The sequence below is a fragment of the Myotis myotis genome, unplaced genomic scaffold (assembly GCF_014108235.1).
Source record: "Myotis myotis isolate mMyoMyo1 unplaced genomic scaffold, mMyoMyo1.p scaffold_m19_p_5, whole genome shotgun sequence".
Classification (NCBI taxonomy): Eukaryota; Metazoa; Chordata; class Mammalia; order Chiroptera; family Vespertilionidae; genus Myotis; species Myotis myotis.
This window is the reverse complement of record NW_023416357.1, coordinates 91,827,488-92,115,845: the sequence shown is the minus strand read 5'-3', so window position 1 is coordinate 92,115,845 and position 288,358 is coordinate 91,827,488. Positions and strand designations below refer to the sequence as shown.

Here is a 288,358-nt window from a genome sequence, read left to right as displayed (position 1 = left end):
GAGAGAACTCTGTGGCTTTTAGTTGGTGCTCCAAACCTTGGATCTATCCCTTCAAACTGACTCTTCAATCTATCATCGCTTCCCAAGTTTCCTCTCGTGAACAGTCTCATTTCCTGTGCCCTATTCTAACTTTCGTTTAACGTGCATTTTCCTCATTGGACCACTAGTGCACAGAATTGGAGTAATTCTAATCCTCAGTCCGTGGAACACGCTCACTGTTGACCCCTGCATGACCTGCTTTTATCTATTTAGCTTGTTATATTTAATAATCCAGAAAGTACTCATGAAACACCCCCCAACACACACACACACACACACACACACACACACACACACACACAGGTCTAGAACCTTGCCAATAAGATTATAACTCACATATAACCATATACATTCACCCCCACCCGATCTCCCTGCTTCTCCCAAGCCAAAGTGAGTCTTCCTCCTGGTTTATGTTCAGTATTTCCTTGCTTTCTTTTTTTGTCTAGTCTCTTTGTTTCTTATATGTATTCCAAAAAGTGTGGGCGCCTCGTTCTTGACTTTATAGAAAATATGTCATGAATGTTTATTGGTAGGACTAATAATGTTAAGATTCAGCCTACGGTCGCGTGTGGCTGTCTCTCATTTGTTTTGGCTCCTCTTTAATATTTCATCCTATAATATTTTATTTTGGTCATTTGGATTGTTCACAGGTGCTTGCTAATATACGGTGCTTTCCCCCCCACGCTGTACATGAGGCCTCTAGATTTATTCATCAGCCACAGCTGTCGCTTTGTGTCTTTGATCAGCATCTCCCCATGTCACCCACCTCCCCGCCCCTGACAACCACCGTTGACTCTCTGTTTCTATGGACTCAACTTTTTTTATATCCCACATACAAATGAGGTCATGCAGCTCTTTTCTTTCTGTGTCTAGCTCACTTCGCTCAGCCCCGAAGGTCCATCCATGTTGTTGCAAATGGCAGGGTCTCTTTCGTTTCTAAGGCCAAATAATATTCCACTGTGTATATGCACCACCATTTCTTTATCTGCTCATCCCTGGATGGACCCTGAGGTTGTTTTCTCATCTTGGCGGACCCTGAGGATGTTTTCTCATCTTGGCGACTGTGAATGATGCTGCGGTGAACATGGGAACGCAGAGGAGGTGCTGATTTCACTTCCTAGATCATATATTAGAAACAACTCTTTTTGAATCTCTTGGGCAGGGGCACAGTTTCTCCACTATGCTTCTGTGTGGGTTACTGCTGGTCCCACAGCCTCAAATCACAAGAGCGATTTGCATGGAGAAGGAAAGGTCAACAAGTGTTCCTGTGGGGAGAGAGGGTAGTCGGGTCGAGATCACCAGCTCCTTCTGGTCATGTAAACAGTGCTTTTCTGAGCATCCTCGTACCTAGTCTATACACGTGCAAACATTTCCCATGAGTACATACTTGCAAGTGGAATTGTTCAGTTAAATAGTATATGTGCATGTTCAACTTTAGGGGACCTTGTCAAGCTATTGTCTGGCATGGTTGCGCCAATCTGCACTCCATCAATGATGTGTATGAGAACCGATGGATCCACATCCCCTCCAACACTTGCTAACATCAGACTTTTTCATTTTTGTTGATTGATTGTGCATGAACCAGTACCCCCTTATGGTCCTGATTTGCATTTTGACCCATAATGCTGAGCATCTCGTTTATGTGATTGGCCAAACAGATCTCTCTCCTTCTCTGTTCAGATTTTTGGTCCATTTTCCTCCAATAGTTTGTGACCTTCTTATTAAAGGAGCACTTAACATGTTCTCAACACTGATCCTTTGTTTGTTACCCACCTTCTCTGAGGTATCTCTTATGAATAAAAGTTCTTAATAGAGTAAAATGCATCAACCTTTTATAAGGAATGCTTTTTCTTTAAAAAATCTTTTAAAAAAATTATTTCATAAATCTTTTCCCGTCATCATATCGACAAGGTATTTATCTGTATTTTAACTGAAAATGAAAAGGCTAAGAAACTGTGAAAGTACAGGTGGGAAAGAGGAAGCAGCCAAATCCCAGGCATTGGTGCCCAGCCACCTGCAGGGCGCAGGGGTTGAGATGTGGTGAGTGGCAGGGCCAGGCCCTGGTGCCATTTAAAGCCATGCTAGGCTTTTGCAATATTAATTAGTTGTGTACAGTTGACCTTTGAACAATGCCGGAATTAGGAGTGCTGACCTCCCTCCACCCCCCCCCCCTCGCCATGCAGTCAGAAATCCATCTATAACTTTTAACTCCTTGGAAAACTTAACAACTAGTGGCCTACTGCTGACCAGAAGCCTTACCGCTAACATAAACAGTTAATTCACACATATTTGCTAAGTTATATATACGACATACTGTATTCTTATAATAAAGTTAGCTCGAGAAAATAAAATGTTATTAAGAAAATCGTAAGGAAGAGAAAATGTATTTACAGTATTTACTGAAAGAAACCTGTGTGTAAGTGGACCCGCACAGTCCAAACCTGTGTCGTTCGGGGTCAACTGTATTTTTTCCTTTGGCCATAAACAAACATCATCTCGTCAAGTTTGGGCTACGGGAAAGAGTGTAGGAAAGGAAAGAAAAACCACCCTCCTGTCACTCAGGTGTTTTCTTGTAGTGCTTATTCATATGCAAGTCTCCTGATACACACATACCTTGTTCCCTTGAAAGCCTCTAACCCTTCACCTGGTCACCAGCACCCTAACCCTAGCCATGGACACTTTCCAGATATCGCCATCCTTGACATAAGAGTAGCCTCTACCAGTGGTGACCGTTACCTTAAAAAGAGTGAGCTTTTATTAAAGAAAGTATGCTTAGGACCAGCTGGTGTGGCTCGGTGATTGAGCCTTGACCCATGAACCAAGAGGTGACTGGTTTGTTTCCCAGCCAGGACACATGCCCAGGTTGTGGGCTTGATCCCCAGTCGGGGTGTGCAGGAGGCAGCCGAGAGATGATGATTTTCTCTCTCATCAATGCTTCTATCTCTATCTCTCTCCCTTCCTCTTTCTCTCTCTCAAAAAAAAATCAATAAAAATATTTTTAAAAACTTAAAAAGAAAGTATACTTAGACGCTTCTGTGATTGTTAGAAAGTAAGACTAGGCAAAAATAACTGTATCTAATTTTACTAGCCAGAGATATATTTCTGGCATCTTTTCTTTTGTTACTTACATATATAATTTATATCATTTAAAATGGGATCTTTCTACATATGCCATTTTGTAAGTTTTTGCCTGACATTGTATAGTTTTTTTAATGTGACAAATGTTCTTCCACATCATTATTTGAGTGATAAGAGTACTTTCTCATGCCGGCGAAATCTAAATGCTTATTAAGTGTGCATCACAGCCACAATGAAAACTGATGATGGCTAGTGAGTGCTCTCACACTTCCTATCAGCCCTGGGCGTTACTAAATCATGTCTCTGCTGTGGACCCTTACATTTCCAATTGTTTCCTTTTTGAAGCAATGATGACATGAGACTTTTTCACACTAAACTTTTATGCACATCCATGACAATGTTCTTCAGGATAAATTCTGATAAGTGAGAATTCCTAATCATGGGTTAAAAACATGTTTTAACTTTCTTGTATACATACAGCTGCATTGCTCTCCAAGGAGGTCTTATCAATTTATAAACTGATTAGCAGGGTATAAAAAAAGCCTATTTTTCCACACTCTCGCTAAGAATAATATTTTTGTGCCTTTTATCATCCATCATCAGTACGCTAAGTTCAGATTCCACTTCTTTATTTTAATTTGTATTTCATCAATTACTATTGAGGTTAAATTTTTTCATGTTTCTTGACCATTCTTTTAGTATATATTTCTCTCTCTATCTCTCCTCTCTCTTGTTGTGTGTGTGTGTGTGTGGGTGTGTGTGTGTGTGTGTGTGTGTGTGTGTGTGAATTGCTTATTGGTATCATTTCCCCTGTCATCTAGCAAATATTTCTTTTATTTATTTGTGAGAATTATATCTTTGAGGGGTTTCACAAGTGTCATATGTTTGTCTAAATTTGTCTTTTTTTTTATGCTTTTGCCTTCCAGATTTTTAAAATTTTATATGTTCTCAAATTGCTCAGTATTTTAAAAATTCATTTTTTATTTGAGAATATATAAAATTCACCTAAATGTTCTTTGGTACGTATTTCATTTTTTTATATATATATTTAAATTTCTGTGCCATTGAAAACTTAGGTCTGTTTGTGATGTGGGGTATGTAACTAACTGTTTTCAAAATGGTTAACCTAACACTGGGTGATGAAAATATTTTCCTTCCCTGCTGATTTGAATTAGCACCTTTGTCTTACACTGTATTTATGCCAACACTCGGATGCGTTTCCATACTTTCAATTTTGTTCCTATTATGTTGATTGTTCCTACAATTGTATCTTATACGTCTGATTATCATATAACTTGTTGGACAGATGCTTCCTTATTATGTCCTTTGAAATTTTTATTGGCTAACTTGCTACCTTAAGTAGTCTTCCAGATGAGCCGCTAAGACTCTTTTGGTCCAATTTCCCCCCAAAAAGGTTATGTTTAGACTTTTATTGGCCTGGCATTGCATGTATGTTATTTTGGTAATAATGGGTATCCTTACAGTATTAGGAAAACGGTGTGTTTAACTTGTGTTGAGGTCATTTTTCATGTTCTTCCACATTTTGTAGTTTGAGTCGTAAATGCTGCACATTTCCTGCTTAATTTAGTTCAAAGTTATTTGTTGTTAGTGCAAATCGTGACTAAACTCTCTTTCCTTCCCAAACCCTAGTCATTCTGCTATATTAATTTTTATGGATTTTATAACTGACTATCTTACAGAATTCTTTTTCATTTCAGTGGTATTTCGGTTGATTCTTTGGGATATTACAAGTAGGGCATCACTTCATTCAAAACTAGTATTGATAGTCTTGTCCCCCTTCAATAATTATACTTCATTTTCTATTATTTGTCTTACAGCATGTGTTCAGGAATTCAGGTGCCCATGGGCCCAGGCAATAGCATGAACGAATGAATTGGGCCAGGGGAGGTCTTTAGCAAATGAGAGAGCACAGATCTTGTCTAAAGGGGGAAGTTCTTACTCAGCTCCAGCCAATTTCTGCCATTTGGAAAATAGGCCTGGTGTTGACAGATGGTCAGATTTTTTTTAAAGAGATATACCAAAGTTCTTTTTTTAAATGTTGGAAATGAACTCAAAATTTTAAAAAACCAGGCAAGTCAAATATAGACTATCGGCCTCACAGTGTGCCCCACTTTGACTAGAGCTTATAGAATTTAATAATGTACTGTGTTGGAATACCAGGCATTTTTGCCTTATCCTGGTTTAAGTAGAAATGCTTCCATTACTTGACCAATTAGCTATTTTGTAGACTCTTGATTTATTCTTTTTCATGTTAAGCCTCTGTCTCCAATTTAATAAGGTGGTTGTAGGAAGAGAAGAAATTGAATTCTATTGGCTGGTATGCTTTTCTTCTTTGACCTATGAATGCTATGAATCCATAAATTTTCTAATATCAAACCATCCTTGCACCTGTGATTTCTGAGCTGTACTTAGTCATGTTACATCATTCTTTTAAATATATTATTGTATTCCATACTTTGTTTTATTTAATGATTACAAAATAGGAGTAAGAAAGTTTTGTTTTTAGCAGCAAAATTCACCTGGAGAATGTACTGGGTGGAGGTGTCCCTCCAAAATCCACATCCACCTGGAACTTCCTCTCTATCCCACGGCCACCACTATCCCCTACTTGTTTTCTTGGGTAAATAGTATGACATGCTGCTTAGAGGGAAGCAAGAAGTAATAAGACTTCCTAGCAGCCAGCCAGACATGGCTTTTGTTTTGCTGGGGGAGAAAGGTTAAAGCCAGATTGTTCACAGTAAAGAAATCTTTTTGTGTTTTTTAGGGGCTCTTGAGGGACTTGGGGCAAAGAACTTGGGGGAGGGGACCAAGAGGCCTAATGATGTCCGCTGTGGTTTGTAGGTGGTTCCTTCTCTGATGTCCCAACGCCATTAACAGAGTCCCCGTTTGTCTTCGGTGGGCTGTAGAGTTGGATCTCTTTTTGCAACGTGACAAGCTGCTAAGCTGCACCACCCTTAGACGCAGACAAAGGCAGCTCCTGCCCTTACATTAGAGGGCCCTGCTCTGGCCCTCCTTTACCCACACTCTTCCCCAATAGGCGAGGAGACCGCAGGGCCAAGGAGAAAGCCCTGCAAGTGGGTACAGGCCCAATTGGGTTGGGGACTCTGGGATCCTGGGTGCCTGAGTCCAGTGCCCCCTGCCTCCTAGACCTTGTTCTGACTGCCCAGGACCCAGAATCCTCTACCTAACCTGCACCCAGGGCCTGTGCAGGCTTTTTCCCTAGGTCTGTTCTCCCAATGGAGGACCACACCACAGGCGTCTGCATTCCTAGGCCCGAGGAGTCGGCAAAGAGGTGTGATTGTGTGGAGGGTGGACAAAGCCTGGATATGCGTGCTAGAGTGTCCACACTATTTCCACAAAGTCCATTCTGATATAGGGCCCAGCTGGGGCCTATAAGGAAAGGGTATTCAGCTGCCCTATGCCATCCAATAATATCTTAGGATGCCAAGGAGCCTGGGAGAATTCTCAACTCAAACTTGGCTCCTCAAGTGGTTACGAAGGTCTATTCCTCAAGCTACAAGTATAGCAAATAGTAAACACAGCTGGCCTCTCTTACAGGGGAAGTCTATTATCATGTCCCCCAGAGCTGCCATAACAAAGTACCACAACTTATTCTCTCATAGTTCTCCGCAGTTTAGAAGTCGAAAGTCCAAAATCAAGGTGTTAGCCGAGTTGAGCTTTCTCCAAAAGCTCTGGGGGAGAATCCTTCCTTGTCTTTTCCCGCTCCTGGTGGCGCTCAGAAGGTCATGGCATTCCTTGACTTGTAGCCTCATTGCCCCACCTCTGATGTCATCGTCACATGGACTTCTGCACATTGTCACAGTGTTCTCTGTGTGTCCTCTCCGCTTCTTAGAAAGACACCAGTCCTTGATTCAGGGTCCACCCTAATCCATTATGATCTCATCTTAATAATTTCACCTGCAAAGGCCCTGTTTCCAAATAAGATCACATTCTGAGCTTCCAGGTGGATGTGGATTTTGGAGGGACACCTCCACCCAGTACATTCTCCATAAATCAGTTTGGTCTCTATTGCTCTTGTTTCCCCCCCTTGGTGTTTCTGTCTCTCTGTCTTCTCAGTATATGGTTACCAGGGTTAGGTTAGCTTTGTAAAATCAATTGCAGCACTTTGAAACTTCTTTAAACTCTGGAAGCAACTAAATGATATAGACATGATTTCTTCTCGTAAGGTTTTATAGAATTCACCCCTCCCTCTGCCCCTGTCGTCAGAGCCCTTATGTTTCATCAAAGTAGCAGAGTTCTTGATCAGTTTATCCAATGACTTTGGGGCCAGTTGGATTTTTCATTTAAAGAAATGTTTTACTGAATTTATTGGGATGACATTGGTTAATAAAGTTATATAGGTTTCAGCTATACAATTCCATACTACATAATCTGTATATTGTATTATGTGTTCACCACCCAAAGTCAAGTCTCCTTCCATCACCATTAAAGCCCCTTTACCTTCTTCTATCGCCACCCACCTCCCTTTCCCTCTGGTAATCACCATATTGTTGTCTATGTCTATGGGGATTTGGGGGTTATTTTGCTTAATCCCTTCATTTTTTTCTCACCCAGACCCCCAGACCCCTCCCCACTAACAGCTGTCAGTCTGTTTTGTGTATCTATGAGCCTGTTTCTGTTTGTTTGTTTGTTTGTTTGTTTGTTAGATTCCACATATAAGTGAAATTGTATGGTATTTGTCTTTCTCTGACTGGCTTATTTCTCTTAGCATAATACTCTCTAAGTCCATCCATGCTGTCAGAAAAGGTAAGATTTCCTTCTTTTTTATGGTCAAGTGGTATTCCATCGTGTAAATATACCACAGCTTTTTTCATACATTCATCTACTGATGGACACCCGGGCAGCTTCCAAATCTTGGCTATTGTAGATAACACTGCAATGAACACAGGGGTGCATATATTCTTTCGAATCAGTGTTTCTTGTTTTTTTGTTTTGTTTTGTTACTCCTCACCTGAGGATATTTTTTCCATTGACTTTTTAGAGAGAATGGAAGCAACAGGGGTGGGGGGATGGCAGGGGGGGAGGCGCACAGAGAGAGACACATTGACTGGTTGCCTCCTGCATGCACCCCGACTGGAACTGGGATCGAGCCTGCAGTCGAGGTACGTGCCCTTGACCAGAATCGAACCTGCAACCCTTCAGTCCACAGGCCAACATTCTAACCACTGAATAAAACCACCTAGAGCAGTGTTTCTGGTTTCTTCCAATAAACTGCCAGAAGTGGAATCACTGAGTCATAAGGCAGTTCCACTTTAAAATTTTTGGAGGAAACTCCATACTGTTTTCTACAGTGGCTGCACCAATCTGCATTCCTAATAGTGCACGAAGGTCCCCTTTCCTTCACATCCTCGCCAACACTTACTCTTTGTTGATTTATTGATCGTAGACACTCTGACAGGTGTGAAATGATATCTCATTGTTGTTTTAATGTGCATTTCTTTGATGATTAATGTCATTGAGCATCTTTTCATATGCTTATTGTCCATCTGTATGTCCCCTTATGGGAAAAGTTAATTTAGGTCCTTTGTCCATTTTTTAATTGGATTGTTTGGTTGTTTTGGGGGGAGGGGTTTTTGGTGTTAAGTTTTGTAAGTTCTTTAACCCTTATCAGGTGTATCATTAGCAAATATGTTCACTCATTCAGTGAGTTGTCTATTCATTTTATTAATGGTTCCCTTTGCTGTGCAAAGACTTTTAGTCCCATTTGTTATTTTTTCTTTGTTTTCCTTACCCAATGAGATATATCAGAAAAAAATATTGCTACAAGAAATGTTTAAGATTTTACTGCTTATATTTTCTTCTAGGATTTTTATGGTTTCAAGTCACATTTACATCTTTAATCCATTTTGAGTTTATTCTTGTGTATGGTGTAAAAAGGTGGTCTAGTTCCATCTTTTTGCACATATCTGTCCAATTTTCCCAACACCATGTGTTGAACAGACTGTCTTTACCACATTGCACATTCTTGCCTTCTTTGTCAAATATTAATTAACCATAAAAGGGTGGGTTTATTTCTAGGCTCTCTATTCTGTTCCATTGGTCTATATGTCTGCTTATGCCAGCACCATGCTGTTTTGATTACTATGGCCTTGTAGTATAGTTTGATATCAAGCAGCATGATTCCTCCAACTTTGCTCTTCTTTTTCAACATTGCTGTGGCAATTTGGGGTCTTACTGGTTCCATATCATTTTTTTTTTGGAATATTTTTTCTAGTTCTGTGGAATATGTCATTGGTATCTTGGTAGGAATTATGTTGAATCTATAGATTGCTTTTGGTAGTATGGACATTTGTATGGACAGTTGTTAATCCTCACCCAAGGATTTTTTTTCATTGATTTTTAGAGAGTGGAAGGAAGGGAGGGGCGATATATATAGAGAGAAACATTGATGTGAGAGAGACACATCAACTGGTTGCCTCCGACATGCACCCCAACCAGGGCCAGGGAACAAACCTGCAACCCTGGTATGTACCCTTGGCCAGGAATCGAACCCACAACCCTTCAATGGGTGGGCCAATACTCTAACCACTGAGAAACACCAACCAGACCAGTAGGGACATTTTAATGATGTTAATTCTTCCTATCCATGAAAATTTTATTCTTCTACTTATTTGTATCTTCTTTAATTTCTTTCTTCAATGTCTTATAATTTTTCAAATACAGGTCTTTTAAAATCTTTGGTTACATTTATTTCTAGGTATTTTATCCTTTTTGAGGCAATTTTAAATGGGATTGCTTTCTTAGTTTCCCTTCCTGATAGTTCATTACTGGTGTATAAAATGAAACTAATATCTGGATATTTATTTTGTATCCTGCTACTTTACTGATCTCATTCATTAAATATTAGCAAATTGGATCTAGCAATACATTAAAAAGGTCATACACTATGATTAAGTGTGCTTTATTCTGGGGATGTAAGGTTGGTACAATATATGTAAATCAATTAATGTGACACACTACATAAACAAAATGAAGGATAAAAAATCACAGGATCATATCAATAGATGTAGAAAAAGCATTTGATAAAATCCAGTACCCATTTATGATTAAAACTCACAGCAAAGTGGGAATAGAAGAAACATACCTCAACATAATAAAGGGTATATATGACAAACCCACAGCCAACATCATACTCATTGGGCAAAACCTAAAAGCATTTCCCTTAAGAACAGGAACAAGACAGGGGCGTACGCTTTCACCACTCTTATTCAATAGAGAGGCCCGATGCACAAAATCATGCAAGAGTAGGCTAGGCCCTCCTTCCTCCTGCTGCCGGCACCAGCTTCCCTCTGGCACGTAGGATCTGGGCTTCCTCCGCAGCCCTGGCTTCATCTGGAAGGTCATCCAGGAGGACGTCGGGTCTAATTAGCATGTTATGCATTTATTATTATAGACTAGAGGCCTGGTGCATGACATTTGTGCACTGGGAGGGGGCTCAGCCTAGCCTGCACCCTTTCGCAGTCCAGCAGCCCTTGGGGGATATCCAACTGATGGCTTAGGCCCACTCCCCAAGCCATCAGTTGGACATCCTTAGCACTACCATGGAGACAGGAGAGGCTCCTGCCACTGCCACTGCACTCACCAGCTCTCAGCTCAAGCAGCCCTCCCCATGTGTTGATGCTCCTGTGTTGAGTATCTGCCCCTTGGTGGTCAATGCATGTCATAACTACCAGTTGTTGCCCCATTGGTCAATTTGCATATTACCCTTTTATTATCCTATATAATAAAGAGGTAATATGCAAATTAACCCTCATGCCCTCACAAGATGGCTGCATATGACCAGGCTGGCAGGGCAGTTAGTGAGGGATGACCAAACGACTGAACAAGCAGGCTGTGTGGGGCAACCAGACCGGCAGGGGGGTTAGTGAGGGACAACCAAGCGACTGAACAGCAGGGTGCATGGGGTGACCAGGTCATCGGGGAGGCCGTGAGGGGTGACCAGACTGACGGGGGGCCAGTTGGGGTCAACCAGTCCAGCAGAGGGGGGCAGTAAGGGGTGACCAGGCCGGCGGGGTGGGGGCAGTTAGGAGCGACCAGACCGGCAGGGAAGGGGCAGTTAGGAGTGATCAGGCTGGCATGCAGAGGCAGTGAAGGGTGATCAGGCCGGCAGCGGGGGGGGGGGGGGGGAGCACTTAGGGACAACCAGGCAGGCAGGCAGGTGAGTGATTAGGAGCCAGTGGTCCAGGATTATGAGAGGGATGTCCTGGATTGGAGAGGGTGCAGGCTGGGCTGAGGGGACAACCCCCATGCACGACTTTCATGCACCAGGCCTCTAGGATAGGATAGTACTGAAAGTCCTAGCCACAGCAATCAGACAAGAAAAAATAAAAGGTATCTAGATTGGAAAGGAGGAAGTAAAACTGTAATTATTTGCAGATGACATGATACTGTATATAGAGAACCCAGTTCTGGTGCTCTGGGCTGGGGAGTCTGTTATGGGGCTGAAAACCCCATATTCCTCACAGGGAACCTTTGCAGCTGGGTTTTCCCTCTGGAATCTCAGCAACTGACCATGGGAACAGGGCCAGCCCTTTTCATGTCCCTACCCTTCCTACCAGTCTTAATGTAGCTTCTTCTGTAAATCCTTCATTATAAAGCTTCTATTCACCTGGTCTTCCATTGCTTATTCAGATTGATTGTTCTATATTTTAGTTGTAATTCCAGTTTGGTCCTTGGAGGAGGTGAGTGTAACATCCACCTAGCCCACTGCCATCTTGGATCTCCCCTCCAGTGGGATTTTTCTACCTCTTCTCAAGTGAATTTTATTGCCTTCTTTTGGTTAATATTTTATTAGCATAAATTTAAACACAGCATGCTCTTAACTTTAATCTTCTTCCATGTTTTTGTTTCAGATCCCTTTTATATTCTAGTGCTATTTATCTGGGCTTTTTTTTCCCTAGTCTAACCTTGCCAGAGGTTTGTCTCTTTTATGAGTCTTTTAAAAGAGCTAGCTCTTCGATTTATCATGAATTCTGTTGTTTTTCTGTTTTCTAATTTGCTTATGTCTGCTTTTATCTTTCATTTGTTCCTTCTGCCATCCTTAGATTTATTCGTTTTTAATCTCAGTTTTTTAGCTAATTGACCTTTTTTTCATTTTTATTTAATAGCAAAACCTTTTAAGCGAGAAAGATAAATATCACACAATCTCACTCATTTGTGGAATATAATGAACAACATCAACTGATGAGCCAAAATAGAGCCAGAGGAAAAAAATATTTTAAAACATAATAGAAGAATCCTGTTATTTGCAGATCTTTAATATTTCCTACAACTTTTGTGACATTATACTATGTTAATACAGTTTGGGTAATATTATTATATTTAAAATTATTTTTCTTGAAATATTAATTTTTATTGCATGTAACATTATTATATTTATGAGACTGATGCACTGCCTACTGCGCTAAGAGGGCAACTTCCATTATTATATTTAAAATAGTTTTTCTTGACAATGAAAATAAATAAATAAATAAACACCTTTTAAGCTATATCTTTTCTCCGGTGAGTAGCCAGAGAGATAGATGCACCGTGAGAACATCTGAGCTAGGAGAGAGGGTCCAGAAATAGAAAAAATCAAAACCACGCATCTGTGTTGGGACTTGGCTATGCATCCAAAACACCCGTTACTGAGATAATGCTGCTTTATGCATCACTTCTTGTCTATTGTTGCTTCCTGCTGAATACTCTCTAGTTGCTAGAAACTAAATGTTTGTCACAACCCTCTCCCCCCAAAAATTCATATGTTCAAACCTAACCCCCAGTGTGAAGGTATTAGGAGGCGAGGCCTTTGGGAGGTGATTAGGTCATGGGGGTGGAGCCCTCATGAATGGGATTAGTGCCCTTATAAAAGTGACCCCACAGAGCTCTCTCATCTCTTCCACCATGCGAGGACAAAGTGAAAGGATGACTATCTATGAACAGAGTCCTCACCAGACACCGAATATGCCTGCCCCTTTATCTTGGACTTCCAACCTTCAGAACTGTGAGCAATACATTTCTGTTGCTTGCAAACTACCCATCAGTCTATGATATTCTCTTATAGCAGCTGGAAAGGACTAAAACACTAGTGAAGGGCTGGAAGCCATCTTTCCAGCAGTGATACTGTAATTGTGACCCTTCAAACTTTATCCTTCCCTGTAGGATTCATGGCCTCCTTGAATCACTTTTGTCTAATTCGGGCGGGGGGAGAGGTGGCTGGGGCTCCATACTGGTTGTTTGGAGTTGCATCAGCCAACCCGAGAATGCTATGGCTACATGACAGACAGCTGCACAACCTGGGCGTGTTTCCCACACCCTGGCACAAAAGCCTTCCCCACCCATACTTTCACCTCCTTAATGAGCTCTCTGGCTCTGGGGGAACTTATGCAAGGACTCCTGAGAACATTAAGAGAAAGACGACAGGGAGCCTGTGACGGGTGTTGACTGGAAATATGAATCGTTGTTGGCACAGGTGTGAGTACAGGCGTACGGTGGGGACTGAAACACATTTTTCAGTCAGAGTGGGCTAAGTCTGCTTGCAATGAGGTCTTGAAAAGACTCAGTTTCAAGGCTGTCTGGAACCTCAGCAGAGGACAGGAGTAGACTGGGGCCAGGATACCTGACCCTGCTACCTGGTCTCTAGGGGGAACTTGGTGCAGGACAGTGTACCTATCCAATGGTCTTTTGTAGGCAGAGGTCAGCACAGAGGAAATACAAAATTTTAGGGACAGAAGAATCAGGGGTCCCTTCTTCACTGAATGTAGATCTTCAGTCCCAATCAGTTCATTGCAGAATCTCAGTCCTAGCATTTCACTGCTAAAATAATGGGAAAATAAACATTTACTTAGCTGTCCCTGTGTGCCAGATTTTGCGTTTAGTTTTATTTTTAGCAACTTTATAGGGATAGAATTTACATACCAAAGGATTGACTTATTGTGAATGTACAATTCGGTGATTTTCAAAAAATTTATAAGGTTGCACAGCCATTATCATAATCCAGTTTTAGGATATTCCATCACTTCCCAACACTCCCTCAAGCCTGTTTTCAATCAATCCACATTCCCATCCTCAATTCCAGGCAACCAATGAACTTTTGGTCTCTACAAATTTGTCTTTTCTGCACATGTCATAGAAACTGAATCATGCAATATGAAGTCTTTGGCATCTGCTTCTTTCACTTAGTGTAATGATTTTGAGATTTGTCTTTATAGTAGCATATCTCAATACTTTGTTCTTTTTTATTGCCAAATAGTATTCCATTATATGAATATATACATTTTGTGTATCTGTGGACCAGTTGATGGACATTTGCACCATTTCAGCTTGTTAGCTATTATGAATCATGCTACTGTGAAATTCACTGACCAGTCTTTGTGTGGACATATGTCTTCATTTCTTTTGGAGAAATACTTAAGAGTGGAATTTCTGAGTTGTATAATAAGCTCATGTTTAACTTTTAAAGAAACTGTCCAACTGTTTTCCAAAGTAGCTGCAACCTTTTACCTTCCTACCAACAATATATGAGCGTTCTAATTTCTCCACATCTTTGACAATACATGCTATTGTCTGTCTTTTTTATTATAACCATTCTTGTGGGTGTATAGAGCTTTCTGAGTTTTACCTAGTGTTTAGTTTTATATTAGTCAGGATAGGCCAGATTATGCTGAGGTAAGAAACAAACCTTAGACATTATTGGCTTAAAACAAACAAAAAAAGGTTTATTTCTCACTCATGCTAGCTGTCCAGCAACGATTAGCACCAGAGAGATGGGGGCAATGCTAGCAAAGACACCCAGGGGCTCAGGCTGCTGGAAACTCTTGGAGTTAAAAAGTAAACTGCACACCAACTCTGAAGGTTTCTACCTGGTAGCAAGAAATCACCTTCCCTATTATGTCGCTGGCCAGCAAGTCATATGGTCATGGTTAACTTCAAAGGGGATGAAAATCATAATTGAAATATTGTGAATAGACGAATGCCTTTCACAACTACTTAGAGGAAGGTACAACCATCGCTCTTCTACACATTAGGAAACCAGAACTCAGAGCCCGAGTGCCTTGATGGAGGATACATAGCTAATAAACTGAACCAAGGCAATTAAGTTTGTATTCCCAGCTACTGTTGATTATAGATGGACTTTTGAGACATCACCATTGGGAGAGTCGGGGAAAAGGACTCTGCTTGACCCAGAGTGGGTAGATCATTGATCTAGAGAGATCCTCAACATAGTCACCGAGTTCTACTGGATATCGGTGCCTGCCTTAGGCACCAAGTAACCGTCTCCTAAAAGGAAGAGAAGACCCCTGGTCCTCTCACCTTTTTCTTGACTACAAATTGTATCCCTCTGCGCCTTCCCCCCACCCCCGCCACGTATGCACCATGTTTTTGCTCTCAAAAACTCAAGACCTAAGAGCCCTATGTGATTGGATCTGACAAAATAAACTTAATTTGAAAGCAACAAAAACACTGGGGGAGACTCCATGTTCGTGAATAAGACACTGCAGCAGGTAACCGTCAGCAGGCTCGGTGCCTTGCACGGAGGGTGCCCGTGGTGTCTGGCCCACAGCCAAGTGCTGGGTGCCGTGTAGTCAGTGGCCAGGAGCACAGGCTCCAGGTTCAGACCTGGTTTGGAGACCTGGCTCTGTTGAGTGGCTTTAGAAACTTGTGTGAGGTGCTCCTCCAAGCCCCAGTTCCCTCCTGCAGGAAGAATCCATCTCGCAGGGATGCCAGGATTTACTCAGGAAGTGTCTGAAGAGCACGTAGCATGGTGCTCAGAACTCGGCGAGCCTAGGCGATTGTGTTAATGATACCAATACCAGTATAGTCATCATCAAAGCGTTCGGGTAGATGGCAATAGGAAATTCTCCAGACTTGGTTCTCAGGGATTTGCTGGCCTTTGAATCATATTCTTGATGGAAATGACCCTTGGATACCCTTCCCCACCTGTCATCATGCCCTACTTCTGTCAACACTGGTGCAGGGCCATGTATGATTAGTTGGGGGAAAGGGAAGGGAATTCAAAAGAAGATGATGAGTGAGAGAATCAAATACGAATGGGCCGGTGAGTGACAGGAGAGACAGTCATTTTCTGGAGGGTAGGAACAGCATCGTGCTGTGGTTAAGAACATGGTTCTACCCTTTCACCAGCTCCGGGACCCTGAGGAGGCCCCTCAACCTGCCTGGGCCTCTGTCTAGGAGAACTCACGAGGCGAGACCAAGGCAGCTTTAGTTTTGCCTCCTATTGTCTCTTTACCATTTCAGTGGGTAGGTCCTTGTCCTGGTTCTGATGAAAACTTCAGGTAAGCTCCACCATCTTCCTTTTGACAACTTTTTTTTTTAAGTCCTATGATTTCTAAGTCACAAATTAGTCTCATTTCTAAAATCAGAAAGTCCCATCCAATATATTAGTCAATCCTTTAAACTTTATTTAAAGGTAAGCCTCTTCCCTCTCCCTCTATCTGTGGCCCACAGTAGCAGGCCTTCAGGAAAGAGGAAAATAGATGCTCTCTTACCCCACATACACATGCACAGGGTTGGAAGAGAGAAAATGCAAGGCAAGTAGGAGAGAGGGAGGAAAGTACTTACTTGGCTGTTAGTCTAAGGCTGGCATAGCACCCTCAGGGAAAGCTTCCATGGGGTAATAGGCGGGTATTAGGAAGACCCCCGCACTGGGGCAGCGCTATTCACACCACCAGCCCCTTCGTGCTCCTATGCACCTGGTGATTCACCTCCAGCCTCTGGTTGATGAGAGCTCGTTGACCCTCTAGGTCACCCTGTGAGACACTATCTAATATGATCCATTGGCTGGCTTGGTCCATGGATGATCTGTAGGAAACACTCACGGTCTTCTCCACAGAACAAGCTTTGAGTGTGCAAGCCCAGCTGACGTCAGATTCATAGCCACGTCTTTCACCCTCCAGACTGCTCAGTTCCCTGTGCCCTGTGCCTCCATCTCTCCAGCTACAGGGACCACTCATCAAACCCCATAGGATCTCAAAGAAGCTTCTCTTATTGGCTATGAGGTGCAGGAATAGGTTAAACCTCTCGTGTGTGTGTGTGTGTGTGTGTGTGTGTGTGTGTGTGTGTGTGTGTGTGTTGGCAGGTGAATGACAGCATGGGATTTGCAACAACAACAAAAAAGTCTTCCTAAAACCCCCTCTTAGTACTTGTTGAGTCTTTGATAGCCTCTTTGTGGATTGTGAAATTGCAAGGATTAGAGTTGCAAAACTAGTTCTGAAGTATCGCTTTTTTTTTTTTTTTAATAAAAAGCTACATCTTCATCTGGTAACTCATTTTGCAATTTCATATCTATTTGATCTTGGTGTCTCACCTTCACTTTCTAATTTAGGGGAGAACTTCCCTATTCATACTTACCTGTGGGGTTTTTAGGAGACGCAATGATGTAATCATTGAATGTGAAGTGCTAAGCAGAGTGCCTGACACAAAAACACCTCAGATCTATGCTGATCTGATTTGCTCTGAATCCCCAGCACCTAGCTGAGCAAATGACACCTAGAGAGTGTTTAATACGTGTTGGTGAATGACTTGTAAAGAACTACTGTGTTTCAAGGCAGAATAAAACCAGTGCTAAACCAGTGTATACGCTCTCTATTGTGGCAACAAATGAAGTGGTAGGTAGTTCTGGCTCAGGACAGCCTGAGGAGGCTCCAGCAGGGAGGTGGTATTTGGGATTTCAGTGAAAAGAAGGAAGCAGGAGGGTCCATGTTTTTGAACACGGAACCCAACAGGGTTCTCAAAATCCTGTCTGATTATGAGGCAGGCTCTCTGTTAGGGATCTTTCAGCGGCCAGTGATAGAAAATCAGCTTTGAACGGCCTGTACAGCGAGGGGAAACAACTGGCTTATGAAAGTACAAAGTGGAAGAGTAGGGTCCAGTATTGGGACCCGCTGGATTCAGGGTTCAGATGTCACCGGGATCTGTTTTTCAGCTTCTCCTTCTCCCAGTGCTGATTTAACGCTCAGCCAGGCTCCCCTGGGGTAGCACGCAGGCCCTTCCCGAGGCTGCCTGCCTCCAGTGCAAATCCAGAGGGAAGTTACTAGTATCTCCATCCCAGCATTCCCAGCAAAGTCTGAGGTCCACTGTCACGGGCCTGACCCAGCTCCCATGGCCATGCCTGCCTGACTCTCATTGATGGGGAGTTATGAGCTTGGTGGGTACCAGGCAGTAAAACCAACAGATATGTACCCCAAATGCTTCGTTTTTACTACAAAACACCAGGTTCTGCTGCTAAACTGCCTGACTTCCAATCCCGACTTCCCAGTTGTGTGACCTAGGCAACATACACAGTCTCTCAGTGCCTCCGTTTCTTCTGCTGTAGAATAGAGACAATAATGGTCCCCACCTTGCAGGGGTTTGGGAAAGATTGTTGAGTTTCCCCCAAGTGCTTTGAATAGCGCGTGCAATGACCTGGCCAAGCGCTGGGGTGATGGCAGCTCTTGTTGTTACTCTGTTGACTCTGTTGCCCCATCACTTGATGTGTCTTTAATACCCCTCCTTCCCCAGGTCCATCTTGGTGAGGTGAGTACATCACCCCTGGAGCACACCTCTCCGTGCCACTCAGAGCAAAGCCACCCCAGTCCTGGAACCACAATGGCCATGCCTGAAGAAGGTCCTTTTCATGCATGTTGCCCAGACATCGCTGTGCTTGGCAACATGGAGGAAACCAAGAGGAGATCCTACCACTTGGTCCCTTCCCTTAGGGAGTTTGCAATCTAATCTAAGAGGCCAGAACACTGCGTCAAATACAGCCTGAATCAGGAGCCATTCCCAGGGGGAGCTGCCATAGGGCCCCGCCAGGGTGTTGATAGAGTGCCACCCTCCCTCCACGGCTCCTTCTCCGTTATAACGTGAATGAACCTTTAGAAAAAGAGGTGGAGAAGGAATCGGGCTGAACCCCCGTGTCTGACTCACCTGGCTTTCTCCCCCACTGCTCCTGGACCGCACTTAAAACACAAGGGGACAACCCTTCCCCACGTAGTATATCCCCAGGGTAACTCGAGAACATCCCTTACGCGAGTCTGTCCCTGCGGAAAGGACCTTTCGGTGACACTGAGCTGAGTGTATCCCGCTCTATTTATAGGCCCTGTTTTTTTTTTTTTAATTTGAGTCCGTCTCTAAGAATAAATAATGAACTCATCCTGGGGGCAAGCCAGAGGCTACAACTCTGAGACGACCCATAAATCCCTTCCCCTCTCCTCGGGTTCTGGAAGGGACTCTGTAGTTCGAAGGTGAGCCACTTTCGTTTGCTGGGCTGGGGTGGGCTTCAGACCCAGGCGTGTTTGGAGACTTGGTTTTATGGTGGTTTTTCATGATGGTTTCTGGGAGCTTTTTTGGCGTTTGATTTTGGATTGGTGATGGCAAAACAGATCTTAGACCTCTTAGTTACGCCAAAAGGAGGGACAAAGACTAAATGGTTGGTTACACTTCGGATGGAGAGAGACCCACTGATGTCCCTCAGTAGGAGGATGTGGCATTGGAGAACGGTTACCCTGCCCTTCAGTACCCTACTCACCTGGCAGCGAAGACTGGAGCCAGGCTATCTCATAAGATACGGGGGCTTTTTTTTTTTTCAGAGTGTGTGATGAAGACGAGGTGCCATAACCCGAACTTTAGGTATCTAACCCCAGATCATGGTGCATGACAGTCCAAAGGAGCACTGTCTCTAGCAAATTAAAGTTTATGTGTCAAGCTTCCCCTGAGCTGACCGGCTGGCTTAGCGACTCCTCGAACCAGACCCCCTGAGTCTGAAGGAAATGACGTAAATGGAACCTTTGAGTTTGGTTCACAATATGTGCACATTGCCGCTTCCTCCATTCTCCCTTTCCAGGAATTTATCTTTAAGAAGGTAACCAGGCTTCTCCGGGAAGGGAAAGAACAGTGTCTCTTCATTTATTTATTCTCCCAATATCTGTTGACCCTCTACTCTGTGCCAGATACTATTCTAGGCACAGGAGATGCCTTGATGAAGAGGACAGAGTGATCATGTGGTGACAAGGTCTGATTTACATTGAAAAATATCAGCCTCTTTGCTCAGGCTCACGGTGAGGTGCTTCCCCAGCAGAGCCCGAGTTTCATTCATTTATCCATCCTTCCATTCAACAGGTATTTATGAGGCATGCCTTCTGTGTCAGGCCCAGGGCTGGGTGACTAGATACACTGATCTGCTAAAGAGATTCATCCTTGTCCTTAAGTTTGGAAGATAGGTGTCAATCAAATAATCACCTAAATATAGAAATTATTACCAACGTTTGGGAGTCCTGTAGAGCAAAGTTCAGGGTGACATGTGAGAGCTACAGGGAGGGACCAACCTGGCTGTGTGGGCAGAGAATTAGCAACAACTAAGAATACCTGAGTTGCCCCAGACGGTGTAGTGTCAATTGAGTACAGAGACAACTGATGTCTATCTGTAGGAGAGATGTTTTCGAGTTTCCATTAGCTGTGCTGGGCCATCCACACGCTCCCCTGATTGTCCTGAGGACTGTCACAGGCTCGTAGGCCTCGGTAGCCGTGGGGAGCGTTTGTGTCCACGGAGAGCATGGGGGTTCCTTCCAGGTCATCTGCACATTGAGGTTTTGAAATTGACTTATGGGTCTGCTCTGGACAGGGCGGAATAGTCATTTTCTTATGGGGCGTCCTTCTCACTCTGCCTCACTGGGTAAAGGAGTAAACAGTATCGTCATCATCATCATATGTGGTTTTCATGCTCTTCCTTGTGAAGGGTGGTCTTGCTACTCTACTCAGAGACCTAGAGAGGATGCCCCCACGCTCTCCTCCGCAGGGTCGGGTCTTCGACTGTTCACATGCCTCAGCTTTGTAAAGGGAACTCCTCCAAACAGCAGTCGGTGCCTCACACATATCTTTCTGTGGGAATTTGGGTGCAACTTTGAGCAAATCCTTCAGCAGAGAGCTCAGTTTCTTCATTTAGAAAATATGAGTCTATTTTAGCAAGTTTGAACTGACGTGCCACAAGAATTTTTAAAACATGCAATACCTGACTATTTAGTCAGGGTCATTGACCTCTTTTCCCTTGGATTGCCAAAGAAAAATTGACAGCAGCCAACACAGCAATAGCCGTATGGTGTGAATGAATCAAAATTTTACCTATTTTTTTGTCAGAACAGCCAAAAATATATTTGTGGGTGTGCCACGGAATTTTAGTAATTGATTTATATGTGTTGTGAGATGAAAGAGTTTGAAAATCATTGGTATATTTTGTCTCTTTTATGCCCAGGGTTTTGCTAGGTACCTTGGTAAAGCCCAGAAAAATATAAGAAATTGTCCTGCCCTCTAAAAGTTTTCAAGGCCATTCAGAAAAGAATGTCATTCCTTGATTTAAATACTAGTGATTGAGCACCTACCATGTGCCAGACACCCAACCAGGAATTGGAAGGTCCATGCAGCACAGTCTTTGCTTCGTGGAGCTTACAGTCTAGTGAAGGGAGAGAGGTACCCAACCCCTCATTGAACAGGATCATTTCAGCTGGTTTTACACACGAGGCCGGTCAGAGAAGACCTCATAGAAGGCATGACCTTGGTGAGCTGAGCCCTGAATGATGAGATGGAGTCAACTGTGAAGGGAAGAGCATTTGAGATCAAGAGAAAGGGCAAGTGGACCAGGAAGGTGATTGTCTTGTTTAAGGACTCGCGGGAAGCTGGTGTGACTGCATGTGTAGCAAAGGGGTAGGTGATAGGTAGCCAGGGTGCAGAGTGTGAATTTTTTTTTGAATGCAGGGGAAGCCTTTGGCAGGTAAGCAGGGCATTTCAGCCAGTACTTACCAATTTATCGGAGGGAGATCGTGTTGCCTCAATGACATTTGGGGAACTCTAGGTAATCCTTGGATGGAAAGAGAAGAAATCAATGTTGGTCTGAATAAGAGAGAATAGTCACCCCTAATCTTAGAGGCTTTCCTGGGTAGGAGAGGATGACACTGCAAAGTGAGTAAATCATGAAACAGTTGCCTGCTTATTGCTCAGCATTCATTCCATCAAATCTCCTTTGGAAAACCTGTTCCTGAGAATTTGGCTTGGCGCAAGTTTGTCAGAATGTTTTTCACCTCCTGCCCCGACACCGAAGTGATTGGCTCAGGGATGGACACAGGACCTAATTAGAGTCAGTGAAACACGAGAACACGTTTCTTGGGACCTTATGGCCAAAAGAAGTTTCTTTTCTCTGAGAGCCACCAGTATGAGGTTGTCAAGTCTGGAACCACGATAGCCATTTGTAACCATGGGGGTAGATTCTGGAACTGCTAAAGGTGTTGGGGGAGCAGAGCATGGTCCCTAGGGATGAAGCCAACATCACAGAAGGCAGAGCCAAGAGGTGGAGAGAAGCAAGGCTGTGTGACAGCACTGAGCCCCTGGATCAAGCCACACCTGAAGCCTGCCCTGTTGCTAGGCTTTATAGTGGCCTCGGCCAATTAAACATTCTTTATTATATAAACCAGTCCAAATAGGGATTTCTGCATCTTGCCACATACAGAGCCCATATGATGCAAACCTTAGAATAGGCACCTGGCAGTGCCAAGGGCCTCCTCTGCACCCCGGAGCCTCTAGGAGGAAGTGAGCCTGTTCCAGAGCCCAAATACAAGGTCTCGCCTCCCACTTCTCTATTTCAGGGTTTCCATGCCTCCCGTCACCATAGCACTGTGACTCTCTTGGAAAGGCAGAGGAACAAGGGGAGAAGGGGCCGGTTTCCAGGCTGTGTTGCCACGTTTCGTGGTTGGGGAGGGTGGGGGCGCTGGTGAGAGAGAGAGGTGGCTCCGGGCTTGACATTTCAGGATAGAGATAACAGGGTAAAAATAAACTCCCAAGCGCCTGTAGTCGCGCTCGCTTCTCTTGCTTCACAGTTCTTATCTCTCCCTGCTTTGGGGACAGAAAGGTTCCTTTCAGGTCACAGCTGGCTTGCCTCCCTCCAGCCCTGGCCGGGGAGGAGGAAGTGTAGGTGGTGGTTTACATCTGCCCGCGCCTGCTCAGCCACCCAAGCAGCCAAGTGACTCCCTCCATCCTGCAGCCCCACTTTTTACTTGGCAAACAATCTCGCACATCTTTGTCCCCCTTGGATGCTCCAGGGCTGGCCGGGTGAGAGCAGCAGGGCCAGGGCTGGGGACCCCATTTCCCAGATGGGAAAACCGGGGGAGGCTGGACAAGATGAAATGTCCAAAGCCACATAGCAAATGAGTACTAATGTGATCAGATCTGAACCCAGGGCCTTGCCACCTTTCGGTCTGAGACGGGGGTGAAGAGTTGGATTCCCTGTGGGTGCCGGGTGCAGTCACGGAGGCTGGGGTGGGGGGAGCCTTCACATTGCCTATGACATTATCAGGGGCTGCCTGGCGGCCCTGCCCCTGGTGCCCTCCCAATCACTCACCCGCTGAGCTTCGTATGTGCCTGGGGGCGATCTACTTGTTGACTGCAGACGAGTCACTGGGAGGACACAGTATTGAGGACCAAGCCTCAACTCTGCCACGAGGGTTCCCAGAGGATCCTGAGTGGGCGATAGCGGTATGTGTACGCGCTAGGACTGTTACAAGGATTACATGAGCTACTGCACGCCCTCAGCCTGTGTCTACCCGAGGGCAGTCTGAGATTTGGGGCTGCCTGATACGATAGCTTTCTTGCCCTGTGTCTGTGTGCAGTGACAACGCCACTCACTCGTGCTAGTAGAAGAGGGCCTCGGAGCTCTGTCTCTGAGGCCAAGGATTTGCGCTGAGCCATTTCATCAGTTAAGACTCTGTGGTTGCCAGTGACCGAAACACCGATCCCAAGTGGATAACATGAAAGGGGAATTCGTTGGCACCGCGTGGGGAGCTGTGAAGGCGGCCAAGGGTAGAGGCTAACTTCAGGCACAGCTGGATCCCGGGATGGAAGCGATACCATCAGGATCCGGTTTCTCTCTCTCCCCGTGTCTCAGCCCCTTCCCTCACTGCTGGCTCCCTCCTCGGGGTGGCAGAAATGGCTGTGGGAGCTCCGCTGTGTCATCTCCTTGGGACCAAGGGCAGTGGGAAAGAGCCTGGCCCCGCATTCCCAGCAAAAGTCTCCAGCCTCTCGCTGCCCATCCCTGAGCCCATCAGTCCTTGTGGCCAGAGGCATGGGAAGCCCAGAGGGAGTCGGGACTGGATAGCGTGCTGCCCCTGGAGCCCAGGGCTGGGTCTGCTCCACCCAAACCCCAGATCTGAGAGGCAAGAGCAATGGTTGTCCAGAGGGAAGGCAGACATGGCTGACACAGAAAAGGCATCTTTGGCAGCCGCCCACCCTCCGTGGCCTTGTGTCCCACACAGGACATGGATGAGTTGGCTTCTGTAATCCCCGGGGACAGAAGGAGCTACAACCGGGCTGCAAAGCCCGGCTGAGTGGCTCCGACAAAAATAAAAACTCCCAAGGCTGGCTCAGAGCTGACTGCTGAGCAGCTGGACCCACTGACCTCAAACGGGACCCTTCCCTGGGCTTGACCCGCAGCCCGCCGGGTGGCGAGCCAGCACCCTGGACTCGAGGCTGGCAAACTGGGGGCTTTCCCAGGCACCAGCTCCCTGCTCCACCTCAATTACTAATTACTAATTATTTACTAATTACTTGTCTGCCCTCGAAAAAGGAGCCAGGGGTCCATGAAAAGCCCCTCTGAAAACAAACCCAGTGAAAACAGCGCCATCATTCCATGGCTGCTGATGGCTCTTGCAGGCTCCGGGCCGAGGACTGCTGCCTGGCTGTGGTGAAAAGGGCGGTGAGCAAGTGTCAGGGAGGTGCTAACCACAAGCCGGCCCCAACTTGAGACTCAAAGAAATGAAGACAAAACTAATTAGAAAGGGAATAACTTCCCACCAGGCGGTTCCGTGGCATTTAACGCTAGCGAGATGCTATTCCTGTTCGTTGCCTGCACATCTAAAATTCTCTAGTGTGTGTGGGGGGCGGGGGGTGGGGGGAGCAGGGGGAGCACTGTGGGTGTCACACTTTGCCTGGGAGAATATGGTTACTACTAGTCAATCTGCAACCACAGAGGCATTCTTGGAGCTTCCCCTCCCTCCTCTCCTCCCGGGGCCTGCAGCAGAAATGGAAAAGAAGTGGATAAGAGAACAAAAAAGAGTTTTTAAAATAATGATGGCAATTATGCATGCATTTCCAGTGGGAGATTCTGGGAATTATTCCTAAAAGGCTGGAAAGAATTTCTTCTTTTGATCTCGATTCTGAGCCAGAGAAAATCAAATTAAGAAAGAAAAGCAATCGAGAGTTCCCAGTGCAGGGGAGGGAGCGGGACTGGGCTGCCGATAGGGTCCTGGGAGAAAGGACAGGAAAGCCCAGATGTTGGCCTGCGAGGTGGGGCAGCCGAAGGAACTGGGAGCCAGGGAAAAGCTGAGGGAAGGGGGAGGCTGTGTGCCCACATCTTTCCTTTGAGTCTTGTCCCCTTCGAGTGCTTGAGGACCATGTTCCTGCAGCTTTTCCCACAGCCCCTGAGGCCGGCCAGCCTTCCAGGGCCCGGGCCTGACTTCCAGAGGAGCCCTGCGAGTCCCAGCAGACACTCAGAGCCGCCACAACGGGATCAGCCAGTGTAGGCGTGGGAGTTCCTTAAAAACCTTCCCTTTGAGGCACTGGGAGAAATGGTCCTGTCACTTCTCTAAATCGTCTCCGTGGTTGCTAAGCAGCATGCCTCTGCCCCCCTCCACTTCCCTCTGCTCCGCTGTCTGTCTCCCTCCACCCTCCACCCCCACAGCGCTTGCTCACGGGCTCTTCCCTGCCTGTCGGTGTGGAAATCAGAGAACAGTCCCTGGGCCTGGAGCAGCTCGAGGGCCACAGCAGTGCCAGGGCTGGCGGCCATGGAGGTGCCTCCCATCCTGCTCTATTGATCATGCCGTCAGGTCAGCAGGAAAGACCACAGTGGGCCATTCTGGATCCCCAACAGGGCTGAGGGCCCCCCTCCTTCCTTCTTCCCTCCCTCCCTCTCTCTCTCCCTTCCTCCCCCCCTCTCTCTTTTCCTCCCTTTCTCTCTCTCTCTCTCTCTCTCTTCCTTCCTTCCTTTCCTCCTTTCTTCCTTCCACAAATAATACTGACCCCCTCCCACATGTCAGGAGCCCTCAGGGAGCACATGGGGACACCACGGGAAGCACAATGAGTGTCAGCTGCCCCGTGTGCAGCCTGGCGAGCAGAGGCTCTGAGACACCTCCTCCCAGGCCCCCTGAGAGCATCCTTTGGCCCCCACACAAGAGTGAGGGCTGTAGATGCTCCTGAGTGTGTCACAGGAGCATCCAAAAAGGAAGTTTGAAGCAACCTCTCCAAACACCCCTTGCACATTTCTCTCCTCCCAAAGGCCTTCTCCAGCCTGGATCCTCCTTCCGGGCTCTTCCGACTGCCTCCTGGGAAACGCTCTCCCTTGTCCCCCGACTCCCACCTCATCCCTGTTCCCTTACATCTCCCTGTCCAGTTTCTGTGCTGTGCAGTTTATTGAGCTTCTAGTTTTTCTTGAAATGTGCAGGAAGTTTCATCCACTGCTTTCCATATTCGCAACATCACTGCCCATCAGGAAAGGTCATCCATCCTGTGGGTCATCTGGACCCACCTGTGTGCAAACCGGTACTCTAATATCATTTAGGGATGAATCAAAGTATGAAGAAAGACAACACAACTTTAAATCCATGTCTTCCTCTGATGGCAGTCGGGGGTGTGATTTTGAGGAAGGGTATACATGGAGGTGGGGGTAGAGGAGGGCTGTACCATCGTAACCAACCCCCCCCCCCCCAGTTTTTTGCCCAGGATGAAGGGGTCCAGGATGCAGGCTAAAATCAAGACCATCCTGGGCAGATGGGGATGGCTTGGCCACACTCGCCTGTGCTGTATCTGTGAGGCTATATCTTTTAAGGATGGATAATGGGTACAATGGCACTTTGCTGTATTATCTCTGTACCTTTTTATAGACTTTGAATGTGTGTGTGTGTGAGAGAGAGAGAGAGAGAGAGAGAGAGAGAGAGAGAGAGAGAGAGAGAGAGAGAGAGAGAGAGAGAGGGAATATATATATGCTGGGAACACTGAGAGAGTTGCTGGTTGTGTGGGAACATCAGAAAAGATTTGGAGGAGGTATGGTTCAAGCTGAAGCTTGAAATATAAGAACTCCTCCTGTGCTTGCTGTTTAGTTTTTGGATGATTTTCCAGCCTTTCTGAGTACCTTCCTAAGCTCCAGGCTCCAGGAGAGCAAGGGCTGGCTTTTATGTGTCAACCTCACAGGGTCCCTGGGTGCTCGGTTATTTGGGGGAACCTTACATCTGGTGTGTCTGGAGGGTGTTTCTGAATGAGGTCAACATTTGAATCTGTGGACTGAGTGAAGTAGATCACCCTCCCCAGTGTGGGCGGGTCTCACTCCATCCATGCAAGGGCTGAATACAACCAAAGGGCAGAGTAAGAAAGAAGTCCTTCTCTCTGCCTGATTGTCTCAGAGCTGAGACACCGGTCTTCTCCTGCCTTTGGACTCTGACTTGAACTTATTCCATCACTCTTTAGAGTGTCCAGCTTGCTGACTATAGATCTCGGATTTCCAGCCTCCAATAATCCCATGAGCCAATTCCTTATAACAGTCGCTATCTACCTATCCCATTGGTGTTGTTTCTCTGGAGAACCCAGACTAATACACTGAACCTTCTTATCCTGTCTGTAGTACCTGGCCCAGAACCCCTGCGCATAGTAGGTGCTCACTATAGACCTGCTGAATGAGGGCACCGAAAGGCAGAGAGTAGGGACTGCACAGATGGGGACCTACGCTGGTACTGGCTTGTCTGGTGACCAGAGAGAGGTTAGTGTGGCCAGTGTGCTGGGCGGGAGTAGGGTGAGCAGGAAAGCAGACAGAGGGAAGGACATCTAGTCACCCACGCCATGCTAAAAGCCTGCGCCTGGAGACTACAGGGGAAACTCAAATGCACACAGATACCAGGCAGGTGCCGTGATGAGGAAGGAGGCTGGCTGTGAGGCAACAGGACTGATGGAGGCTGTTCCCTAAGGAGCGCCTGCCGAGGGAGGGGCTGCAGTGCTCAGCTCCAGCCAACCACAGTGATGCAGGAATAAGGGCTTGGTGTCTCCAGTTTTTCATGCAAAACTCCCAAATTGGAAAAAAAAATTACAGGCCGAGGAAAAAACCCATCTGTAGGCCTCCAGTCCATGGAGGGAAGCCAAGCAGGGTTTTTAAGGCAGGCCTGTGACACAATCCCATTTGAGGTTTAGATGGATGGCTTTGGCAGCCGAGAGGAGAATGGATGGGAGGAGGGCGGTGGCTATGGGCAGCAAGCTGTACCTCCGAAGGGCTCCTCAGAGCAGCCAGAGGGCCTGGTGGCAGCCTGGGCCCTGATTTCCGGAGAACCCTCATTTGGATGGGTTGGGTGGGTGGGAGCATGGCCCAGCTGGATGCCAGAGAAATCACTGGGAGTGGAGAGAAGGGACTGACTTTTCCCTTAATTCCCAAAGCCACCCCTCCCATTCTGTCCTCGCCCACACTGGGCCAGGGAGACCACAGATCAGTAGGGTCAGTCACTGGACAGATGTGACCACAAGCTATTCCCAAAGGACCACAGAAGAAGCTAAAAGCAATGCATCACTTTCCAGGCTAAGTTGTCACCAGAGGGAATCGCAGTGGGGTAACTGCAGGTCAGTTGCAAGTGGAATGAACGGGGCCTGTGGTCTGACCTGCCCGGGTGCCGTCGAGGGGCACTGTGGCCAGGCTGTCGGTACTGGCCGGGGCACAGCCCACTGGGCCCCACAGGGTCCTGCCCCGCTGCTCCCCTTCCCCGTCAGCCCAAACCAGAGACTGCAGCCCTCCCAAATCAAACCAGCCAAGTCCCAGAGGGAGCCAAGAAATGGCCAGCTGCCAGAGCTCTGCAGGAACTGGCCTTTGCAAGAGGAAGCTTCGAGCCCAAAGCTTCAAGAAAGCACTTCCCAGGTTCTGTTCAGTGATTGGAATTACCTCCGTGGGAGCTCCTACCTCTAACCCTGGTCAGCTACCAGCACAGGCCCAGCTCTTCACCAGGTGCTCAGCTGCCATCAGCGGGTGTGCTGAGATGCACCTGGATTTTACCTGCAAGGGCCTTGGCCAGCATCCAACCTTTTGGTTTTAAGAAGGGTGAGAAAGCCCACCAGCTGTACGGGGAAAGACTGCAGATAACACGCACACTGTTGTCTCTTCCCGCAGCCCCTGAGAGCCGGTCCTGCCTTGAGAGCCTCCAAGAATTGATGAACAACAGCTGGGAGTGACCAGCAGTGAAGGGCAGGGCCAATGTATTTATACATTTCTTGGTTTTTAAGAATAGGGAAGGGAGCTCTTTTCACAGGCTTTTTCAAAGGAGTAAGGAAGAGAGGAAGGAGGTTAGGGCGCTTAAAGTCACTTCTACTGAGCAAGTCTTCACTGATGGCCAATCACACGCCCTAGAATGAGGGAGCCAGCATAACCTGGACCTCCCTACAAGATAGGACAGGGAGTTGGGTAGGACTCAGGCAGGAATACCAGGCAAGGAGGCCAGGCACACTGTGAGGGCTTTTGCATTGACTGCGCACCAATTTTGAGGAATAGGAGGTCTGATTCCCATTTGGCAGAAGGGAAAGTACAGCTCAGGGAGGTTGAGTAACTTGCCCTAGGCCAGTGGTCGGCAAACTGCAGCTGGCGAGCCACATGTGGCTCTTTGGCCCCTTGAGTGTGGCTCTTCCACAAAATACCACATGCGGGCGCACAAGTACAGTGCGGTTGAAACTTCGTGGCCCGTGTGCAGAAGTTGGTATTTTGTGGAAGAGCCACACTCAAGGGGCCAAAGAGCTGCATGTGGCTTGCGAGCCGCAGTTTGCGGACCACTGCCCTAGGCCATGCTGCTAATGAAGGCGGAGTGGGGATTCAAACCTGGGCCGACTGGATGAAGAGCTTAAGCTCTTTGCTACAGAACTCCATCCAGGGGAAATGATGCTCCAGAGATGGTGCCCTGCTTGATTCAATTTAGGAACCGTCTGCTGAGTGTGAGGAACCTGCAGGAACTGGCATTTCCTCGGTCCAGTCTGTTGTTCACCCAGCCCAGGGGTCCTTGTGCTCAACCAGTCCAGGGGTCCCTGAGGCCAGCCTCCCTCCTCACGGCATCAAACACACACGTTCAACTTCCAAAACATTAGGGAATGTCTATGAAAATTTTTCGCAAAGCATTCCAAGCAAACAAAAAGGGTATGCGCAATAATATTCAGAACACCCACGTTCTATCACCCAGCTTAAGAATTAAATGTTGCAAATATAGTTTAAGTGCCCTGTGGTTCCCTCATTCACTAACCACCCCCTCCCTGGTTTATAACTACCATCTTGATTTGTGTGTTTGTTTCTCTTTCACCTGTGTGTCTTTATACAGTGTGGGACAAACGTAGGTTTACAGTTGTAAATTCAAAAAACAGAGTTTATTCTTGTATTGTTATTTATTAATTGTTGCATTATTTTCCATCCGAACAACTGTAAACCTACGTTTGCCCCAACCTGTATTTTTGCTGCATTTGTATGTGTTCTAAAATAAAAGTGTTGTTTATATGCGTCAGTATCTTTGTATAAATGGTATTGTGTCGTATGTGTCTATATGCAACTTGCTTTTTGTTAAGTTTTATTGCTACTACACAATGCACTGACTTAATATATACAATTCAATTGTTTTTAGTATATTCACAGAGTTATACATCCATTACCATGGTCAATGTTAGAATACTTTCATTATCCCAAAAAGAACATTGCCACCCTCTTTGGCATCACCTCCAATCTCCTCATCCCCCCCAGATCTTAGCAACCACTAATCTCCTTTCTATCTCTATAGATTTGCCCATTCTAGACATTCCCCAAATGGAATTCCATTTATAAATGAATTTACTAGCCTTTGTATCTGATGTCTTTTCCTTAACATAATGTTTTCATGATTCATCCATGTGGTAGCCTGTATCAGTGCTTCCTTATTGACAACTAATATTTTATTGTATGAATAGACCACATTTTATTTATCCATCAGTTAATGGATATTGGGTGGTTTCCACTTTGGGGTTCTTATGAATAATGCTGTAGTGAACCAGTGTATGGCCATGCTTTCATTTCTCTTCTATACACCTAGGAGTGGAATTGCTGAGTCATAAGATAACTCTATGCCTAACTTTTTGAGAAGCTGCCAACCTGTTTTCAAAAGCAGCCGCACCACTTTACATTCCCACCAGCAATGTATGAGGATTCCAATTTCCCTCTACCTGCGGTCAGCAAACTGTGGCTCTTTGGCCCCTTGAGTGTGGCTCTTCCACAAAATACCACATGCGGGCGCATGTACAGTGCGATTGAAACTTCGTGGCCCATGCGCAGAAGTCAGTTTTCGGCCTGGGCGAGTCTATTTTGAAGAAGTACTGTTGATATTTGGCTCTGTTGACTAATGAGTTTGCTGACCACTGCCCTATACCTTTGCCAACTCTTATTATTGTCTGTCTTTTTTATTATAGCCAACCTAGTGGGTATGAAATTGTGTCTCATTGTGGTTTTGATTTGCATTTCCCTGGTAGCTAGTGAAAATGAACATCTTTTCATGTGCTTATCAGCTATTTATCTTCTTCAAAGAAATGTCTATCAGATTCTTTTCCTATTTTTAAAATTCGGCTATTTGTCTTAATTATTGAGCTGTAATAATTATTTATATATTTTAAATAGCAGTATCTTATCAAATATATGATTTGAATTTTTTTCTCCCATTTTGTGGATTATCTTTACTTTCTTGATGTTGTCTTTGAAGCACAAAAGCTTTTCATTTTAACAGAGTCCAATTTTTTTTCTTTTGTTTCTTGTGCTTTGAGTGTTAATATCTGAGACTCCAATCCACAGTCATGAAAATTTACTCCTATGTTTTCTTCTAAGAGTTTTATAGTTTTAGCTCTTATGCTTAGCTCTTTGATCTATTTTGAATTAATTTTTGTTTATGGTATGAGTCAAGGTTTCAACTTCATTCTTTTTCATGTGGCTATCCAGCTGTCCCACCACTGTATGTTGAATTGAATTGCCTTGGCTCCCTTATTGAAAATCAATTGGCCATAAATGTGGGGGTTTATTTCTAGTCTCTCAATTCTATTCTACTGCTCTATATGTCTATTCTTATGCCAATTCTACACTGTCTTGGTTACTCTAGCTTTGTACTAAAATTTGAAATAAGGAATGTTTTTACTGTGAAGCATATGAGTCCTCCAACTTTGTTCTTTTTCAAGATTGTTTTTACTCTTCTGGGTCTCTTGGATTAGCTGATCAATTTCTGCAAAGAAGTTATCTGGTATTTTGATAGGGATTGCATTAAATCTGTAAGTCAATTTGAGGAGTATTGCCATCTTTACAACATTAAATCTTACCATCTATGAGTGTGGGATATCTTTCCATTTAATTACATCATCTTTAATTCCCTTGAACAGTATTTTTAGTTCAAAAATCTTGTGCTCCTTTGGTTAAATTTATTTCTATGTATTTATTCTTTTTGATGCTATTGTAAATGAAATTGTTTTCTTAAGTTCATTCTAGATTGACTCATTGTCAATATATAAAAGAAATACAATTACTTTTTATATACTGATCTTGCAGTTTCCTGCAACCTTGCTGAACTCATTTAGTAACTCTAAGAGTTTTCTGGTAGAGTTCTTAGTATCTTCTATACAGAAGATTATGTCATCTGCAAATCAAGATTGTTTTCTTCTTCCTTTCCAACCTGGATGCCATTGTTGGTTTTGTTGTTGTTGCTTTGGGGTTGTTGTTTTTGTTTGTTTGTTTGCATACTTGCCCTGGCTAGAATGTTTCAGTACAATATTGACTAGAAGTGGCAAGAGAGGCCATCCTTACCTTGTTCCTGATCTTAGGGGAAAGCATTGTCTTTACCAAAAATAGATAAATTAGACTGTAAGTATCATGCTAGTCTGGGTTTGTATAGATGCCCTTTAACTGGCTGAGCAAGTTCCCTTCTACTCCTAGAATGCTGAATGTTTTTACTGTGAAGCGTATGATTTGCATTTCTCTGTCAACATTGCTTGTGAGGTTTATCCACATGTGACTGTAGTTTGTGTTGTCTACTTTTACTGAAGATTTTGTAGAGGAGATAGAGGAGAAGATTAAGTCACAAATAATCCATCTCCTTTAATTACATCTTCTTTATTTCTCTCACACCACTTCCCAGAAGTCCCTGCCACAAGTCTCTCTCCCCCGGCAAACTCTCTCCTCTCTCATCCATTTGCTCACCAGAGGGCTTTCAGCAAAACAAAAACTCTCCTCTTCACCCATCTGGGAGCAATTACAGGAGATTCGGGTTCCATAGAAGAATTTCTTCACTCCGCTTGGTGAGGAGACAGTATATCAGCAAAGGCTTCCAGGAGGATGCCTTTGAGCCTGGATTAGAAGAATGGGCAGGATGACATCACTTGAGCAAGGGTGTCTCAGGTTGTGTCCTGTCATTAAATGCATCTGAATGTAGCTCCTAATAATGTCCACGTAGTATAGACTTGATTGTTATTGCAAGGATCTTCTACTCCTATGATAATTGCATCAATTGTGTCTATAGATTCAATATCATTTCTTGTCTTTAGAGTTTCCCTGTCTAACATAATAGCCGCTAGTCACATGGGATTATTTAAATGTAAATTAATTAAAATTAAATAGCATTAAAACTCCAGTTTCTCCTTTGTATTTGGCTCATTTCAAGTCATCAAGAGCCACATGTAGGTAGTGATTATTAGAATGGACAGCCCAGGTATAGAACATTTCCATCATTATTTTGGAAAGGTCTGTTGGACAGCATTGTTGTGGTTTTAGAGAGAGGGGCATGGAATTAAAGAAGATGGCTTAAGCCAGACCCATAAGCCCAGGGCATAAGGTAAAAGCAGCCAGGCCTGGATGTTAGTAGGCTGTATCCAAGTTCTGGCTCTGTCACCCCTAATTCGCTGGGCAAACTACTTCTCCTCTCTGGTATTCTCATTGCCAAGAAAATAAAAATCATTGGGCAATATAATCCTCGGAGCCCATCCAATGATTTATAGATTCTATGGCTGTTTAGCCAGAAAGGAGCATATTAAGATGTTTATTGCAGATGCAGAGAAAAGAGCCTTGGACTTGGAGAGAGAGAGCAGCTGGTTCGGGCACTGCCCAGCTGGACCATCATGGGCTAGTCATTTCACATTTCTGGACCCATTTCCGCCTCTGTGAAAGGGAAACTCCTGGGGGGAGGGGGGTTGAACTGAGAGAATGTAAAGGCAAGCACTTAGAGAACAGACCAGGGTTCACAGGACACCACTGGGTCAGATAAAATGGGCAAGTTCCAGTAAACAAAGCTAAATGGGTTTATTTGCTGCAGGATTGCGCTAAGCCTTTAATATGCTAAGTGCCTATTATGTGCATCTCTAAGCATTTCCCAAAGAGATGTGACCACAGAATTCCATTTTGTTCTTTAATTCTCCCAAGGGATGCTCACAGGCATTAGAGCCGTTACATGGAACACACTTGGGCATCGCTGTTCACAGGGATGGGACACTTCTCTGCTGTCATTTGGATTGATGCTGCCACCCAGAGTTGCCTTTGAAAAAAATGTATGGCCTAGGGAAGAATTTGAAATATCTGGTTTAGATGACATCAGAGGGATTGCTTAGAGTCGAGGTAGCACATAAGCGGAAACCAGAGAAGAGAGGGACGAGGGCACATGCGGGGAAGCTATCTTTACCGAAGGCAAATAAACTACAAGCCAGGCGCTGACCTCGACATTTTCATAGGCATCCGCTCCCATCCTCGGAGCTACCCTGAGAGGCAGTTTCATATGCATCAGCAGGTAGTGCCATGCCCTTTTCTTCGATGAGGACACTGAAGCTCAGGGAGCTTCAGCAGCTCACACACATGTCAACATAGAGTAAGTGACAGAGCTGGACTTTGAGCCCAGGGCTACAAGCCCCATACCCGAGCCCCCTGCTTCAGGAAGCCTAAAATGTGATGATCCTGCACTTTAATCTTGCAGGGGATGGGAGAGCAAACTGTCTGTGATTTGTCAACCTACTATTGTCATCACCTGGCTTTTTCCTTACACCTGAGGGAGGTCCTTCGAATGGAATGAGCATGCTCCATTATCCTCCCCCATTCTCTCCAGCCTCCCAACAAAGATGAGTCAAGAATCCCCACAGTCTTTCATCCTGGTCACATGCCTGTCCAGCAGCCCCCTGAGAATCCTGCAATTAGGAGGCCGGTTTTAAGCCTGAGATTTCAGGAATTGGTTTTGAGAACCTCTCACTCCTCTCCATCCAGAGCCCTCTAAGGCAGTGGTTCTCAACCTTCTGGCCCTTTAAATACAGTTCCTCCTGTTGGACCCAACCATAAAATTATTTTCGTTGCTACTTCATAACGTAATGTTGCTACTGTTATGAATCATAATGTAAATATCTGAGATGCAGGATGGTCTTAGGCGGCCCCTGTGAAAGGGTCTTTCGACCGCCAAAGGGATCACGACCCACAGGTTGAGAACCGCTGCTCTAAGGGACGCACAGGGGTACTGGCTGGTGGGGCGGGAGCCTGGGCTCCAGGCAAGGACGAGGGGGTGTGGCACAGAGCATCAAATTCTGTAAGTGTAGTGTGTCCTTGGTGCATTGTGCAATCTCCACTTTGGGGCCGGATATTGATCAACTGTGATCAAAAGCAGTTGTATCGATTTCTATTTTAAAGGAGGTAACTTATGAAGGGCATTGACCCTGTGCCTCTGTGGTGAGCAAGCCGACACAGCAAATAGAAACCCTCGCGTCATGTCACCCACATTTAAAAACAGGATGGCAGGTTGGGGCCCTACAAAGAGAGACGAGGGAAAGACATTGGAAATATTGTGTACTTGGGACTGTTTTGGCTGGGCTTGAAAACAGGCATCTTCATGTGCCATTAATTTAATTAACTCAGCTGCGTTTACAAACGGACTCCCCTGCTCCAGCAACAGCCGTTTGTCGAACATGTGTTGTAGTCTTGCCTTTAACTACAACCACATGTATGATATATTTTGTTTTCTCTTGGCCATTGGACTGGAAAACTATTAAGACAACATCTGCTTTGCTTTCTGATTGAATCAGGGGCAAAGAGCAGGTCCTTCAGATTATGCCTGGGATATCGAGTTACAGCTGCTAGCCACTTTCCCACTGGCTAAGAATCTGATCCTGAACATGGGTTTTCTACTGGAAACTCGGGCCTCACTCACACCAGGACCAAACTGCCTTCTGCTCTCGGCTCCAGCCTCCGAGCCCCACCCTCGCCCATCCTGTGCCCCTCCAGTTCACTATTGCAAGCCTTCGTTGGTTGGTTTGGGTTTTTAGTAGTACTCAACCCAACTTGAAATTGTTTTATTTTCCCTTTAGCTGTCTGTCTCCACCCTGAGAATATTCCCTTCAGGAGGGCAGGACCCATGTCTATCAGCCATGCACCCCCATTTCTCTAAGGCAGTGATGGCGAACCTATGACACGCGTGTCAGAGGTGACATGTGAACTCATTTTTTGGTTGATTTTTTTCAAATGGCATTTAAATATATAAAATAAATATCAAAAATATAAATCTTTGTTTTACTATGGTTGCAAATATCAAAAAATTTCTATATGTGACACGGCACCAGAGTTAAGTTAGGGTTTTTCAAAATGCTGACACGCTGAGCTCAAAAGGTTCGCCATCACTGCTCTAAGGTCAAGAACACTTCGTAGATGGCTCAATAAACATTTGTTAAATAAACCACAGTGTTCTGCAATTCAGGTGGAGAATGAAGTAAGTTTGAACCATTTTGTGAGCAAGTTATTGACTTGGCGATCATTTCTGTTCTACTGACATCAAGACTTTGGGTGTTGATGTGTCTCTAATATCTCTTTTACACTTGCTATTCCCCTCTCCACCCACCCTGCCACCTTTATTTTTATTTTTAAGAGCAAGAACATCTCTGGGCTTAGAGCTAAGGACAGTTACCAAGGCTAAAATTGTTTTGTTTATGAGCATTTAATTTTTTAAACAATATTTGTGACTCTTCCTTTCTGGTGGTGATAGAAAGCTTCTGTTGAAAAGAAACTTAAGGTCAAGTGTACTGTTTTAGAAAAAAAATGGTAACCGTACAGGTGGAATGAAGCAAAGGCGTTGAAGGCGGCAACTGCATGACTGAAGCGTGGGAATGAATGCGTGTGAGCGTGGATGGAGGCTGCGTGCACACACGTTCACCCTTGGGACGCCCACTTACGGTTCTGTTTGGCCTGTGCCTCGGGAAAGGCAGTTCAGGGAAGAGAACTTTATTTTCTTCTCCTCTCCAAAAAAAATGTCGGTCTGCCCTAAATCCCACCCCCTAGCCCCTAGCTCCCCAAGGCTGCCTTTTGGGTGATGGCAGCAGCAGATGATTCGAAAGACACCCGGAAAGGTAGGGCGCCTGGGATAACATTAGACCTGGTGTGGTAGCCTCTCAGGACATGGGGATGAAATACCTATCATCTTAGCTGAATCCTGGCATTGCAGACAAATGGTGTGTTTCTCTGGAAGGAAGGTCTCCAGCATTCACCAGGTTCTCAATGTTCCCTCCGAAGGTTTCAGAGCCACTGACCTGGAGGTCCCAGCAGGAATGAATCGTGGCCGTGCAGTTCTGACCCCTGCTTTCCTGCCGCACACAGCTGGTCAGTTAATAATGCAGCAAGTTAATAATTAACATGGGGATTATGTGATCCTTAAAGATACAGACTTGCTCGTCCTGCCTTCACTTGAAGAACCCTGTCGCCATCAAAATCAGCAGGATCTCCCAGAGGGCTCTGTGCTTACCTGTGTCATAAGAACAGGGAACGGTCCACTATTTTGTCCACACTAGACCTCGGGATCGAATCTGTCTGGTCCACCTTCCGCTTTCATAATCCTCCATGTTTCAATGCTGTATGACTGCGTCTCCCCTCCCCTAACTTGCCCGTAAATTCTTAGTAACCAGGATGAGAATGGGTGGGCCCACTGGCCTATTTATAGATCAGGAGGTGGAAATCCGGGTTGACTGTGTGATTTTAAACAAGTTTCTTAACTTCTCTGATTCATAGGAGTGTTGTTGGATTTAGATAGAAGAAAGGAGCAGATTTGGGAGCTCTGTGGAAAGTTAGGAAAGTGTAAGAGGTAAAAGGTCCATTCAGAGAGCTAGATTCATATCATCCTAGAAGCTCCTGGAGTTAGTAAGGCTCTTCCCAGCCAGAAATAAGGTGTGGAGCTTACAGCCACTTGCAATGCTTTTAAGCATGATTTTTTTTTTAGATGGATCCCACTCAGATTCCTCAAAACATAGTAAATACCTCCTGTCAGTAACTATACATGGTGGGTATTTTCAATTGTTTTAAACCACTCCTTTTTATAAGTCTACTGTACCCCATTCCCAGATCATGTAAGTGAGGTGATGTTGATTGGCTCCCGATGTGGTCATGTGACTCAGAATTAGCCAATTAGATCATCATATCCCCCCAGTCATAAGCTATTGGTTCAGGTAGAATACATCATTTAGTTTGGGGCAATGAGATGAAAGAAGGCTTTTACAGGAAACTCTTCGATGCAACCAGGTTCTTTTCAAATAGATCAGAACCTAGCTTTACAGGGAGCTGAAGCTGCTACAGCCCTCTTGGCAGCAGGAGGAGAGAATTTGTCTGAAAATTCCAGAAGTAAGAATGGAACAAGAGATGGAGAGAATCAGAATTATGATTTTATTACTAGAGTCATTAAATTCAATTGGGTCTGAATCACTGAGCTTTTTGATTATATGAAATGTCTTTTGCACCCATTTTGTGTCGCTTGCAACTATAAGAGAGTCCTGACTGACTACAGTATTCTTAACAACTTTGTCAAACTCTGCTTCTTGATCAATGTGGACTACTTCCAACCTGTGGCCTCAGGTCCCATATGAACCCATTGACCCACTGGAATTATTCATCTTAGTTTTCATTTGTTCTTTAACATCTATTTTGGCACCACACAGATGGTGAAAACCATCTACTACGTTCATTTATCACTTTACAGTTTACAAAGGTTTGTGCAGGTGCTGTATCAAATAACCCTCCCTTCACACAAGGAAACAGTCAGAGAATAGAAGTGACCTCATACCCAGGCCACACAATTAGCAGGTCGTGGTCTCCAGCCCAGGGACTCTGGTTCCCAAGAGTGTGTTCTTTCGTAAATTCCTGCGTCAGATGATTAAAGGGTCCGAGGAGACACGGGTAGTGCCCTGACTTCATGAACAAGATTCTGTATTCACTGGACCCAACCTTCTCCTCCTACAGCTTCATTACATGTCCCCGCAGCCCTAATCTTCTGTTTGCAGTAGCAGATACCCAGCAAGCTTCCAGAAGCGGCAGGAATACAAAAGCAACCCTGGGGCTTGTTTACTCCCCAGCTGAGGCTACTTCCGCCTCAGACATGGGGAAAACTATTATGCTCTCCTTCCCACGTCATACTATTTTTCACCCCTGTGCACAGTCTCCTTTCCTGCCTCTTTTCCTACCATTTTCCTCTACTGACTTAATCATCCTTCCTGTATTTGTCAGAGCTCTTGGTCGCAAACAACAGAATCCATTTTAGCTGCTCTGAAAAGAAAGGGGAAATGTTAGGTTGTAGTAGGTAACTCACAGAATCTCCAGCAGGAGCCGATAAATGAGCGTGAAGGACACACAGCAGGAACAACACTTACATCTTAGCTGCAAGAACGTCCTGGAATGTGAGTTTCTGCCTTCTACCTTTAGGAGAAGAGACACTTAAATTGGAGAATTTTCCAAATCTAGGAATTATATGTAAGAGGTGCAGCCAGATGCACAAGACATTGTACATTGAACTTCCTAATTCTGCCAAGAAGTCACCGCTGCCACTAACTCATCCACCCCCGTGACCCCTACTCATAGTTAGGTGCTTCTCCTGTGTCCTCTCAGGGCCTGTGTCTTCAGCTGTGATAGCACATGATCCTCATTGGTCTACTCCTGCCCCCTCACTGAGGGAATTCTTTCTCCATTGTCACTCTGCCTGGATTGCTCTTTAGCTCCCAAATCACCACCCTCCCACCTTTTCACCTTTGAATAAAGTTAACTTTGATTCATTCTTCATGTCTCACCTCAAAAATAATATTCTCAGAAAAGCCGATTCTGACTTCTATCCTTAGGTATAGGCTGTCTTAGTCTGTTCAGGCTGCTATAACAAAAATACCATAGACTGGGTGGCTTGAACAACAGAAACATTTCATTTATTTATTTATTTATTTATTTTTATGTATTTATTTATTTTAATTTCTTTATTGATTAAGGTATTGCATATGTGTCCTTATCCCCTCTTTGCCCCCCCCCAACCCCCACTCATGTCCTCACCCCCCTTTTGTCTGTGTCCATTGGTCAGGCTTATATGCATGCATAGAAGTCCTTTGGTTGATCTCTCCCCCTTATCCCCACCCTCCCCTACCTTCCCTCTGAGGTTTGATGGTCTGATCAATGCTTCTCTGTCTCTGGATCTGTTTTTGTTCATCAGTTTATGTTGTTCATTATATTCCATAAATGAGTGAGATCATGTGATATGTATCTTTCTCTGACTGGCTTGTTTCACTTAGCATAATGCTCTCCAGCAGAAACGTTTCTTACAGCTCTGGAAGTTGGGAAGTCCAAGATCAAGGTGCTATCAGATTCGGTGTCTGGTGGGATTCCACCTCTTGGTTCTTAGCCAGCTGTCTTTGCACGGTGTCCTCACCCAATAGAAGAGGCAAAGAAGCACTCTGGAGTCTCTTTTATACGAGCACTATTCACGAGGGCTCCGTCCTCATGACCTAATCACCTCCCCAAGGCTCTACTTCCTGATCCCACTTTGGGGGCTAGGTTTCAACATACGAATTTTGCAGAGACACATTCAGTCTGTCGCATGCCACTCACAACATGTTGTTCTTTTAAATTCATCTACTTATCATAGTTTCTATATTTTAAATCCAGTCTTTCCTACTAGATTTTAAGTCTCAGGCGAGCAGGGAAACCCATCTGTTTTGGTCACCATTATATCCTTTGGCCCCTTTCCCTTGGCATTGCAGGCCTTCTGTAAATAGCTGTTGGATAAATTAAAATGAATTGAGTGGATGCAAGCGTACTAGATTGACGTCGGAGTATACGTCAGAAGATTTCTGTCCCAAGAGATGATCACACAGTTTTTGCCTCTTAGAAGTGATTCTCATATATTGTTGAGATCAAATTTATCTGAGTGAAAATTATACCAGAAGAATGGACACATACAAGGAGGATGGGGAGGCTGTTTTTCTTGGAGGGCGCAAAGAGGCAGTTACGGTTCCCTAGTCCTGGAGGGAAGTAGGAGCTGGGTGGCTGTGTATGAGACATACACTAGCAGATCTCGGGGCACACTGACACCAGCTCTGCATCATGAGCCCGCCTGCTGGCAGGAACCCCACGGGAGAGCAGGAAGGGGTGGGTGGGTGGGTGGGAAACGCTCTCCAGCTTTACATCTGGAAGAGCCAGAAAAGAGGAGGAAAACTCCCCCTTTGTGAAGTCTTGTTGTAGTTTGACTCAACCAGCCTTCTTGTGAGCCTCGGTTTTGGCAGCTAAGGCATGGCCCTTTTCCAAAGTGTCCTTGCTTTGTGAGAACCATAAATCCCTCAGTCTCACCCTCTCTCCTGGCCCCCTTCCTCAGTGGTCAAAATGCCCAGGTCTCTCTTATCTTAAGAATCTTCCCTCACCCCTGCCTTATTTTCAAGTTACTCTCCCCGCTTTCTCTTCCTGCACTGCCAATGTTCCCAAAAGGCTCACATCTCCCCCTCTGCAGCTGACTCTCATTTTAACCCCTGGCCATCCAGCTTCTGCCCCTGCCTCTGGGACTGGCTTCTCTGGCCCCAGAGTTACTCTTGGTCCTAAATCAGTCATTCCTCACCTTTTGGGGGTCTCTTCGAGAACTTTATGAAAACTATAGACTTCCTTTCTGTCTTTTTCTTAACCAGCTTTGGGGATGAAGAACCCAAGTTTTGGAGTCAGATTGTTGTAAATTCTGTCTCCACCCTTCCTGGCTACATGAATATAAGCCACTCTGAACCTCAGTTTCCCCAATTATAAAAAGGGGACAATAATATCTAACTTTATAGGGTTGTGGTGACGTTTGAGTGCGTTAATTCAGGCAAGGCATTTAGAACAGTACTTGGCGGGTACTACATACTCACATGTTCATTACCATCATCATTATTATTTTAGTTTCATTGTTTACTATTCTCACCGGCCTCATTTATTTTAGGGCAAACATGGTTCCATAGCTGACTCACAGTTACGTCTTGTTGGCTACACCCTATTCTAATGATCATCATAAATTCATCGACAACATTTAGGAAGGAAGAGTTCACATAAAATTCTGGATTTTTGGTTTCTCTTGGAAAGTCAAGTCTGACGATCCTGGGTCTGCTCTCTGCCTGGTGTCATGGGCTGGAGCTGAGTAGTTTGCCACAGTCCCCACCACTGAAACCAGGAGACCCATGTGCTCACAGGCTTGTATTCCCCAAAGTCAAGAAATAGTTCTTGTACCCAGGAAAATGAAAGCTAGACCAAGGAGGTCATAGATTTTCAAAAAGGAAGCATAAGTTAATCTGCGTAAGAGAAGACTGTGCCTATGACTTTTGTGTTGTAAACACCTTTACCCATTTGCTTTACTGCCCAGCCCCTGTGGGCCTTTGGGTTTTCCATCTCGGCCTCTGCACCACATGTAACCATGGCCATTGCTTGCCTCCTCCTCACATTGTGTCCTCTGCCAGCTTCCTTGTCCCTGCCTCAAAGTACTCCTTTTTTATCTCACTCCTCCTGTGGTGGGAATGGCATGGGTTTTAGAGCTGAACAGACCTCGGTTAAATCCTAACTCTTCCGAGCTTCCTTTTTGTGTCTCTGGAAAGGGTACAACGTTCTTACCTTGTAGGGATGTTTGGGAATCAAACAAGAGAATAAACACCCAGCTGTTAGCACAATGCCTGGCAACTAGTAGTTGCTCAATTATGCTTGTTCATTTTCTTTGACCAAGTGAGGATAACCCTCAAGGTCTGTCCGCTGGTCCCTATTCTCACTGCCAGATCCTCTTGCTTTGGGTGAGCTGTTCCATTTCTATAACTTCCATGGCTGCTTCCCTACGTTGACTTTCATGACCATGGGTGCCATTGTGTCTCTCCTCTTCCTCTCCTTGGCCTCTACATCTGATAATGAGAATAGAACGATTATTCCATCTTTCCTGCAGCATGTTGGTTGGATTTGTGGTCTATTGTGGCTAAGTGATAAAATTTTCTTTCGGCTTTACAACTGTTTATGGGAAATAAGTTTTTAGAGCTATTGTTCAATTTCGGAAAATCACTGTCAACTTTCTTTCAGGTATGTGCTGAAAGGTTTGGATTCATTTTCCACAGACTAGCTTCTGGCTCTGTACATGTCAAACCTTGTTTCTCCCCTCCCACATACTTGGGGGTACATTCATGTTGCCACACAGCTTCATGTCATAATGCCAGGTGCATGGGCCTGTGGGTAGTAAGAGAATTCCTGAAAACTATTTCCTACATGAGGATAGTTAGAAAGTCCTTAACTAGATGAGGAAGTGGCTGTGAACTACGGAAAAATAGCCCACTCGACCCAAACTAGAAGTATGTCCAACGCAGCTTCCCTCAGCTAGATTTTAAAAAATGCCCACAGAAATTTCAGGGCCATCAGGCACAAGAGGGAATGAGATGGGTGAGGTAGAAGGGAAGTCAGGTGGAAGGAGACATTGGTCTTAATTGATCATGCTTAAATTACCACAGTCTTGCAAATGTTATAGGAACATATAAAATGTGAGCACCTTGCTAGAGCTTAGGAAATGCCAAGGCAAGAGGTAAATACTGAAGCTTACGTTTACTGAGCTTCACAGAATATTCACCTCCTCTATACATGCTTTATTCTGGCCAAACTGGATTGACTTCCATTGCCTGGGCAGCCCCAGTGCTGGCCCATTGACTTGTCTTTGCTCGAGTTAGTCCACCCTCCTGTTGACCAAATCCTATCTAGATCAAACATGTTCCTCCCAGGAAAACATCTTGGATATTTTCAGTTAATTCTCTTTCCTCCTCCTCTATGCCCTTATAGAATCTCATTCTTTATGTCTCTTATTGCATTTGGCAACAAACATTACCTTGTGCTTAAGTCTTCTGTTCACTAAGAAAATATTTACTGACTACCTATGATGTTTCAGCCATTGTGTGGGCACTGGGGACACCCCAGTAATGAGGCAAGTCCAGCATTCGTGGAGCTGATAGCCTAGTTGGGGTAGGAAGTTTAATAAGTGCCTTAGCATGCAGAAAAGATCATTTCAGAGAGTGATAGAGTCATGGAGAAGGTCAGGGCGACTAGGAGGGAAGGATGCTGCTTTAGCCAGATGGTAGTGGTAATGGAAGGCCTTTCTGGTGAGCTCAGCCTGGAAAATGAATGGAAGCCATCTCTAGGAAGAGCTGAGCGAAAGGCATTCTTTGTATAGGGAACAGCAGGCGCTAAGGCAGTAAGGCAGGGCACTGCAAGACCATGACAGCTCCAGATAAAATTATATTGGGGTCCAGCTGGTGTGGCTCAGTGGCTGAGCATCAACCCATAAGCCAGGAGGTCATGGTTTGATCCCTGGTGTGGGGGCTCGATCCTCAGTAGGGGGCATGCAGGAGGCAGCTAATGAATGTTTCTCACTCATAGATGTTTCTATCTCTCTCTCTCCCTCTCCCTTTCTCTCTCTGAAATCAATAAAAACATATTTTTAAAAATTATATTGGGGTCCACTCTCCCTCCTGTTGGCTATGAGCCCTTAGTTCCTACAGGCTATTTAGGGTCCTCCCACTTCTGTCTTTTATCTAGATCAGCCATGGGCAAACTACGGCCTGTGGGCCGGATCCGGCCCGTTTGAAATGAATAAAACTAAAAAAAAAAAGACCGTACCCTTTTATGTAATGATGTTTACTTTGAATTTATATTAGTTCACACAAACACTCCATCCATGCTTTTGTTCCGGCCCTCCGGTCCAGTTTAAGAACCCATTTGCCCACCCCTGATCTAGATCTTCTCTTTCAGAGCAGGGTCCATTTCCATATGGAAATTCTGGACTCTGTATCAGAACATGCCTGTTCTATGTTCTGAGGTAGGAAACACCACTGGTTGCATGATAATCAGTGATAGGCTGCTAATATATTACTTCACCTCAGGTAGCATCTGTGCTTATCAACAGGACTCTTGGAAGAAAAATGTCTTAATTTCTAGATGTGCCCCTGACAGCAGGAATATCAGCCACTGTGGCAAGTCAGGAGAAGGAATATTTTTAGGCCAAGTGAGTATTCAAGCCTTGTAAATCGCCTGTGGTGTGGTGACACCAGCATTGCTGTATTGTTTTTTTATTGCTAGTTTAATGAATTACCACAAGTTTATTGGCTTAAAGCATGTGTTTATTATGTCGCAGTTGCGCAGGTCAGAAGTTCAAGCACATTGTGTGGCTCAGTGAGTCCTTTGCCGAGAGCAAGCCTATCAAACTCAAAGGCTAACACGAGCCAAATAAACAAGGTTTAAGTTTATGTGCGCCACAAAAAAACAAAAGCTTAAATTTTCAGAGAAACGTAGGTTTATTTCAGTAAAGACATGCTGAATACAAAGGGCTAAAATAAATGAGTAATTGTTAACATAATATAATAGAACATTTTAATAAAAATCAATATTTTCTCTTGAGCTTTAACTTACCAGACACTGAATAACTGCACAAATTAATAAGCGTAACGCAAATAAACCTATTTTTCTTGTTCTCCAAAAGCGAAATATTTCCTGTTGCGCACACCAAACAAGTTAGTACAAGACTAATGACGTGGCCATCAGCTGCTAAAATATTTGCTGCCAGTACTAGTATTAGTGGAGAGAAATGGTGCGCCTGCGCGTAAGGCGCCTAAGGGAAATGAATGCAATACGATCATGGTAATCAACCATTAGCGAATATGTATAACAGGATATTGTAAAAATTTAGTTATGAAATTTTTATTAAAATGTTTCTTACATACCATTATATTGACAGGGCCACAAAAATATTCATTGTGGGTCTCATGTGACCTGCAGGCCACGAGTTTGACATGCTTGGCCTAGAGTCTCACAAGACTAAGACCAAAATGTCAAATGGGACTACATTTCTTTCTAGAGGCTCTGGGGATGAATTCGATTCCAAGTTCATTTAAGTTGTTAGCTGAAAACAGTTCCTTGTGGTTGTAGGACTGAGGTGCCTGTTTAGATCTGGGGCCCGGTCATTGCAACTGGAGGCTGCTGCTATTCCTTCTCCTGCTTTCCGTGTGCTCCCTCCAGCAATAGTGCTCCAAATATGAGTTCATCTGCCGCATCTCTCCAGCCAGAGAAAGATCTCTGATTTGAAGGGTTTTTAAAAAATCATGTGATTATATTGGACTCACCAGGATAATCTTCCTGTTGTAAGGTCTGTAACCTTAATCACATCTGCAAAGTCCTTTTTTGTCATGTAACATAGCATCTTCACAGGTTCTGGGATTATGGTGTGAACATCGTTAGAGGCCCATTCTACCCACTGCACTGGGCAAGGAGGCAGAATAATGGGATTTACACCCTTGCTCTGACACTAACTATGGGCAAACTTGTTAACCCCTTGAATTCCAATTCACCCTCTACAGGGGGTGAATGACAGCTAAGGCTTACCAACTCTGTCGTTTTCCCGTTTTACAGTTTCAGGTTAAATAAAATGACATGTGCAAAAGTGCTTCATCACTTCAGCGTAAGGTATACGTCATTATTGTTATTGTTATGTCACTGGGTACTCTGAGTGCTCTTAGGTTGTATGGCACCCCCTCTGGCTCCTTTAGTAATTCTGCCACAGACAGGGACAGCGGTGGCAGAGGTGGTTGAGCACTTGGGCTCTGGCATCCGACTGCTGTGCTTCGGTCCCGGTCCCTCTATTTGCTGCAAGACCCCGGGCAAGTTTTTAAGCTCTGTGTTTCAGTTTTGTCATTTGTAAACTGAGAGAGTAGCATCTGCTCCACGGGGCTGTGCCAAGAGTAAACGATTTTACGTCGGCAAAGTGCTTGGAACTGTCCCTGGCGCCTCGTGGCAGCAGCTATCAGCACCATCAACCAGCTTGTCATCGACAGCCACGTCACCACGCCCTGTCGGCGTCCTTCACAGCCCTTCTTACCATTTGCAAGCAGAATATTTTTAAATATATTTTTATTGATTTCAGAGAGGAAGGGAGAGGGAGAGAGAGATAGAAACATCAGTGATGAGAGAGAATCATTACTCGGCTGCCTCCTGCACACCCCACACTGGGGATCGAGCCCGCAGCCCAGGCATGTGCCCTTGGCCGGAATTAAACCGGGGACCCTTCAGTCCGCAGGCCGATGCTCTATCCACTGAGCCAAACCAGCCAGGGCAGAAGCAGAGTTTTTGTCCGTGTGGTCACTTGGTGTCTAGTACAACCACTAGATTTTAGCTCCATCGGGCTATTATGTGGAGGGGAGTTGCTTTTGATTGATTTTTAATTACGCCAGTCATCAAGAATACATTTTGTAAACAAACTGAAACATTGAGGATAAAGGTAATGTCTCCTTTGAGTACCGTGGCTCCTCCTGGTTCCTTCTCTCCTCCCCAAAGTCCGACAATATCAGGTGTTGTGGTGGGGGAGAAATAGAAACGGCCAGGCATTGTAAGTTGATATGGCCGCGGTGGAGGGCAGCCTGGCAGTCGCTATTAAAACTAAAAATGGGCATTTCTCCTGAATCAGCAGTTTCACTTCTCTGAAGACACTTTAGAGCCACGTTGGCACATAAGCCCAAGAAGCCCAGAGAAGGATGTTCATGGCTCTGTCCTTCTTAATAGCAAAAGTGGGACAACCATAACATTCAGCCGAAGAGGAACAGTTAAATAAAGCACAGCACCCCCGGAGAGGCAGTGCAAAAGTAAACATAGACCTTTTAGCTCTGTTCTTACATTTCACGTTTCTCCTTGTATTTTACGTGATTTAATAAGAACAAACTTGCTGTGAGTGAGGCCCTGTTTATTTGTTTAATTTTCACAGCAACTTTATGAGGCGGGTACTATTATTATCCCTGTTTGAGACACAGAGAAGTGAAGTAACTTTCTCAAGGGTTACCCAGTGAACCTGGAGTTTGAATCCAGGCAGTCATTCCCACGGAAATGAGAGTAATCACCATGCTAAACAGCTTTTCCTTTTCTGTAATGTACATAATATAGTCATTCACATGAGAGTAGCTCATGTCTTAATGTGTAAAAAAGGAATATGCAACAACTGAGGGTGGTTTAAAGTTCAAAACTTTAGCCCAGCCGGTGTGGCTCAGTGGTTGAGCACCGAGCTATGAACCAGGAGATCACGGTTCAAGTCCTAGTCATGCACATGCCTGGGTTGCGGGCTCGATCCCCCGTGTGGGGTGTGCAGGAGGCAGCCGATCGATGATTCTCTCTCATCACTGATGTTTCTATCTCTCTCTCCCTCTCCCTTCCTCTCTGAAATCAATCTATAATAATAAAAGCGTAATACGCTAATTAGACCGGACGACCTTCTGGGCGAAGCCAGGGCTGCGAGGGAAGCCTGGGTCCCAGGTGCCAGCAGCTGGGGGAAGGAAGGCCTACCCTTGCATGAATTTCATGCATCGGGCCTCTAGTAAAAATATATTTTCTAAAAAAGTTCAAAACTTTAAAGGAGCTTGATTACAGAAGTTTCAAGGTCAGAGCAGTATACAGTTATCAAAAGGACGCAGTAGATCTTTAAGGGCCAGTGCTTACCAGCACCTTGCATATAATGAGAACTCGCCAAGCACCGGGGAATGAATGAATAACCTCAGTGCAATGTCTGAGTCTAGTTTGACTGTGAAGGAAGGAAAAGGGAGCCCAGACCCAGGCGTTCTTGTTCCCCGCCCCCGCCTGCCCCCCCCCCCCCCCCCCCCCCCCGCCTCCCCCGTGTGCTAGGCTACTAGCTGGGCAGGTGCAGGAAGGCTCAGGTTTCCTGAAGCCTGGAGATCGAGGTCTTGGACGCTACGTGACAAAGCTGGAGATTCTTGGAAGAGTGGTAAAGAACCTAAAAACAAACAAAAACAACTCCTAGAACTACTAATTGAGTAGGGCAAGGTTGCAGGATGCAAGGCCAGTGCACAGAAATCAGTCATGTTTCTATGTACTCACTGGAACCACTGGATACAAAATTAAAAATATGGTATCATTTACGGTTGTGCCAAAAAAAAAAAAAATACTTTCGTATAAACCCAACAAAACATGCACAGAAATTATATGCAAAAGGTTTCCAAATATAGAAAGAAGAAATTTTAAAAGTCCTAAATAAATAAAGAGGCATACCGTGTTCACAGATTGAAAGACTCAGTGTAATATATGGATGTCAGTTTTCACCAAATTGATTTATAGGTTTAACACATTTCTATAAGAACCCCAACATATTTTTGCAGGTATAGACAGTACGATTCTAAAATGTACACGGGAAGGCAAAAGACCTAAAATAGCTAAAACAATATTGGAAAAGAAGGAGAAAGTGGGAAGTTAAGAGGTTCACTCTGATGTTAAAGATTATTATATAGTCAAAATAATCAAAACTATAATCAAATCAGCAGTGGCATAGACACATAGATCAATGCAACAGAATAGAGAACTCAGGAATAGACCCACACAAGTACACCCAATTTATTTTTGACGAAGGTGCAAAAACAATCAGCCATTCATAAACAAAAATATGATCCTTGAACTACGCCTCACACTTTGTACAAAAATGAACTCAAAATGGATCATAGATCTAAACCTAAAGCATAAATCTATGAAACTTGCAAGAAAACTCAGGAGAAACTTTTCGTGACCTAGGATTAGGTGAACAGTTCTATTCACACCACCGAAAGCACAATCCATAAAAAAGAGAAAATATTGTGAAGTTGGACTTTCTCAAAATTAGAAAATTCAGGTTTATGAAAGAACCAGTTAAGAGAATGAAAAGACAGCCACAGACTGTGAGAAAATATTTACAAAATTTTAGATCCAGAATATATAAAGGACTTTAAAAACTCACTGAAGAGGAAATACAAATGACAAGTAAGCACATGAAAAGATGCGGCCATTAGGGAAATGCAAAAATAGGATATAACTATATATTCATCAGAGAGGCTCAAGTTAAAAATATCGGCACACCAAGTGTTGGTGAGGATGTAAAGCACTGGACCGCTCCTTCATTGCTGGTAGGAATGTGAAATGGTACAGTGAATCTGAAAAGGAATTTGGTAATTTCTTATAAAGTTAATTATGCTCTCACCATCTTACCATTTCACTCCTGCACATTTATTTATGCTAGAGAAATGAAAAGGTTATGTCCACACAAAAACCTATACATGACTTTTCATAGCAGCATCATTTGTAATAGCCCCAAATTGGAAACAACCCAAGTGTCCTTCAACAGGCAAATGGATAAAACAACTGCTACTCAGCCACAAAAAGGAATGAAGTATGGATATACCCAACAACTTAGATGAACCTCAAGGGTATTATGCTGAATTTTTTTTAAAAAGCCAATCACTGAAAGTTATATACTACTAGAGGCCCGGTGCACGAATTCGTGCATGGCTGGGGTCCCTCAGCCTGGCCGGTGATTGGTGCCAATTGGGGCATCTTTCCCAGTCCTGATCTGGGCCAATCGAGGCTGGCCGGCCAGGGGGAGGGACCACGGGAGGTTGGCTGTGGGAGTGCACTGACATCCAAGGAGCAGCTCCTGTGTTGAGCGTCTGCCCCTGGTGGTCAGTGCATGTTATAGCAACCGGTTGACGGGTCGTTCGGTTGTTCGGTCACTTAGGCTTTTATTTATATAGCTATGACTTCATTTCTATAATATCTGAAATGACAGGATTATAGAGATGGAGAAATGGATCAGTGGCTGCCAGCAGTTAGGGTGGAGTAGGATCTAACTAAAACGGTAGCATGGGGGACTTTGTGATAGAATACTTCTTTATTCTGATTACTAGTATGATGTCACTTGCACAGATCTACACATGTTGTAATTTTGGAGTACTGTAAAAAAATAAAAACGGGAAACCTGCTGAAATCTGACTAAGGTATGTAGTGTCCAGGTTTTGAAATTGTACCATGGTTCTGTAAGATGTTAGCACTGGGGAGCGCTGGGTGAAGGTACCTGAGGACTCTGTACTATTTTTTTTGCAACTTTTCGTAGATCTAAAATTATTTCAAAATAAAAAGGTAGGAAAAAACTTTAAAGGGTCTTACTCATAAAAGTCTGGGGATGGCAATAGAACAGTATGCAGCCATAAAAAAGGGTGGCATATCTTTATGGAGCAATTCTATCTTATTTACTATTATTTCCCCTGTGCTCACCATAGTGCATGGCAAATAGCCAGAACTTAACGAGGGACTAGGAATAAAGGCATAACTTTGGTGCTATGTCTGTCCTAGTCTGACTCTGAAGATAGAAAGGAGCCCAGACTTAGGTCTCCGTGCTCCTTGCTTCCCCTCCCCCAGGCCGTGTCCTGGGATCCTGGCTGGGCAGGTGCAAGGAAGCTCAAGTTTCCCAAGCCTGGAGATGCAAGAAAAGGTATGTGAGGCTGAGCTGGGGATTCTGGGATGAGCAACAAGCAAGTAGGCAGAGGACACCAGCATGGGCCCATGTCTGGCAGGAGACATAATCTTCCCAGGGTTCCTATCTGGCCAGATGGCCCTGGAGAGAAAGAACCCCTTCTCCTACCACAAACTTGGCCTTGGAGCTGCTTCGAACTACCTGCCTGCAGCTCTTCAAATGTTATTGTTCCCCTTGGAGCCTGTTAGGCCAGAGTTTCAATCCCCACTGCGGCTTTCCTAATTGTGTGATCTTGGGACACGTCCCTTCACCTCAGTGTTTCCATCTGTAAATTGGGAATATCATCTCCTTAACTTGCTAGACTCTTGTGTGGATATTGAGATTATTCGGATCAAGGACTCAGGGCTAGGCAGGTTATTTGTGCTCAGGGAACGCGGTGCCTCTCACCTTCCTCTTTGTGATGTTGCATTGGTCACCAGTGGAGAGGCTTGGGCCCAGCATCCGGGTTTCCTCTTCCCGCTGACCCATTCCACTGACTTCTCCTGTGTATCCTGACCAAGAGGGCTGTGTGAGCATTAAGTATTTAAAAAGAAAAAAAACACTGAGTAGAGAGCACTGTGCCCCACACCTGGGGGCTCCTCAGTGGCAGGGATAGTAATTAATGATGATCTCTGCCATCTTTATCGTTACTGTGCACATCACAGGCAGAGACAGCATCATGTAATCTGCAGGTATTCGCAGTTGCTGGAACCGCCTCCTCCTCCTCCACGCCAGAGGCTGTCAGAAGGAGTCAATGCCCAGCAGAGGCAACTGCCACTGCGTGCTGTCCCCTGGGCATGGCAGTTCTCATGGGGACCTCGCAGAGAGTGGCTATCTGGGTTACCTGCAGCCTCACCTGACTCATTCCCCGGAAACTGGGCCCAGCATTCTGGGCCAGATAACATCCTCCATGTCCTCGGATGCCCTGAGTGCAGTCGGGTAGATGCCTGGGCATGGAGGGTGGGGGGGCAGGAGTGAGAGCCTGGTGACCAGCCAGCAGGCTGCCTCCCTGCACGTGGTGTTGAGAGGAACTCTGTGTCCTGCAGGACAGATTTCTGCAGCCTTCGCAGGGTCTGTGGCTGACTTCCCCTCTGGGGCTCCAGCTCTCTGGGGCTCCCAGAAAATATAGGTCTTAGAGTCAGGAGAAACCCCAGAAAGCATTTGGCCCAAAGCCCTTTTTTCCTGATGAGGACTTTGAGGTCCATAGGGGGCTAGTGATGTCCCTGCACAGGCAGGCAGGAGCAAAACAACTCCCCAAAATTGGTCTCCCGGCTCCCAGCGCAGTACTCTCCCTCTCCCCACATTGCCACAGATTCGGATATAACCGGGTTCAGACCCTGGCTCCATCACTTATTTGCTGTGGGAGGTAAAGCTGCAGGGGCTGCCACTCTATGCCTCCATTTTATCATCTGTGAAATGGAATCATAATATGAACCTCATGCTTAGAGAATGAGATAAGATGTTGGGCACAGTAGACAATGTAAGTGTGAGGGTATGAAGTTGAAATGGAGGTGGAAGGCTCTGGTTGTCACGACAACAGAGGCCCACTGCTGGCATGCAATGGGAGGGGGCCAGGGAGAAGAAATGTCCCGCCATGCACAGGACAGACTGACACAAAGAATCATCCTGCTTCGAATGCCAGTGGCCCCCCAATGAGCAACCTGCAGGTTAACAAAAATACAGGGAGCAGAGGGCAGAGCCGAGGGCAAGCCTCTGATGCAATGAGACATTGGGGGTAGGTGTCCCGGTTCCGGCAGGACTAAGCAAGGCCCAGGTAGCCTTGGGCCACTTTGGTCATTTAGGGGGAAAGGGAGAAAGGCTAGGATTAATTGAAGTCAGTGTTCTCCAAACTTGGGTCCATGAACCCACATTTATCATTTTAATAGTTTATACATGTAATACATACTAGAAAAAAATAATAGCACATCAACTCCATGATAAAATAAATATTATATTTAAGATAGATGTAAAGGAAGTCCTTAAGATTGTTTTCTAAGTGGATAGGAAATGTCAAGTAATCAGGGCCAGCAGTACGTGGGTAGTCACAAATCAGGAAGGTTATTGGAAAGTGACTCACAGTTGGGACGTTCTGGACCTTGGGTCCCCGCAGGCCCTTGTGTTCTCAGAATAGACATAAAAATCATGCTGGGAGCACGAGGTGGTTACAAAGGGAAAACTACGACTTGAAGGGGATAGACGATGGGGGTGAGAGGGAAGATGTTGCACCTCACTCTTCCCTGTTCTGTGGCCGTGAACTCGGTCTTGGCACCGACAGGTGGTGCTGCCTTGCCCTTCTTCCAGCCATGACCTGCCAGGCTGGCTGCTGGCAGGGCCCAGGGCCTGGCTGCTGCTTTTTGACATCCTGGCCTTACACTCGTTTCCTAGGGCAGCTGTAACAAAGTACCACCAGCTGAATGACTTACACAACAAAAATATATTGTCTCGCCATTTCAGAGGCTAGAAGTCCAAGATCAAGGTCTGATTCCTTCTGAGCCGGGGAGAGAGGATCTGCTCCATGCCTCCCTCCCAGCTTCCGGGAGCCTCAGGCGTCGCTTGGCTTGTAGATGGCACTATTCCTGTGCCTTCACATCATTTTTCCTCTCTGTGTCTGCCTCTGTCCAAATTTCCCCGTATTGTAAGGACACCCGTCTTACTGATTAGGGCCCACTCTGATCAATAGTGACCACATCTTACCTTGATCATCTGCAAGGACCCTATTTCTAAATAAGGTCACATTCGCAGATGCTGGGGGGTAAGGACCTCAACATCTTTTGGGGGCACACAACTCAACCTAGAACAGGTCTGTGTCAGTGAGCGGGAAGGAGGACCTCATCACCCAGGCCCGCCTCCCCCGGCCCCAGTCTCCTCCACAGTGTCTCTGCTGGGTCAGTCCTGCCGCTGGTTCCAGGAAGGCTATGTTTTCCTCCCCCCCGCCTGGGCCCCTGGCCTTCACCCTTTGGTGACCTCGCCTCTGGGGTGGCTGTACTTCAGGATGTGCTCCCCAAACTCGAGAGCAGTCGAAGCCACCAACGTGTGTTTGGTTATACCTAGACAGCCAGCAGCCCCTGCAGCAACCTTGGCTTTATGGAGAGTGTGCTGGAGTGTGCTCCGCCCGAGCCCATGTGATACACTCCTTCCCACAAGCCAGGAGGTCAGTGCAGAGGAGAGAGTGGTGTGACTGTGGGGGGACACAGCCGGCATGTGGCCGATCCCCAGGCAGGAATCTCCTGACCCCAGTTCTGCTTTTATTCTAACCGATCGGCTCCACGGCACCCTCGCAGCCTTTCTCTCTTGAAATTGGGTTTATTAAATAGGCAGTTTATATAGATGTGCTGCAAAATTCAGAGTGGCATCTTGCCTTTTGGTGGCTATAGAAAAATAGTAATACTACTACTATTATTACTATTAGTGCTACTAATATGCTTACTAGTAGATCCTGCTTATTAAGATGTATGCCAGACTCTTTTCTAAATGTTTACCCTCTGTGACTCCTCAGTGACTCGATGATGCAGGTATTACCACTTCCCCATTTTCCTGATGGGAAAACTGAGGCTCCATGGTGACTTGTCTGAGACTACACCGAGATCTGGCCTCTTAGTCTGTGCTATACTCCCCGTGTCACAATCTCCCGCAGAAGAGTGTCTGGTTGACAGATGGGTCTGAGTGCATTTGACCAGCATCCAATTTTTTGCTATTATTATGCTGCTGTGAATTTCCTCGTACATGTGTGATTTCCGCATGCATGTGACTCTATCTTTTAGATAAATGCCTTGGAGTGGAATTGCTGGGTCAAAGGATGTGTGTGTGTGCTATTTTATTGTTGCCATGATGCTTTGCTTATCCTCTTAGTAAGCAACCAGGCTTTAAACTAACTTTGCCTTAGTTACCAATTCTTTTGTTTTCCAATTACAGTTGACATACAAAATTATATTAGTTTCTGGGGCAATAACATAGTGATTAGACATTTATATAACTTGCGACGTGATCACCCAGTAAGTCTAGTACCCACCTGGCACTAGACATAGCTATTAAATATTACTGATTATATTCCCTATGCTGTACTTGACATCCCCATGACTGTTTTCATAACTGGCAATTTGTATGTCTTAATTCCTCCCCCCTTGTCACCCGTCCTCCCAACCCTTTCCCATTTGGCAAACATCAATTTGTTCTCTATAGCCATGAGTTTGTTTTTGTTTCGTGTGTATATGTTTATTTTGTTTTTGTTTTGTTTTGTTTTGTTTTTTGTGTTTTTTTTTTAAAATATATTTTATTGATATTTTACAGAGAGGAAAGGAGAGAGACAGAGAGTCAGAAACATCGATGAGAGAGAAACATCAATCAGCCGCCCCCCGCACATCTCCCACTGGGGATATGCCCGCAACCCAGGCACATGCCCTTGACCGGAATCGAACCCGGGACCCTTCAGTCCGCAGGCCGACGCTCTATCCACTGAGCCAAACCGGTTTCGGCTATTTTGTTTTTTAGATTCTTATTCCATGTGGTTTAACAAACAGGTATTGGACAAGCACCTGGGGAGATAGAAAAGTTAGGGAGCTTGAAAGCTGCCCTCACAGTCCAGCAGGGAACACTGACCCATCCCCAGGGAACTGGTATCTGGACTGCCTAAGTCTGTCAGGGTCCAGGGCTGCACAGGCCTGGTGTTTGGAGTCAGAATTCAGCTCCACTGTGCTCTCTCCTGGTTCTGATGAGTGTACAGTAAACATTAGCCATTTCTACCATCATGACACTCTGGGCTCGTCCCCACCCTGCTGACAACACTCTCTAGAGCTGAGTAGCAGCTGCCCCCTTTTAATTGTCCTTACTGAGTTCAGAGAAGTTAATGATCTTGTCACGGTTACACAGCCAGATCATCTCTCTCCCTCTCTCTCTCTTTTTTTTATTTCCTTTCTGGAGACTCCAGAAAACTGGCTTTTTATGGGATATGTCTTAACTTTTTAATGTGAGTAACTAATTAGGATAAAAAACAATGAAAACCCACTGTCAAGGCCAAACAAAAGCCATCTGCAGACCAGATGTGGCTGGTAGGACACCAGTTTGCCTCAGAGTCCGGCAGGCATGGGTTTGTGTCCCAACTCAGCCACTTACAAGATCTGCAACCACATCATTGTTAGAAGCCTGGTGTCCTCATCTGCAGAAGGGCAGTGATAATCCCTGCTTTGCATGGTTGAGTTTGAGTGATTGACTATTTGTGTAAATTACCTGGCATATTGTGAGTACTCAGTGGATGGTAGATCACTATCATTGTTATGGCAATGACGTTAAATGAAATCAGGGCTATGGTAGGTGGTGATGTTGGAGGAAAACTGACTCCATTTTGAGCTTGTCAAGATGTCGGTGTTCAGAGGATGCCCAGATGGAGATGTCTAGAGACAGTTGGAATTGTGCATGGGGACAGGAGATTTTCATGTGGGGGAGGGGGTCTTCCATTGAGTCTGTCATTACATAGAGGTGAGACTTTTTTTAAACTTTTTAAAAATCTTTATTGTTGAAAGTATTACATATGTCCCCTTCCCCCTCCCCCGCCCTCCCATTGACCTGTTCTAGCCCCACCTCTGCCCCAGGCCTTCACCACCCTATTGTCTGTGTCCATGGGTTATGCATATATGCATACAAGTTCTTTGGTTGATCTCTCCCCACCCACCCACCCTCCCCCTGCCTTCCATCTGAGGTTCAACAGTTTGTTCCATGCTTCTATGTCTCTGGATCTATTTTGTTCATCAGTTTATTTTGTTCATTAGATTGCACATATGAGTGAGATCATGTGATACTTATCTTTCTCTGACTTGCTTATGTCGCTTAGCATAATACCCTCCAGGTCCATCTATGCTGTTGCAAATGGTAAGAGTTCTCTCTTTTCTTAACACTTTATGCATTCATTTGAGAGTTTTGAAAGTTCATGGGCTTCTAGCCACCACCTCCATGGTGGATGATCTGTAGGCTCGTTGTCATTGCTTCCTGGAGAATAGCACAGTTTCCTGACCTGGCTGCTCTTGCAATGGGAGGTGAACCTAAAAAAGGAAAGTCAAACTGGGGTTAGTTCTCAGAGAGAGAATGCAGTGTGCGAGGCAGAGGTGATGGAGGCTGCAGACAGAGGCCACTCACTTGCCATTATGAACAAGGAACAAGCATTTTCTGGGAATTCTCCTCCACTGTGGGACCTTGTTCTCTTATTGGAAGAACCACTAGGTTCCATTTAGGAGATGTGGGCTCTCACTGCTTTCCGCTTTACATTCTCTCTGTGACCTTGGTCAAGTCACGTCTACCCTTTGGACCTAAGGTCATCATTTATAAAGCAAGTGTATTGGACTGTGTGTTGATTTGCTAAGGCTACCAATACAAAGTACCACAGATGGGTGGCTTGATCAACAGAAATGATTTTTCTCACAGTTCTGGAGGCTGGAAGTTCAAAATCCAAGTGTCAGCACTGTCAGGTTCTGGTGAGAACTTTCCTTGACCTATAGACGGCCGTCTTCTCCCTGTGTCTTCTCCCTGTTGCTGTGTGTGTCTATGTCCTAATCTTCTTATAAGGACCCCAGGCATAGACTGGGGCTTACCCCCATGTCCTCATTTTAACTTAATTACCCCTTTAAAGGTCCTTTTTCCGATTAGAGTCATATTCTGAGGTACTAGGTGGGGATTAGGATTTCAACATATGAATTGAGGGAGGGGGGCATATTTCAGCCCATAACAGCCCATCAGTGCTTCCTAAAGTACAGCTACTGCTGCTGGTAGAATCGACTTTATATCAAATGCAGAAATAAGTTTTAAAGAACAATCTAGTCTTCTAATTACTTTCAGAAGAAAATGTTTGGTTTAGTACTCATGTGCCCCTGGTAACCTTTCTGACCCCTGCCAGAGCAAACGGAGAACAGGCCTCAGACAGGGAGCCTCAGGCAGGCAATCATCTCTGTCTTACTTACCTACTGCTACACCACAAACACACTCAAACTTAGTGGTTTAGCACAATTCACATTTATTAGACCACGGTTTCTATAGGTCAGGAATTCAGAAGCCACTCAGGGGTGGTCATTCCAATTCAAGGTTTCTCGTGAGGTGCAGTCACCTAAAGTCTTGCTGGGACCAGTGGATACACCTGGAAGGTGGATCAAGTTGGGACTGGCTGTTGGAGGGAGCCCTCTGTTCCTTGTCACGTGGCTGCTTGAGTGTCCTCAGAACATGGCAGCTGGCTCCCTCCAGAATGAGCAATGGAGAAAAGAGAGCCAGGAGGAAGCCACAAAGCCTTTTCATCCTATGTGGAATGAATAAAGCACAGGTCAGCCTTATTCTGTGTGGGAGGGGACCACACAAGGGCAAGACTACCAGGAGGCAAGGATCACTGGGGGCTATCTCAGAGACAGACACAGTAGAAATTAAGAAAGAGCTTTACTTTCTCATTACCTAATTGTCTGGTTACCTATTCTGTATTTGTATGCACAGAACATATAAACAGGGTGGGGCAAAAGGAGGTTTACAGTTGTGAGTACTCGAAACAGTTTATTCTTGTATTATTTATTCATTATTGTATTATTTTCCGTATGAACTGTAAACCTACTTTTGCCCCACCCTGTATTAGTATTTTGTACTCTTTTAATTTGCTTGAGTGATATGCTATTTAAAGTATGTAACCTGCTTTTTTTCACTCAATAATGTTTTTTACATCAATCTGTATTGATATAAATAGATCTGATTCATTCCTTTAAATTTTAAGTACATACTATTTTGATTTATCCATTCCTCTATTAATAACCACTTAGATTGTTTTCAATTTTTTAATTTATAACAGTGATGACTCAAACATCCTAGTACACGTCCTAGTGTTCTAGAATATGTGTATTTTATATTTGGCTAGATGGGGGCCAATTGTTCTTTACAACAGTTACACTGATTTACACTCCCCTACAAAATAGGAATATTTACTTTTCTCCACAATATTACTAACATTTGTTGTTGCCAGACACGTTCATTTTTGCCAATCTGATGGGCAGAGAAATAGTATCTCAATGTTTTATGTTTTTAATTATGGTAAAAACACGTAACATAACTTACCATATTAACCATTTCTAAGTGTATGGTTTCATAGCAAGTACATTCACACTATTGTGCAACAGCTCTCTTGTTCATCTTGCAAAACAGAAACTCCATACTAGCTGAACATTAACTCCCCATTCACCCTCCCTCCAGCCCCTAGAAGAAACCATTCTATTAGTAAACACCATTCTACTTTAGTCACTCATATATGTAAAACATACAGTATTTTCTATGCCTGTCTTATTTCACTTTGCGTAAGATCCTCAAGGCTCACTCGTGTTGTAGCATGTGACAGGATTTCCTTCTTTTTAGAGGCTGAATAATATTCCATTGTGTGGATATTCCCATTTTTTTATCCATTCATCCAAAAATCGATACTTGATTTGCTTGTACTTCTTGGCTATTGTGAGTAATGCTGCTATGAACATGGGTGTATGAATCTCTTATTTTAAGTCTTTTGTATATATACCCAGAAGTATATATACCCAGTTCGATCATATGGTAATTTTTTTTTTTTAAGAACCCACATACTGTTCTCCATAGCAGCTGCATCATTTTATACTCTGACCAATAGTGCCCAAGGGTTCCAGTTTCTCCACATTCTCATCAACACATGTTATTTTCAACATTTTAATTTTCCCTCTCCCTGAGCACGAGTGAGGCTGGACATCTTAACACACTGCCCTTTGAACAAGGGGAAAATTGTGGTTCTGGGAGATTAAATTGCTTTCCCTAAAGCACTGGGCTAGTCGGTGGTGCAGCCAAATCAGAACCCAGAGTTGTGTGGCCCATACACCCATGTTCTCTCCAACATGTGACCCTGACTTTAAACTTGCTGTGCTTCTTTAAGAAAAGGAAGGAGGGAGCAGAGCGGCTCCTGGCTTCTGAATTCCTGCCTGTTGTGCCTCTGACAAGTGGGGAATCTACAGAGCATTATTTTTCTTGGATCTGCAGGCCAAGTGGCGTTACCTCCACCGAGGAGGAAGCGGTGTCTAAGCTAATACCCCGGACGGGAAATATGTGCCCAGAAGATTAGCTCTATTGTGTGGGGCTGGACGCTTTCCACTGACTTTGTTTATGGGACAGATTGTTTTTGTGAAGTTGTTTGCTCCGGTGAGCCTCCAAGCTCCGGCGGCCTCCTGGCCCTGGAGAGGGTCAGATTTACGGGCAGACCGGTGGAGGCCAGGAAAGGCTACAAAGGAACAGGCCCTCTGGGGGACTTCAGGAGTCGGTCTGGGGCTTCCTCAGAAAGCAAAATTGTAGCCCGCTTTTATTTGATTTTAAAAATTGGATGTGCAACAGTGTGGTGGAGTTTTCTTCCTCCTCGGCTCTTGGAGCTGGCATTTTCATGTCACTGTTCACAGCCCATGGCAGCTCACCTCTGTACACCTCCTCATGTGTTCCTGGGATACTGAGGTTGGTCCCCCTCCAAGTCTTCCTGCCAGAAGCACCATATACCTAACAGCACACGCTTCCTTGTTCCCATTTGTTCCAAATCAGTTAGCAGACGGCACTTGGAGAGCACGTGATTCACACACACACACACACACACACACACACACACACACACACACACAGGCCACTAGCCATCTCTCCTCGGGTGGTCTAGGAGAACTCATTGTGTCTGGCATGTGGTACAGATACCAATTGCTACCATGTGCTCCTTCTTTATTGTTCCATCTTCCTACCCACCCACCCAGCCACCCACCCAGCCTGACTGCCCCGTCACCCTGAGCTTCCATACTGTTTCAAACCTCAAGAATTTAGGCCAGTCACTGGCAGAGAAGGATGCAGAAATAAGGAGGAGCTAGAAAGCTCCTCAGCTTTTCTGAGCCTCCTCTTTCTTACTTGTACAATGGTATAAGGGGGCCACCCTGGCTGCTGAGGTTATTGAGAAAGTCAAGGACATTAGTAGCTAACGCCCTGAGTACAGGCTTAGGTACCGGAGAAGCACTCAAAAAATGGTTCTTATTATTTCCTGAATGCTCATCTTGGGTCAGACCCTCTGCTAGGGACATGGGAAGATGAATGAGACACAACTGTGTCTCTAAGAACTCGTGTTCAAGTGAGAGAACCACAATGAACAGACTAGCGTACATAGTGTGGTGATAGAGAGGAGCACAGAGTAGACACCTAAACCAGCCTGGGGGTATCAGGGATGTCTTCCTGGAGGAGGTGACATCTGAACTGAACTGAAGAGTGACTCCCTCTACTGTTTAGGTGTTCTTGCCAAAAGCATGCTAGAACTTCACATGATACTAGTTGGTAGCCATGTCCGGTGTAAGGCCTTTCCTATCTGCTCCAGTCCTGGTTGGCCTTCTCTCTTGAACCCCCTCAATTCTGTATTGAAGAAGGAAATCTATACTTAACTATTCCCTCTCTGCTGTAATATGGTTTAAATGCCATTCTCTATCACCTTAAAAGTTTTCATGACTCCCATAGTCCCTGGCAAAAGCCTTAATCATCCATCCATTCATTCATTCATTCATTCATTCACTCATTTAATCAATCTACTAAATGTCAATAAACACCAATTGGTAACAAGATTAATCTAACCCAGGAAAGCATTCCAGGGTCTGTACAAGTATCAAAATGAAGCCTGTTTGTCTCTTTCCTATCACTGAGCCACCATCCAGACTCCAGCAGCTCTGGGCCCCATTGATGGCAGCTTCTATGGCCAGACAACTGAATGGAAGAGAGGGCCAGCTTTGAAGTCCCACGTCTAGCATGTGACCTATGTCACACTCCTTCATGGCCCCCATCCTCCTTTTAATCTCATCATCCTGGGAGGTGGCCTCTGTTATTTCTGTTTCCCTGCTCCCAGCAGGTTGTGTTGGTTGGGTCAGCATCTGGTGGACTCCTAGACAGTTGGCAGTCAGCTCAGTCCACTCAAAGTGCCTCCAGCTGACCAGCCCTGCCTCAACTCTTTCTGGTGCCAAACTTCCCTCTGGAGTCTGGCTACCACACCCATTTTCCCCTAGTCATCTAAGGTCACCTTGTAGTTCTCTGTCTCAGGGCCACTTCACCCTCTGACAGCAAAATCTCACCCACTGGCACCGTCAGCTACTTTCTGTATCCCCTCCCCAGGGCACACGGAAGCTTCTGGATACAAAATTGAAGCCCTCCCTCTGCCTAACCATATTGTGAACTCATTTTATTTTAATGTCTCTTCCTGGAATCCCATTTGGGAAATGATACAAAGACTTCTCTGCCCTTGGCTCTCCCCACTAACAGCCTTCTAGGAGCTGCCTAGATGGCCATCCCAACACAGCTGACTGCTTCCCTGCTTCTCTCCCTCTTCTTCTAGAGCAGGGGTGGGCAAACTTTTTGACTCGAGGGCCACAATGGGTTCTTAAACTGGACCGGAGGGCCGGAACAAAAGCATGGATGGAGTGTTTGTGTGAACTAATATAAATTCAAAGTAAACATCATTACATAAAAGGGTACGGTCTTTTTTTTTTTAGTTTTATTCATTTCAAACGGCCGGATCCGGCCCGTGGGCCGTAGTTTGCCCACGGCTGTTCTAGACTCTCAACTCCACTAGCCCACGAGTGGGGAGGAGAGTGGCTCAAGGAAGGAAGCTGACAATTAGGGAATGTATGTTGGCTGATATTTGAAAATCTGACCTGTTCCAACGGTCAAATGAGAGATGGTACATGTGCTTCTGTACACATGACCAGTGGTCGGCAAACTGCGGCTTGCGAGCCACATGCGGCTCTTTGGCCCCTTGAGTGTAGCTCTTCCTAAGCCTTAGGAGTACCCTAATTAAGTTAATAACAATGTACCTACCTATATTGTTTAAGTTTAAAAAATTTGGCTCTGAAAAGAAATTTCAATCGTCGTACTGTTGATATTTGGCTCTGTTGACTAATGAGTTTGCTGACCACTGGAATAGACCAAAAGAATAGAAAGAGTATAGGTTCTGGAATCAAAGCACTTGGGTTCACATTCAACCTCCACCAGCTAGAAGCTGTCTGACTTTTGGAAAATCATTTAAACTCTCTGAAACTCAGTTTGTTCATCTGTAAAATGGGGATGATATTAACCCCTACCTCACTGAGTTGAGAGAGAGAAATGAATTAATGCCCTTTGTTCATTAGGATGTGTGCTTGGGTGCTAATAATAAAAATTGGGTGCCAGTTTCATTTGGGGATTAGTGCTCTTTGGTGCCACCTGAATAAAAGTGAGGATATTTGTTAGTAAGGAAGAAGGAAATGAAAGTTGTGTACGTCCCTAGCAAATGGTTTCTGTCGTGGCTGGTAATGTGTTCTGGACATAGTACCTAGGGCAGAGGAAGTACTGGAAGATGGTAGTTAGGGGGAGCAGTCTTGGTCATGAGCTGTGTCACAGGGGATCTGAAGTTTGGACTGGGATCTACTTGCTTGCAAGGCAATTAGCGAAGAGAGACTGTTGGGTCCCTTGGAATCACCTAGTCAAGGCAGTACTCACTGTTTCCCTGCCAGAGCCCTCTTTGCATGACACACAGGGCATGCTTACTAGATATTTTGTGGTGGAATGAATAAATGAACCCCTTTGACCCCATTGGGCTGTAGCCCCACTTCTGACCCCAATTTAGAATCTCTGTCCCTACAACCTCCAAGTGACCTCTGAGTGGCTTTGGTTGAGCCCCAGTTGCAATGCACAGTTCTGTCCTTCCCACGGTGCACAGCAGCAAAATCTCATATTAGATTTCATTTCCAGCATTTCTTGGCCTGCACTTCGGAATATGCGAGGCTTTATGCACTCCGCCCTTTTGTGTGCCAGCGTCTGTCTCCCTCTCCACCCGCTAAAGGTGCTAATCCAGCAGCTCACCGTAAATGGTGTGAATTTCTTCCAACTGCCATGGTCATGTTTCTTAATCAATAGCCTGCCTTGTCAGCACCAAGCAAACACAGCTTCGGTTTGAGAGGGAAGAAGCCACTGCTGCAATGCACGCACGGAAGGGGAAGGAGTCCTTTCTTTCCTACATTAATTAGGCCGGTGAGTCAACAAATAATAGCAGTGCTTTGAGTAATGACTGTGTGCCAGGCACTGCTCTAAGCACTACACACATGCATTGACTCATTTAATCCTTACACTCTTCCAAGGTGCTGTGACTGTCTCTATTTTATACGTGAGGGAACCAGAGAACAGGTTGGTTACTAGTAATAGTTACTGAATGTTATCATGAGTCAGGCACTTGCCTAGGGGCTGAAGATGTTGTAGTGAATAAGACACTTATGAATTCCTGTCTCAGGGCACTTGGAGTCTATTGGAGGATGTGGACAACATACGCACAGCTAAATTAACGGAGTAATTTCAAATATGTTTTAATTAGGGCTACTTTTGCCTGCAAGTATCAGATAACCCAATTGCAGTGGTGTAAGCCCTAGGGATTTATTTTACTCCCGAGAACAACAGATGGTAAGAGGTGCTGGTGCTGATTCTATGACTCAAGAAGCCGACATTTGCATGGTCTTTCGCTCATGGCCCTAGAATGGCTGAATAGCTCTAGTCATCACCCCTGTGATTCAGCAAGAAGGTGGAAGAGGGGGAGGAGACAGCACCGGCATCTCTTACTGACCAGATCTGGGGCAGATGGCCACCTTGGCCTGACGGTCAGTAAGGAGAAATCAAACAGGACTATGGGAGAGACGGCTCCTGCATGTATGTAGGGTGGCCAGGGGAGGTGACATTTGAACAGAGACCCAATGACAAGGCGCCAGCCCTGCAAATATTTGGGGACAGAGTATTCCACAGGGAGAACATCACAAAACAAAGCGTCTCTCCTGCAGAAACAAGCACGATGAGATCTTGGAAGAGAGAGAAGTTCAGAGTGGATGGAGCATGAGAGTAATGAGCAAACAAAACAACGGCTAAGGAGGAAGGGAGCTGGACTGTGCAGGGTCTTTTAGGTCCTCAAAGGAGTTTGGATCTTAGTCCACGTGTGATGGAAAGCTCCTGGAGGCTTTTAATCAGGGGAGTGAAATAATCTGATTCATGTCTTGAAAGGGATTATTGGGGCAGAAGAACAGTTGTGAGAGTCACAAGGCTTAAGGAGACTTAATTCTAGGTGATGGTATAGTTTTTCCAAGCTCCTTTTTCTTGGGTTTACTTTTTTCTGCCTCTTGGACCACCTCCCCCCACCCCTTTTTGTTTCACGGCAGCTCCTTAAGATCTGAACTGTGTCCTGCTCGCTTCCGTGCCCCAGTACCCAGCGCAGGCCAGGCACGGTGGCGGGACTTGGTAAACATCACCAGAGCCGAACTGGACAAAGGCGAGTGCTTACTCCAGGGCTCCCAAACTTCGATCTCTCACATTCCACTCTCATGTTTTTTGGCCAGATCAGTGGCTCATAACCAAGTGAGTTTGCCTCCCAGGGGAGCATTTGGTAATGTCTGGAGATATTTTTGGCCATCACAACCAGAGGGAGTGTGGGGGATGCTTCTGGCATCTAGTAGGTGGGGACCAGAGATGCTGCTAAACACCCTACATAGCACAGGACAGCTCCGCGCAAAACTGAATGATCTGCCCCCAAATGCCACTAGGATTGAGTTTGAGAGGACCTGGACTAGATCTATATTCCTGTTCTAGCATTCCCTTAATATCGCCCTTTAAATTAATTCACTCTTTAAATTTAAAAAAGTTTAGGAAAACCATATGTCACTGCCATGAATAAGAAACCAGTGCCCTAAGTAGAAAATAATTGGAGCCCAGCCGGCGTGGCTAGGGGTTGAGCGTCAACCTCTGAACCAGGAGGTCACAGTTTGATTCCCGGTCAGGGCAGGCTCGATCCCCACTGGGGAGCATGCAGGAAGCAGCCGATCAATGATTCTCTCTCATCCTTGATATTTCTATCTCTCTCTCCCCCTCCCTTCCTCTCTGAAATCAATAAAAATAAAAAAATAATTGGCAAGATAAACACTCAGAAAACAAAAGCTGATCACATGCTAACTGGATGTTGTTCCTCGTTCAAAGCTGAGTTTCCCTTCGTTAAAAAGGGAGTTAGGTCAATGACATGAACGACGAAGAAAGACTGAGGAACTATTTCAGATTAAGTCAGACTGGAGCAAAATGGCAGATAATCGCACTGGAGTTCTGGAGTGGCACCAGGACTAGAAAATCCCTGCAGTGACTTCAGTGGGACAGTTGGCAAACTTGGAATATTACATGGTGCATATGAGATACTGGCATGGTATCAATAGGAAATTTTCTGAATTTAGCAACTGTATTACAGTTATGTAAGGAAATGTCCTTGTTCTTGGGAGCTTCATGAAATATTTAGGAATAAAAGATCATGATATTGGTCAACTTATTCTGAAATGCTTTTTTAAAAAGTGTATTTGTGTATTTATATGCATGTGCATATATTGTGTATATGTGTGTGTATAAAAATACACTTATTCACATACACAGACACAACACATGCACACAACACACAAAGAAAGCAGACATGGTAGAATCTAGGTTAAGAGCATGAGAGTTTATTGTGCTGTTCCTGCAACTTTCTTGCAGGTCTGGATTTTTGCAAAATAAAAATTAACAGCAAGAAAGCAAATAAAAGACCTTTCCTGAATGTAGTATCTCTACAATCACAAAAGCCTGGAATTTTTTGGAAGCTCAGGAGGGCTTCAAATACTAGTTTCTAATGAGTTCGACGCTTCGTAGTTTGCTCCCAGAGTAGATAAGAAAAATTAATATGTCTATCAAGTGGAAAAACATCTTCCATGCCATCCCATTTATGCTGACAAGACAGTTAAATTGACTCCCGAATGATTCTAGAATTACTTTGTCCGGGTGTTCTATTGCTGTAACATCACGTATCTGTCGAGCTGTACTTATGTAAAGCCACGAGGGAATGAATATATTCCAGTCAGTGTGCCTGAGGCTGGGATGCTCTTTATTGATAATAAAAAGAAATATTTTCTTTCAGAAAAGATTAGCAAGTCTTAGGGAAATACAGAGTAGCACCAACAGAAGGCTTTCTCAGCGGGAGGACTGAGAGCAAGTTGAAAGACGGATGATTTTCTCCCTCTGTGATTCATTGTTTTCAGCCAAGGGTCAGTCCACCCAAGAAGCTCAGTCGTGGGTGTTTCTCTTCAGTCTATGAAAGTCCTAGCCCTAAGACTCAGCTTTCTCAGCTGCAAAAATGGAGATAACACACCAAAAGCCAGGTGCCAATTTGGGGGCGGGCCATCCTACCCTTTGAAGTCTCTAGATTATAGGAACCTGATTGCCACTCCCAACCGCATTCCAAGTCCTAGGGAAATTCCAATGTCCTTGCAAAGATGTCATCGTATTCGTGGAGCCTGACATTCTCACAGTCACCTGGGCCTTGACTTCCTCCTTTCTCTGCCCACTTCTCTGTCTCCCTCTGGCTCCTGTGGCAATGCATTTGTCTTCACTCTGCAGGCACTCAGGCCGCTGTCTGTGTATGCATGCGAGTGTCTGTGTGAGTCTGAGTATGTGTCTGTAAATGGTTCTGTCTCAGTCTGTGTGTATTGCTGTGCCTGTCTGTGCTGGGTGTGTCTTTGTTTGTATGTGCCCTTGCGAATTTATATGTGTCTGTATCTGTCTATTCTCTGGGTGTGTTTGTGTGTGTCTTTGTGTGTTTGACTCATACAGACATGCATGTACAGACACACACAGACATATACTCAGATACACACAGACACACATGTGCATGCACAGGCAGACACATACTCAGATACTCATAGACATACACACACATGCATGTACAGACAGATATACCTGCACAGAGACACACAGAAGCATGCGCAGGCAGACATACTCACAGACACACAGACATGCACTCACATGCACAGACACACATAGACACAGACACACAGACACACATATAGATACATACAGACACACCCTATCTGAGTATGTGGTAGACTATACAAGTTTCTGGGGGGTCCGGAAGGAGTTTTCAATGCAAACACCTTATAAGTGAGCATTAAGTATCTTCCTTCAAGATCCCCTAAGTAACTTTCCCTTCCTCCCTTCTTTTACTCTCCCACCCCAAATATTCTTCTTACTTTTTTTCTTATCGGAACAACTCATTTCTTCTAAATTCATTTCATACTCTGCTCTGGGAGTTGCATTGCATGTCTCCTCTCTCATGAATGTGCTGTGCCCTCCAATCTGGTCTCTTCCTCTCTCAGGTTCTGCCAGGGGAAAAGAACAGCATAGAGGTTAATTTCTCCACTGATATGAAGAATGCCACACACCCTCACACAACCTTAAAATACGGGCCTGGTGTCTCAGTCTACTTGGGCTGTTATCACAAAAATGCCATAGAGTAGGTAGCTTAAAAAACAAACATTGATTTCTCACATTTCTAGAGGTTGGGAAGTCCAAGGTCATGGCACTGGCAGATTTGGTATCTGGTGATAGCATACTTCTTGGTTTCTTGATTCACTGTGTCCACCCATGACAGAATGGGGTGAGAGAGCTCTCTGAGGTCTCTTTTACAAGGGCACTAATCCTATTTGTAAGGGCTCCATCCTCATGATCCAGTCACCTCCCAAAGGTCTCCCATCCAAATATCATCACATTCAATACGAGGTTCCAGCATATCAATTTGGTAGGGGAGGAGGAACACAATCATTTAGAACATAGCACACGATTACACTCCATTTCATTATTACCATTTAGGGTTGTATTGGTGGTACTGCTGATGGGTTCATTCATCTCTCCCTGGTAGGATTATTGGGAGGACAACGTGAATATGGTGGTAGTAGATGTGGTGGTGGCAGTGTACACTGTGGATTTAGGATTCTAATCTAAGTCAACATACAACCTAATAGGTATTCATAATAATTTGTGACACAGGTCCCCATTCTTTGGGTCTCAACCTCAGTGTCATCACCTTAGAAATGCTTTTCCAGGTCTCCTCATTGATTTCCTTCAGGGCATTTGTCACAGTTTGCAGTTATTTTATTTATTTTTTGTGCATTATGTTTGGTCTGTTCTCCTCCCTTAGATAGTAAGCTCTCTGAAGACAGGGACCATGCCTTATGTTTGCCATTATATCCCCAGGGCCCAGTGCAGAACTTAATAAGCATAAGCACTTATTGTTGAGTGAAACTCCCCTCATATTCCTTCCTCAAGAACTGGATAGCTCTTAAGAGCCTTACTTCTTATACCAGTTTTTATTTTTAATTAAATGTATTAGCGTAACAATGATTGACAATTTTACTGGTTTTGGAATGGATGGTTTCTAGGTTGCTCCTGAAAAACCCTATCAGCCATAACCAGAAAAATTCAGCACCTCATTTTTTAAGACTTTTTATTTTAAAACTAGAGGCTTGGCACATGAAATTTGTGCATGGTACAGTCCCTAGACCTGTTCTGTGATTAAGGCCATCTTCCCCAGCTGCCTGCAGCCGGCCCTGCCCACCACCACCACCCACTCCCAGTTCCCCATTTACTATAGGGCGATTGGTAGGGGAAGGGACCGAGAGGTTGGCTGTTCCTGCCTGCTTGCTGGCCCTGCCCCCACTGCAGATGGCCATCAGGTGATCGGAGCCTGCTGGCCGGGGAGAGGGACCAAGAGGTGGTCAGTGTGCCTCATAGTGACTGGCCCAGTGGTCGTTCTGCCTTTAGGGTCAATTTGCATATTACCCTTTTATTATATAGGATGATTTTAGACTTTCAGCAAAGTATTTCCATATACTCTTCACCCAGCACCTCCCAATGTTAGCATCTTCTATAATATTAGCAAGACTAAGAAATTAACATGGATACAACATTAACTAACCCTCGGACTTCCTTCAGATTGCACCAGTGTTTCCCCTAATATTCTTTTCTATGCAAGGTCCCACTTCGTTATCATATTTCCTTGTTCTCCTCCAATCTGTGACAACTCCTCAGTTTTCCCCTGTCTTTCATGACAGTGGCACTTAAAAAAATACTGGTCAGGTATTTTGTAGAATGTCCCTCAGTTTGGGTTTGTCTGATGTTTTCTTCTGATGTGACAGGGGGTCTAGGGAACAGCACCACAGAGGTGAAGTGCCCTCCTCATTGAATTGTATCAGGGGTTCATAGCAACCTGGCTTATTACTACTGACATTAACCTCAATCACTTGATTAGTGTGGTATCTATAATTAATATGGAATCATGGGTATTTATTTTATTCTGTGGCTTTTAATCCAACTGTCATTATTTTGTTGCTCTTTAAGGTTAACTCCTAAATGTTTTCAACAAGCACCATTTTTTTTTTAGAAATTCCCTATTTTCTGGCACCACAATTCCCTATTTTCTGGTTCAAGGTCCATCTTATATTTTTCCTGCCTCAGGTCTGTAATCAACCACTTCTATAAGGAGCCCTGGTTCCTTTTATTGGAGAATGGTGTTTAGAAACCAAGATCTGGGTGGTTAATGTGCTCATTGCTACTGGGCAATCCTTGCTTCTAGGCCCTCTCAGTGTTCAGAGCTTGGAAATATATTCTGTATACAAATCCATGTATACACACACATCTAGTATATTTATATCTGTATCTATCTATCTATTTAAGAAAATTTTTATTTTTCATACTAAATACTACTGATTTCAATCCATCACCATTCTGCTTGCCTCCCTCTTTTTATTTATAACTTCCCTTTTTTATAACTTTGTTGTTTTTTTTTTAATTGAAGGGCTGATCTTTAAATCTTGATAAATTGTAAAAAGTGTTTCTGTCTCACCCTTCCTCCCTGGAAATGGCCGACATGAGAACACAGCATTACTAGACGTTGCAGTCAGAAGCTAGACGAAAGAGAACCCAGCAGATTGCATGGTTTATCTTAGTGCAAAAAAGCACTAATTACACACTTTATATTTTATCGGCAGTAGGGTGCATGAGGGTCAGCCCAGACTCTGGAATGTGAGCTCATTGTTCCAGCCAAATGAGTCAGTTGAGATGGGAATGCAAATTTATTTGAGCAGTTGAGTATCAACATGGTTCTGAAAAAGAAAAAAAAGTTTGCCTCTTTTCTTCTCCAGCCCCCTGCATAAAACTCACCCAGTGGTCCTCTTACTTGGACTACTGTCTTTGCTCCTAGGAACACCTTGTCTCTTGCTGGTTCTGCCCTCTTTTCTCCTCATTGATTTCTCTTCCCTCCCCTCCCAACATCCATCTTTATTTCTCTTTCATAGACGCTGTGAATTTTCACCAAACAGCAGGTCTTAGCAGAAACCTTTCATGGCTGGTCTTCAGTCTTTTTTTTTAATCAGAAAAGCCAAGGTTACATTTTCCTTTATTTTGTTGTCTGAGGTTTGGTTCCCTGTTCCTGGGGGAATTTTCTGTTCTTCCGTCCTTTCATAACAGCTTGGAGTTTTTCTGCATGAAACCTCAAGGAATGCTTTACTGAAAACCAAACTTTTGCCCACCACACTCCGGATGTGTGAAAAATAAGTTAGGAAGGGTAAGAGTTGCTCACTCTGATGGCACATGAAACATTTATTATTTGAAACTCAAAAGCCTGACTCCTTTAGCTCCTTCTGGGAAGAAAGAAATAAGCCGGTTCCAGGTATTATTCCTTGTAGTGTTATCAATGAGTCCAGAAGCCCACAGACCTGTTTGACTAGGATCCTGCCACTCCCAGAGCCAGGGGTGGGGGCCACTCTCACAGTGGCCTGGGCTGACCAGGAATGAACTCAGAATGCCCCAGAGCGAGATGATGTCAAGTCAGGGAGAGGGGGAGCCTCAGGAGAGCTCATATTTTCTTAGCTGCATCCAGGAAGCCTAGATGAGAAGGTCTTGGCAGACACAACTTCCTGAGGAGCCAACTGGGCAGCTTCTGGGGGGCACTAGGGGTATTAAATCGTTGTGGGCACTGAACCATCAGGGAGACAATGAAGAACTCATTTCAAGAATTCAAAGAATACTATCCTTTCTTGGAAGGAATCCTTAGCAAAGTCACCTAGGGCTTGTTGGAAAGGGATGAAGAATGTGGTGATTAATAATGATAGCAATGGGGACATGCTGAGTGTAGTGGTAGCAATAATAATAATAAAAGTAGACAATGATGGCAATCATAACAGTTATGAAGGTGGCTGGACTTTGATTCAGTTCTTCCTTATAAGCAGGGCAGTATGTATCAGTTTACTGTATACATTGTATCTCACTCAATTCTTACAATAATTGTGTGAGGAAGTACTTTCATTTGTCCCATTTTACATCTAAGAAACTGAGGATTGGCAGGGTTTAAGTATGGTGCTTGGGGTCACAGAGCTACAAAGTGGTGAAGGCTGGATTAAAATTCTCCACCTGCTCTCTGAAATACTTCACTATGTGGTCTTCTTGGGAGGGTCTGTCTTGTGAGCTGTAGGGTTTTGGTTTTGCTGAGCTGGTTGGTATTCAGGTAGCTATGACTTATGCTTTAGCCCAAGTGCCCACAATGCTAATCAGATGGTCCAGAGACAGGAACTCAAGGCCCTGCCCTCCACAGGGCTGCAGTCTAATGATGGAGGCGCATGCAAGGCCATTTGCAGGACCGTACTGTGGGGAATGGTCACAGAACCAAGGATGGGGTCATCAAAGTGAGTCCAAAGATTCAGCCGGTGTTTGGAGCTAGAGTGGCAGGAATGGAGGGAAAGTATACTACGCAACGTGACAAGCTTGAGCCAAAGCATGGAGGTATGAAATAACTCCATGGGCCTAGAGGTATGGGACTAGAATGACAAGCACTTGAGCGTGGCTGGAAGATAAGGTTGTAGGTGAAGGGGGAGACAAGAGCTATCACTGGTGAGATAAGCAGGGGCCTTGTGTGAACCAGCTAAGCCCAGTGTTTAAAAATGTGGGCTCACTGGCTGGCGTGGCTCAGCAGTTGAGCATAAACCCATGAACCAGGAGGTCATGGTTTGATTCGCGGGCTTGGTCCCCAGTGAGTGGTGTGTGTAGGAGACAGTCGATCAATGATTCTGCCTCATCATTGATGTTTCTGTCTCTCTCTCCCTCTCTCTCTTCCTCTCTGAAATCAATTACACATACACACACACACACACACACACACACACACATACATACATACTAGAGGTACCACCTTCGCTGCCGGCACCACCTTCACTCTGGCCCGGAGCCACTTTTCTGCCTTCCCATGCTGCCCAGAGGCCCGGAGCAGCTGGGGAGGTGTGGAATGCCTGCGTCATCGCCATGGTGATGACCAACCATCTGGCCCCGCCCCTGGCCGCTTGGCGCCTGCGTATGCAAATTAACCCACCATCTTTGTTGGGTTAATTTGCATACTCCTGATTGGCTGGTGGGTGTCATGAAGGTATGGTCAATTTGCATCTTTCTGTTTTATTAGAGTGTGTGTGTGTACATGTATATGTGTGTGTGTGTGTGTGTGTGTATATATTTTAAAGAATGTGGACTCTAGATCAGGGGTCCTCAAATTACTGCCCGCGGGCCACATGCAAATACAAATATTGTATTTGTTCCCGTTTTGTTTTTTTACTTCAAAATAAGATATGTGCAGTGTGCATAGGAATTTGTTCATAGTTGTTTTTTTTAAACTATAGTCCAGCCCTCCAACGGTCTGAGGGACAGTGAACTGGCCCCCTGTTTAAAAAGTTTGAGGACCCCTGCTCTAGATACAGAAGGACCTGGGGGTGAATTCCAGTACATCCACATACTAGCTGTGTGACCATGGTTTCAATTTTCATATTTGGAAAACAGAGACAAATGATATATGAATGCTAGAATGAGGAAAGGAGGCTCAGAGAGCCTAAGTAACTGGTCTTGGGTCACAGAGTTGATGAAGGAGTTTGCCAGGATGCAAGTCCACTATCTATCACACATACAGCTTTATGAAGCGCCTCGCTTAATTTCACAGGTTCCAGATCACCTAACCACGTTTGCATGTCTGCACCTGCCCTTCCCACCCTATGTGGACATCAAGGAGAGGGACCCTGTTCTACTCTACCATCACATGGTGGCCCAATAGTAAGCAAGGGTCTCAGGCTTGCCAGTAAATCAGGAGTCCCCAAACTGTACGGGTCTGGGCCCTATCCAGACATATTGAAACAGAATCTTCGGCACTGCAGCCTGAGCTTCCTCTCTTGTCAAGCTTGGATTTTGAACCATAGCAGAAAAGTGTTTCTTGAGTGAATAAATGAGCAAATCAACATACTTTATGTACTAACAGGGATAGGCTAATGGGTGCTATGATAACCATCCACCCCCAACTCTTAGTGGCTTAAAACAATAAAGGTTTGGGTTTTGTACTCATATTATAAGTTCACAATGGACTGACTGGGGATTCTGCTCAACCGAGTAGTGGCCCAAAAGTGACACACACTCTCTCCATTCACACACTTTTGGCTAGGACTAGCCACATGACCCCACCCAAGTGGACCACAAGTACAATACTGAATGTGTCCAGAAGGTGGGAAGCCAGAGGTCATGGGCAAACAGCACAGATGACTGGCAGACTTTACGGAGCTTGCATCATTCACTTCATTTTCACCTCCAAGTGAGACCCAAGAAGCTTGCTCAAAGCCAGAAAACAAATATGGAGGTGGATTGGAGCTAAAGGCCATATATATATATATATATATATTTTAATGTAAGGAGGCTGGATGGTATATAGCATTAAAATTAGTGGCTAAAAGTTTGGGATCTGGATTGCCTCCAGACCTTCAGCTCTGCCATGTACCAGGTGTGTGAACTGAGCAAGTAACGGAAACACACAGTGCTCATCAAAGAAAGGGTCAAAAGAGGGGAGGGGCTAAGAAAGAATGTGTTTTCATGAATGGAGTGTTTAAAGCCAGGCAGGGATTACCTGAATGGTATTGATATTGGTGGGAGTATGTGGAATATGTGTGTGTGTGGTGGGGGCAGGGGCAGGGTGAAGGGTAGATGTGGAAGATGGCCCAGGATTTTGGGTGCCTCCTGACACAGCCAGGGAAGATACATGCCTGTTCCCCATAAGTTTCCCCCTTCCTCCCTGCACCAGTGTGAATGTTTGGGCTGCAAGAAACAGACAGGCCAACTCAAGTTGGTTTAACCACATGCATCAGCTCAGGGAAGGGGACATCCGGGCCTCGCACGTCTAGGGTCAGTCCAGCAGCTGCTGATGTTAAAAACTCAGGGTCCTTTGGTTTCTCTGCTCTGCTCTGTGCCATTCAGGCCCTATCTTACCCCACAGTTGTGGGAAGAGCCATTGGTGGCAACTGAGGTCCACGTCAGGCAGGGAGAGTGAGCTGGCTTCCTCAGGTCTCTCTTACAGCAGAGAAAGTTCCCCTGGCCACTAATCTTAGCAAGACTCTCGCCAAGTCTCATTGGCTCCAATGGGCTTTGCCTGTGAAGGATCAGCGTTCTCGGTGGAAATGCTAGCTGGTTTGGGCAGAAAGGAGAATGTAATAAAGGAAGCTGGATATCCCACAGAATCATTGGTGGGCTGGAGGAAGGAACTTGAGGCTAAGCTTCTAGGAAAAATGCCCCAAACCACACTGCAGGCCTGGCCCCATGAGCTAGCTGCCACCCTCCCAAGTCTGCTCTCACTACAGCCACCACTGCCATCAGCACCGGTGCAGCTCTCCATCAGGAGCTCCACTCTGCACCACCATCCCCAGAGCTGGCTGCTGTCGCCACCGGTCACATCAACAGAACCCAGGCGCAGCCTCACGTGGCACCTGTGGCTGGCAGAGCCTACATCATCTCCCAGTCCTAGTTGCGAGGTAGGCAGGAGATGGGCAGCCGAATTTCTGCTCCAGGGTGCTGGGACCTTATAATGTCTGATTTCCTCAAATCAAACATTGGCTAGAGACATGACAGCTGTGTCATCCTTGACCAAGCACCAGTGGGACAGAGGTATCAGGATTCCATGAGCTTGGATTGGCCAACAGGGCAGAATGGGTATGTGGGGACCAATGGCATTCAACACATCCCTCTTCTGCCTCCAGTTGGGTTCTCTCCTCTCTCCCCATATGCTCAGGGTACATACATCTCTGAGATGCCTCTACAGGCCCCACCACCCTCTTGTCTTCCCAGGTGCCAACACTCACCTTCTCCTTGCTGATCCATGCCATCCCTATCTCTGGAATGTTCTCCCCTCTCCTCCTAGTGCACTCTAATGCATCCTTCAGAACTTAGTTCAAACAAGTTCTTTCCTACTTTTCCACCCAGACTTTTTTTTGGGGGGTGGGGAGGTCAGGGAGTCATTTGCTGTTCCTTTTTATCCTATTTATCACATAACATTTCAACGTTTATAGGTTCAATTATTTAATTAACACCTCTCTCTCCTAGGCCATAAATGTGATGAGAGCATGGACCATGATCTGTCTTACTCATAGCTACTCAAGCAATAACTGGCACTTAAGTGCTTAATATGTTTTTAATGAATGAGTGAGCATTAAATGAATCCATTTTAGGCATGTATAAAATTCCTCTTGGATCAACAGATATTTAAATAGCGCTTTTTGGGAACTGTACATTAAGCCTTTACAGGTGTGCATATAGAATCACCTCAGTTGTTTTGTGTGTGTGTGTTTTTGTCAAACTATGTCTTCAATGGATCCTGTTACATCCACCCCTTGCATGGTGAGAATCACTTCCACAGCAGCACACTGCCATTGATGGGAACGTGTGTTGTGCCTTGGGTCAGGGTAGAAACCTCACTTTGGGGTTCCATGGCTGAGGGTGATGGCAGCTTCAGTTCCTGTAAAAACCTTCCCCCGAATCATATCACTATAGTTATATTAACTTCCAGCCTCACCAAAATTCTCTGAAAAGATTCAGCTTTTTTTTTTTTTTTTTTTTTTGCCAACAACTTAAAAATATTTGGGTGAGTTTTTCTATACAAGGGGAGCCTTTTTAAAAACCAGCTGCTAGTCTTCCAGGAAACTGGGAAGAGCTGGAGAAGAGACTATTCTCTTTTCATGATAAGGAGGAAGAACAGGAGTAATTTTGTCCATTAAAGAGCATTTATTGTTTCCAGAGTGCTAGAAACTAATTTTATCCCTATGCCTGAGCAGATAAGGCCACATCCCTCCAAACTGACTTGGAGTTTATGTTGAGAGATGAGGAACGAACGAAATATCACAGAAATCCCCAGGGTAATAATAGCTATAATTTACTGAGCTTAACCTGTGCAAGGCACTTTCGTACATGCTTCACAAATATTAACTTGGTTAATCCTCCCAACAACCCATGTATATCCTTTTTAAAAAAAAAACAGAACTCTCTATATCATATGAAAAGTGGAGTAGTCAGAAATAGGATAAATTATTTTGAATTTAGAAACCCCTTCCTTATGTATTTTTAATTGATTTTTTAGAGAGAGAGAGGAAAGAAGAGAGATAGAAACATTGATGAGAGAGAAACATCTATCAGCTGCCTCCTGCACATCCCCTGCTGGGGATTAAAGCCTGCAATCTGGGCATGTGCCCTGACTGAAAATTGATCCAGTGACCTCTTGATTCATGTGTGGACACTCAACCACTGAGCCACTGGGCTTATGTCCTTATTTTAGATGAGAATATTGAGGCCTGTTCTACCTGGAGGAAAATATACAGTATCTCAGACTGGAGTCCTGAACTCAGGGGATTTTTAGCTTCATGAAGACATAAGTTTTAGGGAGCAGGGAAGAACCTTGTTGGTCACTGAGGTCAAAGTACGTGGTTTGGGGTATAGCCTGACTTGAAGTGTAACCCCAGCCCTCCCACTTACCAACTGTGTACCCTTGGCAAGTTCTCTCCCCTCTTAGTTCCTTGATTTTCTTAACTTTAAAATGGGTGCAATTATACCATCCACGTGGGGCTGTTGGGAGGACTAAATGAGTTAGTGACTGTATAGCACCTGGAGTAGTATTTGACACCTTGCTGCTGCTTATCGGATGTGATTTCCCTTCCTCTCTCACTTCCTCGATCGGGTGGCTTGAGTGATGCTGGCCCATGGAGGGACACCTATGACCTTTGAGAGTGGCATTGTTTCTGGAGGGAGTGGACAGGCTTGCAGGGTGGGCAAGCCAACTTTTGTTGACATCGATGTGACTGTCAGGTGGGCTGAGTAAGGCCCTGATGGTGAAGGGATAGCTAGCCGTGGGCAAACTACAGCCCGCGGGCCGGATCTGGCCCGTTTGAAATGAATAAAACTTAAAAAAAAAAGAAGACCGTACCCTTTTATGTAATGATGTTTACTTTGAATTTATATTAGTTCACACAAACACTCCATCCATGCTTTTGTTCTGGCCCTCCAGTCCAGTTTAAGAACCCATTGTGGCCCTCGAGTCAAAAAGTTTGCCCACCCCTGATAGAACCTCCAAGGCTCTTGATTTTACAACAGCTTGTTGGCCCAGCCCAACTAGCTCATGCTAGCTCCTGGGACTTTAGTGCAAGGCAGTAAGTAGTTAGCTCTGAATTCAGACCCAAGTGCAAATCCTGTCTCATTACAGAAACATAGGTCAGTTTCTTCATCTCCCTGAGTCTCCATTTTCCTATGACTTAACTTGGAAGACTATTGGTAGTGACCTTGAAATGCCCTCAATAAATGCTAGTTCCTCTTCTTTAGAAACAATGACAATAAGAGTATTTGTGGGGAATATGTTCCAAGACCCCCAGTGGATGCCTTACACCTGGGATAGTACTGAACTCTTACCTACACTATGTTTTTTCCTATACATACATACAATGAAAAAAGGGTTACTTGAACACAAGCACTATGATCCAAAGGCATTTGATGAGATAAGAGAGGCAGCTACTGAGTGACTAACAGAAGGAGAGCACATAAAGCAAGGATAGCTGGACCGAGGGATGATTCATGTCCCGGTCTGGACAGAACGGAAGGCTCGAGATTTCATCACACGAGTCAGAATGGCCTGCACTTTAAAACTTATGAACTATTTCTGGAATTTTCCATTTAATATTTTTGGACTGTGGTTGACCACAGGTGACTGAAACGGCAGAGAGCGAAACCCTGGATATGGGGAAACTACTGTTTATAATGTTACGATTTTACCCTTAAGAAGTAGTCATATGGTTCTCTATGCCCCCTAATATCACATATAGTCTGGTTCTATGTCCTGTGTCCCATAGAACTACTATGCTCTCTACCATCGTCAAAATGCCACTGGTCTGGAGAGGCGATAGAACGAAATATATTCAGATCGTTTTCAGGGCGCGGTACAGGGCCTGGAACAGGGAGGCCTTTAGGAAGGTTGTGTAATTTGGGAGAAGTGTTTTCCTGACAGCAGCTCCAAAAAACCAGAGGGACTGTAGCAACTAATCGCCTAGGGCTATCACCTGGGCGAACCTTGGGAGGGAAGTAAAGACTGGTGCTGAGACTAGTGTTCTCAGCGGAAGGGGGGCAGGGCCAGGGCCTGTGGGGGCTTGTCATGGAGGGGGAAATGGGGCTTTGGCTTGGGAGTCAGACAACCCCAGATGCCAATTCCTACCTTGTGTCCTGGAGCTAGTGACTTAACCTTGCCAGGCCTCCATTTCTTCCTCTCTGGAATGGGGAGTATGGTAATACCCATTTCTTGGGGGCTGCTGCGAGGACCCGATGGGAGTTGTAAAAGCACTGGGCACACATATGCCCTGGAGACCAGCTGCTGGGATTACTGTCACTGAGGCCAGAGCCTTTGCAAAGGCTCCCAGGTCCAGGGCTCCAGGCGCGCGCATGCGCACGCGCACCGGCCGGCCAGGTGAGAGGGTGGCGGCCGCCTGTCTCGCACCTGGCTTTTAACCCTTCACCTGCACGGCGGTGGGCGGAATGGGTGTAACGACTGGGACGCAAGGCGCCAAGCACCGCTAGGCCAGACCCCGAAGCCGGGGGCAGCTTATAGGGAGCGCGCCGCGTCTATTCCAGGCTCCGGTCCGTGCGCGCCGGCTGCGGGAGGGCGGGGAAGCGCCGGGGAGCCCGAGGGGAGCGAAGTCTCGCGAGATCGCGCGCGGCGGCGGTAGCGGCGGCGGCGGCAGCAGCGGCAGCGGCCGGGGAGGTGAGCTGCGGGCGGTAGTGGCGACCGTTGGGGGCCGAAGACGGGGTGAGAGCAGCGGAGAACCGAGGGTCCGACGGGGGAACGGGCCGGGCGGGCGGCCCGCGTCCTGGGCGGCAGTCCCAGCTCGCCCCGCGGCTGCAGCGGAGCCGCCCGGTCCGCCCCGTCCCGGGACCCGCGCGGACGGGGCGGGGCGGCCTGGCCGGGGCCGCCCGGGCCGGTCCCCCTGCAGCCGGAGCCTGCTCGGGTGCGACCCCGGCGCCCGCCTCGGTCCCCCCCACCCCTCCCACTCCGGCAGCGGTGTGGCGCCGAGGACGCGGTGCTGCTGGCGGTGCCAGCACCGTTTGAGCCTTTCCTGTGCGCTGGGCACTGAACTTGCGCGGGTGCCCTCCGGTGCTGCACCGAGAGGCGAAGCTCCCTGCCCGAAGTCACTCACGCTGCGGGGAAGGGCTGGGCTGGGGGCTCAGACCGGGCACCCTGACTGACGCCCGCCCTTGCCGCCCACCCTTTCCCCGCCCCCACGCTCGGGGAGCTCAGGCTGGAGTTCTCTTCCTCGGGTCCCCGTCGGGCTGCAGCGGGTGTGTCTGGGAGCCCCCACCGTCCCCGCCCTCCCAGGTTGATGCAGCTTTGTATAGGAGTTTCTTGGGAGGTGGTCCTTGGCTTTTGTCAAATTCCCCAAAGGGTCCTTGATCCCGAAATGGTCAAGAACTCTTGCTGGTTCCTGTGCGGGAGCAGACGTGGGCTTCGGGCAGCGGCGGGCGTCAGGTCCAGTGGAATTGGAATATTGGATCCGCGGACTTGTATTCGTTAGGCAGCGGAAAGTTCTTAAGTTTGATTTTGGTTAAGCATGTGATTCTGCTATTCGGAGCAGTGATGCTCTGAACCAAGGCTCCTTCCCTTTGCCGCAAACATTTATAAAGCCCACTTTCCTGCCCTGAAATGGACCTTACCGCGAAATGGACACGATCAGTGTGATGCTCCGGTTTAAATGCAAGGGAGATCTAAAAGGCGAGCCGTGTGGGACATGCATTGCCATATCATTCATTGTAGCACATACTCTGTTAGGAGAGAGCACGTGCCTGGGTGTTTGCACCTGCTTCCAATGAGTGCATTTGGATCGAAGAGCGATAAAAATATTAGGAGCTATTTCTAACAAGAAAAACAAGGGCCAGAGATAGAGATGGGCACTGTGTGTGTGGGGAGGGGGGCTCCAGTGGGAGGACATCTAAGCATTGCAAAAACCCTTTGTTATGATAGTAAACAACTTAAATTAAATTAGAGATAAAATGACACCATAAATTATAGACTATCACAATCAACACACAAATAATATTAATATAACCCCTCTGTGACTGCCATATTTTCAAGTTACATTATACGGCACCTTTTGTGTCACAAGCTTAGAGACACATACTGGATTCTTTCTGCTTACTGATAATAATGAATAAAATAACAAGATTGAAATTTAAGGCTTCAGTGCCAGTATCTCACGAGTTTAGATATGTTCAATCTTATGACATTGCAATAACAGTATGTGATGTGAGAAAAATGGTCACTGATTTTTAGACATTAGTTATTTTATCTCAACTTTCTTCACATTAGCTATATTCTCCTAAATTACCTTGGGTTTTCCATACTATAAAAACTTTTCAGTGTTATGTCCTAAAGCAGGGTCGAACGACCCTTTCACAGAGGTCGCCTAAGACCATCGGAAAACACATATATAATTACATATTGTTTTTGTGATTAATCACTATACTTTAATTATGTTCCATTTGTAACAATGAAAATACATCCTGCATATCAGATATTTACATGACGATTCACAATGGTAGCAAAATTAGTTATGAAGTAGCAACGAAAATAATTTTATGGTTGGGGGTCACCACAACATGAGGAACTGTATTAAAGGGTCACGGCATTAGGAAGGTTGAGACCCACTGTCCTAAAGTAATGCCATTTTATCGTGATTAATCTAGCTGGATATTTAAAAGATTCTCAGGACAAATCTTCACTACATGGGTATGTTCCATGCATCTTGGCCCCCAAACACAGTGGTGTCTCCAGTCATTTTGATCACTGATCATGTCTCTTAGGAGATAGTACTAGCCCCTGTGTGACCTACTGTAATGAACAGCCTTAATTATAATTTACTAGAGGCCCAGTGCACCAATTCATGCATGGGTGGGGTCTGGCGGGCCTGGCCAATCAGGGCGGATTGGGGCCAGACCTGTTGGAAGGAGGAGATGGTGGGAGGTTGGCCGGCTGGCCCGCCCTGATCGGGTCCCAATCAGGGCTGGGCCAGCTGGGGGGTGGGGCCGAAGGCAATTGACTGGCAGATCCTGCCCCCAATTGGGGTGGGGAGCCAATTGGGGTGGGGAGCCGCAGGGCAGTCGTGGGGAGGGGCTGTGTGCAGTGGGCCAGCTGGCCCTGCCTCTGAATGGGTGGGGGGGGGTGATCGGGGGTCAGCGGCCAGGGGAGGGGCTGTGGGAGGTTGGCCAGCCAGCCACACCCCGAATTGGTATGGTGGGGGCTGATTGGGGGTGGAGCTGGCTGGGGGGATGGGCCGTGGGCTGATGGAGATGATGGGGGCCCATCGGGGGTGGGACTGGCGGGGGGGGGGGGGGGGAGGCCGCAGGCGTTTGGCCGATGGTCCTGTGCCTGATGGGGGGGAGGGAAGGGGGAATGATCTGGCGTGGGGCCAGGTGGGAGGAGGGGCTACAGGAGGTTTGCCAGCCAGACCCACCCCCTATTGGGGTAGGGGGGCAATCAGGGGTGGGGCCAGCTGGGGGGAGGGGCTCATTGAAGGTGGGCGGCTGGGGGGAGGAGCTGCAGGAGGTTGGCCGGCCGACCCCACCCCCTATTGGGGTGGGGGGGAGATCAGGGGTGGGCCGGCTTGGGGGAGGGGCTGCAGGCCGATCAGGGTGGGGGAACGGGGCTCGCCAGGGGGAAGGGCTGCAGGGCGTTTTCCAGCGGTCCCCCCCAATGGGCGGTTCGCTGGCTGCAGTGGGTGTCATAGCGACCGGCCAGTCTGGTTGTTACAGCATTCTGGTCACTGGCTTTTTATATATGTATACACTAGAGGCCCAGTGCACAAAATTCATGCACATTAAAAAGGAATTAATTAGAGGAAATATTTTAATATTGCTATTTGCCCTTTCTCTATAATGGAAGTGTCAGAGATGAAAGAAAATTAGTAAAATGTATATGAAAATCTCCCTCCTGTCAGAGTCTGGGGGTGTGCCATGGGACCCAGAGTCAAGTCCCAGCCTGCCCACGCATGCCTCGAAATTGTGCGAGACCCAGACCCAGCTAGCCCCACTGCCATCAAGCCCCGTAGGACTGGGGGCATAGCCTCAGGTCCTCTGGCCCGGTGCCAGGCGGTGGGTGCAGCCTTAGGTCCCCCGTCATGCCCCACCGGGCGGGGAGCTCAGCCTCAGGTCCCCCAGCCTGGCACTGGGCAGGGGGCGTGGCCTCAGGTCCCCTGGTGCTAGGGCATGAGGGCGCAAGAGCGTGATGGCCATTTGCATATTAGCTCTTTATTATATAGGATAGATTACAGAAAAAGGCAGGATTTAACTGACACAAACAATTTTTGTTGGGAAAATTTTTCACCTGTTCTTTCTGACATGTCTAACATACCAAAAAATCAGACCCTTGGCTACTGGCACTTTCATTGATTATTCTAGAATTTCAGGTGGGAGACAAGATTAGCACCTGTGTCCTTCTGTCTGAAAAATTTGCTTTGTGTAATGGAAATTCTTATTAGACATGTTGACAACTAAACTCTTGAATAATTGAAGAGTTTGAGACTAGAATAGAGTTGTGAAGTGACAGCAATATGTGTAAATAACTAAAAAGGCCTGAATTAAATAAAATACAAATTATTACTGTATAACCACTTTTTAAATAACCATCATTCTTACATACTAATATCCATATTAGAGAATTTAGAAAATGTGGTTGTGTACAGAGGTGAAAATTAAAATGACCTGTAATCATATATGTCCTTAGTCCTCCTGGCATGATTAGTTAGAAATTGATTTTTCACATGAAACTCAGTGATGAAGTTTAGGGGAAAATGCAAATTAAGAAAGTTCAACTCTGACTATTATGTAGCTACAGTGTAACATTATAAATTTCTTCAATGGTTGTTAAAATTAGAAAGCAAGTTTATTTTCCCGTTTTGTTTAGTGGATAAATTGCTTCTTGCTGTAAGATGTTTATTGTTCATTGGTTGTGACTTTTGAAAGGTGTTACCAAAATAGATATATTTTAAATTGACTTGGGATAGGTTCATTGAATACTTTTGGATTGGAAAATTACCTAAATTGAGAGTAATTAATTTTTATTACTTTGAGCAAGCAATATCACACTCCAGGATAAAAAGAGGTCACTCCCTTTTTTTCCTTTACTACTTAAAAAACATTACTACTTTTTATATTCATCTGTACAGAACTGAACCAAATAATATGACTTGCATAGGTATGGAAACTGTTACAGTGTTTAGGCGTGGGGTATACATTGTTGAATGGGCAAAAATCCATGCTTATATGGATGAAAATGAGTTATTATGGACATACCACTGAGATTTTTAATTAAGCAATTTAATTGATGTTTTAAGATGCATATCTAAGATGGAATGGTATCTTAAAATTGGCATGGTTTAATTGGCAACTTTTCTTAGTGGTACATAAAATAACAGTGTGTCTGAAAATTGATGGCATTTTAGAGTCAGTGAAATAAGGAATATATAGAAATCTCAGCATATTGATTTATGTTTAACACCAAAAGGGATGACTTGCAAAATGAAGCTATACAGCATGTCTAGGTCCTTCCTTCTAAACCACAGTTCTTTACTTGGAAGACTCCTATAAAGATTATTCCCATATAAAACAAATGGAGAGTCAGTATTTGTAAATATGAGAAACAGACTGCTTGGTGATTTTCATGGAGAGCAGATGGTTTGGTTAATGTGTTTGAAGTAAAGTTAATCAGATAGTATAACCAGCAGATGTATGAATATGATTTTTGTTTTTATCATTCTGGAAGGTTCATAGGTCCACTTATAAATGAAAGTTTTCTTAAATGGGACATCCTTAAATAGGATTTCAAAAATTAATAATTATTACTTTAATAAGAAATATGTTTGCAAATATATTTGCTAAATGTTAAGTACAGAATTTATGTGGGAAGCTGCATGGTATCTCTTAGCCAGGAAACCTGTCTAAGGACTTTTTTCCGTCTGATAGTGAGAACAGGTTTCATAGGAAACTCAACCACATGAAGACTGCTTATCTTCTTCCACAGTGGACTTCGGCTTTTCTTCTCAAAATATGGGCCCTGAACCAGCAGCATCCTGGGGCTTGGTAGAAATTCAGACTCTGGGGCCCATCCCAGACCTACTGAACCAGAATCTGCATTTTAATATGATCCCCCTCCAAGTGATGCAGGTGACTGTGTGGGAAGCACTGGACCAGATTAATGGCTCTCAAACTTGAGTGTGTATTATAGGAATTTTTACCTACTGCTCTCAGAGTTTCTAGTTCAGAAAATTTGCATTTTCAACAGTTTTCAGTTGATGCTGATGCTGCTGGTCCAGAGCCCATACTATGAGAACCATTAGACTATAGGATTCTTTCCATTGCACCTTCCTGTTCTCTCTTCTAATTCCTCTCCCCTTGAAATAACTTTTAAATATATTATTATAGCCCTAGCTGGTTTGGCTCAGTGGATAGAGCGTCGGCCTGTGGACTGAAGGGTCCCAGGTTTGATTAGGTCAAGGGCACATGCCCAAGTTGCGGGTTCGATCCTCAGTGTGGGGCATGCAGGAGAAAGACGATCTATGTTTCTCTCTCATCGTTGATGTTTCTACCCCTCTCTCCCTCTCTTTCTCTCTGAAATCAATAAAAGTAGATTTTAAAAACATACATTATTATGGTCACATGCTTTAACTTGGTTGAAGAAAAAATTAATCTTTTATAATTTTTAGCGATGTCCACACTAGAATTGCTTATCTGTATATATAAAGAGCCAGGGGCCGTCACATCCGAAACAACTGCACAGACGACTGAATAGGCTGAACGGGGCGATAAGGCTGGCAGGGGGGTTAGTGAGGGACGACCAAACGACTGAGCAGCAGGCTGCATGGGGCAACCAGGCTGGCAGGGGGGTTAGTGAGTGGTGACCGGCCGGCAGAGGGGGGCAGTGAGGGGCAACCAGGCTGGCAGAGGGAGGCAGTGAGGGGTGACCAGGCTGGCAGAGGGAGACAGTGAGGGGCGACCAGGCTGGCAGAGGGGGGCAGTGAGGGGCGACCAGGCTGGTAGAGGGGAGCAGGGAGGGGTGAAAAGGCTGGAAGGGGGGGCATTTGGGGGCGACCAGGCCAGCAGGGGGCAGTCGGGGGCAACCAGGCTGGCAGGGAGGGGGCAGTTATGGGTGACCAGGCCGGCAGAGGGGGGCAGTTGGGGGCAATCAGGCAGGCAGGTGAGCAGTTAGGAGCCAGCAGTCCCGGATTGTGAGAGGGATGTCCGACTGCTGGTTTACGGGCCTAAACCGGCAGTTGGACATCCCCTGAGGGGTCCCAGATTGGAGAGGGTGTAGGCTGGGCTGAGGGGATCCTCCCCCCCCACACATACACCGTGCATGAATTTCATGCATCGGGCCTGTAGTCCAGAGGTCCTCAAACTTTTTAAACGGGGCCAGTTCACTGTTCCTCAGATATTCCATACATGCTCACTGCAGCCCCAGAACGAGTCGGCTGCTAAGCAGGACAGGCAGCGGCGGCAAAAACACCTGGCAGGCCGGATAAATGTTTTCGGCGGGCCACATGTGGCCCGCGGGCTGTAGTTTGAGGACCCCTGCTCTAGTCTATATAATAAAAGTGTAAGCAACCATTATGGTGGAACAACCAGAACAACCGGTTGCTATGATGCACACTGATTACCAGGGGACAGACGCTAAACCAGCCGTGGGCAAACTATGGCCCGCGGGCCGGATCCGGCCCGTTTGAAATGAATAAAACTAAAAAAAAAACAAAACCGTACCCTTTTATGTAATGATGTTTACTTTGAATTTATATTAGTTCACACAAACACTCCATCCATGCTTTTGTTCTGGCCCTCCAGTCCAGTTTAAGAACCCATTGTGGCCCTCAAGTCAAAAAGTTTGCCCACCCCTGATCTAACCTGTCCCTTTCTCTCTGCAGAAAACTTGTTTTGTTTCCTATAGATGCCTATTTTTCTTTGTATAGATAGAAGCAAATACCAGTATAATAATATATACTTTCTCCTTCTTATATAAAATGTAGCATACTATGTAAATGATTATGCTGCTTTGCATTTTTTAGTTAATATACCTTTTGGATCTTCCCATATTAGTGTATGGAAAACAAATATTTAACAGCTTCAGAATATCCAATTGTATGCCTGTACCATAGTTTATTGAACTAGCTCCCACTGATGCATATTTGAGTTTTTTTTAACAGTCTCTTACAATCACAGACAACCTGGCTTGAATAACCTTGTATACATATCATTTTGTATATGCGAGGTGTCTATGTAGGATATCTTTCTAGAAGTAATATTGCTGGGTTAGTGAACAGTGCAATTATAATTTTGATAAATGCTGTCCTCCTTCAGGGTTGTACCATTTTGAACCTTCTTAAATAATATATTAGAGCACCTGTTTCTTCATAGCCTCACCAACAGACTCCAACTTTGGAGTTTATATCAGTTTGATAGGTGAAAAATGATAACTAGGTGTAGTTTTAATGTGCATTGCTATGATTATGAATGAGGCTGAATATCTTTTCATATGCCTAAAGGCTATTTCTAATTCCTTTTCTGCGAACTATCTGTTCTTGCCCTTTGCACATTTTTCTTTGGATTGCTTTTTCTCTAATCAATTTCTATTTGTAAATTAGCGAGTTTAGCCCTTTGCAATGTGAGTTGCAATTACCCCCAGTTGTCGTGTGTGTGTGTGTGTGTGTGTGTGTGTGTGTGTGTGTTGTTGTGTTTTTTTGTTTTGTTTTTGTGGGGTTTTTTTTTTTTACTTTCATGTATTTTGGTCTAGAGCAGGCTTAAAAGGTGTATCTTTAAGTTTTAGGTAGTTAATATTGATTTTTTTTAGTGCCTGGATTAAGTCACAGAAAAGTCTCCAAGAATTTAGAATTTGCTTTTGTTTAATACATTTATGGTTTCATTTTTAAGTTAAATCTTTGATCCATGTAGAATTTATTCTGGCATTCAGGGGTGATGTATAGCTTCAGCTTTGTCTTTTTCAATGTGCCCACCAGTTACCTTATCCATTTGTTTCAGAATACAATGCACCTTTATTGTATCCTGAACTTCCTGATATATTGAGGTACACCTCTCAACTTCCTGTTCTATTCCTTCAGTCTTCCTATTCATACACCAGTTTACGTTATTGGTTTTATAAAATGTTTTTGATATTTCATAAAGCTAGTTTCCCTTGTTACCCTTCATTTTCCTGGCAGTTCTTGCTTGTTTATTTTTCCATGTGAACTTTAGAATCATTTTGTCTTGTTCTGGTGGGGGGAATCTCTTTTAAAAAATTGAGATCATGTTAAATTTATAAACTAACATAGGGAGGATCGATATTTCTGGTGTTGAATTTTCCTGTCCAAGGACATTGTATATTTTTCCATTTGATTTTACTCTCGAATCCTTGTGAAGCTTTTAAAGGTTTTCTCATGTAGGTTTTGCCCATTTCTTGTTAAATTCATCTTAACTATTTTACTTTTTATTGTTTTTATAAGTACAATCTTCCTTTGTCTTTTCTAAATGGTTGTGACTGTGTATATGAAGGCTGTTTATTTCTGTGTAAGTACAGAAATTGGTAGACCCTGGAGTTTTAAGTCATTTTTTTAACAGACTTTAAATTCTGCAGAATCCCTTATATAATTTTTGCCTAAGAAAAGGAAAGACTTGGGAGTCAAGCTTGCAGTTTAATTTTGTGTCTGCATTTATTAGTTCTGTGGACATCTGGGGATCTGCTTGACTACTCAGAGCCTCAGTTTCTTAATCTGTAAAAGGAGCAATTTTGTCTTTGTTAGAAAGTTGGGAGAATTAAAAAAGAAAATATGCCTAGACCGGTTTGGCTCAGTGGATAGAGTGTCGGCCTGCGGACCGAAGGGTCCCGGGTTCGGTTCTGGTCAAGGGCATGTACCTGGGTTGCGGGCACATCCCCAGTAGGGGGTGTGCAGGAGGCAGCTGATCGATGTTTCTCTCTCATCGATGTTTCTAACTCTCTATCCCTCTCCCTTCCTCTCTGTAAAAAATCAATAAAATATATTTAAAAAAATAAAAAAATAAAAAAATAAAAATAAATAAAAAAGAAAATATAAAGCTCATCATATAATTCCACTTCCATCATCACTGCCAACATGGGTTGAAATTTTGTTCTTTTTTCCTTTTTCCTACTCTTACCCCTCTCACCTTTAAAATGCAAAAAACGAAACCATGAAGAAAAACAACAAAAAGATATTCAAATTGAAATTATAACAAATAAAGTATATTACAATTGTTGTGGTTCAATTTGAGCAGGATAATCAACATACTTGAGAACAGAGAACAGACTCAGACCAGCATGAGATTCTCCCTGCTTTCTATCCTTATTACTTTTTGCCCTCTTGGATGCACCCTGACAATGAGGCGACCCAGACATCCTGTATTTCCTATCATGAATGTTCTGCTATCCAGTTCTATCAGTTCAGATACATATTGCCCCATGCCAGTAAAAAACAGCATGTTTCTCCTCGTGTAGCTCATCTGTCCTATAGCATGACCCTGGATAAGCTGGAAATGTGAGGAGAGAAACTGTGTCTATCCTGTCCACCAAAGAATGCCTAGCAAAATACCTGCCAATGAACCGACTCTCAGATTTGTTAAATAAATGAATAATAATTAACGTTGATCTTTCTTTTGTCTTATGTGTCTGGGTAACTCTTATCTCTCTCCAAGTACCCTATAAGCTTCTTGAAGACAAGATTATCCCATTTGTCAATAATAATGTCAGTACAGATTTTTATTATACAAAAGTATCTACTAGTCCTATATAATCCTATATAATAAAAGGCTAATATGCAAATTGTCCCCTCGACCAGGAGCTTGATGGGAGTTCGACCAGGGAGCAGGGCCAGTGGGCCAACCTCCCCCATCCCCTCCCCCTGGCCAGCCCGGCCTGATCGTCCGATCAGGGAGGTCAGACTGGACCCCATCCGTGCACGAATTCGTGCACTGGGCCTCTAGTATATGTATATATAAAAAGCCTGTGACCACAAAGCTGTAACGACCAGAATGACTGGTTGCTATGACACCCACTGCAGCCAGCGAACTGGTCTGGTCAGGGGGTGGGACCAGCTGGCCAACCACTCTGTGGCTCCTCCTCCCGGCTGGCCCCACCCCTAATCGCCCCCCACCCCAATAAGGGGTAGGGCCAGCCGGCCAACCTCCTGCAGCTCCTCCCCCATCTGGCCCTGCCCCTGATCGCCCCCCATACCCCAGTAGAGGGCGGGGCCGGCCAACCTCCTGCAGCCCCTCCTCCTGCCCGGCCCCACCCCATATCAGCCTCCCCACCCTGATGAGGGGCAGGACTGGTGGGCCAACTGCCTGCAGCCCCTACCCGGGCCTGATCAGGCTCCAATCGTGCGGGCTGGCTGGTGAACCACCCTCCCGACAGGCCTGGCCCCAATCCACCCTGATTGGGGCCAGGCCAGCCAGACCCCACCCATGCATGAATTCATGCACTGGGCCTCTAGTTACTAGAGTATACTAGAGTCTAGTATAATAATAAAAGCAATAATTAACATTTATTGAACATTTGTTACATTCCAGAAACTGTTATAAAGTCTTGATGTGGATTACTTTATATAATCCTCCACAATTTTGAGTTGGATATTGTTATTATACATACTAGAGGCCCAGTGCATGGCAGGCCCCACCCCCTGGTCAAACTCCCGGGGGAGGGGACAATTTGTATATTACGCTTTTATTATATAGGATGGGGAAAATGAGGCACACAGGCTTGGGGACTTGCTGAAGATTACACAAGCTAGGATGTGGAGAGCTGGGGCTCAATGCAGGTGTTCTGAGTCTAGCAGCCCAACTTTTCGCCTGCTTCAGATCTTTAAGACAATTTGTTCCATAGTATAGTCATTTATGTAGCTCCTTGAAAATTTTAGGGAAAGTTATTTAATTATACTTGCAAGTCTCAACTTTCCCAACAATCCCACTTTAGTAACTTCCATTTTGTTTTTTCCAATTTATCTCAGACTTCATGTTCTCCAGGAGGCTTTATTTGACCACCTGTGTGGCATGTAAGTAAGTGTTCAATAAAAAGTAATTTTCACTTTTTCCCCCCCTTTTCCAGGTTCACAATAAAGGTGCTAATAAAGAGAATGTAAGACAAGAATATAATTAAATATTTGACTGAGGTAAGTTTTTTTATGATTTAATTTTTTCAAAAAAAAATTCATCCTTATTGTTTTTTGTTTGTTTTATTTTTTAATCCTCACCTGAGGATATTTTTTCCATTGATTTCTAGAGAGAGTGAAAGGGAGGGAGGAGGTGGAGAGAGAGGCAGAGAAACATCCACATGAGAGAGATACATCGATGGGTTGCCTCCCGCATGGTGCCCCTATCTGGGCCAGGGAACCTGCAACTGAGATATGTGCCCTTGACCAGGAATCGAACTTGAGACCTTTAAGTCCCTGGGCCGATGCTCTAACCACTGAGCAAAATCAGCCAGGGCTTATTATTTTTAATTTCGCTCCACAGCCTGTTTTCTTAAGATGTAAGAGGGAGATTGCTTTAGGAGGGTTTCAGTTCATGGCACCTGGGGTTCTTAGGTGGATGCCAGAATGGTGGGCTGTTTGAATAAAATCATTTAAATTCTCATTATCTTCTTGTTTGAGGGCATGCTACTGAGGAGATCTAGCAGGTGGAAATCCATAAGCGGTTTGGTGATTATATCTACAACATTCAGGGAAAGCTTTGTTTTTTTAAATAGGGAGTTGAAGAGATTTGAAGTCACTTCTGGTAACATAGCAACACTTTTCTTAAATGAAAAGGTGTTGTATTTTGTTGTTATAATAATGAGAAAAACCTTCCATCAGTATAAAACAACATAATGACATAAGTAAACATCCAACTTCTACCACCCAGAAATGACTGCCATTAGTATTTTGGTGAACATACTTTTAGGAATTTATCTGTCAAATAAGTATTTACATACAAATCTTTAAGTAAATTGGTTTATACTATATATGATGGTCTTTTTAATGCAACAATATGTTTTGTACATCTCTACACATGCTTGTTAAAAGACATGCATAATCATACATGATTATTTTACTGGCTATCTAACATGCCATTGTTTGAGGCAACATAATTTATTTAATCACTCCTTTGACAACAGAAATTTAGCTTGTTCCTAAGAGATAATAGTTAATGATGTGTTGATCAACCCTGTACTTACATTGTTGTATACTTACTCATTTATTTTTTAGACATACAGGTGCTGAGTCAAATATTATACACGTTTTAAATATTGATACATATGGCTAAAGTGCCCTCTGTAAAGACTACCAATTTATTACCACCACCCTCCCACCTCATCCTGATCCCCAGCAAAGTCCATGAGGGTCATGTTTTCTATACCCCTGCTCACACTGAGTTTTTAAATCTTTTTAATTTTCTCCAGTCAATAGGAGAAAAAAATGGTACCTTTTTGAGATAGCAAGGTTTTTTGCCTCAAATAAACTTTATGTTTTCGAAGACCTCTTTCATCCTATATAATAAAAGGCTAATATGCGTGGAACAACCGGTAACTATGACACACACTCACCACCAGGGGGCAGATGCTCAACACAAGAGCTGCTCCCTGGTGGTCAGTGCACTCTCACAGGGGGAGCGCTGCTCAGCCAGAAGCCGGGCTCACAGCTGAGGAGTGCAGTGGTGTTGGCGGGAGCCTCTCCCACCTGCAAGGCAGAGCCACTCAGCCAGAAGCTGGGCTCACAGTGGCGAGCGCAGTGGCAGTGGTGGGAGCCTCTCCTGCCTCTGTGGCAGCGCTAAGGACCCCTCAGGGGATGTCTGACTGCCGGCTCAGGCCCATTCCCTGGCAGTCCAACATTCCCCGAGGGGTCCTGGACTGCGAGAGGGCTCAGGCCGGGCTGAGGACCACCCCCCCACCCCCTACACGAATGTCGTACACCAGGCCTCTAGTTTGATATATTTATTTACATGAAGAATTTCCTTATTGAGACTGTATCTGTGATTCTCATGTGTAAGTGAGACACTCTTGGACTTTAAATGTGATGAAAATGATAAAATATGTTGTGTTCTTTGTTTTTAGTCTATTGCCCTAACCCATAAATATTTTTAAATTATTGACACTAATTGTTTTGGGTACTGAAAGTTTCCCTCTATAGAGAGCAATGCCTGTTTTTTTTTAAATTTATAGTAGAGCTTTAAAAACTTCAACTTCTTAATAGATTTCAAACATGGGTACAGTTGCAGAAAAGCATACTGAATAGGATTTACAAGCTTGGGTAATCATGGAATATTATTGAGTTACATGAACTAAGTGAATATGCTTTCACATGTAAACCTATGAATATTGACATTAAGTCTCATCTGTCCAAAGGATTTTGCCTGTTGCTGATATGAATGTGGGCTCTAATTTTATCTTTGTTTTCGATTTTATTTCGATCAAATAGGATTATACACACTATTGACCTACTCTTTCTTCTTTGACTCAATAAAAACCAATTAAAACTTCCCACCCCAGCCAGTTGGAGTGTTGTCCTAAACACCAGAAAGTTTCCAGTTCGATTCCCAGTAGGGCACATTACCTAGCTTGTAGATTCGATCCCCGGTTGGGGGCATGTACAGGAGGTAACCAATCGATGCTCTTTCCCTCTCTTCCCCCCTCTCTCTCTCTCTCTAAAAAAAATCAATAAAAACATATCCTCAAGTGGGGATTAAAAATTAATTTATCTTTTCCCTAGATATAAAATGCATATTCTTATAATATAGATTGCATTCCATGTGAGTGCTTTTAAGTCCAAGTTAAAATTATTGAGGCCAGGACCAAGCCTGTTTTATTTACCAGCTTACATCTAGCAACTCATATGATACCTGGAACATACATACATGATAGACACACAAACCATTTTTGAAGGAGCAAATGATTGGTGTATATTGTCATTGAGTTAGAATTAAGATGTAAAAGAGAAGTATCTTAAATTTTAATTAAGAAACTTAATTTCTTGGAGAATAAAACTAGCACCTGTGGTTTTTAAATGCTCACAAATATAGACATACATAGTCATAGTGACACTTGCTACCTTAAAATTTTTTGACATTTTGTTTAGACTATTGATTTGGACTATATCTCATTTCTTTTCAGGCTCATATACATTACGGTATTTTAAATATTCTTTTTCATTTGTATTTTTGTTGCTGTTAAGGGCAAAGTAGTATCTAAACTAGGAAGGATGCTAGATCTTATTAAGGAATCCTATTTATATTTCCTATTATAGACGAAGTATTTTTTCAGTTATGTTATTTGAAGACAAGGATAAAGTGAATTCCCCAAAATATATTTTTAGTTATAATGGAGAGAAATTGAGTTGTATTTTAATTGTGTGGTTCGACATTTATTAAAAATAGGTAGAAGTAGAGACAGAGGAAAGGTGGGGGTGGGTGGGTGGGAAGAGATCAACCAAAGAACTTGAATGCGTATATGCATAACCCATAGACACAGACAGTAGGGTGGTGAAGGCCTGGGGTGGGGGGTAGGGGTGGACTAGAAGGGATCAATGGGAGAAAAAAGAGGACATATGTAATACTTTCAACAATAAAGATAAATTTTTTTTTTTTAAATAGAGGTAGAGATATGGATTGCCAGCCATGGAGAATATATAAATCTTTGTCCTGTATCCTGCCTATTAAGCTTTTCTGACTCCTACACCGGTTTTTCACAGCCAAAATAAACAGAGAAGATGGAAAAATTATCTACTCCATTTTTGTTTAATCCTCCCCAGATAACATGAGTTTCCACTGATTTTAGTGAGGGAGGAAGAGGGACAGAGAGAATAAAAAACACATCGATGTGAAAAAGAAATATCGATCAGTTGCCTCCCATACTCACCCTGACCAGAGATGGAACTGCAACCTAGGTATGTGACTTGACTGGGAATCAAACCCACCACTTCTTGATGTAGGGGATGACACTCCAGCCAACTGAGCCATATCCATCAGGGCTCTAATACGTTTTAGCAACATTGTGAATTCTTTTTTTTTTTTTTTTTTATATATTTTATTGAGTTTTTACAGAGAGGAAGGGAGAGGGACAGAGAGTTAGAAACATCGGTGAGAGAGAAACATCGATCAGCTGCCTCCTGCACATCTCCTAATGGGGATGTGCCCGCAACGAAGGCACATGCCCTTGACCGGAATCGAACCCGGGACCCTTCAGTCCGCAGGCTGACGCTCTATCCACAGAGCCAAACTGGTTAGGGCAACATTGTGAATTCTTGTCTCATACATTTTGTTTCCATTGGAATATGGGATTCTAATAAGGGAATGCATGAGCTAGTTTGTTATTTGCATGTAACATTTTAAAATTGATTTAATAATTTAGCAATTTTTATTTGTGTTTTAATTTGCTTAGCAACTCCTTCCTTAAAAAATAGTCCAGCCTGGCGGGTGTGGCTTAGTGGATTGAGCATCATTCCATGTACCAAGAGGTCCTGGGTTCAATTCCCAGTCAGGACACATGCCCAGGTTTCGGGCTTGATCTCCAGTAGGGGGCCTGCAGGAGGCAGCCGATCAATGTCTCTCTTTCATCGATGTTTTTGTCTATTCCTTTCCCTCCCTCTCTCCCTAAAAACAAACAAACAAACAAACAAACAAAAAACATAAAAAGAGTCCAGTTCAGCTGGCGTTGCTCAGTGGTTGAGCATTGACCTAGGAACCAGGAGGTCACGGTTCAATTCCCCATCAGGCATATGCATGGGTTGCAGGCTCATCCCCACTGTGGGGCGTGCAGGAGGCAGTCCATATTAACTTTGGACTGTATTTTTTAAAAATAGTCCAAAATTAAATGTAGGCAGACTTGAAATTACTGGATTTTTGGTTGTACCTAAATTGAGATTTCCTAGACTTTTCCCTCTGATATTGTGGCTAATGGTATAAGCTTGTATTTGTTTTCTAAAATAACCACAGTTTTGGGGTTCTTTAATCTCTTTTCTATGGCAGTATAGGAATTTGTGTATAGGTAACTTTCATTTCACTGATGAGTTAATTTCTTTAAACCTAATTCTAAAAATACTCCTGGAAAGTGAGGAATTACTACCAGTAGTAGTTAAGACTGTCATTTATTTCTCTTAGCTTCATTTGTAAACATTTTTATACTGTACTAAAATAGATTTTGCCCAGCTGGTGTGGCTCAGTTGTGTCAACCCATGAACCAGGAGGTCATGGTTTAATTTCTGCTAAGGGCACATGCCCAGGTTGCAGGCTTGATCCCCAGTAGTGGGGCACCGGAGGGGGGGGGGGGGAGGGGCAGCCAATCAGTGATTTTCTCTCATCATTGAAGTTTCTATCTTTCTCTCCCTCTCCCTTCCTCTCTCTGAAATCAATAAAAACATATTAAAAAAAGAAACAGATTTTAAGATATTGTTACGTATTTAGTGAGTTGGATTTTGTGCATTTGTAATAGTTTTTTCCTATTTTAGTCATCAAGCTTAAAATTTAGACTGGCAGTGTAAGTGATTATTTGATTGGAAAATTGGAAAGAGGATAAGTTCTGTCTTCATATACAGAATTTGTGGTGCAGAATATTTAGATGAAACTCCAATGATCAGGGTGAGAGTATAGAACTGCAGTAGGAAGGAAAAAAAATTTAAGTGCTTATATACAGAGGATAATAGATCCCTAACAAAGCCAACACTGGGCTTACTTCTATAATATCTGTAACTGAGTTGGTCTCTCACAGAGGTCTTATTAACTCAGAGTCTTAAGGGTAGAGTTATAGAAAAAGGATGGAGAACAGTAGATTTGGGTCACAAGTTCCATAGAGAGCGCAGTGCTTAGTGCAACTCCCTAGGGATATCCTCAGTCTCTGACTGTCCCATCCTCCTTGAGAAGTTTTTGTCCTTCCTAGCTCTGGAAGCTTTGCTTAGTGTGCATGATGGATATGTGTGTGGAGCTGGGCAGAGAAGTCTGGCTCTGCATATTACTGCTGTCTAGGTACTCTCTTTAAAAAGATTTCCAACATGGGAGTATGGCTGAACACCATCATTTCCCCTGTATCATAGTATAATGACAAATATGGGAGTATCATCCAAGTTTTTCCTTCATGCCAGTTTGTTCAGTGAGGACACGTAGTTCATGGTAAGGGTTGTGTTTGTGTATATTAAACCCAGTAAGTTTTGTTTTAAATAGATATCAGTGTATTCTAATGTAATAAAGTTTTTCAGTCTGAATGTTCCAGCAGCCATCACTCAAACATTAATTGCTGTCATTGGCAAAGGATATCCTCCTACATCTTTTCTGGAGTCTTGAAACCATTCCACTTCCTTTTTCTTTTACTTTGAGAACTGATTACTGACACTTGGAAATTATAATCAGACTAGAGGCCTGGTGCACAAAATTTGTACACAGATGCAGTCCCTGGGCCTGGCTCGTGATCAGAGTGTGAGCGTCTGATGTGGAAGGGCAGGTCCCAGCTGACCTCTGGGCCCTGGGCAGCACCTGGGCCTCCAGGCCCCCGGGTACCCCTCTCCACCTGAGTCATCAGGCTTCCGCCGCCGCTGCTGGTTGCCATCTGCAGGGCAATCGGTGGGGCTATCAGGCCCCGCTCGCACCTGCCTTGACCTGGTGCTGCCCACTCACCTGGTCTACCATTCCACCACTGTCCTGCTCTTGTTTGGGCCCATTGGGCTGGCAGCACCTCCACTGCTGCCCACTACCAGTGCCATGTCACCGATGCCCGCCATGTTTCCGTGCTGCCCCCTGGTGGTCAGTGCACGTCATAGCGAGCAGTTGGAACTCCTGGTCGAGAGGACAGTTTGCATATTAGGCTTTTATTATATACAATTGCATCAATCTTAATGAGATGGTTACCAATTATTGCACTGAAAAATATGCATTTTCTCTAATAGTAATTGTTTCTCTTGGTGCCTCTCTCTCAGTTCAGTGCTTTTAAATACTTCTTAGGTGAATGAATGCTTTGTGTCATGCCCTAAATTAAGACATTTAAGACAGACTTTCTTGATGGCTTTCCCACCTTCAATTCTGCGGGAAGGGAGATAATTTATTTAATGTGAAATCTTCATAGAATCTTTCAGTTGTTAGATGTACTTGGGGTAGAAGAAGGGTGGCTGATGTCAGTTACTTATATGACGATATAAGCTCTAAAACGAGTATGTGCTTGGGAGAGCTGAGAGCAGTGAGGGTTTTTATGGTGGGCCATACATGTTGAGCATTGGGCCTCTACTGTTTGTGTGCATTCCGTCATTTAGTGCTCACAAGTCTGAGAGGACAGATACAGTCACCCCGGTTTTAGAGAACAGAAGGCCTCGGTTATGCACTTTGTCCTTGGGTACACAGCTTAAGTAGGTTAGAAAAAACAGTGACTGGAACCCAGATCTCTCTGGCTCCAAAGTCCGTGCTCTCTTCTTATGTACATTGACCGAGAAAGGGGTCTCACAGTTGCTAGGATGTTTCTGTTACTGTAGATAATTGAAGTGTTGGACAGAATGAAGATGAAGCTACTTTGTCATCACCATCACCTTCGTTCCTACCATCCTCTTTATTTCTATCGTTCTTCAACATTAACTGATGAAGTTTAGGAGCCTGCCAGGGTGTCTGGCTCGCTGTGTTCAATACAGCATAGGCTTGTTTAATTTAACAGTGCTCTGAGATGAAAGGTTCACGACGGCCAAGTACAAACAGACCTTCTGTTGGATGTTAATTTTGTTATAGAAGAGATGCTTGTTTTTCCTTGCTCTTTGCTAATAAAGAAGCTGGCACATTTTCTCATGAGTTAAAAAGGATTTTGACTTGTTTATATCTGTGTAATCAAAGGGAAGTGAACAGTTCTGATAAACATTTTCTTTGTGCAGATCTTTGGTTCATTTCACACCTGCCAGGGAATTGCAAATTGTGTGCTCTTGCTCTTTTCTCTTTTTACTTTGGATTTGATTTTATGGTTGGTCACTGTAGGGATTTCATGGTAGGAAAAGAAATAAATTGTTTCTTCATTTGAACAGACTCTGTTTTTTAACAGCAGGTTATCCTATAGTAGGCAGAATGATTTAACCAGGCCACTGCACAGAGGTGTCATTGTATGATTTTTTTTTAGTCAGTTTTTTAATGACAGCTCTGTTGAGATATAATTCACATACCATAAAGTTCACCCATTTAAAGAATACAATTCAATGGATTTTAATATAGTCACAGAGTTGTGCACTGATTCCCACTGTCTAATTCCAGAACACTTCCATCACCCCGAAAAGAAACCCCATACCTAATGAGCAGTCACTCTTCATTCTTCCCTCTCTTTAGCCCCTGGAAACCACTTTCTGTGTCTATGGATTTGCCTCTTGGGCCCGTCGTATAAATGGAGTCACACAATATATGCGGCCTTTTGTGTCTGGCTTCTTTCACTTGGCATGTTTTTGAGGTTCATCTATGCTGTAGCATGTATCAGAAATTTCATTTCTTTTTGTTGCTGAATAATATTCTATTGCATGGACAGACCACATTTTGTTTATTCATCTATTGATGGACATTTGGGTGGTTTCCACATTCTGGCTGTTATAAATAATGCTGCTGTGAACTGTCAGGTATAGGTTTTTGGGAGGACATATGTTTTCATTTCTCTTGGATATGTACCTAGGACAGTGATGGCGAACCTTTTGAGCTTGGCATGTCAGCATTTTTTTAAAAATATATTTTATTGATTTTTTACAGAGAGGAAGGGAGAGAGACAGAGAGTTAGAAACATCGATGAGAGAGAAACATCGATCAGCTGCCTCCTGCACATCTCCCACTGGGGATATGCCCGCAACCCAGGTACATGCCCTTGACCGGAATCGAACCTGGGACCCCTCAGTCCGCAGGCCGACGCTCCATCCACTGAGCCAAACCGGTTTTGGCAGCATTTTGAAAAACCCTAACTTAACTCTGGTGCCGTGTCACATATAGAAATTTTTTGATATTTGCAACCATAGTAAAACAAAGACTTATATTTTTGGTATTTATTTTATATATTTAAATGCCATTTAACAAAGAAAAATCAACCAAAAAAATGAGTTCGCATGTCACCTCTGACACGTGTCAGGTTCACCATCACTGACCTAGGAGTAGAATTGGTGGGTCTTATGATTAACTCTATGTCCTAACTTTTTTATGAACTGCCAAACTGTTTTCCAAAGTGGCTGCATCATTTTACATTCCCATCAGCAATGTTAGAGGATTCCAATTTCTACATATCCTTGCCAACATTTCTTATTTTCTTGGTGTTTGTTTTTTTATAGTAGCCATCCCAATGGGTATATGAAGTGGTATCTCACTGCGGTTTTGCTTTGCATTTCTCTAATAACTAATGATATTGAGCATCTTTCCATGTGCTAATTGGCCATTCATATATCTTTTCTAGAGAAATACCTGTTCAGATTCTTTTTTTATTTTTAAATTGGGTTGTCTTTTTATTGTTGAGATGTAATAGTTCTTTATTCTGGGTATACACATGTACACACACAATCTTGTCAGATAAATGAAGTGTAAAAATTTCCTCCCATTCTTGAAGTTGTTCTTTGAAGCAGAAAGCTTTTATTTTTTTATGAAGTTCAATTCATCTACTCTTTGGTTGTTTGTGCAGTCTTCTCTCTTTTTGAAATTCTGTGTAAGTTTAAAAATCTCTCATTATTTCTCCTATTTAAAAAATTGATGCAAAATTGAGTGGTCAGCTAGTTAACTATATAGGGGATTAGGGGTATGAAACATCTTTCATTTTTTCAAATATTCTCATCTAATTCAATGTGAAAAGACCAATTTTTCTAATCTAACACCTACTGTGCCTTTTTTTTTTTTTAAATTAGAAAAATGACTTTTCAGTGTTCTGCCTAGCTCAGAATGCAAGCATAGTTCTGTGAACTTGACTGGGCTTGGGGATCCAGAGTGAGTGGAACATGGCCCTGTCCTTAAGAAACAAGTGCTCAGGTGCCATGCTAGTAGCATGCACAGAGGAGGTATGCAGGAGAGGAGGGAGTACTCTCCTCCATCTGGGCAAGGATGCCTTGTTAAGAGGAGACACGTGTGTTCAGTCCACAAAGATGTTAGGGTCTATGATTCTCTCTTCTGGTTACTTGCTGCTGTGTTTGCCATGTTTCCTGGCACCAGATACCTTATAGCAACAATGTTTAGGATTATCGATGTAATAAAATGTTGACATAGGTGTGATGACTTTGATGCCTAGAAGCGAACCTAAAGAAACCAGTTTAATTTCTTTAGGTCTAATTAGTTCAGCATGGTGTGTGTGTGTGTGTGTGTGTGTGTGTGTGTGTGTGTGTGTGTGTGTGTCTAAGCAGAAGAAGCCGTGTGTGTGTGTGTGTGTCTAAGCAGAAGCCGTGTGTGTGTGTGTGTGTGTGTGTGTGTGTGTCTAAGCAGAAGAAGCTGTATGTGTGTATGTGTCTCTAAGCAGAAGAAGCTGTTTGTGTGTGTGTGTCTAAGCAGAAGAAGCCGTGTGTGTGTGTGTGTGTGTGTGTCTAAGCAGAAGAAGTCCAAATAGATTCATATAATCACAGCATAAAGTTTGAGGCAGGGAATAACAGTTGTTTGGCTGGAGAGGATTATAGAGAGTTGGGTGTCCTGTTAATGAATTCAGATTTTCTCCGTTGATGAGTCCGGCAGGGGGAGAGTGATGTGGTCACTTTGGTTACTATATATGGATGTTGGGTGCAAGGGACAGGACTGGACACAGAAGACCCATTACACTGTTATACTAGCCCAGGTGAGAGTTGATGAGGGCCTGAACGAGGGTATTTGTGGCTGAGTTGGATTAGACAACAAGCTGGAAACATGTAGGAGCTATTAGGAATCCTAACTACAAGTAACAGAAACCCTGCTCAAACTATCTTAAGTTAAAAGAGAGATTAATTGGAAGGTTCTTGGAGAAGGGCACACAAGAAAATGAAAATGCTGCAGAGACCAGTGATGTTGGGGATTAGAAGTGGTACTTATTATCACAGGGGCTCTTTCCCCTATCTCTGTTCTCTCAGGTTTTTCCACAGAGTAGCAGCCATCTTCACACTCTCCAATCAAGGGGACAAAAGAGCTTCTCCCTCCCAGCTATACTCTTTAAAACCCCAGGGGCTCTCGGCTTTGGGTTTTTGTGCCTTCACTAGGCGTTGGGGTCTTTGTGGAAGCTTTCTACCACCAGCACATTGGGAGTGCCCAAAAGAAGTGAGGGAAAGGTTCTGGGTGGAGCCAATCCCGTCCATCTACTCTGGAAACACAGACCAGACCCCGAAATTGAGAAGATCGGAGGAGGAAGTGGGGGTCAAGAATGCCTCCCAAGTTTGTGGCTTTGGTAACCTGTAATGATACCATCCAAGAATAAGGGTTCAGGGGCAAGTAGGTCAGAGTGCAGTGAAGAAAAAGTTCAGTTTTAGACCAGCCTAGACTGGGACATAGGTCTAATCACAATTTGTATGTTACCCATTTTTATGATTTGTTGATTGGTTTGGCTTCCTTTACCATTAGAAGCCCCACAAGGACAGAAACTGTCTGTTCTCTTTGCTATCAATCTTCAGAGCCTAGCATACTCTAGTTGGCAGTAGTAGGTATTTAGTAAATAGATGTGAATTAATGAATTCAAGTGCACATTTCCTGCAGGAAGCTGGATGGACAGTTTGTATCTCAGGTGAGGACAGGAAATACAGACTTGGGAGTTATCAGTGTAGGGGTAGATGGTAAACAAGCCCAAGAGTGGTCCTTATTGGCTAAGGGACTGAAAATTTCGATATCATGTAGACCTGTAATTTTCATGTCCAGGTAGTGAAATTACCTTTTCTCTTTTTACTTTGCACTGTTGCACTGCCTAGTATTTAATGCCAGTAATTACCTACTGACAGTCCTGCCAATGATTTTTTTTAAAGTTTGTGACAGATTAGAATTAGATTTGTGATAGATGGAAAAATAAAGGTGATAAAGACAGATTCTGTTTCCTTTTAAGAATAACTGACTCATGGGATGAGACCTTGGATATGATTTCAGAACACTCCTGTAAACTCTCACAAAAGATGTTTATAAAACACTTGGAACAATACAGATTGTACTAAGAAAATGTGCTTTGATCAACTCTGGAGATACAAAGCAGGGAACTTAATAAATCAAGTCCTATTTGTGAATAGAAAGGACTGGAAGTTCACCTTAAAAGTAGGAATTTAGTTCACGTCCAGACTTAAATTTTGTATTTTGAATAGCAGATGTTATCTTAGTTTCATCTTTTATATAAAAATAAAATGAATTATAGATTTCAAATCTTGGCATCTTGAAATCTGACTCCTGATTCTGATCTCTTAATAACTATTGGAACACTAGTCTAGAAATGGAATTTGACTTTCATTTTTTACCCTTTAATTTGGAGGTAAATGTGCTTCCAGCTCTGTCTTCCCTCTGTACTCAGGAAACCAAACCACTGGTACTTTGGATATGCCATAATATTTGTTATTTAAATATAAGAAAAACACGGTCATCTTTATATAAAGTAGTAATATTATGTTCACACTTGGGAGAAGTTGGTTTTTGTTGTTTTCATTTTAAGGCATAAGTACAGTTGTATTACTTTCGTAGGCTGAACACTTCCCAACCTAACACCCTGACATATGACAAGATATTATAGTAAATTGCATATGTTTTAGTGTCTTAGTTTCCTCCAAGCTCTCCCCCCCTCCCCCGCAGCAGAGACGTGAACCATTTTTTTAAAATTGATTTAATTTTTTTTATTAAAGAACTCCTACTAAATTTGCCTGACTCCAAATGCAGGCCAGTGTCTTCTAGCAAGTTGTAATATAATAGAGCATTTCTAAGAACTCAAATTGAGTAGCTTATAGCATCTCAACTTTTGAAATTACCATAAGTTATATTTAATTCTTGCATAAATTAGTTCAGTACATGATTACATGGAAAATCTCGATGCTGAGATCCCAGACCCCTGCAAATTGTATCCCTTTTGAAATCAGAGGTGAAATTAAAGAATGCTGATTTCTGGAGGCACTCTTATTAGTTCCTGGAAAAATATAGTTAAAATGCATCTGAAATGATTTTATTCTTAGGAGGTAGTTAGCTTCTTTCTTTACTAATTAATTCTTCAAAGGTAGCATTATTCAAAAGAGAGAAGGTGACAGCCTAGATGTCAGGGAGGGAGTAAGCAGCTCTCACAGACTGGTAAACATGGGGCCCTGAAGAAGGAGCCTGAATCCTCCTGTGGTTGGTTTCTAGGCTTTGTCAGGGTCACTCCTCTAATGTACTACCTAAGGCGACAAGATCACTTTCACATACACGGTCTTTCCACTTATTTGATTTTTGTATGGCTGATAAATATAATTTTAAAAGGATCATTAAATAATGGGGGGAAATCCAAACATTTTATCTCTCCCTAGATTTAGTCTAATTAAGGAGAATTTGTTTGAAATATGAAAAGTATAAGACAATTGAAGTGCACTTCTATTTAAGTGTGTGTAGAATTTAGGCTAATGTGTTGCCTAGCAGTTATAAGGAATCCGATAAGTGATTATAAGTAATCCATATAATTTGGTATATAATTAGGCATTCCTAATGTGCTTTAACTGTAGTTTCTGTAGTTGAAGTAGCTGATGAATTTTATGTTCTCTACTGAATAGACTTTGATAGACAAACAGAAGGCAAAAGCTAGTTAATCAGTGTTTGCTCCTATGTTCAGGAAAGTCTGAATTTAAGTTGTAGTCTAAATCTCAAAGATGGCAAAATAGTGTACAGAAATGAGATAAGGGCGGCGGAGTGTGTGGTTTGTAGACTTTTTTTTTCTTAATCCTCATCCCAGGATATTTTTCCATTGATCTTTTAGAGAGAGTGGAAGAGAGAGGAAAAGAGAGAGAAACATCGATCGGTTGCCTCCTACACACGCCCAGACCAGGGCCTGGCCCAGGGAGGAGCCTGCAACTGAGGTATGTGCCCTTGACCTGAATTGAACCCGAGACCCTTTGTTCAGCAGGCTGATGCTCTCTCCACTGAGCCAAACTGGCTAGGGCATTTGTAGACTTATTTTCTGAGTGTGTTATTCATGAAACCCCAGTATGTTTTCAGAGGGCAGGGGAGGCTGGCCTGTCACCCTGCAGAGGCTCCAGGAGCATCATTTGAAACCACTGTGCCATGCTGTCATTAATGAAATGGCAAATCTTGGGCGGGAACGAAGGATAAATTATTCATGTAGCCTATTTGTTATATTTGTATACTGTATTGCTTATGTGATAAACACTGATAGGATTTTAAATCAGAATTGTTTAAATATGTAATAATCACAATACTAGTTAATCACACTACATAGCTCTAAAATAGTCTTGTCTTCTTACAAAAGAAGCCTTGCCTGACTTTCCAAGATTATGATAACAAAGAGTACCTGAAAGCCAAAGCATGGAAGATAAGTTGTCGTACCACCTAGTCCTGTCATGATGTTTTTTTCTCTTCCATGTTAAGGCGTATAATGAATTAGAGGATAATAACCACTTGGAGAATAAGTACACACCAAGTGCTCGTGGTTAGATGAGTCTACACCTACAGACAGGTGTGGTTCTACTGGGGCCTGGCTTGGGAGACTCACTGCTAAAGGGTTCAAGATTTCCTCTGTACTATTACATATGTACTGTGAAATAGCTCTGTGACCTTGGGCAAGTTCTTAAGGTCAGTAACACGATTTAGCTGTAAAATATTCCGGTGAGTGGAAATGTTGCATATAAAGTATTTAGCGTATAAGCGAAATAAGCCAGCCAGAGAAAGACAAGTATTGCATGATCTCACTCATATGTGGAATCTAATGAACAAAATAAACTGTTGAACAAAATAGATCCAGAAACATAGAAGCATGGAACAGACTGTCAAAGTTCAGAAGGAAGACAGGGGTGCATGGGAAGAGATCAACCAAAGAACTTGTATGCATCTATATATTTATTACCCATGGACACAGACAATGGGGTGTAAAAGCCTGGGGTGGGGGGCAGGGGTGGGCTAGAAGGGGTTAATGGGGAAAAAAGAGGGACATATCTAATACTTTCAACAATAAGATTGTTTTTAAAAAATAAAGTATTTAGCATAGTGCCAGCCACATTATAAATTGCCAGATGTTAGGCAGTAGAACAATATTTTCCTTCAAAAGGAAATGTAACAGTAGGGCAATAATTGACAGTGGAGGTGTCATGAAGAAACACAAACTTGGTTCCTAGCTTGAGTGGAACTCAAACTGCAGCAGGGGTCATTTGTTATTTTAATTAAAGTAAATATTGGAGGTGAGATGGAGAAGTTCCATAATGTGGACTATCAGCTGTTGAATGCTTCTACTTTTTGGATACTTTTCTTACCATTTTACCTAAAACAGAACTTTCATTTTTAAAATCTGAAAAATGAAAACAGAAAGTACTATGGTTTGTTTTTCATCTTTGTTTTAAATATATTTTTATTGATTTCAGAGAGGAAGGGAGAGGGAGAGAGAGATAGAAACATCAATGATGAGAGAGAATCCTTGACTGGCTGCCTCCTGGAGGACCCCCACTGGGGATTGAGCCCACAACCCGGGCATGTGTCCTGACCGGGAATCGAACCCTGACCTCCTAGTTCATAGGTCGACCCTCAGCCGCTGAGTCACACTCGAACCCTGACCTCCTGGTTTATAGGTCGACGCTCAGCCAGTGAGTCACAGTGGCCGGGCTTTCACCTTTTGTTTTAATAGTTATTGTTTCTCTACAGGAATGAGACCATTTACAGACTATGCTTGCAGAACCCGTGGTCTGGAATGTTATGGGTTACTGAATATTTAGAATATTAGCAGTGGTTTATAATGTGGATAAGAATTTGGGTATGATGTCTTTAGACTGTGTGACACAGAGGATCATTATGTCAGTCATAATTCACTAAAAGCTTATTGTTTAGTCAAATTATTCCTTTGAGGGCACAAAATATGACAGTTCAGAGGCAACCTGAACATTTTGCTAAAGGAATACAATTTTTAAGGGAATCTGGAGTGCAAGGTTATCAACAGTTATCTCTAACAAGGGATATTTGATTTTTATGTCTGTTGCATGAGTTCATTGGTTCTTTTATAGAAAAAGCCTAAAAGAGAAGTACCACGACAGGTGTAAATAAAGATAGTGAAAAGTTTGCAAATGGATATCCTTGACAAGCTGTACAATATCCTATACATCTGTGGCAAGATATGTAGACCTATTGAGTTTTATTTGTGATAAGCAAATAAACTTACATCTTTAATCAGGTGTAATTACCTCCCTTGGTCCAGTTAGCATAGAATTCCTTAAAATCAACAGATAAGAATATGATGTGGAATGGAGTGTTGTCTTCGATGCTAACATTTAGGGAATTTACTTCAAGCTTTCTGGTTATTTTATATATATATATAATTTTGGATCTGTCTTCCTAAGTTTTTCACATCTTTTTTTTTTATTTATTTCCTTGCTGGAGGACTTGGCACTGAGAAGCTCCACTCTTGCAGCTGTGTATAGAAGTACTTTTTTATATTTGTTCTGAATTTATTTAGTTTTCAAGACATACCTTTGTTCTGGAATTCTAAATTGCCAGTGTACAATTCTTTAGTCATCTTATCACTAGCATTTATTATTTTAACTTTCACTGTATTAGAAGAGTCAGTTTATTTCCATCTTTATTCTTGAGTCGTGTTATTTAAATGTAATTACTAAAACTTTACAAATTATTTCCATAGTAGATATGGAATGGCTCTGTAATTTCATACTGAACATTCTGCATGAAATCCAACACTTACAATAATGCCAGACAGAATACATGTACAATAAATGTTTATTTGAATTAATGAATCGCTCTAGGGCAGTTTGTGGTTATAATATTTTCAATATTAAGTGACCAAGCCTTCAGTACTGGTAGTTTAGCTAAATATTCAGGCTTCATGTGAAGCCAGTAAACAGACCACTGTGCAATCCAGAGAGACCAGTTTGTTCACTTTTCCATCCAATAGTAATTTACTTTGACAATTATGTTTATATAGAGTAAAGGTTAAAGGAAAGGGTGTATTTGAGGCAGTTACATCAATTGCTTTGCTACAAAGATTTTCAGGTGCCATTGAAAAAGGGGCAATTTAAAAAAGATAAAATTTAGGCAGTTATTTTTTCCAGTTTTATTGAGGCATAATTGACATGCAGTAAATGGCACGTCTCAAGTATACTGTTTAATCAGTTCTGAGATATATATGCACCCATAAAACAACCACAGTAAGAATAATGAAAATATCACCCCCCAAAGTTTCTTTGTACCCCTTTGTAATCTTACCCTTATGCCCCTCTGCCTCCATCTCCAGGCAACAGCTGATCTGCTTTCTGTCATTTAGATTAGTTTGCCTATCCGAGGTTTTTATATAAGTGGACTTGTATAGTATATACTCTTTTTTTGTCTGGCTTCTTCCACACAGCATAATTATTTTGAGATTCATCCATGTTGAGTATATCAGTAGTTTATTCCTTTTTATTGTGGAGGAATGTGGATATTTACTGTTGAAGGCCATTTGGGTGTTTCCAGTTTCTGGCTCTTACAAATAAAACTGATTTGAGCATCAGTATACAGATCTTTCTAAGGACGTATGCTTTCTTTTCTCTTAGGCAAATACCTAGGAGTTGGGTGGCTAGATCGTATGGTAGGTGTATGTTTAACTTTGTAAAAACTAGCAAATTATTTTCAAGTTATTGTATCCTTTTACTTTCCCAACCAGCAGTTCATGAGAGTTCCAGTTGCTCCACATCTGTTAACAGTTAGTATGCTTAGTCTTTTTAATTTTAGCCATTCTAAATAGTGTTTAGTGCAGGATGGGCAACCCCTGGCACACATGCCAAACATGGCAAGCCAGTAACTTTTGCTGGCACGCGAAACCCTCTCTTATCTTCCATTTACAATTTTTTTCTTAATATCGACTTTTTTTATTTTTCAGATAAATTCAGTGTAGGTGCATCTTAGATAAATAAATAATTTTACGTAACAAGTTATCTTAAAGACCATAGACATGGCTAACTTTGAAATGCAGTTGATTGAATTTCAGAGTAGCTCAATTGGAAGCAGAAATTTATTGACCTTAGAGTTGACTTGGAAAACATTGAAAAAAAGCGATTAGAGACAGGAGTACCGGAGAGAAGTGTTGAAAACGAACTATTGAGGACTTGGAATGCCATTCCAGAAAATTTTTTCTGTTTAAAAAACTTTGCAACAGCGTTACTCTCCATGTTTTCATCCACATACGCTTGTGAATCTTTGTTCTCAGTGATGAATTTTGTTATGTCTCATAATAGGAGTAGCCTGAAGGATGAAAGTAGTAGCTCGTGCATATCTCTGAAGGTCACGAAATATGAACCTGATGTAAAATCTCTGTCATTAGTGATGCAGCAGCAAAAGTCCCACTGATAATATCAAACGGAGTCATAAAGTTTTCTGTCGGACTATCAGTGTACATGTATACATATCCTCTCTGTAAAAAATCAATAAAATATATATAAAAAAAAAAAAAAAAAAAAAAAAAAAAAAAAAAAATAAATGTATTTTTCATCATCATATACTGTGTTTTTGTCGCTTGAATGAATTTATTTCTTCAAGGTTCTTCACATACGTACACCTTAAGAGATATCAAGTAGGCATAACATGTTCTCAAAAAATTAGGGTTGGCACGCAGAAGAATTTTGCATCAGAGGTTTTGCTGGTTTTGGCACGCACTCACAAAAAGGTTGCCCACCCCTGGTTTAGTGATATCTTATTGCATCTTTTTTTAATCCTCACTTTTCCATTGATTTTATTTTTTATTTTTTAGAGAGAGAGGGAAAGACAGAGAGAAACATTGATGTGAGACAACACATCAATTGGTTGCCTCCTGCACACACCTGGACCAGGGCTTGAGCTGGGGAGGAGCCTGCAACCAAGGTATGTGCCCTTGACCAGAATTGAACACAAGACCCTTTAGTCCGCAGCTGACGCTCTGTCCACTGAGCCAAACAGGCTAGGGCTCTTACTGCATTTTTAATTTGCATTTTCTTAATGACTGAGTTAAGCATCTATATATATAAAAGGCTAATATGCTGAGTGTTCAACTGTTTGACCATTTGACTGGTAGCTATGACACACACTGACCACCAGGGGGCAGATGCACAATGCACAGGCATGGAAACATGGAACAGACTGATGAATCTCAAAGGGAATGGGGGAGGGTGGGAAGAGATTAACCGAAGATCTTATATGTATACTAGAGGCCCGGTGCTCGGATTCCTGCACTGGTGAGATTCCTTGGTCTGGCCTGTGGGGATTGGGCCGAAACCGGCAGTCCGACATCCCCTGAGGGGTCCTGAATTGTGAGAGGGCGCAGGCCAGGCCGAGGGACCCCACCGGGGCACGAATCTGTGCACTGGGCCTCTAGTTTAGGAATAAAAGATCATGATATTGGTCAACTTACTCTGAAGTGCTTTTTAAAAAAGTGTGTTTGTGGATTTATGTGCATGTGCAGGCCTGCAGGGATCCATGCACTGGGCCTCTAGTGTGCATATAAGATATTTGATTTATCTCTTCCTGCCCTCCCCCCTCCCCTCTTCCTTCTGAGATTTATCAGTCTGTTCCATGTTTCCATGCCTGTGCATTGAGCGTCTGCCCCCTGGTAGTCAGTGCTCTTCATAGCGATCAGTTATTCCATCTTTTGGTCAATTTGCATATTACCCTTTTATTATATAGGATAATCTGACTTGTCTTTTAGTTCTCTAAACAGTGTCTTTCAAAAAGTAGTTCTTAATCTTGATGAAACTCAGTTTATCAATTTGTTCTTTTATGAGTTACACTTTTGGTATAATACTTAAGAAAGCTTTACCTAATCCTAAATCACAGAGATTATCTCCTATTTTTTTTCAGAATTGTTATGGTTTTAGGTTTTACATTTTAGAAATATCATCTATTTTGACTTAATATTTGTGTGTGGTGTAAGGTGTGAATCAAAGTTCATAGTTTTTGGATATGGTATCCAGTTATTCCAGCATTGTTTGTTAAAATGACTGACCTCTGCACTGAATTGCCTTTGCACCTTTGTAAAAAATCAATTGTCTATATATGCAGGTCTATTTTAGACTCAATTTTGTTCCACTGATCTATTTGTCTATCTCTAAACTAGTATCACATGCCTTAATTACTGTAGCTTTATAATGTCTTGAAATTTGGTAATGATAGTCCCAACTTTTTTTTCCGCCAAGCTGTTTGCCTATTCTAGGTCCTTTGAATATCCATATGAAGTTTAGAATCAGCTTGTCCATTTAAACAAAATAGCCTGCTGGGATTTATATTGCATCTGTATGTCAATTTGGAGAGAATTGACTTCTTAACAATACTGAGTCTTCCAACCCATGAGCATGTTATTTTTCTCCATTTATGTCTTTAATTTCTCTCAGTAGTATTTTAAACTATAGATCTTCACATCTTTTAGAGATTTATCTCTAAGTAGTTCATATTTTTGGCATTATTATAAATGATATTTTTAAAAATTTCAATACAGTTTTGTATATTGATCTAATATCCTGCAGCTTTGATAAACTCATTTATTAGTTATAGTAGCTCTTTTGTAGAGTTCATTGGATTTTCTACATAAATAGTCATGTCATTTTTTTACTGAAGGCAGTTTATTTCTTCCTTTCTAATCTGGATGTTTGTATTGTCCTTGCCTTATTGCACCAACAAGAGTCTATACTATACTGGATAGAAATGATGAGAGTGGACACCCTCATCTTGTTTCTCATGTTGGAGGGAAATTATTTAGTTTTCCACCAATGTTATACTGTAAGTGTGTGTGTGTTCTTTATCAGATTGCCGAAATTCTCTTCTATTCTTAGTTTGCTAAGAGTTTTAATCAGGAATGGATTTTCCTGCATTTATTAGGATGATCATGTGGTTTTTACTATATTGTAAATTACCTTGATTGTATTTTGAATGGTAAACAAGCCTTCCAATCCTGGGTTGAACCCCACTTGGTCATGATGGATTTATCCCTTTTATATACTTTTGGATTTGATTTGTTAAATTTTGTTTAAAAAGTTTTCATCTGTGTCCATAAGGGACATAATAACCTTTTGTAATGTCGTTATTTAGCTTTAGCATCAGGTTAATGCTCGCCTCAGAGGATAAGTTGGGAGTTGTTTCCTCCTGTTCAATTATTTGGAAAATTTGTGTAGAATTGGTACTATTTTTCCTTAAATATTTGTTAGAATTCACCAATAAGGGCATCTAGATCCTGAGTTTTCTTTGAGGGAAGATTTTAGACTACAAATTCAGTTTTTAATATAGATATGACTATTCAGGTTATCTGTTGTTGTTTTTTAATGTGTTTTGGTATTTTGTATCAAAGACGTTGTCCACTTCATCTAAATTTTGAATTTATTGCCATAAAGTTTTTCACAATAGTTCCTTATTATCCTTTTCATGTCTGTAAAATCTGTGGTGATATTGCCTCTCTCATTCCTGATACTTGTATTCTATGTCTTTTCTCCTTTTTTCCTGCTCAGTCTAGTTGGAGGGCTATCAATTTTATTTACCTTCTCAAAAAAACAAAAAACAAAACCAACAGCTGTTGATTGTTTCATTTTCTTCTCTCTCTATTTCATTGATTTTCTGCTCTGATCTCCATTATTTCCTTTCTTCTGCTTACTGTATTGTGTATAATATTAATTATTTTTTCTTTTGCTAAACTTTTCTAACTTTATACAATATGGTTCGTTTAAGGTTTTGATTTAAACTATTTCTTCTCCAAGACAAATGAGGATATTGAGGCTCAGAGAAGCAAGAGAGACAAACAGTTAAAATGCACAGCCTTATATTCTCTTTCTTATAGTGTAGTAAATGTTGGTAAAGACAAGGGAGAGTACGGTTGAATAAGAAGAGGGCTTAGCCTATAAAGATAAAGGGATCGCCTGACCAGCATGGCTGAGTGATTGAGCGTCGACTTATGAACCAGGAGGTCATAGTTCTATTCCAGTCAGGACACAGGCCCTGGTTGTGGGCTTGATCCCCAGTGAAGGGGGTGCAGGAGGCAGCTGATGATCAATGTTTCTCATCATTGATGTTTCTGTTTTTCTCTCCCTCTCCTTTCCTCTCTGAAAGCAATAAAAATATATATTTTTAAAGAAGAGTGGGATAAGAGGGCCTCCTTGGAGAAGTTGATGTCTGAGGGATCTTATTTTATTGAAGTCTAGGGTAAATCTATGAGACCAAATCTAAGTATTTCTTTTAAAATATATATTTTATTGATTTTTTACAGAGAGGAAGGGAGAGGGATAGAGAGTTAGAAACATCAATGAGAGAGAAACATTGATTAGCTGCCTCCTGCACACTCCCCACCGGGGTTGTGCCTGCAACCAAGGTACATGCCCTTGACCGGAGTCGAACCTGGGACCCTTCATTCCGCAGGCCGACGCTCTATCCACTGAGTCAAACCGGTTAGGGCCAAATCTAAGTATTCTTAAAGTTTATTTTTCGCTGGCCTCAGATCTCCATTTTGGTGGTTGTATTCTGTAGAATGAGTGGGAATATTCCAAAAGTAATTCTGCATGCAGCTAATGCTCCCTTAGGTTTCATTGCGAAATATGCTTTTTATTTCTATTAAGTCTGTTTGCAGTGGTCATGGTAACTATAGCTGTAACAGTAGTGGCAGGTGTGGCTGACAGGATTATGTTGAATAGGAGGAAAATCTGGGGGCGGAATGTGGGGGATTGTTTTAAAAGTTTACAGCAGTATTTCACTGCAAACTTAATCTCACTTAGTAGTGAGTATTTAACAAACTGTCCCTTGTTTAACAAGTTATAACTTTTTAAAAGGTATTTTTTTAGTATTAAAAAGGCTTAATTCTATAATTATTTTACAAATGGAGTGAAACCAGCATAATGTAATAATATCATCTCAGCATCCATATTCCAAGGTTGAGTTTCTCTCCAATCCAATCAAGGTACTATATTTAGGGATTTTGTAAATACATAACAGCTGTTTGCTGAGATGCACCACTATGGCTGGTGTTCAATTGTAGGGAAGAAACAAAAGGGGGGAAAATAGAGGAATTATTTTCAAATGGATAGGATGGCCAAGGGCTATGTAAATTATTTTAGTTTAATAATAATGACAACGTGAACCTGACCCCTTTTTAAAATTGTATGGTTGAAAGAGCAAGCTACTCCTTTAACACTTTGCTTCTCAACATTATAAAATTTTCAATTCCTTGATTTTGTAGAAAGGAAAACAACAACGTGAATAAACAGCTAGTTTGTGATAGTGCCAGGACCAGAGCCCAGACTCTTGAGTCAGAAAACCTGTATTCTAAATCTGCCTCCTTTACACTCAATGTAACCATGATTAACCTTACCTCTTTCATCTGTAAAATGGAGATGATAATGTTACTTTCCTCTGGTTGTGATATAAATGAGAAAATGTGTGAGTTATCACTCATCAAATGCTAAATACTATTTTGCGTAGGGAATCATTTCCCCTTCTCAAGGACCCAAGGAAATAATTAAGGGTCATATGTGCCGATAAGAAGCTATTTAATTTAGAGTTTTTGTTTCCTAAAGTGATTCCACCTCATCCATTCCACCTACTTTTAGATTTATAAAAGCCTTTTTTTCTAATTGAACAAATGCAACTGAATTTCCATGCTTAATTGTTGCTTTTAAATCTGTTAGCATTTCAGTTTTGTTTGGCTTCAAACTTTGTAATGATGTGTCCAGCAAACAATATGTGCTAACACAAGTAATGCTTTCTCTCATGTCACAGGTCTTGAGATTTATTTAATAGTCACACACTGTAAGATAGGTACTTGGACTGTGATTTTGCCTCTATTTGGGGGCTTCCTGTTCCTTTAGCTTTTGGGTTACGGGAGAATAGTGAGGTAGAGAATGTTGAGTGAAAAAAAGTCTTGAATCAGATAGATCATTTGCATATCAGCTCCCTCTGTCTGAATTGCTCCTGCCCTCCTCACTTCCCTATCCTTTTTCTATTTCGTTCTTAAAGATTTAACTGCATTCCTTGTTTCCTCTGGGGTCCCTTTGCTGATCCTCTTGCCCAGTTGTGTTAAAGTCTCCTTCCCCCAATGCTTCCAAAACACCTTGCTGTCATCTAGTATTCTTTACCACACTGTACTGTGATGGTCTGTTTTCTTATCTGTCTTTCTGATAAATCTTAGAGTCAGGGAATTGGTCTTACCTACCTCCATTTCCCAGCACCCGATTAATTGTGCTCAGGGAAGTTGTGTTGTGTAGGAAGCCTTGAGTTTGATGCATTCTGTTCAGAGAATAAGAATGTACTATTTGCCTAATAAAGATGTTTCTTTTTTCAGTATTCCAGCCTCTTGTTGTTTCTTTTTTTTCACTAAGGAAATGCTTGAGCTACAAGAATGAGCTCAGGGTTGTTTTTTTTAGTGTAGTTGACACCCTTTGTGATATTGCTCAGTGCTTGTTAGAGTCCAGGGCCTTTGTGGAACCTGGGATACATCCATGGATTCCTGTTTCCACTGCTGCAATCACAGTGGAATCTTGCAGTGATGCAGCTACATTTTTGCATTTAAGCATACAGACCACTTGGCTACACATATAGTCTGCTTTCAATGCCTTCACAGAGCCAATTCAGCAAAGCCGCAGTAATTTAGATGTTCAGTTGGAATTTATCAAAATTGAAAGAATAGCAATTTTAAAGAGGCAGCTGGCCCCTACTTCCCTTTCCTGCACTATAGAATAATAATACAGAGAATTACAGCTCTGTTGTACTCAATCAGGTGAATGGTTAACTTCCCTGCAGGTTTGTGTCTGGTTTCTGGATGCTGAGGCATAGAAACCATGATTTATTATTGGCTAAAATTGGAAGAAAAAATAATGAAACCACATGATGATGTGACATGGATTAATATATAATCTGCCTAGTTAATGGTTGACAATGTTTTCTCAAAGGGAGCTCTTGAACCAGAATGGGTGGGGAGGGTAACACCTTAATTTTGATATTCATTTGTAATGACATACTGTCCTCATGGTATAGAGTAGGGAGTGTGTAGGTGTGATGTCCTGAGCCGAAGCTTAGCCAGAAAGACTGAACATTGTCTATTTATTCAGATGGGGGAGGAACCTATGAAGGCCTGATCTGCTTGAATGGCTGGGCTGAGCATATTTGCTCATTCTTTCCCTTTTCACCACTTCTTAGAGTTTCTTCTATTCTCCTGATTTATTCCTGAAATTCATGTTCTTCAGATGCTGCTTAGAAGCAGCAGAGATGCTAATGAGTGAACATGATAAGCGAGGCTCAATAAGTAGATGCATGTCCGATATTTTGCTCTCAGCAGGATAACATAGGGAAGTTCTATTAGTTTATTGATCTAGCTGAATCTTAGCTTTTAAACATATCAATAAGCTTCGTTATATGAAGATATTCCATTTGTCATAAAGGAGCAAAACCAAAAAAGGAGAATTGTTTACTATTGGAAATAATATTATTTATAAATTTCCAGTAGTAAATTTTGAGAAAGACAGGTTTTTTTAAATGTAAGTTTTGAGAGACTCAATAAATTTAGGATGAGATCTTTTCTTTTTTTATTTAATTAACTCAAAGACTTAGGTGCCCCATTCCATTTTCACAGGATAGCTTTCTTAGGATGTGTGATCACCACCTATATGTCATCGGCTCCCATGCTGAAGAGATTATAATTGAATGTAGTTATCCTTCCCTTGAGCTGAACCATATTTATATTTCTACTTTTGTTTTCATTATGAGAATTTAGGCCTGTCTAGGTTCTTTCTACCAGTGCTTTTTATTGGTCTGATAGTTAGGGGTGGAGGATGTGGATGAAATTGAAATTTAATGTCATGGAAATCAGCTAACTTTCAGAAAGTAAGCAGCCTAATTAAGAATGAAAAATTGAATCCACGTTTTCTTTCCTTTGTATCAAAATTACTGAGTTGGAAGACCTTGGTAAGTTGTCTTAACCCTAACCCCCCTTGCCTAATTTAGGCCATGCGTTAAATTAGAGCCCAAAGAGGTCTCTCCTGTATTCTTATAGAACATGACATATTCCTTAAAAGGTCATTTGTCAGAAGGAGTGATGTTTACTTTAAAAATATCTTTTGGCCTGTCAGAGTCTGAAATATAGCTATGGTTTGATTAGATGTATTGTTCCTTTATAGACATTTTAGATTTGTGAAGAAATAAGATGCTGTCCTTTTATTAATGGAAATTATAGTCTAGTTGTGTTTGAAAAATAAGTTTTGGTGTATTGTAAGTGGTAAAGTTAGAGTGTTCTTAAAGAGAGAAGAAATTACAGAAAGTAAAATGCTGTCATTCTGTCTCTTCATACTGAGAACAAAAGCAAGTGATTGTGAAGTATTTCAGTGGGTTGAACCTTAAGTTTTAGCTTCCTTTCTCATTATTATAAGAAGCACTTTGTCTCATTGCTATGGAAACAAATTTAAATTATTGAGTTGAAAGTTATAATGTAGATTTTGATACAGATCTGCTATGAAAGGTAGATGTTGCAAACTAAGAATCTTAATGCTACTCCTACAACTCTTACAAGAAAAAATATTGACCTTGCACTTGTTGTGTGGTAGGTACTGTGTTAAAGACCTACGTGCACAAATGAAAAGGTAAGGTTCTTAACTCTAGGAGCTCAGATTCTCATGGACAAATAATAAACAGATGCATGGATTAGAGCAGGACTATTGATAGAATGTCAGTGTGCGCAAGGTGCAGTGGGAGGTGTTGCAGAAGGAATGCTTGAGGTAACTTTAAGGATGTGTGAAATTTGCCGGATAGACAGGGAGGTGGGATGAAGATGTTCACACAGAGGAAACTGCATGGGTAGGGGCTAAGAGCTGAAGAGTTATTATTTTTTAATATATTTTATTAATTTTTTTTACAGAGAGGAAGGGAGAGGAATAGAGAGCTAGAAACATCGATGAGAGAGAAACATCGACCAGCCACCTCCTGCACACCCCCTACTGGGGATGTGCCCGCAACCAAGGTACATGCCCTTGAGCAGAATCGAACCTGGGACCCTTCAGTCCACAGGCCGACACTCTATCCACTGGGCCAAACCGATTAGGGCTGAAGAGTTATTTTAAAGCAGTTTTTAAAAATCACTGTACACCTGCTTAGCCATACTGTTAGGAAATATTTGGGGGATCTTACATTTTTAAATTCATGAATCGGTTAGATATAGACTCTGGAATCAGCCTGCCATCTGCCCCACTTGACAGTATAATTTGGAGGTATTTAACCTCTCCATACCCCATAAAGATTAAATAAGAGACTGTCTATGAAGGGCATAGGTTAAAGTTTGACATTTAATATACTCTAAATAAATGTGAATTGCTTTTTAATAGACCCAGTATTACCATTGTTCTTTCTAGCTGGCTGATAATTTTGAGTGCTTTTGTAACAGTAGAGTTATTATATAAAACATTTTCTGTGTTTGCTGGATTCAAATTTTATTGTAGTACCTCACTGAATACTACCTACTATGTGCTCAGCATTGGGCTAGGACTCAGTGTGGAGAAGTATCTGTAGCTCCTATCGTTAGGCAGCTTCCAACATGGTTGTAAAAGAAAATGGACAAATATGAAATAAAGTGTGTGTGCTATATGGCTGTCTGTGTAATTGCTCAGTATATTAATTAAAATAGTATAGTTGCTTGTGTGGCCAAGTTATTGTTTTCAAGTGAGTCTAGGCATGGGATACCAGAGAGAGGACAGAGGATAGAGATAGCAGTTAGGCAAAAATCAAAGGAGCCGAAGGCTTAGGGGAAAAAATAAACAGAAAAACCTTTCTGTGTGATGAACCTGCCTGGTGTAAAGGAAAGCAGTTGCCCCTGTGGGTTGATTCCAGGGCTGCCACCTAGAATCTCTCTCCCATTCACATTTAAATAATTGGAATTCCTTCATTTTGCAGAGCCACTAAGAGAGGTCAACCACATATGTTTTCCCTTTTAGAATGAATAGATTTATTATATCCTTTCCTGATAGTGGTTTTTGATCAGATACAAGGAATAAACATTGGAAATAGGATAGAGGTGGGGTGCAATTGAGGGAGGGCGGTGTGTGAACATACTAGAAGACAGACTTTATTTTGCTCTCTAACAGCTCTTCGACAAAACGTTCAAGAACAAATACTGAATGACTGCTTTCTGCTGATTTCTCTTCTAGAAACTAGGGGTAGGTACAGAGATGAAAGGATGAGCTAGTTTCATAGTGGAGGACCACTTCAATGATCTTAAAATCTTATGGGCAGATTAAAAGATAAACAGGTAAATGTAGCGCGTGTGGAGTGGCAGTTACTGGAAAGGAGGGTGCAGAAAGGTCATTGGCAATATCCTGCAAAGTGCACTGGGGAGGGGGCACAGAAAGGGTTGTTGGGAGCTCTAGAAGACACACTTTCTGGTATTGTCTTCTCCAAGTGTCCTATTTCAAGTAGGGACACAAACCCCGAGTTCTCGTCGCAGACATCAGCCACCTCTGCCTTCTGTTCCCACCACTGCTTTCCTCGGGGTAGCCCTTTACTCACAGGATCCAGGTCATCGCAGTGGAATACAGTGCTTCCAGGGCTAGAGCTTACAGTGGGTTGAGCTGCTGTTCACCTGGCTTTGGTCTCCTGGGCCAGGGCCATCCACTTCTGAGCCCTGGATTTGCAACAGCTGCTGATTCCCATGCTGGATACTATGCAGGGGTAGGACTAGAGTGGGTTAAAGGAAACTATAGTTCCTGTATCTGTAGTTCCCCACGTCTGTGTTGCTCTTTCCTAAACAGTCTGAGTGATTGGAATTTTCTGACACACTTGAATCTTGAATATTTGAATACAGTGAAATGTTAACATTCAAGAAAGAGTACTGTAAGAATAGGTTGAATTTCATGATAAGCTTTAGTTCATTTAACAACCATTGATAGAAAATTTCTAAATGCATAGTAATGGCAAACTGAATGAAGTATGCATGGAGAGAACTTAGTGTTGATGTACAGCATGATCCTCTTTCTGGCTGAACGCACGTGAGCTGTGGAAATCCGTATGTGAGAGATGGCCATGGAAGCAGTCTGCTGGGTAACTTGGTGATTTCCTAGAAGTTTGACAGGACATTTAAGGCCTGTACCTTGAGGAGGTTACTGCTCTCTCCCCTGGAATTTGAGATTCTGCATGCATTTTATTTTTATTTTTATAAAGAATAGTCCATTTTCTCTGGTTTAGTTAGAGTCTGAGTAACTGCATTTAATAATAAACTTGGTATATTTTTGTTTTTTTCAAAATACTTTCATAACAGTAATAGCAGCAACCACACCAACAGAGAAAACCTTTCCCTCATCATCTCTACCAAATACAGTAACTTGATATTTGAGGCTTTTAAAGCCAAAAGTCTTAGTGTTTGTCATTTACTGGAAGAAAACGTGAATGTATGATAATCTGAAAATTGTATAATCCACTGTAAACTTTGTACCACATTTCTATCTTATTTTATTAATCTCTTTTTCTGTTCCTGGCTTGATTTAAATATCAAAATTATTGGAAGAAATTGTTTGCTCTTTAAAGGATTTAAAACTTCACTGTCTAACGGCTTAAATATAATTTCTTCATTGTTTTTAGAAATTCCTGTAAAAATGTAATATTATTTTCATACAGGAAGCTGAAAAAGCAGGCTGTTCTAAAGGAAGCTGGTGTGTAGTTCCTTCCTTTCTAAACTTTAAGCCGAGTGCTTTTCCTCACTCTAAGTTCAAGGGCTTAGTTTACATGCATGATAATAAACTGAACAGCACCTGTCCCTTAGTCATAAAAGAGAATATCTTAAAGCTGCTGAACAGATGTACTCAGTTTAAACTTTTGAGATGCTCAAAGCATGTGGTAAAAAAAAAATTTTCTTTTTTCAAAATGAGTAGTATTAGGAAATCAAGTTAGAAGAAAACATAAGCCAAGGGGTCAAGTTTGGTACCTGAATTGTGTACATTTTAATTGCAATTCTGTCATCACTGTGGGCACTGTTACTTTGAAAATTTGTCCTTGAAAACACATAATTGTCAATATTTTCCCAAAGAAGGATTTGGCATATTTTATTGTGTTGTTGTTTTTTACCTTTTTAAAAAAAGTTGTTATTGCAATTCTTGGGAAAAGCAAGAGGAGAAAACATAAACAATACTTAATACTTCTGTTATAAAATTATTCAGTATTATCCAATGACTTTATTCAGGCAGCTCTTAATAAGTTCAAATAGTTCAGAACAGTTCACTCTAAATACCTGTTTTAATATGGATGCTTGGTCAAATCCATGGTAGCTTGGTAAAAGGCTTTTTTGATACTGGCAGAGGAAATGAGATACCCAAGTTGTTCATATTTATTTAGTGCTTGGTTTCTATAAAATATTGGAAGCTATATTCGTGTTAACTTATGTTAAGGCTCAAAGTTCTCTAGAAAATAACCCAGAAACTCCTATTTTACTAATGAATGTTGTCTAGAAGAAAATGTAGACACCCTACTAGAAATATAATAGACTACTTTTATTAGCAGAGTTCTGTGAGCTGATAGTTTGAAGATTACCAAATACAAATTCCAGCCTTTGCCAGGGAATCATACACATGGCTCAACTTCTGTTACTGAGTCAGAATAGAAGGGGAAGAAGGAAACAGTAAGGGTCAATATGCTTTGCTCTTTAATCTCAAAATCATTTTAACAATCCTTAGAGTAGGGTGTGTGTCTTATTTACTCTATTGCCTTAGGACTTACTAGAAATTTCAAAACAGTGTCTGGAGACATAGCACAGTCTGAGCTGGGCTCCCCATGAAAGGACAAGGCGGGCTTATCTTCAGGAAGGCCCTGGGGTAGAGTCCGCCCAGCAACTTTGAAGCCCTGATGACCGAGAGTTAACTCTCCTGAACCAGATATGTGCAGAGACCAAACTCAGGTGGCTGGTTCCATAGTGCAGTTTTTATTGGTGGAAGTGTGGCACCTGAGGGTCTCAGTGAACAAATAGGAAGCTTAAATGGGGTCTGGAAGAGGCCCCAGGGTATGGTGGAGGGAGCTCCAAAGGCAGACAGGAGACGGTGTTCCAGTCTCATCTCTTAACAGCTTTCTTTGTGACTTTGGACAAATCACTTCACTTCTTTGGGCCTCTGCTTCCTCATTTATTAAGTGGGTGTGCTGAATCACATGACCTCAGACGCCCCAGCTCCTTCCAACCTCCAGGCCTATGATTCTAGGAACTTTACCAATGTTGCACTGTGCTTTCCATCTTGTAGCAGTTACACTGCCAAGAACTTGATTGAAATTGATCCACACTATGCTGTTAATCACCAGGTTCTGTCCATTTCCCTGTGGCAAATGTCTTTTGTCTTTTCCTTTTTTCTTCTCACTACCTCCACACTCAGCAGGTTCTCAATATACTTGTCAGGATGCTTGCCTCACCCTCTTGCCTTCTACCCTCCCTGTCCTCAATCCTGATCCAGTTCTTATTCCAAGGTTAAATCCTTCCTTTCCATCCCATCTCATTCCATGCTCTGAGTCCCATCTTCCTTAAATACTACTTTCATTGTGAGCATTTTCTTGTTCAGAAACCATCAACCTACACTGTGTGGCTTTTAACATACCGTGTAATCTTGTCCCACCCTACCCATCTAACTTTGTATTCTATCACCATCCAATGCACCCTGCTATGCAATAAGACCAGTTTTATTACTGCTTTTATCATAAGCATTCCCTATTCTTTCCTACTCATATAACTTGTTCATTTTGTTTCTTTCATCTGTAATACTATCTTTTTCTCTTCATAACCTATACGTTTAACAAATTCAGAATTCAAGAAAGGTAGGATAACTGAATAAAGCTCTACAGATCGGACATGGGAGTGACAGAGAGGGGGGTGGAGTTAGCCATAGAACGAAGGGAAGAACATTTGGGACCCCGGAGGGAACGACAAGTAAATGTTAACCTGAAGGGATTTTAAGTCACAGAGAAAGTTATTTTGGTGTTTTTTTTGTGTGTGTGTTTTTAATTGAATTATTGGGGTGACATTGGTTAATAGAGAAAGGAAGCTTTAAAGACCCTTACTCACATTAAGTGGACTTTGCCCTCCATAAAATAGAAACCAAGTTCATCTATTCAGAGTGACTGGGATGGGGTTGGGGTATTAAGCCCATGAAGAAAGCAGAAAGTTACCACTTGCTAAACACTCTCAGTTTCAATATCACTTCTTTGCTTATTTGTATGTTACATGGAGGTAGAGATTTCTGTCTGGATTATTATATCTTTATTTTTTAATAATGCTTTCCCTCCTGCACCGAGAATAGAATTTGGCAAAAGGCAAATATTTAATGAATATCCGTTGAATATGGGATGGATGGATGAAGGTACAGGAGGCATAAAGGGGAAGGAAACAGTGTATTCAGAGGAGGTTGTTTCAGAATTCAGGTTCTAGGTTGGGTCTAGGATGTGAGTGTTATTGTGGGAGCTGGAGAGAATGAGAAGGTTCCTGTTGTTGAGGAAGTTGAATTACTGGGACACTGGATAAGTAGAGGGAATTCCAACTCCTCCAGCATGATGGAAGAGAGAAAAACTACAATTCAGGCCCCTGTAACTGGAATTTAGGAGGGACTGGGTGGCAAATAGATGACTAACAAAAGTTGGGGGAGGGGATGGTTTAACAAAAAATAAATAGCATATTCACAAAGAAACTAAGTAATCGTTGTGAAGTGTTGACTCCCTTACATCTAGCTTGATTCCTCTCTCCCCCCCTTACATCTAGTTTGATTCCTCTCTCCCCCCAACCAGTTCTCCCAGGTGCATTTAGTTAAAATGTGCAAACACTGTGTGTGTGTGTGTGTGTGTGTGTGTGTGTGTGTGTGTGTGTGTATTTCAGAGAGAGAGGGAGAGGGAGAGAGAGAGAGAAACATCAGTAATGAGAGAGGACCATTGATCGGCTGTCTCCTGTACGCCCCACAGTGGGGATCGAGCCTGCAACCCAGGCATGTGCCCTGACCAGAAATTGAACCGTCACCTCCTGGTTCATAGGTTGACACTCAACCACTGAGACATGCCAGCCAAGCCCAACACTGGTTTTTAAAAGTCAAATATTCTGGTGTGGGATAATAAGTATTCGCCGATTAAAATAGTTGCTATCAATGGCTAGTTCCTTCGGATTTTTGGAGTAGAATACTAGCATTTGCTTTTTAAGCTGTCATAAGTTCAGAATGGAGGGTATGATTTATACTGATATATTTGTGGTTGGAAACTTTAATGCCGCCAAAATCTTCCCAATTGACATCTGAGTATCTCACTTATGTTTCTGGTCAATTTATTATTTTAAAACACCCTGCCAGACCATAGTGCTTTACAAAGTTGGCAGCATATTGCTGATGACCTAAATTATTATTCAAACTCATTGTAAGTGTTCTGAGTGTTTCAGTATACAATTACCCATTTTATCCATTTGCAGTGCATTTTAGTGGTGCTTTATTGCACAGAAGGATTGTTGTCGTCCCCCCCGCCCCCCCCCCCCCCAGCCCAAATAACCACAAAATAAATGTTTAAGTGTTTTAAACTCCACTCCCTAGATTTATTTTATTTTTAGGTGCAAAGCACCTTCTAGAACATCAGAAAGTGTGGTCCAGTTTTCATTAGGGTTTCTTCCAGGTAATAACTCCTTTCCAGACTACACTCGAAGCTGCATTCCACCATGCTGGCCCTGAGCTTCCTACCCTCAGCTTTCTTTCAACCATTATTTCCTCCTATTCTCTGGTTTTCCCCTGTTCTGCTTTGCTCAAGTTCAATTTCTTTCTTTCTGGTCCCTTCAGATCAATAGTTTCTAATTATCCTTTCGGTCTCAGTTTCAATATCACTTTCTCAGAGAGATATTTCTAGATTCTTTCCTTCCTATGACATTCGATCTCTCTGCTGTATTTAGTCATCATTGTGCTTTCCCATCATAAGTTTTACACCTTATTGTAATTATACGCTTCATGGCCGTGTGCCCCTGTAATTCAGTCCATAACCTTGAGGGCCTATGTCTATCTCATGGCACCTATAATCAAACATTAATACTTGTGCCTTGAAATATTCACACAAAATATGATAAATGTAGTATAAATAGTCTCAAGTCTGTTCAGGTTCTGGTTTTGCTGCCACATGACTCTAGTTGGGTTGGACCATTGATGAATTATAAAGAAACGTTTAAGTTTGGGAGTTTGGGGCCTTTGGAATTACTAGGCAGAGGACCATGGTAGGCACACATCTTGGTGGAATGCTGACTGTTGAAGCATCTCTTGAATGTCTCCTTCCATCCTCAGAACCGTCATTAGGTCAAGCCACAGCTGTCACCTGGATTGCAGAGTGTCCTCCTGCTCATTTCATTAGCAGTCCATTCTTCAGAATGAATGTCCTAAAACAAATTTTGGTCATGTCACTCCTCTATGTACATCCTCTCAGTGGCTTATATTGCCCAAAAGATAAAGTCCACATTTCTTAACCTATGGTACAAGCGCGTTATGATCTGGGTTGTTTGCCTCTCAATTCTTCAATAGCCACTCCCTACTTTTCCATTGTACAAACATATCTTTCATTCCATAGTCCTACTTGCCTGCTAGCTGTTCCTTCTGTCTGGAATAGACCCTTTATCCTTCCTCCATCCTTACATCCTTTTCTATCTTATCTGTTTTTCAGGTTTTGAATTAGATGTCACTTCTGAGGAAGCTTTTTCACCTCAATTCTAAACTAGATGCCCCCCCCCCCCCTTGTATTTGGTCAATAACTTATACTCCTGCTATATTGTGATGTAATTATGCCACTAATTCTCTAGAGAAGGTTTCTCAATTTGGACATTTTTTATATGCTTACCCAATGACCTGATGTTTAATACTGCCCTCTGGCACTTGACCTCTTCCTCTGGTCCTTGACCTCTAATTCTCGCCCTGCTTTTGGAGTCAATTCTAGGCATGGTTCTAAATAACTTATTAGGTTTCTCTATCTTGGCATTATTGACATTTGGGGGCCAGATAAATCTTTCTTGTGTGGGGGTCGTCATTGTAAGCATCATTGTAGGATGTTTCGCAGCATCCCTGGACTCTACCCACTGGGTGCTAGTAGTACACCCTCCCCTACCCCATTGTGACAACCAAAAATGTTTCCAGACATTGTCAAATGTCCCCGGGAGATACAATTACCCTAGTTGAGATCCACTGGTCTAGACGGAAAGTTGCTTGAGGCAGAGGCTATGCTGTGTGGGTCTTCATATCCCGAGCTTGACACGCATAGGTCCCCTTAAATGTATTGAATTAAATTGTTGAATAATGTGGGGATGAGGGTACTGGACAGGAAGGGGATGGATAGATGGAAAAAATAAGAGAGAGGTAGATTAGCTCTCTCATGAGGTGGGTATGAGAGAATTTATAGTAAGTGCTCTTTAAGGGGCTGAGCTACCACACACGATGGGTTCCGATTCCATTCTGCCTCTACATGGCTACTTTTGCCTGTGGGGCCATCCCCCACGGACTGCTTTCCTGCCCCAGAGCTGCAGGCACAGAATTTCCTGATTGCTCAGAGACTGCCTTAGAACCAACCAGGAAGCATTTGTTAAGCACTATGTAAGTAATGCATACAGATATAAATCAGAAGCAATCCCTGCCCTCAAGGTGCTTTGGCCCAGTAACAAAGACTCCAGTGGGTTTTGTCTCTGTCCACAGGTCCCTTCCACCTTCCCTTCCTGGCATATTTCTATTTCTCCTATTCAGTTGAGGTTATATTAGGCCTTTCTACTGTTGTCCTATAATACCTATTCTTTTCCTTCATAGCATTTTCACAATTTTAATTATATAGTTTTTTCTATGTTTATTTAATATATTTACTCATTGAGACTAAACTGAGGAGGAAGGGAAATGCATGTTTTATTTATGTTTCTCTAGCTGCTGGCATAGTAACTGGCATCGCCTAGGCATTCAGTACATAATTTATATAAAAATAAATGCATGTGGTGTGCCCTCCAAGAACCCATGTTCGAGTGGAGGAACAGTGCACACTTCCTTACCAAGTTCTCCACCAAACGAACAAGAAAGTACAGTGTTGAATTTGGTAGTAAAATGGGAGAATAAATTGGGCTAGAAGTATCTGGGTTGACTTTATGAAAGAAAAAAACTAGAAAATTTAGAAGATTAGGAAAAAAATAAGTAAAAACTACTCATAGCTAAAGGCTCACTATCAGGAGGCAACCCCTTGGTAAATTTCAGCCTCTGTTGCTTTTTCCTATTCTTTAAAATACAAGTTGCTTCATACTTTGAAATATTTCATGAACACAGAAAAATAGAATAATATAATCTCTATACAGAATAGTTAAATCTTAACATTGGGTATTTTTTGCTTTATATTAAAAACTTAAAATTGTATTTAAAAACATTGCACATATAGTCAGTGCTGCCTGTGTACCCCTCCCAGATGCCATTTTCCATTTTCCTTCTACAGAAGCATCAGTCCCTTGTATGGCTTTCTACTTACATTATATGTATGTATATTTATAAGGTGTGTGTATAGTTTGAGGATCCCAAACTTTGTACAGTATGGTATTTTACTGTGTGTATATTCTGCAACTTGCTTTTTCATTTTAACATTCTGTATAAAATATATCCATGTAGATGTGTGTAGCAGTAATTCCTTCATTTTTGCTTTATGGTATTCTAGGATTATATTGTGTAGTTTAGTCATTCTGTCAGGGGAGTTTTTGGACATTACCATGCTTTGCTATTAACTATGTTGCTATAAACATGTGGCACATTATCTTCTTGTGAATAGTTAATAGCTTCTCCAGAGTTTGGATCTAGAGGTAGAATTGCTTGTACATAGGTATGTGCATCCTTGAGTTCTTATATGTTGCCAGATCATTCTCCAGAGGAATTGTACCAATTTCAGTGCCTCACATCACTGTCTGGGAGTTCCTATTGCTCCATATCCTTGCCGAGCCTTGGTATTGTCAGACTTTCAAATTTTTGCTAATTGAAAAAATATTCTATTTTCTTGATTTCTGGTGTATTTGAGCATCATTTCTAATGTTTATTTGGCTATTTTAGTTTCTTCTTTTGTTATGATTTGTATCTCTTATGTTTTTCTATTAGATTGCTTCCCCCTTCTATATATTTTTATGTCTTTATATATTCTGGTTATTTTATTTATCTTTTGTTGATATTTTAAATTTTAAATATGTTCTCCCAGTAGCTTTTCTTTCCACTTTATGTGCTTTGTTGTGTTCAAGTTTTACTTTTAATTAAGGTTGTTTATTGCCTATAACAACCTGATAGGCAATAGATTGTTTTAGTCTGCTTGTTTATGGTTGGTGCTTTTTGCATCATATTTAATAAATCTTACTACTGTGTACTTTGGGGTTCTAAAGAGATTCTACCATATTTCTTTTTTCTAAAAGTTTGCTCTGCTCTTCAGCATAAATCAAATCCATATGGAATTTATTTCTGTGTGTGGGTATAAGATAGGGAATAATTTTCCATGTGAATAAACTAGTTGCACAAGCCAGCCCATCTGATGCATAGTCCATTTTTCCCCTCACTAATTTGTATGCCATTTAGACTTGCTTTCAGTGGGATTGCTCAGTATGTACAGGTTCTGCTACATTTGTCTGTAATATATTCTTGTGTCACTTCTACACTGTCTTACAGGGGCTTTATAGATTTATATACTGTATTATGTATGGCCCTGTGGTAAGGACCTTTAATAGATGGTTATGGTTGGAACTTAGGTTCTGGCGATAGAATCCTGGGTGGCTGCATTAGGAAAATAGATGGACATGATATTGTGAAGGATTTTGAGCAGAACTTTGAGGATACAGATTAAATATGTGTGCCTATGGGGCCTAGTGGGTCCCTGGATGCTGGTGGGGATAGCAGTAGGGACTGGGCTGTGATCTTTTAACACCAACCAATGGTTTTTTCCCAAGGGGACTAAGAACCTCAAAATATTAGTATTTGTGCATTCCCTACAAACTTGTATATATGCTTTATGGGATTTTTTCTGGAGACCTTTCTGTTACTTTTCCTTAAAATGTTATTTACCCTCTTGAAACCTCACCAGATGCTTCAGTCTTGTATCACCTGAGAAAGCCTTTAGAAACCCATTCATTGCTTTGGTGTTACAGCCTTCATTTAAAAATGGCCATTTTCTTTTTTTAGTTAATGTGACACTTAAAAAAAAAAAAATCTTGAGGTTTACTCCCCCCACTTTGCACTGAATTGAGGCATAAAAAAATGAATGCTATTTTTAAATACTATTATTCTTTTGGAAAAAAAAAAAAGGTTCAATTTAAAATGTTTGTCTAAACTGCAGGGAGTTTCTATCAACTATGCTTGCTCCTACTAAGAATGAGTAACATGACCTTTCTTGGATTTTAGAGAACAAGAGTGATGTCACGATGCTCCAAATGTATGTCATCTTCCTTGTTTGGGTGGCATTTGAACTCTTATTAAGTAGAACTGAATTAGTAATAATCAAATAACTTAGAGAAAATTGGCAATATACAAGTCATTAAGCCCTTTGGTGCTTCTGCAATGTTTGAAAAAGAACTGTTAAAAGAGATGCATAATGGGGAGGGAGAGTAAAACAAAAACTATGTTTTTCAAATTGGAAATGTCTTTATTCTCTTTGCAAACTATAAAAGTACAAAAAGTTTACACAATACCAAAGGGTATAAAACAGCACTACCCAGCAGAACTTTCTGCAGTGAAGGAAATGTTCTGTGCTGCCAATACAGTAGCCGTTAACCACATGTGGCTATGGAGCACTTGGAAGGTGACGAGTGCGATTGCAGAACGGAATTTTAAATGGTATTTAATTTTAATTAATTTAAATGTAAACAGACACATGTGGCTAGTGTCTATTGTACGGGACATTCAGAGTGATAGCCATTTCGGAGTGTACCCTTCCGTGTCTGTCCTTGTGTATCTGTTGGTTTCTATCTGCTGCCTCCTGCCCATTTCTTCTTTCTCTCTGTGTCCTACCTATCTCTCCTATCTGTTTGTTTTCCTCTCACTTTCTCTCTGTTTCTGTAGCTTTTAGCCTGCCTTGCACATACTCTCCCTGCCTACTCTCATCTGCCAGCCTACCTGCTGCTGTCCTTACCTGTCTCATTCTTTCTCTTGCTCTATGTATGTGTTATATACACACATAACCCATTCTGCTTAGTTATATATCATGGACATTTTCCTTTTTCAGTACATATAGATCTATCCAAGTTTTTGTTTTTGTTTTCAATGATAGGATAATTTCAGTGGAATGAATGTACCAGTACTTACTTAACCTGATAGGCAATAGATTGTTTTCATTTTTTTCCTTCGTAAATATATGTGTATTTTTAACTACTACAGTTTTTCCTATTATAATTTTTCCTGTGTGCTTTTTGAATACTTTGTTATTGTGCATGGGGCAGGCTTGTTCAAAACTGTGAAATCTACCTTTTGTTTTGTACTTTGGTACCTGTTGGAATTCACTTAGCAATTGAAATAAAGACACCTCTAGAGTCACTTACCTGTAGCTTCAAGGACCATATTAAGGTTACAAGTCTTTAACAGTGCAGTGTGCTAGGGAGAAAGAAACTAGAATGCTTTATTGACATGAGTGTCTGCTCATTGCTGTCTATCTCAAGTTGGCCAGTGCAATTGCATCTACCTTTCTTGAGGCCATCTTGTCAAGGGTGTTTGTAAAGGCATCAGCAGGCTAACCCTCAGTCCAACCCCTCCATCTTTGCTTCATGGTCAGAATTCCATTTGGGAACAATACCTGGGGCTCCAGGTCTCTGATCTCTCATAGATTTGGAAGGAAATCTTAATTCCTACCCAAGGTTTAATTGAAAAAGAATGGTCATGTTTGCCAAAGGAGGCAGCTTGGAGGGGAAGCCTCAGAGAAGTTTCTGGTAGCAGTAGGGGTGGGTGAGGGTCAGCGGAATCACTCTCTGGCTAACACCTCAGTTCTGTTGAGTTGGCAATTTTTTTGCCACATCTCCCAGAATTTCCTGAAAATATTCTGTTGCCACTCATCTGATAAAAACCCTTGGTCTTTCTAAAATAACTTGTTTAATGAAATTCCATGTAATAGTTGCTTTTGTTATTTAGCAAATGGACTTTCATAGCCCTAACCGGTTTGGCTCAGTGGATAGAACGTCAGCCTGCGGACTCCAGGGTCCCAGGTTTGATTCCAGTCAAGGCCATGTACCTTGGTTGCGGGCCCATCCCCAGTAGGGTGTGTGCAGGAGGCAGCTGATCAATGTTTCTCTCTCATCGATGTTTCTAACTCTCTATCCCTTTCCCTTCCTCTCTGTAAAAAAAAAAAAAAAAAAAAAAAAAAATCAATAAAAAATATTTTTTAAAAATGGGCTTTCATACACTAAATCTGTTTTCAAAGTTTATAATATGCTGAGGTCATTTCCAGGTGATGTTCCAAGTGATGATTAAAGATTTTTGTGTTTATCTGAAAAATATTTTTCTTAAGGACAGTGATGTATTTATAGGAAATAATTAAAATAATGCTGCTTGAAAAACAAAGGGCTTGCGGAACACACATCTGAGCCGCCTTCCCCTTCATTAGTTTAGTCACTTCCAGCACAGAAATTGTAATCCTTCCCTTAAATAATTACTTTCAAGGACTAAATTCAAAATCCTGGATGTCTCTGGCTACTTTAAGAAAAAGCTAAAGAGATAGCAATGTTATAAGGAATAAAAAGTATACAGAGAGCTTTTATTTTACTGATTCTACTAAGAAAAACCACACATACCACTTTGGGAAATTCTTGTACTCTGCTGAGATTAATTTGTGTACTTAGCTTTAAGAAGTGACTATAGGAACAGTGTCCTCTCTTTAAAAATGAGTTGTTATTTTCTTTCAGAAAACTTTAGTTTATACGTATAGCCATGTTATATTGCCAAATAGCTGGAAGTCCAAAGCGTATTAAATCCTAAATATTAGACAAAACAATAAAAAATATTAATATTGATTTCACCCTCTGCTCTTTTCAGAGTTAGCCTGTATTATGCCTGTGTTAGGAAAATTTTTAAACCCTATGATCATTTATTCATCAGAGTATTTGTGTGTGTGTGTCAGAACAGTTGGTAAGAATAAACTTTTTTTTTAATTTGGAAGTTTAAAGTATAATTAGAAAGTCAAGACAAGCTAAAAATGAGGTTTAGCATGAGGTTTTTTGGTTTGTTTTCTTAAAATCAAAATTTAGATTAATAATTGAAATACTTTTTATGTTATTTCACATAATAGAGAACCAGGAATGTTGTTGACAAAATAATAACACTAATTGCTAACATTTATTGACTACTTTCTATGTTCCCAAAACTCTACTGTGCACCTCACATCTAATATTTTTTCAATGCTCCCTTTAATCCTGTGAAGTAAGTACCTTTGTCACCCCCATTTAAAAAAAATTCTGCAGCTTTGAAAGTTTAAGTGGTTTGCCCACCAACTAGAAAATTTCAGAGCTGGAATTTGAACCCAAGCAGGCTGACAAACAAAGGAGAAAGCTTCCAGCACCACAGGTCTTATGTGACACGGTCTCTCATGAAATATGGGTGAAATGTTATGACAGTTAGGTGAGTACATCAGCCAGGAAACAACCAGCACTGAAAATGAAGCCCATGAGCAACTACTGAATGAATGCCTTCTTAGTGCCAAGCATGACTCCAAGCACTTGATATCTTTGTCTCATCACATTTGCACCCCACAAGGGAAGTATTATTTATACCCATTTTACAAAGAGGCTTAGGGAGGCTAAATGACTTGCCCTTAGTTGTGCTTCTTGTAACTTCTGAAGTTGGGATAGTACAGAGTGATGGATTAACATTGATAAGAAAGATTTTTATTAGTTTAGAAGGATTTGTCAAGTTCTGTTCAGTTAAATATTTTAGTAATTGACTAAGATCTATAATAATAAAAGTGTAATATGCTAATTAGACCGGACGTCCTCCCGGACGACCTTCCAGACGAAGCTGCGGCCTCGGGGGCCGAGGCAGAGGCAGCTGTGGTAGCAGTGGGGGCTGAGGCAGTCGCCATGGTGGCGGGGGCCAAGCCCCTTGCACGAATTTCATGCATCGGACCTCTAGTGAATATATAAAGGGCAAATTTCAAATGACAAAAAGCTGAGAGAGAATATATAAATTGGAGAATGGATCAAATATTCAAAAAGATCTTTTTGATTTGTTTTCTTTTTACACATAATTAATACAATCATTTGTTTAGAGGTAATAATAAAACAATACTAAAAATTAATCTCAGCATGTTCTTCCTCCCAGGAGCACATCTGCACCTTTCCCCTCTCGCTCTCCCTCTCCATCCCCCACAGGCCTGCATCTCCTAAACTCTAAGGAACCCCACACGGCTTGCAACCAGGGCAGCAATGGACAGTAGCAGTTCATCCTGGACAAACACCCTGCACCTCTTCTCAACGCCCCCGTTTCTCTGACTTCTTAATGAGCCAGAGTTGCCCAGCCTAAGCTCGTTTCTCTACCTATTCCCTCTCCTATTATCCTAGGCCCTTCCTTGTTTCACTGTCCCCAGATTTAATAAACATCCTCTAAATTAAAAAATAAAATTCACCCTCACCTCTGCCAGAAACCACTCCATCACATTATCCCAGTCACACACAGTTCAATTTTGTTTATCTTTTCAAAGAACCAGCTTTTGGTTTCATTGATCTTTTCTGTTCATTTTTTAGGCTCTATTTTCTTTATTTTTACTCTGACCTTTACCATTTCTTTCCTTCTTCTCACTGTATGCTTTGTTTGTTCTTGTTCTAGTTCCAGTTCCTGTAGGCATAAGGTTAGATTGTTTATTTGAGATTTCTTTCTTGTTTCTTGAGGTAGACATGTTTGCTATCCATTCCCTCTTAGAACTACTTTGGCTGTGTCTCATAAATTTATATCTTAATTTTCATTTATCTCAAGGTATCTTTTGATTTCTTCCTTGATCTCATTGTTTAGTAGCATGTTATTTAGCTCCCCCCTTTTTCAGTTTTCTTCTTGTCATATATACACTTTATTATGTTGAGGTATGTTTTGTCTAGTTCCACTTTGCTGAGTTACTTCCTACCATTATGATCCGAGAAGATGCTAAATGTGATTTCAGTCTTCTTAAATTTATATAGGTTTGTTTTGTGGCCTAACATGTGGTATGTCCTGGAAAATGTTCAATGTGCACTTGAAAGGAATGTATATTCTACTGCTTTTGGGTGAAATGTTCTAAAATATCAGTTACCAAATATCTAATACTAGAGGCCCGGTGCATGAAATTTGTGCACTCGGGAGGGGGGGGGTGTCCCTCAGCCCGGCCTGAACCCTCTCGCAGTCCAGGAGCCTTTGTGGGATGTCAGACTGATGGCTTAGGCCTGCTCCCTACCTGAGCAGGGACATCCTTAGTGCTGCTGTGGAGGCGGGAGAGGCTCCCACCACTGCCGCTGTGCTCGCCAGCCATGAGCCCAGCTTCTGGCTGAGAGGCGGAGGCTCCCCCTGTGCCCTTGACAGGAATTGAACCCGGGACTCTTCAGTCCATAGGCCAATGCTCTATCCACTGAGCTAAATCAGCCAGGGCAGTTGACTTTATTAAGTATTTGCCTTTGTCAGTGAAAATTTATTTTTTTCTTATTTGCATTTCTAATCTTTTGTTTTTTAAAGATGTCTCTCTAATCTATAATAATAAAAAATTAATATGCTAATTAGACAGGACAGCTGGACATCTTTCTGGACGAAGCTGTCACGGCAGTGGCTGAGGCAGAGGTGGTTAGGGGCGATAAGGCAGGCGAGCAGTTAGGGGCATCAGGCAGGCAGGCGAGTGGTTAGGGGCAATCAGACAGGCAGGCAGAGTGGTTGGGGCAGATGCGGCAGGCAGGCGAGCAGTTAGGGGCAATCAGGCAGGCAGGTGAGCAGTTAGGGGTGATCAGGCAGAGTGGTTAGGGGCGGTCAGGCAGGCGTGCGAGTGGTTTTGTGCTACCAGGCAGGCAGGTGAGTGGTTAGGGGTGATCAGGTAGGCAGTCAGAGTGGTTAGGGGCGATCAGGCAGGCAGGCAGGCGAGCGGTTAGGAGCCATTGGTCCCGGATTGCAAGAGGGTGCAGGCCAGACTGAGAGACTCCCTTCTGTGCACAAATTTCGTGCACCGGGCCTCTAGTATATTGTAATGCTGATTTAGTGGTGATGATCTTCATTAGCTTTTTCTTGTCTGGAACGTATTTCTCCTTCAATTCTAAATGATACACTTGCCAGGTAGAATAATCTTGATTGTAGGTCCTTACTTTTCATCATTTTTAGTATTTTGTGCCAATCTCTCTTGAGTTGCAAAGTTTCTGTTAAGGAATCAACCAACAGTCTTATGGAAGCGCCCTTGTACATAAGTAAGTGTCTTTTAAATTGATTTTAGAGGAAGAGAGGAGGGAAATTAGGAGAAAGAGAGAGAGAGTGAGAACCATCAATGTGAGAGGGCAACCTTGATCACCCGTCTTGCCCTGACTGTGAATTAAACCTGCAACCTTTTGGTACACAGGATGATGCCCCTACCAAATGAGCCACCTGGCCAGGACTGTCTTTTTTGTTATAGTCATTCTGGTGACTGTAAAGTGGTATCTCATTGTGGTTTTAAGTGCATTTCCCGAGTAATTAATAATATTGAGAATCACACATACACAGAAAGAAATATTCCAACTCAATAAAAAGACAAATGACCTAAATATTTATTTATTTACTTATTTATTCTTTTATTAGAGAGAGAGCTGTGAGAAAATTGATCGGCTGCCTCCTGTAACCCCCCAGCCAGACCGGGGATCGAACCTGCAACCTAAGTATGTGCCCTGAACGGGAATTGAACCCACAATCTTTTGGTGTATGGGACAATGCTACAACCAACTGAGCCACACCTGCCAGGGCCAAATAACCTAATTTTCAAATGGGCATTTCTCAACATCATTAGTCATTAGGGAAGTGCACATCAAAACCACAGTGAGCTACTACTTCATGGCTACTAGGATAACTATGTGTTGTTGTTTTTTCTTTAAGGAGGATTTGGAGAAATTAGAACCCTTATATTTTGCTGGTAGGAATGTAAAATGATGCAGCCACTGTGACCAACAGTTGGATAGTTCCTCAGGCAATTAAGCATAAAGTTACTATGTGACCCAGTTATTTCACTCCCATGAAAATACCCAAGAGAATTGAAAACATATGTTACACAAAAAGTTGTAATTGAATGTTCATAGCAAATTATTCATAGTAGCCAAAAAGCAGAAATAATTGAAAGTCTGTTCACTGAAGAATGGATAAACAAATTGTAGTAGATCCACACAATGGAATATTATTCAGCCATAAAAAAGAAGGGAATACTTATACCTGGTACAACATGAATGAATCTTGAAAACATGTCAAGTGAAAGGAGTTATACACAAAAGGCCATGTATTATATGATTCTGTTGATATGAAGTGTCCAAAATCTGCAAATCCATTGTATGTTCTATTGATACAAAATATTTAGAACAGGAAAGCCATAGATTAGTGGTTGCCAGGAACTGGGAGTAGAGAGAACAGGAAATGACTACTAATGCATATGGGATTTATTTTTAGATATGAAACCAGTGTTCTGAAATTAGACGGTAATGGTTGCACATCTTGTGAACATACTAAAAATTATTGAGTTGTGTAATTTAAAATGATGAATTTTTGGCATGTGAATTATATCTTAACAGAAAACTCTTAATACAATTTTCACAGTTGATTAAAATTGCTATTTTATGATATACTAGAGGCCCGATGCACAAAATTTGTGCAAGAGTAGACCTTCACAACCCCGGCTGCCTCAGCCACCCTCTCAGCCTTGGCATTGTCGGGAAGGTCATCTGGATGGTAGTTCAGTTGTTCGGCAGTTTGGTCAATTTGCATATTATGCTTTTGTTATTATAGATATCAGTATGTTTAATACAGAGAAGAATTCACAAGTATTTCGAAGGACTATGATACAGTGAGAATAGATTATTTCATATTGAACTAATAGTGTTTGAAATGTGTTCATAGTTGTACTAGAATGCTGTTACAAAACTCTGAATGTGAACTTTTATTTGGTGTGTACTCTGAACTGTTATTTTAGGGTACAGTATTAGCACATTTGCATAAAGATAGACAGTAATGACATTATATCTAAGTAGTAATTTGTATTAAGAGATTCCAGAAAACTTTAAAACTTTAAAAAGACTCAAATTTCTAATTGAGATGTCCTTGGCGTCAACATAAATCTTTAAAATGCTTTGTGGTAGAACCTCTCTTATCTATCCTCCACTTGTTCAGTTTGTTGGATTACCACTCTCTCCAATCCCCTTGTCTTAGGACATACTGAATGGTCATGGCTAGGAAATGACACTGAAGTCTGGTGATGCATCTGTTCTCACTAAGTTGTATGCTAACCAAAAGTCAGCTGTGTTTATTCCTAAATCTGTTTATGCCAGTAGTTGTAGTAATCATAATTATGTAGTTTGACTAAATATTATGTAAACTGATGAAATAAGAATGCAAAAAAGTTAAATGTTTGGGAACATAGAGGTATATTACTTAATACTTTTGAATTGAGTGTAGGCGAGAAACTAAAAATATTGGGTAAAAAATTACAAAAATGTTGATGCATTCTGTGCTCAAATCATTTAAATTTTTGTTCTACTTTAAAGAAATGGAAACTAGAAATTATAGATAGTCATGGTTTATGCCAAGGTCCAGACACATCTGGAAAGAGAAAATCATGGCCCTACATTGGAAGACTGGCAAACAAATGGACATTTATGCACACTATTTTAAAAGAAAATGTTTCAAAATTAAGTATCATTTTTAATGACTCCTCTTTACCTGAGTTTTTTTTGGTTTACCATCAAACTACCTGGCATGGTTGCCTTAGATAATAGGGTTTCTCTTTTGGTTAATTAGAAACCAAAAAACTAGATTACAGGTAGGGGACGCATGGTCTCACCTCTGCTACTTAACTAGTTACAATAATTTGGGCAGGTAAATTAAACTTTGATTTTTTTCATGTATTTTGCAATACTTTTGAATTTAGCAAAATATCTTTGTTTACATTCTAGTGGTTCCTCATATAAAAAAGAATAGAGTTAGAAAACAAATTTCCCTCTTTTTAATATGGCTTTCTCTTCTCCTTTCTCTCATTCCGTCTTTGTTTCCTTTTCCCATCCTCCTTTCTTCCCTGTCTTACAGAATTGGGAAATTGGAGTACAGTATACTTTTTATCTGTTAAATAAAACATTTATGCCTTAGCTGGTTTGTCTCAGTGGGTAGAGCATCGGCCTGTGGACTGAAGACTCCCGAGTTCAATTCCAGTCAAAGGCACAGGACCGGGTTGTGGGTTCGATCCTCAATGTGCGGTGTGCAGGAGGCACCCAATCAATGATTCTCTCTCATCACTGATGTTTCTAGCCTTCTCTCCCTCTTCCTTCCTCTCTGAAATATATATATATATATCCTATCTAATAATAGAGAAACATGGTAATTAGACGTAACTTTGCTACCCTTCCCATTGGCTAATCAGCGAGATATGCAAATTAACTGCCAGTCAAGATGGCAGCCGGGAGCCAGGCAACTCAAGCGAACATGAGGCTTGCTTGCTCCAGTGACGGAGGAAGCCAACGTTCCCTGCCTGCCGCTGCTGGGCTCTGAGCTCCGGATGCAACTATGTTGCAATTATAGAACCTAAACAAACCCCAGAAACCTGCTTTCAGCCAGCGCGGCCTCAGAGCTTAGAGCGGCCAGGTGATGGCAACAGAATTTCAATTATAGAATCTAAACAAACCCAGGTACTGCTTTCAGCCAGCAACGGCCTCAGAGCTAAAGCCGGCTCTCAGCTCCAGTGACAGCCATAGAAGATAAATAAATCCCAGAATTAAAAAAAAAAGAAAAAAGGAGAGGCTGAGAGCTTCAGTCGCCCACCAGCCTGAAAACAGCCCTCAGCCCCTCACCCAGACTGGCCAGGCGCCCCAGTGGGGACCCCCACCCTGAAGGGGGTGTGACCAGCTGCAAACAGCCATCAGCCCCTCACCCAGGCTGGCCAGGCACCCAAGCGGGACCCCCACCCTGATCCGGGACACCCTTCAGGGCAAGCCAGCCGGCCCCCACCCGTGTACCAGGCCTCTATCTTATATAGTAGATGGGTAATATGCAAACTGACCCTAACAGCAGAAGGACTGGGAATGACTGGTCACTATGACACACACTGACCACGAGGGGGCAGACGCTCAATGCAGAAGCTGCCCTCTGGTGGTCAGGGCACTCTCACATGGGAGGAGCTCTGCTCAGCCACAAGCCAAGCTGATGGTTGCCAGTACAGCGGTGGTGGTGGGAGCCTCTCCTGCCTCCTCAGCAGTGCTAAGGATGTCTGACTGCAGTTTAGGCCTGCTCCCCGCTGGCAAGTGGACATCCCCCGAGGGCTGCCGGGCTGCCAAAGGGATGTCTGATTGCCAATCCCCTGGAGAGCAGGCCTAAGCCAGCAGGTGGTCATCCCCTGAGGGGTCCCAGACTGTGAGAGGTCACAGGCCGGGCTGAGGGACCCCCCCCCCCCCCGAGTACACAAATTTTTGTGTACCGGGCCTCTAGTGTGTGTGTATATGTATATATATATATATATACTTATTTTTTATATATATATTATTTTTAATATATATTAAAAACATTTAATATGTTTACAGATATTCTTAGCATTTAAATCAAATGCTAATTTGTGGTTCAACAAAATTAGAGTTCCTTTTTGACCCAGTAGTTGCTAAATATGGAAATCATCTTAGCTTAAAATTAATTCTCCAACCAGTTCTTACTCTCTGAGAATCATTCATTTTTAATAAATTTGGAAAATGCAATTGTTCAAGCTATTAAAAGACTTGGGTTTTTGGTCATTTTACTTGGAGAAGTAATAAAATTTTCTAGTTCTTTATATCTTTTTATATGGCAATTTGAAAGCCACATGTGTTTTAAATTTTGCTAATTCAAATTTTTATTTATGGATGGATCACAATGAATATTTCAGAAATAGTGTTTACTTAAGTATTAATTGTAGTACTTAAGAATGCATCATTTTTGAAGATGTTAAGTATGGAATTTGTTCCATGTTATGTTAATTTGAAACAAATCTACAGTAAACAAGTTAAAAAATAAATCATCTCACTGGCATTTTTAGAACTATAACTGCCACTTCAAGCATAGAACAGTTATGTAACTTTTTCTATATAGTGTATTCTCAGAATTTGGTATTCTTATAACATTTTTGCTCTGTATTTTATGGTGATATATAAAAATCCAGCTGCTACAAAGAAAACCCCTGCTTAGAAGTTGTTTATTTGAAACACTTTTACCTGATGTCAAAAACGTTCTTTTATATTCAGTACATCTATGACTGTAGATTTCATTTTTTTTCTGCTTCAGAGTTTAATTCCAGATAGCTATACTGTGAGAATTTTCTAAAATGGAACAAGGAAAAGGTTTCCTTCATCTGTCACGAAGCAAGCATGTTTTACTAACTCCTGTGAAGCACTAATGTTACGTTATAATTACCTAATTGACATGGTCTTGACATCCAGGAGATACAGGGATATGATTGAGTTGTCAGTGGAACCCCAGTGCCCATTCCAGTGCCTAATGCTCTGGGCCTTCAATGTGGATGTTAAGAAATTGTATAAATGGATCTTTTCACAGCTTTATCTTCCTCTTTCTCATGACTCCCCTCTCCCCCAAATATTTCTGTCTCTCCCAATTATTTGCTTCAACTTATTGGCGTTTTTGGCACATAAATATTGTGTTATTGTGAAAGAATATGGGCTCTAAAGTTGATGTTAATCTCTCAAATTTGTTTAATGTTTCCAAGCCTTAGTTTTCTCATCTGTGAAATGAGAATAATACCTACCCACAGAGAGTCATTAGGGAAAAATTAAGGCAAGCAAAGATGAGGCTTAGTGCCAAGCTTAGTAGAAATGTAGTAAATATTCTACCCTTTTCTTATTTTCACTTGTCATTTTCATTTTTTAAATTAGGAAACTGAGTCCCTGAGAGGTTAAGTATCTTGCCCAAAATTAAATCCCTATATCTCTAGCCACATTTTTTTAGAGCTCCCTCCAAGGGGCCTGTAGATTCTCAATTTACTTTCATCTTCCCTATTACTCATTCCAGCTTTCCAACTGCACATTTCTAAAAGCCTCCACTACTCTCAATTCTTTATTTTCCTTTTCAAATTAGCCAGTCAGTAAGCCTTAAAATTTTGCCTCTTAAATGTTAATTGGAATTTATTCCCTATTCTCCGTTTCTACCGTCTTAGTCCTTCAGCATTTTAGCAAGAGATTTTACTAGTTACCTACCTCTGCCAGAATTACCTTTCTAAAATACCAACCTGATTATATAGAGTCCATATTACTTCACAATTGTGCTTTAACTTACCACACCAGCTTACCTTCTGCTCCCTCCACCCCACAAGCCGTGCCCTTTCTACACTGATCCCATCAAACCGTTGCTGTTAGATGATAACTGTTCATACCACTATGAGAAAAATTTCCGTCCCTACCAACTTCTATTTACCCTTCAAGACTTTCCTAGTTTACCCAAATAAAATTAGGCATTTAATTCTTAGGTTCCTATAGCACTTCATACCTACTTATATTCTGTTATTTTTCACACATGGTTTAATAGTTTGCTACTGACTTCTCTTCCCACTAATTGGGCAGATGACTTATTCTCTATAAAATGGGGGGAGGGGGTTTTACATTAATGAATCTCAACCTGGCTACACATTAGAATCACTCTATCAAGACCAATTGTATCAAAATTTCTATAGATCCTCCTCCTTGCCCTAATCCATCAGGGATTTTTTTTTTTCCTCAAATGATTATGATATTGTGAGTAAGATTAAGAATCACTTATACTAGACCTTGGTTCTAAGATACCTTTCAGTTAAAATATTGCTATTCTATGAATTTACACAGTCTTTTGAAATATAAGAACATTCGAGTAATCAAACCAGGAGTTAGAAAAAAATAGGGGAACAAAAACAAATCTATACTACATATATATCATTATAAACCCCATAACAGTGCTATAATTTTATTTGAATCATAATATTAAAGAAATGAAGAGGAAAAAAATAATCTTTTGTATTTATCTACATGTTTACTGTTTCTGATGTTTTTCATTCCTAATATTCAAGTTTCTATATGGTAACACTGCCCTTCAGCCTGAAGAAATTCTTTTAGCATTACTTGTAGCATGTGTTTGCTGGTGACAGTTTTGCCTTCACTTAAAAAGGGTATTTTTGTTGGATGTGGAATTCTGGATGTGTAGTTATAAGAAACTCTGGATTCTGTAAAGTTCCCTCTCAGGAGTATTGCTATATTTTAACACACAGTTAACTTTACTGAATTCACTTTTTCAAACACCGTCTTTTCTATGAAATCTCGGTTATATTCTTTTTGCCTTAGTTGGGCTATTGGGAGCCTGCCCTGTATGTGCATAATTTAGGGGTCAACCAGAGGCTTGGGCAGAGTTTATACACAGAATTTAGGGGTTCCTCTTTTGTGGTTCTCTCCTTTCTGGAAACTAAATATAGAGTCGAGAAATCGATCCACATATACATGGTCAGTTGACTTGCAACAAAGGTGCCAAGGCAGTTTAGTGAAGAAAAGATTACCTTTTCAACAAATGGTGCTGAGACAATCAGATGTCCTTATGCCAAAAAAGAAAACCAGAAAACTTTGATTCAGATATCACAACATATATAAAAATTAACCCAAAGTGGATCATAGACTTAAATGTAAAACAAAAACTATAAAATATCTAAAAGAAAACACGAGCTAATCTTTGTGACCTTGGGTTAATCAAAGATTTCCTAGCTTCAACACTAAAAACATGTTTTATAAAGGAAAAAATTGATAAAATTGGACTTCATCAAATTCAAAGCATCTGTTCTTTACAAAACACTATTAAGAGTATAGTAAAATAAGGCATTGACTTGGAGAAAATATTTGCAAATTACATAGCTGATAAAGGACTATTGTTCAGGATATAAAAAGAACTTTCAAAATGACAAGAAAATAAACCATCTAATTTTAAATATGAAAATAAAATAACTAAAATAAAAGATTGATCATAATCAAGTGTTGGTTAGAAAGTAGAACTCTCATTCACTGCTGGTAAGAATGTAAAATGGCACAACCACTTTAAAAACAGGTTGTCAGTTTCTTTAACATCTGAACATGCAGCTGCCATGTGATTTAGCCCTTTCATTCCTAGGTATTTGCCCAAGAGAAGTGAAAGCATGTATCCATATAAATGCTTGTACAAGAGCTCTAGCAGTTTTGGCTCAGTGGATAGTGCATCAGTCCTTGGACTGAAGGGTTCCTTCCGGGTTCAGTTTCGGTCAAGGGCACATACCTCTGTTGCAACTCGATTCCCGGCCCTGACCAGGGCGTGTGCAGGAGGCAACCAGTCGAGGTGTCCCTCACATCAATGTTTCTCTCTGTCTTTATCCCTTCCTTCCACTCTCTCTCTCTCTCTCAAAAAAAAAAAAAAAATACTTGTATAGGAATATTCATAGCATCTTTATTTTCTAATAGGTAAAAACTGTAAACAATTCAGTGTCCACCTATAGATGAATTAATAAACAAACTGTGGTATGAAACGCTACTAAGCAGGCAACAGTTTTATCAAATGTTTTGCCACTGAATGATATGGACTGCCATCCTTCTAGCTTTCAGCAACAGTTTGTTTTTGCTGCCCACCGCTCAGTTCCTAAGCCAGTGTCACATATTTAGGGTTTTTATCTTGTCTTTGGTGCTTCGATTATTGATTTCTCTGTCAATCAGGTTAATTTGTAGCAGTTAAAATAGATTTTCAAGCCAGACGCTTTTTTATTTTCATCAGCTTTAGTTGACTTTGTCTCATTTTAGGTTGCATTAAAATCTTTAAGTAATGACACCAGTAACTGTGACTTTTCTTTAAACTGTCCAAAATATCATACAAATACTTGCAGCTTTTATTTACCTAGTTGTTAGATGGGAAACATAGTGTTCCTGTGTGTTGTACAAGAACCTGAGGTCCAGAGGGGGCAACTGCCGTATAGCAGGGAAACTGAACTAGTACTAAGGGATCCCATTTTAATACTTTTGTGCAAATTGAAGAAAAATAAATGTACCACATACTTACACATTCTTTATTTTGACAGTCTCTTCAACAGACCACATTTAAGAGGTGTCTCGGACTCCCCGTTGCCAGTGGCTGGAACACAATGGATCACACAGGGGCACTAGACCCTGAGGATGAATTGGGACCTTTAGCCCATCTTGCTCCAAGTCCTCAAAGTGAAGCTGTTGCCCACGAATTCCAGGAACTCTCCTTGCAGTCCAGTCAGTACTTACCCCCTTTGAACGAACGGAAGAATGGTGAGTTCTTCAGCATGTGCAGTGGGGATTTTGATTTGATTTAGACTTTGTGAGCCCAGATTATTTCTCTTTGGTAGTAATTTTGTTGTTGCTGTTGCCAGTTACATTGGCAGTTTGTCACACAGGAGAGAACCTCATAGGGGAACTTCTTTGTTTTGAGTAATAGGCAGAATTTCACTTTCCATCCAGTTCTTCCATTATTTCCCCATTATCTTTAGTAGCAGCATTCTCTTTGGAAATGAGCTTTAAATGCAACCATTTAGCACTAGCAGAAGATTTCATGCTAGAATGGTATTGGAAAGTGGCTTTCTGTGCTGAATGGTATTAGAAAGTGGCTTTCTCCAGGGAAGATAGATTTGTGGAATTAAATAGGTTCTCCTCCCAATTTCCCCATCTCCAATGTCTTGCACCTTAATTTCAGAATTGGCAGAATTTGCGCTATCTTAATGATCACTAAGAAAACAAGAATGTTTTATTTGAGTATTTTTATTTTAATGAGTGTTAGATAATGGCCATATTTTCAGTCTTTGGCTGGCTCATCATTGGATACAAAATGAATATTTTCTATTAATTGGTTATCTGTTCACAAAATTTTCATTGATTACAGAGACATCTCAGAGTTTCCAAAAACACAATATAGTGGGGCCTTGACTTACGAGTTTAATTCGTTCTGTGACGGAGCTCGTAACTCAAATTACTCAAATGTCAAATCAAAAAGTGAACGGGTGTGAGACACGTGATGCTGGGCTGATGTTGTGGTGTTCACTGTGATGTTCGCTGCGCCAACTAGCAGTGGGGTATCTGAAGCTGGCTCGTAACCCGAATTTTAGCTCGGAACTCAAAGCAAAAAATCGGCCGAGAGACGGCTCGTATCTCAAAAAACTCGTTAGTCGGGACACTCGTAAGTCAAGGCCCCATTGTACTGCCAATTTTTAACGTAAATTAATAGAGATGATATAACATATTCTTAATACTTAAAACATAAAACTAGCAAATATAAACTATTAAAATTTGTAAACACACTAAGTATGCATAATAAAAGTGCGGGGTTAAGAATTTCAACTGGATTTACTGTGCTTTCCTCAGTTCTGATGTGTGTTATATTCCCAAATATATTTAATTTAATTTTAAAAGCCAGAAGAAATAAAACTGGTTCTCTGTAGAACACTTACTTGTTATTTATTTTTCTGGGTTCTGAGTATTTCCCAATTCTTTTCATTATTGGCCTTATCTTATTCAGGAAAATGGATAAAAGATATACACTACTACTAGTATATGTCTTTGGAGTATAACTTGTTCTCCCTTCAGTACGATATCTGATACTTGTGTCTGATACTTGTTAGGCACAACCCTTGTGCAGTTTAATTGGTATACAGCAATAGTTTGGCTAAGGTACTCTCAAAGCCTTCATGAAGCTGTGGATGATGGATGGATGATGGCTTTAGAACCTTCCATCAATTAAAGGCCTAGCTTTATCTTAGTGTCTGAGAGAGAATAACCACATTTTCTGAAACATAATTAAATGTGATCAAACTTACACAGTACACTTGGATCCATATAATAATGTTCAAATTATTATCTGCAAAAAAAAAGAGGGTTGATTGGTTATAAAATTTCCCTAATATACAATTGCTCAAAAAGATGGTCATATGTAGCAGAGGAGAGAAGTGAAGTGTGTGAAATAAGTTTATACTCTGGAGATTTACTTGATTCAGCTCACCACATTTTCTTATAAGAATGTTCTCTTGAATATGTATGCCTGAATATAAGGTAAACTCAAATACAAGGTGGTCTCCCTTTATAAACTTTTAGGGAGGTTGATGAAATGGTAAAAGTTTTAATTTTTTAATTTAGTTACATATATATAATTCAAGTCACATTTTATGAAGCAGTACAATAATATAGAAGAATTGCTTTAATCCATGCTTATATTTTATAAAACCAACTTGCTCAAACTCTATCCATGAATCTTTGTGGTGTTTTTATCCTCTTTGCATCATCCAATTAGCATGAAAATCAGGGTGCATCTTCATTTCTGTCTCTTTTGTTTAAGTTACAGCAGTTGTTGAATGCATGCATAATCTGACATTGAAGATTTTATGTGTAGACCACAGGTGCCATTTACAAAACAGTGGGGCTGCAGTTTTTTGTTTTATTTTCTTATGTGTGTCTTATAGTTATGTATTCATGATCTCGATAACATAATTACTCAAGTTTTAATCTGTGATTTACAACATTTTATGGGGCTATAGTTTCTGTTTCTGAATTTAATCCCCTCCCTTTTGTTTTTAGTAGTAATACATTCGCAGAGTTTAAAAAGTAAAGGGTACAAATTGGTAAACAGTGAAAAATAGGTCACCCTCCCAGTCTTGTCCCTTAGCCATCCAGTTGCTTCCCCTCAAGTAGCAACTGTTAACTTGTGTTTTTTTCTGAGAGAATGCTATTTGATTACTTTTTTTAAAGCAGTTTTGAAAGTCTTTGTAACAACATCCAACACTTTAATTTTAAGGTTATAACCTAGGAATAATTAATGTGTTGATTTTTTTCCCCACTTTTATTTTTATTCTATTAAGGTATTTCTGTCCTAAAACCAGCTTCTAATGAAATTGATTTAAAACATTTTTTGAATTGAATTTGTTGGGATGACATCCTATCTAATAAAAGAGAAACATGGTAATTAGCCGTACATCCGCTACCCTTCCCATTGGCTAATCAGGGCGATATGCAAATTAACTGCCAGCCAAGATGGCGGCTGGCAGCCAGGCAGCTTGAAGCGAACATGAGGCTTGCTTGCTTCAGTGACGGAGGACTCCAACGTTCCCCGCCTGCCGCTGCCGGCCTCTGAGCTTGCAGTTTGAAACATTGTTACAAATATAGAAGCTAAACAAAACCCCAGAAACCTGCTTTCAGCCAGCCGGGATCTCAGAGCTGGAGTTGAAACAGTGTTTCGATTATAGAATCCAAACAGACCAGATACCTGCTTTCAGCAGTGGAGGCCTAAGAGCTGGAGCCAAGCCTCAGAGCTAAAGCTGGCCCAGAATAAAAAAAAGAAAAGAAAAAAAGGAGCAGTTGGGAGCTTCAGTCACCCCACAGCCTGAAAACAGCCCTCAGCCCCTCACCCAGACTGGCCAGGCACCCCAGTGGGGACCCCCACCCTGAAGGGTGTGTGACCAGCTGCAAACAGCCATCATCCCCTCACCCAGGCTGGCCAGGCACCCCAGTGGGGACCCCACCCTGATCCAGGACACCCTTCAGGGCAAACCAGCCGGCCCCACCCGTGCACCAGGCCTCTATCCTATATAGTAAAAGGGTAATATGCCTCCCAGCACCAGGATCAGCGGAGCCTCGAGGCCTCCTGGCACCGGGATCAGTGTGACAGGGAGCAGCGCCCCAACTCCCCAATCAGCCCTGCTCTGAGCCCGACCAGGGGCTGCACCTAGGGATTGGGCCTGCCCTCTGCCACCCGGGAGCAGGCCTAAGCCAGCAGGTCGTTCTCTCCCGAGGGGTCCCAGACTGCAAGAGGGCACAGGCCGGGCTGAGGGACCCCCCCTTCCCCCTGATTGCACAAATTTTTGTGCACCGGGCCTCTAGTCTATATAATAAAAGGCTAATATGCAAATCGTCTGAATGGCAGAATGATCAGTCACTATGACGTGCACTGACCACCAGGAGGCAGACGCTCAATGCAGGAGCTGCCCCCTGGTGGTCAGTGCGCTCCCACAGCGGGACTGCCACTCATCCAGAAGCCGGGCTCATGGCTGGCGAGCACAGTGGCAGTGGTGGGAGCCTCCGCAGCAGTCAGACATTCCCCAACTGCTGGGGCCCAGGCCCGGCTGAAGGACATCCCCCCCCCACACACACAAGTGCACAAATTTCATGCACAAGACCTCTAGTTGGTTAATGAAAATGTATAGGTTTCACATGTACAATTCTGTGACACATCATCTGTATATTGCATTGTGTGTTTACCATCCAAAGTCAGATCTCCTTGCGTCACCATATATTTGACCCCCTTAACTACCTCTCCCCCAGTCCGCTTTCTCTCTGGTAAGCACCATACTGCTGTCTGTGTCTCTGAGTTTTTGTTTGTTCATTTGTTACTTTGAGTTTTATATCTCACATATGAGTGAAATCATGTGGTTCTTGACTTTTTTTTGTCGGACTTATTTTGCTTTGTATGATAGTCTCAAGATCAATCCATGTGGTTACAAATGGCAGTGTTTCATCTTTTCTTATGGCTGAGTATTATCACATTGTATATATGTACCACATCTTCTTTATTCAATCATCTATAGGACACTTTAGTTGTTTCCATGTGTTGAAATATGCTACAATGAATAATACTGCAATGAACATAGGGGTACATATACCTTTACAAATAAACGTTCTACTCTCTTCATAATTTTTTAGGAACCTCCATATTGTTTTCCATAGCTAATGCATTTTTCTCAAATACTTTTTTGTTTAATATTAAGTAAATGAAAGAGCGTCTTAGAATATGAGATACTGTGTAAGGACTCAAATATAAGAGAATCTTCTTTTTTCTAACAACTGACTTCAGGAAGTTAAAATCCTTACCTTATATTTAGGCATACACTCATTTTAGGTTTATGATACATTAGCCTAATTTGTGTATATATTACAAAGCATAAATGGAATCCTGTACAGCTATCAGAAATCTAAGTTTTTATTGCAGGTAGGTAAGTACTGTAGAACCACATAAATACATATAGATGGGAGAACCATAACTTTTTTACCTTAATGAATTTTTCAAGTTTATTCTTCACTTTTTAGGTCTTCTTAATGCCTTGTTTAAATCATATCATATTCAAAATGTAGGTATTAGCCTAAAAATTAATTAATACAAAATATGGTTAAAATATTTTGAAATAATCAGATTTAGATATTTTCTTGATGGTTGTATTTTATTGTTATTCCTAAGTATTTGAATTTCACTTGTTAGAATTATTTTCTTTTCTGTTGGGGAAAAATGACGACATTTCAATTTGGACTTAGTGTGTAAAAGGATTATGTCACCAAAAATTTTATAAATAAACTTTACTTGAACTTGACATTTAAGTAATGATTCCAGGATCTCCCCTTATTTTTTATTAATATTTATGTTGGCAGTGGTAGTGGAGTGGCAGAATATTCCCACTACTGGACTAAACATGAAAGATGTTTAGTAAAGATAAGCTAGGGTTTCCTTTACCCTTGAACGTGGCCAAAATAATTCTAGTTAGTGGCACTTCAAAAGTAAGGCAACCATTTAGGCAGTTAACTCTTACCAACAAGTGAGTCCTTCATAAAAGAAAGTGGATATACAGAAATGCATAAATAATGTACCTTTACTAAGACAGTGCATACACATGGATGTTGAACTTTGTTTTGACATTTTATACACATTAGACTCATTTTCATGTTTCAGTAATAACACATTGCGGACAGATCATGAGAATTCTCATGTTTTCTGTTCTAAGATTTGTGACCAATCATACTTTAAAAGATATTAGCTTGTAAGAACATGTAATAAATAACTTCAAGATGCAATGGGTATTTAATTTGAAAGTGTGCCTTTAACATTTATGTAAAATGTTTTTTTTGTCTTCACTCAATAGAAACTTATCTGGCCACTGGGTAAAGCTAGCAATAAAATTACTGGTCCGCAATGTGTTAACATTCCTTTAGATGAGGGAAATCAGTCAGGGGGACAGTTAGTTCTTTTATTGTTTAAACTAGTAGCCCTGCACATGAATCCGTGTGCCAGTAGCTCTCTGCAGGGCCTGGCCGCTCCGTGCCCACTGCCCAGAGGCTCTCTGCGGCCCAGGGGCCCATCCACGGCTGGGTGCGGAACGCTCACACTGCCCACTCTCAGTAGCCGCCCCCCCCCCCCCCCCCGGGGACTGGGGGATTCCTGCGGGGCTGAGAGGACTGGGCGCCGCCATCTTTGTGACAGAGTGATGGTTAATTTGCACATCACCCTTTTATTAGATAGGCTAGGAAAAGCTCAGGTGCTATAGATAGAGTGTAGCTTTATAAAAGGAGGGAAAGCCAAAGTTGATGAAGACAATATACCTGAAAAAGCTGCTGCTCCTTTGCCAGGATCCACACCTAGATGAGACCATGAAGAAGCAGCTTTTCATTCATGAGGCCATTTGCAAGACTAATCTATGCTGGTTGATGAATTAAGCTTTTAAGTCATGGCCAGCAATATCATAAAGTAAGAGGATATAGATTCCCCTTTTATAAAACTGTTTTGATATTTCAGTACTTTTTGATATGTCTCTGAAGATGAGGTTCAATCATGTTAACATGGCCGCAGATATACCACAGGCCAGCTGTCAGTAGTGTCAAGTACATGGAAAATAAGCATCTGCCACCTTCCTCTCCCTAAATTAACTGGCTTTTAGAAACTGTATTATTATGAAATAGCATGTTTTAGGCCTCAGTGAAGAGGAGAAACTGTTTGTTATTCTTACTTTAAATTTTGTTATTACTAGTTACTACAGTTGTTAGATTTTTTAACTTTAGTCCCATATTGAAATTTTTTTTCTTAAGATTTTCATCCATTAAATGTATCACACTGAATAATTTTAGACCATCTCTTGTTCTTAGTAGAAAGAAAATAATTTATTCAAAAGTGTGTTGCACAAGGAAATACATGGTGATTCCAATATGGGATTAATACATTTGCAAACAGTCAGATGAACTTTGCCTCACCCAGCCAAAAAACCTGCCGGCCTTGTACCATAGAAAATAAATGACACATGTTTACAATGGGTTTTACTTTGAGAACAATTCCCCACTCCTCATTAACCTGTTAGGCTTATCGGCAGTCCGCAGGTGGTGAGCATTTGTCTTGAGCACAAGCCTGTTCCTTAGAATGCACAGGAGCTGATATGGCCAACTAGAGATTGGTGAGGGAAGGAGAGGATATACCTATTTTTCTCTGGAGCAGACAGCCAGGCATAAAATTCTCATCTGTATATATAAAAGCCTAGGTGACCATTACCACCCAACGACTGGAATGACTGGACAACTAGCAGTAGCTATCTATGATGTGCACTAACCCAGACCTTGCTGTTGGGGCCCTGACAGCCCCGAATCTGGTTCACCTGCACCCTGGACCCAGACAGGAGGGAAGAAGGAGCCCAATTCCTTGTGGAATCAGCCTTGCCTTAGCTTGCTGCTGGGGCCAACCTCCTGCAGTCCCTCCCTCAGCAGGCCGCAACCCCTCCCCCATCAACCCTGACCGCTGGCCAGGCCGAGGGACCCCATCTGTGCATGAATTTGTGCACCAGGCCTCTAGTAGTGTCATAAATGGGAGAGAAATAAAAAGCTAAAAAGCCAAGAAAGGGAACTATGGATTCTTGCTTTCCCTTTCTACAACTGGAGGTAATAGAAATGAATAATTTTCTATATAATTGTCGTTTGCTTTACTGTTAACATATTTAGGATCTTGAATATTTAAAGTGATTCTCAAAGATATTAATAAATATTCTGATAGATTTAGATGATTTCTTTTTCTGTTTTCAGGAGTTACTTAAGAATATTTACACTTAGAAGATAAATACATTTAAATATTTTCTGTAGTTAGTTTTGAATATTTTTTGAAAATTAGGCGTAAGGACTTATACTAACCACAAGTATAAAATTTAAAAGCCAACTATGAACCTCTTGACAACTGCAAATGAAGTTCTCGATTAATTGTGGCAGCTCTCATACTGTTTTTGTTAGTGACAATCTATTGAACCTTTCTGAAGGAAAAAAGCTATATAAGTAGCTTAAAGGTGAGGTGCTGCCTTTCAAAATGGGCTTTATAAAGCCTGCTATTAAATAGCATGTTTTATTTCACAGTGTAAAAAAGTACCTGTAACCCTGTCCACCTTCTCTTGCCTACTCTGGGTTTCTTATGTAGGTAGTTTTGCTATTACTGAGGATTTAGTTTGCTTCAGTGCATTGCTGAATACATCCAAGCAGTGTGTGTGTGATGAGAGAGAGAGAGGAGGGTGGGCATTAATTTACAGCCTGCCATTTGTAGCTGGCATGTTCAGAACTAACATAGGTGTGTTTTGGTTATCGCTGAGAGGGTAGATGAAGCTTGCAGCTTCAAAAGTGCATCAGCAAGCCCATAGGCCCCAGTTATGTAACACCCTGAGGCCTCATTTTGAGTTACTTATTCAGTCTTTAAACTGTGTCCTCTTGCAGAAATATCCTTAGAAAGTCAGCAATTAACATTTATATTAAAAGTAAGATTTAGAACATAATAATTAGCTGTTTAATCCAACATGAGACAAAATTATCTTAAACTTAAAAAATGTTTGCCTGAAATTTATATAAAGCTTTTCTAGAGTTACCAGTTTCCTGTTTCTCAGGAAGCAATTTTAAAAGGTAACATATAAAATATAAATGATTAGTTAATAAATATTACTCAACTATAATCCCCTAGCTCCTTAGACCTTTTAGGGCTACTTTGAATTGAATAATTAATTTATAGTTGAATAATTGAATCAGACCTTGTGCTGAGCCAAGAGACTTTGTTAAAATTAAGTTAGTGCTTTTTTTTACTTATGGCAGCCATCTAACCCAACCCAAATCACCTCTTTCTAGCTAAAAAGGAAGAGAAAGGATAGATACAGGGCATGTACTGGGGAAAAAGTGATCCATGATGATTTTTCTTCCTTTGTTATTTTATTTTAAGACATCAGTAATAAAATATTATTGTGACAGAAAGCAACAAGACAAATATGTTGGAATAACAAATGTATTGGAATTTTCTCTTAGGTTTGTAGTTAATAAATCACCCAGACTAATTAGTAAATATCATAGTCAATGTTTTTCTAACTCCTTTAAATAATCCATATTGTTGGCTACCCTCACCTGCTGCCCTCACTATTATTAACAGGAAGTATAGTCTTTTGGGAGTCAGGACTTCAGTCTCCTCTGCTGACTCAGTCTGTGAGCATGGGTAAGTCTCAGACGCTCTCTGTGTTATGGTATGCTTATTGTAATACCCGTGTGGTAGCTTTCAGCCCATGTGTCTTTCTCTGGCTGCCCTCCCTCATTGCATCATGTGTTCTTATATCGCATTATCACTTGCCTTGTGCTATCCATTGGGCAGCAGAAACAGAAAGAATAGAAGGTAACTTCCATCTCAGTTAACCGATGGAATTTTCCATAGGTAGGAATTAGTAATGTCGCTATTTAATACATTCCTCACAGATATATTATTAAACATACCTGCCAGCTCACTCAATTAGTCAGACATTCCCCCATATTGAAAAGAGAAATTGACTAAAATTGTGTTATCCTAAAAAATAATGTATCTAATTTAGAATATGCCCTATCTTCCTATTCATTGTTTTCAAGGGTTGGCAAGTATGTGTTAACATTTTTATAATAGCATTAGATTATCAGTTTAAAGACAGTATTTTAGCTTTTTTTTTTTAAGCCCAAATTATTCATGTAATTTTTGGTCATTTATGTTATTACTTTCATTAAGAAAATGTTAATAGTTGGGTGTCTGTTTTACCAACGTAAATTTTTGACATACGGCCTCTCTGTTTAATAAAGATATAATAAGAAAAGCAATTGCTTTTTGTAGGCTAAGTTTAAGAACTAACAAATGTTAGAATTAGTCAGCACTCTGCAAATCTGGTATTTATGGCCACAAAATAGGAGACCGTCTTTGACAGAAGCCTAGATTCCAACAGAGCAATTAAGAAGTTTATCAATTGGACTACTTAATCAAACCACATCAGGTCCTATATAAAAGAAAAGTTTACATATCAGAATATTCAGTTCTCCCAAAGTATTAAAAAAATTCAAGAGAAGAAAAAATTTATTGAATGATCATGTTTCAGTTACCTTAAAATAATTCTTAGATTTTAAGCCTCTAGTATAATATTGGCAATTTAAAATTTAGACTATTCTCATTAAATTGTTGGACACATAGATCTTTGAAAATAATTCCCTTAACTATATACAGAAAATTAATTTAGAGATGATTCTTACCAATAACTGAGAGCAAGGAAAACCTAGTTTTAAGGAGGTCTGCAGAGTCAAGCCTACAGCCTGTTCCATTGCTCTAGGTATGTGGTGTCAGGCCACACAGATCTCTCTCTCATCTATAAATAAGAATCATGTTAGATGTACCACATAAGTTATTGGGGGTTACATGAAATAAAGCATTTATAGTAAATAGCACATCACTAGTCCATGTTCCAGTTAGTCAGCATTACATGCTTGATGGAAATGTACCATGAAGAGGCACAGTGATGGAGAGCACCAACTCTGGAGCCACCCTGTGTGAGTCTGGATCCTGGCTAAAACATCACTACTTATGTGAATTTAGACAAATTCAATTTCTTTTCTTTGCCTCGATTCTTCATCTGCAAAACAGGGATCATGCTAATACCTGCTTCTTAGGGTTGCCACGAGGATTAAATGTGTTCATATAAGTCAAGTATTTAGGACAGTGTAGGCATATATTTAGCACACTATAACTTTTTTATTAGTATGTGTGTTTTGAAAATGCAACATTTTAATTCATACTAAGTGAATATAGTTTTTCAGGTTTCCGCCATGGTGTTTTACAACTTTGTGTTTCTTTCAATAATACTTGTAATTTTGCCGCCATTTTCCACAAGTTCTATTTAAAAAAAAAAAAGACGTCAGAATGGCCCTAACCGGTTTGGCTCAGTGGATAGAGCGTCAGCCTGTGGACTGAAGGGTCCCAGGTTCGGTTCCGGTCAAGGGCATGTACCTTGGTTGCGGGCACATCCCCAGTAGGGGGTGTGCAGGAGGCAGCTAATCGATGTTTCTCTCTCATTGATGGTTCTAGCTCTCTATCTCTCTCCCTTCCTCTCTGTGAAAAATCAATAAGATATAAAAAAAATAAAATAAAGTCTACTGTTTAAAAAAAAAGACGTCAGAATGACATGCAATTTTTTAATGCCTCACTGTGTGCCTTCGTAACATTTGAAGAGCAACTTACCTGATGAGAGCTGAGAAGGCAAATGTAGTAGGCACTGATTTCCCATGAAGTTCGTCTCTCTTGTTGGTACTGCCAGTTCCCACAATCCTAGCATTCCCTGGGCATCAGTCAGTGTCTACAAGGAATGATTTTCAAATATTAAAGCATGTGAAAAGACAAACAGGCCAAAACTCAGAGCTCTCTAGGGACTATGACCTCCAAAACAGACTCCGTTCTGACATTTTCACAGGCTGCTTGAAGGAATTCCAGCAAGGTCATTCCATTTGGTAAACTCCTAAACAAACGCTCTGTCATCGAGAGCTGATTTACAGATTTTTCTCCTTATGTACTTGTTCTGAAGGATTAGTATAGTAGATATGGTTGCTGAGACTCTTTCAAGACATTTGATGTATATGATAAGTACTATACTGAAGACTTTTGGTATTTTGAAGTGATAAAACAGTTAATTTGTCATGTTGAAAGAAATTTCTTGCTGTGAGTTGTCTTTTAAATTCTTCTCTTTTTGATTCCAGGAAATCTATATCATAACCATATTACTAAATTAAATTTTTCATTATTAACACAATTATTTAACAAAGAAATAGGCTAAATTCAGAAACGATTTTTTACAAAACAAGCATTCATGCAAAGATGCATATGATTACTTGTCTCACAATGACCTTTGGAATATGTGAAAACAGAAACAGTTCTAGTGTGGTAGGATAGTCTGTGAAATATTGGTGTGATGGCAGTTGTTTAGATGAGGCTTTAAAGTTACTGGAGTGAGGGCAGATCTATAAGTTGTTTTCAACTAATCTGAAAAGTCTAAAATATTTTACTGTGTATTATTATATATTTCTTTTTTTAAACAAAAGAATATACTCCTAAAAATAAATGAGACGGTCAGAACCCAAGAGATCTGGAGCCTAGAGAGCTTAAGGAAATGGGTAATTAGGACTTATTTGGTTTATAGTTGGCCTTAAATGCTGCAGCCTCATGGTTATCTGAGTCTGAAGTCTATGAGTAGCATGTATGAAGTTCCAGAGGTTGAATACCATTCCTCATTTGAAGGATTGGGTTTATCGGGGAATTTTGTATGGTTTATTTCCTTCTTTGCACGTTTCCTTTCAATGAGTTAGTCCTGTGGATGAATGTGCAAAGTTTTAGCTATTGAAAGAGTCCGTTTACAGTGAAAAATGTCTTATGATTTGATATCTCATTGTAGGATTATAATATCTTTTGAACAAATTTAAAAATCAGACTCAGGCAAGTAAATTGATATATGATCTCAACTAAGCTCAAAATCAGTAGTAAAAATAAAACTCATTTTATTATATATATATATATATAATCAAATAACTTTTCAGAAACCTAGGATATTTCGAGGTCTCTTAGTAAAATAAAATGGAAACAAATGTGAAATAATAAGTTGCTTAGTAACTTAGTTACTGAATGTGCTAAAAATTGTGTGGCTCTTGATTGATGTAAAAATATATATGATGAGAAAGTATTACTTTTCTAATAGTATATTTTTCTAACACAGATTTTTCTTTCTCTGGCTATTTCTGTTAGCTAGTCTCTTCGTTTTTCAAATAAACGGTATTTGGTTAAATAGCAACTAGCTGATAAATTAGTGAAATCTCTGGTTACATAATTGCGTGCTTGTTTATTTATTTGTGCATAGAAGTAGAGTAGCTGCTTGATTGATTGCTGAATGCCTTCTGAACACTCAACAGAAACAAAATGCTTACACCTTCAAAAAGTTGGAGATTTTATTTGGACACCCAAATATTATAAATTTGTAGAATTTTCTAGATAAAGGAATATAAACTTACACCAATCAGATCGAGTTAGGATTAAACAAATTGAAATTTAAAGAAATCTAAGCCCTGGCCAGGTAGCTCAGTTGGTTAGAGTGTCATCCCCACAGACCACGGTTGCATCCCCAGTCAGGACACATACAAGAATCAACCAATGAATGCATATATAGGTGGGACAACAAATTGTTTCTCTCTCTCTCTCTCTCTCTCTCTCTCTCTCTCTCTCTCTCAGTACCGCTCTCTCTCAAATCAATTTTTTTTAAAAAATTCAAGAATTTAGTTCTAAACTTTGAATTTTGGAGTTCAGTGGTTTTGGACAATACAATTGGCCCTTGAAAAGCACAGGTTTGAACTGTGCTGGCCCACAATATGTGGATTTTTCCTTTCAATAAATATGTAGTTGGCTCTCTGTGTCCCCAAGTTTCACATCGTGGATTCAACCAGCTGTGGATCAAAATTTTCTTTTTTTCTTTTTCTTCTTCTTCTTCTTCTTTTTTTTTACAGATCTTCAGGGGCATATTTATTGCTTTAAAAAACAGCTTTATAAAAGAATCCTTAAAATATTCTCTCCCCTAGTATGAATCTGCTTTTAATTATTTCATTTCCCCCATTTTTATTGAATTTGTTGGGGTGACATTGCTTAATAAAATTATGTAAGTTTCAGGTGTATAGTTCTATAATACATCAACTGTCTATATTATATTGTGTGTCCACCACCCCAATATAAGCCTCCTTCTATCACCATTTATCCTCCCTTTACCCTCTTCTGCCTCCGCCACTCCCCACCCTTCTTCCCTTCTGGTAATCATCATACTGTTGTCTGTGTCTATGAGGTTTTTTTTGTTTTGCTTAATCCCTTCACCTTTTTTTACCCAGCCTCCAAACCCTCCCCTCTAACAGCTGTCAGTCTGTTCTCTGTATCTATGAATCTGTTTCTATTTTGTTTGTTAGTTCATTTTGTTCGTTAGATTCCTTATGAGTGAAATCATATGGTACTTGTCTTTTTCTGACTGACTTATTTCACTTAGCATAATATTTTCCAGGTCCATCCATGCTGTTGCAAAGGGTAAGCTTTCTTTTTTTATGGCCATGTAGTATTCCCTTGTGTAAATATACCATAGCTCTTTTTTCCACTCATCTACTGATGGACACTTGGGCTGCTTCCAAATCTTGGCTATTGTAAATAGCACTGCAATAAACATAGGGGTGCATATATTCTTTCAAATTAGTCTTTTGGATTTCTGTGGATCAAATTTTTCTATCCTTCATTGGGAATCCACAGATACAGAGGGCCAACTTAAGTTATACGTGAATTTTCAACTGCACAGAGTTAGAATCCTTAACCCCCACCTTGTTCAAGGGTCAACTGTACTTTGGTTTTTGTTGTCCTCACCTATTACACTAAAACTATTTAAGGTATGCTAACTCTCTCATAAAAATATGTATATTTCTTAAATGATCATGAGTGTTTTCTGTAGGTCCACTTGGTTTATAAGGCTGTTCAAGTCTTACACATCTTGACTGGTTTTCTTTTTATTTGTACATTCAAGGACTTAGAGAAAGGTATGTTGAAAGCCCCACCTACTATTGGATTTGTTTGTTTCTTCTTTCCATATTGTTTTTCCTCCCTTTTTTTGAGACTCTATTACGTGTTCTTGATTAATTGACTTGTTTACATTATGAAATGTTCCTACATCCTTGGTAATGATTCTCTACTAATGTCTTCTTTGATAGTAATATAGCCGCTCTAAGTCTCTCATGTTTGGCATTGCACGGTAAGTCTTTTCCCTGCTTGTACCTTTAACCCATATCTGTACCTTTATATTAAAGTACAGTTCTTTCGATGCACAGAAGTGGATCTTTTCTTTTAAGTCTAATCTAACAATCTGTCTTTCAATTGAAGTGTTTAGATTGTTTGCATTTACAGTAATTAGTGATATGTCTGGTGTGCTAGGTATCTATTTCTGTGCAGCAACTTCATACCTTAGCAGCTTAACACAGACATTTATCACCTCACAGTTCCTGTGGGTCTGGAATTCAGGCACAGCTTAGATGGGTACCTCTGGCTCTAGGTTTCTCACAAGCCTGCATTCGGGTGTCAGCCAAGGCTGGGCTTTCATCTCAAGGTTCCACTGGGAAGGATCCACTTCTAAACTTACATTGTTCTTGATGAGATTCTGCTCCTTAGGGCTTTTGGGTCCTCAGTTCCTGTCCACATGGGCCTCTAGTAAGAGAAAATTTGCTAGCAAGACAAAATAACATTTCCTCAAAATTGCCCAATTTTTTTAGATCTATCTACAAATAAGGCACTGTCTTTGGTTTTCTGTTTCTGTATATTGCATATTCTTCCCCCTTTCCCACATAGTAGGCCTAGAACCTAAATTGGTAGATAGCCAAGTTAAAGTACTAAATTGTAGTAGTAGAGAGGTTTCGTTTCCTGAATAGATAAAAGTATTTTACCTCATGAGGTAGGTTTTAATGGTTTCCATTTTATAAGACCTATAAACTGAGGGTCACAGAAATTAAATAACGCCAAGGACAAGATGCTAAAAAGGAATAAAGTTTTAAAGATATGCTTGGCTCCAAAGTTACCTCTAAGGTTAAAAGGAGTACTATTATAATAGGAAAGATAAGTTTTATTTAGAAGAGGGTTAAAGTAAAGACTTAAAATCTATTTTAAATAGATTATTGCTTTTACTTTTTATATAAAGTACTTACAAAAATGTATAAATGTAAACACATATAAGACTAAAATTTAAAATGTTAAGATTTTGCTTGAGCAGAATAGTTTTATTTTAAAAGCCAGTTGACAATTAAGATATTTTACAGTCACCACCAGCTTCATTGAATTTAACCAGCATACCCAATGGGTGCTAGATGAAGTTTATTCATTTGGACATTCATGCAAATAAAGACGCACAAGCATGTTCATTCTCTTCTTATGTCATATTTCACTTTGTACTCCTCTCAGATATTGCCATGCTCAGAAAAATTATAGCCAAGCAACTTTGTAATTTAGAAGAGAGAACTCTAGTCAATGTTATGTTTCTGTTCATTCCAACCTAGTACTTTTAAAGGTACTCAGCCAAATGAATGAAGAAATTTGATAAGTGCCTCTACTGAAGATATTCAACTAGTCATTTTGTTCTTTTTAACCTTTAAACATTATTTTTAGATATGCTAGAAAAATTGAGAGCCTAATAAGAGATCATCCTGTTAATAGCAATTTACTTCATAATAAAGTATTTGACATTTAAAGACTAAAGTAAAAATCTACTTTTACTTGTTCTATAAGTCAATTATATCTTTTCTATGGAAAAAATAGAAATGGCCATTTTTCTCTTTAATGTTTTTCAGCAGGGTAATAATTTTTTTACATGTTCCTTTTAATTCCTGAACTTAGAGCAATTTATTAACCTTTTATTTAAGAATCATTTGCAAGTAAGCTATAGGTATGCTTAAATATATCACCATGTATCTTCTAAGAATAAAAATATATATATACAGTTATCAATAGTAAAGTTATCACCCTCAAAAGTTAACATTGATTCAGTAGTATATTAAATATACAGCCTATATTCATATTTCCCCACTTCTCCCAATAATGTCCTTCATTTTATTAATTTATATTTTTATTTTTTTATTGTGAAAACTATTTTATTAAGGAAATTATGGGCTAGAATGTGTATGTATTTTTTCAGATCTTAATTTAAAAATATTAGCACAGTAGCTGCTATTAAAATTGTCAGTTATACTTTAAAAATATTACTTTGTACATTTATTAGGGAAACAACAGAACTGATTTGTTCAAACTTAGACGGTCTATATTTCATATTTGTGTATACTAGAGTACACTATACTAAAACCTAATATGGTGAATAACTTAGTACATAAAATTGACCAAAATAGCTATATGAAATAATTGTTTTTATATGTCTTCTGAAACTTAGATATTAAGTAAGGTACAGTTATATAGTTAGTAACAACACTTTATTTTGCATATGTCTTACTAATTGTGTTATTTATTTGCAAGAACAAATAAGGTAAATTATGGACTGATTATAATAATTCTGGCTTATATAATTTGATTCTAACTTCTTTATCTGAATATACATAGGTTGACTTTTGACAAGTATGCAGACAAATAAGCAGTTTACCCTCCTGAAAGATTGGGCTTTCTAGAATTTAGTCATTATTTTTATTTCTTTAAATTTATCTTTATTGTTGAAAGTATTACTGATGTCCCCTTTTTTTACCCCATTGACCCTTTCTAGCCTGTAACCATCTCCTGCCCCAGGTCTTCACCACACTATTGTCTGTGTCCATGGATTATGCATATATGCATACAAGTTCTTTGGTTAATCTATTCCCACCCACCCCCACCTATCCTCTGAGATTCGTCAGTCTGTTCCATGTTTCTGTGTCTCTGGATCTATTTTGTCCATCAGTTTATTTTGTTCTTTAGATCCCACATATGAGTGAGATCATGTGATAAACTCAAAATGGATAAAAGACTTAAATGTAAGCCATGAAACTATAAAAATCCTAGAAGAAACCTTTGGCAGCAAAATCTCAGACATCTCTCATAGTAATATGTTTGCCAATACACTCCTAAGGCAAGGGAAACAGGAGAAAATAAACAAATGGGACTACATCAAAATAAAAAGCTTCTGCACAGCAAAAGAAAACATCAACAAAATGAAAAGGAGCCCACTGTATGGGAGAACATATTTGCCAATGATACATCTGATAAGAGGTTAATATCCAAAACATATAAGGAACTCATACAATTTAACAAAAGGAAGACAATCCAATAGAAAAATGGGCAAAGGACCTAAATAGACACTTTTCCACAGTGGACATACAATTGGCCAAGAGACATATGAAAAAGTGCTCATAGTCACTGATCATCAGAGAGATGCAAATTAAAATGACAGTGTGATAACACCTCAGACCTGTCAGAAGGACTATTATCAACAAATCAACAAATGACAAGTGCTGGCAAGGGTGTGAAGAAAAGGGAATCCCAGTACACTGCTGGTGGGAATGCAGAGTGGTGTAGCCATTATGAAAAACAGTATGAAGTTTCCTCAAATAATTAAATATGGAACTGCTATTTGACCCAGTGATCCCACTTCTAGGAATATATCTTAAGAGACCCGAAACACCAATCAGTATATATGCACCTCTATGTTTATAGCAACACAATTTACAATAGCTAAGGTCTGGAAATAGCCAAGTGCCCATCAGTAGATGAGTGGATAAAAAAGCTGTGTTACATTTACACCATGGGATACTATGCAGCAGTGCAAAAGGATTTTTCACCCTTTGAGACAGCATGGAGGGACCTAGAGAGTATTATGCTTCATTTAAAAAAACACACAAAACTAGGATCTAATCAGATATCACTTAGTGCATTTGGTTGTCATATACCTTTAATCTCCTCTAATCTACAACAGTTCCCCTACTTTTTCTTAAAAAAGATGTGATATTTTCAGAACATTCTAGTTTTATAACAGAATTCAGAGAAAGGCATAGAGATTTCCCATATACCCTCAGTACATGGGTAGCCTTCCTCATTATCAGCATCATTTACCAGAGTGGCACATATTGTATCAAGGAAGAATCTACATTGACACATCATAATCACTCAAAGTTCATCGTTTACTTTATGGTTGGTTCACTCTTGATGATGTATATTCAGTGGTTTTGGACAAATGTATAATGACATGTATCCATCATTATAATCCCATACAGAATACTTTCACCGCCCTAAAAAATCCTCTGTGCTTTGCCTGTTCATCTCCTCTCTCCCTATTCCACCCTCCTCCTCCTTCCCAACCTAGCAATCACTGGTCTTTTTATTATCTCCATATTTTGCCTTTTTAAGAATGCCACATAATCGGAATCATACAATATGTGGCCTTTTCAGATTGGCTTCTTTTAAAGGTTCTTCCATGTCTTTTTCGTGGCTTGATAGTTCATTTCCACTTAGTGCTGAATATTCAATATTCTATTGTCTGATGTAGCGCAGTTTATTCATTCAACCTACTGAAGGACATGAATTAGTTCCAAGTTTTCATAACTATGAAGAAACCTGCTATAAGTATCTGTTTGCAGGGTTTTGTGTAGACATAGTTTTCAGCTGCTCACGGTAATACCAAGGAGCATGCATGATTATTGGATTGGATGGTAAGAGTATGTTTTGTTTTATAAGAAACTGCCAAACTCTTTCAAAGTGGCTGTACCATTTTGCATTCCCAACCAGTTTTGTAAAAATCTTTCACAGCTTGGCATTTGGAAGAGTCCAGGCTAGTTATTTTGCAAAATCAGTCCAGGTTGGCACTGATATGGTGGGAATATTACATAGGTGACATTGTGTCCTCAGTGAATCACATCAGGAGGCATGTGACAGTTTGTCCCATAATTGGTGATATTCAGTTTGATCAGTTGGTTAAGATAGTATTCCCCTGCCTTGGCCTGTGTTGTGCAGTGGTTAGAGCATCGGCCTGTGCACCAAAGGTTCTCGGGTTCGATTTCAGGTTAAGGGCACATACCTGAGTTGCAGTTTCTATCCCCAGCCCCAGTCAGAGCAGGTGCAGGAGGCAGCTAGTCGGTGTGTCTCTCTCACATTGATCTTTCTCTCTCCTCGTTACCAACTCCCTCTCTCCCTTCCACTCTCTCTAAAAATCAATGGAAAAATATCCTCAGGTGAGGATTAACAACAATAACAACAAAGAAATTGTTCCCCCTCGCCTCCTATTTCTTTTCAGTAATTGCAATTAATAATTAATTACAATATAATTAATTACAAAGTAATATGTGGGATCGTACTTTGAGACTGGCTATTCTGCTTTCATCCATGGTCTTAATGATTCTTGCCTAAATAAATTATTGTAAAAGTAATTGGAAATGATGGTTTTCTAATCCTGACATTTCCTTTCTTCCATTTACTAACTGACATGCCTCTGAGGAGAACCTTCTTTTCTAAAGGACATATCCCTGTGGACTCATATGTTGTTTATTTTTTATAACTGGAAAGATACTACCCATTATTGTATTTTCATGCACAAATTGTCCTAAATTTGGCCAATGAAAGCCTGTTCAATGTGGCTTTTGTTTCCCTTTGACCCATCCCCCTTACATTTTGGTCATTTCAGGATTTCCTTTATGTCTGCATTGCCCAATCCTGAAATTAGTACTTTTTGTAAGGATTCCTGGTTCCTTTAGTGAGGAATAGTTTTTAGAAACCAAGATCTAAGAACTGGATGTGCTTGTTCATTGTTACTTGGATACCATTGCTTCTAGGCCTTTTCAGTAGGCAGAGCTAGAACTTTTTTAAGAAAAAATTATGAATTCCAGCCAGGAATAGCCATGTAGTCTTAAAGAATATGGACAACTAGAAGATTTACATTGTCAGATATCAAGACCTGCTGTAACACTATGGTAGTATAGACAGATAAGCAGTCTCACCAGTGGAACAGAAGAGAGAAATCAGGAGTAGACAGTATTATTCAGTCACCTAATTCATTACAAAGGTGACATGTATGTGCACTGGGGATGGGATGGTCTTTTTAAAAAAATTCTTTATTGTTGAAAGTATTACATATGTCTCATTTTTTCTCCATTAACCTCTCCCAGCCTGCTCCTCACCCCTCTACTGTCTGTGTCCATTGGTTATGCTTATATGCATGCATGCAAATCCTTTGGTTGATCTCTTACCCCCACCCCCCACACACAACCTCCCTTGCCTTCCCTATGAGATTTGATGGTCTGTTCGATGCTTCTATGTCTCTGGATCTGTTTTTGTTCATCAGTTTATGTTGTTCATTATATTCCACAAATGAGTGAGATCATACGATACTTATCTTTCTCCAACTGGCTTATTTCGCTTAGCATAATGCTTTCCAGGTCCAGGATGGTCTTTTTAAATAAATATTCTGGATTAATGTAGTGTCCAGTGGAAAGAAATTTATATAGAATTCATGCCATACCCAAAAAAGTCTAACTATGAAAGAGGTAAAGCACTTTAGGGGAAAACATTTCCATAAACTTGGAGTGGGCAAAAATTTCTTAAATAAGACACAAATAGCACTACCCATAAAGAAAAATCTATATTTAAATTAGTAACTCCTGTGTACCAAAAGACATCAGTGAGAGAGAAAAGGCAACCCACCAAGTGGAAAGAGATTATTCTTAATGCATATATTTAACAAAAGATTTTTCTTCAAAATATGGGAACAACAGATACAAGCCAATATAAAATAATTGGACAAAAAAGCCTTGGCACAAACTTCACAAAAGTAGAAATACAAATGGTGGGCATATATGGGGCTTTGTATTAATTTGTCATCAGATTAGTGCAAATGAAAACCACACCTACAAGAATGGCTAAAATGAAAAAGAAAACACTGGGTATATCAAGGATATTGAACAATCAGTAGGTATGTAAACTGTTGTAACCATTTTAGAAAATTCTTTTGTATGATTCTAAGTATCAGCAATTCCACTCCTAGATTTTACTCAACAGAAGTGTGTGTGTGTGTGTGTGTGTGTGTGTGTGTGTGTGTGCGCGCGCGCGCGCGCGCCGTATAATTAGGTTAATTTGTTTCTGTTCCTATTCAGCTTTAATTTATTCCCCATCCTTATTGTTGCAATGGTAAATGGAATTGTTTTTTTCTCTTTCTGAGAGTTCATTATTGGTGCAAAGTCAGAACTATATAAAAAATATAACCAAAAAAGACTCATTCCCTTCTTTTCTTCTCTCCACCCACATAATTTGTTGTTATTGAAATAAATGACAGACTTCATACAGTACTATCATTTTATACTTTCATTATTTTGGATAGACCCAGTTGGAAGAAAGTCAGGTATGACCATTTAAAAAGATATTATTGGGGAGTACTTTAGAAACCCTTTTATTTTTTAAAATAAATTTATTGGGGTGACATTGGTCGACATGATCATACAGATTTCAGGTGTGGGTTTCTATGTTACAACATCTGTATATTGCACCATGTGCCCCCCACCCAAAGTCACATCTTCTGTCACCATTTATTAGGACCCCTTTTCCCCCGACCCCTTTCTCTTTGGCAACCACCACACTGCTGTTTGTGTTCATGAGTTTCAGTTTTATATACCACATATGAGTGAAATAACCTGGTTTTAGCTTTTTCTGACTGACTTATTTCACCTACCATAATATTTTCAAGATCCATCCATGTTGTTGCAAATGGCAGTATTTCGTCTTTTCTTGTGGCTGAGTAGTATTCCATTGTATATATGTACCACATCTTCTTAAAAAGAATTTTTAAAGAGGTGGCTCAATTTCTCAAATAAAACAAATATTTTAATTTGCAGGGAAATCAATAGTCATTATAGCCTTGACTTCTGTCATTAGCACACTTCCCGATATTTTAGCATTATGTATCAATTTATCTTAGATCTAAGCCAATCTATGTTTTTATTAAATAAGGGTGTTAGTTCACATTTATTTATATGCCACTTGAATGAACAAATCTTAGCCTCTTTTAGTGATTTTTACTAGAAAACAGAATATTAGGAAAAATGGAACACGTACCTATGTTTATTGATGGCTTCTGTGGTGGACATTGCTCTTGAGAATGTGTTGAATCTGTGTGTTAATTTAGGTGAACTGACATCTTAATTTCAGTCCATCAGTATGATACCTCTCCGTTTGTATAGCCTTTCCTTCATCTCTTTCAGCAGAATTTTCTAGTTTTTAATATAGAGGTCTTGTACATAAATCTGTTTTTGACAGTGTTGTCAATGAAATTGGTTTTTAAATTTTATTTTAGACTCTCTTAACTTTATGACCTAAACATTGCTTTCTGCTCTGCTTTGCTGATGATCTTGTAGACTTCTAATAACCTTTTCTTAACTGTCATTGATGTAGGAAGTTACGTAAAAATCCCTTTTAAAGACATTTTATTCTGTATCAATTCAGATAAGGATTTATTTCTGCCAAAATTCCTAGAAACCTCCCAAAGTGAGTTTATTTGTGCTTATATGTTATGGTCATATGTAAGTGTGTTTGTAGATACGTGTATTTTAAGGAAAATAATAGATAACTGTTACATTACATCATTGTCAGTGAATGCATTTTGACTTACCTGGTTTTGTGATTATTGTTTATGAATGTAGCATATATTATTTAAGTGTTGGACTCTAAAGTATAAGGGCTACGAATGGGGAAAGTTACAATTTCTTCTCTCAAGGAATAGTCCAACAGTTTAATTCATTCCACAACCATTGATAAGGGTCATTGGTGTTATACTTGCTATAGAAACAGAGCAACCATATATAAAGAAACCCAATAAAAAATCATGTTTTTAAAAAATATTCTTTATCTGATAAAAATAGGGCCTCTATATTATTATTGAATGTATACTGTTTTCTTTATTTTAACTATTTCAATGCTTCACTATGACCCTATGTACAGTCAGTGAACATCTCCCAGCAGCCTTGCCATTTGGGACTGAAATTGCTATCACCAGCACATACATACTTTAGGAAATAAGCTTTTTTTGTGGAGTTTTTTCTTCCCTGATTCATAGTACTAACACCAGACTCTGGATATGAAAAGACTCTGCTTAGGCTCTAGAGCAGGGGTGGGCAACCCCTGGCACGCGTGCCAAATATGGCATGCCAGTAACTTTTGCTGGCACGCGAAACCCTCTCTTATAATCTTCCATTTACAACTGTGAATCTTTGTTCTCAGTGATGAATTTTGTTAAGTCTCGTAATAGGAGTAGCCTGAAGGATGAAAGTAGTAGCTCGTGCATATCTCTGAAGGTCACGAAATATAAACCTGATGTAAAATCTCTGTTATCAGTGATGCAGCAGCAAAAGTCCCACTAATAATATCAAACAGAGTCATAGAGTTTTCTGTCGGACTATCAGTGTACATGTATACATTAAAAAATAAATGTATTTTTCATCATCATATACTGTATTTTTGCCGCTCGAAGAATTTTATTATTTCTTCAAGGTTCTTCACATACGTACACCTTAAGAGATATCAAGTAGGCGTAACATGTTCTCAAAAACTTAGGGTTGGCACGCAGAAGAATTTTGAGTCAGAGATTTTGCTGGTTTTGGCACGCACTCACAAAAAGGTTGCCCACCCCTGCCCTAGAGAGTGTCGCCATCTAGGCTATATGATGCTCATGGTGTTCCACATTATTATGAATGTTCTGAAATGCTAATGAACCTCATTTTGAAAAGAATTGATTATTGATGACATTAATATTGTTCTAAGCTACATTTATTTATCTATCCACACAATTTAGCACTTTACAGATCTCTATGTTCATGAATTTGCCCTGTTATTTTTAAGACTGTTTCTACAGTCTTGGCCAACGTGGTTCAGTGATTAGAGTGTGGGCCCATGCATTCCTATCAATGGCACGTACCTGGGTTGCAGGTTTGATCCCTGGCCCTGGTTGGGGCATGTGCAAGAGGCAACCAATCGATGTGTCTCTCTCACATTGACCTTCCCTCCTCCTCCCCCTCTCCCTTTTCCTCCCCCTCTCCCTCTTTTCTCCTTCCCTCCTCCTTCCCCTCCCCCTAAAAATCAATGGGAAAATATCCTTGGGTGAGGATTAGTAACAATAACAACAACAAAAAGATTGTTTCTACAGTATTCTAGTTGTCCAGCCTTTTTTTTCTTGGCTTATTTAAAACTTGTATGTAACCTCATAAAAATAATAAAGATAGACTTTGTCATGTTATTTGCCAAAGTTTTTTGTTCTTCCTTGTTAAATATTGTTTATGTGTGTATGTATGTATGAAATCTTCTTAATATAGTTTGAATACACCTCAGACCCTACGTCTTGCTTTTTTTTTTTAAGTCTTTTTATTTATATTTGTATTCTGTGTATGAGTGGTCTCTACTGTTGTGACTAAGAAAGTGTTTGTCCTTGACAATGCATTAGGTAAGTTTGCCCTGTTTCCTGTTTTCTTTCCTATTTCTCTCTTTGTTAGAAGTTCTCACCCTTCTATTTGAAACTTCCATATGCCTTTATTAACATGTAAGTAAATGTCCTGTAAAGTTTAAAAAAAAAATTATGATTTCAAAAATAATATTTAGGGAAAAATTTGAAATCACAGCAAACACAACTCTGGAAAACCATTGTGATCATACACAAATAGCTGATATCAATTTTTATGAGAAGTGTTTTCATTGTCAGTCATTGTTTGCACTGCTCATTCTTGGTTTTGCATTTTCTTTGATCTTTTTTTTGCTGCTTAGATACTTAGCCTATTGGCTTTTTTAAAAATAGTTCGATTATTCATTCTAAAATGGCACTAGTATATACTTATGACAAATTTGTGAGAAAGAAGAAAAGGAGAGCCAAAAAGCTGTTTTGGTTTCAAAATGTCACTAATGTAAATTTATTTCCCGATTTTTTTTTTCAATTTTACATACCTTTTTGTAAATTTTTTAAAAATTTTGTTGTATACATGGCAACTTAATTCTTGCGTACTACTAGCTCAAGTGAGTACATCAGTTAACCAGATCCTTACTCTTGGACACTTAAATTGTTTTTATTTTTTAGTTTTGGCCACAGATTAAAATCTTTATACTACCACTTTTGAAATTGTTAAAATACATTTTTAGTTCCATTTTAAAAAATGTGCCTTATTTAGTTCGCTCGGGTAAAGTTTTAAGGTCTATCCTGGCTAAGAGCATGGACTTTGGGACACAGACAGTTCTAAAATTAAGAATTCAAGCTAGTTACCTTACCACTCCTGGCTGCTTCATCTGTAACTGAGATGAAAATATAATAAATGCACCTATATGTTAGGGTTATTGAGGGAATTAAATGAAATGAAACAAATTTTTTAAAATAGTGTCTTATACACAGTTATGCTAAATAAAAACCTGGAGTAATTGTTGAATTTTTCTATTTTACAGGAATAAAGGAGTTAAAATTAAATTTAGTCTCATTTATATAGTATGTCTCGTATGCCCTCTCCTCTATTCGAGTGGTTCATCAAAATCTGTTTACAGAGTAAATGAGAGAATTTCAGTTTGTGAGATGGCAAAAGTCCTCTTGTTGTAAATTATTTTTGTAGTTAGAAATTCTGGAATGCTTGTTACTCATTTATCAATAGGTTTCACCAAAATGGCTTTGTCTGGAATTATAAGACTGCTTTACAAAAATCTGGCTTTGGGGTTGGTAGTATTTTATGTCCTCTGTCCCTCAGATAGTCAAACTAGTTGGGATCCATGTTATATAGAAAAGGTTTTTTTAATCTTGTTAATTATTTTCAAACAGCTTTATTCTTAATGTTTAAACGAGAAATGTCAGGCATAACTTATTTGCCAAAATACATAGAGAATGACGATAGTGTGCACTTTATCAGAGGCATTTCCTAGAACAATATAGAATTACATGAGGTAAGGGAATGCCTATTTTACAGAGTCAGAATATGATTTGCTCACATTTCCCGTGAAATAAATAACTCATTTCTTCTCAATCTTAAATCCATAGAAATGCTTTAAAATTGTTCAGTACTTTCTCAGTAGCTATCTTGCTTTTTATAACAAAGGTATATATTTGCTTGTCTATAATACCTTAACATTTGTTTAAGTGAATTATATACATGTCGTTACATGAGGAGACAGTTTGGATTACTAATTCAAAATAATTTTAATTTAGAAAATATCTTATTAAGGTTTAGTCTTTTTTTCATCATAAATATAATGCATGCTCATTTCACACTTAGACCATTTTTAATACTAATAAATATTAGAAAATCATCACTTTGGCAATTACCAACATAATAATTGTTTTAGGCAAGAATTACCAATGGATACTAAAACTACTGGTGAGAGTTTGATGAGGAAAGTATATTTATGTAATGCCTGAATGTTTTCTCATAGTATACGTATTAATTACAAAATTTTGCAGAAGGAGAAATAACTTGGCAGTGGAGAAACCAACAAGACATCACCTGAACAATGTGACCAAACTTAACATCACCAGTATTGGATCAAACTAATATCCTGTGCCACTGGGAAGGTGCAGCATAAGCTCTGTGGTCTTCCTGCCAAAAGGGCATAGCCTGAATCACGAGGAACCAAGAGATGAGCCAAAATGAGTGTCATTCCACAAAGTAACTGATCTGTACTCTTTTAAAATGTGATAAAAGACAAGAATAAAAGAAGAATGAGGCAACCTGGCCAGTGTGGCTCAGCTGGTTGGACCATCATCCTATACACCAAAAGGTTTCAGGTTCAATTCCAGTCAGAGCACATACCCAGGTTGCAGGTTCGATCCCCAGTTGGGGCATGATGGAAGGCAACTGATTGATGTTTCTCTCTCATGTAGACATTTCTCCCTCCCTTCCTCTCTCTATCAGCTCAATAAAAAACATGTCCTCTGATGAGGATCTATAATAATAAAAGTGTAATATGCTAATTAGAATGGACAGCCGAATGACCTTCGGGACGAAGCTGGGGCTGCGAGGGCCAAGGCAGCCACCGGGGCATTGCAAGGCTGAGCCCCTTGCACGAATTTTCGTGCACTGGGCCTCTAGTTAAAAAATAAAAAGAGAGAGAGACTGAGACTACAGAACAGTTCCATTTTAAAAGAAACAGAGACCTGACAGTAAAATGCACCATGTGACCCTGGACTGGATCGTGAAACAGGGAAAACATATTTTTATTTCTTTTGCATTAAAGGATATCATTGGGACAACTGGCATAATTTGAATGAGGTCTGGGATTACTAAATAGTTTTATATCAGTGTTAACTCCAGATTCAAGTAATTGTACTATGGTTTTATAAGAGAATATTCTTGCTTTTAGAACACACACACCAAAATATTTAGAGGCAAAAAGGCAACCTATCTGCAATTTACTCTCAAATGGTTCAGGGAAAAACATTACATATAGAACTGGAAAGAGCATGATAAAGTAAATATGATTAAGACATTAACATTCATGAAATTTGGATAGAGGATATATAGGAATTCTTTGTACTATTTTTGCAACTTTATTGTAAGTCAGAAATTATTTAAAAATAAAGTTTTTTAAAATTTTAAAAGTTGTCAAACTGTACATGTTAGATCTGTGCAAAGAACCCAGAAAGAGTTTTAAACTTTGTGACTGTAATTCAGCATCTACAACTGTATTCTAAAGAAATATTCCGGAACAAGTGTGTGTGTGTAATGATTTATGTGCAGTGTTATCTACCTATCCCAGAATTAACCATAACAGCAAGCCCAGTAAATATGAATTAACAAGAGAGTAATTAAATTATGGCACATATATAATAATGTATTGTACAGCCAATGAAATAATGACTTCAAAATAAAAAAATAATTATTAAGTGCTTACAAGGAGCCAAAAGAAGTAAAAAGTGATTTTGTTTTCAGAGACATACTTAATAACATGGGGAAAATGTTCACTATAATTGTGAGAGGAGAAAAGGAGTTTGTAAAAATGTATGTTCAATATGGTCCCCATTGTGTTTTCTAAAAATTATATGAATAAAATATATCTGAGCAAATTAGTCTGAGAGGTAGAAGTTATAGTTTACTTACATGCTCTGCTTTTTAACTTTCTGAATTTTAAAAATGGTCTAAATGTAAAATGAGCATGCATTATATTTGATTTTTTAAAAAGACCTTTTTAAGTTAAAATCATCTTGAATTGGCAATCGAAACTGTCTCCTCATAATAATGACCTGTATGTAATTCATTTAAACAGATATTATGGTATTATAATTAAAAATAAATAAATATATACCTCTTATAAAAAGAAGCAAGACAGCTATTGACAAAGTACCTAACAATTTTAAAGCGTTTCTACAGATTTAAGTTGAGAAGAAATTAGTTATTTCATGAGAACTGTCAGCAAATCATTATATTCTGACTGCAAAATAGGTATTTCCTTACCTCATGTAATTCTGTATTATTCTAGGAAATGCCTCTGGTATAATACACACTATTGTCTTTCTCTTTGTTAATTGGCAAATAAGTTAAGCCTGACATTTCTTGTTTAAACATTAAGAATATAGCTATTTATTAGATGACATTCTACTTTAAGATAAGCTTTCCTTTATGCCCCCTTTATTAATTTGCTAGAAGCCCGGTGCATGAAATTCATGCATGGCGGGGGGGGGGGTCCCCCTCAGCCCAGCCTGCACCCTCTCCAATCCGGGACCGCTGGCTCCTAACTGCTCGCCTGCCTGCCTGGTCGCCCCTAACTGCCCCCCCACCAGCATGGTTGCCCCTTACTGCTCCCCCCTGCCAGCCTGGTCACACCCAACAGCCCCCCTCTGCTGGCCTGGTCACCCCCAACAGCCCCCCTCTGCTGGCCTGGTCACCCCCAACTGCCCCCCTTCCAGCCTGGTCGCCCCTCACTGCCCCCCTCTGCCAGCCTGGTCTCCCTTAACTGCACCCCCCCTGCCAACCTGGTCGCCTCCAACTGTCCCCCTCACCCCCCGCCGGCCTGGTTGCTCCTCTGCCCCCCTCTGTCGGCCTGGTCACCCCTCACTGTCCCCCCTGCCCCACAAAGCCTGCTGTTCGGTCATTTGGTCGCCCCTCACTCCCCCCCCCCCCCCCCCCCCCCGCTGGCCTGGTCGCCCCACGCAGCCTGCTGTTCAATCATTTGGTCATCCCTCACCAACCCCCCTGCCGGCCTGGTTGCCCCACACAGCCTGCTGCTCAGTCATTTGGTCATCCCTCACTGCCCCCACTGCCAGCCTGGTTGCCCCACGCAGCCTGCTGCTCAGTCATTTGGTCATCCCTCACAGCCCCCACTGCCAGCCTGGTCCCCCACACAGCCTGCTGCTCAGTCGTTTGGTCGACCCTGATTAATCCCCCTGCCGGCCTGGTTGCCCCACGCAGCCTGCTGCTCAGTCATTTGGTCATCCCTCACTGCCCCCACTGCCAGCCTGGTCCCCCACACAGCCTGCTGCTCAGTCGTTTGGTCGTCCCTCACTAACCCCCCTGCCGGCTTTGTCACCCCACTCAGCCTGTTCGGGCATCCATTTGGTCATCCATTCGGTTGCAGTGGCCCCTTGCTCTTTATATATATAGATATTAGTGTGGAATCATGGAGCCTTATTCTATTTATTAGTAAATAGCACTGTTTACTAATAGTAATTCTGTTGTTGTTATTATTTAGTTTGATGCTCAAATTATCTTAGACTCAGCTCCTTCAGGCTGGTTTAGACATACTAGTATATTTTTTTACAAGTTCCCATCATTCTTTGAATACTTCTTTGCTTTTTGGCACTGCAAGATGTTCTAGGCTTAGCTTATAATTTTTCCTGCCCTAGCCCTGGAAGCAGCTCTTTCTCCTAGGAAGTATGGTTTATTTTAGTGGAGTATTTATAAACCTACATCTTGGGAACTAGGTGTATTCATTGCTACTGTTTGTTCATTGCTTCTAGATCCTCTCAGTAGACAGAAATAGGAACTACATATGTTTATTCACATACACGCACATACCTCTATATTATTGTATATATTAAAAACCATGCATCCTTACTGACACCTCTGATTTTCACCCAGCATCACAGGGTTTATGCTAACCTTTTCCTTTTCCCATATTTAGAACTCCCTTCTCTGACAGTGAGGAACCCTGCTTCTATCACCCACAATAGATTTTCCTATGTGCTTAATTCTAGAATATTCAGAAGTTAGTTTCAGAATTGCTAACTCATACCACTCTGAAAAATAAATCTGCTGTACTTTAAACAGGTGAATTTTATAGTCTATAAGTTACATCTCAGTAAAGCTGTTTAAAAAATATTTGCTAACTGGAGTTGAATATTTGTTTACATTTTCTCTTTAGCCCAAAGTTATATAGTTAAAATATTGTATTCAAAAGTTGGCATGGTTGGTTTTATCCTCTCTTCAGGGTGTCCATGTCATTTATTTGAAAACAGTTGGGTTCATTTGTTGTGTTTTATTCGAGTTTGGACATATCCTTGCAGATTTCATTAATTTGTTTTAGAGCATATAATATATTAACAAGTTTCTAAAAGTCAAAGCTATATGACAAAAGATGTCCTCAGAGCCCTGGCTGGGTGACTTGGTTGGTTGAAGTGTGGTCCCATACACCAAAAGGTTCTACCAGATTTGGTCCCGGGTTGGGCACTTACAGGAAGCCCCCAATGTATCTCTCTCTTCCTCTCACTCTAAAAATCAATAAAAAAACACACACACACACATATCCTTAAGTGAGGATAAAGAATTTTAAAATGATATCCTCAGAGAGATGTCATTGCCCACCTCTCATGTCCCCTTTCCTTTCCTCATCCTTCCCACCCTGTTTCCCCACACATTAGTTTCTAGATTATCCTTCCCTTCATTTTTCCCCCTCAAATAATCAACTATAAGTATATTTTCTTGGTTTTCCTTCTTTCTTAAACCAGATGTAACATTTACACTGTCTTTCTGTTTGCTTATTTCATTTAACATCAGAAGACCTGTTCATATCAATTCATAGAGATCTTATTTAGTCCTTTTTACAGCTATATGGTATTCCATGGTGTGGATGTACCATAGTTTATTCAACCAATCTCCTGTGTGGGGGCATTTAAATTATTTCCAGTATTTTGCAGTTACAAACAATGCTGTAATAAATAACTTTTGGCAAGTACCATTTTACAATGTTGGAGATATATATTTCAGGTAAATTCTATTTTTCCTTTTTTAAAATTGTTTAGTTAATGAATTTATTGGGGTGACATTAATTAATAAAATTATATAGGTTTCAGGTACACAGTTCTATGATACATCATCTGTATATTGTATTGTGTGTTCACCACCCAAAGTCAAGTCTCCTTCCATCATCATTTATCCTCCTTTTACTCTCTTCTACTTGCCCCCACCCTCATTTTTCTCTTTTAATCACCATACTGTTGTCTGTTTCTATTGAGTTTTTGTTTTGTCTTGTTTTTGCTTAATCCCTTCACCTTTTTCTTCCAGCCCCCCAAACCCCCTCTTCCCTCTAACAGCTGTCAGTCTGTTGCTGCATCTATGAATTCGTTTCTTTTTTGTTTTTCAGCTTATTTTGTTCATTAGATTCCACATATAAGTGAGATCATATGGTACTTGTCTTTCTCTGACTGACTTATTTCACTTAGCATAATACTCGGGTAAATTCTTAAATATGGGATTGCAGGGTCAAAAGGTAAATTCATTTGTAGTTTTGTTAGACATTGCCAAATTTCTCTCCCCAAGGGTTGTACCAGTTTACATTCCAAACAGCAATGTATGAGAATATTTATTTCCCTCAGAGCCTCAGAACAGAATGTGTTGTCACATTTTTTGCCATCTGGTATTTGGTTGTAATTTTAATTGCCTTTCTCTAGCCATGAGGAGGACGATTGAACATTTTTTAATATATGTAGGGGTTATTTCAGAATCTTTTTCTGGAGGAGAGTGTGAATTATGTGTTAATTTCTCTGTCAGGTTTTTAAACTTTTTAATTTTTGAAGTTACTTATGCATTGGGGAAATTAGCCATTTCTCGTCTATGCTTTTGTTTTAACATGGACAGAATTTATCAGTCTTTTCTTTTATTGCTTTGGTTTTGGGGTCCTAGTTAGAAAACTTTTTCCTCTGTCCAGGTTGTATAAGTATCCCATCAATATTTACTTAAAGTCCTATATGATCTAATTTTTTAAAACTTTTTTATCCCTGATCCACTTGAAGTTTATTTTTACCTAATAAGGATCTTTTCCCCTCCCCTACGTGGCACTGTTTTCTCCTATGTTTTCTGGTTTCTCTTGTGTGTGTTTATTTTTTACATATAAACTTAAATATCAACTAATCAAACTCCATTAAAAGGCTTTTTGGTATTTTTATTGAGATTGCATTAAATTGGTAAATAACAGAAAACCAACGTTTTTATGATGTGGTATTATTCAAAAACAAGGTCTGTCTTTCTGTCTGTTCAAGCCTACTTTTGCATTTTCCAGGAGTTTTGCACATTTCGTGTTTACTCCTGAGTTTTTGTCTTCTTTGCTGCTGTTATTGATGGGGTTCTTGACTATTATCCTTTCTAACTGCTGCTGTTTGTATATCTGAAGACTATTGACTTCTGTTTGTGTTGAATTTATCCTACCTGAAGTTTGCCAGGTTTTTTGACTCTGTAAGTTTGTGTATTTCATAAATTTGGGGAATTTTTAGGCATTCCATTTACAAGTATATTTTCTGTCTCATTCTCCCTCTGCCCTCCTTCTGGAACTCCAATTGCAATAAGATAGACCTGATACCATCCCATGAGTCATTGGGACTCTGTTCTTTGTTTTTTTCTTAATATTTTATTTTTCTTTAGGCACATAGTTTTTCATTCATTGATATAATGGTTTATGAATTTGAATTTTTCTCTGATTACTGCTTTAAATATATACCATAGATTCTGATTATACAAAAAATTATCTTTTTTCTTTCATTTTTAATTTTTCTTCTTTCCTATGACTTAATAGATGTTACTAATTTTTATATAGTCAGCCTTTTTTATTTTAATAATTTCTAGTGTTATTACATAAATAGGTTGTTGGTTTGGTTTTTCTTTCTTTCTTTGAATTATTTTGAGAAATTCTGCTGCTCAGTTGCTTTCAGATTTTAGATGCTCGGATAAATAATTCTATTGCATTAAAATTTTGTAAACAGCAGAGACTATTTCAGAGTTATCATATTACATAAAGGAATTTTTCTGTCTGTTCCTACAAGTACATTGTGTTTCTTTAAACAGATTTGTTGAAGTATAATTGACATACAATAAATGCACATAATTAACTCTTTGCGGTCATATTAAATTTGGACATGGGTATCGTACTGGTCGGAATTAATTTCCATTGAAAGAGCAGTGATACATAACATGCAAGATTATGAAGGATAAACAAGATTTATTAATGCTTTTTTGGAACTACGTCACTACTAGTAGAACCACTACAAACGTTATCACTTTCTACGTCAGAGTCAGTATTCAAGGTGCCAAAATAAAACTCTTCATCGTTACTTTCAGATTCGCAGTACACTTCTTTCGGTAACTTTCTTTTTGCCATTTTGGAGTATTATTTTGAAATATCTTAACAAGCGAGAATGCCTAATTACAGTTAAACGTAATTTGTAAAGCTTTATTTGAAATTCTGCGAAGTATCTCCGAAGCTTGTCGATTTCTTCACTCTCAAAAGGCGACTGACTCGCCAAGGTGTTTTGCATGGCGAGTGTGGAACGACCGCGTTTGTTTATATTGAGTTTCGATATCTCCGATTTGTCGGGGCAATGTTTTGGTTCGTGACAAGGTCTCTTAGACACTTAAGAGCTTTCAGAGAAATTATGAACTGATACATGAATGAATAGAGTTAAGATTCGTACGGTTCCTTGCTGTGGTGGCTGAGAGCAGACATACGACCGGAACGGTAAAAAAGCTTTGGTGGCTGAGAGTAGACAAACGACCGCAAAGGGTTAAAGTATTCAACGTTAGGAATTTTTTTCATCACCACAATCAAGATTACATAGTGATTAGACATTTATATAACTTACAGAGTGATCACTCAGTAAGTCAAGTACCCATCTGATACCATAAATAGTTATTACAATAATATTGGCAATCTTTCCTTATTCTGTACTTTACTTGCACATGACTATTTTAATAGCAGATTGTACATCTTAATCCCATTCCCCTTTCTACCTATCCTCACAACCACCCTCCCCTCTTGCAACCATCAGCTTGTTCTTTGCATGTATAAGTTTGTTTCTGTTTTGTGTTTATTTTTTATTTTAGACTACACATATAATACTTGATATATTTTATATGATATTTGTGATATTTGGTTTTTCTCTATATGACATTTCACATAGCAAAATACCCTCTAGGTCAGTGATTTTCAACCTTCATGCTGCAGAATTTTTTAAAACATGCAATACCTGACTATTTAGTCAGGGGAACTGACCTCTTTTCCCTTAGGTTGCCAAACAAAAAAATGACACCAGCCAATACAACAATAGCCATCCATTGTGAATGAATCAAAATTATACCTATTTTTTGTCAGATCAGCTAAAATATACTTTTCGGTGTGCCGCAAAATTTTAATAGTTTATGTGTGCCATGAGATGAAAAAGATTAAAAATTGCTGCTCTAGGTTTATCTATGTTGCATAAATGGTAAGATTTCATTCTTCTTTATGGCCAAGTAACATGCGATTATGTTTCTGTACCACTTCCTCTTTGTCCAGTTGTCTATTGATGAGCACTAGGTTGTTTCTATATCTTGGCTATCTATAATAATAAAAGGGTAATATGCTAATTAGACTGACATCATTCTGGACATCATTCCAGGATGAAGCCAGACCGGAGGAAAGCTCGGGTCCCGGGTGCCTGCCGGCGGGTGGAGCAAAGCCCAGATCCTGGGTGCCTGCCAGTGGCTGGAGGAAAGCTGAGTCCCTGGTGCCAGAGGGAAGCTGGAGCTGGCAGCTGGGGGAAGGAAGGCCTACTCTTGCAAAATGCTGCAGTTAATATGGCAGTGCATATATCTTCAAATTAGTTTTTTTGGATTTCTTCAGATAAATACCCAAAAGTGGGATTGCTGGGTCAAATGGTAGTTCTATTTTTAATATTTTGAATACCTCCATACTGTTTTCCATAGTGGCTGCACCAATTTACAGTCCTACCAACAGTGCATGAGGATTCCCTTTCCTCCAAATCCTTGACAACATTTGTTAATTTATTTTAGATGATAGCCATTTGACAGGTATGAAGTGGTATTTTTTCTTCTAGGAGCGTTGTAGTTTTCAGTCTTCCATTTTAGTTGTTAATTCATTTTGAGTTTATTCTTGTACATGGTGTAAAAAAGTGATGTAGTTTCAGTTTTTTTGGATGTATCTGTTGAGTTTTCCCATCTTCATTTATTGAATAAACTACCTTTACCCCATGTTTTTTTCTTGCGTCCTTTGTCATAGATTAATTGATCATATAGGTTTGGGCTTATTTTGTGGGCTGTTTATTTTATTTCATTGGCATGTGTATCTGTGTTTATGCCAGTACCTTGCTATTTTAATGACTTGTAGTATAGTTTGCTACCAGGTGGCATGATCCCTTCAACTTCTTTCTTAAGATCGTTTTGTCTATTTAGGATTTTTTTTGTGTGGTTCCATATAAATTTTAGGATTATTTGTTGTAATTCTGTGAAAAATGCATTTTGATGGAGATTGCATTGAATCTGTAGATTGCTTTGTGTAGTATGTACATTTTAATGATGTTAATGATGAATATGAGCATGATATATCCTTATATTTATTTGTATCTTCTTCAACTTTTTTTCAATGTCTTATAGCTTTAAGTACAAGTATTTTACCTCCCTGGTTAACTTTATCCCTAGGTATTTTTGATGCAATTGTAAATGGGGTTGTTTTCTTAGTTTCTTCATCAGGTAAACTTGTTATAGTGGTATGAAATGCAACCAGTTTCTGAGTATTAATTTTGTATTCTGCTACTTTACTAAATTCACTTATTCTATTATGTTTTGGTGGAATCTTCACGTTTCTCTGTATATAGTATCATGTCATCTGCAAATCATGACAGTTGTACTCTTCTTTTCCAATTAGTATGTCTTTTATTTCTTTTTCTTGTCTTGATTGTTGTGGCTAGGACTTCCAATACTATATTGAATAAAAGGGGTGAAAGTGGTCGTCCTTGTCTTGTTCCTGATCTTAAAGAAAAAGCTTTCCGGCTTTCACTATTCAGTATGATGTTAGCTGTGTGTCATAGATGGCCTTCATCATGTTGAGGTATATTTCCTCCATCCCCATGCTGACAGGTTTTTTGTTGTGTGTGTGTTGTTTTTTATCATGAATGGTTGTTGGCTTTTGTCTACTGTTTTTTCTGCATTTATTGGTATGATCATATGATTCTTAACCTTTTTTATGTGGTGTATCATGTTAATTGACTTACAAATATTGAACCAACCATGCGTCTCAAGAACAAATATCACTTGATCATGGTATATGATCTTTTTAATGTATTGCTTAATTGCCTTTGCTAATATTTTGTTGGGGATTTTTGCATCTGTGTTCATCTTGGATGTTGGCCTGTTATTGTTGTTATTAGTAGTAGTAATGTCCTGTCTGGTTTTTGGTATCAGGTTTGGCCTCATAAAATGAGTCTGGGAGCCTTCCCTCCTCTTCAGTTTTTGGGAAGTATTTGAGAAGGGTAGGTATTAATTCCTTTTTGAATGTTTGATAAAGTTCACCTGTAAAGCCATCTGGTCCAGGGGTTTTGTTTGTTGGGAGGTTGTTGTTTTTTTTAAATTTCATTAGCTGTCAGTCTGTTCAGATTTTCTGTTTCTTCTTGATTTAGTCTTGGAAGATTATATGTTTCTAGGAATTTCTTTCAGGTTGTCCAATTTGTTGGCATATAATTGTATATACTATTTCCTTATAATCCTGTGTATTTCTGAGGCCTTGGTTATCAATTCTCTTTCATTTATGATTTTATTTATTTAGGCCCTCTTTTATCCTTGATGATTCTGGCTGAAGGTTTGCCAATTTTATTTATCTTTTCAAAGAATCCACTCTTGGTTACATTGATCTTTTCTGTTTTTTATTATTATTTTTAGTATTTCTTTCAATTAAAGTTGACATCCAATATTATTTTATACTAGTAGCCCTGCGCACGAATCCGTGCACCAGTAGCTTGCCAATAGCTACTGCTGCCCTCCAATAGCTCTCCACCCGTTGCCTTGCCCTCCTGTAGCTCCCCCCCCCCGCCCCCTCTCCTAGCTTGCTGCCCTGCCCCCTCCTGTAGCTCTCCACCGCCCACTTGTAGCCAGTAGCTCACTGCCACCCTTCTGTAGCTCTCCACCTGCTGCCTCGCCCTCCTGTAGCTCCCTCCACCCCCCGCCCCCTCCCTGATCATAGCCTGCTTCCCTGCCCCCCTCCTGTAGCTCTCCGCCGCCCACTTGTAGCTTGCTGCCCCACCTTCCTGCTGATCCATTATCCAGTCATTATGTGGTCGGTCGTTACGTGGTCGGTCATTACACTTCACGGGTGTAACGACCATTTGCATATTACATCTTTATTATATCGGATTAGTTTCAGGTGACACTCATTTTTTTTAGACTCTGTTTCATTTATTTCCTCTCTAATGTTTATTGTTTCCTTCCTTCTTTTTCTAGTTCCTTTAGTTGTAAGGCTAGATTGTTTATTTCTTGAAGGAAGCGTCTTTTGCTATGAATTTCACTCAGAACTTCTTTGGCTGTGTCCCATAGACTTGAGTTGTTATGTTTTCCTTTTCATTTGTCTCAAGATATCTTTTGATTTCTTCCTTGATTTCATTGTTGACCCATTCATTGTTTAGTAGCATGTTATTTATTCTTGTGTTTTTCAGTTTGCTTCTTGTAATTGATTTCTGGTTTCATACCTCTGTAATTGGAGTAGATGCTTGATATCTTTTTTATTTTAAGTCCATCTCTTCTAGAGTCATTTAAGACCACTGTTTCCTTGTTGATTTTCTGTCCGGATGATCTATTCATTGATGTCAATGAGGTTTTAAATTCCCCCTGTATTACTGTTGACCTCTCCCTTTGTGTCCATCAATATTTGCTTTATATATATTAGGTTCTCCTATGTGGTATATAGATATTTTTGAGAGTTATAACCTCTTGTTGAATTGAATCCTTTATCATAATGAAATTCCCTTATTTGTCTCTTGTTACAACCCTTGTTTTCAAGTTTATTTTGTCTGACAGAAGTATTTCTACTTCAAATTGTTTTTTTGCATTTCCATTTTCATTAAATATCTTTTGTATCCCTTTACTTTCAGTTAGTGTGTGTCTTTCATTCTAAAGTGAGTCTCTTGTAGGCAGCATATGCATCGATCTTATTTTTTAATCCATTTATACTCTGTGTCTTTTGATTGAAGCATCTAGTCCATTGACATTTAAAGTAATTATTGATGGGTACGTAGTTATTGCCATGTTATTAATTGTTTTCTGATTGTGTTTGTAGTTCTCTGTTCCTTATTCTTTTGCTCTCTTGTATGTTGATAACTTTCTATAGTGTTTTGTTTGGATTTCTTTTTCTTTATTTCTTGTATATATTTTATAGCTTTAGCTTGTGATTACCATGTGCTTCATGTATACTAATCTATGTTTTTGGAAGTCCTGTTTTAAGTTGATGTCCTCTTAAGTTCGAACACATTCTAAAATCACTACAAGTTTTACTCTCCCCTACCACGTTTATATTTTGATCATTATTTTTAATTTTTTTTGTGTGTGTGTGCGTATTGGTGTGTATCCCTTAATTTATTGTTGCAGTTGCACATGATCTTCCTACTTTTTGCCTTTTAATCTTTATAATAGTTTTACAATTGGTTGACTCACTATTTTTTCTAAGTATGTGACTTTTTCCTGTATTTCTTTCCTATATTTTCTTATTCGTGTCTTGACCTTTTCTTCTTAAAGCCATCCCTTTAATGTTTCTTGTAATACTTGTTTACTGGTAATGAATTCCTTTAGCTTTTTCTTGTGGGAAACTCTTTATCTATCCTTTGAGTCTAAATGAGAGCCTTGCTGGGTAGAGTAATCTTGGCTGTATGTCTGCTTTTCATCACTTTGAATTTTTTTTTTAATATTTTTGTTGCCCTAGCTCCGTGGTCAGCAAACTGCGGCTCGCGAGCCACATGCGGCTCTTTGGCCTCTTGAGTATGGCTCTTCCTAAGCCTTAGGAGTACCCTAATTAAGTTAATAACAATGTACTTACCTATATAGTTTAAATTTAAAAAATTTGGCTCTCAAAAGACATTTCAATCATTGTACTGTTGATATTTGGCTCTGTTGACTAATGAGTTTGCCGACCACTGCCCTAGCTGGTTTGGCTCAGTGGATAAAGCATCAGCCTGCAGACTGAAAGGTCCCAGGTTCGATTCCGGTCAAGGGCACATGCCCGGTTGCAGGCATGATCCCCAGTAGGGAGCGTGCAGGAGGCAGCCAATCAATGATTCTCTCTTATCATTAATGTTTCTATCTCTCCCTCCCTCTCCCTTCCTCTCTGAAATCAATATAAATATATTAAAAAATAAAAATAATAAAATATTTTTGTTGATTTCAGAGAGGAAGGGAGGAGAGATAGAAACATCAATAATGAGAATCATTGATTGGCTCCCTCTGCACGCCTCCTATTGGGGATCAAGCCCACAACCCAGGCATGTGCCCTCGACCAGAATCAAACCTGGGACCCTTCAGTCTGCAGGCCAATGCTCTAGCCCAGCCGTGGGCAAACTACGGCCTGCGGGCCGGATCCGGCCCATTTGAAATGAATAAAACTATTGAAAAAAAAGACCGTACCCTTTTATGTAATGATGTTTACTTTGAATTTATATTAGTTCACACAAACACTCCATCCATGCTTTTGTTCCGGCCCTCCGGTCCAGTTTAAGAACCCATTGTGGCTCTCGAGTCAAAAAGTTTGCCCACCCCTGCTCTAGCCACTAAGCCAAACCAGCTAGGGCACTTGGAATATTTTGTGCAAATCCCTACTGACTTGCTAAGTTTCTGTTGATAAATCGACTGACAGTCTTATGGGAGTTCTTTGTACATAACTAACTGGTTTTCTCCTGCTACTTTTAAGATTCTTACTTTACCTTAAACCTTTGGCATTTTAATTGTGTTGTGCCTTGGTGTGTGCCTTCTTGGGTTCATCTTATTTAGAACTCTTTGAGCTTCCTGGACTTGAATATCTATTTCTTCACCAGGTTACAGAAATGTTCAGTCATTTTATCTTCAAGTAGGGTTTTAATCCCTTGCTCTCTGTTTTCTCTTTTTGGTACCTATGATGTGAATGTTGTTATGCTTGATGTTGTCCGAGGTCCCTTAAACTATCCTCTTTAAAATTTTTTTTTCTTTTTCCTGTTCCAATGGGGTGTTTTCCAATGTCTTATCTTCTAGATTGCTGATTTGATCCTCTGCTTCATCTAATCTGTTGATTCCCTCTAATGTAGCCTTCATGTTAGTTATATTCTTCATTTCTGACTGGTTCTTATGATTTCTATGTCTTTGTTGAAGTTCTCATTGAGCTCATCTGTTCTTCCTCTATATTCATTGAGCATTCTTATAATCAGTGTTTTGAACTCTCTGTCTAGTAGATTGCTTGTTTCTATTTTGTTTAGTTGTTTTTCTCAAGTACTGTTTTGTTTTTTCCTTTGGGACATGTTACTTTGTCTCTTAATTTTCAATGAGCCCCTGGGTTTGTTTCTATGTGTTAGGTAGATCTGCTACATCTCCCAATCTTGGCTGGTTTGCCTTATGTTAAGTGTAGTGTGGGGCCCAGTGGCACAGTCTTTGTGTTCACCTCAGCCAGGAGTTCTGGCAGTTTCCCTTGTGTGCATTGTGTGTGCCCTCCTATTTTAGTTGAGCCTTGATTGCTGTTGGCACATCACTGGGTGGGGTTGACTCTCAGGCTGACTGACTGTGAGGGCTGGCTGTGACAATAGCAGACAAATTCCCACATGGAGGGAATCTTTCTAGCAGGAATCTGATAACAGCCAAGTCCATCCTTCAGGTATGTCATTTGTTGAGCTGGTTGGGTGGTGATCTTCTGTAGGCTCAAGCTGACCACCAGGTGTGTTGATTCTGGAGCCTCTTAGGAGGGCTTCAGTGAAGGCCAAAATGAATTGCCATTTGTGCCCAGGTGGGAGCTACAAAGTGATCTGCAATAGTTTGTTACTCGTACTTTATTTGACGGTGCTTTGGAGAGGCTATGCTGAAAATCGAGGTTGGCCTCCACTAGTGCCAGGCTTCGGATCCTTTGGTGTGTATACCATGATCTGAGCTGAGGCCAGCCACAACTTGTGCCAGGATTTAGTGCTTAATTGAAGCTACGTTCCAAGCAAACACTTATGCCAGGCTTGGAGCCACCTGATGGGAGTTACAGTGCAAGTTGAGACTGGTTGCTGCTTGTGCCAGATTTAGAGCCTCTTAGCAAGTGGTACAGAACACACCGAAACCAGCTGATGCTTGTTTGGGGTTTGTGTACTTTTGAGAGATTTTAAGAAAGTCTGCAGCACGAGCTGAGGCAGGCCATTTGTGTTGAAAAGCCAATGGAAGCAGCTTGGGCACATGAGTTGGGTGAGGCCCAGTCTCAAGGAATCACAGGGTAGGACCATGTTATCCAGGTTAATGTTACCCAGGATTTGGCACCCACCTGACCTGCTGGCTTGTTGGGGTGGAGCTCAACAACGGGACAGTGGCACCTACCAGCACCTTTGTCCCCTGAGGGAGTTGCTCTGGCTCCTGCCTCTTGAGCCCTCATCCTGGAGCTAGTCAATTCAGCTCCTCCCTGTATATCCCTGGTGCTTTTTTTTTTTAGCTGTAGCACAGACCAGTGAGTCCTTGTGCAGGCCCCTCAAGAGGAATACCTGGGACGCCAGCAGCCCTCTGTCTCACTAAATGCAATGCCTGCTGGTTTGCACAGCCAGATTTGTGTGGACTCCTCTTCCCTGCTCTGGGACCCCTCACTCCACAGTCTACTAGATATCCTTCCCTCTTCTTAATCGCCACACCATGTGTGGGACCTGGCCATTTCTCATCGCCTTCCCTTTTACCAGTCCTGTCGTGGCTTCTACTTTATATCCTTAGTTATAGGGTTTCTGCTCAGCTAATCTTCAGGTGGTTCACAATGATAATTGTTCTATAATTTAGTTGTAATTTTGATGTGGTTGTGCGAGGATGCGAGCACAGAGTTTACCTTCTTTGACATCTGGACTGAAAATGACCTAATGTTTGTCCTACCCAGTTCTTAGACCCTATGGCTGATTACTTGGCTGTAATTAGTCACCTGGGGGCAGTTTTTCTATTTCATTATTCCTATTTCAGTATTCCAGTTAAGTGAAACAGTATCAGCAGGGTTCTCTGCATGTATAATCTAATAAGTGAAATTTCAAGTAGTAGAAAGTCATCAAAAAAAAGGTATTCAGTGCCAAACCAAAAAATGGTGAACTTTACCTGCACCCTGCTGCAGCTTTACAGGGTGTGATTGGAAAATGTAGAATATGTGTGTGGTGTTGTGGTCTGTGTGAGTGTGTGTGTGTGTCTTGTAAGAAAACCTCCCAACCTAGGAAACATGCAGTCCTGGAGGATAACAGATAGGGGAGATCATCCAAGAAATGAGTCCTAACAGACACGACCGTTTTGGGAGTGCCTGTCTTGCCTGTGTTGAGTATTTTAAATGCATTTTTCCTAATTTTTATAATCACAGAAAACATCTGTTGTTATTTGTGCATTTCTGTAGGTGAGGGAGCCGCAGAACAGATCTCACAACTGAATTATGTTAACTCTGAAGTTGTGCTCCTTCCATAAGACCATCCTGCCTCTAACCTTCATAAATCTACCTGTTCTGTTATCCATCTGAAATCAAATGACACAGAGCTGCTGAGGATCAAAAGATCCTCAAAAGATTCACAGAATTTACTTGTAACCTAGAATCCTTATCACAGATGGTGAACATTTATTTTCTCATTGTGGGTTTCCTACATACAGTTCACTCTTATTATCCTATTTTTTCTCAACAAAATAGAAAATATTGGCTTTCCCTCTAGTAGATTCTCAAAGGGGTGAAAATTGGTTCTTGGAGACTAGGCAAAAAAAAAAATCATTTTTTCATGTATAAGGAACATAAACAGACATGTGGTAAATCTGTGGTATTAAAATTTCATGGAACGTGATTAGGAAACAATTATATAAAAAGGAGTCAGGAGATAGGGACAATAATGTAAAAATGGATGAAACACTATGTAGACAGTTTTTTGTTACAAATGCTGACCTCAACATCACACTGATCATAACTTAATGATGCGCCTTCCAGGCTTTGCTGGGGGATTTGACCCTCTTAACTCTTCGTTACTCCATTCCATCTCTGCTGAACTTCATGCTGTAGTCATCTCATTTTCTTTTATATTCCATAACTTGGAATTCGAGGAAGACTGTGTTAAAGATATATAATCTAAGGAAAGCTTTTCGTTGTCAGTGTTCTAACCAGTTGCCTGTGTTTATCCTATATAATAAAAGGGTAATACACTAATCGACTGAACGACAGAATGACCGGTCGCTATGATGTGCACTGACCACCAGGGGGCAGATGCTCAACGCAGGAGCTGCCCCCAGCCTACAGGCCCTGAGCGCCCAATAGGGCCCTGCCAGCCAACCTCTTGGTCCCTCCCCCTGGTCTGCAGGCTTCGATCACCTGATGGGGAATGGGGAACTGGGGGTGGGTGGCAGTGGACGCGGACGGCACTAGGCCAAGGCCCCCGCCCCATCGGTCACCCCACACACAGAGGGTGACTGGTGTCAGGGACGAGGCAGGCAAGCAGGCGGGAATGGCCAACCTCTTGGTCCCTCTCCCCAGCCGCAGGCTCCAATCACCCGAAGGCAAGCGGGGAACTGGGGGTGGGGTGGCGGTGGGGGACGGGGATGGCTGCTGGCAGCTGGGAAAGATGGCCCTGATCACAGGCCAGGCCTAGGGACCATACTCGTGCATGAATTTTGTGTGCTAGGCCTCTAGACTATACTAATAAAAGGGTAATATGCTAATTAGACCGGGAGACCTTCCAGACAAAGCCATGGTGGCAGGGCTAAGGCAGAGGCAGTTGGGGCAATCAGGCCAGGAAGGGAGGGCAGTTGGGGGCGAGTAGGCTGGCAGGAGTGAGGGGGGCAGTTGGTTGTGAGCAGGCCAGCAGGAGGGGCGGTTGGGGGCGATAAGGCCAGCAAGGGGGGGCAGTTGGGGGTGAGAAGGCTAGCGCTGGGGGCAGTTGGGGGCGATCAGGCTGGCAGGGGAGGGCAGTTGGGGGTGATCAGGCTGGTGGGGGCAGGGCAATTGGGGGCGAGCAGGCCAGCGGGGGGGCAGTTGGAGGTGATCAGGCCAGAAGGGGGTGCAGTTGGGGGCAATCAGGCAGGCAGGCAGAGTGGTTAGGGGTGATCAGGCAGGTAGGCAGGTGAGCGGTTAGGAGCCAGCAGTCCCGGATTGCGAGAGGGATGTCCAACTGCTGGTTTAGGCCTGGTCCCGCAGGGATTGGGCCTACACCAGCAGTTGGACATCCTCCGAGGGGTCCTAGATTGGAGAGGGTGCAGGCTGGGCTGAGGGACAACACTCCCCCCCCCCCCCCGCATGAATTTCGTGCACCGGGCCACTAGCATGTTTATAAATAACAATAAAGCTTAGAAATAAAGAACTTGAATGACTGTTTTAAAGCTGATAAAGTGTATTCTGTCATCTCTTGATTATCCATACTAAAGATTTGAACAGGAGCAGACAAATGGCATTGGTCATTTCTGTGTGTGTAGTCAGATTGCTTCAGTTGAGGTATGTGTCATAATGTGATGACCTGACTGAGAATGAGCTGAGATGTATGTTCCTCTGCCTCACCTGCCATTTGCCCCACCACAGAAGAAGTTCTCTGTCAGTCTAAGCAGAGGGTTAATCAGCAAACATCCTATATCGGTGGTTCTCAACCTGTGGGTCGCGACCCCTTTGGAGGTCGAACGACCCTTTCACAGGGGTCGCCTAAGACCATCCTGCATATCAGATATTTACATTACGATTCATAACAGTAGCAAAATTACAGTTATGAAGTAGAAACGAAAATAATTTTATGGTTGGGGGTCACAACATGAGGAACTGTATTTAAAGGGCCAGAAGGTTGAGAACCACTGTCCTATGTAATAAAAGCCCAGTGACCGAACGCAGAACGACTAGAACAACCGGTTGACCAGTTGCTATGACACGCACTGACCACCAGGGGAGCTGCCCCCTGGTGGTCAGTGCATTCCAACAGTGGGAGCACCACTCCGCTGACCGGGATGAGTGGCGCTCTCACAGCGGGAGCAGCCACTCAGAAGGCAGGTCCACAGCCGCTCGGCTGACTAGGATGAGCAGTGCTCCCACAGTGGGCCAATCCCCACAGGCCACACACCCCCACCAGTGCACGAATCCCATGCACCGGGCCTCGTGATAATGATAAAATTCCATTCCTAAAAAACCTTGCCAGAGTCCTATCTCCCATCTTCAAGAGGATGAAGCAAACCCAAGATGGTAATGCCAGTTGTGCTAGGACTGTGTATGTTTTAAGATGATAGGTGATAATAAGCAAAGACTACACACCAAAGTATCAGGCTGTTTGCCCTGCTGTAGTGTTTAGGCAGCAATATTTAATTGCTCAAATCAGTGATACTCCTTCAAAATTGTATTTTCTTAGAAATGGCAGCAAATTTATCCTTCCTCAAGAAATAGTGACTTTCATAACTAATTTGTTAATATATCTGAAGTACTATATGTTTGATATCCATGTATTGAAAAACTTTATAAAAAATGGACTTAATAAGATATGCTGTGTGATTTAAAATATAGCGCCCTTTAATCTTCCTTTTTTACAAAAATATTTTCAATTATCAGGATCATTAAATTGGGCTTAGTAATTATTAAATTATTGGGATTTATCATTACAATTTAGTAATTATCTAAATATTTTATAGTGGTATTAATTATGTTAAAACGAGAAAATTAAGGATCAAATATGTATTTTACTAAAAATATGGTATCCTTAGGAAAAAATTTAGGTGTAACCTAGATTGAAATTTTTCTCCCTAAATACATCCAATTTAATTGACTGTGTCTACATAAATTTTATAATATTGTGGCTCACATTGTGTGAAGGAAGCCCCACAGTGTACCCCCATTTGATTCAATGATTGGCTACTCAGAGACCTGTTACAAAGTAGCAAGATGTGGAAGATGGAAGAAAAAGGGCATTGCCTCTCAATGGCAGTGTCAGGAATGCCTCCAGAGAAGTAAGACTCAATATTTAGCAGTCTCTTTGCATTCTGTTACTAATTACTTTATTCATTACTTTTGAAAGTTTTCACATTGGTGAACCTTGCCCATTTGGCGATAGTATAAGGGTTTTCTTTATTGAAGTCCAGCATCATACAGCGATAATCTTTTTTATCAACAGTTCTGTAAGCATATAATAACTCTGCCAAGTTTTAGAGTAGGTCCCTTGAGCCAAGTTTGTTTCTGTTCTAATTCCCTGAAGCCTTTCTTGGATTATTCCTAGTCTCCAAGCCATACAGTTTTTCTCACGCTTATTAAATATCTGTAGTGAGAAAATGGACTTGATTTATGGTACTCTTTCATACTAAAACAGCTCTTTTGAGTGTGCATACACACAGACCCTATGGAAGCAAATTTATCATAGCCAAAGTGACTTTAATCACCTATCATTTGCAGTTAAATGTCACTTGAGACAATAGAGACAAATGACACAGAAGTTGATGTAGCATGTATAGTAAGGAACAAGGGTGGGCCTACTGGAAAGCAGTCCATATGACAACAGTGGGCTTCTCTGACTCAGAGAGAATGCAAGTCTCTTTCTGTCCTTCATTTCTTAACAATCCAGAGACATTATGTGGGGCCGAGCAGGGCAATGCGGGCAGTGACCTGGCACAGGGCTTCAGAGGCTGTGTGGGATGGGGAGATATCTGCATAGAATTTGGCTACAGCAGTGCCAGTGAGGTGAACAGGATATTCATGTATGGGGTGGCAGAGACCATGGAAGACAGGGTTCTCATTATAGAAAAGGGTTACAAATGTAGAAAAGAGAAAATTAGAGTGAACCTGTGGCTTTGGATTAGAATTGGAGCCATCAGGGTGATGTCATGATTTTTATCCTGTATAATAAAAGGCTAATATGCAAATTGACCAAATGGTGGAATAACTGGTTGCTATGACATGCACTGACCACCAGGGCGCAGACAATGCAGTAGCTGTTCCCTGGTGGTCAGTGCGCTCCCACGGGGGGGAGTGCTGCTCAGCCAGAAGCCAGGCTCAAGGCTGGCGAGTGCAGCAGTGCTAAGGATGTTCAACTCCTGGCTTAGGCCCACTCGCCCTAAGCCATCAGTTGGACATCCCCCAAGGGCTCCCAGACTGCGAAAGGGTGCAGGCCAGACTGAGGGGGACACACACACACACACACACACACACACACACACACACACCTCCAGTGCATGAATTTTGTGCACTGGGCCTCTAGTTGTATATAAATAATGTAGATGTAAATATAGATCTATATTTTACATCTATTAATATCTGAAAATGTAAATATGTGTGTGTTTGCACACATACATGTACATGAACTCACAGACATATTCCTAACTAAACCTATGGAGAAGGCTGAGAAGGGAATAGTAACACCCTAATAACTGTGAGCACACCTAGCATATAGAGCTTGGTTTCTCAAAAGAGCAGGAAACATAAAAGGTGAGCCTGGAACATCTTGTCCAGAAAGTAAGAAAGTGCTCAAAGAATGATGGGGTCATAACAATAAGAAACTGAAACCAGCTTGATGCTATACCCACTGGCCAAATCTGGAATAATTAGCATCAAAATAAATAATGATAGGACCATGGTATAACCAATTGAATAAAATAGAAATCCATAGCACATATATATATATAAAAGCCTAAGCAACCATCCAACCAGTAGCCATGACGTGCAGTGACCACCAGGGAGTAGACACTCTGACTGGTAGCTATGATGCGCACTGACCACCAGGGGCCGATGCTCAACTCAGGAGCTGCCAAGCTGTGGTGATGCATCCGGAACCAGAGAGGAGGGAGCCTAATTCCGGGGTGCATCGACCGAGAACCACCCTCTCACGATCCAGGACCCCTCGGGGGATGTTGGAGAGCCAGTTTCGGCCTGATTTCTGCAGGCCAGGCTAAGAGATCCCACCGGTGCATGAATCTGTGCACTGGACCTCTGGTACTGATATAAAGAAATACCATTAACCAGATAAAGAAAATTCTTATAGTAGGTGTGCCACTAATAATTATAGAAGGAATGATAGAATTTTCAAAATCACCATTTGGCAATCATCATAACCATAAATAATTCAGCCCCATAAAATAATTATGAAGAGGAAAAGCTTTACAATGAAGAAACCTGGCTGATACCATCTTAATCAATCAAAATAAACATTATCAGTTATGAGACAAATTGAATTTGTATACCACCTGATAGGATACCAAGAATACATCTTTACTTCTGTCTTATTCCTGCCAAATATATTTCTGCCATAACTTGAATGTAATCATGAAGACACATCAGACAAACTCAGATTGAGGGTGATTTTACAAAATAACATGCCTGTAATCTTCAAAATTCAAGGAAAGAAAAGTGAAGAGAGATGGAAGGGAAAAAAAAACAAAAGAGGCTTGATAATTCAGTGCCCTGGATAATCCTAGTTTGGATCCTTTTGCTATAAAGGATGTTGTTGAGACAACTGGTGAAACTTGAATGGAATCTGTGGATTAGATGGTAGTGATATGTCAATGTTAATTTCCTGATATTGATGGTTATATTATGGTTATATACCGTAATATCCTTGTTTGTAGGAATTAATTAGATCACTGAATGTAGAGGGGTATCATGTCAGAGCCCATTCACAGATGGCTTAGTAAAAAATGCTCTGTGAACCTGAAATTATTTCAAATTTTTAAAAATAGCGAAATAAATGTTCTGTCAGGCATATTCACCACTAAAGAAATTATTTCCTTTCAAAACTATAAAGAAAAGACTTTTTATATAAACGTACAGCAGGACAGTGTGTTTTCTCACAGATTTTTTTACATTTATCAGATACAAAAATAATAAACTTGAAAAGAATTCTTGAAAGAGAAGTTTTGGTTTTGTTTGTTTGTTTTTAACACACAATTCACACGCAAAACACAAAGCTAGTAAAGAATTGGAAAACAACTGATATATCTGTGTAGGTACTCAGGTTTCTAAACTTGGGGCCTAAAATCACCTGAGCAGGATGTAAAAAGCAACATCCTGAAAAAGAGAATGTTGGGGATTATTGTTCCTGGTTCTTTTTACAAGGTAATTAAGAATGTAGGCCCTGGAGCCAAGCTTTCTGTGTGGAACTCCACCACTAATTATAAGATACAATCTAGATTTTTCTTGGCCTCAGTTTTCTCATCTGTGAATTAGGATAATAATGTTGAATTCACAGGTAAACAGAATAAATGAGATAATACATTCAAAGCACTTAGACTGTGGCACATTGTAAGTACTAAATACAACTGGCAGCTGCTTTATTATTTCAGGAAAAGTTAAAACGCTTTCATAAACGCCTTCTTTTATATTGGCTTCCTTCTTCCTCACCAGGTGGAGAATTACTAGGAAGCCATCAAAGTTATGCTCTCTGCCGTTAAACCTGTCCCAAGATCAAACTAAAACCTGGAATTGGAGTGTATTCTAGAAGACAGCAGGCATTGCAGTGCAACAGGGAAAAAAAATTGGGCTTTGGAAAACCCAGATTTTGGTTAAATTTCAGACCTGCCACATACCAGCTTTTTAACTTTGGTCTTGGTCTGTAAAATGTCTATAATGTACAAATAATCACAGAGACTGATGGGGGTCAAATGAGATCAACTTTGCAAAACTTCTAATAAAAAGACCAACCTAAAAAATGTCTTCAAAAAAGTATGGCTATTATTTTTTTATTATTATTTTATTTATTTACTGCTTTAAAGGTGCAGGAGCAGTTAATTTAGAAGAATAAAGGTCTTAGGAGCAGAAATAGGAGCAGAGCATCTGAGGGCATTTTTTAGAATCGTGATAGGCTTGCTGTGGCTGTTTGTTCCTGCAGAGGTTTAGACTACCAACGCTGGGCTTAAATTGCTTCAGAAGGAATTTCACTTGACAAGAAACATGTCATGTGCTGTGTAATCCCATTCTCAAGAGACGCTGGAGCAGGGTAGATAACTATCTTTCTAGAACAGCATGGGTGTCGTGCACACCAGCCTTGGAACCAGGGACAGAGGATAGACTTCATTTAGTTCCTGTCTGTGTTTAAATGGTGAAGAGAATATTGACTTTTCTGGCTGTAAAAATGTAAACCTTTCTTTATCCAACAGAAGGATCATGTTAGAGTGTTTTCTTTTAAAGAGAAAATGTGCCTCCTTTAGAGAACATTTAGTTGTCCATCTAAAATTAGTGACTCTTGGTCATTGATGTAGGACTTCTTTAGAACTCTTGAGTATTACCAAAGGTAGTTTTCCTATTGCACTTTCTTCTGCTTTAATTCATTCACTCAGTCATGCAACAAGTACTTATTGAGAACTGTTATTCCAGGCACTCTGCTAGATGTTGGTTATGGACTTTATGGGAGCTCTTTGTAAAGGAGTATACTTTGAGTCACTAAAAAAATAATATTCTTTTGGCTACAGTTATAGATATATTTTGGGGTGTATGAAAACAGCCTTAACTCCACCTTTGCCCGGAATTGCCGTCCCTAGATTTCCTTAAAGCAGCATCCCTTGTGTGTAGTGGACAGCAGTCTGTGATCTGCAGAGGTGCCCATTGTTGATAGCTCATAAGAAATTTACTTGGGCTGATCTCTGGACGAATCTGTTAAGAAGTAGAAGCTCTCAGTGCCTCTGCTTTTAATACAGGGGAAGAGATTTTTCCTTAGAACAATCATGGCGATGTTAACTCTCTCGGCCGACTAGCGGCGCAGAGGAAAAGTGCTGCTCAGGTCTGAACTGGCGAGGCAGAACGCTGCAGTGACAGGACACGTCCCTATTACAAAGAGCACTGCTTTGCCAGGGAGAGCCGGACGCAGCAAAAAGCACCGCACAAAAGAACTTCGGTAGTGCAGTGCCTGTGTTTTTATCCAGATAGGCTAGTAGCATGTTTATTCAGCGTTGTGCCTCTGCGGAGATAAGACCCGCTTCCTTCAGATGCCCTGGGCTGCTGTTTGTTTAGCTGCAGAACTTAATGAGTAATGAATGTGCTTGTCTGGCTGATAGAAAGTATTTCCACAGGCTGCGGCTGTGTTTATAGAGAGCCAGAGAGAGACCACAGGCAGCAATTTGTCGTCTTAGGTATCAGCAAAGTCTTCTCTTTTAACAACTAGAGGATTTATTTTTAACTGCTTGACTCAGTGTTTGTCAGATGATTCGGACCATCAAACTGCAGATTGAAGTGCCCAGAGCAGGGGAAGCTGGAATGGCAAAGGAAAGGGGCTGGCTGGGAAAAGGGGTGGGATTTCAGCATCACCGTGCCTCCGCAACTCTGCCTCCCAATGTGGGAGAGAGTTTAGGGCTTCCAGCAGCATGAGTGTCTGTGCAGGTCAGGCTGGGAACCAAAGGCTAAGTGATGGCTGCCTTCAGCTGGGTAAAGACATAATTGCCCACTGGTGATTGGGATCTTGTGAGGAGGCGCCCGGCACCCAGGGACCAGAGTATTTTGAGCACCGGTCTCTGCTGATCGGCAAATTGAGCTCTTCTCCTGCTTGATGCTGCCTGTCTCCAGAAGCCTCTCACCATGATCGATAGCTCCAAGAAGCAGCAACAGGGGTTCCCAGAGATTTTAACTGCTGGCGATTTCGAGCCATTAAAAGAAAAGGAATGCCTTGAGGGGAGCAACCAGAAAAGTCTCAAGGAAGGTCAGTGTTTCTGTGGACTGGGCCAAAACTGCCAAATCCCTTTCCCCTCAGCCAGCCTGAGCGTGTCTGTCTGATCACCATGCGTGTCTCTCTCTGTTCCCTGCTGTACCTAACACAGTCTAAGTTGTTTGAAATGAAAGCTTAATGCTGTTCTTGGTAGCACTCTCTAAAGATTCATTAACTGATAGAACTCTAGGGATTTTGCAAATAATGTAGTAAGGGGACTTAGGAAGCCAGTCCTCATTTCACTAAAATCTTTCCAGGTTCATTTTGTATGTTTTCTCATGTTCTCCAAATTTTTTTGTCCCCCCTCCCTCCTTAAGAGAGGCCATTTCCTTTTCAATATTATTCAGAACATTGCTTCTTTTATGTTTACAAATACATAATTCCAGGAAACTCAGTTTTTTTTCTAATTAGCATGTTTATGGTTTTTAGTGCTTAAAACGAGGAAGGTAGCTAGCTCTTAATTATATCTTTAAATCATTGGTTTAATTGGTTATAATGCATACTGCATTGTTTTGTTTTTAAACACACATTGCAGTTTTGTGGTTTTGTAACAAAGCAGAATAAGCTTAAGAATACTGTCAATTATTGTTAGTGACCACTGTATTAGTTTAAGAAAATGGCCAAAGGTATGGGCATTGCTGACCTGTGTCCTGGCCTACTGTGACAAGACCCGTGCATGGCATGCTTTACCGTAGCAGCTGGAGGTCAAGGGCTATGGTATAAAAAATTCAGCATCTATAGAGAATAAGTTTTTCCTAAATTTGAGATGTGCAGATCATCTATCTCAATACTTGTTTAACCTGAAATTTGATTTTCTAATGTGCTTTGGAAGGAAAAACCCTACAATAACCTCTTTTTCATTTGATCTGCTTTCAGCTCCTGCCATGAGCCACCCCCTCACCTTTCCACTCGCACTTACTCATCTTATACAGACCCAGAGAGTAAATGTAGGGTTATCTGCCTAAGTAGCAGCTTGAGCTTCTTCCAAAAGGATATTCCTCCATTTTTTAAAGTTTAAATTCTTTATTGTTTAAAGTATTGCATGTCTCCTTTTCCCCCTATTGACCTCTCCCCCGTATTCCTCCATTTTTGCTCATTTAGAATATGAGCATGATAGATTGTTGAGATTTAAAAGATAATAATGAGAAACAATAGTTGAACTTGCTAGAGTTGAACTACTTTGGGGTATAGGTAGGAAAACATCTAGATCGAAGCAAGTGACACACAATGAGGTATAAATAGCTGTTGCCAAGAACCAAACAATGGGTTGCCTCTGCTTGTGCACAGCAGGCCTTACTGTAAGTCATTATAGAAGCAATACCGGTGGAGTTTTTAGGAGACATTCTGGAGACTCACTAAGGGAAACGTAAAATTTTTTAATCATTCACTTAAAAAAAAGTTAAGAATGCTCTATTTAAAACAATTTTTGTGCTACTTGAAAAACTGAGAAAGGAGAGGAAAATGGAATAGGAAAAATAAAAAGATGTCGCAACAGCAGAATATGATAAAGGAGCATAGAAAGCAAGGATTAAAAATACAGGGGAATTATCAATAGGAACAGCAAAGTAGATTTGAGATATTACATAATGTATGGATTGTTTCCCTAACAGTCGTGACCATGTGTGATAGCATGATGTCAAAAGAGCAAGAGCATGGACTCTCAAGTGAGATACATACTTGGGGTCAAACCCCAGGCATACCATTTTCTCGCTCTATGACCCTGGACAAGTTTTGTGCAATGAGGAGAAACAATATTTACTTCATAATGTTTTTATAAGATGCCTGGTTTAGTGCCAGCTTATCATCCCTCTTCTTATATTTTTTTAACCCTTTGTTATTTTTCCCTTCCATTTAAAATTAAATTTTTGAGATCCTATATACATTGACAAAATATAGAAGTATTCTATATTTTACTGTCATGTAAATTCATGGATATAAAGAGATAAGGGGAGAGAACTTCCATATTTTAAAACACTCCACAGAAAGATTGGATGATAAAATTCACCTGTCTCACCACAGTTGCACTGAACTGGGTTTTGCTTTATATTTCAGCAGACTGTATTTCTACTCATTTTCTGGTACAGATAGTGCTAAGGGCAAAAAAGCATAGAGAGATGCTGAGGGTGATTTGTTACTGGAGTAGTATGAAAATACTTTGGTTCCCATGCAAGATTGAACTGGTGGAATTTAGTGTGTCGCAGTTACTACCTACGGATGAACACCAATGGTCAGCTTATCAGACTCGTAGAATAAAACAAGAAACAAGCCGCTGCAGAGCTTCATCTGTTTTTAAGCATGGAGTCAGACGTCACTTGTATTAATCCATACAAATTGGCTACAGTTGTTCAAACACTAAAACGCCCTAGTCCCGTGGTCGGCAAACCACGGCTCGCAAGCCACATGCGGCTCTTTAGCCCCTTCAGTGTGGCTCTTCCACAAAATACCACGTGCAGATGCACGTACAGTGTGATTGAAACTTCATGGCCCATGCGCAGAAGTCGGTTTTCTGCCTGGGCAAGTCTATTTTGAAGAAGCACTGTTAATATTTGGCTCTGTTGACTAATGAGTTTACCGACCACTGCCCTAGTCTAATTAGATCCTATGCTGTTTTGTCAAAAGAGACAAATATGTGACTGTCAGTAATGTCTAATGGTTCATGCCTCATCTGTTAAGGGGACACAAAAAATACTATATTTTACATCAAGAGTGTTTGGTTTTCCATTCGTTTTTGGCAAGTTAGTTTTTGGTTTTGTTTTTATGAAAGAACAACCTTTGGGATTATTTTTAATGTCTGGATCGTAAGTTTCTAGGTAATGAAGAAAGGATAAATTTGGGTCCATTTAGTTCTAATCAGAGACACAGCTTGGTCTGATTGGTGTTTCTGACATGTGTCTACTGTAGGGATTAGAGATCCACTCTGCTTCTCAAGTTGTTGGTCTACTTCTTGTTTATATTGGGATATTTTGGAATTCTTATTATTGCTGAGAGTACTAGTTAGCTGAAATAATTATGGGGGTGGGGGGAGAACAGACTTTGTCAGCAGCAATCATATGTTTTAAGTTTGTGTGACACCTTAACAGAAAATTTAGTAATGTCTATTGAAAATGTTTGTGTGTACTGCCAATGAGTAGTTGTCATCACATGCCAGAGAATTGTTTGGATAATAAAGCATATCACCTCATACTTTTGCTAATGCTTGTATAAGCTTTTTTATAACTATATCAACCCATGTGTGTAGTTGGAGAATTTAATTGTTTTTTGCTTTAGCAATAAATGTCATGAATTCTAATCAAATTCAAAAAGGAAATTTTCCCTAGGAAAATTTAGAATTTCTTAACTTTTGTCAGGGCAGCATTAGGGATTCTTAACTTTTGCTTTATCAACAGAAGGGTTAGAACATTTTCAAATAATGTTCACCATGGATGAGATTTAAATTTAATTTCTGATTCTACAGCTAAAGAAGGATATTACAAATCATTGACTTGACAACTTGAGAATCAATAATTATGACTTTTGAGGGAAATCAAATAAATTGAGATGATTTAATTCAGATAAGTGGTTTAATATAACTCATTAAGATATTGAATTGTAATACCAATGCTACCAGCTAGTTATATCCCATATTTATCAAGACAAAATGGTAGCAAATAGAAGAATTAGCATTCAATAGAAGAATTAGCATTTAATGGTAAAAATGAAATACCACAGAAAGAGAACTGGGTTGTGAATTAATTACCTGGACTAAAGTAACTTGCATTCAGTGTTTTTTAACCAATCAAAGTGATTTCTTGCTCAAAACATAGTCCAAGCTGGATTGGACAGCTTAGTCAACTGTCCTCCAATAAGTGACTTGGGGAACTGGGCCTCTTTCATTGTGTGGCTCAGTCATGGAGGTGGAGGGAGGAGTTATAGATTTGGAGGATCACATTCCTAATCTGGCACAGGCTAATAAAGTTAATAACAGTTGAGATAACATCTGTAAAAGTTTGTGGTACAGTGTGTAGTAGACAGTGTAGTAGATTAATGTGGTATACTGGGACATGGCTATAGTAGATCTATTTATGGAAAAATGCACCTTTGTCTGACATTATTATGAGTAATCCCACCTGAGGAAATAGATTAAATAAGTACTTATATTGAATCACCAAAACTTTTTTAAGTGATGGAAATCATCTCAGACATACTCTACCTGTGCTGTCCTTTAGCCACATGTGGTTATTTAAATTTAAAATAATTAAAATGAAACAGAATTTTCAAAAATTTAGCTCCTTGATTACTGGTACATGAGCCACATTTCAACTACTCAGTAGCCATATGTGGTTAGTGGCTACTATGCTGAACAGTGCAGACTGTAAAACATTTCCATCACTGCAGGAAACACTGTTGGACAGCACTGCTCCCCCCTCCATGCCTTTGCTCACAACATTCCTCTCACCCCAGTTTGCAGGTCCAAAGTGTCTTTAAACCTAATCCTCATGCCATTTCCTAAAGAAAGTCACTTGATTCTGTCAGTTAAAAAATAATTTCTTCTCTCTTGTATATTCCTGTTAACTTGATCTGCATCTCTTTCCTTAAAGATTTCACCTTTGCCACTATGATATATATCTGTACTATCTTCATTATTAGACCATAGTATCTCTTGGAGATAGAATCATTGTTTGGATCATTTACTACCTCACCCCCTTGTCCTGCATCTCATTGACACATTATTATTATGCAGCAATTATTTAAAGAGTATTTATATACAGCAATGCCTCTTAAACAATGTAATTTGAACTATTACCTTCAGATATAATTTATAATTCAATTATAAGATCATGGCTAGCCCAAAATATAATGTATTGGTGTCTTGAGGCATTGTGTACAAAATATTTGCCCATGCATAGAATGATCCCTGAATCATTACTAGATTACTAGAACTATTATTTATTGTTTGATTTTTGTCATCTGCCACTTCTAGCTGCTCTCCCTTTTCTGATTTGCTGCTTCTAATCTTCTTTAAATTAAGCAGCAAATTAACAAAATGTAATAGTGGAATCCTGATTCTGTTGTTTATTCAACTGCTATGTATTGAACCATAGCAGAGAAACAATCAAATAGGCAGTTGAAATAAGGCACATTACACATGAATTTTACAACATCTATTTTGATTTCTCTGGGAATTTCTTCTTTCTTTGTTTTCTGCCAGTGTTCTACACAATTGAAAGTGTCATACAAGCGAGGTATCACTAAATTAATGTGTGTGTTTTTTAAGTAAATTTGAAAAGTAAATTATGGTCTTTAAAATGAACTAGAGGCCCGGTGCACGGATTCAAGCACTGGTTGGGTGTGTGGCCTGCAGGGATCAGCCTGCTGTGGGAGTACCGCTTATCCCGGTCAGCCAAGTGGCACTCCCACTGTGGGAGTGTACTGACCACCAGGGGGCAGCTCCTGCATCAAGTGCCTGCCCCCTGGTGGTCAGTGCGTGTCATAGCGACTGGTCGACCAGCTGTTCTGGTCATTCCGCTGTTTGGTCACTGGGCTTTTATATATATATAGATTCCTCTCCCCAGAATGTGATTCAGCATTTCTTTAAAAAACCAGTGCGTGCTACTTTTGAGATGAAATTATATAATTTAGTGTTTTATTAGAAATAATTTCATTTGAGTGCTTATACATAGCATCATGCCAGAAGTTGTAAACCTCTTTTAGCCACAACATTCAGGGAGCTCACAGCCTAAAAATCAAGAAACTAAATGGTAATATAGGAGTAAAAATATGCACACACATAAAGGAGGTACAAAAGAGAACCATGTCTGCTTTGGTCCAAATGCGATTAGCAACTGTGAGGGCCAGCCTGTCTCTTGTGTTTGAGAACTGTAGTCATCTACACTCTTGATGTCACCAGTGGGCAGGCCCCTTCCTACTTCCATGAAACATATTCCTCCAGGGTTTCCTATCTCAACTAATGGCACCTCTGTCTACCCATTGGCTCACACCAGAAACCTGAGTGAGAGTGACCTCCTCCTCCTCACCAAATCCTATTTCTAAATCTGTCAGTTCTACCTCAAAAACTATTTATCCACAACACTGTTCAACCACAGGTACCATCCTTCCTCAGATAGTCTTTTTTGTTTGTTTAGTTTTAAAAATATAATTGACAGCATATAATAAGTTTAAGGCATGCAGCATAATGATTTGACTTACATATATCATGAAATTAGTACCATGATAAGTTTAGTTAGTATTCATCCTCTCATGTAGATATTAAATAAAAGGAAAGAGTCTTTATAGAAATCTTTACTCAAGTAGAGATAGACCTGCAGCTGATTTCTCCCCACCCACTCACCCTCTTTACTGAGGCCCTGCCTCTGTCTCAGAAGCATGTGGTACTCCTCTCTCCCTCTGTTATTCTCTCCCAGAATGCCTCTCCCCGCCCATCCCTCCCCCAACCCCCCACCCCATTAGCCTGAACTGCAACTCACCCTTCCACCTGCGTCATCATGCATGGTTGCTATGATATTAGGATAGCACACAAGTTATGACAGTTTTGGGTTCTCTTTATGTTTTGGTGGACAGACTGGCGTGCGTGCACATGTGTGTGTGTGTGTGTGTGTGTGTGTGTATCCATGCAGGGGTATATATATATATGAATGGCTATATGTAGACATGCATGTGCGCATGTGTGTGTGTCCCACTCCTAAATCTACCAAATGGGAAGAAGGACCAGGATACTGGGCCAGGATGAAGTGACCTAAAGAGAATAGCATGTACTTTCTATAATGGGAAAAATTGGAGGTAAAGAACATTCTGTTATTTTCCTGTTTCATTGTTAATTGTCCTTTTGTTCAAGGAGCCTCCCTTAGGAATTTACATCAAGACATTTCAGAATCTTTTATACAACATACATTTTCCCATTTCAGAGGAATTATGAAGGAATTCAGGGAGCTCACAGCCAAAACTTATCATGGTAATAATTTCAGAGGAATTAACTTATAAGCGCCTCTACCTAGAGCCGTACACTGAAATTGTAATATAGTGGTAGAATGTAGAATTTCTGATTGCCCCCAAATAAGAAACATAAACATCTCCTTTTAGAGCCATATAGGGTAAGAAATTAGAAGTTCAGGTACAGAACCAGCCTGTTACTACAAATTAAATATTGTCAGATAAAATAAATCAAATATTGTTTTAACCTCTGTACATTGCTGGTGATCAGACACTTAAATGGATGATTTTGCTTTGGAAGTGTTTGTGTTGTTATACTTAAATTTATCCCACTGTGTACTTTATTTTCACTACTTTTTAACCAAATGAGATTTTTTTAAAGTGCATACATGTACATGTATAATACCTTTCTATATGTTGCGACAGGCTAATGTTATCCCTGCCATTCTGTACCAGGCCCCTGGCTTGACATCACGTTGTCATACCACGAGAAGCATACTTAAATTCATTCCAATGTTTGACAAAAAGGAGAAGGGAATTTGTGTGAAGGTATGATCAGTTTAAAGAAACATGCCCCATTTTTAGCAGTCTGTTTCCATGGTAACAGAAGCAGCAGCCAACCGGAGTTATCAAAGTGCCTGTAAATTTCCAAGGCACAGTGTTGAAAACATTGTCTTCCTGACCTCATGCTGCAGATTAATGCAGGAAACCTACAGTGTGTTAGCCTAGACTGTCCGCATTTACTTTTTACTTCATTTTTGCTCTTCAATTCCTAATAGCGGGTAAAAGCTACATTCTAGACAATGACGTCCTTACCAGCAAGGGTCGGTCAGTGGTTTAGAATTCTTCAGTTTGTACCACCTGCCTCTTCCCCCACAGGACAAACCACCATTTTATTTTTGGCCTCTTGCTTTCCATTTTCTAAAATTACTTCAAGAACCTTATTTTTTTAATTGGCAAATTAGACCCCTGAAAATACAGCCAGTCTGTAATCTTTGGCTGCCACTTTTTATCATCTATGAGAGTACTTAGTGTTTTTCTCTTCTTTAATGCAGCATGAATTTCACATTAATTGTAAGTAGAGATGAAAAGAAATTAGTATCTACCAGTTTTTCGTGGTGCCCTTTACTCCTTTTCCCTTCACTTGCCCTTTTTAGCCTTCTTGTACCCTTCAGAACAATGTAATTAAATTTTGTCTTCTGTCCTACCACCAACATCAATTCAAAAATACCCCAAGCCTCAAATTGATATAACAAAGCAAAACAGCATTGGTTCTGCCCCATGATAATCACTTGCCCATAGAAAATCCTCTTGGTGATTTATTCTTAAATTTGGCATAGTATTCTCTTTCCTTAGAAAATAGTAACTTAATTATATACCAAGTATACCATGCAAATTGAGTAAAACATGTTTATTAAAACTTCTATATGGTGAGCATTGTAGAAAGTGCTACAATATAGGAAGAGGGCTAGAAGGGGAAATAGAGGCCAGAAAAAAACAACAAAACCTAGAATTCAGTATGACCAGGAATATATAATATAGTTGTTATTGTAGTTATCAAATCATTAAAAGATAAAGACACCATTTGTGGTTAATGGAATTATGGTGGTGAGAGGGAGGGTGGGTGAGAAATAAGAAAATCTAATTACTGTGTAATTAGTTTCTTAAAGTCTTTTCTAGCAATTTATCTTTTGTAAATTAAAGTAAAATTCACATAACATAAAATTTACCATTTTAAAATAAAGTAATTCAGAGACATCTAACGTATTCACAGTGTTGTGCAACCACACTTCTCTCTAGTTTCAAAACATTTTCATCACCCCAAAAGAAAACCCCGTAACCATTAAACATTTATCCCCATGCTCTTTTCTCCCCGATCCTGGTAACCAACAATCTGAGCTCTCTGGGTTTACCAGGTCTGGATATGGATATTTCACATTTCTGGAATCCTATAATATGTGATCTTTTGTGGCTGGTTTCTTACACATAGCATAATTTTTCTCAGGTTCTTCTGTGTTGTAGCATATACCAGCATTTCATTTCTTTTTATGGCTGAATAGTATTTCATTGTATGGATAGATCACATTTTGTTTATTCATGCATCTGTTGATCTTTTCCCACCTTTTGTCCTGTTTCCATGTGTTTCGCTATTGTGAATAGTGCTGCTGCGAATATGTGTGTACATGTATGTGTTTGAGTGCCCGATTTCAATAATTTTCAGTTCACCTAGAAGTGGAATTGCTGGGCTACAGCTGTTGTTAACTAAAATCTATATATATAGAAACCTACGCAACCAAATGACTGTTCAACTGGTCACTATGACGTGCACTGTCCACCAGGAGGCAGACGCTCAATGCAGGAGCTGCCCCCTGGTGGTCAGTGTGCTCCCACAGCAGGAGTGCCGCTCAGCTGACAGCCCATCCAGGCCACCCACCAGCCCTGTTGCAGCCACTCACTCCCTCAGTAGTCCTGCAGGTTCAATCTCTGGAAAACGGGCCAGACACCGACGGACCAGCGCCGCCAGCACAATCCCAACAGCTCCTCCGGCCTCCTGGAAGTCGGCCTCAGGCACCGCAGCTGCTTCCCCTTCCTAGATGCTCCACAAGGAAGAAATGATATAAAAGTGGCCACCAGGTGGCTCCCAACAACTGGCACGGGAGGATTTGGATCCTGGGCTGGCAAGGGTATCCCAGGACCTGACCTGCCTGGAAGTCCGATCAGCACCCCCCTCACGCCCTCGGGACAGGCACCAGACGCAGGGCTCACAGCTGGCGAGTGCCACTGCAGTGGCGCGAGCCTCTCCTGATCAGGACTGACTGGGCACAAGCCCGTTGCAGGTGCAGCAGTGCCAAGATGAGCGGGAGCAGCAGGCAGGAGCGGCAGGCAGCATCGGACTGCCGGTTTCGGCCCAATCCCCTCAGGCCATGCCGAGCGCCCCCCACCCATGCACGAATTCATGCACTGGGCATCTAGTCTATAATAATCTATAATAATAAAAGGGTAATGTGCTAATTAGACCGGATGTCCTTCCAGATGAAGCCAGGGCTGGGGCAAAGCCCGGGTCCCGGGTGCCTGCTGGAAGCCGGAGTGAAGCCCGAGTCCTGGGTGCCTGCGGGCGGCCGGAGGGAAGCCAGTCCAGGTCTGGGTTGCCTGCTGGCAGCCAGAGGGAAGCCAGCCCAGTTCCCAGGTGCCAGAGGGAAGCCAGTGCCGGCAGCCAGGGATGAAAGGCCTACTCTTGCACAAATTTCATGCATCAGGCCTCTAGTTTTATATAATAAGCTTTAAAAAGAACTGCCAAAGTTCTAATTTCATATCTCGTGGTCTTCTCTTATAAAAATGATACAGTTCAGAGCCAATGAGTGACTTGCCAGCTTCCTGACTGACTTCTCTCCCCCAAGCTATTGTCATTGTTAGTTGGAGCTTCTCTGTAATAAACAACCGTGTTTCTTTTCAACTTGCTCTTCACTGTCTGCAGTAATATTTCAGACCTCCTTCACTGGCCTCAAAACTAACTCTTCCTTCATCTCACTTTCAATAGATGACCTTTCTTCCTCCTCCTCTGAGAAAATAAAAGCCATCATTTGAACGTCCCATACCAAATCGATAAACCTATCTGCAGCTATATCCAGTCCTAGCTGCCCTTCTATTATGATAGAAGTGTCTCTTAACAGAGGCTGTCCTTGTATGCTCTGCACCTCCTTCTCTTCAAGGGACCTGCTGCCTCTTAGTCTTTTGTTCATTTTCATCCCTATTCATTCCTATCTTTTTTCTTCCTTTCTCTTTCCTTTCCTTTCCTCTCTCTTGCTCTTTATCGGTTATAGACTTGCTCAAGTATGTTCCAACCTGAAGTTCCATGCCTTCTCAAGCTTTTCGCCCTCTTTCCTACCCTTCATGGGCAACATCTTTAAAATATTGTTTCCATTAACATCACTCACACTTTTGGTCCTTCTTTATTCCTTAACCTCCTCCAGTATGTCTTCCATTCATCACTCTGAAAAGTAGCTCCTCCATGTATTAAAACAGCAATATTTAACCCTGTTGATCATGAATCCCTTCTAGAAACACTTTATACACACCCTTCAGGCTCCTCCTCCTCCCAGGCAGCTTCCTCTGTCTTCTTTGTTGGATCTTCATCCCCTAGCTGATCTATAAATTGTTAACTTTTAATTGTTAACTTTCCTCAGAGCATAGTCCTGGGCTTCTTTTGCCTTTTCTTTGTATATTCTCTATCTTGGCAAATACTACAGATGTCACAACTTCCAAATTTCAATCTCCTGGCAAAACCTACCTTCTGAAATCTGGACCTATACAGCCAGTTGTCACTTGCACATTTCTACTTCCAATTCCAACATGTCCAAGACTGGACTCCATAATGACCAACTTGTGCTCTTTATCTCAGTAAATGGTTCAGGTGCTTAAGCCAGAAACCCAGGTGTCATTTTTATCTCTTTCTCCTTCAAATACAATATCCAGTCCCTACCACATGATGTTGCTTTTATTCTTAACTAGAGGCCCGGTGCACGAAATTCATGCACTGGGGTGGGGGGAGGGTGTCCCTCAGCCCAGCCTGCACCCTCTCTAATCTGGGACCCTTGGGGGATGTCCGACTGCCAATTTAGGCCCGAGAGGGATCGGGCCTAAACCAGCAGTCGGACATCCCTCTCATAATCCATGACTGCTGGCTCCCACCCTCACCTGCCTGCCTGATTGCCCCTAATCACTTCTGCCTGCCAGCCTGATTACCCCCTAACCACTCCCCTGCCAGCCTGATGGATACCTACTGCTCTTCTGCTGGCCCAGTCACCCCCAACTGCCCTCCCCTGCAGGCCTGGTCACCCTAACTGCCCTCCCCTGCCGGCCTGGTCCCCCCCCCCACAACTGCCCTCCCCTGCAGGCCTGGTCACCCCCAACTGCCCTCCCCTGCTGGCCTGATCGCCCACAACTGCCCTTCCCTTCTGGCCATCTTGTGACCACAGGGGGCGGCCATCTTGTGTGGGGGCATGATGGTCAATTTGCATATTACCTCTATTATATAGGATAGATTTCAAATCTGGTCATTATCTCTCTCAGCTATTGGAGTTGAAGAAAATAATGAGAAGTCTTATGCTTAAGTTTTATACCCTGGAACAGTGGTCAGCAAACTGCAGCTCGCGAGCCACATGCGGCTCTTTGGCCCCTTGACTGTGGCTCTTCCACAGAATACCGACTTCTGCTCATGGGCCACAAAGTTTCAATCACACTGTACGTGCGCGCTGTACATGGTATTTTGTGGAAGAGCCACACTCAAGGGGCCAAAGAACCGCATGTGGCTCGCAAGCCACGGTTTGCCGACCACTGCCCTGGAACATCAGAAAAATTCTACCAAATTTATGTAAATAAATTTATGATTTACAAGAGAAAGCTTAATCTGAACTTCTGACAACCACTCAAACCTAGCCCCATCACTCTACTAATTCCTTTGATATCTTTTGGTCCCTTACTGCTTATTTATTGTACCAAATTTTACTATTATTTTGGGCTTATATAGCCAGTTTTAGGTAAGTGGAAGTGAATTTAAAGTTACTTTAAAACATGATTATGTATATTGTGAGGAAGGGATGAACAAAACAATACTCTCTTACCCTGTAAGTGGGAATATAGATTGGTACAACCATTTGGATTGCAATGTGCCCTATGAAATTTTAAATTATTAGAAATGTAGAGGAGAACCAAGATGGCGGCATAGGTTAACGCCAGAGTTTGCTGCTTTGAACAACTACTTCAAAAGTGAAACTAAAAGACGGAACGGACATCACCCAGAACCACAGGAACGCTGGCTGAGTGGAAGTCCTACAACTAGGAGGAAAGAGAAACGCATATGGACACTCAGAGGAGGCGCAGTGCTGAAGTCAAATTCTGAGGTGCGGAGTGCGCGGAGCGGGCTGGCGGCGGAGGGCGCGGTTGGCGTTTTCAATCGGGAGGGAGTCGCAGACTCTGAGCTCCAGATACGGGCAAGTCTTTAGGAACCCAGACTCAAACGGGAGAAGCGGGACTGTCTGGCTTCGGTCAGAGCGAGTGCAGCTTTCTCTCTGAGCTTTGCAGCGGGTGCTGGGACTCAGAGAGGCAGAGCCCCTGGGGACAGGACTGAGAGCCGCCATAACTGCTCTCTCCGGCCCACCCTGTTGATCCTGTGCGACCCGCCCCGCCCAAGCCCTGCACAGAGGCATTTGCCGGATAGCCTCAGGCAAAGGCTAGATTAGCACCTCCCTAGAGGACAGAAGTTCTCTCACTGCTGACACAGCTGATTCTCATAGCCACTTGGCCTGGAGGTCAAACCCTCCCTGGTATTAGCTACAACAATCAAGGTTTAACTATAAGCTGCGCACAAAGACCACTAGGGGGTGCACCAAGGAAGCATAACAAAATGCGGAGACAAAGAAACAGGACAAATTTGTCAAAGGAAGATATAGAGTTCAGAACCACACTTTTAAGGTCTCTCAAGAACTGTTTAGAAGCCGCCGATAAACTTAATGAGATCTACAAGAAAACTAATGAGACCCTCGATGTTATATTGGGGAACCAACTAGAAATTAAGCATACACGGACTGAAATAACGAATATTATACAGACTCCCGACAGCAGACCAGAGGAGCACAAGAATCAAGTCAATGATTTGAAATGCGAGGAAGCAAAAAACACCCAACCGGAAAAGCAAAATGAAAAAAGAATCCAAAAATGCGAGGATAGTGTAAGGAGCCTCTGGAACACCTTCAAGCGTACCAACATCAGAATTATAGGGGTGCCAGAAGATGAGAGAGAGCAAGATATTGAAAACCTATTTGAAGAAATAATGACAGAAAACTTCCCCCACCTGGTGAAAGAAATGGACTTACAGGTCCAAGAAGCGCGGAGAACCCCAAACAAAAGGAATCCAAAGAGGACCACACCAAGACACATCATAATTAAAATGCCAAGAGCAAAAGATAAAGAGAGACTCTTAAAAACAGCAAGAGAAAGAAACTCAGTTACCTACAAGGGAATACCCATACGACTGTCAGCTGATTTCTCAACAGAAACTTTGCAGGCCAGAAGGGAGTGGCAAGAAATATTCAAAGTGATGAATACCAAGAACCTACAACCAAGATTACTTTATCCAGCAAAGCTATCATTCAGAATTGAAGGTCAGATAAAGAGCTTCACAGACAAGGAAAAGCTAAAGGAGTTCATCACCACCAAACCAGGATTATATGAAATGCTGAAAGGTATCCTTTAAGAAGAGGAAGAAAAAGGTAAAGATACAAATTATGAACAACAAATATGCATCTATCAACAAGTGAATCTAAGAATCAAGTGAATAAATAATCTGATGAACAGAATGAACGGGTGATTATAATAGAATCAGGGACATAGAAAGGGAATGGACTGACTATTCTTGGGGGGGAAAGGGGTGTGGGAGATGCGGGAAGAGACTGGACAAAAATCGTGCACCTATGGATGAGGACAGTGGGTGGGGAGTGAGGGCGGAGGGTGGGGCGGGAACTGGGAGGAGGGGAGTTTTGGGGGTAAAAAGAGGAACAAATGTAATAATCTGAACAATAAAGATTTAATTAAAAAAAAAAGAAATGTAGTGTGTGTTTATAAACTCAAAAGATGCTAAAAAATGAATCAGGAGAATCATTACTTGTTATTATAATAACAAGTAATTGCAAAACTTAAGAGTGTATGATTAATACATCCAAGTGTTAGATATAGCCATTAAGAATGAGCTAGATTTCATGTTTTTTGAAATACGTTTTTATTCATTTTAGAGTAAGGGAGAAGGAATCAGAGAGACAGAGAGAGAAAGAGAAACCTCGATGTGAGATAGATACATTGATTGGCTGCCATCTGTTCACACCCCTAGGGGGGATCGAACCCGCAACCTAGGTTTGTGCCGACTGGGAATTGAATGGCAACCTTTCAGTGGACGAGATGACGCTCAACCAACTGAGCCACACCAGCCAGGGCTAGATTTCATGTTGTTGTTTTTTAAGCTAACCCTAAACTACATGACTATTATGATCCCATTGCATGTGTTTCCTTTGCATAGTGTAGATTTAATATTGTCAGAATATTCACAAAACATTCTCTGGAGCCCTAGAAATTTAACAGTGGTTACTTTGTGGAGAAGGACTAGGGTAGCATGGACTAACTTTCACTTTTCTTTTTAATACTTTTTTTTATCTGCATGTCACTATTTTAACACATAAAAATAGAAATTTTTTTCTAAAACATTGATTTTTTAAATAGAGGTATTAGTGGTACAAATAGTAAGGCATTTCTGAGTCCCAAGCTCAGAAGCAAACACTTCAGGATGTGACTTCTTACCCTTTAACTGCAAAATAAACCATATACAGCAAAGAACTGTAAATACGTGAGTCTTTGTAGAATTACATTTTTAAATCCTGTTGATAATGGGGTGTGGAAGTAGGGAGTATATCTCCCCTTCAATTTTGTTGTAAACCTAAAACTGCTCTAAAAAAAATAAAGTCTTTTTAAAAAATCCTTATGGCTTTTTTATCTTTGAAAAAAAGTGGTTCTCTTAAGCAAGTATGTAAAGTAATAGCAGTAATAGTAACAATAATTACAATTTAACATTTATTTTTAAGGTAAAGGAAGAGCAGTTCATCAGTCTTTTGCCTTTTCAGTATAAATCTTTAAGCTGTCATTTTGCCCCTCCCGAATAATCAAATGCAGTTGTAAACTTGACTGCTGAGCTGCTGCTTGATAAAACACTGCACCAGGATCGCACGGGGCCTCAATCTTCTCCTACTGTGTTGTTACTCAGGGGCCGGTTCATCCCTCTTGTGTCTAAATTCAAAAGACAATGTGAGAATGTTGGCTTTTCTAAATTGTCTTGTTTTCATAGGATCAGGCCTCTAATTTAATACTATTTAAACAATACATATTAAATGTTTGCCAGCAACCGCTTCATTCATTTATATATCTGTTTGAAAATATTTTTTAAAAAAATAACTGAAATCAGGTTCTGTTTTTGGCCTGAAACTGATTCAACCCACCCTCCTTCATATCCCATAACTAGCTATTTATAAAGAGTTTTCAGACCATGGCTGCCTGCCATTCTGCTTCCTAGGAAGTATCATTTCTGCCTTGTTTTTATAATATACAGTCCTCAGATGTCCCCTTGCAAACCTGGGCCAAAACTATGCTTTGTTTTGGCTTATTCAATTCATGCTGAATCGCTATATATTACTATTAAAATATTGCATAATAGGGTGTTTTTTTCTTTAGAGTGAAAAGGCACTTTAATTACATCATATTAAGGAAACATTCCAAACATTCTACTTATAGAAACAAAAAAGAATAGACGTATCATTCTATGTCTATTCACTTAAGCAGCTGGAAACTTTGAAGTGGGTATAAGTTATGTGAAAGACAGCATGATATTTTAAGGTTTTTCATACTGGAGACTAATCCTAAGATTTTGTTCTAAAAGCACTTTAAACCATTTAAGAAGCAGGAGAAAGGAACTAAAAGTAGGTACTTTTAAATATCTGAACTATTTATGATGCTGAGTAAGAATGACATTTTATCTTTACCATTAGATAAGCTACCTTTCATTTTTTAAAATGGTCTTTAAAATCAAATTTTTACTTTTCCTATATAAAAAAAAGAGCAAGCTCAAAAGCACTTCTGTTGACACAATATTGTTTTTATCCATTCTAACCAAGAAAACACTAAATAGAATTTTCAAAATTATTTGCAGTTTTCTTTGTTGAAATGTAATAGGATACCATGAATATTAGCCCTAAGAGATAATGACACATCACCTTAGAAAAATCCAATAATGAATTAAAATTTTTATCTCTAAATGCAATGGGTATAAAGTACTATGTATTTATAGTCTCACTCATCTATAATTTCAAAGATGATACATATATCATGGTCAGCAAGTGGCTCTAGAGCCTCATCTATTGATGAGGGCCCTTTTCATGCCTCTTGTGAGTTTTATAATCAGGAAATACAGAACTATTAGAGAATTCTGAACTTAAATGTTCAAATGTGAGCAATTATAACATGAATTCTCTTTCAACCCTATCACTATGTCCTTGTTTTCTGAAAAGATGTAGCTGCTCACTGAGTGTTTTGAACTTTTTTTCTCCCTGAGAATTCTATAGACTTGTAATTATTGGCAAGATGGCCATGGAGGATGCTGGATTTTTGTCAGTTAACTAATTCGGGTGGAAGCTATGTCAGCCCTGCTCGTGGGTTCAGTTTTCAGACACAAGGCCATTGCCAGGAAACTGTCTTCTTAGGCATCTGTACTACCATCACCACCCACTTGCCACCGCAGGAAAGCAGTGCTCGACCAGTGCCTAGTCTTTAGTTTTTAGAAATGCAATCTTACCAACACAGGCAGTGTCAGGTTTTCCAGAGATCAGCCAGTTTATTCACTGTTCTTAAGAAATGACGACTGTGCAACAGGCGCAGCAGCATGCAGTGATCTGGGCCTTCCCTGCCTCTGTGCAGACATGAAAGTGGAGGCTAGTACGAGAGGAAGAAGATCTCTAGGCTTCATTCATATATAAGTCCCAGAGAAACTTCATAAAAAATCTTGATTCTACAACCACGAATGTTTCTGATCATTAAGAGAGGGTCTTCTCCCTTCACAGTACAGGATAAACATCGCCAAATTCTGCCCAATTCTAGTTTTCCCATGTTGTGGGACAGTGAGCTGTCTACATCATTCAAGCCTTGTTCTTCCCAGCCTTCAGCATTCTGTAAGATGCAGATATCAGTTGTTATTTATTATATATTGAATTTTTATGAATGTGATGAGGAAGTACTAAATGGAAGTTTGATATTTTCCTTAATTATGAGCCTGTCCCTATTTGATGGGTACTTTTTATAACCATTTGTTGTTCTCAGAAGAGCCTCTATCAGGTTATGAGTGACTGGTTATATTTAATATAAATGAATATTATAATTGTTTTTAACATTAATCCAAAGTGGCAATGTACCCAGTCTCTTAATGGTGCATTGTGCCTCATATTCAATAGAATGTGTCCAATACTGCCCACCTATTTTGATAGATTAAGACTAAATCAAGCAGGTCATCAACAGTCCTAAGAGCATGACTGGTGATACTCCTCTTCTTCCATTCATGTTCTTCCTAATGTCTTAGTAAATGAACATGCCTAGGAAGGCTGCTTGCCATACTGCTTTGTAGATAATGATATTACTTCTTGGGAAGATTATATAGGCAATGATGAGAGCATTGATTGGGAAGATTGATCTCTTATCTTCTGATGGTAAGGCATAAGTTTGATTGTTTTGCCATCAAACAAACTGCATGGGAAACACAATTGGTTTGCATTTGGGTTTTGTTTTATTTGAACAATTGATGATTGGTGACATGCATTAATTCTGTGTGTTACCCTTGTGGTAGCAGATACATTTACACATCAGCATGAAAGTGTGATTTCTAATCAAAGATGATACAGTTGGCAGGGTTTTGTCAAGGTGTATCAGGGCAGTTGACGAGTGTACAATCAGGAGGTGCTTCAAGACTAACAAGCTGTTGCCTTCAGTGTTGGTTTGCACATCAAGTGGTTGCAAATGTATCCATCATTCCAAGACACCATCGCCCAAAAATATATATTGTGTTTGATACATTTCTCTCAAAAGTTTGGTGCTTTGTTTGTTTGTTTGTTTGTTTGTTTGAAACCAAAGAAGGGGGTTGATGTTTTCATTACCCTTTATATTTTACTCCTTTCTTTGAGCTCTCCCTTGGGAGAAAAGAAAGATACCGCTAGAGATTCTCCAACAGATGTGGACCACTGTGTTCCAGAAGTGTCAGCTTTTGAACTGGACATTGTTCTGACCTTTTTCTCCTCTCAGTATTCCTTTTCTTGGAATATGGGATTCTACCTCTTGAATATGACCATTAATTTCAGACAAGCATTAACTTTAGAAGAATGTTAGAGTATGCAGCCATTTGGGTGCTATCAGATTCACAGGTCAACTCTTTGGTTATTTTTGTTCCTAGTAAAGTACAGTGGGAACACACTATCCTCAATAAACTGTAAGTTATCAGGGAAAAGATCTTTGTGTTAGAGCATAATTGATCCAAAATATCACAAAGCATTTTAATGTGAGAAACATGTGCATACATTTTCTTACTATTAAATTTTGCTTTTGCTTGTGTAATAGAATCTTATGTCAGTTGCTTCAATTCTAAATGGGATGTCATGAATCTTTGTGATCCAATGGTCCCCAAAAGAAGCAAAAAACATTTTTTTCAGTACAGTGGGGGCTTGACTTACGAGTTTAATTCGTTCCGAGACCGAGCTGGTTAAGGAGCTCGTTAACTCAAATTACTCTATCAACTCAATGCAAAAAATTGGCCGAGAGACAGCTGGTATCTCAAAAAACTCGTTAGTCGGGACACTCGTAAGTCAAGGCCCCACTGTACTTAATAAAGGAAGACATTCATATCTAGCAATGAAACTAAAAATGTTTAAAAGCTATTTTATAGCCTAGCCCTAGCCTCTTTTTGAAATATACCTACGATTGTGCTTTGCTCTGTAGTCAGCACAAGGGCAAGCAAAAAGCAAAGGCTATGAGGGCCACAGGCCCTTTGTCTTCAGGCCTCAGGTTTGTTGCAAGTAGGAGCCATCACATGCATTGCATTTGAGCCTGGGTAAGGGACTGGTCTAAGCTAGCCCTGTTGCAGCCTTCACCCCCTGCTAGAAAACTCTCTCTGTCTTCCTTCCATACATTTAAGAAATACACATGGGGCCCGAGCCGGTTTGGCTCAGTGGATAGAGCCCACAGAGTGAAGGGTCCTGGGTTCGATTGCAGTCAAGGGCACATAACTTGGTTGCAAGTTCCCCGGCCCTGGTTGGGCACATGCAGGAGTCAACCAATCGATGTGTCTCTCTCACATCGATGTTTCTCTCTGTCTCTCCCTCTCCCTTCCACTCTCTCTAAAAATCAATGGAAATATATCCTTGGGTGAGGATCAACAAAAAAAAAAGAAAGAAACACATGGGAATTTTTATTATTATTTTTTTATTTATTTGCATATTGACAAACCTTAAGCAGATACTTAAAATCCTAACCTTGGTTTTCATCAAGGTTTTGAAACAAAAATAAAAGTGGAAACTTAAAATTTAATGTAAGGTAAGCTAAGGAAAATTTTTTTAAAGTTGCTTCATATATTCCTCTTTTAAAATTAGCTCATTTTCCAGCTAAAATTATAGAAATGCTATGAAAGGAATCCACTTAAGAAATTGAGAACAAAAAATTATTTTTATTAAATTGGCAAACTGAGTATACACATTTTGTGATATACCTTGTTTTTTACAAGTTCTAATTATTTGTTTCTTCTTATTAAAATTATAAGGTGTCGATCAATTTGTGACTTTCTTAGAAGTTGTAGAATGAGCTATGGTGTCTTGTATTGTGCAAAGATTAGTAAACTTTAAATTCCTAATTTAGAAATTTTCCCTTGGGTTGTTAGTAATATCTCATGGGTCTAACTTTTATTATGCAGTTGACCTTCATTAAAGCTATTTAAAATTTGTTCCAGATAGAGTAAATCCCTCCAAATAATTCAATATTTCCTTAAAATACATTTTTGCTATAACTAGTTTTTAACAACAAAAAAAAAAAAACTAAGGAATGTTAAGGAATCTCATATTTCTACAAATAAGACAGTATATAAGCCAATTACTTTTATTTGCTGAGTACTATGTGATTGTATTTAAACAACAAATACTTTGCTTTATTCAGCAAATAAACATTATTAACTAACTTAACACAAAGTATTCTGAGAGAACGTCAGAGTTCACCAAGCAGGCAGAAATCATGAACTGATTCTCTTTTTACAGATTGGATGGTGCCAGGTAGTATTTCTATTCCATTATGAATTAGAAGATGTTTAATAAAGTTGCCTCTTGCAGTTGCCTCTGAACTCTAATGGTAATTATTTCCTTTTCACAGTGCTTCAGCTGAGGCTGCAACAGAGGCGGACGCGGGAACAGCTCGTGGACCAGGGCATCATGCCACGTAAGATTCGAGTGTCTGTCATCTCTAATGTAACATAACAATGGGCATGTCCAAGAAGAACCTGTACCCATGTAATCAATATATAATTACCAGATGAGTTTATAAGAAAAACCAGGCTTCAGCATTGCCAACCTAAGGGAATTATTTAAAACACATTTTAAAAACTCGATGCCGTTTAAAAATTGGACTCAAATTTTATATTATACAAAGGAACACCTTTAAAACTCTGTAATTAGGCTAACATCAGTTCTTCAAACTGCAACATTTGTTTTAGTTTTAACTAATTGAAGTAATCGCTACTTAATGGATCCAGTGTTACTTAGACTTGCAAAAGTAGCATATAAAATTAACTCAAAACCTTATTATACTTTAAATTATTTAATTTAAATTATCTTTTATGCTATAGTATAGGCTATAATATTAAATGTGTCTTAGTTACAGGACTAATAAATATTCTATTTATAATTAATAAAATCTTTCTTGCCCGAGTACAGATATTTTCCAACTAGTTATCTCTAAGCTTCAGTCCTTCATTTTTTGAGAGTTGGTTAATTTTAGAATATTTGTCCAGGCTGTCTTCTTTAGCTTTAATCACCAAGTTTGAAGATGAACCCATATTTTAGAGAGGACGAGTGGTGGTTTTATGTAGGCCATTAGGATTATTTATATGGATTTTTTCTAAAAGTTGATTTCTCCAAGAAGTAACTTATTTGGCTTTAAAAAAAATTACAAAAAGCATTTATGCTTCCCAGTCTTCTGAATCATTGATTTTACCTTTTTTGGTTTATAAGGAACAGTTTTGCTCTGCAGTAGATTTTTCCCATTGAAACCTTTTTTTCTGGACCATTAATTGTCTAAATATTTTTAAGCTAGCATTGTGACAGAGTCAAAGCTGGTTTAATAATCTGCCAGATTTCTTCACCACTACATTCCTGACTATGAACAGGATCAGTCAAATAGGAACAAATTATGATGTTTAAGACACCACTGCTAAGCCAGTCTGCTTTTAGAAGCTGGTCCCTGCTTTTAGAAGTTGGTCCCTAGCCAAACCCGTTGGGACTAGCTGCTAGGAGTCTTTGCAGTGCTTCAAGTACCAGAGCTGACAACAGTAATGCTACAAGAGTTGATGGGCCAACTTTTGGAGATGACAGCCTAAGTGAGCCTAGTCCTATATCTCACCCACATCATCTGACTGCTTGTAGTCATTAAATGCAGGGTGTTATCAGACAGTGGTGGACATACAAAAGGTTTTGCAAAGATAATTGATAGAAATATTGCAGTAGGCAGGGATTTAGTAAATAAGCACTGCTTACCCTCACTTTGGGATTCTGGAATATTTAATGTACTAGCACTTAACATATTAAAGAATCACTATGTCTTTAGAGTGATTTGCATTGTGGTGTGGTAGAAAGAGCATGAACCTTTCAAATTCAGAATTCTAGATTTAAATCCCACTTTGATCACCATCTAGCTATATGACTTCAAGAATTCATTTTACTTCTTGGAGTCTATACTGGGGCTAATGCCTACCTTGCAAGGCTGTTGTGATGATCAATAGTAATATAATTGTGATTGACCACAGAGCACTGAGCTAAGCCTGTTGTGGGTTCTCAGTAAATGATAGATCTGTACAACATGAAGTACAGTGGATCTCATGTTCAAGGTCACATCACTCAAGGTTAAATGTTCTAAGGACATTTGGGCTTTTTCCAGTAGCTTATATGGCCAATAAAGTCCTGTCAAGGAATCATCAGAGTTCCCTTGGTGATGGTAATTTGCCCCAGCAATTGGTTGGAACTAATCTAACCTGATATTTGCATTGTCATTATGTATACAACTTCATTTTAAAAGTTTGCTTGTTTTATTTGTGAACTACATACAGTTTTTAAAATTTTTATAAGAGTTTATTTGAGCTAAACTGATGATGTATGCCAGAGAACAAGATCTCAAATGCTCCTATGAAATATATAGTGTGGGGGGTTTTTGTTGTTGTTTTGTGTGTGTGTGTGTGTGTGTGTGTGTGTGTGTGTGTGTGTGTGTTTTATTGATTTCAGAGAGGAAGAGAGAGAGAGAGATAGAAACATCAATGATGAGAGAGGATCATTGATCGGCTGCCTCCTGCACACCCCCTACTGGGGATCGAGCCCGCAATCTGGAAATGTGCCCTTGACCAGAATCGAACCTGGGACCTTTCAGTCCACAGGCTGATGCTCTATCCACTGAGCCAAACGGGCTAGGGCTGAAATATATAGTTTTAATTATGAAACACTTAAGGTTCCAAATTTTGCAGATCTCCTAAAGGAACTAGTAAATAAATGGAACTGTAGATGTGAACTACTAAGGTTAAGAAGAAACATCAAGAAGTACTGTAATGTTTGACTGAAGTATTAACTCCTCTATTTATGCTACGGAACCAATTTCTTTTCCTCTCGCAGCCTTGAAGAGCCCAGCAGCATTCCATGAGCAGATAAAAAGCTTGGAACGAGCCAGAGTAAGAAATCTCACTTTAAAATGTTCTACTTCTCTGCTTCTCTCATTTCAAAACACCTGTGGACAAGTAGCAGTCTTACTCCTAAATATGTCAAAAGAGGAACTGCAGTGAATTTGCAGGATACATGGCATATAGAGTAATATATCCTGGGGTAGTTTTTATCTTCGAAATTGGTAGAAAATACATGACGTTCAAATTTTGTTCTTTTAAAACTAGTGTCTAGTTTTGTACATACAGGACAAATCATACTTCTTTGCTTACTTGCTTTCAGGGCATAACCACAGTTTTCAGAATAATAATGAAGTAATTCTGCCATTGTTACCCCAGCAGATGGACATAGACCCTACTGTGTTACCTGTACCTGTGACCAAGGGTAGGAGAATCTGACCAAATCAAAGAATATGGCCACAAGCCACTCTGTTTTATTCTTTGAGTTGACTCCATCATAGTTGCATACCGAATTGATATTTATTATTTTTCTTTAAAAGTACCAATATGCACATTTTTTTCTTTTTGTTTTAGGGATAACTTCTATCATGTTTTATGACAAAAATTCCTTTAGAATTTTCTCAGGATGCAATAATGATCTCTTAGAGGCTTAGAAAATATAAAACCCTATTGTTTGAGTACAGTTCTGAATAAGAAAATCTGATCAAGGATATGAACTCATCAAAGAAAATATATGAGAAATTTTAGTAAATTGTTATTTAGGTGGATTTTTTTACTTGATCTGAAGTTTAGATTTTTTTAGATATTTAAATGTTCGAAATTTTATGTCTGTTCAAAAATCAATTTAAAAATTATGAGCCTTTGCCTTTCCCAAGTTTTAAAATAAAGGTCTATAACTTGATTACTTTATACCAGCATATACTATGTCCTTGTACAATGTTGAAGGCTGCAATTTAAATCGTATATTGGATAATAGTTTCTCAAAGCACTAATTTCTACTTTTCTGTTCCTCTCAAAATCATGACCAAAAGGGTATCAATTAATTTAAATGGAGTACCTTGAGAGAAAAATATGTAAAAACACAATAAGTCATAATCAATTTATGGCAAGATTATCTCTTTTTTTTTTTAAGACTGAAAACTTTTTGAAGCACAAGATTCGAAGTCGACCAGATCGTTCTGAACTTGTCAGGATGCACATTTTAGAAGGTAACAATCTTATTTCTGCTTGTTTTATGTGAGAATGCCGCCATTTCTTTTTATTCCCATTTAATAACTTTTACCCCACAGGCTGACATCCTCCAAATTGGATAGCAACATGAAGACCCAAAGTTATGTTAGGTACATGGGAAAGGTTTGATTCTCCAAATAGCCTACTGATGGACGGACTCTTCCCCACCAGCTGGTACCATAGGTGTCTATCATACTGTCCTGGAAAAACTTTTCAGTCCAGAGGATTTCTTCTTCAGAGAGGGACATATGCCCACTCATTAAGTCATAAAGGGTACAATGGCCACAAGTCTAACCATAGATTTCCCTGTTATGTCTGCGTGGGACAATGTCCACACCTAACATTATTGCTTTGTTGCTACTTGCCCACAATAGTCCAGCTTGATTTAACCATTATCTTAAACACCCTCCACTCAGCCCAGCAAATTTTCTCCATCTGGCCTCATCACTTATGAAGCTGGTAGGGATGGTTCTATTCCATCTTTCATGAGACGAATGGCTAAGGCCAGGATATTTTTCTCTCTGGATACATAGCATTCTTTTTTTATTATTGTTGGCACTATTACACATGTCCCCCACTCTTCCCTGGCCTTCACCATTGTTGTCTGTGCCCATGGGCTACGCATATGCATTTTTGTTCTTTGGCTAATCTCTTCTATTCCCCCACCCCCACACTCCTCCCCTCTTAGCTCTGTCAGTCTGTTCCATACCTCCATGCATCTGATCCTATTTTGTTCGTCAGTTTATTTTGGTCATTAGATTCCACATATAAGTGAGATCATATGGCATTTGTCTTTCTCTGACTGGTTTATTTCGCTTAGTTTAATAATCTCCAGGTCCATCTATGCTGTCACAGAAGGAAAGAGCTTCTTTTTTACAGCTGAGAGAGAGAGGTGGGGGGGGGTGAGAAATGTCAATCCCACACACGCCCCACCAGAGATCGAACCCACCACCTTTTGGTATACAGGACAACACCCCAACCACCTGAGCCACAAGGGCTTTTATCCACTCATCTACTGATTGGCACTTTGGCTCTTTCTAGATCTTGGCTATTGTAAAGAACACTGCTATGAACATCAGGGTACATATATTCTTTTTTATTAGTGTTTCGGGGTTCTTCGGATACATTCCCAGTAGTGGGCTCACTGGGTGAAACAGCAGTTCCATTTGTAATTTTTTGAGGAAACTCCACACTGTTTTCCACAGTGGCTGAAGACAGAGCATTCTTGAAAGCTGGTATCACCACCATAAATTTCTCAAGTTACATTTTCTTTCATTATTTTGCTTCTCTAATTTATTGAGCAAGACTAGGAGCTTGACCGTGTGATAGTCTTCAGTATGTTAAAACTTGAGAAGATACAGAAAGAATCTGAAAACTCCTCAAATATTCAGACACAATTATCATGTAGAGGAAAGATTAGATTTGTTCTCTCTGGCCTGATGACAGATTTAGTATTAGAATTAGGTTGACATGAGAATTAGGTTGACATTAATAGTAAAAAGTATTAGGTTGTGGCTCAACATAAGGAATAATACCCTAAAGGTCAGGTATGTCCAAATACAGACTTTTCAGGAAGCCTCATGGTGGCTGTGATCAGAGGTGTTTAGTCATTGGCCAGTGAGCCAGACACCAGAGGCCAACAAGTGAACCTGTCTTCATGGAGTTTACATTCTAATGGTACAGACAAATAAACAGACAAAATAAATGAATTACACAATCAGAAAAGTGCTTTATAGGGAATAAAGAGGCTGCTGTGAGAATAAGTACAGGCTGACACTACGTTAAGGATTTTGTAAAGAAGCTCCAAGTATAAAGTTAGCCTCTACAACCCCAAGTCGGGTCTCTTCTGGTCCAAAGAATCTATGATTATGTGACTGTCTTCATATTTGGGGCAGGAAGTGATAGCCCCTGGATGATAAACTCTTCAGGTTGTGTTCTCAGAAGTCCACTGGACTGAAAAGGCATTTCCAGAACTCCAGTGGTAGGGCAGGAGCAGCTACCAGCTATCAGGGATAAGTGAACCTCCAAAGAAGTAATTTACTGCTAAGTGACTAGGGAAATGGCTCTTTCTCTGCCTGCAGACATCTTAACCTATAAGAGGCATTTTTGGAGGAACAATGCTGCCTGTTTCAACTTACCCCCTAACTGTAACAGGCTTTATTAATATAATTAAAACCAAGGCCAATACATTTAGCTGTCAAAAGAAATCATATTTGCTTTTTATAAAGAAGGCTACCCAACATTTAAAAACCTACTCATGTACATGACTGAACCTTAAGTGATGTTTTTAGGACATCTGTACTCAAGTTGGGATTTTTAAAGTAAGAAAAAATGTGTCATCTATACTTTTTAAATGCCTTAAAACCACCCCCAAGTTATTTTAACATTATCCCAATTTGATATTTGGCAGGCAAAAGTCTGAATTGTTTTCTGAAGTTTAGCAGCTAAAATCCAGCCTCAGCCTAATGGAAATGAGGTGGTAATAAGGCTAGGAACAGAAACATACCGAAATGCCAGCCTCTGAGTATTTATTTCTGGAATAGTTTCTTTCCAAACATATTCCTGATATCACGAAGATTGTGTTGATGGGAGAGAAGAGGAAGGCAGAAGACTGCTCTACCTAAATCAGCGGTTCTCAACCTGTGGGTTATGACCCCTCTGGGGGTCGAACGACCCTTTCACAGAGGTCGCCTAAGACCATCGGAAAACACATATATAATTATATACTGTTTTTGTGATGAATCACTATTCTTTAATTATGTTCAATTTGTAACAATGAAAATACATCGTGCATATCAGATATTTACATTACGATTCATAACAGTAGCAAAATTACAGTTATGAAGTAGCAATGAAAATAATTTTATGGTTGGGGGTCACCACAACATGAGGAACTGTATTAAAGGGTCGCGGCATTAGGAAGGTTGAGAACCACTGTAATTATATATCTGTTTTTCCGATGGTCTTAGGCGACCCCTGTGAAAGGGTCGCTCGACCCACAAAGGGGTCGCGACCCGCAGGTTGGCGACCCACAGGTTGAGAACCACTGACCTAAATCTTAACAGAAGCATTTAAATATCAGTCAAAGAGTGCATGATCTAATTCTCACAACCGATCATCCTGTATGGTTAGAAGTGTTTTATCTAACAAGATAGGGGCCACAGTTAGTTATATGCAAAATCATAAAAATGAGATGACTACACGTTATTTTAACTTATGGACGTGCATTTATTTGCCAGAATTCTGACTGAGGGCTAGGACCTTCACTTTGGGGAAGGCTTTAATGAATGGAGTTCACTTCATCTTTCTTGCATAAAGCACAAAACCATTGTACATTGTCTACAATTTCCATTTATGGTGGAAGAAAAACTTTAAGACACTTGAAAAGCAATCTGAGTTTTTAAATCCTAGATTTTACAATTTTCCCCCAAATCTTTTACAGTTATTAACTGCCCTAATTTGACAGTGATTTTTTTTTTAATGATTTACCTTTCTCAAATTGTTCCAAAGCATTTGTACAGGTTTCTATGAAGTATTTTATTTTTTTATTGTTCTTACATTTTTTAAAAAATCTTTATTGTTGAAAGTAGTAATAATCATTCTATTTTTGAACTTTGTCTTTCCTCATAACATCTAATTATATTATGTATTGGCATTAGCAATCCTGACAGATATGAACTATTTTGTGGACAATAAATCTATTTTGGTGAGCATATAAATCAACTGGTGGAAAGATAAGTGCAGTGACCCATGATCAACATGAGTTGGAGCTGTACAGGCCTACTTATATATGATTTTTTCAGTGAATGCTACAAATGTATTTTGTCTTCCTTAAAATTTTCTTAGTATCATTTTACTCTAGCTTACTTTATTCTGAGAATACGGTGAATAATACATATAACATATAAAATATGTGTTAATCGGCTGTTTAAGTTATCAGTAAGGCTGGTCAACAGTAGGCTATTAGTAGTTAAGTTATATGTAGATTTTTGACTGTGGGGGGAGTCAACACACCAAACCCCCGAGGTGTTCAGGGCTCAGCTACACTCAGATGTGCCGCAGAGTAGTTTATCGGCCTCGGACTTGCAGTGAGCTTTGGGCTTCAACAAGGACATTTTACCTACAAAATGAAGAACATCAGTTAATCCTGAGAATGCTTATGGGGACTTTCATTAAAAGACCTTCTGTATAATTTAAGAGGCAAGCAACTTTCAACTCTAAATTTTGCATTAACACTTCATCATTATGTTTAATCAATTATAAACATTATTTAGAACAATGTAATAAAATGTTAGTGAGAGTTATGGGAAACACAAGTAATTGACAGAATTATGCAAATGAACAAGTTATGATGTTTATAATAGTTTCAAAACTTCATTTATTTGTAAATAGATGAGCTGATGCTTTTATATGACCATTAATTACTATGTACAGTAATTGAATGTTCTAACAGACACAGGATTATTTATGTATGCAGAAATAAACCCAAATTCTTAATTATGATGATTGACTCTGTGACACATGGGGATCAATACAAGAATGTGATTTGAAGCTCTTCTCATTGACTCCTGCAGAGAAGTTTATATCCTAAAATACAGATTTCTAAGATACAGTGTCTCTCCTTCTAGGAACTGACTTTCCAATGAAGCCAAATCTAAAACAGTGAACTTCTTGAGCCATGGACCACATCTGTCTTGTTCACCCTCTGTATCCCTGATACCTAATAAATGTGAATATGCCGCTCTTGCCATAAATGAACAACAGCAGTACCCCACTTTTTGCTTAAGTTCATGTTTATGTGAGTCAATGGGCATCCATATTGTATAGGCAGTATAAAGCTATCCAGGACTAAAAATATAAAATATATACCGGGACGGTCTTAAAAAGTCATTTTCTTCTTCCATAAATATGTTGAGAACACATCAATATGTTTAAACCAATTTAACTTAAATTAGTTGGCCTGAAATAGCATTGTGGAATAGAGATAGTAATTCAAGTAATGGTTTAAACTTTGTTTCTTCTTTTAGAAACATTTGCAGAGCCATCCCTGCAGGCCACTCAGATGAAGTTGAAAAGAGCTCGCCTAGCTGATGATCTGAATGAAAAGATTGCTCAGAGACCTGGTCCTATGGAGCTGGTGGAGAAAAACATCCTGCCTGTAGACTCCAGTGTTAAGGAAGCAATTATAGGCAAGACTTTAAAAATTTATTCTGGGAGAAAAAAAGCTTGGCACTTTTAGAGAAAACAGATTAACTTTTAAAGGCCAGCACCAATCATAGGTATTGTTTTCTAGTGGGTTAGACATTAACACCTGCACTGATTCCATGATGATTATTACAGTCGTCCCTCAGCATCCAAGGCAGCTTGGTTCCAGGACCCCCCATGAATACCAAAATCCTTGGATGCTCGAGTCCTGTATATAAATGCCATTCGCATTTAACCTCCCTACCATCCTCCCATACACTTCAAATCACTTCTAGATCCCTAATGCCATGTTAATGCTATGTAAATAATTGTTAAACTATATTGCTTGGGAATAATGGCAAGAAAAAGTCTGTACATGTTCACTACAGAGGCAGTCATCTTAGGCCTAACTGTGTAGCACGTGTCAGCAACAACGTAACGTTTGGGGAACTATTTTCGATCTGGAGTTGTTTGAACTGAGGATGCAGAACCCACAGATACAGAGGGCTAACTGTATATTAGATACTGTTAAGAATAGCATCTCTTACCAGTAACACAGAGATTCTCCTTACATCCTAGGTTTAAGTCTTTAAGTTCTGATTTCCTTATCACATTGTCTAAGTTAGACTTATTGTACTATACTGTTTAGTTTATGTTGTTTTGTTTAAAATTTTTACAAAGTTCTTATTATTTTTGTTCTCTTTACTTCTAAGAAAGATAAAGAAAAATAGCTTGTTCTGTGTTATTCAGCAAGGTAAATAGAGATGAGTATATATGTATTCATTATGAATGGTAGTATTTTGTCCATCTTATCTCACTTTATCATACTTTGTTACTAATATTTCCACTTTTTTCTGGTATAAAATTTAGCATGAAAAATAAATTCCAGAATAATGCCACTTATACAGCAAGCAAATTTTTTTTTTTTTTTTTTTTTTTTTTGGTTAATACTCACCTGAGGATATTTTTCCATTGATTTTTAAAGAGAGTGGAAGGGATGGGGAGAGACAGAAAGAAACATCAGTGTTAGAGAGACACATCGATTGGTTGCCTCCTACACATACCAGACCAGGGCCAGGGATCGAGCCTGCAACCTAGGCACATGCCCTTGACAGGAATCAAAACCTAGCAACCTTCAGTCCATAGGTTAACACTCTATCCACTGAGCCAAACCGGCTAGGGCTCAGCAAGCAACTTTTTAAAGTTAATATTCTACTTGAAAACTATGATAGTTTCCATTACTCACGGGGACTTTCTGTTTTGCATTAGTATGAATTTCAACCTTAGGCCATTCGTAGTCCATAATTCGAAGTAGTACAATCAGCTATGATTCCTTTTAATCCCAAGGAAACGGGCTCCCAAAAGCAAGGTATCAGTATAGCTGGGCCACTCCATGAAGTGGGACTTAACAGGATACCCAGTCACCAGCCCCATTTTCCCTATTGCCTCTTAATGCTTTGTAATAGTTGGATTCCATATCAGGATCCAACTAAGGTCCACATGTTCCCTTTGGCTGATACACCTCTTAAGTCTTAATCTTTTACATGGGCCTTCCTCCTCCTTTCATTTCTTACTACAGTGGGACCTTGACTTACGAGTTTAATTCGTTCCGTGATGGAGCTCGTAACTCAAATTACTCGTATGTCAAATCAAAAAGTGAATGAGTGAGACACGTGATGCTGGGCTGATGTTGTGGCGTTCACTGTGACGTTCGCTGCGCCAACTAGCGGTGGGGTATCTGAAGCTGGCTCGTAACCCGAATTTTAGCTCGCAACTCAAAGCAAAAAATGGGCCGAGAGACAGCTCATATCTCGAAAAACTCGTTAGTTGGGACACTCGTAAGTCAAGGCCCCACTGTATTTATTTGTTGATGAATGTGGTGGTTTTATCTGTGGCATCTCCACATTCTGATTTTACTGGATGCATTTGCATCCACAGGTGTCATTAAAAACTTTCTGTCTCCTGTACTTCCTATAACTGGCAGTTGGATTCAAAGGCTTGACTAGATTCAGGTTTGATTCCCCCCCCCCCCCAAGTACTTAAAGTAGGTAGTGGCGGGAAGTACATAATGTTCTTTTTTTTTTTTAACCAGATTCCTACGTTCTTAGAAAAAAACAATATTCTCTTCCTTTTTCATTTTAAGTTTGGTATTCCAAGGCAAAAATCAGTTACAAATCATTTCTTTCTTTAGGCGTTGGGAAAGAAGGCTATCCCCAAACTCAGGGAGATTTCTCATTTGACGAAGACAGTAGTGATGCTTTGTCTCCAGACCAGCCCGCCAGCCAGGAGTCGCAGGGCTCGGCCGCATCCCCAAGTGAGCCAAGAGTTAGTGAGTCACCATCTCCTGTGACTGCAAACACTCCAGCCCAGGTATCATCCTTCTTGTTTTTACCCCTAAATAGAGAAAGTACCTTGCTTTTTTGTATATCAAGTATATGTCTTGTATTTTACATATCAGTACATTCTCACCAGAAGAAAAGTCTGAAAATGTGGAGAAATATCTATTCACCTGTAATCTAACCACTGTTAACATTTTTCAATAGATTCTTGCATTTTATTTCTTTTATATACACACATTTTTATTTTACAGTTTGTAACTCTTAAAATTTTTCACATAACTTTTTTTTAGATATAATTCATATATCATAAAGTCCACCTTTTTTTTTTACCGCCTTAACCATTTTATTTTTTATTTTATTGGTTTTACAGAGGAAGGGAGAGTGAGAGAGAGATAGAAACCTCAACAATGAGAGAGAATCATTGATCGATGAGAGAGAATCATTGATCAGCTGCCTCCTGCACGCCCCCTATGAGGGATCGAGCCCACAACCCACGCATGTGCCCTTCACCGGAATCAAACCGGGGCCCTTCAATCCACAGGCCGACACTCCACTGAGCCAAACCAACTAGGGCACCACCTTCACCATTTTAAAGTGTACAGTTCAGTAATGTTAAATATACTCACATTGTTGTGCAACAGATTGCCAGATGTTTTTGTCTTGCAAAACTGAAACTATATCCAGTAAACAACTCCCAGTTCCTCCTCCCCCCAGGCCCTAGCAACCACCATTCAGTTTCTGTCTTTATGAATTTGACTGCTTTAGATATTTCATATTAGTAGAATCATACAGTATTTATCTTTTTGTGACTGTCTTATTTCACTTAATATAACATCCTCAAGGTTCACCCATATTGTAGTATGTGACAGAATCTCCTTTATTTTTAAGGCTGAATAATACTCCATTGTATGGATTTACATTGTTTTTATCCATTTGTCAGTGGACACTGGGTGGTCCCACCTCTTGACTTTTGTGAATAATGGTGCTGTGTACATGGGTGTGGAAATCTTGTTTTCTAGACTTGTTTTCAATTCTTTTGGGCATATACCCAGAAGTGAAATTGCTGGATCATATGGTCATTCTATTTTTAATTTGTTAGGGAAGCTGCATATTGGTCTCCATAGTGGCTGTACCATTTCATATTCAGCAGTGCACAAGGATTCCAATTATCCACATCCTTGCTGACACTTGTTAATTTATGTTCTTGTAATAGTAGCCATGCCAGTGGTGTGAGGTGATACCTCCCTGTGCTTTTGATTTGCATTTCTTTAATGATTAGTTATGTTGAGCATCTTTTCATATGCTTGTTGGCTATTTCTATATTATCTTTGGAGAAATGTCTGTTAAAGTCTTTTGCCCATTTTTTAATCAGGTTATTTGTTTTTCTATTTTTGAGTTGTAAGAGTTCTTCATATATTTTGGATATTAACCTCTTATCAGATATATGATTTGCAAATATTTTCTCCCATTCCATGTGTCACTTCTTCACTCTGTTGATAGTGTCCTTTAATGCAAAGTTTTTAAGTTTGATATAGTCCCTTGTCAATAAATATATATCACTTTTTATTGCCAAATAGTATTCACTTGAACTGAATTATTGCATCTCTTTTAACCAGTTTCCATTGTTGGTTATTTGGACTTAGTTCCTGTTTTTCACTCATACACACAATAAGAGCCCCTGTTGTATTCTCACATATTTGCTACACCCTGGTGTGTTTTTTTAATACATACACTGTTGAGCACTTATTTCATTATTTCTCTGAATAATTACCAGATATGGAAATGAACTTGAACCTTTTGTTGGGCAAAAGATATAATAATTGCTTTCCAGGAAGGTAATACAGATTTCCAGTCACTATGTGTTTACCACAAGTAGGTAATACCATTACCTTAAGTCTTGCACACTATTTGGATATTTGACTGTTTTAATTGACTCCTTGATTTTTGTTAGATTGAATTCATTTGTTCAACAATAATTTTTTTTTAACCATCCAAAGTGAGTTTATTCAAAACTGCAACAGTAATGAGAGCATTCAATTAATAAGATATGCTTTTTGAATTTTACTTGTGCTTTACACTGTGACTAGAAGGGAAAGTAAATTGCTAACCATTCTTTTTTTTAATTAAATATTTATTATTCAGATTATTACAGTTGTTCCTCTTTTTTCCCCCAATAGCTCCCCTCCACCCGGTTCCCACCCCACCCTCTGCCCTTACCCGCCCCCCCAACCGTCCTCATCCATAGTTGTACAATTTTTGTCCAGTCTCTTCCTGCATCCCACACACCTCTTTCCCCCCTGAGAATAGTCAGTCCACTCCCTTTCTATGCCCCTGATTCTATTATATTCACCAGTTTATTCTGTTCATCAGATTATTTATTCACTTGATTTTTAGATTCACTTGTTGATAGATGTGTATTTGTTGTCCATAATTTGTATCTTTACTTTTTCTTCTTCTTCCTCTTCTTAAAGGATACCTTTCAGCATTTCATATAATACTGGTTTGGTGGTGATGAACTCCTTTAGCTTTTTCTTATCTGTGAAGCTCTTTATCTGACCTTCAATTCTGAATGATAGCTTTGCTGGGTAAAGTCATCTTGGTTGTAGGTTCTTGCTATTCTTCACTTTGAATATTTCTTGCCACTCCCTTCTGGCCTGCATAGTTTCTGTTGAGAAATCAACTGATAGTCGTATGGGTACTCCCTTTTAGGTAACTGCCTTTTTTTCTCTTGCTACTTTTAAGATTCTCTCTTTGTCTTTTGCTCTTGGCATTTTAATTATGATGTGTCTTGGTGTGGTCCTCTTTAGATTCCTTTTGTTTGGGGTTCTCTGCACTTCCTGGACTTGTAAGTCTATTTGTTTCACCAGGTGGGGGAAGTTTTCTGTCATTATTTCTTCAAATAGGTTTTCAATATCTTGCTCTCTCTCTTCTTCTGGCACCCCTATAATTCAGATGTTGGTATGCTTGAAGCTGTCCCAGAGGCTCCTTACACTATCTTCATATATTTGGATTCTTTTTTCATTTTGCTTTTCCGGTTGGGTGTTTTTTGCTTCTTCGTATTTCACATCTTTGACTTGATTCTTGCGATCCTCTAGTCTGCTGTTGGAACTCTGTATAATATTCTTTATTTGAGTCAGTGTATGCTTAATTTCTAGTTGGTCCTTTTTCATAACCTCGAGGGTCTCACTAGATTTCTTGAGGGTCTCACTAAATTTATCGGTGGTTTCTAGAAAATTCTTGAAAAACCTTAGAAGTGTGGTTTTGAACTCTATATGCAGTAGTTTGCTTTCCTCCATTTCTGTCATTTGTGACCTGTTTCTTTGTCTCCGCATTTTTTATGCTTCCCTGTGTTGATAGAGTGGCTTTCTGTGCTAGGTGTCCTATAGGGCCCAGTGGCTCAGCCTCCCTTTCTGTGCTAGGTGTCCTATAGGGCCCAGTGGCTCAGCCACCACTCTTGGTGCACCCCTTTGTGGGCTTTGTGCACAGTCTTGTTGTAGTTAAGCCTTGATTGTTGTAGGTACCACTGGGAGGAATTGACCTCCAGGCCAATTGGCTGTGAGAATCAGCTGTGTCTGCAGTGGGAGAACTTCTGTGCTGGAGACAACTTTATGGGGCAAGACTTGCTTCAGTGGGGCTTTAGTGCTCACTGAATCTGCCCCCTGAGTGTGTCCCTTATGGATCTGAGGAGTTGTAATCTGGATGGTCCCATTCTGACCACTGGGTACACTGGCTCTTGGATCTCTAAGGAGGTGCTAATTTAGCCTCTGCCTGAGGCTACCCAGCAGGAGCTATGGAGAGATCTGCAGATTCCTCTTCTTTGTTTGGGGTTTGGAGTTGACCAGATGAGGCCTAGTTGTGAAGCAGTGCAAGCTGCTGTGGGGCCTTGGGCCTTCTTTTGGAAGTTCTGGGTCTCTCTGACCCAGCTGCAGTTTGTTAGGTAATTTTCAGATTGCAAAGGGCCAGGCCTTTCATATGCAAAAGCCTCTGCACACAGCTTGGGTGGAGTGGGGTTCTCAGGGGGTCAACAGGGCGGAGCAAGCAGCTATGGCTGCTCCTCAATCCTACCCTAAGAGGACCCATGTCTCAATGTCCCAGTAATCGCTGCACCTCTGAGAGAAAGCCGCCCTCAAGTTCCGCCCGATGCCAGACAGTCCAGTTGCTCCCCGTATGAGTGGAAATTCTACAACTAGAAGGAAAGAGAAAAGCACACTGAGACTCAGAGGAGGTGTGGAAGTAAAGTGCAGAGGTTCGGAGGCGCATGCATGTGGAAAGGGCTGGCAACTGAGGTCATGGTAGTCTTTTTCAATTGGGAGGGAGTCTCAAGCTCCCAAATGCTCTGAACTCCAGTTCTGGGTGAGTTGTAGAATTTCCACTCAGCCAGCCTTCCTGTGGTTCTGGATGATGTCTGTTTTGTCTTTTAGTTGTATTTTTGAAGTAGTTGTGCGAGGCAGCAATTTCCGGTGTTTACCTATGCCACCATCTTGGTTTCTCCTGTTCAACAATTATATATTGAGCACCTTTTATGTGTCAGATTGTATTAGGAACTGAAAATCTAGTGCATGCAAAAGAATCTAAAATATTTTTTATAATTGCATTGGAAATACACATTTCTTATTTTTCAGTGGGTGTTCATGTTTCTTTTGGTTTTATAAGAACTCCTATGCTGTATATAATTTGTTGTTCTCTCCTTATGGTTGTCAATTGATGGTTATTAACACCAATTCACCCCCATTAGGAATCCCCAATTTGGTGTGTATTAAAGAAGGAAGCTTTATTCAGTGCAAAACAGCTCAACTGTGATACAGCTTGGCTGTGAAAACAGCATAGCTGTAAGGCAGCCCTGAGGCCAGGCCTCTCTCTGGGTAGACAGCTCTGCTCTGGTCCTCACTGGTCTACTCTGCGCTCTGATAAGACATCTTTGTTTTAGCTCAGCCAGGGAAATGCAGTGTTCAGTGAAAAAGGAAAGTATACTCTCAGAGCCAGAGGGTAGCTGGCTTATATGGATAGAAGTCACCACCCCTTTGCCCTGATTGGTCTGTCTTCATGCAAATGAGGACTCCAAATCCTCGCATTTTGATTGGTTTAAAAGGCACTGTCCTGATTTGTCAGAATAGAACCACTCTGGTTGGTCAGAGCTGCACAACTCCGATTAGGTGGAGAAAGCCTCAGTCCTATTGGTTGAAGTAGGATTCCAGGAATTCCTTTATAAGGGCTGGCTTAGATGGCAGAAACACCGTACAAGCTGGCAGGTCAGTGCAGAGGCTGGCAGTTCAGTGCAGGATTCTCTATAAAGAGCAGTTTGCATGAAGGGCCTCTGTTAAAAAATGGCTGTTAGGCTTTGGGGGTTTTTTGTGTTTTTTTAAATAACTAAAGTTTTTTATTTCATGTACAAGAGATAGCATTCTGTGGTAAGGGAGATGTCTTAAGTGACCCATTCATGGAAGTTTACCTGGTCCAACTTAATGAAGTCTATATCCTTCATGTACTGACTGAAACACTGAGGGCACATATCGAGGCCATATTTCCAGATCAGACCATGTGGATTTGAGCAGACATGGCAAGAATGAGAATCCTGGCTGAATCTTCTCCAATGGCTCCAATAGAGTTGCTGGTTACCCATCTTGCTTTCTTTGAAGTAACAGGCAAAAGGCTAGGCTCTGGGGGGGGGGAGGGGGGGCGGGGGGTTAAAGTCAAAATTATTGAGCTACTTAATGGGATTAATCAAGTTCAGTAGAAAATGTCCTTGTTAAAATCTAACATCATAGAATTTTTTTAGTTGGAAAGGAATTTAACAGTTATCTGCCTTAACTCTTATACCAGGGGAGGCCTGGGTTCAGAGAAGTATGGAAGTTTGGAGATTAAAAATATTTGCATATTTTCTTACAGCATTTCTTCTCTTTCATGAATATCTGTTTGTCTTTCAGCATTATTTTCTTCCTTGTACTAATTACTATAATCTGAACTATATTAATTTCTTTGTTATTGTGTCTATGCCTCTAAATAAAATGTGAAAGTGTGAGCCTATGACAATGATGGCGAACCTATGACACACGTGTCAGAGGTGACACGCAAACTCATTTTTTTGGTTGATTTTTCTTTGTTAAATGGCATTTAAATATATAAAGTAAATATCAAAAGTATAAGTCTTTGTTTTACTATGGTTGCAAATATCAAAAAATTTCTATATGTGACACGGCACCAGAGTTAAGTTAGGGTTTTTCAAAATGCTGACACGCCAAGCTCAAAAGGTTCGCCATCACTGGCCTATGAGAAGAACTTTGACTCTTAGAGGACAAGAGCTGCGTGTGTGTGTGTGTGTCTGTGTCTGTCTGTCTTTAACATCTAGCATAGGCCCTGGTTCAGGAAAAGTGTTCAGTAAACATTGAACTGAACTCAGTACCATGAGGCTGACTAACATCCAGCTAGCAGAAGCAGTGTTTGTGTTCTTCCTTTGAGAACAGAGCCTCTCCAGCTTGGACTCATCAAAGGTGGTGTGGGTAGCTACTGTCCAAGTTTACAGGGCAAGAGTGACTAGCCCCTCAGCTTTACTGGAACCTGGCCTGGAAGATGGATGGGTCAGGGACCAGCCCATGGTCCTAGGTCTAAGCAGGCAGCAAGGGAGAGCAAGGAAAACCAGCCCCTACTGTGTTCTCACATATTTGCTGTTCTCTGGTTTTGAGCTTTAAAAACAGGGCTAAAAAGAATGTCAAGTATGAAAGTAAATAACATTAAAACACAGTTCTACTTAGCCGTTTGGGTTCTTTTCTGCTTCTGTCTGAGTAGGTCAGGATATTAGACCGCTAATAGCATGGCCTTAGCTTTTAGTAACACAGAATTTTTAGTAACACAAAAAAATTCAGCCATCTACCTGGTAATGGCTTCACGACAGTTCACCTGTGCAGACTCATTCTCCTTTTCCCAGGATGGCTTATACTATTAGGTTTTTTACTTTGCTCCTGAAACTTGGTCTCCAGCTAAGTTTGTAAGTCAGAAACTTTAACAAGAGGTAGTCCTACCTACTGGGCTTACATTCCAGAATTCCTTGAAGGAAAAAAAGGAATAGCCATGTTTCTTAAAAAATAAGTATGCTCTATTTATTGCCTTAGATCAGTGATGGCGAACCTATGACACGTGTCAGAGGTGACACGCAAACTCATTTTTTTGGTTGATTTTTCTTTGTTAAATGGCATTTAAATATATAAAATAAATATCAAAAATATAAGTCGTTGTTTTACTATGGTTGCAAATATCAAAAAATTTCTATATGTGACACGGCACCAGAGTTAAGTTAGGGTTTTTCAAAATGCTGACACGCCGAGCTCAAAAGGTTCGCCATCACTGCCTTAGATCATTCTTGAACTTAAACAGTTTTTATAACATGCTTTAGTGTTGCTGCGACACCACTTCTGCCTGCTGTGTGCAGACCATTAACAGTCTGCTCTTTATCTGTTAACTGAGCCTGTGGGCAGATACCCACTTTCGAGTACCGTACACTCGCTACTTACACATTCAAGTAAAAGAACCCAGAATCAGAGCTGGCTCACTGCAACTTTTCTTGTTATGTAATTTCTGTACCATATGCCTCGAGGCCTTCTTAAATTTTATGAAGGCTTGTGTGTCCTTCATAAAATTCCCTTGTAGTATTATAAGTAAGGAATCTGACAAAGATTCTTATTATTTATACTTTTATTCATGTAATTAAAGAAGTATCTCTCTGTTAACTGTGTATATTGTTTTGGCAAATTTTTTATTTTATTTTCACTGTTATCTAGTGTTGTTTATAGAACTTATCCAGGCATCTCACTTGATATATAAAAAATATATTTATCTCCCTAAATATAATTACTTTCACATTATAGTAGTTCAAGGGGAAAGTACCTATGTGAAAACACTGCTTCTCATTAGACATGAAGTTTCCAACAGGCAGGGATGTCCCATCATTTTATCTTAGTAACTTCATACTGAACACACAGGAACCAACACAAGCAGTGCTTACTGCCTTAATAAATGAAAAATCCTAGGAGATGATCTCTGCAATATACTTTTTCCTGCTTTAAAATTACCATTGTACCTCACCCCCCCCCCAAGTCAGTCTCATTACTAATATTAAAATAGTCCTTATAGGGCAAAGATAATAAAAGAGCAACATAAATGTCTTATATTTCAGATATTCTTGAAATTCTTAGTTTTTAATGGGAACTGTGGAAGAGTTTGATGGTGACTTTAATTGCTATAGACCAATGGTCGTTCAACTGCCTGTAGGGAAAGACCGGTGTGTGTTTGTTTTTTATATAGTTTGTAATAATTTCCAAAGCATTGTGGACTAATTTTCTTGTAAAATACAATGAAAGTAGTGGGGTGACATCAGATTTCCGTTAGTCTTCCTATCCTTGTCACAGGCAGGTAACAAAGGTCCGCGGACCATACTTGGAGTAGCACTGCATAGCATTCACTTTGCTTCTTGTTTACTTGAACCAGTGTTTTACATATGTTGCCTAATCATTTAATCCTGCACATTTAATCCTATGGCTTAAATGAATTTTTCTAGTTTTCCTGTTCATTTTTTGAAATGTATGCTGTTATTGATTTTTAGAGAGAAAGGAAAGGAGAGGGAGAGAGAGAGAGAAACATCAACGTTGATTGCCTGCTTACTGCATACCCCCTGCTGGGGATCCAGCCTGCAATCCGGGCATGTGACCTGTGCCCAGGAATCGAACCATTGACCTCCTCGTGCAAAGGTCGACGCTCAACCACTGAGCCACACCGGCTGGGTTCCCTGTTCATTTTTTTTTAAACACTTGGCCTAATATAAAGTTCAAGGCCAGTGTAGGGAATTTCTTTTAGATTCTTTAAAAGTTTTATTACAGATAATTAGTTGAGAGAAAATTAAGCTCAAGATTTCTTAATGCTTTGCTTTATTCCAAAATGTCTTTTGACTATAGTCTCCTTCATTCTTTTCAGAACACAGATACCAGAAGATTAAGTCCTACAGCCAAGTATTCAAATAGAAGAAACATTCCCCTCCAAAAAATTTAACTCATAATATCTAAGTAAAGAACAGATTTTCCAAGCACTTCTCTTGAAACCCCAGTGCTGAAATGCTAATAACCTTGCAATGTGGACAGTATAGTACACCAACACGTTTTTCCTTTAAGATGTAGGTTTTAACAGTGAAAACAGTTATTGAATACTAGAGGCCCGATGTATGAAATTCATGCAAGGGGCTCGGCCCTCACAGCCAAGGCAGCTAGCCTCGGCCCTCACAGCCCCGGCTTCGTCCGGAAGGTTGTCCTCTGTCCGGTCTAATTAGCATATTACGCTTTTATTATAGATGTGTTTCTGTGTGGTCTGTAAGAGACTAAAACTGCTTTTCCTTGGACTTTTCTCTTGTCTTTTCAATTCTGATTAAAGTACAGCTGGAAAGGAATTTACCAAAACATAAAGGGAACACACATCAGGTATTGGAGCTCAGTTTCTTTTATGTTTGAGCAACTCTTGAACAATGGAAAGCTGTAGGAAATTAAGGACAGCTAGCCACACATGTAGGTACTGGGAGCTCTTACACTGGTTCTTTTCATCTGAAGACTTTTCTCTCCACAATTTCTGAAGCCATTTCATTCATTATTATAAACACAGATGTTTAACTGTAAGTGTGTTCTGACAAGCCTGTGCTGAATTCAAAGTAGTGCTTCAAGGAACCTTGTTGGTCAGTTACTCTGTGCATTTTCAAGAAGACAAGCTTGGGAAAATTTGGTAAACTATCTACTATTTTTCCCCAGTGTATCAGTAACTTTCAGGTAGATGACCTTTTGCCAAATAATATAGAAACCTTATATTTAAGCTAATAGAGAGAATATGCAAGGTCTAATAGGTAAGCCATGCATACATTCATTAAATAATCGGCGTTATACTAACTTTTATTACAAACTAGAGGCCCAGTGCATGAAAATTTCTGCACTGGAGGGGGGCTCCCTCAGCCCAGCCTGCCCCCTCTCACAGTCTGGGAGCCCTCAGAGGATGTCCTACTGACGGCTTAGGCCCACTTTGGCAGCAGCAGTGGGCTGATGGGGGCAGTGCCTTCCCCTGATCCTCCAGTCGCCTCCACTTTAAATGGTTTAAATGGAAAATTTTATGTTAGGTATATTACCACAATTTATTTTAAAAATAGATTTTTAAATGAGAGGGATACATGCAAAACCTCACTGCTAATTAGGCAATCCAGTAACAACTAACTGTTCAGGTGATGTTGTGCTAATGGGTTAATTCACTTTAATGTTCAACTACTTGCTCTAAAAATGAAATGTTTAAATACAAACATAAAATATCCATCTACCTATTAAATTTTCAAAACACATGTTTTTATTTATAATCAACTTATTCACTGACTAGTGTTCATTTTATTTGTCTGGGGATTGGAATATGGAAAAAATATTTTTTAAATAGTTTCATTTTGAATCTATTTGCATATTACAATCATAATTAAGATCTCTGCTGCATTCTTAAATAAAAGCACATTAATTATAGATTTTAAATCAACAGTACAAAAAAAAAACACCTTTGTCTTTAATTACCTAGTTTTTGTCCCCTTAAATTGTGTAAAGAAATTGTAATGAAAAAGGAATTTACCAGAGAACAGTGATTGGTACTTGGAAGTATATCATCTTTTCAGAAGGAACCAGTGTTAGACCCTGAAAAGTTATGAAACTTTAGTCAGTTTAAACATTTGCTCTGACTTGTTTTTTTCTTTTGTATCAGTACTTTCCCATAGCAATTTCTAGTAAGAGAAAGGTCAGTCTTTAAAACTGGAAGTGCTTTCCTTTGAGTTTTATTTAACACATAAATATCCACTCTTAGGCAACAGTGTTTCCTGACATTTCCTTTCATGACGTTATGATGACAGTTACAGAACTAGTAGTCATGAGACCTAGTACTTATGATGAGAACAGTGATCAGATCCAGTAAAACAAAGCAAACTTTGCAGCTTTTTTGTTTCCTTAGAGAAAAGATTCTGAATCATTTTGAGACTGAATTTTGATAATACATAAGGTGAACTTAGGTCTCAGTGGCAGTTTAAGCACATTTAAAGCATTCTCTTAAGATTTTAACATATTGCTCAACCTATTGTGAAATAAAAAAGTGTATTTTTTATTGCTTGGATATTCTCTCTTAATCGTTTTTTTAATACTGTCATTAAAGAAGCATTAATATCTACATTTTTATTTTTATTTTTGTAACTCTAGCCACTAGGATTCTAACATCTAGATATGACCCAAGGTTTTTTGGAGGGTTTTTGCTAAGGCACATGAAACAGATTGGCAAAATGTAAAGCAGAGTTTAGCTATTTCTTCCTTTTTAACTGAATTTATTTTCAGATTAGGTAATCACTGGTATCTCAGTTGAGCTATTCTTGTGTTATGCTGGAATCTGTGGTTTTCCGAAAGCAAAGTCACACTGAAATACCAAAAGAGCTATGAAGATGGGAGTACCAGTCAGTAATCAGGGCTGAAGTCAGTTAGGCAGGGTTTAGAAATACATATAGGCAAAACGTTTCCATAAATGTTACAGTTAACACCACATTCATGCTCCTGGGTTATTTTTCAGATTATTAACACTGACTGCTCTCAAATGCATCATTACTATCAAAACAGCCAGTGGGGGCTGGACTGGTAAAATAGCTGTCAGGTTAGAATTTATCTGCAAGGAAATATATATTTTAAAATTCAATATCTGATGCTACTTCATATGCCAATTATTTAATAGCCAAGGAATGTTTTTCCCCGGTGTGAAAATTGACCCAGAGATAAGTATCATTTCCCAAAAATGTACAAAGTGAAAGGAAAACAAATAACTTAGAACCCTAGCCCTTAGAGCAGTGATCAGCTGGCTGGCATCTTTCACTTCATGCCAGAGGTCCATCGAGGAGCTGGCGTCGCAGGGCCATTGGGGGCGGAAGTCAGCCTGGAGCATAGGTGTCAACACTTTGGATAAGTTCTTCCTTTCGTTTCTGTTTGAAAATGAAACTGAGTGTAGCCATTTTTTAAAAAGCAAGTCTTTTCTATTGTCAACACTTACGGTTACTGATAATTACTTAAAAACTGAAATCAATGGCAAAATTAAAAATGTCAGAAAGTTGACATGGGCAGCACAATTAATTGCACACTCACACACATACAGGCCCAGCAGGCTTGAGAGTGTGACCTAGCATGAGTTAAAGCCACAAGGAATTTCCATTCACCCATTAAACAAATATTTATTGAGTATCTAGTATGTGCCAAGCTTCATATTTCTTGTAGCTAATAGCACTCTGACTTTTCAGGTCATTTATTTTAAGGAGGGAAAATACAATTTGCTATTTTTAAACCCAAATACTTCAACAAGAGAACTGCCTTTGATTGTTGTAATGAATTTGAGAGTTGTTTGGAAACGTTGTGATAAAGAAAGACATTTTTCCTTAAGATAAGGCTAGTAATAGTAAACCCAAGTAGTAATCAATAGGCAAGATTTGACTGATTCATTGTAATAGTAATATCTCTTTCCAGTAAATGAATACTTAAAGTAGAGTGCTAGCTGGAATAGGCTGTTAGGTGGTTGATAAAAACCTAGCCAAGCCTTCTGTGGTTTCCTTTGTTAATATATGATCCCAAATTGAAATTGAATAATTGCCCAGGTAACAAATTAACTTCTTGCTTTAAGTGTGAGGGTGCTGCCCATGAAACAGGTCAATCTTACCAAAAATAGTCGCCATATTTTCTTTGCAAGAGATGGGGGAAGAGGGTGATGAATACCTAGTTGGGTTTGGAGGTAGGAGCATGAGCTGTGAGCCACACTTAAGAACACGTGCAGGAGTGGGCCTGCAGGAGTGAAGCTTTCTCCCAGATGCTGCCTGATGGTGGATCTGGGTGTGGTGGAGGGCTCATCGGGCCCTGAAACAAAGACTAAAGATGATATTTGAATTAGCCCGGATTAGTGTGACCTGTATGGCAAGCAAACCTTACGAATACCATGTATTGTTTTGACCATTTTTACAAGAGTCTTGTACTTTTTTTTCTGCCAAAAAAGGGCGGTTCTGACCATGTTCCTGAGAAAACACTATAGTTTAATCAATCTAACCCTATTTAGAGTTAGCTTTTTTATACTATTGGGGCAAAGACTAAATAATTGGTTTTACGGAGGTAAGACATGTTATTCCTCCATCTGGGTCTCCAACATAATAGTATACTTTCCTTTTGTTTCTTTTGTAGTAGGATTTTTTTTTAAATGAGGTCATTCCCTTATAATTCTGGTTTTTCTATTTTTACTGTCATTGATTTCACAGACTTGTTCCCTTTCTGCCTTTTCCACCAGTTTACTACAGTGCCCCCAGCAGTTCCTGAATTCTTGAAAACGCCTGCTACTACGGATCAGCCCCCCACAAGGGCCACAGCTCCTGTGCTCCCCTCAAACACTGTGTCCTCAGCAAAGCCTGGGCCAACACTGGTAAAGGTGGGTACCCCACATACAAACTGGTTTGAGTATCCTGTGACTCTTGTCTGTAGCCCCACACATGTAAGACAAAGGCTTGTGTCCACATCACCCAGCCTGCCTGTTCGCCTGAAGCCTTGAAAACAAAAGCATGGGAGGACTTGCTAGACCGGGCCTTAATATTTGAAACTACCACCTTCAATACACGACCTATTATTCTGCAGTCACAGAACAGCACAAACTATGGTGTGTATAAACTACTGGAGCCACAAGGAAGAGTGTAGGGGTCATTCTATCAGCAGTGCCCAGTCCTGCCCCCACCCGGGCCATCAAGACGGAACAAGGGACACAGGGTAGATGCAGGTGCTTTCACGCGAGTCCCAAATCTCACAAACAGATCTTTAATGGTAGCATGATTCTGGACTTTCTACACAAGGTTAAACTCAGTGGTATTCCAGATATATTACATGACAGGTTAAAGGTTTAAAGAAGTAAGCACGGTTTTTTGATTTAGCAGATTTGGCCAAATGAAGCTTGGTTTGTTCTCCAGATAAGCTGCAGATTTGTGGCACTGTTCCCTAGTGTTTTACATGGTCAAAATAACTCAGAATAAGTCCCAAAGAATATTAAAATGTGTACTCTATAGTACATTTTTCAAGATTTTTGAAGTGTACTTAGAACTGCTAAATAAAGTGGGGGTAGCGGATAACCTGCGGAAGAGTTTAATCATTTCAATGTGCCTTTTGCCAAAACTAGCAGAACACAGATCTCAAACTAAAAAAGGACATTAGGGAGCCAGCTAACCCTCTTACCACCTTTCAGATGAGGAGACTGAGGCCCAAAGAAGTGAGGTGACCAGGCCAGGAAGGACTCAGTCTCCCAAGTTCCAGGCCAGCCCTCTTTCTGCCTTCTCAGTTAACCCATTGCAAGATTCTTCAGAGGCACAGTCCTCATCGCCATCTGCCCCTGAGCATGTCCTTGTCCTTGACAGGAGGTTCTCTTTCTACTCCTGGCTCTCTTTGTCAGTGTGGCTGAGTCTATGTGGCTTCAAGGGTATATAGCAATATAGTTCACCATCTACCATCACTAAGTATTGGAGCCAGAAATTCCAGAGGGTGCCAAGTGGCAACTGCTTCAATAAAATCAGCTCTTACCTCCTCCCACATCCCGAAGCATGTACCACAATGGCACAAAGAGCATTTGAATGCCAACCCATCTTTCCCTGTAGAGACTGAGAATTTGTTCTCTGCCTCTCCTACTCTTCAAAGTTCTGCTCTTCGCTATGTCTGTCTTTAAGGAGGGCCTTGGTTCAGCGGCAGCAGGCATTGTGTAAGAATGTGAGGTTTAGGGGTTGGGAAGGTAACCCTAGGACTCTGCCAGTGGAGGAAAGGACGGTACATATTAGGAAACGGACCACAATTGTTTGGCTTTTTCTATGAGGAAAGCTGTTTCCCATCCTCGCTTCCTGAGAGAATAGACATGTCCCAGCTAATAGGTAATAGCACATTTGGTCTGAGGAACACTGGTTCTTGTGTTTGTGTCCCCTCCCTTGTCAACAGGTAGCTTCCTGGTCGCAGTCGAGTCAGTGTTTAACATTACCTAACAGTTATAGTCACAACTCCAAAACCCAGACCCCATTCATTGTTATGCTCAGTTTGAAAAGACTGGAAATAAAATGTATTATTGGTAAAAACATAAGCACATGACAATGAACTGATTAAAATTGTGAGATTACAGGAGGATTTTTAGTGGGCAAGGATATTTTCTGACATTGTGATGTGTAGTAAGTGATAATTCAAGTGATTTCTAATTGCATACACATTCATCATTAACTTACTCAGCAAATACTTATCTAGCACTTGTTATGTGCCAGGCACTGTTCTGGGTATGAGAGTCAGTGAAGCAGTGAAGGAAACATGACAAAGCACCCCACCTTGATTAGGACTGAGAGGTACACAGCAAAACAAGAGAGGGCTCGCGGTGAAGATAAAGTGAGGACTGGGGCTGCGAGCAGACAAGGAGAGACGTTTATATTCCTAGTAGCATGCTTGGGCGAGATCTAAAAGAAGGGAGGGAGTTGCCATGAGGATATCTGTGGGCAAAAAGTAAATATTAATAGCGATGGTTTCTGGTCTTTTTTTCTTTGTTGGTTTTTTTTTTTTTATTTCCTAACTCAAATAAGAACACATATAAAATGATCACACCAATAGCCATATTTAATGTAGTACTTCTCAAAAGTCTTCTTACTGAGTATTTTACCTAAGGAAGCTTAGGAATAATTATACCTTATTGTTTTGTTGGTGGACTTTTTTTTCCCAAACAAAGTTATAATATGAATACTAAAAAGTAGAAAGTGATCTGGCAACTTATGAATGGAGGAGAAAGAAAACTCAGGAGTCATCTGAATCTTAATCATAAAATGGGGTCTCACACACCATTTTCAAAATAAAAATATATTTTTGAAAAAAATTTTAAACACATATTTACATTGCTCAGTATTTTTGTGTGTTTGTACTTTCCATAGAAATGCATAGCCTTTATTCCGCTTGATTCTCATTACAAGCATTTTTCTGTTTTTGCATATTCATTGATTTTTTTAAAATACAATAGGCCCTCAGGTTACGTCAGAGATCCGTTCCTACGGCGTGACGTTAATGCGATTTTCGCCGTAAGTCGGGACCCACCTACATAAGCACCTACACCTACGGCGCTCACATGGAGCACATACACAGCGATAATGAAGTGAAACAGCAAAAAAAATTTTAAAGAAAGATGACAATTCCTGACCTTTACTTGAGGTAAATAAATAATAAAAAAACATAAAGCACATATGTACATACGTCGAAATGACGGAACTTTTTTTTTTTATAAATGGGAGATGGCGACATAACAATGTATGTCGAGTCCAACGTAACCTGAGGACTGTCTGTATATTTTTATTGATTTCAGAAAGGAAGAGAGAGAGAGAGAGAAACTTCAGTGATGAGAGAGAATCATTGATTGGCTGCCTCCTGTTGGCCCCCACTGGGGATTGAGCCCACAACCCAGGCATGTGCCCTGACTGGGAATCAAACCGTGACCTCCTGGTTCAATCACTGAGCCACCCTGGGGAGGCTCCATTGTTTTTTAATGATTATAAAATATTACATAGTTATAGTGAAATATACCTAATCTTTTTTCTGTTGTATACTTAATGTATAATGTGTTTTTCACTGGAAGATAATATATGGAAGCACTTGGCAATGTGTCTGCACAGAAGACTGAGAGTGACTGTTGTTGAATGTGAATGGATGATGCTAAGCTGAGCATCTTGCCCGTACTCTGAGGGAACAAGATAGCAGGAGAAATGAGTTCTTAGGAGCAACATTTCTTGGTCAAGGGAGTATGTGAATGTTTTCCTGGCTCTCTAAATGTATCTGGTATGTTGCTTTCCACGGTGGCTCTACCAGTTCCCAAGCTGTGTTGCTTTTTCATTCCAAATCCGGAGGCACTGTAAAATAGATTGCATGTGGTGGCATCTCTTAAAATGTTCTTATTCCCTTTTTCTCACAAATAGCAAAGCCACCCCAAGAATCCAAATGACAAGCACCGTAGCAAAAAATGCAAAGACCCCAAACCACGGGTAAAGAAGTTGAAGTACCACCAGTACATTCCACCAGACCAGAAAGGTGAGAAGAACGAGCCGCAGCTGGATTCCAACTACGCCCGCCTGCTCCAGCAGCAGCAGCTGTTCCTGCAACTACAGATCCTGAGCCAGCAGCAGCAGCACTACAACTACCAGACCATCCTGCCTGCGCCGCTCAAGTATGGGGCTGGGGCGGGGCTGGCTCCTAAAGTGGCTTTTACTGTGGTTTTTATGAGGATCCATTAGTTACTGAAGGTTGGATGTTGTGATTTATTTGTGCTTAATGACCGTTTCATTTTATTGCCATCAGGCTTCTCATACAGTGTCTGAAGTCAGCACAGTGAGAATAGCCTGCATGCCACCCGGTTTTGTCCTCCAAAGTCAGTTCTGAATTTTTAAGTTAGAAGTGACTTTTCACAATTACGCATCCAAGAAAGATTTGCCTAGTGGTAAATGCTATGAGAAAAGCTTAAGAGCTGGTAAAACAGTTTTTTAAAAAAAAAGCAGAACCATAAAACCTGGAGTGGTCAAAGAAAGTTTTATGAAAAAGGCAGGATGTGTATGTGGGGAAGGGCCTGAAACTGGGAAGGGCCCTCTAAGCAGAGGGGAACAATGTGAGGGGAGGTACAGAGGGCAGGGCCTGTTTATGGGATGGTGAGAAGAATGGCCTGTTAAATAATATGATTTGTTTTTAAAGAAAGTGGAGGACAGAATTGAGTAGGGCCGATGTCTGCAGGAACCTGAAATCGGGCCGACTCTAGGTTTGATGTGGTAGCTGTTTCAGAGGCTGCACTGACGTGGTAAAATCAGCATGCAGGAAAGAATCATTTGACGCCAGTACTGAGGGGGAGTCTGGAAATAGGAAAACCAGTTGGAAATTTTGCAGTAAAGTAGATCCCAGAAGATGAAAGGGCAGTGACAATGGAAAAGAAGGAACAGGATAGATGTCCCAAAAGACAGTGAATGAAAAGTCTTTGTGACCAACAACCATGGAGAAGAAACATGTTTTCACAGTTTGAGCCCAATTGGGAGGGATAGAGGGAGTGAGTTCTGGCACTTTCTGCAATTGAATCCATAGCAAGACATCCATGGCTTATTTTAATTATGTAATAAAAGAAACTTCCAGGTATTCATCCTCAAATGCTTTTTCTGAGAAACAGGTAAAAATGCAAAGCCCCCATCCTTCACTTTGTTCACTTTTTAGGAGGAAGGGATATTTAGATTCAACTTGGAAAAGAAACTCTAGAAAAAGATCAAATCTCATACAAGGAAAAATTATTCTCTGGGTCAAGCCCCTCGACTTGTAATCACATGATCTGAGACACTGGACTTGTGTTCTACAGGAGGCTAAGCATTCCTCCCCGGGGAGTGGAAAACAGACCCACTAAGCGGCTTCTCTGTAAGAAAGACTTCCGCATATGCTAATGGTTATCACTTCACTGTTTTCTTTCAAGAACCAAATATGTCAAGGAAGGTTAGACTAGTCATTTGGACTTTACTGTGAAGCACTTAAATCTACAACATCAGGGCACGGAGACGAAGGAGGAAAGAACCTTGTAGCGTATTATTATTTTAAGAGCAAGCAGGCCTGAGACAGCTGTTGACATTGGCAGGGGACCAGGAAGGCCAAGAGCTGAAAGAGCATCAGAAACGAATGACGCCACTTGGCAGCTCTGTCCCCGTCGGAGGTATCCCCACTGCCTCCACCCTCCTTGGGCTCCATGATAGTAACAGCAGCGATGGCACACGTGTGTGTGCTCCTGACGATGCCCCAGGCAGTGTGCTCAGCCCTTCACATCGTCATCATCCACATGGTTACTCTTCGAGGACTGATATTGTTGGTTCCATTCCCAGACGAGGAAACTGGTCAACTGAAACCCCATGAAAGGATTTTTTGTGCTGTCTATGAAATAGTCTTTACTGCAATGAAAGATACTGACTGCATGGGACTGGCTTTGTAGATGGGAAGAATACATCTGAGGAGTGAGCTTCTGAACTCTTCAGTTCTTTGTCTTCCCAAGGCTTCCAGTCCCCCCTCTTCCGCCAACATTCCCACCACTGAAGTGACCAAGCCAAGCCGTCCAAGGAAAACTTCACACAGGAAGATCCGGGGACCAGGAGGAGGCAAGCCCGTGGTTCTTCAGTACGATTTCCTCACACAAAGACTGAGCATCAGTTCTGTTTAGCTTCCAGGTCCTAGAAATGGAGATGGCTTTAACACATTTTTTACCAAAACTCCATTACGAGAAACTAAATGTGGAGGTCCTGCAGTGCCTGTATTTCTTGATAATGCAGCCTTTGGTACCATGGAAGGAGCAAGAGCCTGAATTCACAGGGCTATAATCCCACACACTGGCTAAAGGTTCCTGGAAGGTCATGCCATCTCTCTCAGCTTCAGGTTTCTCATCCACACAGTGATCACATTAGTCTCCTCCCAACCCCCACTTTTTCCCTCTTGATTTGGGAAAAGCAATGTCAATTTATTTCCATTACTTTAAAGGTTGAATTAGATACTGAATTGTTCATCATAGTAACCAGGAGTATTGTAGAATCTCAACCAAAAAGAGCATGAATAGAATAATTCACTGAAATCATGTATTCTCAAGGAGATAATTTCATTCACAAGGGACCAAAAGTTGGTTGAAGAGAATCTTACATTTTTAATTTAATAAAGACCATACATAGATACAATACATAGACAAGCATGGATCATATCCATGGTATTAAAATTTCATAGGGAGAGCAATAAGGAAGAAGTGTCTAAAAAGGCTCCTTACAAGGACAATATTGAATACTAGAGGCCCGGTGCACGAAATTCATGCATGGGTGTGGTCCATAGGCCTGGGTGGCAATCAAGTGTGAGCATCTGGCGTGGAAGGGCAGGTCCCAGCTGACCTCTGGACCCTGGGCAGCACCTGGGCACCCGCACACCCCCCTCCACCTGAGTCATGGTGCCCGAGTCTCCACGCGGTGATGTGGTGAGTGTGGCCAGATGCCACAGGCTGTGGCACAGCATAGGCCTCTGGGCCACACAGCATCACCACACGGAAGCCGGGTGGGCAGCGCACTCTCTCCTGACCAGCCTCACAGACCGGCTCCTATGCGAACCCATGGGGAGCCTGACCGGCCCCTGTGGTCCTGGCGGCTGCAGCCTAGCTTACCCAGAAGATGCCGCACAGGGGCGGGCTCCTCGCAGGCGCCCAGCACCTGAGTGCAGGGGCTTCCCCAGTGCACAAGCCCTGGCGCCCCGGAGGAGGGTAGCAGGGGGAGTGAGAGCAAGCTCGGTGGACACCTCACATTCTCACCACACCTCCATCCCCGTCACCCCCACCCCCATGTAGCTGCATTCTCACCTCACCTCCATCCCCGTCACCCCCACCCCCATGTAGCTGCATTCTCACCTCACCTCCATCCCCGTCACCCCTGCCCCCAGATAGCTGGTGAGAGGTCGCAGCGCGTCGCCGATGCCCACAGTATTCCACACCAACCCCTGGTGGTCAGCGCACGTCATAGTGAGTGGTCAAACTCCCAGTTGAGGGGACAGTTTGCATATTAGGCTTTTATTATATAGGATAAGGTTGAGAAACTCTGATTTAAATAAAATGTTTTCATAATTCAAAAATAAGATTTAAAATAATTGTCATTTCATCCAAACTTCAAGAAACTTAATTTCAAATACTTCAAGTATTTAACAAAACATAAAGCAGGTTAAAAAGACTCAAATGAATGTAAAGAGTTAGTTAGCTGCTGACAAGGCCAGAACTGGCTTCAAACACAGGCTTCCTAAATCTCAGTTGAGAAAGGTCATCCAGCTGCGGACCCCACCCCATTCCTGCCATCACCGCAGAGCCCACTTTCAGAGTGTGGGATTCAGAGTCTCACTGGTGTCAGTACCTGTTTATATGATGGTAAAGCCTTGGCCTCAATGAAGGTGACTGCACCGTGTCAGCCACCCTGTCCCCTCTTCTTTAATAGGTGTCAGCCACCAGAGAAGAAAATGCCATTGTTTGCATTTCAATGCCAGGAGTAGCACAGTAAAAAGAAGTCATTGGGGGGCCTCAGTTTGGTGCTTTTAAGGAAATTGGTACAAAGCACCTAACTTTGGAACTTGACAACTGCTTAACCAACATTTTTGAAAAAACTTTTTTAAATGAAGTATATCTTACATACAGAAAAGTTCATAAGTCATAAGTGAAAATTGATGCCAAAGTAAGCATGCCCATATTACCACCTACATCAAGAAATGGAACATGCCCTAGCCGGTTTGGCTCAGTGGATGGAGCGTTGACCTGTGGAATGAAGGGTCCTGGGTTCGATTCCAGTCAAGGGCACATGCCCGGGCTGTGGGCTCGATCCCCAGTGATTCTCTCTCATCATTGATGTTTCTCTCTCCCTCCCTCTCCCTTCCTCTCTGAAATCAACAAAAAAATATTTTTAAAAAATGACATTGTACAAATTATTTAATTTAAAAAAATAAGTGGAACATTATCATTAGCCCTGGCCAAGTGGCTTGGTTGGTTAGAGCATTGTCCCGATATGCCAAGGTTGTGGGTTCGATCCTCAGTCCAGGCACATACAATAATCAACAGATAAATGCATAAGATAGGTAGAACAGCAGATCAGTGTTTCTCCTTTTCCCTCTCTCTCTAAAATAAAAATTTTTTTGAAAAGAAAGACATGCGACATTATCAGTCCTCTCTTGGTGACTATCCTGACTTCTATCCTGTAGATTAGTTTTGCCTGCTTTTGAACATTATATAAATGCAAACCTATAGTACACATGTGTCTGGCTCCTTTTGCTCAACCTGTTTGTGAGATGCATCTTCACTGGTGCAAATAGCAGTTCATTTTTGCTGAATAGTACACTGTAATTTGTCTACCCATCATACTCTTGATGGACAGTTGGGTTGCTTCCCATTGGGGCTGATATGAAAAATGACATAATAAATATCCTCGCCTGCATCTTATGGCTGACAAATGTATGTCTTTGTCAGGTGTCTGTCAGGAATGGAATTGGTGGGTCAGAGGATAGGCATGGGTTTTTTTAAGTAGATACTGTGAAATAGTTCTCCAGAGTGGTTATCCCAGTGCACAGTTCTGGCAATTGTGTATGGGACAGTCCTGACTGTTCCAAGTAGTTGGTGTTGGCAGTGTTGGTCTAGCAGCAGTCCTTCTGGATGTGTGGTGGTGTTCTGTTGTGCATTTCATTTGCATTTTCCTCCTACCTGTTGAGGTTAAGGTCTTGTTCACATATTTATTGATCATTAGGATATCCTTTCTTGTGATATGCTTACCCAAGATTTTCCCATTGGGTTTTCTGTCTTTTTCTTACTGATTTGCAAGACTCTTAGTATATGGTAGATATGAGGCCTTTGTCAGAAAAAAAATGTATTACAAATATTTCTTCAGTGGCTTTGACTTGTCTTTTCACCCTCTTAAAGGTATCCCTTGTATTTAGTGCTTTTTGTGTCCTGTTTAAGAAATATTTTCTATCCAGAGGCCACGAAGATATTATCCTAGTTTTCTTCTAAAAGCTTTATTGTTTTCAAAATTCACATTTAGGAATTTTGTTTGTTTGTTTTTATTAATCCTTGCCTAAGGATATTTTTCCATTGATTTTTTTTTAGAGAGAGTGGAAGGGGGAGAGAGATAGAAACATTAATATGAAAGAGACACATTGATTAGTTGCTTTCGCACTCCCCAGACCAGGCCGGGGATCGAGCCTGCAATCAAGGTACATGCCCTTGACCAGAATCAAACCCAGAGCCCTTCAGTCCGCAGGCCGGCGCTCTTCCCACTGAGCCAAACTGGCTAGGGCCACATTTAGGTTTTTGAAGATGATACGAGGTAGGGGTCCATCAGAAGCAGTATTTTTTCCTGCATGAATATCCAGTGTGGCCAGTACCATTTGATGGAACTGCAGTGGGTGTCACCTTTGTGATAACCCCAAGGCTGATGTATGTGGGAGTCTGTTTCTGCATTTTCTGATCTCGATGTGTCTGTGGTTCTGTCCTTGCACCAGCACCACACCATGTGAGTAAACTGGCTTTGTAATAATTGTCAGTATCTGGTGGTATGGCTCTCCCAGCTCTGCTCTTCTTTAGAGCTGCCATGGCCATTCTTTGTGCTTTGCATTTCCATATAAAGGTTAGAATCACTTTCTGAATCTCTGCAAAGCAAGCACAACCTGCAGGGATTTTTATTGGGACCTGATTTGATCGACATCTTTACCGTATTGAGTTACATGACCATGGTATTTTTCTCCTCCTAACCTAATAGTCAAATTTTTAGCAGAAGCAATGTCAAATCCAGACATTATCTATATATATAAAAGGCTAAGTGACTGACCGTACGACCGACCAACTGGCTGGTACATATGACACGCACTGGCAATTTAAAAATAAACGTTGACTCGCGCATGTGCGATACATACAAAGCTCTCACTGGCACCAATCACATGCGTGTGTTTCGATCTGTCATTGTCAATCGTGAATTTGGTTGTTTTTGTCGACATTCTGAAGCTGAAAGAAAGCAGTGTCGACAGAGTATGTCTGAAGACCAACTATTGGCACAACGTACCTCTGAAGCCTAAAGAAGCCAGTGTCATTGACAAAATGTATATGAAGACCAACTGTTGGTATAACGTACCTCTGAAGCTGAAAGAAAGTGATTCCATCAATTCAATGGATGATGCCAAAAAGGAGAATTTTTCCATCGAATTTCTTAATAATATTACTCCTTTGGAAATGCCGTGTCATAAATTAAAATTGAAAGTAGGTGTAATCATCATGCTACTGAGAAATATTAGTAGTAAATGAGGTCTTTGTAATGGTACTAGATTTATTATCACAAGATTGCGACCTAACATAATCGAAGCTGAAGTATTAATAGGATCTGCAGAAGGAGAGGTTGTCCTGATTCCAAGAATTGATTTGTCCCCATCTGACACTGGCCTCCCATTTAAATTAATTCGAAGACAGTTTCCTGTGATGCCAGCATTTACAATGACTATTAATAAATCACAAGGACAAACTCTACACAGGGTAGGAATATTCCTACCTGAACCCATTTCCAGACATGGTCAGTTATATGTTGCTTTCTCTCGAGTTCGAAGAGCACCTGACGTTAAAGTTGTAAATACTTCATCACAAGGGAAATTAGTCAAGCACTCTGAAAGTGTTTTTACTCTTAATGTGGTATACAGGGAGATATTAGAATAAGTTTAATCAACTTATCAGTCATTGTTTTTATCAATGTTTTTATATCATGTTTTTGTTTTTATATGTTTTTGTTATTTATTAATTTATATATTATTTTCATATACATTTTACTAATTTTCTTTCATCTCTGACACTTCTATTATAGAGAAAGGGCGAATAATGCTTTCTTCTAATTAATTTCCTCTAATTTCCTTTCAATGTGCACAAATCTGTGCACCAGACCACTAGTTTTATTATAAACTCTAAATTTCCTTTTCTTTTGAAGGCCTCTCAACGACAAAAATAACAACAGTGGCAATTCAGCTTTGAATAATACCACACCTAACACACCAAGACAGAATGCATCTGCTCCTGTGAGGAAGCCAGGACCTCTGCCTCCCAGCTTGGATGACTTAAAGGTGATAATTCCAAGTAGAGTCTATTCATCCTTTGTACCATAGAAGTGTAAATGATTTGCCAGATTTGTCTAGCAGGTAGTTTTCGGTATACATTCAACTTTACCAACAATATGATAACCCTTATAGCGGTACTTTCCTTTTGCGTCCATTAAGTTTATTTTACAATGTGATTACAATGACCAGTAATAACTCTCATTTATTGACCATATGCTGTGTGTCAGCACCATACCTGTTCTGACTTCAGAGGCAGATTTTTTCCTTTCCTGCTCATTGCCAAGTTTGGGAGAAGCAGGGAAACGTAACAGTTAACACATGTATGCGGGAAACGTATTTATATGTTTTACGCTGACTGGTAGTAGAGCGCGGGACACGTATTAATACATTTTTTATAGACTACCCGTAGAATGCGGGTAATGTATAAATACGTTTATTTTTATACTTTTTTATTGCTCTAAAGGGATGCTAACATGCAGATATACGAATGCCAAAGGACAAAATTTGGGTCTCTAACACATACAATGGTGAATTATGTATGTACTTCCAGGTATAACGGTAATCTATTCAACTGCGTAGAGTCATCCCTTCACACAATTCTCTGCCTCGCCACACATTCAGTGCGATTCTAAGAAAAATAATTCAGTATACATTTTATAGTAAATCACAAAAAGTTTCATTGAAAAAAATATGTAAAACTAAAGTTATCGTAATTTTACTGAACATTGCCATTTGCGCAAAAAATTAGCAAAAATGGCCCGCGCCACCTGTTAGCGTGCGATAAAAACTACCCGCAAACAATGTGTTAAGAACATGATCTCCAGGGCAGCCTTTCTGGGTTTCTGCTCCAGCTCAGCCGTCTGTTATCTGTGGTAGCTTGGACTAGTGATTCAACCTCTCTTTCCTTGATCTTCTTCTATTCTTTAAAATGGAAACAATAATACCAACACCGCATGGGAAGATCACTTGAAAGAATAAACCACTTCCAACAGTGTCTGGCATATAGTAATTATTCATTTCTGGTAGTAAATCATTTCTTTGACATAACAGAGGAATCGCCCTCTAAAAACCCTTGTTTATTATCACTGGCCTTCTGAATTGCTCAGGTCTGTAATGTGAAATGGCCCCACTTTCAGCTGTGCAATAATATGGAGTTGTCCTGGCCACAAAAGTGTCCTGTAGACTTGTCAGAAAGCTATACCAGACAAAGAGAGCTGATTTGTTTGTTCTTCCAGGTATCAGAACTGAAAACAGAACTGAAGCTAAGAGGTCTTCCAGTGTCAGGCACCAAACCAAACCTTATCGAACGCCTGAAACCCTACCAGGAGATGAACAGCAATGGCGCTGCTGCTGACGGCATCGTGGCAGTGTCGACATCTGCCGTCGTCACCACTAGCCCAGAAGTCACCATGGCGGTGCCAGTCCCCACCCTGCATAACTGTGTGACGAGCTCGGGCTCCCCTCTCAAGGCAGAACTGCCACCTGCTGGAACCAGCAACGTGATCCACGTGGAAAATGTTAATTCGCCTCTGCCAATCTCACCGTCTCCCTCCGAACAGTCCAGTCTCAGCACTGAGGACACAAACATGGCCGACACTTTCACCGAGATTATGACCATGATGTCTCCATCCCAGTTCTTGTGTTCATCTCCTTTGAGAGTGACCAGTAACGAAGACAGCCTGAGTCCCACCAGCAGCACTCTGTCCACTCTGGAACTGGACGCAGCTGAGAAGGATCGCAAGCTTCAGGAGAAAGAGAAGCAGATCGAAGAGCTAAAGAGGAAACTGGAACAAGAGCAAAAGCTCGTGGAAGTTCTGAAAATGCAACTGGAGGTTGAAAAACGAGGGCAGCAGCAGCAGCGGCGGCCGCTGGACCCCCAGCCCAGCGCCCCTGCTCATTCTGTCAGCCAGTCAGAGCAGAAACAGGGCAGTGTGGGCTCCTCCGTCAAAGACGAGACCTCACTCACGAACTGCTCCAGCCCCAGGCAGCCTGTCCCGGGAGCCAGCCATTCTGTGGGGCAGCCTGTCTCTGCGGGTGGCCAGACCCTTGTCGCCAAAAAGGCTGTAGTGATCAAGCAAGAGGTCCCTGTGGCCCAGGCAGAGCAGCCGAGCGTGGTCCCACAGTTTTACGTGAGCTCCCAGGGACAGCCGCCGCCTGCTGTTGTCGCTCAGCCGCAGGCTTTGCTGACCACGCAAACTGCTCAGCTGCTGCTGCCAGTGTCCATCCAGGGCTCCAGTGTCACCTCCGTGCAGCTCCCCGTGGGCAGCCTCAAACTCCAGGTGTGAAGTTTGTCTTCTAACTACTTGCCTCACAGCCCACATGGAATGGACACTCAGGACACACACCTGAGCTTTCTCACAGATGCATCCAAATCAGGCTTCACGGAAGCAGAAAACTGTTGGTGGGGGTGCGGTGGGGGGACATTCAAAAATTCGAACATCAGCACTCTTTTTAGGTAGTAAAAAATGGGGATGCTTTTCTATTTCTGTTACCTTTCACCTTTAATGAACACAGGATCATACATGTTTTTACATACCTATGGCATTATCGTGATAACTACTGTTACTGAGGACTTCTTATGCACAAGGCACAGCCTCAAGTATTTTAAACAGCTTACTTCATTTCCTCCTCCCTTCCCCCAGAAAATCCAAGTGATAAACCCATTTCTAGATAAGGAAACTGAGGCCCTTGAGGTTTGGCAAGTTGCCCAAGGACAGAGCTAGTGTTTAAACCTCAGCCTTTTGACTCTTATGTCCACTCTTATATTCTGCCTCCCACATGTCCCTGAAAGGCACCATCGATGTGAAGGTGCCTGCACTAAGGAAAAGGCCACCACCAAAGTTAGAGTGAGGATGCTACTGAGGACACGGAGTTACTGTGTCATTTCCTTCTATGCCCACGCAACCTGGGCATTGACCTTACGGTGTTTATGTAACGTGATTCCCGTGGGTTTTAACAAACGGCCACATGCAGTGGTGCTCCTCAGCCTTGACCACCCAGATATCCTGAGCAGAGGTAACCCACAGGTCCTTGGCATTTGCGAAAATCCTAATTCCCATTTCACCTTTAGAGTCTGTGAAATGGTAAGTTGCTCTTTAATGTCGCTTTCCTAAACTACTATTCTGTCCAAATCTTCCCTGAGGATTGACATTTAGGAGAAGAACCGCATTTCCTTCTGGACCTGTGTGTGCCAGCACGTGCTGACTGTCTCCAGAGAGGGGACGCATTGCAGCTTAAACGCAGGAATTTAGACTCAGGCCTCACAGTTTCCCTGCCGCTCTTAAAATCATTGTAACACCTGACCTATTAGGTGTAGAGCCGCTACAGGTTTTTACTTCAGTTTTCTATTCTCACAAAAATTTCAAATGAACATCTTAGTCACTTAAGGAATAATAAGAGCATGAAAATAACTGGTCTGGTGTTTAACTCTATGGTTTAGAATTGTTAAGGCTCAAATTTAGGTGCTGATGAGTTGAAGTATATATCTGTAAACATTTTATCTTATTTCATTTTAGATAAGATCCCCCACATGACCAGTTATCTCACACCTAACTCTTGATTCTAACTTTGACTTTGACAATTAAATTGATTTATTTTTATTTATCTACTTTGCCTCCTAGACTCCACCACAAGCAGGAGTCCAGACTCAGCCTCAGAGAGCAGCCACCGCCTTGTCCTCGGGCTTGGCACAGACTGGGCCCCAGCAGCCAGGCACGTTCACCCCGCACGTGCTCAGTCAGCCGCAAGTCAGAAAGGTTGGTGACGCTGAAGGGCGACAGACGGGGCTGACTGGTCCCGCATCTGCCTGACCACTCAGCATCGTCACAGGGGCCTCCTCCGGGGAGCTCGCTGTGTTCTTGCTGCGAAGCATCTCCCGATCCATCTCCCGCGGGAGCCTCAGGTCAGAGGCCATTTGTCTGCAGATTATCCAAGTTTTTGGGAAAGAGAGTTCTTTATTACTAAAAGGTAGCTTAACAGTTCACCTCCTTTTCTAAGTAAACATTTCAAAGGTATTTTTTCAATCTTTATATGTAGAATCTTGTTGGGCTTAAATTTTTCTTAAATTAACCATTTTTGTAGAGGGAAAGGTGCTGTTCCCTGGGAAGAGATATTTGAAGAAAAAGACATTTTCTGAAATGTATCTCTTGAGTAAGACGTTTCTGTATTTTGAGTTTGCCATCTCATGGATTGAGAACCAGATAGCCTGGGTCTGGCTCTCATTTTGGTTCAGCTACGTGATGGGCCTTGTGCACAGTTCACTGCCTTTCTCTGAGTGTCAGTTTCCTCATCTTTAAAATGATGGTGTTGATCTAGGGCTCACTGTCCTCTAAAGGAGTTCCACCTAAAAATTCTGTTAAATAGCCCCAACCAGACTTCCCACCATCCAGTAGGTGGCGCTGTGTGCACATCTCCTTGTCAGAAAAATCCCAAGGTCTTACTATTACAAACCTTGAGACTTAGTATTAGTCCCAGAATTTCCATCTTTAACATAAAGGAACCTAGATAACTAAATAGACCTGTCGATATGCCCCAGGGTGGGGTGAGCTGTCTGGGCTGAGAGCTTGAGGGACAGACAGAAACGACCTCTCGGGTCAGAACAGGCACATGAACACACATGCTCTCTTTTGGACTCTCCTCTGAAAAATGCGAAGTTCTGCATATTACTTACTTTGGGCTGAAAATGACATATTAGTGTAGTGATAAGCTTAGTGAATGTTTAAATGTTGAGACCGTTTTCTTGGTTTTAGGGGAAAAGAAAAACATTATCTAGACAGGATAAATAAGGGCTTATTCACTGATCTCAAAATACTAGAATTAGGAACCATTACTCCCAATTTAAAGGAAGAAGTTTTTGTGTATGTTTTACCAAGTATTAGGAAATTCAACCTTTTAAAAGAGGTGTTGACAGATAAGTCGTACTGTTTAGAGCAGCCGTGGGCAAACTGCGGCCCACGGGCCGGATCCGGCCCGTATGAAATGAATAAAACTAAAAAAAAAAAAAGACCGTACCCTTTTATGTAATGATGTTTACTTTGAATTTATATTAGTTCACACAAACACTCCATCCATGCTTTTGTTCCGGCCCTCCGGTCCAGTTTAAGAACCCATTGTGGCCCTCGAGTCAAAAAGTTTGCCCACCCCTGGTTTAGAGGAATATAAACACACACATGCCTAATTTCATGTTTAAGAAATACTTATGTATATTTACAATAAAAATACAGGGGATAAGTTTTTCACTCTCTGAATACGAGTGGCATAAAGTATATTAAACATTTTTATGAGCAAACCAGTTCTGTGAAATACAGTTAAATATCAATAGTCTGGCCATACATTCGTAAAAGGCCTTAAAACCTTTGGCTCTTAATAGGGACTAAACAGAACATTTTCAGTTAGTTCCACAGGAAGAAATCCCAGCTTTGCCCAATGGATCAGACAGCTTCTCAGAAGGAGGCAGATTTTAAATGGGGCTTTGCGAGGATCTGGAGAAATTTCCAAGCAGCTGGAAAACTGAGCATAGCCACAGCATGTGTAGCCTTTCGGGTAGCATGGAAAAGGGCCAGGTAGTGAGAAGGTGTTTGTATGCCAGCCAAAGGTTAGCTTTTACCCTAAAGACAGAGGAGCCACTGAGTGGCAGAGCTCCGTCAGGTGTGTGCTAAGCTTGTATTGTGGAGGGTTGACAGGCAGGGGGCTTGGCCTGGTTGCTAGGGCAGGATTCCAGTGGCAGATAATAAGGACCTGGATTAAGACAGCAAGAACAGAGGCCTGATCCAAGGGTCATTTCTAAGAAATGTGAGCTCTGAGGAGAGGCAGAGTAGACTGCTGGCTCTATTTACTAAAGTTTAAAGAAATATGAAGGCAAAACCAGCAATTACTTTCTCTCAGAGGCTAGGGATAGAGGGAAGAAGGGAAAAGTTTAGTTTGGAATATATTACATTTGAGATGTCCCAAATTTATGTTTGTAAATGTGACTTTGGCACTTGGGAGCAAGGTTGGAAGAGAGGTGGGCTTGGGATCATTAGCTTCGTCGTGAACAGTAAAGCCAGAATAGATGCGATCACCCTAGTGAGGAATTAAGAAATTCAGCTGTCATTTACTAGGGAAATTATGCTGAGGAAATTCTGCTTTCCCAAAAAATACTGTCATGCTGCCATCAAAGACGAGCAAAGGGACTACTGATGCTCAGTGGGGTGGCAAACCATGTCTATGGGCCAAATCCAGCCCTGCCTGTTTTTGTAGATGAAATTGTACTGGTGCCCGCCCACACATTCATTTGCATGTTGTCCAGGCCACTTCTGTGCTGCAACAGCAGAGAGAAGCGGTCACCATGGAGACAGCACAGCCCACAAACCCTCAACTGTATACCCTGTGGCCCTTTACAGAAAAAGTTAACCAACCCGTTTTAAAACATGGTTTTCTTTAGTAGGAAGGGCAAACTGATGGGAATATACTTATTCATTTCAGGTTTTCACAAGCTCGGCATCCAATACAGTTCTTTCATATCAGAGACCACCCGCTCCAGCGGTCCAGCAGCCCTTTGTTAACAAGACGTCCAGCAGCGTTCTCCAGTCCAGAAGTGCGCCCCTTCCATCCCTGCAAAACGGACCGAGCCCTCCCAGCAAGGTAAGCCTGCGGCCACTGCTCCAGTGACACGCTTTCTGGGTACAGACCGTCCCAAAGCCCAGAGCTTTAGGCTGGGAATGACTGAAGATCAGTATTCATGGGGGAAATAGCTGAAAATATCACAGTGAAGACAGCCTCACAGGTAGGTCTTTGGTCAGAGCCTCACTGGCCTAGGAGGTCCATGCGTGAGGAACAGCCAGGGCGTGAGGAAGCTTACTGCCCAGAGCTGACATGTGCTCCTCTGTGCCACAGCCGAGCTCACCCCCGCCACCCCAGCCGTTTGTCGTCCAGCACTCTCTGTTTGGGAGCCCAGTTCCCAAGACGAAAGACCCTCCCCGCTACGAGGAGGCCATCAAACAGACACGCAGTACCCAGTCCTCTCTTCCAGAGGTAAGTGGGGCCAGTGGCTTCTATGTCATCTGTCATCCTCAAATTGAATCCCTTTTCTAAGGTGGACTTGCCCCAATAGATACTAAGTCCATGGCTAGGAGCCTTGTTTGCATTTTAAATGTTTAAATCACATTATCCTTTACTATAAAGACCCCCACTTCCAAGCAGGTTTCAGCAGCCATGTAACCTGCAATTACTCAGAACTTCGGGGTTTGTCTTTCAACTTCTCCTTTGGGGCCGAGGGATGGGTTGTGTTAGGGTAGATGTGATTGTTACACGGGTCCCTCTTTTCTTTTTCCTGAGTAAGATCCTCCTCTCAGGGAAATAGACAAGTTGATAGATTTTTCTTCGTTTTCCATAACTAAGTCAGCTCTGACCACATCGCCTAAGTTCTCGTAGATTTAGACACATGTCAATGTGTCTGAGGTTTTGAAACAATCTGATGTCAGTTTTTCCTGTGTTCCTGAAGAGCTTGTTACTAACATTTCACTAAACATTTATGTTTTGCTCACATCTAGTCTCTCGAAAAATCTTTGCATAACTTGTTTTCTAATTATAAAAAAATAGAGAAAAATGACCAATGGTCCTACCACCCAGAATCCTTTTATTAATATTCTGCTGTATATAACCCATTTTTATGATTATAAAATCTTTAAAATATATTTGGACTCATACTTCTTCATAACTCAGTCTTTTAAATGAATGTTTATTGAATAAGATATATACAGTATTCACTTTGTTGTAACTTTTTTTAGTGGATGTACCTTTTTTATATTTCCATCCCCTGAACCCTTCCTATTGGCAACCACTAGCTTGTTCTTCATATCGATGAGTCTGTTTCTGGGGGGTTTTCTTCATTTATTTTGCTTTTTTTATATTCCACATGTAAGTGGGATCATACAGTAATTGATTTCTGGAAGGTGGGAGGAGAGAGAGGAGAGGATCTATCTGCACAAAGAACACATGATGTCAGGTACAAAAATCTCTACGGATTAGAAAGGACATTTCATTTTACTTTTTATTCACATTGACATGCACTATTACTTTCAGGTATGCAATATACTTTTACACATTTTTATAACTGACAAATTTATCACCACAAGGATGGCAGTTTTGCAACTTCTTCTATACACTAGAGGCCCGGTGCACGAAATTCGTGCATGGGGGTAGAGGGTCCCTCAGCCCCACCTGCACCCTCTGCAATTTGGGACCCCTACACCTTTTTCTTATCTAGCTAACCTCTTCACATTTAAAAAAATTAACTGAAATACTACCTACTCTAGGAAATCCTCTTTGAACAAATCTCCTTACAACAACAGCGGTTCTCAACCTGTGGGTCGAACAACCCTTTCCCAGCGGTTGCCTAAGACCATCCTGCATATCAGATATTTACATTATGATTCATAACAGCAACATTACAGTTATGAAGTAGCAACGAAAATAATTTTATGGTTGGGGGTCACAACATGAGGAACTGTTTTAAAGGGCCAGAAGGTTGAGAACCGCTGCTTTACAATCTGTATTAACACATTTCGTACCACTCAGTTTTCTCGTGTTTTGTGCACCATCTGTTAAGGACCGCTCACGAGTGTTCTCGTTTTTCACGCCCATGGAAAAAGGAGCGAATCTAGATACTTATGTAAATTTTGTTTGGTCCCTCTTCACAGAGGAAAATGTTTTACGCAGTACCATACGTTAAAAAAGTACTAGGAACTTTAATTGTTTGTTTTTATAAATAAAAATGTTATAATTATTGAAAAACAACACCTAAAGTGCATAATGATGATTTAAGTAACGTGCGGTTTGCCCAAAAACGTGCGATCTCTGGCGTATGTCTTAGAGATTTCTATGCGGTACACAATGTGTTAAGTATTTTCATAGTATATCATTCTTTTTCTTTAACAGCAACTTAGAGTGGATGCAATGTGCTTCTCATTCTTGCATCTGAATTTTTTCTTCTTGCTCTTGTAATAGCAAAGCTTATCCAATTTACATTTGCCCTTCAAGGGCTTATATTTGGTTCAGTTTCTAGTTGGCTCCCTGCTTTTTTTTTTTAAGCAATACATTTAGGTTGTGATAATAAGTCTCACTTGTAATCAAGACTGTAGGTCTCCCTGTGTGAATATTTCTATAATACCTATCACTTTAGCATACCAGAGATTGTGTTCATTTATAAAAAATAACAATAAATGTCACCTGATCATTTGCTCTTCTAGTAATATTTTATAGCAAGATGTATTATTCTAGTAATTTAACTATTATAAAACAGGCGTGCAGAAATAAATCACATTGAACAATAAAGAATGACTCAAATATCAAAGCATAGTACCCTTGGGGCCTCCCTTGTCCTGTGCCTCAGATATCATAGCATATTACACAGTTCACATGGAACTCAGTTTCCTTTAAAATACGAAGGGATCCCATACTCTTTGTACTAATTGTTGGAAAATCATCCTAGCAATTGCCTCTGTTCCTCTCTGTATTGTTGCCTTACATTCTGATGTCATTACAGCACTTTTATCATCCACCCGCTCTAATAAGATTGTGAATTATTTAAGGGCAGAGATCATGACTTGAGCTTGTGTGTTCCCTGTCATGGTGCCTAGATAAATACTCAAATGCCATCCAGTCCAAATGACTGTGATGAGAGAGGCCCACCGTTGCTGGAGACCTCTGATTTTTATTTAAGGGGCCTCACTTGTTCTGCATCTTTACAGAGGGGTGAGTAGTGGCTGAGGGAATTTGAGGAAACCCCGACAGAATTCTCCTCCTAAAAGATTTTGCTAAGCTGGCGCCTGGGACCGCCGGGCATGTGTCCAATTAAAACCTGGACACACAGCAATAACAAAGGCACTGGTCGCCTACTGCTAATGCCTAGGGATCAAACCCAGCCTGCAGAAACTCACCCCTGCAGTCAGGACTGGGCGCTGGGTGGACCTGGGCTGGTGCTCCTAACTCTGGGGAGAGGGAGACTTCCTGTGGCTGCAGGCTAGAGGCCCCGGACTTCTTACCACCCACCCGAACAGGTCCATAGTGCAGGCTGGTCAGCAGAGTGGCTTCTTCGCCTGGGATCACGGGGAGACGTGGCCTGGCCTATTCACCCTGTGATGGGCACTGGGCTAGGGAGTGTGGGCCACCGCTTGGTACCAGCGCATGCCCAAGCGGCCACGGGGCGGGAACATCTGCTTGGCGCCTGCACCAAGAGGCCCAGAGTGGCCAGAGGTGTTCTGGGACCCCGGCTGCTCAGGGCCTATGCACGGGCCTACAGGCTAGGAGCGGCCTGGGTCCCAAGGATGTCCCCGGGACCCTGGCCACTCAGCACCTGTGTATGCAAATTAACCCGCCATCTTTGTCAGGTTAATTTGCATACTCTCCTGATTGGCTGGTGAGCGTAGCGGAGGGACAGTCAATTTACATGTTTCTCTTTTATTATATAGGATTAGAATCAACGGACAAGAATTAAGAAGGGTTACCTGAAATCCACTGTAGGTAGATTAAGGAGGCGAGAGAAATTATATAGAGAAACACATACCTCTTTTACAGCACACAGAGATTGTATGCAGGGAACAAGAGGGATTCCATGGTCTTGTGCCAGTGGTTGTGCCTTTAGGAGGAAAAGAAAATTGCTCTGATCAGTTATCTTAGATGCATAAAAACAATGGACAGGGCTGGCTCAAGGTAAGCATTGACCTTTGCTATCCGCTGACTATGAGCAAGTCATGTTCCTGGGCTGAAGAAACTGCAAGGAGGCTAGTTGCTAGGGAGAGGAAGCCGGGCATTGCTACGTGATGTCATTACCCAGACAGTCAGACACTTACATATTAGCTTTTTATATATATACTAGAGGCCCAGTGCACAAAAATTTGTGCACTGGGGGTAGGGGGTCCCTCAGCCCAGCCTGTGCCCTCTTGCACTCTGGGACCCCTTGGGGGGTGTCCATCTGCTGACTTAGGCCCGCTCCCCAGGGGATCGGGCCTAAGCTGGCAGTCAGACATCCCTCTGGCAGCCCGGGAGCCCTCGGGGGATGTCCACTTGCCAACGGGGAGCATGCCTAAGCTGCAGTTGGACATCCTTAGCGCTGCTGAGGAGGCGGGAAAGGCTCCCGCCACCATGTCTGTGTTGGCAGCCATCAGCCTGGCTTGTGGCTGAGCAGAGCTCCCCCTGTGGGAGCATACTGACCACCAGAGGGCAGCTCCTGCATTGAGTGTCTGCCCTCTGGTGGTCAGTGTGTGTCATAGTGACCAGTCATTCCCAGTCGTTCTGCTCTTAGGGTCAATTTGCACATTACCCTGTTATATTATAGGATAGAGGCCTGGTGCATGGTGGGGGCCGGCTGGTTTATCCTGAAAGGTGTCCCGGATCAGGGTGCGGGTCCTGCTGGGGTGCCTAGCCAGCCTGGGTGAGGGGCTGATGGCTGTTTGCAGGTTGGTCAAGCCCCCCAGTGGGGACCCTCACCCCATGGGGGTGTGGCCAGCCTGGGTGAGGGGCTGAGGGCTCTTTTCAGGCTGGCCACGCCCCCCGGCGACCCAAGCTCCTAGCCTCTCCTTTTTTGCTTCTTTTTTTCTTTTTCTGGTATTTATTTATCTTCTATAATTAAAACTTTGTAGCCTTGAGCAGAGCTAAGGGCTGGCCAGGGCAGGCGGGAAGCTTGGCTTCCTCCATCGCCAGGGGCAACCCAAGCCTCCTGCTCGCTCCAGCTCCGTGGCTGCAGCCATCTTAGTCTGCCCCCTGGTGGTTAGTGTGCATCATAGCAACTGGTCAAACGGACACTTAGCCTATGAAAAATTAAGAATGTATATTGTATAGATAACAGTTAAGAAGTATAGCTTTTAAAAAATAAAAATAAAATTGTAAAAGGACAGGAAAGGAGGAACAGAAAACAGGATAAATAGAAACAAGACAATGGTAAACTTAACCATATCAATGATTACACAAGACACATTAGTAGAGAAAACAATTGTAGAGATTATCAGAATGGATGAAAAAAGAAAACAGAACCAACTATATGCTGTGTCATAGTTTTAAGATATGTCTACAAATTCTTAGGTATTACTCCCTAGTTTGGACTTAGTGACCAGCTTCTAAGGAATAGAATTGGCAGAAGTGATGGTGTGTGACTTCCTAAACAAAGTGATAAAAGGCATACTCCTCCTGCCTTGCTCTCTCTTGGACTGCTGGCTGTGGGGGAATGTGAGCTGTGAGACCCTGGGGACAGGAATTAAAGCCCCTACACCCCTGCCCCTGTCAACAACCAGCACCAGTGCCAGTCATGTAATGAGCCACCTTTACAAGAACATTCTCCAACTCATACAACTTAAACAATCCAATAAAAAAATGGGCAAGGGTCCTAAATAGACACTTTTCGAAAGAGGACATAAAGAAGGCCAAGAGATATATGAAAACATGCTCAAAGTCACTAATCATCCAAGAGATGCAAATCAAAATGACAATGAGGTACCATCTCACACCTGTCAGAATGGCTATCATCAACAAACAACAAGTGCTGGCGAGGATGCAGAGAAAAAGGAACCCTCTTGCACTGCTGGTGGGAATGCAGAGTGGTGCAGCCACTGTGGAAAACAGTATGGAGTTCCCTCAAAAAATTAAAAATGCAACTCCCATTTGACCCCGTGATCCCACTTCTAGGAATATATCCCAAGAAAACAGAAACACCAATCAGAAAGGATATGTGCATCCCTATGTTCATAGCAGCACAATTTACAATAGCTAAGATTTGGAAACAGCCTAAGTGCCCACCAGCAGATGAATGGATTAGAAAACTGTGGTACATCTACACAATGGAATACTAAGCTGCTATAAAAAAGAAGGAACTCCTCCCATTTGCAACAGCATGGATGGAGCTGGAGAGCATTATGCTAAGTGAAATAAGTCAGTCAGAGAAAGATAAATATCACATGATCTTACTCATTTGTGGAATATAATGAACAATATAAACTGATGAACAAAAATAGAGCCAGAGGGGGAAAAATAATATTTTAGAATATAATAGAAGTAATCCTGTTATTTGCAGATTTTTAATATTTCCTACAACTTTTGTGATATCATACTATGTTAGTACAGTGTTGGTAATATTATTATACTTAGAATCCTTTTTTCCTAAAATATTGTTTATTGCATGTAATATTATATTTAAGATCATTTTTCTTGAATTGGTGTTCACTGCATGTAACATTATGTTTAAAATAGTTTTTTGTGAGATATTTATGTTTATTGCATGTTACATTATTATATTTAAAATCATTCTTGAAGTATAAAAAAGTTCCCATTTAGGAATAAATAAACTGCCTTCAACATTGTAGATACACAAACAAAATTAACATTCTCCAGCCAAGCCTGGAGATCGCTGTAACCTGGCCAACATCTTGACTACAATCTCATGAAAGACCCCAAACCAGAGCTACCCATCTACACCAATCCTAAATTCCTGACTCAGAAACTGCGAGATAATAACTGTCTAGCATTTTAAGCCACGAAGTGTTTTAGAAGTTTTATAATAGAGTAATAGATAACTAATGTGTGCATCTACAAGAAGCATACTTTAAATATAAAGACACAAGTTAAAAATAAATGGTTCAAAAAACATATACCATGAAAACAGTAAGCATAAGAAGTCTGGAATAGGCAAAGGATTTGAACAGACACATCACCAAAGAAAGATACACAGATGGCAGAGAAGCACATGAAAAGATGCAACATCAAGTCATTAGGAAATGCACATTAACTCCACGATGCAATACCACTACAGGCCCATTAGCTGTCTAAAATTAAAGTGACTGACTGTACCAAGTGTTGAGGAGAATGAAGAGCTACTGGAAATCTCGTACATTGCTAGTGGAAATGTAAAATGTGCAACTGCTTTGGAAAACAGCCATTTCTTAAAAAGTTAAACACACACCTACCCTATGATCCAGTCATTCTACTCCTCGGTATTTACACACAAATACAGAGACCTGTACACAAATGTTCATAGCAACTTTATCTGTAGTAGCCAAAATGTAGGAACAACCCAATCAGATTTCTGTTTCTTAAAATAAAAAACTTCTCAGCGATAAAAAGGAATGAACTATTCCTAAGGTATAATCTACAACATGGATAAACCTCAAATTCCTATTGAGTAAAGAAGCCACCCCCTCTACTAGTAAAAAGAGTACACACTATATGAGTCCATTTCTATAAAACTCTAGACATGTAAGTTAATCTGTAATGGGAGAAATCAAGTCATTGTCGCCTAGGGATGAAGGAGGTGCTATCACAAAGAAGCATGAGGAAGCTAGGAGCAATAGAATATTCATTATCTTGATTTTGCTGATGTGTACATGTTTCAAAACTTATAGAATTGTATAATTCATATAACTTCAGGTTATTGTATGTTAATTTACTCTCAATAAAGCTGAAAATATAGATGGTCACCTTTATACATACTTTATATTTTTATCAGAATATAAGCAAGTGAGTTAAAACATTTTTTAAAATATGAGAAACCTCTCGAAATGCACTCAGTGTGTAAAAGTCATCTGAGCTGGTATCAGCCCCATTCTTGCTCTGTCAGCTCACCAGCTGTAACACCTGGGAGAATGGTTTAACTTCTCAGGGGACCTCAGTGTTTTCAAAATGATCAAGTGATTGATTAGAACTAGCTGCTCCGTAAGGTCCTTTGGTGCTCCCAGTTGTATAACACTTCCTGGTTTGCATGAAAGAAAGCTAATTTATATTCTCCTTGGTTGTAGGTTTCCAATGCACACAGTCAGCAGATGGACGACCTCTTTGATATCCTCATTAAGAGTGGAGGTAGGTGAAAAGTCACATCAGAACCCCCAATCCCTTATCACAGGATATGAAAGTTTTCCTCTAGAGCTTACATAGTCTTCTAACTGCATTTCCTGTTTTAAAATCTGTTACATTTAGGCCATTAATACAACTTACTTATGAATGGGGGAAGGCCATTGTTTCAGGTTAAAATACTAAGATAACATTAGATGTACCCACAGATATATACGGGCTGAAAAAGACAAACCATCTCAAAATAGCCAAGTAGACAGATATAAATTCCACATTGAAAACTTTAAAACTTGCTCCATGTGTTATCAGTCATTGCAATGGGATAAAAATATTCCAGTTCATGAGTTAATTTTGTAACAACCAAGTCACCTACCTTAGGGTCTAATAACTTGATTAATATTAAAAGGCAATTCTAAAACACTTCCTACATATAAATGAAAATCTTCAATTTTACAATGTGTCATCTTAAAAAGGGGTAAGGGATATGAACCACACAAAAAAATCAAGTATTTCTCTGCCTCAGTTTATAAGTACTTCAAAAATTCAAATGCTATTTTAGAATATTTTAAAGTAGTCTTAAATTTACCAGTGAAGGAAGTTTTATTCAGATTTTTAAATAGTTATCAAAATTTCTCCACTCATGCCAGGTACTATTTGATTTTGTTGTTAATGATCTTGTCAGAGTGTTTGACATAATATAGAAAATTCTTGATATTTGACAGCAGATCTACATATGTGAATAGCATTTTTTTTTTTGCGAATAACTATATCGGCCTCACAAAATTGTTTAAACTCATGATATAGCTAAACTATGGAAATTCGAGAAACATATATTCCATGCCTTGAATTTAAAATTTTAAAAATGCTTTTTGCCAAATCTGGTTAAAATACTTTTTTTAGTGATTAAAAAGAATAATTTTACAGCCTAAACTTAGAAATGAGTTATATTCTAAAAGAAATGATTTTTTATGGCAAAGTATCTAATAGAGTATATTATTTCATCTTATTATAAACTAATACTAGTAATAATGAGAGATTTAAGTAGTTGATTATAAGACTAGTTGAACTTAAAAGTATAAATTGCACTTTGAGCTTTCAAAACAATTCTAGAGATGACTCACAGGTCATGAGAAGTGAACTGTCCTGAAACACACACAGCTGAGAGGAATCTTCAGTGTTGTCTCACCTATTTACGCAGCCTAGTCACTGAGTTGGAAGAGCTGTTAAGTAAAATGTTTAGTGTATTGTATATAAATGAAATCAAGTCAGATTCTCATATATATTTTTAAAGTATCTTTTTCACTCTCTTATATGAGCTAAGTGAACACTGGTCCGTTAATTTTCGACATGATCTGGCAAGGAGTAACATATAATTAGTGCTTCTTAAGACATTTACCAAATCCTCAAGATTTTATATAAACTGAAAAAAACAAGACACATAAGGTCGCCCACCTCATCTTAAATCAGGTCATACGATGGCATTGTATCTTTCCAGAACTTTATATAGAATGGATATGGCTAAACTGGACACATAGTTCAAATATAATGATAAAAAAGAACAAATATAGTTAGATCATTCATTAAGCAGGGCCCGCATTTTCACATTCACTTTAGGGTAGTGTGCTGCTGTGATCGCAGATTTGTGGTACAGAGTAAGACATGAGCCCTATCTTAAACCTACAGTGCCTGAAGATGGGACCCAATGATCAGATCATCTAAAAACATCATCCTACTTGGTGGGATGTAATTGCTTTTAATGCTTACTCTTACTAAAAGGAACTGAAAGCATGTCAGAATGCTATAACGTAAATGTTTAACTAAAATGATCCATCTTCCTAAAGGTCATCAGGGGCCAATAGCATTCTCTTCCTACTTCTGAGATGGGCTGTGTATTAAGGCGTCACAAAATAGTAAAATAACTCCGTAATTAATAAAAAATGTACATAGTAGGAAATGTTTACTTACTAATTATTTATTTTGCACAGAAATTTCCCTCCCTATAAAGGAAGAGCCTTCTCCTATTTCCAAAATGAGACCAGTGACAGCCAGCATCACCACAATGCCAGTCAACACAGTGGTGTCCCGGCCACCGCCCCAAGTCCAAATGGCACCGCCCATATCCTTAGAACCTCTGAGCAGTTTATCTGCCAGCTTAGAGAACCAACTGGAAGCTTTCTTGGATGGGACTTTACCTTCAGCCAATGAAATTACCCCACTACCAAGCAGCAGCGAGGACCGAGAGCCCTTCTCCCTGATCGAGGACCTCCAGAACGACCTGCTGAGCCACTCGAGCATGCTGGACCCCTCACACTCGCCCATGGAAACCGCCGAGGCCCAGTTTGCCGCGAGTACTCCCTGTCTGTCACTCGACCTCTCTGACTCAAACCTGGACAACATGGAGTGGTTGGACATCACCATGCCTAACACGTCGTCGGGACTCACTCCCCTCAGCGCCACTGCCCCAAGCATGTTCTCTGCTGACTTTCTAGACCCCCAAGACCTGCCGTTGCCATGGGACTAACACCACAGATTTCTCATCCAAGTTCACGAGGTTTAAGAAGACGATTCTAAAAGGTCAGTTTTTAGAGACAGATCTATAGTTGCATCATTGCAATGAAAACATGTTGTCACAGAAAAAAACGAATAGATGGTCACAGCCTGGAAACCAAGCTTGAGAACGTTTCATTGCACCCAGCAGTGAATGTCTGCCGTTTAATATAGCACAGGGCCTTCTGAAAAACCACTAGTCAAAGAAGACCTCTGTTTCTCCAGACTTCAGTAAAGAATAAAAAGCACCTTTAGATAAAAACATAGAGTAATGTGTGCAGGATAACGACATGCAGATTCTCTGGTAATCAGCTACATTTAAACCTCTGTGGTCACTTTCAGGCCCTAAACACAAGGCAGACAGCTCCACTCAAACAAGAACGCTCGTGTGAGGGTGGTGAGGGACCACCGCACCCGTATTTCTAGCGGGGCCCGAGCCGGCCCAAGGCGCAGCAGGGATCAAGGGCAGCGGAGCGCACCAGCCAGGCGGCGAAGGCTTCCAGCTGAAGACTTTTGGTTCCATTCAGAAACCAATGTAATATTTTTGTGTTGTAGTTTATTTTGTGATTTTTGGAATCTTACTTTAGATTTCCAAATGTAAATGAAAGTTCTTTCACTATAACCAGACAATGTCTTCAAAATACTTCATAAACAATCCCCTGTAAAAAGTCTGGGTCTATTGGTAACACTGAAAATTCTGCTAGCAATCCTCTGGATTGGTTAGATTGACTTAACGTGTAAATTAGACATATATTTGTGCTATGTTGGGATTTGTACAGCCTACGTGGGGATAAGGAATTGGGTATCCAGTGGCCCTACTTCTTTTAATAAGTCACATATTTCTAGAGTACTTGAGACACATGTATTTCTGTATTTTAAAAAATAACTTTCAGGTAACCAGACCCATCTCAAAGAACCAAGAAAAGGCTTTAGTGTAAAATATCTTTCTGAGCTGGTGAGTTGCAAAGCAAAGGCAAGGGAGGAGTCTGTCGTTCCCAGACATTCCCACCCGGTTACAGGTGAGCCTGTCGCCGAGTTGGCCTCTGGACTTCCGCTCTGGCTGCCTCTTCAGCAGCTCATCCTGTCATTGCTTTACAGTTTCGGAACTGGATGTCATACCTGAGCTCTCACTATATTTTCAAGCCGAAGATTGAAAAACTGGAGGTTTTATTCATTTTTTATATAGACAAAAAGTTATCACATTTGTTGAGTAGTTTCTTAAGATTTTTCTAAAATGCCAACTATCACAGGATTTCTAAAATGATTTCAAAATAGTCATTTAAGTATATGACAAAATGTATAAAACTGAAAAAAAAAACTGAAATCTACCAAAAAGTGTGGAGGTTTTCATTAAATAATACTCGTGCTCTCCACCTCCCCTGTGTGAGCCCTGGGGTCAAGATGCTCTCTGGGTCATTGGTGACTGTTCCCACGGTGACATGTAGAGGCAACCTGGCCCATTATTTGGAAAGAATTTGCGAATCATTTCTGGGTTTGTGTTTTGCCTAAGAGCTGATCTTATTTCAAATTTTTATTTCAGTTTGTAAATTTCACTACATATAAGAAAAGTCGGTTTTTCCAGAACTCAGTCGCCCAGGACCCTGGAGCCCTCTGTTAACTGGCCCTTCCCAGCCTGAAGTGCGTCTGAATGGTTCCGGGCAGAGGCGGTAGGCGCAGTGTAGTCTGCGGTGAGTAGTTTGTTAGAAATTGGCGTGCTGCTGTCTGACCAAACCCCGCAGGAGTGTCACCGTCACCGTCGTGGGCACAGCGTGCATCTTCGAGTCACTCCTTTCAGAAGGGCCTGTCTCCGGGGCAGGGCTGTGGACTCAGAAAGGTACTTTCTTTGGGCAAGTCTTTGAGATGGGTTTTTGTCTGGAGCTTATCTGGTCCATACTTGGACTCTAAGCATCATCTTTATTCAGATTTAAATGGCTTATTAGCACCAGACATCAACGGGACTGTAGAAGGCAACTGAACAGCTAGTGCTGCCGACTCGCTGAAGAACTTTGTGTTTCCATCTTTCCAAGCTGTGAGCTTAGATCGTTTCCTAGCCCCCTGTTGAAGGCTGCTCTCCAAACATGCAGTGCAAAGAATGCCGCCTCATTAGCCTCCTCTCTTTGGACTGTGTTGCTAATGTGCCCACTTTACATCTGTGTTCACTTCTTCACATACCAGCATTTCATTTAGGAGGAAGGAAGGCAAGGAGTCCAGTTATTAAGTCTACCAGCCACCTACTCACACCATTCCGCTGGGCCCTCCTGGCCTGAGCAGCAAGCTGGGCATCTGTAGGGTCCCAGCTACATGTTCCAGGCTAGAGGGAGGACACAGAGCGTGTGCAGCATGTGACATGACCAAAGATGACCTTCTAATCAAGGCTCCTCTGCCCCAACTCACTGTACTCAGGGGTAAATGCAGGGGGAAAGGTGTGTGTTAAAGAGGACTGTTTGTGTTGTTTGAGGTGAGGGTTAAAGCCCAAGTCAGAACAGCCGGTTGGGTTTTCGTCTGCAGATATGTAGTTTAGAGGAGGTACTGCTACAGGTACTGCTGTAGATCATCTTGCAGAATATCCTATTGCCAAGAAAACAACTCCTAGAAATGTATTCTCTCACATCCAGTCTTATTTCCCTAAATATTCCTGAAACACAGTAGTATCAAGTTACCGTTCTGGTGTATATAGGTATGCAGTCATGTCCTGGGGGTGGGATGCACAGACGTTATGCCAAAGCTGCTTACACAGTCTTGGGAGTCTAGAGTGTGTGGTCATCTTGTACATTTCAGCAAAGCATGTGCTAGAAAACTAGGGACAGTGTTAGTGGTTCAAGTTCTAGTGTTTTTCCTGAAATGTGCAATCTACTGTATAGTACTTGCCACGTATTTGTACACAGATGTATTCTGAATTCATAGAATTTCTCATTCAGATACTATTTGTGCTTGTTTTATATGAATATTTTTATAATACTAAAGAGATCTTATTTAAATTTCCTTTTTAAAAACTGCACAGTCCTGTGACCCATGTAACTGACACTTTTGTAAGTGCCGTTTAAGAATAGTGGCCAAGGCAGTCTGGTTTTGCCTCCACACCGCCGCCTCTTGTAAGCAAAGTGAAGGTAATAAGATAGCAACTGAGAGCTGTGTCAGGAGCATGTCACCCATTCTGTCACCAGAGCTGACGCAGGCCTCCTCACCCTCAACCCCAGATCATTCCAGGTCACACAGCCTGCTTCATCCTTTCAGAATTCCCACCGGCCGGCCACAACAGCTGACAAGACAGCTGTCCCAAGTGATGGGACAGTCCCTCTACTGTCCGCAACACAGTGGCCGGAGGGAAGTGGTAAAGCTTTCTGGCAGCACCCAGTGCACACCACGCTGTTCCCAGGGGCCCCCTGGTGGCAAGCCTCACCCAAGTTGCTGTCAGTCAGGGGGGGAGCACCCAGCACCACTGGGGACTTTCAGAGAACTTTAGGGAGAATAGTCATCAGGAGTCTACCAGCCGAGCAGCACGGGTCCATTTAACCACATTCACAATAACCCTCCATTTTTCCATCCATCACCAAAAACATGAATCCTGGCTACGGGCAGCAGAGCAGAATACCAAAGGGACTGTCCACTGCCCTTCAGGCCACAGAGTTAGCCCAAATTACCAAAAACATTAACTGGAAGGTCAGGTTTATCAAGAAACACAGCTTACCAGTGCGGACATGTGTGTTTGGAGAGCATCCTAATTGCATTTCAGCTCATCTTTTACAAGTGGCTTCAGTCAAAACTGGAAAATAATTCAGATGTATTAATTCCTTCTCAAACTTCGGAGATCTTGCTCAGTGATCTTTCCAGGCTACATTTTTACGTGTGAAGTGACTGTCTGCATGGCAATGTATGTTCTTCCCTGCTCACCCTTCTGTCAGCATTCGAGGGAATGCATCATTGCAAAGGGTTTCTACCAGAAATCTTTGATTCGCGGCCTGTAATTTAAAAAGCTGCACATGTTTACAAAAGCACTCTAACCCTCCACATGAACACATTGCTCTGTGAATCGTTATTGAAAAAAATGTCACAGTCTTGTGACAACAGGATGGCAATCTCAGATCTACAAGGTGCTGTCTGGAATCAGATAAAATTTGTCAGGGGCGATATCAACACAGCTGTCGTGTTTAACAGAGCTTTGTGCCAACTACTAAGTCGAAGCTTTAACCAAGTTCATGAATCACCGAGACTTGTAACAATTACCTCTCTACATTACGCTCTAAGAAAAGTTGCTGATTTGGTAGGAGGAAGAAGCATTTAGGAAAGGGTTTAGTATTTACCAAAAGTACTTAACCTCAAGTAACCAGTAGTAATGCAAACTTGCTTTAAAGGAACCAAAGGCATTGCCAAGTATTTGCCAAAAGGAGGCACTTTTTATTTAAAATTTGAGACTAATGAGATCTCAAAAATCAGTCCCAAAAATGTATTATCCATTTAAGGTTATAATTTTCAGAGGTGTAGATATTTCTCTGTCGTTTTCATGTAAAATAGAATAGATTTGTTTTGTTGGTTTAGGATAGTACATATTTAGTAGTAATACAAAGTTTTTTCCTTTCTACGTACAACTTAGTTTTCTTTTCTTGCTTCAATAGAACTGCAACGTGATAGGTGTTTCTCTTACTTTCATTGTCACATTATGTCTTAGCATCTCACTTTATGGGAAAAAAAAAAGAGAGAGAAAATACCAATCTACAGAGCCCTGCTTATTAAAGCACTCATTTAAGAAACAAAAAATTATGGCAATCGGGGGTCCATTCATGTATTGCCTTTATGTTGTTTTTTTAAAAGAAAAGCCATGATGCCTTTGTATTTGCTGTTTGCACCCCTGAAATCAATTCCATATCATGTTTGAATGCCATATGTTTTGCACATGTACTGTACATAGGTAATGCATACTGTATTTTTATATGTGTGCACATTTATCATCAGATCTTTTGTACATAGTGGCAGTATTGTAGCGGATCAGAAAATGTTTGATATCTCAGCAATTTTGCATTTTTGTGTCTCAAATAAAAAACATTTTGATGTACTAAGATTCTTGCGATGCAGAGAAAAGGCCACCCTATGGGTGAGGAGAGCCACTGTGGCCTGAGGGTGGGAGATGGAGACACCAAGTTTAGGACACATGTCACAGCAGACGGTCACCACAGAAGTGGACTCATCGGGCGGATTTTGTAGATCACACATCAAGTGAGCAACCCTCCCCCAGGCCCAGCGATGCAGACTAGAAAACAGGTAGTAGCTGAACTGGAACCTGACAAGATTTACACCAAAATCATGTTCTTTCTTCCTCATCATAAGGAAGCACTGGACAAAAGGTGTGATAAATATGTAGTTCCCCCGGGGGTTGATAGATACACATGCACGGTGAAGACTGGCTCACGCTCTGATAGTAATAACTGCAGCTCCAACGAAATTCCTGGAAGACCCCGATAATCTTTCAATTTGGCCAAGTTTCAAAGCAACTATGTGAGGTGTTTTTATAGAGCATATAAAAAGGTCTTTAGAATTCAGTATTATTTTGGTAAGATAATTTTGCAGAGACAGGAGACACACACATTTAATTTTCAACCCAAAACCCCATGGTTAAAATAGTTTTGAGGAGGACAGCTTCGCATTTTCCTCCTTGCTTTGATGAAATAAAATGGTGAGTAAACTTGATTGACAACTTTCATTATCAATATCTGATTAGGAAAATGGGTGTTGTATCAACCATAGGAAGAGAGAAAAGATCACTGATTGCCTAAATACAACAAAATGTTCATTATTCATGACATTGAGAGGCCAAGATAACGGCCTCACCAGACCAGTACGTGGATGATGCTTTCAAGTTGCCAAAACATTTGTAACATCACTTATTACCCAGCCAAGACCCTGTCCTTGAGGTGAGAAAATTATGCCGACGGGCGCTCAGAAAGGGACTGACCAGGAAGAGACGGTGTTGGAACATGGAGAGGACATTCCAAGCAGAGAAAGCAGCCTGGGAGAGGTCCAAGTTAACGAGAGATGGTGGTCGAGGTGAGGCCCTGCTCGCCAGGCCGCTGGCGGATCCGGAGTGTGGTCGCAGGACAATCCACGCAGGAAGCGCTGAGACACTGTCTGGAAACGTGGAGACAGGCGCACATTCAAGGACCCCAGTTCTTGGGGGCTTAGAGTCACCCATAGATAACTGTTTGCATTGGGTAATACAGGGCCTTCGAAAGCTTTTCAGATATTGGACATAGTCATCATTTGCACCTTTATAACAGCAATTTGCTCTAGAATTGAGGTGAATACCAAAGCATTTGTAAATGCAGACACCCACACACTTAGTGATAGCTGAAATGAATGACAGCTGGGCCACATTACAATAAAACACAAGACCAACTTCAGGACAGATGTAAACTAAATGTCACGAACAATTTCATGTGTCACATAATCCTGAAGATTCCCCCAAGTCACCTAAATCACCATTCCTTCACCCCCTTCTACAAATAGCTTATCTTCCATTTCTGATGGGCAGTAACTTTCAGAAAGAAACCTCATCCTAACATCCTGGCTATCTCTCCTGCTCATTTTATGACAAGTTATTAAAACTACCCATTATTGTATAACTAGACAAAAAACAGGGACATGCATCAGCTTTTGTAATTCCTCTCAGATATGACGGTGACGGAACCGCTGCATGTGGCCCCACAGGTGGTAACTCCCGCGTCCTCACTCCCGCCGTGCTGCAGAGACAGGAGACACATGCATCCAAATGCTGGCACTGTCCTGCCCAAGGCTGATGTTTTTTTAATATATTTTTATTGATTTCAAAGAGTAAGGGAGGAGTGTGGGAGAGAAACATCAATGATGAGAGAGAATCATGGATTGGCTGCCTCCTGCACGACTCCTACTGGGGATTGAGCCCACAACCCGGGCATGTCCCTGACCGGGGATTGAGCCGTGACCTCCTGGTTCATAGATCGATGCTCAACCACTGAGCCACGCCGGCTGAGCCAAAGCTGAAGTTTTTGATTGATGGTGAAGAGGGAGGGGTTTTTACCCAGGTTGATACCTGAGAATATCAAGTATTTCCCATCAGAGGCTCAAATATATGCCTGTTTTCTCACCCACAGCTGGATGGAGTCCAGGTCACACTAAGCAGAACGGTAAACGCAGCTGTCTGCACACAGATTTCTGTGAGGCTGCAGTGGTTTTGTTACAATACTTCTTTAAGCAGGAGGAAAGGTCTGCAAAGCTATTTAAACAAGTACCCTTGTTTTCTTCAGTTGTCTGTTAAGCAACTTGGAAAGTGAGCCAGGACATCACATTCACTAGAGAAACAGAAGCTACAACGGGAAGACCAAGGAAAACAGGTGCTGTGACCCAGTGCTGCTTGCCCTCCCCTCCACACCCCTGGTACACAGCACCAAGGGACAGGAAGGAAACTGGAGGCAGAATGACAGAATAGCAGCAAGATGATGCCAGGCCCTGTGCCAAACACTTTATATGCATAACCTCATTTAGTTATCAGTCTATGAACTCGGGACTCCTTTATCATCCCCATGTTAGATGTGGCAACTAAGGACAGAGAGGGAAATGACTGGCTTGAAATTACAAAGGAAGAAGAGTGTAAACTTTAGACCCAGCTCTGACACACCGAAACCCAGACATTTCTGTAGACTCAGTACATAAAACTCTCCGTCTTCATTCAAATACCAGTTCAACTGACTGGCTGACTTATTCACGTCCATCCTGAAGTTCACCCCAACTGGGTCTCTCCAGCCTCCTCAATCTCACAGGTTTTAAAAAGTAACTGCATCATGGTTAAGTGCATCAGTGTTACAGCTTTTACTGGCTTAACTCTTACCAGAACCTGGGTTACAAGACTGGGGCACCGTGAACGAAGGAAGCCCGCTGAGCAGGCCACACACAAGGACTCATTATGAAACACTGCCCGTCTAGCCTGGGGCTTCAGTGGCCACCTGAGTGCATCTGAAAGCCCAAGAGTCACTGAGCAATTTTACAATATCTAGCAAAGTTGAAAATATAAATTCTGTGACTCAGAAACTCAACCTTTTTTGGTACATACCCTTGAGAAACACACATGCACACGGGCAATCACTTGCAAGAACTAACACTAATTTACATTGAAAACAGCCCATCTGCCTTTCATTGGGAGACGGTTTAAACATAGCCATCAACATAAAGGAACTAAATCCAATATGACAATGTACAAGAACCTGGAAATGAAATGCTGAGGGAAAGGAAAGCACAGCATGAAGCCTACATAATTCAAGTAACATTTTAAAACGCTAATGCTGTGCATTTGTCTATACATGATGATGCAAAGTATAAAAGCGGGTGGTAAGGATTCACATCAATAGCAAGATTCACAATACTTCTGGAAAGAAAAGGAATAGATTGTGGAGGGTGTAAAGTAACATTGATTATTTTAACACTGATTATTCCGTTAACATTGATTATTTTATTTAATTTCTTACATTAACATTTCTTTACTGGCAGTTGACTTCTGTGAGTTGGGAATATTTCATGTAAAAAAAGATTACTTTAGAAGTAAAAAGAATTACAAAGGAAATCCATTAACAACTACATGCCAATAAGTTAGTTAACTAAGGTAAACAGGCAAATTTTAGACATAAGACACAAGGAAGACACAAGCTACCAAAAATTGACTCAGGAAGAAATAGAAAAATTGACTAGACTTAACAAGTATAAAAATTGAATATTAATTTTAAAAACAACAAACAAATAAGCACCTAGGCCTAGATAGCTTCACTGGCAAATTCTACCAAACATTTTAAAAAATATATCAATTTTTTAGAAACTCTCTAAAAAAAACACAAAAAAAAACAGAATAGGAGATAATATTTCCCAACTCATTCAACTAGGCTAGTATTTCCTGATACCAACACCACACAAAGATATCACAAAGGTGGCAGGGGGGAAGACCATATTTCTAATGAATCTACACTAATAAAAGAGAAACATGGTAATTGGCGTACGACCGCTACCCTTTTCATTGGCTAATCAGCGAGATATGCAAATTAACTGTCAGCCAAGATGGCGGCCGGCAGCCAGGCAGCTTGAAACTAACATGAGGCTTGCTTGCCTCAGTGATGGAGGATCGTTGGAGGAAACCAACGTTCCCCGCCTGCGGCTGCAGGCCTCTGAGCCGGCAGTTTAAGAAACATTGTAACAAATACCGCTGGACTTCAGCCAGCAGATTCGCAACATTGTAGGCAAAGGCCAGAAACCTACTGTCAGCTGCGGAGGCCTAAGAGCTGGAGCCAAGCCTCAAGGTAAAGCTGGCCCAGAATAAAAAAAAAAAAAAGAAAAAGAAAAGAAAAAAAGGAGCGGTTGGGAACTTCAGTCACTCCCAGCCTGAAAACAGCCCTCAGCCCCTCACCCAGACTGGCCAGGGACCCCAGTGGGGACCCCCACCCTGATCCAGGACACCCTTCAGGGCAAACCAGCCGGCCCCACCCATGCACCAGGCCTCTACCCTATATAGTAAAAGGGTAATATGCCTCCCGGCACCGGGATCAGCGTGACAGGGGGCAGCGCCCAAACGCCCTGACCGCCCTGCGGCTCTGTGTGTGACAGGGGGTGGGGCCCCAAACCCCTGAGCAGCCCTGCTCTGTGCCTGATAGGGGGGAGCTCCCCAACCGCCCCCCCCCCATGGGCCCTGCTCTGTGTGTGATGGGGTAGAGCCATAACCTCCCCATCGGCCCTGCCCTGAGTGTGAGAGTGGCAGCGCCCCAACCCCCTGATGGGCCCTGCTCTGTGGGTGATAGAGGGCATTGCCCCAACCCCCTGATTGGCCCTGCTCTGTGCATGACAGGGGGTGGCGCCGCAACCTCCCCATCAACCCTGCCTTGAGTGTGACAGGGGACGGTGCCCCAACCCCCCAATCGGCCCTACCCTGAGCATGACTGAGGGTGGCATCACAACCTCCCAATCTGCCCTGCTCTGTGCATGACGGGGCGGCGCCCCAACTCCCCAATCGGCCCGGCTCTGAGCCCAACCAGGGGCTGCACCTAGGGATTGGGCCTGCCCTCTGCCACCCGGGAGCAGGCCTAAGCCAGCAGGTCGTTATCTCCCGAGGGGTCCCAGACTGCGAGAGGGCACAGGCCGGGCTGAGGGACCCCCCTTCCCTCCCCCGAGTGCACAAATTTTTGTGCACCGGGCCTCTAGTATACATATAAAAATCCTAAACAAAATTCTATCAAACCAAGTCCAGCAACATACAAAAAGCATTATACACCATGACCAAGTGGAGTTTATACCAGGAATGCAAAGTTGATCTAACACCTGAAAATCAATTAATGTGATACACGATAAGAACAGAATATGGTACAAAAGCTGCATAATCATCCCAGGAGATGCAGGGAAAGATTTTGACAAAACCAACATCCCCTCATCAAATCACAACCTACAGTAGATACACAAAAGATGAAAGAACCAAAGCATACTGCAACGATAACAAAAAATCATCAAACCACAAAGGAAGATGGAAAGAAAGGAACAAAAGAACTATATAACATTAGGAAAACAATGAGCCCTAGCCAGTTTGGCTCAGTGGATAGCGCGTCGGCCTCTGGACTGAAGAGTCCCAGGTTCAATTCCAGTCAAGGACACATGCCCAGGTTGTGGGCTTGATCCCCAGCAGGGGACATGCAGGAGGCAGCCGATCATTGATTCTCTCTCATCATTGGTGTTTCTCTCTGCCCCTCTCCTTTCCTCTCTGAAATCAATAAAAATGTATTTTTAAAAAACAGAAGAAAAAAACAACAATGAACAAAATGGCAACAGTATGCCCTTCCTTATCCATAATTACTTTACATTTAAAACAAATTCTCCAAGTCAAAAGACAGAGTGTCTGAATAGATTACAAAACGAGATCCAATCAGGAGATCCCCTCTGAAGAATGAGGGGTCCCAGCCCCACACCAGGCCCCGGGGCCCAGGGGCCCAGCCCACACCAGGCCCCCCAGCCCAGGATTCCAGCAGTGCCAAGAAGAGAAGCCCCCATAACTGCTGGCTACAAAGACCAGTGGGAATTCAGGTTGAGACAGAGGGCTGCTGGAGTCCCAGGCATTCCTCTTAAAGGGCCTATGCATGGACTTACTTAGAGCTCCCGTGCTCAGGCAGCAACTCAAAAGGCGCCAGGGCCATAGGGTGAGGAACTGAACTGTCTGGCTTTTGGGCAAGCGCTGGAGGAGCAGCTTTCTCCTGGGAAAAGTGCTGGCTGAGGCCTTTGTTCCTTTGCGAACCCTCGGCCCACAGAGCCGGCAGGCAGTTCACCACCACCAAACCAGTATTCTAAGAAATGTTAAAGGGTTTTCTTTAGGAAGGAAAAAACAAATCAAGAATATGAATTTTAAAATGGCAATAAATACATATATCTATCAACAATTATTTTTAAAGCAAATAGATTAAATACTTCAATCAAAAGAGAGATAGTGACTGAAGGTATAACAAAACAAGACCTTTACATATGCTGCCTACAAGAGACTCACTTCAGATCAAAAGAGACCAACAGACTAAAAGTAAAGGGAAGGAAAATAGATTTCAAAGTTGCTCCTCAAACAAAACGCTGGTGTAGCAATACTTATACCAGGCAAAATAGACTTTAAAACAAATACTATAACAAGAGACAATGAAGGACAAAGCAATTCCACTTCTGGGTATTTTTCTGAAGAAACCCAAAACACTAAATCCAAAAGACATATCTCCATATGTTTATTGCAGCATTATTTACAATAGTCAAGATATTGAAGCAATTTAAGTGCCACCAATGGATGAATGGATAAAGAAGACATGGAATATGGCTCGGCCATAAAAAAGCATGAAATTATCTGCAACAACATAGATGGACCTAGAGGGTATTGTGCTGAGTGAGATAAGTCAGACAGAGAAAGACAAGTGCCAGATGATATCACTTATGTATGTGGGGTCTAAAAAAAAAAATAGGCAGAGGAGAAACAAACATATCTACAAAGACTATTTTGACAGTTGCCAGATGGGAGAAGTGTTTGGAAAATGTGTGAAAAAGGTGAAGGGATTAAGAAGTACAAATTGGTAGTTACAGAATAGTCATGGGATGTAAAGTAAATAGGGAATATACTAATTAGTCAACCCTATATAATAAAGAGCTAATATGCAAATGGTCATCACGCCCTCACGTGCCGGGGCCAGGGGACCTGAGGCTGCACCCCCCTGCCCTGGCACTGGGGGACCTGAGGCTGCGCCGGGGAAACTGAGACCATGCCCCCTGCCCGGCGCTGGGCCAGGGGACCTAAGGCTGCACCCCCCACCCGGTGGGGCATGACGGGGGACCTGAGGCTGCACCCCCCACCCAGTGGGGCATGACGGGGAACATGAGGCTGTGGCTCCCCACCCGGTGGGGCTTGACAAAAGACCTGAGGCTGCACCCTCCCACCTGGTGGGGCATGACGGGGGACCTGAGGCTGCACCCCCCTACCCGGTGGGGCTTGACAAAAGACCTGAGGCTGCACCCCCCCACCTGGTGGGGCATGACGGGGGACCTGAGGCTGCACCCCCCACCCAGTGGGGCTTGACAAAAGACCTGAGGCTGCACCCTCCCACCCGGTGGGGCTTGACGGGGGACCTGAGGCTGCACCCCCCCCCCACACACACACACAGCAGGGTTTGACGGGAAGGGGACCGGCCGGGTCTGGGTCTCGCGCAATTTCAAGGCACATGTGGGTGGAAGGGGACTTGATTCTGGGTCCCGGGGCGTGCCCCAGACTCTGACAGGAGGGAGATTTTTATATACATTTTACTAATTTTCTTTCATCTCTGACACTTCTATTACAGAGATAGGGCAAATAGCAATATTAAAATATTGCCTCTAATTAATTCCCTTTTAATGTGCACAAATTTTGTGCACCGGGCCACTAGTAATATAATAACTACGTGTGCTGTCAAGTGGGTACTAGATTTATTGGGATGATCACTTTGTAAGTTATATAAATGTCTAATTACTGGATTGTACACCTAAAAATAATACTGTATGTCAACTATATTTGAAAAATAAAAATATTTAAATTTTTTTTAAATAAACAAGATCCGACATTTTGAAACATTCTGCTACAAGAGACTTGCCTTAGCTTTCATGATATACACAGGCTGAAAGTGAAAGATGGAAAAAGATGTTCTATGCAAATGATAACCAAAGGGAACAGGGGTAACTATATGGTATTTAGACCAGACAAAACAGACTTTCAGTCAAAATAAGACTTTGAGTAAAAAATAGGGAAGGTCACTCACTATATAATGATAAAGGGGTCAGTTCATCAACAGGTTATGACAACTGTAAATATATATATGTACCCAATACTGGAACACCTAAATATGTGTAAGAAATATTAATAAAACTAAATAGAGAAATAAAAAGCAGTCAAATAATAGTAGGGACTTTAATGCCCCACTTTCAGCAATGGATAAACTACCCAGACAGAAAATCAATAAACAGTGGACTTGAATGACATTATAGACCAAGTGAACCTAACAGACATACAAAGGTCTTTTCATCCAATATCAGTAGATAAGAAATTCTTCTCAAGCAGACATGAAACTTCTCCAGGTTAGATCATGTGTAGGCCAAAAACAAGTCTTAAATTTAAGTAGACTAAATTGATGTTTCAACCACAGTGGCATGAAGCTAGAAAGAAGTAACAGGAGGAAAATTAGAAAATTCTCAAATATATTTGAAAATTTAACAACATACTCCTGAACAACCAATGGTCAAAGAGAAATCAAGAGGGAAATCAAGCCCTGACCGGTTTGGCTCAGTGGATAGAGCGTCAGCCTACGGACTGAAGGGTCCCAGGTTCAATTCCGGTCAAGGGCATGTACCTTGGTTGCGGGCACATCCCCAGTAGGGGGTGTGCAGGAGGCAGCTGATCGATGTTTCTCTCTCATCGATGTTTCTAACTCTCTATCCCTCTCCCTTCCTCTCTGTAAAAAAATCAGTATGATATATATTAAAAAAAGAGGGAAATCAAAAAGTATTCTATGACAAAAGAAAATGGAAACACATTGTACCAAAACTTTATGGGATTTAGCAAAGGCAGTTCCTAAGAAGGATGTTTTTAACGATAAATGCCTACATTAAGGAAAATGAGAGGTCTTAAATAAACAACCTAACTTTACACCTCAAGAAAAAAAGAACTAAGAAAAAAAACTAAGCCCAAAATTATCAGAAGGAAGAACATAAAATGGTTAGAGCAGAAATAAAAAGGAAACTAGAAAGACAATAGAAAAGGTCAATAAAACCAAGAGTTAGTTTTGAAAAGATAAAATAAAATTGACAAACATTTAGCTAGACTAACCAAGAAAATAACACACTGGGCTCAAATAAAATTATAAATTAAAGAAGATATTACATATCACAGAAATACAAAGGTTCATAGAGATTACTATCAACAATTATACACCAACAAATTACATAATCTACAAATTTTGGATAAATTCCTAGAAACATACAGCCTACCAAAGACTGAATCATGAAAAAATAGAAAACCTGAACAGACCAAAAACAAGTAAAGCAACTGAAGCAGTAAATAAAAAAACACAAACCCAAGAAAAGAAGCCCCAAACGAGGTGGCTTCATGGGTGAATTCTACCAAACATTTTTAAAAAGAATGCCAATCCTTCTCAAACTCTTCCAAAAAAATGGGACAGAAGGGAACACTTCCAACCTCCTTCTACAGGGCCAGCATTACCCTCATGCCAAAGCGAGATAAAGACATTACAAGAAAAGAAAATTACAGGCCAATACCCCTGATGAATACAGATGCAAAAATCCTCAACAAAATGCTTGCCAACCAAATTCAACAGCACCTCAAAAGGATCATACACCATCATCCAGTAGGATTTATCCCTGGGATACAAGGCTGGTTCAACATATGCAAATCAATAAATGTTTTTTATCCTTCATTGTGAGTGTGTGTATCACATTTGATCATCTAGCTCAGTGGTTCTCAACCTTCTGGCCCTTTAAATACAGTTCCTCATGTTGTGACCCAACCATAAAATTATTTTCGTTGCTACTTCATAACTGTAATGTTGCTACTATTATGAATCGTAATGTAAATATCTGACATGCAGGATGGTCTTAGGCGACCCTTATGAAAGGGTCGTTCGACCGCCAAAGGGGTCGCGACCCACAGGTTGAGAACCGCTGATCTAGCTAGATGCAGAAAAAGCATCTATTTGACAAAATTCAACACCTTTCAGGATAAAAACTCTCAAGAAACTGAGCATATAGGGAATGTACCTCAAAATAATAAAGGCCACAAAGGACAAGCCCACAATTAACATCATAATCAATAGTGAAAAGCTAAAGGATTTTCCTGGAAGATTGGAAACAAGATAAGGAAGCACATTCTCACCACTTCTACTCAATATAGTACTGGAAGTCCTTGCCAGAACAATTAAGCAAGGAGGGGAAAAGCATCCAAAATAGAAAGGAAAAAGTTAACTCGTCTGTTTTACAGATGACATATTTTATATAAAAAACCCTAAAGATTCCACCCAAAAACTGTTACAACTAACAAATACATTCAGCAAAGCTGTATAATGCAAAATAACCATGGTAAAATCAGTATCATTGCAGTACACTAACAATGAACTATCCAAAAATATTTAAGAAAAGAATCCCATTTGCATCAAAAAGAATAAAAAGTACTTATGGAATATACTTATCCAAGGAGGTGAACAATCTACACTGAAAACTATAAGACAGTGATAAAAGATATTGGAAATTTGTGAAGACAAATAAATGGTATGATATTCCATGTACATGAATTAGAAGGATTAATGTTGTTTAAATGCCCATGATGCCCAAAGTGATCTACAGATTCAATGCCTTGCCTATCAATATTTCAACGGTATTTTCCACAACAGAACAAACAATAGTACTAAAATTCATATGGAACCTCAGGAGACCACAGATAGCCAAAACCACCTTGAGAAAGAAAAACAAAACTGGAGGTATCACACTTCCTGACTTCAAAGTATATTACAAAGCTATAGTATGATACTGGCATCAAAGCAGACATATAGACCAATGGAACAGAATACAGATCCCAGAAATAAATCTACACACACACATATATAGTTAATCTTTGAAAAGGGTGCCAAAAATAAAGGAGGAAAAGATAGTCTCTTCAATAAATGTCGTCAGGAAAACGAAATATGCTATGCAAAACAATGAAATTGGGCCCAAATACAATAATTAATTCAAAGTGGGTTGAAGCCTTAATTGTAAAACTTGAAACTATAAAACTTCTATGAGAAAACATAAGGAAAAGGTTCCTTGGCAATGATT

General features: G+C 41.2%; 2 protein-coding genes and 1 long non-coding RNA gene across 15 annotated transcripts; 1 reads left to right on the top strand and 2 right to left on the bottom strand.

Annotated features, from left to right (window-relative positions):
- Positions 1 to 58,778: 58,778 nt before the first annotated feature.
- LOC118656651 lies at positions 58,779 to 80,440 on the bottom strand. The gene is made up of 3 exons (XR_004967655.1): positions 80,179 to 80,440; positions 68,837 to 68,965; positions 58,779 to 59,037 (listed from the first exon to the last, which is right to left on the bottom strand). It is a non-coding gene; the product is annotated as an uncharacterized LOC118656651 (long non-coding RNA).
- Positions 80,441 to 80,618: 178 nt separating this feature from the next.
- Positions 80,619 to 277,047, top strand: MRTFB (myocardin related transcription factor B). 13 transcript variants are annotated; one of them, XM_036310143.1, is made up of 18 exons: positions 80,619 to 80,721; positions 92,107 to 92,170; positions 130,424 to 130,454; positions 145,254 to 145,470; positions 218,679 to 218,744; positions 221,180 to 221,235; positions 222,317 to 222,392; positions 227,442 to 227,603; positions 229,790 to 229,968; positions 243,282 to 243,419; positions 246,955 to 247,202; positions 254,509 to 254,641; positions 255,871 to 256,914; positions 258,256 to 258,390; positions 261,098 to 261,256; positions 261,509 to 261,646; positions 269,395 to 269,455; positions 271,432 to 277,043. In XM_036310143.1, exons 4-18 carry the CDS (start codon positions 145,317 to 145,319, stop codon positions 271,965 to 271,967), a joined length of 3,285 nt encoding a protein of 1,094 aa, XP_036166036.1. In that variant the 5' UTR covers positions 80,619 to 80,721; positions 92,107 to 92,170; positions 130,424 to 130,454; positions 145,254 to 145,316; the 3' UTR covers positions 271,968 to 277,043. The 13 variants fall into 13 exon arrangements, 10 of the variants coding, with proteins under 10 accessions (XP_036166036.1, XP_036166034.1, XP_036166035.1 ...); XM_036310141.1 differs by lacking the exon at positions 130,424 to 130,454; XM_036310142.1 differs by lacking the exon at positions 130,424 to 130,454 and having other exon boundaries at positions 80,690 to 80,766.
- Positions 234,118 to 235,557, bottom strand: LOC118655910 (40S ribosomal protein S29-like). The gene is made up of 2 exons (XM_036308483.1): positions 235,387 to 235,557; positions 234,118 to 234,123 (listed from the first exon to the last, which is right to left on the bottom strand). Exons 1-2 carry the CDS (start codon positions 235,555 to 235,557, stop codon positions 234,118 to 234,120), a joined length of 177 nt encoding a protein of 58 aa, XP_036164376.1.
- Positions 277,048 to 288,358: the final 11,311 nt, after the last annotated feature.

Excerpts from the sequence above, each read along its gene's own strand:
- MRTFB (XM_036310141.1), top strand. The coding sequence starts at position 145,317 with ATGGATCACACAGGGGCACTAGACCCTGAGGATGAATTGGGACCTTTA. Across the intron at positions 229,969-243,281 it reads CTGCAAACACTCCAGCCCAG|TTTACTACAGTGCCCCCAGC; the intron begins GTATCATCCTTC and ends CTTTTCCACCAG. Across the intron at positions 243,420-246,954 it reads CTGGGCCAACACTGGTAAAG|CAAAGCCACCCCAAGAATCC; the intron begins GTGGGTACCCCA and ends TCTCACAAATAG.
- LOC118655910 (XM_036308483.1), bottom strand. The coding sequence starts at position 235,557 with ATGGGTAACCAGCAACTCTATTGGAGCCATTGGAGAAGATTCAGCCAG.